The 288,358-nt window shown below is 36.8% G+C and overlaps 1 protein-coding gene across 5 annotated transcripts; it reads right to left on the bottom strand.

Moving 5' to 3' along the window:
- Nucleotides 1–5,674: 5,674 nt before the first annotated feature.
- Nucleotides 5,675–159,203, bottom strand: LOC131053445 (uncharacterized). 5 transcript variants are annotated; one of them, XM_057988073.2, is made up of 18 exons: nucleotides 157,999–159,202; nucleotides 129,332–129,910; nucleotides 129,155–129,250; nucleotides 126,780–129,056; nucleotides 126,565–126,681; nucleotides 106,962–107,144; nucleotides 106,769–106,831; nucleotides 79,527–79,598; nucleotides 79,116–79,400; nucleotides 38,646–38,765; nucleotides 14,942–15,001; nucleotides 13,359–13,399; nucleotides 13,181–13,258; nucleotides 12,853–12,949; nucleotides 12,367–12,537; nucleotides 7,412–7,688; nucleotides 7,167–7,223; nucleotides 5,675–7,039 (listed from the first exon to the last, which is right to left on the bottom strand). In XM_057988073.2, the coding sequence occupies exons 1-15, from the start codon at nucleotides 158,899–158,901 to the stop codon at nucleotides 12,397–12,399; spliced, it is 5,112 nt and encodes a 1,703-aa protein (XP_057844056.2). In that variant the 5' UTR covers nucleotides 158,902–159,202; the 3' UTR covers nucleotides 5,675–7,039; nucleotides 7,167–7,223; nucleotides 7,412–7,688; nucleotides 12,367–12,396. The 5 variants fall into 5 exon arrangements, with proteins under 5 accessions (XP_057844056.2, XP_057844039.2, XP_057844050.2 ...); XM_057988056.2 differs by having other exon boundaries at nucleotides 7,152–7,223; XM_057988067.2 differs by having other exon boundaries at nucleotides 7,167–7,324.
- Between the last annotated feature and the right edge of the window lie 129,155 nt (nucleotides 159,204–288,358).

Genomic DNA, 288,358 nt, shown 5'->3' on the forward strand with positions numbered 1-288,358 from the left:
TCCAATTTCCTTTATGGAGTTGCATTTTTGGATTATATCTCTTGCATTTGTTTCCATTTAAATCTTTCATCTTGTGTTAGAGAGCTCTCAAATCCTCACACTCTTTGTTGTGTTGGAATTGAGGTTTAGTTCTCTTTCTTAGCAAATGATTCTCCATTAGCTTTTGATCTTGTATCAAATCTCCTTGTGAGCATTTGTCATCAATCTTCTTTCACAATTTGATGTGGTAAACATGATACCCTGTTCCAACACTAAAATTAGCAAGCCAAAACAGGGGGGGGCATATAGCTACCCTCGAATTTTCATCACCTTCCTTAGTAAGCATTTAGGTGATTTTGTGATTTTATCTAACATTTGGTTTAGAAGGGTGCGGTTCCTAATTGTGTACTACAGATACTACTAGGGGCTTCGTCCGACAACTTGTAGATATATCATTTTTCATGAATGTTTACTCTTCTTTACTTTAGCTTGCATATGCACGTAGTGTCATATGACCGCTAAAGTGGGGGCTAAATGTAGCGTCGTAAATTGTACGCCCTTGCTAGGGTGGTACAATTTTGTGCTTAGTTAGCACCCGTCTTAGTGTGTTTGCATCTTTCATTGTAATTTCCCTTTAAGCATTTAATTAATTAATTTAATTAAATCTGAAGTCATATTTCATCACTCCCCACATCATAAAATTGGGCCCTTTACCCTAAGTGTGTGCCCCTTTTTATTTTAATCCTCCAATAAATCATTAAATCATAAACCCTAATTATGTCCTATTTCGATCTTTAAGACCGGATTTTGCATGTCAAAACATCTCGAAATCAGTTGTAACTTTGGAATTCAATCTAATATCATCATATCTAACGACCTTGATAATTTGGTGAAAAGTTGGTCAAACCATGTGCAAGTGCAACACGGTCCCCGACATTTTTCCCGAAATTTCGGGAGCATAATCCTATGATATTATAATGCTTAACCCTGAGAAATTGGAGGGAAAGTCAAGTCCTAGGTCGGCCTAAAGACGAAATTAAATTCTAGGCATTCATACATAAGAGCTCTCTTTCTTCATTTGAAGGGAGGGAATCTAATATAACTAAGCGCTAATTGAATCTACGAAAAGGAATTTTTGGAGAAGCGAGCACAAGGAGCCTTCTATGTAGTGAAAGAGAAGCCTATGTGGAGTCTTCAATAACATTCAACAACATTCATCAAGTATTTGTCAAGCATTCATCAAGTATTTGTCAAGCATTCATCATCAATTCAAAGCCTTGAAGACACTGAAGAATAATAGGAGATCACCGACTGACGATTGACTTGTACCCCTTCCTTAGGGATTGGGTATGATTTCATGTTGTTTTCATGTCTTTGCATGAGCTTTATTACATCAATTTGCATATTTACATTCATGTTTTAGATCGCTCTGCATCATTGATTTAGAGCATTTACTTTGTCAATTACAAGCATTTAGGGTTTACTCTTTAAGGTTGCTCTAGATTGTTTGCATTCATCCTAGGATCTTGCACACACACAAGATTCCTGCACACACTATTTTACTACACAAATCGGCTATTTGTGGAGGTGGAAATCACCAACACAGGGTTTTGACCAAAGCAAAGCCCTATAGCCACCCAAACCCCCTTCTTTTTCAATTGTAGGTGAAAAAACTGGTACTCGGAAGGCTTCCCGGATCAGCAAAAGGCACAAGGACAATCCCAAGGCCTCAGACTACCCCAAATCCATCAAGGATAGGGGCATGGCACCTTGGTCCCCCTCAATTTCAGCGAATTTTGACAAGGTGAAGGCTCGAGATCTCAGGTTTGCAACCTTTCAGTTGCAGCTCTTTGTCAAATCATCAGGGACAGGGGTGTGATGCCCTAGTCCTAGTCAGTTTGGCTCAGTTTTTAACACTAGGTACACATCCAGATTCCTCCCCCTTCTTTGCTTTCAGTATCTCAGTTTCAGACAATTTTAGTTCATATATGTTTCATTGTTTATCTCCTAGTCTAGTTGATCAATCTTTCATATCTTTCCTTCATTTACAACAAGAGGAATAGAAACCCTGAGAGATAATCTTGGGCTCTCTCTTTCTCACAAGAAGTAGCCAAAGTGAGCTATCTCCCTAAGCTCTTTCATATTACCAATGTGTTGGCAAAGGTGGGATTAGGTCCTAGTCACTCGGTCTCGCTTTTTAAACCTATTAATACTTGCATTGTCATGTCTAAATATTGTGATGATTTTATTGATTCTCCAAAGATTTGTTTATACAAAGAAAAATTTGTTTTAGCACCAACTACTCAAAATTATTTGACCAACCATAAAGAAAAGAAAAATATAAAATACTAGCAAAAACAACATGCAATACATAAATACTATCCCCCTAATTACATCACACCCTATCAAGGTAGGGTAACCAATAACTAGACTATGACTAACACAACAATTGAAACAACTACATGATTCACTTGGACACTCAATAATTCATTTAGTAGTTAACAGTTCATAGACTAGGATATACATTAGTCCATGACTTATCAATTAGTATTTATTTTTCCTAAAGTCTATAAATCTTTTGGTGAAACAAGCTCAAATTTCACAAGTGCTACACTTCACTTCTCTTCTCTTTTGAACCAAGACAATCACTATCCACAAGTACAATGCTCTAGTCTTGCATCAATCAAATGATGACAATGGTTTATGAAATTGAGTAATTGTAGTTCATCTCAATGTTTCTTTTGTTAACAATAAAAGTGGTCTTAAGCCAATATGAACCGCACTAAATAACAATTTTTCCTAAACAAGATGTGATACTAACCATTGATCCAATCTTTGAGCTGATAGACTTAACTTGTTTACCATTCCTCTATGGTCCTCTAGCTTCCTCTTAGATCTCCTATATTTTATCCATGAGACATAGCATCATTTTAAGTTCTATGATATAGCCTTAACACCACTCCCATCAATGACCCCTCCCCTCACCTGCCTTGCCCATGTGCACAATGATTCACAAGGATGTCTAGTTTAGCCAATAATGCACACAAAAAAACTTCACACTTCTAATTGACTCACCAAAATGGTAAAAAAAACTTATTTGACACTTCACATAAAACTTCATTCTTTTCTGAAGATTGTCTTCTTTCCGAGCCAAACAAAGATAATAAAAAAATTTACAAAAAACACTTCATAGTTCTATGAGAAAAAACATGCCAGATATCAATTGTGCAATGATTCCCATAGTTGATGATTGTGATGTCACTTATTATATATATTGTTTTCTAATTGAGAATAAATTGTTTAATAATGAAAATGGTAAACAATCTAAATGGAAGCACATACATAAAAATCAAAAAAAAAAATGTTGCATTTTAAGTTATCCAAGAAAATGCATACCCTATACTTCTAGAAACAAGAAAAGGAATCACTAACTACTAAGAATAAGAATGGAAACAATTACATTAGTTTCCATGAGCAACAAAAAGTAGATTACTGGGACTTGAGAATACCTTAGTTTACAATATAAAGTCCTAGTAAGAGAGCATCCTAGGGAGGCAAAATAAAGGAACCAAAGCACCCAAAATAGAACGAAACAATGCAATACCAACACAAGTGGTTATGAAAACAATGCCTACAAAGAGCAAGAGTTGATGACTACAAAGATAGTACTGAATTTCATCAAATATCTATGTTAAGGACTATAAAGGAGGAATCATCAATGTCATCGTCAAGCACTGCTACAGGAACGATACACAATTTGATAATGCTCATTAGGGAGTGTCAAGGACCAAGGGGACCAAGCATGATAGTGCAAGAAGTAGGCAAAGCACTCCCTCTAAAATTTCTCCTAGCATCCAAGGCTGATGTAACTACCATTTTAGTGAAGAAAATTGTAATGTGTATGTCCATATGCCCAAAGGAGCGATCACGGACATTGCAAGACTTTGCAACTATGTTCTTTTCATAACAAATATCTCCTCCAGCTTGAGCCCATGATCATTAACGTGTTGTATTTGATTCTCCACGTAATATTTTACTACCACATCCACCAACTTGTCAATGCATCCTTCACCATTGTCATCCATTGTAATATATGTAACGAATTAACTCACAACATTTTATAAGGACATTGTCTGGGCCGTCTATAACACATTATGTATGTCTTCTCATTCTTAAACAACCAGACATGACATCATAATGTTCATTATAGCAACGCATTTTAGGGACTTAATCTTTCTTTCCATCACCCAAACCTAGACATCCTCCACACTTTGATAGCTTTGTTCAGTCCATATGCTGCAGTTATTGTAGTGCTTCACCAAATGTCTATTTATACAACACAAACTCGTTGGTAATTCTACCAACTACTCAAAACGACTGAACTACCTACCCAATACAGGATCGTATAATATGAATTACCAACAAAATCATGATAATACTTCAATCCTAACACGCATGTCTATCGTGTTGGCCTATGGTAGTAATCAAATAATGCCTAGATAAATGCTCACTATATTTTAAAAAAATTAATCAATTATCACACCTTAGGCTTGATTCCACTGGATACTTCAGCATATATCTATTGAAAATGGAAAATTGAAAAGAAATGACGAAGGCAGCATAAATTCTTATATAGGAAGGTAATAAGGTAGGAAAAGATTCTTGATATTCAAACAAGAACAGCCATATACTTCACATCAGGATGTCCCGGGAAGGTTTCCCGCAATCCAGAAAAATTTGATGGCTGATCTGATTGCCCACTTAAAACTACTTCTAAAATCATTATAAAGTCGGGTTATTGTAAAGCACAACTGAATACAAACATTCTCTCACATTTATCTTCCACACTCGAAAAATTGCAATCTTCAATTCACCTTTAACAGGAAATCGCCACTGATGGCATACATTATAACATATACACGACTTCCTAAAACCCAGTGCTGTCTGCAACAATATACACTCGAATAAGTGATTGAATGTATCAAGTATGATTGAGGAGCATACCTAGAATTGGTGCACAAGTTGAGTTGTTTTTCTTCTGATTCACATGCAACTATTTAAACAATTTACTGACTGCTTTCTTTTTCAAACAAAAAGAAAATGCTGCAGTCTTTTTTGCATTATGTAGTATGCAGAGAGCCCGTTTCTGTGATCAAAAAAGGACTTCCGATAACAAAAGACACATTTTCATATTGCTTGCATAATATCCTTTCATTTTTGCCTAAATGTGGTACAAGCTTGACAACAAGCTGGCTGACTGGAATGGTTTATCATCATAACGGCTAGGGCTACACTACTTCCATTATTGATACATCAATTTAATTATAAAATAATCTGGGGTTCAATGACAACAGAAAACGAACTCTCATTGTGATATTAAGGAGTCAGAATCCTTGTGAAGGTATCCCCCAATCTGGGACAGTTTCTTGGAGGACGTGTTCACCCATCAAAAATCAATTTTAATATTCACGGCCTAAAAACATTATAAAGCCCGTTATCTTAAAGCACACTCAATACAAATACTGTCATTTACTCATATTTATCTTCTGCTGTCAAAAAGTTGCAATTTTCAATTTGAATAAATTCAATTTACCATAGAACTTGAAATCGCCACTGATGGTATACATTTATAGCTTATACATGACTTCCTAAAGCCCTGTGTTGTATTGGAAATCATAAACTTAACAGAGGAATCTCAATTAAATAACTGAATACATCGAACATTATTGAGAATACAAACTTAAAGTTGGTGCACAAGTTACAATTTTCTTTTGTAATTCACATGCAACTATTCAGATAACTCACTGCCTTTTGTGAAACAACAATAAAAATGTTACAGTTATTTTGCATTTACATACTGCCCAAACCCCAAGGCGAATAAGTGGTTCTCTTGGATGATCACTGCAAAGTCATATAATGTGTGGTCTGTGGAGTTAAAGAGTACATTTCTGTGAACAGAAAAGGACTTCTGAGAACTACAGACACATTTTTATATTGCTGCAAAAGTTCCTTTCAATTTTTGCGAGTGCTTAGTTGTACACAACAGAGCTAGCTTGGTGGAATGACTTCTCGTCATAATTTCTAGTGCTACACCAGTCCCATTCTTGATGCATCAATTTAATTATAGCATAATCTTGTGGGTCCATGGCAAAAGAAAATGAACTCTGATTGGGAAATTAACGAGTCAGTGTCCTTGGGAGCTCAACCTACTTCAATTCTGCCACCCTGGAAGATCAATAGAGCTGAGAAATATTTAGTCATTTAGTGCATATAGTTCTCCAAACTCAGCTCTCTGACTTCCAAGCATCATCAAAGGTTATTGTGTTCCAAATCACTCTATCCCATCACTTGACAAATAGTAAAAGGCTTAGAGCATATATTTCTCCAAACTCAGCTCTCTGACTTCCAAGCATCATCAAAGGTTATTGTGTGCCAAATCACTATATCCCATCACTTGCCAAATAGTAAAAGGCTAAAAGCAAGTAGAATCAATAGTTTCTCAATGCATCATTCAAAGAACTTATCCTTACATAGAGTGTACTTCTCAATATACGCCAACCTCAATAACCTTGAAGATTTATAATGCTTGCTTAGACTCCTTGCAATGTCTTAGCTGCAACACAAGGAACTATTCCCTAGAAATTTGAATTGGAATAATCATTATAACTTATGGTGAACAATCTTCAAAACATGAAAGAGACGTCAAAGTAGACTGAGCAACTTGCCTGTTTGTAATGTATTAGGCATTGAGCTGAAAGACTTATTGAGATGGTAAATATTTCTCATATAAACCAGATTCTTCTCTTTGTTACTATATTGTGTATAGCAATGTCATTTATTCTTTTGATTATTAACTGTACTGAATAGACCAGTGCTCCACCATTGCAATGTATCCGATGGCAATGCTAAGTAATCAGATTTTATCAAAATCAACATACATTTAGGGGCATAGAGCTTAAACTTAACTGCATTGAATTCATGAGTAAAAAGTGTTGAACTCATATATAAGGTTTTCCAGTCCAGCTTCTTGTTTCTAATCTCATTTTCATATTTCATTAACCTGCAGGGACAGATTATGTTAAACAAGGTTAATATTATTGTTTCTGACCTCAGTTTCAACAAGCAGAAAATAATATTAATACTAACTTGAATATACAAAAGTAAAAAACAACCTCACAAGTGTGAACCTTATTTATGCCCAATTTTATCAACGGCTGCACTATGAGCAACAGTTACCATCGATGCTGTCCACAAAGCCAGTGACATGCGAAAAGTTCAGCTTTACGAAATGAATGCAGCATAATGTAACACTTAGAAAATTATCAGGCATCATTAATAGTATATCCTGGAAAAGATATAAGAGTCAGAAAGAAATCATCAATAAAAGTGCAATGCTTCTATGCAACAAAGATTGGGTTAGAAAGCAACATACATCTGGACATTTGAGTCCCACTGAATAAGTGATGATGAAAGGATGAAAAATGTTGCAACCAGCTCTCATTCAACTGGAAGAATCCTGGCAGTTTGCTATATAGAACAGCAAACAAGTTCAAAATCCAACTGTTACACATTATGGACATCTGTATCATTTTTCTGTAGTTATAGCAGTGATTCTTTGTTGTTGTGGAATTGTTCACACTTGCTGCCATAACTTTCCAAGTTTATGAAAGTGCATGCAGGCATCTTGCTTAGCCGATGCTCCAATCTGTCTGCAAAAAATTAGATAGTTTTGGTGATATCAGAGTAGCAACTTAATCTGCAACTCATGGTAAATGCATTCTACAAACCCATAGTATGCAAGAAATCTGAATGAATTTCAAATATTTTCAGGTATCTTTTCTATAACAGCATGACATTGTATTGTTTGCCATAAATAAAAAATATATGAAATTTACTACAATTATACTATTAAATAGATCCATCATTAATATCACAGTACAAGTATTACATGGCAAGCCCCTGGCATTTTCTATTACAATTTACAATCTTACTGTGCGCAACAAATTTGTTGAAATACTCCGAGGTAAGTATGGTTAGGTAGTTAATGAAGGATGCAGCATATGACCAAACCAAGCAAGACTTGAGTAGAAACAAATGGCTAAATGAGTTATAGTTCTATTTTAAAAAACATAAAAATACATGTTTTAAATAACATCTAAAAGATTTTTAATTTAGTAATATATTCTTAAAATAAAAATTTAATGTTTTTATTTTGCATTTTATAGTTTAAAAAATAAATATTTTTTTTTTTTTTTTAAATTAAAAGTTCACTTTCTATTTTATGTTTTAAAAATGAAGTTAAGAAATTTTATGTTTCATTTTGTATTTTAAAGTAAAAATAGAGAATTAATATATTTCTATTTTATGTTGTTATTTGCATTTTAAAGTTAAAAATAAAAAATAATAATTATTAATTTTTTGTTTTTAACTTTAAAATGCAAAATAAAAAATACTAAATTTTATTTAAAAATATAAGTAAAATATTTTATTTTTTATTTTTTATTTTTTAATTTAAAAAAACAAAATTAAAAAAATACTTAGATTTTATTAAAAATATTTTTTTGTTTTCACTTCAAAAAAATAAAATAAGAAATACCAAATTGAAGTTTATTTTAAAAACATAATTAAATTATAAATACAAATTTTAAAACGTATTTTTAAATTTTTAAAGAATACAAAAACAAAATTAAAAAAACCCTAAAAATTGCCTATTTAATTTTTTATTGAATACAAAGAAAAACAAAAAAAAACCCTAAAGAAATGGTATCGCGGCCTACCTAGAGTGACACTGGAGTTGCAAGGCTGCATCGCTAATGAAAGTTGAAATGCAGAGCCACGTTGGTGAAAACAGAGATGCAGGGCATAAGTTCCTAGTAGACCTAATTAATCGTCGCCCTTTTGGCCCAGCCACTATACTCATTAAAACAACGGGCTTAGTGAGATTTATACTGAGTTTCGTTGCTTTAATTTACATATAAGACTATCGAAAACCCACAGAAAAAGTGCACAACAATAAGATATATCCATATAAAAATTAACACATTTTTTATTCAAATTTGTCTGCAAATTTTAATGATTTTTTTGCCACCATTAAGTATTCGTTGAATTTGGAACTTCAGGTTTGAAGTTCACCAAACACTGTGACTTAACTTACGACAAGGAAGGGGCAACGAAGCATTGTGATATGGCCCTGAGCGTACCAACTTGGACGCATCTATTGCAACAAGCTCACAAAAACCTGTGAGTACTCACAGGACACGCAAAACTCACATATTTATGCTGGCGGCAAGTTACTTGCAGCAAAACTCACTGCCAGTTTTTGCACAGACTCTCAGCCATTTTCCTACTAATACTCGCCAAAAATCACATGTTTTTATGCCAACAGGTGGGTCAAAGTTGTCTTTAGTTTAAAAAAAAAAACCCAAGTCGTGATCGATGAAGTTTTAAAGCCATTTTTTGCATTTTTCCATTGCAAATTTTAACACGACTAGGGTTCCACAAGCAGCTCCATGGCACACACGACAAGGCAACTATCAATAGCTTGGGCTCCCAACTTACTTGTGTTGAATCGTTAATAACATGGTTAATATCCTAGATTGGTTTTTAAATGCTCAATCAACTTCCCACAAGATAAATCTCTTTGCTCTGAAATGAATTTTCAGAACTCTTTTATCCAACTGAAAAAAAATGGCTTTGATTTAGTAGCACTCAGAACATGGATAGTCGATTTGTTTTTAGAGAAGTATAGAGAGAAAATAAATCTCCCATGATAGTCGCTTCTCTTCCCACACACGACATTTCTTCCTTGTTTGTATGGATCTTGAATGGAACAAATATTGATTTGATACGCTTACATAATGAATTCCCATGGGGCAAGAAAATATTACTTTGATTAAACTGATCTCTCTATTTTGCTTATTGTGATTTATCCTTTAGGAGGCATTTCTCTTCAATAGGCTGTCCCTTTCTCCATGCCACATCAGAATATATTGTTCTTCACAAAATATAATCATGTCTATTCTAATATCAAATGAAAGTAAATTATATTAAAATATTTTAATGGAGCAGAGAAAATGAAGAAGAAAATATCAAGATATGTGGCAAACTTTATATTTCTCAATATGCTAAATCATTGTATAAGAGTACATATAAATGGTTGTGTAAGCACCTACTAACTATTCAAATAACCACCTTCTAATTGTGTGTGGTTATATCTATGACAAACATTAGACATAAAATATAGAAGGAAATAATACATGAAGAAAAATTCAGTGTTTTAGAAGAATATTTTAATACATGAAGAAAAATTCAGTGTTTTAGAAGAATATTTTAAAAATTGTGTATTTTCAAATGTTTGATAAATTTGCCTAGTTTTTCCCTGAGTTTTGCCGAGTCCCAAGTTTTTCAAATTTTTGGACCTGCCTAGTTATTTCAGAGTCCAAATTTTTCAACTATGTATTGCAAAGCTTCATAGAGTCAATATAGATGATGATGAGACTCTCGCACATGATGTTAAACCAAACCCTTGATGAAAATTACAGACAATCATACCAAAATTTTATTGTATTTATTTCATATTTTGTAATTTTTCATTTGAATCATCCTAGGCATATATGATATATGACATAACATTTATTATGTACACACACACACATATATATACAGCTGTACCCAAATGTACTTTTAGCCCAAGAAAAAAAAGTTTGCTGTACCAGTATACCAAAACCCTACGCCCATACCCAATCCCATATCAGAACCAACAACTAAATAAAAATACTAGTAGATTGAAATAAACACCTATAATTCTCTTGTTTGGTAGTTATTCTTCTATTATTGTCCACAAACGGGGAAACAATCATATATGTTGGTTTGAATAAATGCTCCAGCTTGTTACGTATCACCTCTCCTTATCAACACATCTTTACCACCTCTCACTTACTTTCCTCTCATCATTCAGCCTAGAAGGGCCTCAGATGAACCATCCTTGTCTGTGGCACCTAAAATACAGAGCCTTTTTTATGTCCCTGCTGGTATCATACTTAGTGGTTGACAGTGTTGCAATGTTTTGTCCTAAGATAGCAGCAGTTAAAATAAATCTTTACCCTCAAATCAGAAACTTCTCCAGTGGTTCCAGCCAGTTCTGAAGGCTCATTTATGCCGGTGAACCTAACTCACTCTATGGGTCGGCCAATGAATTTTTTGTTTTCTTTGGTTGGTTTTGTTCCAAGTCACAACGTTCAAGTTCAAATTCGAATTCAGCAACCATAAAATTCAGATGAAGTTCGGCAAGGGTAAAAAATTTGGACTAAATTTGCCTTACAAAATTTTATTTATTTTTAAATATAATATGATTTAAGTTTACAATTTTTTAATCTAACAATATATATACCTCAGTAAATATAACATTTTAAATATTATATTATTACAAATTTAATATATCAGTACTTCAATATAATTTGATTCATTGTTCATAAATTTTATAAAAGATATCAATAAATATAAACTATAAAGTTATAAACTATATCAAAGTCCAAAATAAACAAAATACAGGGCGGTAGAAGATAAAATGCAGCCTATATCAAATGGTTTGGATTCTGGAAATTGCAGTTGCCTCTCAACAAATTCCCTCAGTCCGCCTCTGTCAATCCACCAGGCGCCAGCCACAGACCCCCCTCTCTAAGTCCGCCACTGTTCTCAGCACTCACTTCGACTTCCAAACCCAGTGTAGTTTTTCAACAGTCAAGCTGAGTTGTGCATTTAAAGGGGCCAAAGAGCCGCATTTTATAGAAAACAATTGGTTAAAAACCGTAAAAGGCAAAGCTGTTCAAAAAACCTAAAGAAACACTTTTAAAATTTTTAATTTAATGCAAAAAAATGGCACAGTTTACCGTACGAATGAAGGGTTGAACTTTGAAATTTAGCAAAATTCAAATTTCAACCATGAAATTCACCAAATACAGTGACTTAGGTTTTGTTTCATGTCTCTACTTAGAAGTGGAAGCTAGCTTCTGGGATTTTGAAAATGTAATCGTGTACTTCATGCATTTGCTCCATCTATTCTGAATTCAATTGATGAATTGGCATTCTATCTATTGTCATTCTCATGATCTTGAATCATCACTAATAAGATACAAAGGTTGTTGGGGAGAGTTGATTACGGTGATTTCAAGTTCATCCCTTCACTATCTCTTCATTCATCACAAACCACCAAAAGTTTAGCTTCTCTCATACAATCTAGAAAGGTCTTCTCGCATACAATCTAGAAGGGTCCTCATCAACTCACTCAATGTATTTGCTTATTTCTTTCTTGCAGTAGAATTATACTTCATATAGCAGTACTATTTAAGCAGTTATCACATTTCATGAATAGCAAATGTACTAGCATACCTTCTCAAGAAGATTGGCATATCTGAGAAATCAAATTTTTTCTTTATATATGCCAGCAATGCTTGGTATGATTTTTGGAAGAACTTTTCCACACGCCTCTTCATTTGAATCTGAAACATTGGCAAGATGGACAAGTTCCTTTTCCAGAACAGAATGCGCATCTGAAAATGCCTGCTAGGAAAAATGATATCACAACAAATGATTAGAGGCTGACAGATTACATTTCCTCTAGCATGATCTTTCTTTTACAAATTTTAATGAAAACCAAATAAGCCATTTTTAAATTTGATCATATTTGATACAGTTAAAAGCTACATCGATTAAACAGTAATAAAAGTACACAAGATCCAATAATATTAAGAATAAGATAAGAACTGAAAATGTAAAGTCTGATTCTAAATGTTGAAGGTTCTTTACTATACTCAGACTTCCAGGCTGATGGATTGAGGTTGTCAAAAAGCTCTATAAAAGCTATAGATTACAAACCTTAATGCACTGATGTATACGAAAACAGTTACGCCCAACATTGTTTGCTTGATGTAGAGGATCATGTATAGGATCATCAATATGCAGTGGATCGATACTGACATAAATTGACAAAAATATCAACAAGCATTAGAAAATCAAATACTTAATCAGTTACAACTTACACATTACATTGACAGATTTAGCAACCTATAATTATTGATCCAAATGCTGTCAGTGTCAACACGTGGACTGAATTGAAATTTTTCATGTAAAACAAAGAAACAAAGGACAACGTTTACTGATTTGACAAATAAATAAGTAAAACTTAACCTTAGCCTTTCTTTACCTCTGACCACGATCTCTATTCACGTACATGCCACTCCCATAAATTGAAACACGCATTTGGCGTGGGTCAAACACACATCTGAAAAGAAATGAAGATATTATTCCCTCCCATGTATAAAATGAAACCAAGCAGAGATGGTCTTTAACAGGAAATAAATTTCAACAAGATTAAAGCTTACCCAAAAAAGTATAGAAAATCCATAAAAAGGCTCCCAAGGTTCTGCATAACACAAAATAGACATATATCCTTTCAAACAATTTATGACACAATGGAGAGAAGTTTATGTGAATCAACCACATACAAAAAACATAAAAAATCTCTCCTAGATTAACCCATATACTGAATGTTAACAGCTACCCACTACAACTAAATCTTTTTTCTGAAATTCTTTAAAAATATGTGAAAACAAATTAAGCATGATATGCAACTGAAATTGTGAATCAATTCATAAATCAATCAATCAGGCAATGTGTAATTGTGTCAAATTAATCACATGGACATGCAATGTGAAAAGGCCTGTAGAGATAGATAACTGAGAAGAATAATCATTCTATACATGAAGAAAAAGAAGCCATATGCAATTCATACTGTAAGACAACATCTAAAATAATCATAAATAAGACAATAAATAGAGGATGTGAAAGTTTGGCATACAATGCTCTTAGTAGATGATTTGAAGTATAAATGGCCCCCTATGTAAAGTATTCAACGAGGACCTTTTGTTAGATATGTTGTATACTATGCATGTTTTACACCCCTTAAAGGTGGTTTTTACAGCCCATGGTTTTATGCCCATTATATTGTAATACTGCTTAACAACCTTCCATACTGATATGCCTTAAAAAATTGTGAATCAATTAGGATAAAGAAAATGTGAGAAATATCTCATTGAATTATGAATGTTTGAGCTAATATAATTAGTGTTGGTTTTCCTGAGCTTTTTCCTAAAAGACTTTCCTTGGGTGAAGTCTATTGTTATAGTGTATCTGTCATTATTTCTTTTTACTGTTTTTAAGATTCAGTTTTCATTGCTACTCATTGTATAGATTTATGAGTATTTTTTTTCTTCATGGTTAGAATTGTTCTTTTTTCAAGAATATGTAGAAAGAAATTAAAACTACCAATCTGCCTACAAGCACATATATCCATCTATAGATCTACAGGTCAGCCTAAGGGCATATTGAATGTTACATAGGCCTACTGCTCAGATCCACAGGTCGCCATAGATATTCTATCACAAAGTCAAAAGATGAGGATCAGGAAAATTGCATACCATAAGGTTAAAGTGAGAAGCCACCTCGTCCACAAGGTATATCTCACACAGACACACACCATGGATGGACAGATAGCTAGGCCCAGACATAAATAAAAATGCAATAATGTCAACGGTTAACCCTGAAGAATATGGTATTGATTCCTAGCTGATAATGACAGTATTGCAATACAAAATATCTTTTTATACATGGTATGGGAAAAAACTGAGTCAAACATGTTGATTTCTATAGCCCTACATATGCACATTTATCAAATTAGAATTTCAAGAAGATAGATGACAAATTAGCAAAATTTAAGGTGCACTTATTGAACCATTTACATGGTCGATTTGACAATGTCAGTAAAATCATCGAAAGTCTAATACAGAGAAGCTCATGTAGAAGAAAAAACATCAAATGTCAAATCTAGGCTATATTTGCTCTATAAATTTTTGACATGTAGAATTTTGGACTCAGTATTAGTTCCATATCCAATTCCTTTCCATACCTGATTTATTGCTCGACCAGCATGGTGTTCATGTTGAATAAACCTTGTGATCAACAAGACCTGAAAGCACAGAATGATAACCAACCACAATCAAATAATCTGTTTTAACACTGAAACTGAGAATCCTGAAAGCTCTTGAAAATATCTATATAAAAGAGAGTTCCAATACCAATCCAGACACTACATAACTTACAGATATGTTAAAAAGTTTAAAAGAATCTTTGTTACTCATATGAAATAAAGATTTACTTCTAATAGCCAAGCAAGGGCCAGGCATCAAAGATAAGCTCTTCTATGGAAGGCAGATCAGTTTTTACTAACTCTCAAGCCATGATGAAAAGTGTAAAACCCATTTAGAATGAACCTTTCAAGATGGCTTGTCAACTAAAGAAAGCTCAGCTCCTCAAGTGATATTTAAGCTTAAAGTATGATCATTTTATTAGTTCCAAAATCCTGAATAATGGGATCACTTGAATGGATAAGAGTGCCATGTCATAAAAGAAAAAGGTGAAGGTGAGAACAGTGACCTGCAATGAAGCCTCTAAGATGTCTGGGAAAACTCCAAAATAAAATGAAAATTCAAACTGACACCTCTATTTTCATGGTACTCTTGAATGTCAAGAAGACTTGAAGGCAATGCACAAATATAACTCCAATCCGGAACACTTCAATATTTAACACACCTACATTTCCTCTTGATTATCCTCTAGTGTATATAATAATATAATTATATTGCTTTTGTATGTAAATTAATAAATAATACAGCATCAACTAATCCAGAAAAATCTCCACAAAACACAAATATGATGTTACAATGCAGCTTAAGAGTAGCCAAATACATTGACTATCTTCACTGTTGCTAAGATAAAAACTTAAAAGCCACAAATAACTCATGGTTGATTCTAGAACCAATATGAACATCTTTGTTCAATGTAACCATAACACTAATATAACCCACTAATTCATAGAATGGAGATATATTAATCTAGTCTTGAGCTGAAAGCCCATGACTAGCAGAAACATAGAGAAAAAAACAATTCCATCCTTATCAACACAGCCACTGAGTAACCCTTCCAAACTAGCTGTTTTCAAGCTCCCCTGCAACAGGACAAATTCCTTGCATACCGATTCTGCTCCTCACAAGGCATATTCACCAAGGTCCAAGCACTGCATGCACATCAAAAGATGATTGCAGAACATGAGACCAGCTTTAGTTGAGGTATTTTGTCAAACGACATGTGACTTTTCTATCCATCTGTACTTTGCTTTCATGTAAATGAAGGCAGTCAAAATGGCAACAACAAATGCAAAGTCTGTTTTCATTCACTTTTATGGATCCCATAACCCTGTTGTAGAACTCCAGGTTTGGAAAACACTGGAAGGATGATAGAAAATTTTGCCCAATTCAGAATAACTGCTAAATGGATTATTCACTCACAAATGGAAAGAATTATGTAATCTCAGGAGTTTTTGGTTATTCTTATTATCTAAATGATAATACTAGAATCCTGTACTCAAATTTTGTGCAAAAAGGATATCCTGTCTGAATATAAAATAAATATATCATATATCCTTATATAGTTCCTCCTTTCACTTGCCTCCATCACAGAGTTATTATAGAAGTGTATGGAGATCAGTCACTGTTTGTGTGCATGTACTCCCTCTCTCCTATCTTAACCATCTAGGAATCAAATCCCAAATCAAAAGTCAGGAGGATGATTAAAAAAGGTTGCCAAGTTCCACTTTGCAAAAACAACTGCCAGATGCATTCACTTAAAAATTATCAATGATTTACTTCCTGCAATGAACTAACTTACCGAACTGTATGATCTCCAAGATCCTTTACAAAATGAGAAATAGTAATTCCAGTCAGTGTATTTGTAATGGTCATAAGCCAAATGATAATACTAGAATCATGTACCAGCATTCTGCACAAACGTGATATCCTGTCAGGACATTATATATCCTTGTACTGTTTCTCTTTTCTAGCTCTCTCCATCATACTGCTATCCAGGCTATTTGTTTGTAGATTTGTCATACTTGCATACATATACTTCTCATTCCCTCCCAGAAAAATGATCTTGGAGTCAAATCCGAAAACAAACATAGGGATGATGATAAGAAAGGTTGCTGAATTTGGGATAATACTTGCCAAATGCATTCACTTAAAAACCATCAAGGCTTCCCTTCACCAATGAAACAAATTTGAAAAAGCATATAAATTCCAAGATCCTTTCCTAGATGAGAAAATGTAATTTCAAAAGTGTTTGTAATTGTTAATTTGTTATCATCTAAAAGACAATACTAGAATTGTGGACTAACATTCTGTGCAAAATTGGTATCCTGTAAAGATATTATATATTGTTATTTATAATCCCTTTTACAAGATCAGCTAAGCCTAAGAATCAATTCTTCCTGCACAAACTTTAGCAGCCTCCACAAAAGAAAAATTCATTTTTATGCTAACACTATTATTGTTTTGTTCTTGCCCACAAATGTGGGAATTCAAATCTCCTTGTTGTGCCAAACATCAATAACCAAAGCTCCAAGAAACCTAATGCTTCAACTTCCAATCTGCAATTGTACATATTCCCTACTGTTCTTGTACGCCTCTATATACAACTTAAACCCTTCTGGCTAATCTACAGAGACTGGCATAACCGAAATAAATTAACCCTTTTACAATCTCTGCTAAGCCTATGAATCACTTTGGCCTTGTTCTCACCTTTGACTTTGGCTCTAACATCTGAAGTTCTTCAGCTCAACTTCTGCACAAACTTTAGTAGACTCTACAAAAGGAAATTTCCATTTTTATGCTAACATGATGATTGTTGACCTTCCCCACACAACTGGGAATTGAAAGGTACCTGTCGTGCCCAATGTCTATAACTGATTCCAATCAACAGTTCTATAGATTCCCTATTGTTCCTATATGCCTCTAAATACAACTTAAACCCTTCTAGCCAATCGGAGAGACAAACATAACCAAAAAAAGGGTGTTTGTTGTTCTCCACCTAGCAGCAAGAGAATGACTTGTTAACATATCGAGACTCCAAAGTGTGGGCTAGATCCTGCATGGCTTCCCCAAGCTTGTGCAATAACATGAAACACCTTGGTGACACTCTATACTTTGTTGTTTTGTGAGGGTTCACTTTGTCTTTGCAAAGGCAAGAGTCGCCTTTGGCCTATGTGCCCCATGTGACACCACCGTCACAAATAATGGCCCTTGCATGAATGTTGTAGATCACTCAACCTCTGAAATAGACAAAACTAAATCCACTCACAAAAAACACACAACATACACTTCAAACCAAAACATAACAAATTAAATTATTTTGGGTGATGCAAGATTGTCCAGCCCCTGAGATGCTCCTGCATTACTTTATTGACCTATCAACAAAAATGAAACTGTAATGATGTCCACATTGATTTCTTCCCGCTCCCTCCTTTGAAACAAATAGAAATAGTAATAAACCTAAATTAAGTGCATTCTCATCCTTATCTACTTGGAATAACTCACATTCATAGATAGATGAATATGCATCATTCTTCAATTCATGGCACAAGTAGTGCTGCTTTACGTTCTTGTACATCTTCAATAAACAGCCAGAATATTTGGATATATGCTAGTAGTAACTACTCAAAACTCCTTGCATTTTAGCCCATTTAGGTAACTTCAATATTTCACCAGCAACCTTGTTAATAATGCCCTAAAGAGATGAGGTATACGGCTGAAGCTTTCAAGACCCATCTTTGCTGATTGGATGTTAATCCTTCACGGGAACAAGTATTTGAAGCTTTCATAATAACTTAGTGCCAAGTAAGCACTGCCTAAATTTTTCCCATGCATGGATGTGCAATTGTCAATGTTTCCTAATCACATGTATCAGCACAATCTTTTCTTTATTTGTCATTTTCCCACTTCCATACCCTAATGGGGTTTCTTCTTTGAGGAAAGCTTTCAACCTAGCACCTGATGCATTGTAGTCGAGCATAAAGAGTTTAGAAAAAACAGAAAGAACTGAAACTCAGCAAGTGCTCAATATCCAAATAATCTTCTTTCGCTTCAACAAGGCAACTAACTGTACTGCAATATTAGAAAAACCCTTGGATGAGATGTCTTTTGGGGAGTTAAACAATCTAAAATTGAAATTATTTTACCATGCTCCACTTTGACTTCATTACTAGTAATACACCGCAAGTAGTCTACTTATGTACCACAAAAAAATTGGATAAATTAACATACAACTTATGAAACTTAAGCTGTTTTAAGGTTATCTCTAAGGGCCCTAAAGAAATATCCATATGTAAATTCTACATGAAAAATCATCAAAGAATACCAATATGAACTATCAAAAGATGGATTCAAAGGCTGTCATGTTCCTGCCATGAAACACTCTCACTCCCATAAGCAAGAAAGAAATAACATAATAAATGAATTCCGAAATATATATATATTATCACTCAGAAAATTGTCTTATTAATAAGACTTCCCAATTTTCTAATGTTTAAACCACATCCACACAAAGGAGTTAATAATATTCATCCCCTTGATCGCCAACCCTTTTATACTTAACAAATTGCTGGGCAAAGTAATTTCCAAGGGACACGATGGATGAAGGGGCATGAGATCAATTATGATGAGGCAGCGATTATTTAGAAAAGAGGTCTCTCTGTCCCCTGTGAGGACTACATAAGGAAAAACTCCAGTTGAGGACTGGAAAATGGGCAGCAATAATCTGAGTTTACCCAGCAGTAAGACATAGCCAAAGTATTTATAATTCTGAACTATTTGGTATGATATATATGGAATCCAGTATTGCTAGCCTGAGCTGTTAAGACAGATTATTTATTTTATGAATAATTATTTGTTAATTTAAGTAGAGTAAACTTATTAGAGGGTCAATGACAATCGATTCATCCTTCAGTCACTGATTTTGGGGGGCAAAGGAAGTCATCAAATGCTTAAGTCAAACTTTTAGCATGTCAAAGGAAATGATCAATTTTCCTTATGTCACACTTTCAAGGGATCAATGGTAATCGCTTTAGCCTTATGTCACACTTTTCACCTGGCAAAGGAAGTCATCAAAACCTTATGTCACACTTTCAAGGGGTCAATGGAAGTGATTAGAAATGTCCATTGGAAGCTTGGTTGGAAATAGAATCCCCTCAGCTCGCTGATCCAAATCATCAAAGGAAATGAGGCAATTAGGTCACTGCTTGGAGGAGGCAAAGGAAATCGCACAAAAACCTTAAGTCATTGATCTAGGCAATCAGAGGAAGTGATCAAAGGCTTCCTAGCAATGCACTTGTCCAAACAATGATCTCAATCAAAGCAATGCAACACAAGACCTTGGTTCGCTGATTCAAGAGGCAAAGGAATAGCTAAAATGCTTAAGTTGCACATTTGAGGGGTCAATGACAGTGGCCGAAACACTTAAGTCACACATTTGAGGGGTCAATGATAGTCCTCTAAAATGCAAACTTTCACTGTCTTGATCTGATTTGTTCCAAGCCTCTCATGATGATTTCAACTTCAGCTCCCTTCTTTGAATGTTTAACCTCTAAAATCACCTTGCCTTGGTCAAATTTGCACCTCATTTCCATCAAAGCCAGCGAAAGAAAAATGCAAATACTTGACCTTCAAAATGCTGGATGTGAGATCAACTCAAACTTGTTTACCCTAAAAGGATCACTCCTAGCAATCTGACCTAACAAACCCTAAAACTGAAAGCAAAAGAGGGGTCCCGATTTGTGATGGGGCGATGTGTGAAATGGTCACAATAGGAAGCACCATGGGAAATCATACAAGGCACCTTGAACCTCAAGCCCAGGAGCACAAAATGACACTCACCATTCAGCCTCCCAGCCCCTATTGGAGTTACTACCACTCGAATGGATTCTTATGCCGCTTGCACTCCTTGTATGTATTCTCCCCTCCACAATGGGGTGGCTAATTGGCTATAAGCTTTAAAGGAATCTTCATCAACATTAATACATACATTCCTACTTCATTATTAATTATGCATACATTACAAGCAACAGAATATCTGCCTACATTCCTACTTCCTATCAAATGGAGGACAAATATAAAATCAGCCAAACCATATTGCCATGCATTATACTTCATACCACAATAGTTGATAAGTATATAAAGTTAAACTGCTGTTTAATGTATTTATTCTGAGTCTGCAAACTCTAGTTTGATCGAATGCTTTTGATTCTCTATTCTTCAATGCCTCTCGCAATGACCAAAGTGCTGCATATATATCCCTTCAATATGAATGGGAGGTTGTCTCTCCCAGCGGTCACCATCCTTGCAAAGGTGGTGACTCTTCATAACTAATTAAGTTATTGTTGTTATCGCACCGGACCCCACATTAATAGCCCTTATTAATGCTCCATAAGGATTGCTGTCTATAATATTTAATTAATATTAAACTATCCTTTAAGTGAAGCGCTGCCCTTCACTTGATCTATTAAATAATGTAATGTTTTATAATGGTCATCTTAGTTAATTTAGAAAGTTTCCTTTTTTGTCTTCAATTCACGATTGTTTCATTTAGAAACATCGTCTTTGAAAATCTATTTAAGGAGACTTCGTCTCCATTGTTTGATACAACATCGATTTACCATAGCATGGTATCAAAGCGGGTCAATGGGATTTTTTAGGATTTGGCGAATTTTTTAATAAAATATTCGTAAGCCCTTCTACCTGGAAATAATTTCCAAAAACATTTGAAGTGTCTTTTTTGAAAAAAACTGATTTGCTGCTTTCAGTTTGTGGGCATTTGAAAAAAAATTCAAAGGCATAACAGTCTGTGCGATTTTTGTTTGTGGACGAAGAGCACATTTCTGAGGGTTTTTTTAACCCCTTTTTGTCTGCAAATCCTACCTGAGCTCATGTTTTATCGGTTTGTGCGTCTGTGTTTGAGTTCGCAGCCTGTGCATGACATACCCATGCGTCTCTGTTTTTGTGGTGGTTTTTTTCGCAGATTTTGTGGGCCATTTTCCGTCGGGATTTACTGAGGCACGTTTGTCACGGTTTTAACGGGCTTGTTTTCCTACAACCTGTGTCATTTTTCTGGCTCACGATTTCTAGGTTTTCTCTATGAAAATCGTAAATCTATGTGCTGCAACAGAAGTGTTATTGGGCATCTCTGCTACTCGCGATTTCAGAAAGATGTTTTTGGAGAGCCGTTTTTCTCAAGGGCCCGTGTTTTTCTTCCCTTGGCGTTTTTTTTTCACAACTTTCTTCTGATTTCCTGCAACGTCTGTTTTCTCCTACCTCCCGCGCGACTGGGCGATTTTTTTTTGGTCACATTTTCCAGCTTGCTTCATGCACGCAATGTTTTTCTATTCATGAAATCGCGTTTTTTTCTAAAACCTGCAATCAATAAGTTTTTTTGGCAGCGACCTCAGGTTTTACTTCTCGCGTGAAGTTTGTTTTGCACCCAAAGTTTTCAGATTCCAAGGCTTTCAGTAATTTTCCAAATGTCATGGGTTTTTTGTGACGGCTGTGACGAGTGTATTCCGTGCAATGTGTACTACACGATGAAAGTTTTTTTTACTGTGTTAACAGTTTGTTCTTTGCACGCGACTTGGCTATCTATTTATGCGTTTGCCTTGTGCGATGATTGGTTTTTCTAATTTTTTTCACCATAAAAATTACTGATGGGTTTTCTATAATTTTTTCAACTTCAAAAAAATTTGGGTGGGTTTATAATTTTGTCCCTTAAAAAATTATTCCTGGTTTTCTAATTTTTGTCCTTAAAAAATTAGTGGGCGGGTTGTAATAATTTTTCCCCTATAAAAAATTTTGTTGGGGTTTTTTAATTTTTGTCCCTTAAAAAATTTAATCGGTGGATTTAGATTTTTTATCCTCAAAAAATATCTATGGGTTTTATAATTTTTATCCTTTTTGATTTCTTGCCTCAAAAATCATGTTGGGTTTTGCCTGATTTTACCTCAAAAATCATGAGTGTTCCCGATTTAAGGTTTTTACCGTTTTTTTCCAAAAAAACGATGATTTGTAACTTTAGTTGTCAAGGTTTGACGGATTTTTCCCACAAAAATCGTGGTTACTTGCAGCTGTTCTGGAATGCACCTAGAGTTGCTAGGGCAATGGTCTGCACAAGGGTTTGTCGCTTTTTCCTCAAAATCAGGGTTTCAATTTGAGAAGTTGTTCTCGGTGTCTCTAGCTACAGGGAGGGACAATGTTTTGTTTTCCCAACATCAGGTTGGAAGGTTTCTGGTTATCTTGATCATTAAGATTCTGCAGGTCCAAGGAGGGTCTCAACAGCAATAGAGTGTTCTAAGAGAAGGAGCAGCCTTCTTTGCGTTTGTGATCAAAAGACCTGCAGATTGTCTTTTGTAGGGATGTTAGGATGATGACCATTAAGGGAGGGTATTAAATAATGTAGTGTTTCTTTAATGGTCATCTTAGTTAGTTTAGGAAGTTTCCTTTTCTGTCTTCAGTTCACGATTGTTTCATTTAAAAACATCATCTTTGTAAATCCATTTACGGAGACTTCGTCTCCATTGTTTAATACAACATCAATTTACCATAACATGATCGTTGTAGTTAAGCTATCACCATTATTTCCTTAATTAATTATCACAATCTTTTATTAAAGATAACTGCTTCATATGGATCGCTATCCATTTGGTGACCATTGGGTTTGAATGTTGACGATTGTTGGGCAGCTCTTTCTTTTATTCTTTCACCGATCGGGTCATGACACCAGTTGTCATGTGTAATTGGCCCCTAAAGAGTGTTTGAGCATTTTGGCTTATTTGTAATTTATCGCTCCATTTATTATATATTAATGATGTTTTACTATTTTGTGGCAATGTATTAATTAAATGTTTTAATATGCCTTATATGTATTTAAAATGAAGGCAATTGCCAAATTGGAGTATTTGGACTTTTTGGGGGATTTTAATGTTGGTTTGTAAGTGATGGTTTAATTTATTATTATTTTTATTTCTTTTCAAAAGTGGGCTTTTATAATATGAAATGGGAGCATTTTGACACTTATGTAGCATATATTTTGTCATTGATGTAAGCGTTCTTTTCAGTCAGCATTATCTAGTTGTCTGTGTTTTGATCTGAATTTCTTGTTCAGCAGCTTGTCTCATGAGTTTGTGTGACTACAAGTGGCATCCTTGTCACTGTAGCTGGGCGATATTCTTCTGAGCCTTTACAGAGACGTCAGGTGGTGCTGCAGTTGTAACTGTAGCTGGGCGATCATGTAGCCAGGTGATATTCTTCTGAGCCTTTACAGAGACGTCAGGAAGTGTAACTGAAACTGGGCGTTCTTTTCTTAGTTTTGAGCTGTTTTCTTGTGCTGGGCGATATTCGTCTGTCAGAATGTTTCTTTTAACTGAAGCATTTCTTTTGGTTTTTCAGTTGAAGCGCCAGGGTTGTCAGTTAATACAGAGTCGATGAAGTTCTCTGAAGACAAGGCGTTTTTGTCTGGCTTTGTTAAACTTCTTCTGTCATTTTGTCTTTCTGCTGATATTTGTTATCATCTGGCTATTGCAAAAAGGAAGTTGACTGTGTTTTAAAGATTTTTCAGAGCTATTTTGTAGAAGTGACTTCATTATAAGGGTTGTATGCCACGTTTTTCTAGTTGATGGTTTTGTCGACTTGTAAAAACATAACTTCATGTATTTTTGGGAAGCGAAGTGCTGCTCTGAGTTTTGTTCTTTTTAAATCGAGCTTCAATCTTTGAAATGCAGGGTTGTGAGGTGTAATGGAAGTTGAAAAATAAAAGTTCGACCTATCTTTATGTAGACAAAAAGGGGCGATGTATTTTGCAGTTAATGAATCATATTTTTGGCTGCCTGGAACGTTTTTGTACAGAAAAATCCAATCAGAAGTTGTCAGGCTTGAAGAATGATTTCAACTCAGAAATTTGTTTTGATATGAGTTGATATTTTTTGAGGTGCTGGGTAATGGGGTTTTTCTGTGTGAGAGAAGTTTTTTTTTTTTAATTATCAGATGTGTACAGGGAGGTATGCTGAGTATTGATAGTATATATAACTTTACTATTCTAATTTTAAGCGGTGGTGATTAATGCAAAGATATGATCTGGCGTACTTTGAAGTTGCAGCAAATTTCCCAGCAATATATCATCTATGATTTGTGTATACAGTGATTATTGATGTCTGTCTTATAGTGTGGTGTATTTATTTTCTGATGTTTTGACATAGAAGAGAGTTTCAAGAGTTTTACTCAATTCTGAGTTAAACATAGAGCCTTTAATTCTTTCTAAAGTTCTTCATCTTGAATACAGTTGGTTTTGAGTTGATGCTCAGTATTGTCTGTGACCTTGTAATGAGTTGGTGCTCATAAAGTGAGTTGGAGCTCACTTCTGTAATAGGGTTGGTGCCCATTTCTGATTATGAGAGTATTGTTATGAACCGTGGTTTTTTACCCACCTGGGTTTTCCACGTGATAAATCTCATGTCTGTGTCTTTGTGCTTTTACTTTCAGTTTAGAGCATTAGATGAAAAAATTATCTGAAAATACTGTTCACCCTCCATGTGATAAATCTCATGTCTGTGTCTTTGTGCTTTTACTTTCAGTTTAGAGCATTAGATGAAAAAATTATCTGAAAATACTGTTCACCCCCCGCCCCCCCCCTCAGTGTTTTCTGATTTCTTTACAACTTAGTCATTTTTTATTGCAATTTCCTCTACAAGCCACACTACACTTCGATTTGATTCACTTGTTGGGAGTGAATGGAATGGAAGAATTTTGAGGGTGTTGAACTGTTGGATTGCTCATGAGGAGACCTTCCTGCTATCCAAAAGATTCATTTAACCATTTTTTATGTCCATTCATCTTCAAATTTGAAAATTTGCTCAAGTTGATGTAGGGTTTTATTTATTTCTCCCAATTTACTCATCCCTTTTGGTTCTAGTCTGTTTCTTTGGTTTAGCAAAATAATTTAGAGCAATTTCATAGTTTGATTTGAATGGATTGATGCATTGAATGATTTATTTTGTTTGAAAACTCAAAATACTTGCCCTAGAATTGAGATTGGTTGCATGCATTGTGAATTTTATCATTGGAATGAGATGTTCATATTTGAACCAATGGGTATTGATTACATTTTGGATTTTCGAAGCTTTTGGAGGTCTTTAATGCCAATGGTGGCAAGGCCATGGGTCTGGTTTTAAGCCAAATTTGATATATGAACAAAAAGAGGAGTTTGATGGTTTTTACATGTTTATATAATGTGTAACAATGGTTTATACGTATGGAATTTCATCAAATCGATCCATCCTCGTGTGTTTATGGTTGTTGAGACATAGACCAGCTAGGACCCGTACCTAGGACCTTCCATACGCTGCTGGAGTGCTCTACCACTGAGTTACTGGCCCCTCTTGGACCAGTCCATCGTCGGTTCAGGTGTGGCTTATTTCCAACACCAACACCCCCCCTTAAGCCACACCTCTCATGTGCTTGGGGCTCCTAGCCTGGACCTGGCTCTGATACCATGTTGAGACATGGACCAGCTAGGACCCAAACCTAGGACCTTCCATACGCTGCTGGAGTGCTCTACCACTGAGCTACTGGCCCCTCTTGGACCAGTCCACCGTCGGTCCAGGTGTGGCTTATTTCCAACACCAACAATGGTAAATTAGGCAATTGTAAGTATATGTGAAAAATGTTGATTTATTGGGCAAATGTGCCTTGAGATTGCAAATGGAAATTGATATGATATTCATTGTGAATTGAATCTGATTTGTTTCCTCATTCGCTGTGAATGGGATTTGCCTTAGGACTAGGTGCTAGAGTGAGTTATGGGGGTGGCTCTTATTGAGGGTCGGGGCCCACAATGGCTGCTAGGATAACTCATTAGAAAGTGAGAGAAGACAATTGATAACTTAATTAAAACTTGGGATGGATTAAAACATTAAATAACATAATTGAATGTCCCTTGCATGACTTGACCACTAGTATGAGGCTAAGGATGTATTGGGAAAGCCCGGCTGTTCGTGAAGCGTAAATCTGGCATGACTGAGTCTCCTCGTCCACATGAGAGGACTACTTGGTTCTATGTGGTGCCATCCCTTCGAGCACACACGATGACACTCCCTACACTAGCACTCTCGTATTCAGCCCTAGTAGTCTAAGTAGCACCTAAGAGATTTATTGTTGTTGCTCATTTCAATTATTGTGTTGCACTATTGTGCCTTATGGCAAATTTGGTGTTGCTCATTGATAACGCCTACTTGTCTTTAGTGATGTTATTTGAGGATGCTTGCTCTTCCTTCTAATGTTGGCTTATTAGTGACTCGGCACCTTAATTATTTGATGTTGCTCTATGATGATGGTGACGTATTGTTGTTGGCATTTCTCCTTTGATATTGCATTATGATTCATGTTTGATATGTGTTGTTCATGTTGGGTGTTTACTCCATGTAGGCATACGTGTATACCTTATCCCATATGCCTTCTTGTTTGAATGTTTGGGTTGTGTGTCTTTCTCTGCGAACATAAGGGGTGGACCTAAGGGTTCCATATGGTTGGGTGGCAGTCCAAACCACTATTGTGGATCAGAGGACTTAGCTTGGAGGATCGGCAATGTAATTATGTGATTGTATATTGGACACTCCATTAGAAGTTTGATGTATATCATTTGATATTGGATATGGTTTGATTAGTTTATGTGTGTCGGTGTTGGTATTGGACACGTTTGATTATGCTATCATCTCCAAGCTCATTGTGTTAATCTTGAATTGGTTTGTAGGAACACTTTGTTTGGTGCTTAAATGAACCTAGTTGGTGTCATGTGGTGTCTTGAGTGTGTCTTAGTCCCCTCTCATTGTTGTCTTGCAAATTTGATTGAATTCGAGTGAATCCGAGTAGGATTCAAGTGTAACAATTATTCTAGGTCCGTTATGGACAATCAATATGGCCTTGCAAAGTGTCCCCACGTGGTTTTTAGGTAATTGGGCCTTGTCTGAGAACGTTGGAAGCAAATTTGGGAAGTTTAGGGTGGATTGGGGATGATTAGGGTCCACCTGATTTCCGCCTACACTTGTAGGTGTAACCTAGTGATCGGAAGTGTTGTTGACATACACCTTTTTGTCAAATTCTCTTGATTCAAGTGTTGTATAGGTATTTGGTCTTCACCAATGTCTTTGGGGCATCTAGGGGTCCATTCTATCCAACCAAGAAGCTTACTATTCAGGACAAATGCGTGTCTCAAAGGACAACGTGAGTCACCAATCTCGGAGCACGCCAACACAAAAAAAAGATAGATGCACTAATTTGGGACACTAGCATGAGTTTGGGACACTAGAACACCTCGCACATGTCCTCCTAGTGCATAGGTGTCCTTTCTAAATGCCTATGTCCAATTTCGGTGCCCTAGTCCTACAATTTAGTCCAATAGGGTTTCCAAGAGATTGAAGTGTCTGTTTGACTCTGTTTCAGTTGTGTTTCAAGGCTAGTAGTGTCTAGGAACCCTCAAAGGTATCTTGAGTTGTTTTAAGGTGAGTTGAGTGGTGTCGATGGTGTTTGGGTGCAAGTCGATGCCTGTTGGAACCCATTGGTGACACCTAGGACCTAGTAGAAGGTCTTGACTCTTGTTCCTCAAATCAAGCCTTCCAACTCTGGGAAGGGTCTTGTGTGACTCTAATCACCTTATTAACCTTGTCTTAGGTGTTTGGAGACCTTTCCCCATGTTTAGTTGATGTTTCTTGTGATAAGTTTTTTGCTCACGCAATGTCCTACACCGACACAATGTTGTGTTCTTGAGGATTGAGCTTTGGAACTTGTATATGATACATGTGTTACACTTAATCACTTCTAAAAATAATATTTCCATGCATTCTTTTGTGTATTTAACTCTTATCCTCGAGGGTTCCTTGGCATGGCATTACATAAGGTAAGCATTTTACCATATTCTCTAGTCTTTTAATAAATTTTTTAAAGTTTTTTATTAATTTTTTCAAAAAAAATTAAAAGTTTTTGGAAAAAAAAAGAAACATATTTTACTATTTGTTAAATGTTTTTTGCTCATTGTTTTGAAATTTCATTAGTTTGTATATATTGTAGGGTTGCATTTATTTATCTTTTTTTCTAATTTAAAACTGTATAATTTCTTATCATAGCAAAATCAGATTGCAAGAATGACCAGTAGTTCAAGTTCACTGAGTGTGGATGCAAACAAAAAATATAAAATGGATAAAGCATCTACTTTATGGAGACATACTACAATGCTTGAACTTCCAAGAGGTGGGGGATACCTTTGGAATTGTAATGTGTAAAACCTACTTTGAGATTTCACTTTTGTGGCATTGGTGGGAAAAAGGGATTAGAGTATGTGAATGGCCAAATAAGAAGGGGTTGTCAAAGGAAGAAATTGCATCATTCATAAGAGAACAAGAAGCTGATGCTATGGTTGAAAGAGAAAAACTAAGATTCCTCCTTCAATAAAGAAGAATTAAATAACTTTACCAACAAATTCTCAAACAGTAATGACCTCCCAACACCCTTTCTTAGAGATACCCTCTATCCAAGTAGAAGATCCCACTCCTTCCCACAAAAAAGGCCCATTGGACAAGGCATTTAAAAATAAAGCAAGAGACATTTCAGAGGAAAAAGTTGCAAGTTGCATTTATGCCAATGATCTTCCTTCCAACCTGTTGAAATCACCATATTTGCAAGAAATGGTGGCGGCAATCAACAATGCACACCTTCTGGTTCCACAAGTCCTGGATATGAAAAGTTGTGCACCACCTTGTTGGCAAGAGAAAAGAATTTAGTAGAGACACCACTCAAACCAATTAGGGATTCTTGGATTGAAACTAGAGTTTTTATTGTTTTGGATGGATGGAAAGATTGCAAAAATCGTCCTTTATGTATGAATGTATGTACATTATGTATGTATATGTATGTATATGTATGTATATATGTTTATATATATATATATATGTGTGTGTGTGTGTGTGTGTGTGTGTGTGTGTGTGTGTGTATATGCATGTGTATGTGTATGTATCTATATATGTAGTATGTACATATATATATATATATATATATACCCAAATGTACTATACCCAATGGAAAAAAAAATGCTATACTTGTGTACCCATATCCCATGCATGTACCGGCAACTTAGGGGAAATCATAATCATATTCCATTTTTTCATTATTTGCTCATCCTATTGTATGAATTGAAGAGCACAAGAATATACTGAGGTGAATCAGTATATTAACAAACTTTTACTTCTTGAACTTTTATCACAAGCATATAACTTATCTCATAAACATATTCATTGTGTATTATTATTCACATGAGATCTAACTACTATGAACACAAATAGAACACAAGATATATACGTGGAAACCCTTACAAGAGAAAACCATGGCAATAAATGCTTTTATAAATATCTTTTTTTACAATGTTTGTAGGCACCAACCTACTAGAGGCACCAACCCCTACGTTTGTGAGCACCAACCCACTGGAAGCACCAACTCCCAAATCTGAATTTGTGAGCACCAACCCACTGGAAGCACCAACTCCCAAATCTGAATTTTGTGAGCACCAACCCACTGGAATTTCTTTCAATAAATCTGATCACTACTTGACTCTAATCTGCAATCATTTCTTTCAACAAGTCTGATATATTATTGTCACTTACAACCTTCTTATAACTGGGTATATGTATGTATGATGTTTGTCTTCAAGGAGCATTTATATACAGCCACAAACACTTGCACATATCTTCTTCCAAACCTGATAAGATGTCTTCATTTACAGCCTTTCAACAGTCTAGTATAGTGATTAATTGTCTTCAAAGAACATATGCACAGTCATATATTATATATATATATATATATACTTCATTCTCCACACCTCACACTTCTTCATATTACTCTTGTTCTACTCAAACTATGTTCAATCTTTCCCTATATATATCCCTTTATATCAAAAGGTCATGCCCTTTGAATAGAAGAGACATAACTTCTTATTTTAATATTCATCTATTCCTTTTTTACAAAATTTCCTGCAGATTTCTGAGTTATATATTTTTGTATCACACACAACTACATCAACTTCTCATCAAATTAATTCATTTATGTATCTTCTTATTTCTAAGAGACGTAGCTTTTAGAATAGATATCTCTTTTAAAAGAGAGATGTCTTTTCAATCATTAAATGCATCATTTAAAAAGAGTATGTTAACTCTTCATAAATCTTAATTATTCCAATAAAAATGTCTTATTTAAAAACGCACCTTTTGAGAAAACCAGCTGCTGGAGATTAATAATTCTTCACTTCTTAATTGCCGACTTCACATACTAATTACTATCTTTCAAATGTGCATCAATCTTTTTACATGGGCGATTATATTCATATTCATCGCTGGGCTTTATCAAATGCTTTCACTCTTTTATTAAACTTATTTGATCGCTTATTCTGACAAATAAGCGGCAATCAAACTAATCGTACCATATTGTTTTCTTTGTTTATCATGAATTCTTAGAAATCGCTGTTATGAATTTTTGTAAACAAATAATGACTTAATAAAGTCGTTGTCTTTAAACATATGAGTTGTTGTTCTCCTTATTTACGTGTCAATGCTCAAAACAAGCCATTTATTGTTTATGAATTTGTTTCTATCATAACCGATGGTTGAAAGCTGAAACCAATCTTTGCATCCTTCACACTGCACCAAAATATCATCTGGATTATAAGGCATCTCATACTGCCACCTTTATATCAGTCCCTGCGAATAAACAAGCTTCCTTTGATCGATGTTCTTTCCAATAATCGCTGTCATTTATTACTTCTTATTTCTCACTTTATCTTCGTCATTTTACAACATACTCATTCTTGTGAATTTGCCACCTTTATATTCATTGAATCACTATTGCTGTGATAGTATACTCACTACAGTACATTTCCTGAAATCTTTCCTTCCTTTCAAATATTCCCAATCAGCTGTTGAACTGCTTCAAGGAATACACCAGTTGGATCCATCAAATCGCTGTCCATAATTTGAATAGCTGTATAGAAACTCCTTGCAATTGCTTTATCGCTGATCATTAGTCCATTGCTTTAATATCTCTTAGATGATTATAATTGTTTCTAATATAATCACAGCCACATAAACACAAATACAATCGTTGCTCTATTATATATAAATCTGACTTTTGTTCAGTATAATAATTGGATTTCTTGATGAGTCACCCAGCATCCTTAATGTTTTGCCAATCCTTCTTTATCACTGTTCTATAATGAGATTACTTTCATTCCCTAAGCAAGATTCGTTGCATGAACAGTTCATTGCTTTCATTAACATCTTTAACCCCTCAATGAAGTCGCTGCTTCAACAAATACAATCGCTGTCTTCCATGACCAAAAGTTTGCTGCCAATGATATAGGTCACTAATGTATTAGCTTAATGAATCATTGTTCCTCTCTTAATCTTTATCGGGCTTGTTCCTTACTGCATTAGTTAGTTAATGATATAAATTTCTTTATGTTCCTTGTTTATAATTAACATATACACCAGCTATTACCAGGGATTCTTTATGGAGTCTCAATGCTGCCTTGTTCTTTGTCTTTAGTGCTGCCTTTTAGACACTATACTCATCGCTGTAAATATACTTTCTCAGTCACTATTTTCATTAAGTTGCTGCTTTGTTGATCACTGATCATTTTATTATTCATGTCCTTGAGTCTCTCCACTTTAATTGTCGCTGTCTTTGTCTTGTTTTAATCTAGATTTTTTTTGTCTCTATTGTCTTTGATCACCGACTCATGTCAAATAACCTTTCAAAACTTTTGTTAAATGACATCAATTCCATTTGGCTTGTGTATTTTGTTCTTTGATATAAATCACGGCTATCCAATTCCTTAACAACTAATGATATTCTTACCTTTGACATCAATGGCAACATTCCAACAATCTCCACTGATTTCCTTTGACATCAATGACAATATTTCCAACATGAATGATAGAGATCTTGTATCAGCTTCTTTGAATATAGCCATAATTAATTCACTAATTACTAGCAATAAAAATTTGGTGATATCCTTGACCCATTATTTCCCATCAAAGATTATTTTGCTGCATTAATTCCAAATGTGCCATATTACCATGGACAGGCTAGCAGACAACAAACTAGCCCCAAAGGATTGTCACTTCATTCTTGGCTAGCACTTCAACAAGTTCACAAGATCATTGAGTAATGCACTATACCAACCAATTTGTTCATGAATACAGCACCAATAATCATTCCAAATTTGTAAGTCAATAACAGATGATCTATTCTTCCTAATTTTGACTACGTAAGATACACCATGAGGGGCCATTGACACAAATTGTCCACAAAAGTGACTTCAACAAAGGCCCGATGACCATTCTTTGTCACATTCTATCAAATTGAGCTAATAGCCTAGCTTCAACAAGTAAATACTCGATTCAGCACCTGCCCGCATTATCAGTAAATACTCGATTCAGCACCTGCCTGCATTATCCGATTTTCATTGTTGGTACACACACACACCATGTACATTTTCAATCAGGTCTAATCCTTTTCTTATTCTAACCAGACCTTAAGTCAAATTTTGTGAAAAAAATTGCTCCTTGTAGTCCGCCTATTAACTCCTATTTAAGGGTTTGGATATCTATTCTTTACTGTATGTTTGCTTAATTGTCTACCATAAATTAGGTACCTCATATTCTCACAAAAAAGTAGCAAAATCACTTTTATCTTGTTCCTTCACTTGAGTGAATCTAAAGATAGTTGATTTAAGTTATTACCCAAATAGCAGGTACTTCTGAATCTTCCCTACCTAAGAATTTAGGCACGCCCACTTGTAGCTGTTATGACCACTAAGGCAAATCTCTTCTAGTTTGTTTAAACATCCTACTCTTAGCCTGCTGAATCCTCCGATTTCTCTAAAGGCTCATATAATCTTTGTAATGATATATACCTCTTCAAAAGCTAAGAGCATGCATAAAATGCCCTCATCAACTCTTACATTGGGTAAGCTTTCTTGTCTTTTTTATTCCAGCCAACAATGTCATCTTTGAAACTATGTGCTTCTCTTCTTCTACGTCCTAGCCTTCTAGGTGATTCAAAATCCTCATCATTTTCCTTTAATAATTTAACATTTTTCTCTTTCACTACCTTTTTCAATTTTCTGATTCATTTATGAATAGCCTCTTCGTCATTGCAACAATTTGATTAACAAATTTTGACGAAGTGGAAGATAGATCTTGAAAAGAAGGAACTACTTCATCCATATTCTCCTTTTCCATCTTCATCTAATTTTCACACTCATAATAGCCAAATGAAAACAATGATACTAATTTAATGTTCCTGTTGCAAAAAGCAGTTCAAAAGCATATAAACAAAACAAACTCTATGCCTCAGCTATGAAATTCAGAGTTCTAATACCTGATATGTATTTAAAACTTCTACAAACTAAGTATAAAGTTCAAATAAATCAAACATAGGCAATGAATCTTGCTACAACGAAGAGAGCTACATTAAAAGGCTGTAGGTCTTGATTGTAGTTAGTAAAATAATTCTTTTATTTTTTGTTAGTCAACATAATTAGTTTCTAGGATGTAAGTGAGGGGAGTTGAGCTGGCCATTTCTCCCAAAAGATGCACCTATTCAGGAAAGCACTACCATCCCACTTAAGGATATTATAGGAGGTTGTTAACCATGTCATGAATCCCGAGGGAAGACGCTGGACACATTCCAACAATCTCTACCTCAGTGTTACCCAAGGGGATTCAAACTTGTGACCCCATTCTAATACCACTTGAAGGGAGTTGAGCTGGTTGTTTCTCCCAAAAGATGCACCTATTCAAGAAACCACTACCATACCAATTAAGGATCTCATACGAGGCTGTTAAAACATGTCACAAAGCCCAAGGGAAGACACTGGACGCATTCCAACAATAAGCAATCACTAGTTGCTAATAGTTGGTTGTTCTTAGAAACCGTTGGCCACTTTATATACTTCTAATGTAAACGAGAAAAGGGACCGCATGTATGGACATTCGCTAAATGAAATTAATATAAGGCCTATGAATAGATATATTGAAATTGCTTCTTGCGATTTATTGGTGTGACCCTTTAATAATTTATATTTCTGTTTTATTTGTTTTATTTACTCAGTTCCATTCAAGGCTCATTGAAAAAGTTAGTAAACATTTGGCACCACTGTCTACAAGAATCCTAGTAGAGTACAAAGTGAGATCATGAAAATTGCAATACAAATGGGCAGACAGTGGAAGAACCAATACAAACTAATAAAGAAAGAGAAGATAATGTCACACAAGATCTTCTAAAGCCTGTGGGACATATTCATCAAGGAGCACATTTGAAGTGAAGCCACCAAGAGACACCCACATGACCATCTCTTGAACCAGCTACAAAGACTCCTTGCACAATATTTTATACTTTTACAAGATCAAAAAAGAGCAACAACAAAGTTGTCAGCAAATACTACAATAATACAAGGAAAGAACAGACAGGAAGAACATGACACCTATCGACAACATACTTCTTGGAATTAATACCCTTATATCCAAATAAGGATGGGAAAAGATCACAAAATGGTCATCAACTACTGGAGAAAAAGGTTCTAAGGCCCCTAAGAATAAGGGAACAAAGGGAAAGAATAAAAAGACTAAAGGGAATAGTTGAAGAAACCGAAGGGTTTTTGACAAAAAGCCACGTCCATCCCAAGAATGGAGTAAAAGCCTGGGCAATAGTCAAATTCATAGTTGGGACGAGAAAAAGACTCCTCCGATAAAAGAATACACAAAGGTAGAGTGGGAAGGAATAGCGAGGCACTTACCACTCCCTAACAAAGCATATGTGGACCTTGGCAATCAAGTTGAGAAAGCATTTGTACAATTACCACCTGAGGAAGAAGAGTGGGAAGACAAGTCTGCAATCTCACTCTCTGAAATATACGACAACAATATTTGACACATTGAAGAACTATTAGTTACAAAAGAGTTGATAGTCAGAGGATCTGAGCCTCAAACTCTTGGACAAAGGGAGCACAGGAAGGATTCCAAGGGCAACCCAAGCATGCAAAACACTGAGGAAGGACAAGTAGAGGATTCTCACGTGGTTGAGAGTGCAAGAGAAGCACCAAAACATACGAATCAAAACTGCCCAACCAGGTTCCCATCACAAAGGTTGCATCAAGAATGAAAGATGGTGCCCCCCTCGACAAGTCTGAATGTGAGAGGCTGAAACTCCCAAAATTTACAAGTAGCTGATCAAAGGATATGTATGGCATTGCAAAATGTGCAAAACAATATGGATAACTAACCACCAAGACAATAGAACCTATTGGCTAAAAGCATTTCCAACAACCTGAGTGATACAGCAATAGACTGGTATATAGAGATTGATGCAACTTCTAAAGTTTCATGACACTTGCTAAAAAGAGCAATTGAAGAGTTAAAACTTAGTAACTTAATTTGATTGTAAATTATAATTATTCTTTAAAGTTTGTTTTTAATTTATTTTTCTGGAATAGGTTGCAAAGACCCATTTTGCCTTTTAACACAATATTCTTAAGATGATTTGTGAAGGTTCAATAGGAACTTTATAACATAGTTATTAGCCAAACTTGATCCATATAGAGGCAAAGCAACACTAGAAGAGCAACAAATATTAAGTGGATGATCTCAAATACCTCTTGGTAGGATCATGTGAAGTATCTCCTTTGTTTCACCAAGCGAATTTTGGGCATGATTCATTACATTATGGACAAGCCTTGCTTGAGAGAAATATTTGATGGCATCGACTCGATGGTTGAGAAGATGATAACCATCATAAACGGAAAAGAGCAATACCCAAAAAAAAACTATTTCCAAACAAGTGCATACGGTTATTGTAAAAGGACGGAAAATAATGACTGGCTCATTACATCTTCTTTCCTTTGCATTCAATCCAAAATATTGTAGTGTTGAGATTTTTTTCTATGCCAACAAGATTTGCCTCATATATAGATTATGATGATGTTGAAAGGTACAAGGAAGCATGTCATAGACTCCCATGCTCTTGATTTGTAAGATGTAGTCACGAGTGAGGTCAATGATTTTGTACACTCTAATGGTCAAAGTATTGAGGCTCTTCATGGTAAGTTCAACAAGGATGTTCATAGATGGTGAAACTTCTATGGCCAACAATTCCACCACCTACAACCCCTCACAAGCCAAATTTTATCACAAGTTTAATAATTAAAAAGATAATCTTTAAAGTTTTTTTGTTTTTTTTTTCAATTATTTTTATTGTGTATAATTCTATCTCTCTACTTTGTCTTCATATGCTGCAAGTTCATCTCCATCTAAAAGGAATTGGAGCACATATTCTTTCATCCACTCAATAAAGTGCAACAGACTGCACCCAAAAAGGGTAGAAAACTTAGTGTATGTGCATTCCATCTTGTGCCTCCGTCCACACAAACATGGTTACAAGAAAGGGAACACAAAATTGTGGAATATGGAGCTATTCAATAGTAATTTGGATACTTCCACTTCTTATGATGATGCACTTGAAGAGTCCTAAAGCGAGCACCCCTTTAGTGCGAGTGGCAGTGGCATTGTTTGTATTTCTTCAAATGTTGCTACATCATCTAATGTCAATGATGATAATGATACTAATGATTTAGAAAATCCATTTGATGCTGAAAACTAATTGTTTAGTTTAATATTAAAGTTGAAGTTTGAACAATGAATATCTCGCTTTGGATATGCATCACCTGTAACTCTTTAGTGCAAGTGGCAGTGGCATTGTTTGTATTTCTTCAAATGTTGCTACATCATCTAATGTCAATGATGATAATGATACTAATGATTTAGAAAATCCATTTGATGCTGAAAACTAATTGCTTAGTTTAATATTAAAGTTGAAGTTTGAACAATGAATATTTTATTATTTAAGCTTTAAATGAAATTAAGAGTTTATGGTAGTTTTATTGTCTATATGATGCAATGTGGTATTCCAAGCTTAATTGCTCCTTTTAAGCTGCATATATATAATGATACAAAAAATTTAGAAAATCCATTTGATGCTTTAGTTTAATACTAAAGTTGAAGTTTGAACAATGAATATTTTATCATTTAAGTTTTAAATGAAATTAAGAGTTTATGGTAGTTTTATTGTCTATATGACGCAATGTGGTATTCCAAGCTTAATTCCTCCTTTTAAGCTGCATATATATATATATATATATATATATATATATATATATCATGTAAGGGTGTTATGACAGCCCAACTCTCACTCACCTCATGTATGTATCACTCATACTGCAGTATCAGTGAGATTTATGTATTCTCTCAAATTTTTGGTGTCTGAGGTGTATGTTTCTTGTCATAGAAATTTTTTCTACACATAAGCCCATTGTTGTCATCAGCAGAAAATAAGAATCATTTTCAATTTTTAAGCACCTTGACAGAATATATGTGAATAATATGAAACAATCAAGAACCCTGAAAAGGATATTAGGGAGGCCTTGTAGATATTAATTATTAAGAAATGATTATGAAGTAACTCCATCAAAATGCCTCACCCAAAAAGGACAGAGACAAATATAAAGGAAGAATGCCAATCGATGTTGAAAGATAAAGGGATATGATTCAATTAGAAAAAATCGAAATACCATACTTGTGCAGCACAGCTTACCAGACAGTATGAGCTCAAACCACCAGAATACGAATGATCCAAACTTCTGTCCGTTAGGAATTGTTTCAATATTAAAGCCAGAGGTACAACTGCAGGAAACCGACCAACAAGCTCCCTAACCTGATTGCATCATACATATAAACAAATAAGGCATATGATGTACTCAAGTATACTGTTTTTGTATTATATTATCTCACACTTCATACCTACTCAAGTACAATCTTACAGAATGTAACCCAAGCTAACAACAAATTCAATGCTACAAGCCCTTAATCAGAAATAAATATTTTTAGTTTTCTTTTTCTTTGGATATTCCATTCAATAGTTATTTCATGCCAGTAAGCATAAAATACAACATGCACAATTTCAAAGGGAAAATATTAAGAATTCATTATGTAAAAGAATGCCAGTTCTATTTCCAAGGGGATTTCCAGTGATATATAGGAAAATTATGTCCAAGATAACTTACTTTTTCAAAATCGCACACAACCATGTCAAATACATTCTAAAAACTTTTATTAAACATGACAATGAACAGAGCATTAACAAGTCAGCATCTGCTACGATATAGCTTAATTGAAAGTACACCTGTAAACTTGCTTGGATCAGTTGTACCCATGCAAAAAAAAATCATGAGTCAAATGTCAAGCCAAAAAAATGTGTCTTCTTGTTTGTAAGCCATTCTTAAGTCCTCATCTCTAGTGGTTAACAAAATTGTCATTGTCATATTTAGCTAGCATCTTTGTAGGACAATTAAAGAAATTATTCGGTGCATCAGGCAAGGTGAACATGGAAACTTGGATGATGAAGGAACGGAAAAGTTATTCTAAGGTGAAGAAACAATCATCAAGGTTTCCGAGACACGACTTGACAAAGACAATATACTGTTCAGAGATTTCAAGTTGAGAAAGGTACACAAATGATCCAAAGCATGCAGAAAAGAAATAGTGTCATACTTGGAGATCAAAACACTTTAAAATGTTCCCTAGGTGCATAGGAATGCATTGATGAGGAGAAATGTCACTTTTAAGTGAAGTTCCAGTGGAATTAGGGCTTGATACATCAAAAGTGCTTTAAAGGGTGAAAAAGCTTGCAAGTCGAAAGACACTTTTGACGGTGAAAAACATCCTAGAAACTGAAAAGACACTTTTACTCACATTAGTTAAGAGTGAAAAAGCTATAGTAGGTCCACTTCAAACTACAACCTTATTCCACTTAATTGGCAAGATCCAACAACAAAATAGATCAAAAAGGGACAACTGGTCTTTTGGGCTCTCCTAGCCACTTGAATGTCAAAATGTTAAACTCAAATAGACCAAAAAGTGACACTTAACCCCTTGAGCATGCACCTAGCACCTTAAATGCCAAAATGTCACTTGCACAACATGAAAAAAGTGAAAACATGAAAAAGTGCTCCCAAGTATTCAAACATGTCCCAAGGAGTTTAAGTGTCAAATTGTCAATGTGAAATTAAAAGAAAAGGTCTAATGCAACACCTAGGTGCACCCCTAGACACTTTGATGTCAATTTGTTACTGGAAAAACACATGATTAAAGTGCCTCCAAGTCCCCATTGGTACCTAGTGTGACGTTTTCACACATCGCCCCATTGCAAATGGGGACCCCCACTTCTTTTTCGCTTTCTAGGTTAGCTATCTTAGGTTAAGTCGTTGGTAGTTGTAGATTAGCCTTGTGCTTGGAAGAGGTGTAGTATCTTAGGTGGTTAGGAGGTAATCAAGTTATGTCTCTCTCTTTAGGATGAAGTGAGGTCAATTAGAAATGAACGATCCATGATGATCACTCCATTTGATCATCATCTTTTACTTGTTGAGCCAGAAATGAAATGTTAAATTTGAAGGCTAACTTGTTTTATAGAGTCAAAATTTCAAGGAAGGATAGGCTAGAGTTCAAATTACCATCAAGAAGATCAGAACAAAGGGATCAAGGTAGGATGTTGCCATTTTGGGAAGACTTCCAATGAAGCCCCAAAAGCATGAACTAAGACTTCCGATGAAGATCCAAAAACACGAACTAAGACTTGACTCTTCCAATAAGGCTCTAAATCAACGAACTAAGCCTTGTCTATTTTATTGCTTGAAAGAAGATCATGATCTTGCCAAGTGTGTTGTTAAAGGGATGTTGCAAGCTTAATCAATAGCAAGCTTGGATAAGGATTGATCACTTCTAATGAAGGCTCAAAACCACGACCTAAGGATTGATCACTTCCAATGAAGGCCCAAAAGCACAACCTAAGCATTGAGGCTTCCTATGACCCCCAAATGTGCGAACTAAGGATAAGGAAATGCGATTTTACATTCAAGGCAAGGGTGAGGCATTTAAACATTTGCTAGAACACTTCCAAGAGGCTATCAAAGTCTGATCCATGACAAAAGAATGGAATAGCAAGTTAATCAACAAGTGATGAATGGCTGAAAATGCTCCTTCCACTTCCACTTCCTTTGCCACCTTGAAACCAATGCAGATCAGGTATGTCTCAGACCTGAAACCTATCAAATCAGGCATATAAAAGTGAGAAATCAGACATAAATCAAGCCTGAGAAACAAAATCAGACTCAAGATCAGATGTTTCCATGATCAGAAAATTCATTTCCAAATTTAACGAAGGTAGTGAAAAGCTTGATTAAGTACTTTTTACAATGTTTTGATTCAAGTTATGTTTGTTTCCAGGTTTGATGCAAGGGGGATGAACATGCAAAGGAATGTGATGAGAGTCAAGACTTCAAAGCGTGGAAGGAACATCACTCACGTGCAAGAGGGCGAATCGAAGCCCGAAGGATCAAACACAAAACTTTTAAGATGAGCTAGAGAAAGAGATTCAAGCTATGGGAGGATTTAGCAGCGAGTGCTAAGCATCAGCTCCAAGATGAAGGCTTATCAGCTCACATACAACATCAATATTCCACCACATAAGCAAAGACAAGGGCCCAAGGAAGACATTGCAACACTTCAAGTCTCTACAAGACAGTTGATGGGATCATCATCATAGACTATAAGGCAAGAGTGGGAATCATCTACATCAAGGGGAACACAAGAAGACTCCAAGCTTGGAATGAAAGATTTCCACTGCATGGAGAAGATAATATTATACAATGAAGATCAATATATTCAAGACAAGAAGGAAGGATCAAGCATAAGCATCACAAGGTCTACATCAAATGCAGCACTAAGGTGGAATTCCCAAACAAGACAATGAAAAGTGAGATGACCACGAGGAAGTGCAAGTGATGAGTTACAAAGATCAAGAAAGTTGAGGTGGCACCCATTCATCACTTATCCAATCATATCATTCTAAGATAAGGCATCCAAATTCAATGTACCTAACTTATCCAACAAAGAGATAACTACCATATGGGCACAAAGTTCAATACACCTACCATTGTCATCTTTTGGTCGAAAATTCAAGGAAGGATGTGTCCCATAAAATGTAATTTTATCATTGGTCAAGCATTAAATGCTTTGTAATGGGTGTAACAAACCCTAATTAGGGTTTCTATCCTTTGATCTTGGCCATTGATTGTGAATCAATCTGAGCCACTCAATTGTAATGAGAGCACTATACAAGGCTCCACTTCTTCATTTGTAAAGGTTAATAATGAATAGAAAATAGTTAAGAGTTTAGTAGCAGATTGTTAGCAATTAGAGTAGAGTAGAAAGAGAAGGCAAAGATTGTTGCCAAGACTTTGTTGTAAGAAGCATGTAAACTTCATTGAAGATATGATGAAATTCATATGTTGATTTGACAATTTGCATGGTCTCTACTTCTCATTTAATTTTCATGTTGTTTATATGAATGGAAGAACTTTTTGCATGATCAATGGTGAAATCCGTACATCCATACTACTTACACCTTGCTGATTGTAAAGTGCCTTGCGTAGTCAACTGGATCCATCCTAGCCAAGCTTAACTTCAATTATCACTCCTTCATTGACATGCATCGTCTTGATGGTATCTATGCTTGTAGTGGTGATTTGAAAATCATTAGGTATCCTTAGAAAATCGCACTAGCCTTGTGGAGATGTTCGTTGCATGTCAAAGCAAAGCTTAGTTGAGTTTCATCAAAGATTGTCCATCGCTCTTGCATTCCTAGGATTACATTAGCTTTCTCAACCCTTTATCCTTTTTCCTTTTTTTTTATTAAGTTAAGTGAAATTCCACATTCCAGCAGCATTTCAAGAATTTAAGATTCAACATAAGTCCACCTTTGAATTCCAGTAATATCACATCATAACACTGAGTCTGTCCAAGAGCACGTCAAGAACTGATATTCGGAACCTTGGAGTCGTCTTGGTTGTTCATATATTTAGCATCTGAGGTGATTTTGTTCAAGAGAGGGTAAAATACTTTGGTATTTTATTCTGTGTTAGAAGTGTCTAAAAAACACATAAACAGTACCCTTGACGGGTTGAGCATCAAAAGTGATCTTGTAATGTCCCTTCTAGGATTATTGGCTAGTAAGAGACAATTACTTAAAATCTTTAAACTTATTATAGACTATAATATCAGATTTAGATTATGAGTTATAAAATCAATAGTATGGACACAAATATATACAGATGCTGATTCTTTCAATGTCACTTGCTCATTCTAATCAATACAATATATGCATGCCAAGTGAATAATATGTTCTTAAACTTTCCCTTTTACCAATACTGATGAGGGATATCAATTGGATAGAAAGCTATCTCTGATCTGTCCTCTGAAGTATATGCTGTTTGTAACCTTCCAATCTGCAACTTGCTTCAATTGCTAAATATGATGATGATGAACTATGCAATGAACTTGTTGCTCCTGCTGCTGTGTCTGATATAGTCAATAATATCTGCAGGTCTGAAAGTGCTGCTTCTGATATAAGGATAATTGCTTGCACACGATGATGGACTGCTGTTCCAGATATGACAATAAATATATGCAAAGTCTGGTTGCCTTTCCTGATTTCTGCCTTTATCTTTTATGCAACTTCAGGGTGCCTTAATGGCAATCTGCTCCTTAGAGCAATCTGAACTGGATTATAAAGGAAGAAAATACAAATTCCACAATGCCTGAATTGAAGGATAGAACTGCCTTCTTATATCTTGTGCTTGGGATGAGGAGTCACGTGTAAAGGACATGACTCATGTCTCTTCTTAATCACATCATTCCATAATACTTCCAATCGCTGTATTAATCCATATCGTGTTAGTGTACAATAGTCAATACACCCATTCATAATTACTAATCGCTGATAAGGATATTAGTTTATGTTTAACATGTTGGCATTCTACACTCTTATGAGAATAGTTGATGTTGTCATTGATGGCAACCATCTGGCAACCAATTGGCATTCATCTGGTAAGCCACCGGCAGTTACCGGCACCGGCAATAGACTTCTACATACACCGGCAGGCACTTCACCGGCAATGGCAACAATGCACACTGGCACTCCAGCCGACATGGAATAAACCTTGTTTATTGTTTTATATTGTAATTATCTTTTGTAAAAGCCGACATGGCATATTGTAAAAGACTCATATATATGTATGAGATCTTATAGTTCATTTGTAGTATGAAGGTATGAGAGATAGAGGAGATGGTGAGAGGATAGATGATATTTTGATATAGTTGATAGCGAAGGTTTTGGTAATAGACTGAGCTTAAACCAGTACTAAACCTGGCATAGTTAATGCTGATTTGAAGCAGTACATTGTATTGGATTTCATAATCCACTTTTGTAGTCAGTGTGACTCTTATTGAGCAATGAGCTCTAGGCAGTTGGCCTTCCTACATGTGCAGGCCCCTCATTGTAAGTAATATTTATTCATTGGCCAGTGAGTGAATATTGTAGGTCACAAATCCCACTGAGGTTTTTCCCACACCGGGTTTCCTTGTTAAATATCTTGTGTTATGGTGTGTTTTCTATGTTGTCTCTATTATTCTTATTTGCTGCATTAATTCTTATTTACCGGTACACTGTTTTGGGATGCAAAATTCTTAATAAGTTTAAATATTCTGCTAACCGGTTAGACACTGATTCACCCCCCCCCCCTTTCAGTGTCTTTCGGGCTTTCATTAATCCTAACAATTGGTATCAGAGCCTGGTCCTCTATTTTCAAAAGCCTAACAGCTTGAGGAAGATTCTAACACCGGTACAGATGGAGAACTTAAGAAAACAATTGGAAGGAGCTCTTGTAGACTATGATGCAGAGAAATTGAAGAATATCAAACTTGAAGAAGAATGAAGAAGACTTGACTAGGAGACTCAATGATGCTGGAAATGAAAATCTAAGACTCAGTCATGAAAATGATATGTTGAAGACAAATCTAATTCACATGCAACATGATATAACTGAGCTTATGAGACAAAAGGGAATTTTGGAAAATGAGTTGGCTACTGCAAATCAACACAAAGAGAAATTCAAGAAAAGTCCAGAGGAACTTGATGATATGCTGAAAAATCAGAAACCTGATGGAGATACTAATGGACTTGGATTTGAAGTTGGAGAAAGTTCCGGTACTGCAAACAATCATGATCACAGTAAACCGGTAAGACAACCTAGTGCTTATAAATTTAATGGGAAATGTTTTAACTGTAACAAGTATGGTCATAGAGAAAATTAGTGTAGATTTAGAAACAATCAGAACATTAATGCACCCACCGGTCAATGTTCCAAATGCAACAAAGTTGATCATAATTCAGAAAACTGCAAAATGAATGTGAGATGCTATGTTTGTGGAAGATTTGGGCACTTATCTAATCAATGCAGAACACAAACCAGCATAGGATATGGAAAGGCTATTCAGAAAAATAATGTAACTTGTTATGCTTGTAACAAGATTGGACAGATTGCAAAATTTTGTAGAAGTAAGACTTCACCGGCAAACAATAAAGGATCCAGTTTGAAAGGCAAAGAAAAGGTAGATGAGGTAAAGCAAGAATTTTCAAAACAATGGATTAGAAAGAGAGATCTGAAAGTTGATGAAACTGTCTCTGCACCGGTAGAACAGAGTAATACTCCACCGGCATGAGATTCTTCATCCAACTGAGAAGTAACCCGTTTTGGGGGTATTGCAGAAAGTTGAAAATCATGCAGAGTACCCTCGGTTGATGGTGAGAAGATAGACTTCTTCCTTACCAGCAGATGTGTTAAGTTTTCACTTAACCGGTGAGCATTTAATGCGGTTGTTGAGAGAAATTTCATTATAAATCATCTGATTTCCCTCTTTTTCGACACACCGAACATTCGAATTAGCAGAGAGTGCGACAACTGAGTGAAGGCATTCAAGGCAAGGTGCGAAGCGATTTCTCCAAGCATTCAGAATATTTTCAGGCAGCTAAAGGTATTTTTCAATGGCTTCTTCTTCTGCTCCCAAATTTGTTCAGAACCCTACTATTGTGGAAAATGTGAAACGCCCTAGGCCCGTGTTTAAGATAATTCCCGAAATTGCGAAGCAAGATGACTCTATAGTGGCATTCTCTAAAATTCCTGAAGGTGTAGCATTTGCAGAAGACCCTAGGATTTATATACATTGCAACATTGAAGAATTAGGTTCTGAGGAATTGATGAAAATGTTTAAAACGGTAATTTGTGATGAAAATGGTGTTGTTAAACCTGAACACAAGATTGTAGAAACTCTAGGTTTTGTTGAGAAATTGAATATCCCTGAATTTCCGAAGGAAGTAGTCAGGATTGTTTTAAGTAGAGCACATGGAGAATTCTTATGGTTGGATTTTGTCTGCAAAATAACCGGACAAGCAATTAGGGCAGTAACTGGTTTACCCTCAACCAGCAAAAGACCTGATAAAACTAAGAAGATTCCCAACAACACAGTGATAAGCCTAACCGGAGCAACATCTGACAGTAGATCACTAAGAGTGAATGATATTAAGGACATCAATGTGAGATTTGTAAGTATGGTGCTAGGATACAAGACTACACATGCTAATAGGCTAAATTCAGTTTCTAGTCTCTGTATACACAGTGCTTATGAGATGGTTAACAACAATGCAATGAATGATGTATGTGAATGGGTGAAAGATGAACTTATTGACAACCTGAAAAAGATCAAAGGTGACAAGAAAGGCACATTCCGCTTTGGAAACCTTTTGGTATGTTTAATGTTGTATTTCACTAATGAGATTCCCGGTACAAGACCCAAAGACTTTGGTTATGATATACCGGTAGGAAAACAAATACAGGAAGCTTTTACCGGCATGGTAACTGCAAAGGACAACAACATAATTGAATATTTCAAAACTTTCCAAGCTAAGATGAGAGCTAAAGAAAGATTACCACAGAGTGTAGTAGACAAGTATGACAAAGAAATCTGTTTTGTTATCAAAAAAGATGAGACATGGATGGAAGTTGTACTCCCTCGGACTATCTGGGCGACTGAAATGGGATATGAGGTAGATATTAACATTCTGGAAACATATGCTAAAGCATTACTAGATGCACCGAGAGAACCATCAGAACAAGTTTTTGGCAGTGCAGAAACTATTGAAAGTGATGTAAAAACATTGAAGCAAAGGAAGAAAAGAGAAAAATATATGAGATGCTTCTAAGAAAGTTAAAGAAATCAAGGAAAATGTAATGAACATCAGTGGCATATCAGCTAGTGAGCTTGAAGGACTGCAATCGAAGGCACACATTTCACCGGTTGTGACAAGACAGCAGAGTTTAAAAGAGTAGAAAGGAGGAAGAGAAAACCTTCACCGGTACCCTCTCCTTCACCTAAGAGAACAAGGACCTTGAGGAAGAAACAACAAGAGGAAAGGAACCGACCAAAGAAGACATTCAAAGTATATCAGAAGGATAAGGACAAGGGCAAAGGAAAGATTGGTGGAATTCCAAACATCAAGATTACTGATAATATACCGCCACCACCTTTGGATACTGCACTGGTACACACAGATGATACACCGGTTATTGACACTGAAGGTATCACACATGATGATACAAATCCTGAATCTGAGATACTTTTTACCATGAACGTGGATACTCAGGAAGTGAATATTGTTGTGGATAAGGATAGTATAGAGGTTAAGAATGATAATGTTGACAATGGCAACATAGCTGAGAAACCAATAGAGACTGTTGAGGTTGAGATCCCAACCCAAACAAAGCAACCATCAGATACAGGAAAACCTACTGAAGAAAAAGATGCTGGCACAAGGCCACCAGAGACAGAGATACCGACAGTTGAACTTACTGAAAAACCTACAGAGGCAAAGGTACATACTGAGGCAGAGAAACCGGCAATCACTGAGACACCTAAACAATCAGACAAACCTTTACAGGTTGAAATGCAAACTCAAACTGATCCACCAGAGGTAAACACAAACAAAATGGTTACTAATGTTGGAAGCACAGAGGTAATAAAGGTAACTGGTCAGACATCCGACACTTCAACAAGTGAATTCAAACCTACAGATGTTACTGAAGTACTTTTTGATTCAATCAAGAAGATAACAGATTGCAATGCATTGGCCTACAAGGCAATTGATAACACTTTACCAGTTGAAGTTGATTGCACCAAATTGTAACACTGATCACATCAAGGATTCTATAGGAAAATTGGACACACTATCAAAATTTATTACTGATAATGTAATAACCATTGACAAGGTGAATGAGGACACCTTCGGGGAGAAAGTTGAAAAGGAGGACAAATTCTTTGAAGACACAATAAAGAAATACAGAACACATGAATACACTATTACCGGCACTAAACTCCACAATTTTGGAATACAAGGAGCTTTACAAGGAAACATGCAAACCCCATCTTTTGATAGAGGACTTAGAAAAGGAGATCAGCAGAGTACAGAAAGAAATAGATGACATAGCTGATAACATAATTGGTTCATCCGAACCTATATCAGTTATTGAGCAGGAAATAGCAGGTTTTGAGGAGAGATTGGATAAACTTGAGAAAGAGAAAGCAAGGATTAGGTCTAATGCCCAAGAACTTAAATACAAACTTGGTCCTAAGTTGGACAATCTTATCTCTCTGAGAAATGAAATATTTAAGGCATTACTTCAAGGAGAGCGATCACCGGAAGAACACATGCACTATCTCACCGACACGATCCAACAGAGGCAACCCTGACCAACAGCAAAAGATTCAAGCAGAGTCTAAATTTGATTTTGGCAAACATCTTTCAGATTGTAACCAACCGGTTACAAACTTTGAGGTGAAATTTTTGCACTCATTTGACTATTTTTGACAACCTTTGTCATTGATGCCAAAGGGGGAGTAGTGGAGAGAAAAATACTTATTCAAAGGAAATCATTTGCTCAGGGAGAGCACATTTTTTTGGAAACTTTTTGGACTTCAGTTTTTGGAACAGTTTTTGGATTTTTCTCATTAGTGTTGCCATCAATGCCAAAGGGGGAGATTGCTGACATTCTACACTCTTATGAGAATAGTTGATGTTGTCATTGATGGCAACTATCTGGCAACCAACTGGCATTCATCTGGTAAGCCACTAGCAGTTACCGACACCAGCAATAGACTTCTACATACACCGGCGGGCACTTCACCGGCAGCGGCAACAATGCATACAGGCACTCTAGCCGACATGGAATAAACCTTGTTTATTGTTTTATATTGTAATTATCTTTTGTAAAAGCCAACATGACATATTGTAAAAGACTCATATATATGTATGAGATCTTATAGGTCATTTGTAGTATGAAGGTATGAGAGATAGAGGAGATGATGAGAGGATAGATGGTATTTTGATATAGTTGATAGCGAAGGTTTTGGTAATAGACTGAGCTTAAACCGGTACTGAACCTGGCATACTTGATGCTGATTTGAAGCAGTACATTGTATTGGATTTCATAATCCACTTTTGTAGTCAGTGTGACTCTTATTGAGTAGTGAGCTCTAGGCAGTTGGCCTTCCTACATGTGCAGGCCCCTCATTGTAAGTAATATTTATCCATTGGCCAGTGAATGAATATTGTGGGTCACAAATCCCACCGAGGTTTTTCCCACACCGGGTTTCCTCGTTAAATATCTTGTGTTATGGTGTGTTCTCTATGTTGTCTCTGTTATTCTTATTTGCTGCATTAATTCTTATTTACCGGTACACTGTTTTGGGATGCAAAATTCTTAATAAGTTTAAATATTCTGCTAACCGGTTAGACACTGATTCACCCCCCCCTCTCAGTGTCTTTGGGACTGTCATTAATCCTAACATAACATAGGCTTGAATACAGACATTTTATATTGTAGAGGAAGATATAAACATCGCTGAATATTTCAACCCTTCACAAGGTGATTGTCATCATCCTTCATAGATTGTGTCTGTTTACTGAGGAGTTTTGATGTTGTTGTTCTATCATTCTTCTCAACTTTATTATGTTCTAATGTGGATAAGAAGACTAATAATGAGGAAACCGACTTATTCATAAGTCTTCACAGTTTCCAATCTTTATTTCTAACTATAACTACTTAGACATTCAAGACTGCCAACCTGGAACATAAACTTGGTAAAGGTTAGCTTAAAACTAAGATGGGGACATCACAAATCTTGAAAACATGTGCTAGATTGCTTGTGGAAGCGAAAATGCACTCTTCAAGAGAGAAATTCCCTTAAGTGACAAAGTTAGTGTCAAGTTATAACAAAAAGTGCATGACTCAATAGCATGCCACCTACATGGAGAAGGTCCAAGTTTCACCTTTCAAACACAACACGACATCACTAGAGCAAAATGCCTCACACCTTGTGGTTCATCAACACCAAACTCTTCAAGTTTCATCACAAACATCCACACTTGTATTAAAGTAATATTGTAATATTTAGTTTATAATGGTCAATTAAGTCCTCACAATAGAATTTAGGAATATTCTTTATTCTTTTATTTGTCAATCTTATCCTTTAAAGATAAAGCGTTTGTAACTCTTATTTAAGAAGTCCTTCGCTCCTTTGTTAAAAATGCATATCTTGATAATCATTCTTTTAGGTCACACCTTGAGATCGTTGAGCACATGAGATCTGTAGACTATTGCAATGATGACTCAAGCACATGACACAAAAGAATATGCCAAAGAAAGCTATATAGATTCATGGAAGGGTTTTTGGCATTTTTGTTAAACAGATTTGTGACTTTTTTATAAGCAGAAATTTGTGGGCCTATTATTCCAGAAATCACATGTTTAAGGCAAAAAATCAGACCGTTTCCATCTGCGGTTCATGAGCCCTATTGCTTTGTGAACATCATACCAACTATAAGAAAAGTTGCATAGGATTTTTGGAAAAAATCACATGCTACATTCTACTTAAAATCACATTATTTGTTATCTGTTTATTGCAAAAAATTTCTACAAAAGTTGATCACAAAACAAACCTCATGACGAATTTCTAACTCTACAAGAGTTTTTTGATAAATTTTTGAACAATTTCTCATCAAAGTTGTGGAATTTTTGCACATTTTGTAATGTCCCTTATTGCACCTATTCAATTTGAGGTTTCCATTAAGCCTATTTTTGACTTCCTGTAGGCTAAATGGATGTGGTTAGGGGACTGGGTGTCCTATGGAGAGCTCTAGCAGGTGTTTTCAGTGTTTTTCAGTGTTTTCAGTGTTCATAAAGTGGTCCCCCCTATTCCTATGCCTAGGGAATTGGGTCAATTTAAGATGTTTTAAAAAGCAAGTTGGACCTCATAAAGTGATGCCAAGGTAGGAGGGACTTTAGCAATTAAAAAGATTTATATTGTGCCCTCAAAAGGTGATGCCAAGACAAGGGAATGAATAAAGTGGTTTTACAAGATTATTTTATGAGCTCAAAAGGGGATGCCAAGGATGGAAATGAATTCAAATTTGAAATGAGTTGCCCTAATCTTTATAAATATGAGTTTGAGCTTGCATATACTAGACTTGACAACTTAAGGAGATGCTGAGCAATGAGCTCTGAGAGTTCTTATTTTGTTGTTTGAGGACGAAAACCCTCTTCTTGGTTGCTGGTTTCGTTGGTGAAACGTCCACCCTAGCTGGTTGATATGCTTAGCTTCAGTTTTACAGTGATTTTGGCTTGTTTTGGTGATATGAGTTTGAAGATGTTGAAAATTTATGAGGTTTTCTAATATGGGTGTTGAGTTTTTGATGTGGTGTGAGCTTTCTTAGAGTGTTGTTCAAGTTTTGTGGTGATTTGGTGCCTGCTCAGTGAGCTGATCTTCATTTTCAGAGGTTCTGGAAACCTTACTTCTAATCATATCTCAGTTGGAGCAATAGATATCTTTCTAGATATTGATTTATTATCTTCTGCATAGTTGGGCATCACATTTTGATATGCTATTTGCAGATTTTGATCAAGTTTTGAATTTTCTATGCAAATCACCCCTCTAGAGTGGGCGCTAGGCACTATTCCTCCTTTGGCATGTGGGTATTTGCTGGTCACTCCAATCTACACTTTTCGCGTGGATTTCTCTGGTTTTAAATCCGCTTTCGGTTGGTTGTTTGTTCTGAGTCACTTGGAGGAGTTTTGGAGAGTTTTCTATTCACTTGAAAGTCTGAAAATCTACTTCTTGGCTTTGTAATCAGGTCTGCAAATTAATTCTACAAGTCTGATTTCAGTTTAATACTTGATGTTTACTGATTTGGTTATGGTGATAAATATGGTTTAATCAAAGATGCAGGGAGACAGATCCATGACGGGGAGACGTCTTCGACACCAAAGACGTGGTTGGAGATGTCCCTACATGCAGGAGACGTGCTTTGAAGATTTGTGCCCTACAATAAATATTTACAAAAAACAAAAAACAAATTAAACTATTGAATTTATACCTCCAATACTATACACACCTACATGTTGATGTATTTTATGCACTATGCAACACAAAATAAAATACTTCGTATTCTATCCTCTCTTGAACAAAATCCTCCCAAGTGCTAAATTGCGTGATCAAATGGGAAGACTCCAAGGTTCCAAATGTCAGATCTTGACGTGCTCTTGGATAGACTCGGTGTGTAAGATGTGATTTTGCTGGAATCGCAAGGTGGACTTACATTGATACTTGAACGCTTGAATGCCGCTGGAACGTGGAATTTCACTTGACTTGAAAAAAGAGCAAAAGGATAAAGGGTTGAGAAAGTTAATCTAATTCTAAGAATGCAAGAGACTATGAATGACTTGGTGAGATCCAACCATGCATTGTTTCACCATGCAAGGAACAACTAGGCAAAGCAGGTTCGATCTTCTAAGTTGAGCGAAATGATATTCAAATCACTACCAAGGACATAGACACCATCAAGACGATGCATATCAATGAAGAAGTAGTAATTGAAGTTAGCTCGGCTAAAGGAGTTCAGTCAAATACGCAAGATCCTTCACAATCAATGAAATACTAGTAGTGTGAATATAAAAATTTCACCATTAATCATCCATAATCGCTTCCATCCATCTAATTACACCATCTAACATGAGGATATAACAAGAAACCATGCAATTATGTAGAAGAAACAGCACATTACACCATAAATTCAATGAAAAGGATGTTTATTTACAAGTTTGGCAACAAGTTCTGCCTTCTCCTCCTCTACTTCTAACTGTTGCTTGCTATCTGCTACTTTCTACTAACTATCCACTATTAACCTTTACAAATGAAGAAGTGGAGCCTTTTATAATGCTCTCATTACAATGAGTGGCTCAGATTGATTTGCAATCAATGGCCAAGATTTTAAGATGAAAACCCTAATTAGGGTTTGCTACACCCATTACATAGCATTTGATGTTTGAAGGTTAAATTTTGTGTTTCAAATCTTATACTTCACCCTCTAAGACCTGATTTTATAATGTTTTAAGGTCTGATACATGTCTGATTTGGTTGCTTATAGGTTTGACTTGATTCCTATCTAGATAGATGCATAGTCGAGCTTTTAGAGGTCACTGGAAGTGACTTAGAGAAGGTCGGAATTTTGACCTTGCACTAGAAGTTCATGGATTTGGGGTGGCACTGGAAGTGCTCATAAGTGATCGGACCTTTTGCCCTTCACTGGTAGTACATAGGGAGATTGGAGATTTAAACTCCCACGAGAAGTCTCCAATGAGGTTTGTGGCTTATACCTCCTACTGGAAATCACCATCAAGTTCACAAATTTCACGTCCAAGTGGAAGTGTTTATGGGCTGATCGAGTTTTCAAGACACCACTGGCAGCTGATGTGAAAGCAGGTCATGGATTTCAAGGGACACTAACTGTGCCCTCAAAAGTGTTGCGAATTTCAAGTAGCACTGGAAGTGAAGGCTTCCAGCCTTTGTCATGCACATCTCCTTCAACCATCATCGCCTCATTTGATCATTCCTTCTGTTTTGTATGACATACTGAATTTGCCCTTCACTCATCATCATAGACATTATTTCTTGCTGTCCTGATTGCTATCTCTTTCACATATTTGGTCATATACTTGCCTGATCCATGAAATCAGTTATCTTTGAACAGCATAAACACTATCTCCATGCTTGGGTGGGATTTTGAAAGTCAACTGGAAGCACCATTAGTAGGTCAGAGATTTCGGTAGTGTTGGTTCACGTTTTATCATTTACCAAACATTAGAATAAAATATCCAAGGATACTCTACCCTCTCTTGAACAAAATCACTACGTGTGCCAAGATTGCGAGAAAGACCACACGGCGACTCCATGGTTTATATGTGCGAACAGGCGACTTTGTGTTGGATAGTAGCTACCTTGGTTATGTATACTGAAATACAAGGGGGACTTACGCTTGGCTTGTTCAATTCACAATGAAGATCCATCATTTGGGTTTTGAATCATGGACTTTAAGAAAATTGAAAAGGAGATAAGGGTTAAGAGGTTCTAATCTATTCCTAAGAATTCAAGAGACGGTATTGACTAGGTGAACCCAATAACAACACTTTGCTTCGCCACGCTAGGACAACTACACAAAGTGGGTACAATCTTCAAGGGATGTGCTTATGATTTTCGTGTCATGAATAACTACCATCAAATTAAACAATATTCCAGACAGAAAGTTAAGCATCCACAAAGTCAGCTCAAACTAACTTTACACAATGAAAAAAAATAATTTGTTCATCAAAAGTATGAGCAGAAGATTCACCATAAATCAATACTTATCAGATCTTGCATTCGTCTAGCATACATGAAATAAAATCTAAACTATGATAAGGGATGAGAACAATGCAAAATCCAAAATAAAAGAAGTAATCACCATCAATTTGAACAATGCATTACTTATTACTTTGGCAGTCATAAACAACAATTTACTTATCTCAACATGTTTTGCAAAATGCTCCCATGATTTACAAATGAGGGGCGAGCTCAATTTATAGGCTCCCCAATTACAATTCAATGGCCAAGATTGATTTCAAATCAAGAACCAAGATTACAAAATAAAACCCTAATTAGGGTTTGCTACAACTAGCTACCCCTCGACCAATGAGAAAATTACATTCGAGGACACTTGTCCTTCTTGCTAAATATAAACCAATAATAAAATAGAAGGTGTTTAGTCCTTAAAGTGAGGTTGGTAAACTCACGGATAAAACAAGGACATCCCACACGTACCAACTATTCATGTAATAGAACATTCATATATCAAAGCATGAGTAACAATAACAAAACATCTATAACAGCAAAATGATATCTTTATTGAATTCTCAAGAATATGTCAATACAATACCATCCTTGCCGAGGTTCCATCCGAATCATATATAGACTCGACAGTTGGCCAAGTTGCCAACCATCACTAACTACCAACTACCCCACGAGAACCTCTCGACGATTCAAACATAACCAAACATAAACACCCAAACCAACTAAAAAACTAACATGCGTTATTGACCCCTAACATCAGCCCCCCCAAAAAGTAGTCGTCTTCCAGACGACTAAGACAACAAGAGCTGGAAAACAAAAAAAAAGACTAAGACTGAGAAGGGGGATTAGGCGTCCCTATGGTGGTCGAAGAAGAAGGTTGTTGGCCTGTGTGGAGTCTGAGGTTCTCTTCTGCCATCAGTTGTCGTTCCCGTGCCTTCTTCACCATGTGTGCGGCCTCCAACAGTTTTTTGTCCTTCTGTTCCATCTGTAGAGTAAGCTCAGCCACTTGTGCTGCCAGTACCTGTACCTCCTTCTGCATGCTACAACGGGCCTCATAAGTAATCACCTTCGTCTCTAGCTCAATCCTCAAGTTCTTCTCTACTGCGGTTAACTTCGCATGCTTCTACCCTTCCTTCTCCAGTTTTGTTGCATACAGTCGATGTGTCTGCTGCTCTATCTGACTCTATCGCATCTACAGATAGACATCCCGGAAAGATCCCTCCATACTGCACAAGGTGGCACCCAAGGTGCCCACTCCCTCCACTAGTTGCATGCGCATCCATTCCTGTACCATCTCTGGCGTACTACTATCTGGCCACCCCTGCTTCTCAAAGTGGCGTGCAAACTCGTTCGCACATCCGAAAGTCATGAAGTGGCGCAGCTTCTCGGTGTCGGCGGAGTTGCCGACATCCATCTGCCCAGTCAACTGTGCCATTCCCCGTGCTATATCTGAAATTCCCTGTAGCTCCCCAAGGAACCGCCGAAGGGAGCCTGCTGGATCGCTAGGGTCTGGTGGAGTGAGGTGAAGTCCTGCCAATAGTCCTTCGCACCCGCTTTCCCCAACATTGATGATCTTCGGGCTCTGCCCACCACTTCCTGTTGCTCTATTCTGCTCCTCAGCAGACATTCTCTCATCCTGCTCTGTGATAGGGGTGGTCATTAACTGTGTCTGGTTCGGTCCAATGGCCATGGCGTGTGGTGAAGGCGAGGGGGGAGGGTGAGGTGTGAGTGCAAACTGCCCCAGCCACCCATCCAACGATGCATCTATATCCTCATCTGTCAGTGTCTCTAATACTGCCAACTCCTCCAAACCATCTCTCGTCATCGGTACATCCCCCGACTCATCTCTCTCTATTGGTACCGTACTAGTACCTGTTGTGCTAGTACCCGAACCTGTCGTACCAGTACCGATTTCCTGTACAACTCCCTCTTCTTCCCCTGGTACGGTCGTCTCTTGAATCATTTTATTTGGACTATGTTGTACGGCCTCCTTTGCCACCATACGGTCTGCCATACTCCCACCACCTAGGTCACTAGCCATACGATCAGGCCTACTGGTACGTTCTGCAGCTGATGCAACTTGTGACTCGAGTACAGCTAGACTGATCTGCGGCAGTAACACCCATCGTTGTGCCGGTGGTTCTCCTTCATTAATTTTCCTGAACAGAACCCCGACTAGTCGTACATCCCCTACCGGACTGGCCACTATAAGTGCTTCCTGTGGTACCAAGTGTGCTAAAGAGAACAATTTTGGGGGTGTAAATTTCACCCGCGTGCTCTTCCACTGTGCTCGCAGCCCTCCATGCTGCTCTTCCTCTTCCTCCCGTTCCTGTTGCTGCAATTGTGCTTCCCCTTCATCCTCTCCTGTCGTGTGTGGTGACATACGAAACCCCTCATCTCCACTCTCCTGCTCCTCAGTTTCTTCGGCCTCCTCCTCGGAATCCTCGGTGTTGTTGTCATCTTCGACTTCAACGGACACGTCCAGCCTCCTCTTTGTCGGTTGCATGGTGTCACCAAGCATGTCCAAATGGGCATATTAGTACATGGACGGCTTATTAGATTCCACCCTTCTGCGCAGTTCGAAAGTCCCCCACATCTCTGGCGGCACTTGCAGGCGTACGACATTGAGGAAGAGGCTGATGGCGTGGTGGCACATGTAAAATGTCTTGTGTTCCATCTTGAGGAAATCATGAATCCTCTCCGCCAAAAGTTGCCCCCAGTTGTAAACTTAGCTGCACTTAATGCCATTCATTAACCCTATCATCCAGATGGCTATATCGGATGCACGGCTGGCCCCTGTGAGCCGACTTTTTACCAAGTCCATCAACATTCTCCATTCTCTCGGTGCGATAAAAGCACGCTTCAATCCCCTACTGTCAGACCAGGCGCTCTTCCATTGCTCTTCTGTGAGGTCATCTCTGCATACCAAGTCCAACAGCCACTTCTTTTTCTCCTTGGTGAGCTTCTTGGTCGGTTTCGCTGCAGATGCCCCCTTCTTGGGTATACCAAATACCCTCCTAAAATCTTCCGCCTTGAAGGAAACTCGTACCGTGCAACCCTGGAACTGAATGATGGAAGCCCTTTCCTAGCGGTTGTATCCAGATACCATCGTCCATAACACCGGCTCAAAATCCTTGATGTTGAATGTCGGCATCTAAATGGCATGGTCTACCTGTGCCTTCCTAAGGGAGTCCTTTATCACATGGTCAAGAGGGGTTTCCTCCCACAAAGTACGACATTCGCTGCCAATCCCGCTCTCAAAGGCTACCTTCTCGGCAGTGATACCCTCCGGATCCTTCTACACTTTGGGGTTCTTTATAATTTTTTGTCAAGGTTAGGGTTAGGCATAAGTATTTTATTAACTTTTTATAAAATAATTGCCTTTTTATCAATTGTATTTTTTCCTTACTTATTTCCCTTACTTTTGCCTTGCACTTTAATCTTTTAATACTCGCTAACCCTAGCCTTTTTATCTCCATATACTTTTCTTTTTCCACTTTTAATAATCCCTCTTATCAGCCATTTTAAACTTTTTACTTAACAACACTTTTTAAACGTAACTCTTCGTACCTTCAGTTTACTAAGGTATCCCGGGGTTAGGTTGCATCGTTCAGATGGCCTTTGTGATCCCCAAGGTAGCTTATTGCCTCTGCGAACGTTGTTGAATGATCTTTTCGCCCCCTTAGTTTCCTCGTTGTTCGGGTACTTGATTTCTTCCTTGCTCGTCCCTTGCCACTCGTCCCGACTTCCTTCCACCTTTTGTTTGATCCTTGGTTGGTGTCCTCGTCTTCTCTGTTCCTCTTCACTCCTGAGGGGTCATTCTGAGTCCTTAGCCTTATCTCTGAATTGTGCAACCACATACATACGTGCGGCATCCTTTTGTAGCATTCTTGTGCACAACACGTCCCCACATACTCCAGGTCCCATATCTTGTCAACTAACGTAGCGGATCCCACCCCCTTATACCGCCTGTCAATGTAGCGGCCTTTGTACTGTTGGTACCATTTTACTTTCTCTCAGTCAACCTCCAGCGGTCCTGCGGGGTTGGGGATCACCCGGTATAATGAATTTGGTCTGGCTTCCAATTCGCCTGGCTGGGAGGCAATGATGAATAAGTCTTCCGTTTTCAACACCATCTTTAAGCAAGACCTAGGGTTGCCACGTACTCCTCTAAGTCAAGTTCTTCCTCCGGATCTACAGGTTCCTCTTTATTTGTACTCTCAGCTTTCCTTCAGGCTTCAACCTCTTCATCGATATCGTATGCTACATAGCCTTCTCAAAAACCTTCATATGGGGCTCGCTTCTTCCAATGTCCTGAAACCCGTACCCATACAGCTGGATCCCCAAAATACGCGTTTGTGAGGTGCTTGTGGTTTCTGGGAACTGCAACACTTTCCACCTGCTTTGGCACAAGCCGTTCTTCCATGGTTGCAAAAGGCTTTGCCCATTCTTCATCTCTCCGGTAGGGCTCTGCTTTTACCACCAGGTCTTCGTTGACTTCCTTGCTCTGGCCAATGGTCCAGTTCCCTTTTGTAGAATATCCCAGCATGTTAATCACGATCACAGGTTTGTTTTGTTCTTTGTAGACTTTCAATTTTGAACCATTCACTGGGTTCCTAATTGGATTGTTATCCAGAGTGGATAGCTTCACCGCCCCATTCTTGCCGACCTCTCTGATCTTATAGGGTCTGAGCCAACGAACTTTAAACTTCCCCAGTCGGAGTTCGTTCTGGCCGTTATACTTCAAAACCAACTGCCCCGACCGAATGTTGACCCGTCGTAAGTGCTTGTCATGCCAACACTTCCGCTGTCGCTGCGCTACCTCCGTTGCCCATTGTGCCATTACCCTTCGTTCGTCCAGTTTCACTAGGCTATCAAGCCTTGCACTCAAGCTTTCATCATCACCGAGTCTATTATCCACTGCCACCTGGAGGCTAGGTACGGTGTACTTGGTCGGTACCATTGCCTCCTGCCCGTACATGAGCTGGAACGGGGTATGCCCTGTGGTGACCTTATAGGTTGTGCGGTAGGCCCACAGTACGGTTGGTAGCCTTTCCTCCCAATCTTCCTACTCCACCCCACACGACTTGTAAATTATTGACACCAACACCTTGTTGGTCGCTTCTGCCTGTCCGTTAGCTCGGGGGTAGTACAGACTAGAGAGATTGTGAAAGATTTTGAACTCTACGGTCATGGTATGGATTACTTGGTTGACAAAGTGCACTCCCCTGTCATTGGTGATTTGAAGGGGTATTCCATACCTCATGACGATCTGTTCATACAAGAACCGTGTCATACTCAGAGCCGTGTTATCTGGCAAGGCTCTCGCTTCTGCCCACTTGGTGAGGTATTCCGTAGCCACTACAATATATTTGCACCTGTGCATGCTACTCGGCTTCAAGGGTCCTACAAAGTCCAGACCCCACCATTCGAATAGCTCCTGTGGCCGCAAGGGAAAGAGGGGCATAAAGTCCCGCTTGAGTGGTTTTCTTCCACGTTGGCAAGTGTCACACCCGACCACCCACTCCTAGGCGTCAGTGTGTAGGGTTGGCCACCACAGACCGACTAGAAGTACTTTCCTGGCAGTTGCATTTGGTCCCATGTGTACACCTGCTAACCCGTCATGTGCTTCCTTCAAAACACTGGGGATTTCCTCCTCCATAACACATCTCCTCAAGATTTGGTCGGGGCCCATTTTATATAACAAGCCAGAGATCAGTTGGAAGTCTTACTCTTCAGTGCTTCGGAGGTGTCGCTGGCAGTGTGACTTGGTTGGGTTGGGCATAGAGCACTTGTGTGCTCCGTGCTTTAAAGTTGTACGAGCATTCCTTAATGGAATGTCCCATTACTTGGTAGATGTCACAAAAGGCTTTTTGAGGGCAACTCCCCTTAGTGTGCCCTTCTGTCTTACAATCAGTGCACCATAGTTCCTTTCCTTCCTTGCCACTTTCTTTGTCAGCCTTTAGTTCTTTCATCATCCTCATCATATCCCTTCGCAGTGCTTGCATGGTCTTGGACTCCCCATCGATGTCTTCATCCGTACTATCACCATCGCTCACACAGCGCTTCCCTCGAGATGTCTTATTTTCACTCTCAATATCCATCGCGCGGTTGTATGCCTCATCATACGAGGGTGGAGGGACCACCTTCATCTTCCGTCTGAGAGACGGTACCAGTCCTTCAACAAACCATCTCTTCTTCAAGCCATCAGCCGACTGGTTCTCCATTTTGTTGAGCAGTTTCCTCAGCCTTCTGTTATAGTCCCGCACACTTTCACTCTTTCCATGCTAGGTATTGTAAATCTCCGCCACGATTTCATTGTCATCCCGTAGGAGTTTGAACTCCTCTTGGAAATCCTTCTTCAGATTGTTCCATGACGTTTTATATTGGGCATCCAGGTCTGTATACCAATCAATTGCTATTCCTCGCAGAGTGGCTGGAAATGCTTTCAACCAGTAATCCTGGTCGTCTTGGCCATTTGCCTCCCAAATGGTCACGCATGTCTTACAATGTCATACGGGATCCTCCGACCCGTCGCCCATGAATTTTGGAAGCTTCTATTTCTCTGGGGTGTGTGCCATTGTTTTTGTCTGGAGGGTTTTATGTAGCACTTGGAAGTTACTATATGCCCCGAAGCTATTATGTGTCTGGAAGGTACCGTATGCTCTTGACCTAGTTGGACCCCTGTCCGCAGGGCTTTGGTCCCCCTTGCTCCTATAGTCCCTCCTTCCTGGGGTTTTTGGATCTGACCCTCCTATTTTAGTTCCCTCTAACAAGGACAAATTCCTAATGCCGGATAATGTTGCTTCAAAAATATTGGCAATCTCTTCGTGTAGGTCCCATACCGCCTCCTCTCCTTGTTCAGAATACTCTGACGAGTTGCTCTGCGACTCGGCTTCGAAGTCTTCTTCACTCGACGTCGAGTGTGGGGCCTGGTCGACGAGATCTTCCTCCGCTACATCTAGAAGTGGCGGGTTCCTGGCGACCGCCGCCAACTCCTTCCACGTACACAGCCTTTGTCTCTCCCGACTACGACTCCAACTCACACTTCAACTTCTGCTATGTTCCTCAGGGCTCTTTGAGTCAGCAACCTCCCTTAGCCATCGTCTCCGCTTGACCTGTTCTTTTATACGGAGAGATCTCCGTACAGTTCCCTCGTCTACTCCTTCAGTGGTAGTGGTACGTTTGTCTTTGTTTATCCGTAGGGGCATTAAGTGCCAGGGGTATGGCATCGGCTTGTCTCCCTTTCCTCTTCCTCCCTACAGTTTCGTTCTTCGTACCTTTGGAGTACGTGTTGCCAATGGAGTTCCCGTGCAGTTTCCTCCCTTCGGTCTTGGAGTGCAATCAGATTTCTGGCAAGTAACCCTGGAATACTTCCGAGCAGGTCAAAGACGGGAGTGCTGACGATGAGTTCACCACGTACTGTACCTTCAGAGACGGCTCTCTCCTCAACCTCCCTCTACACGTACTACGTGACCGACACGTCCCACAACTCTACCAAGTTTGTCGTCAATCAATCCTCTCGTCTCTCTTCCGCAGTACTTTCTTCGTGTGTGTCACTGTCTACGACAATTAATTGTTGGTTGAATGGCCGACCCATTAACTCCTTCCGCCTGTAGCCATAGTTATCTTCAGGTTCGTTCAAGCAACAAGGCCAAAATGTTTAGTCCTTAATGTGAGGTTGGTAAACTCACAAATAAAACAAGGACATCCCACACGTACCAACTATTCATGTAACAGAACATTCATGTATCAAAGCATGAGTAACAATAACAAAACAGCTATAACAGAAGAATGATATCTTTATTGAATTCTCAAGAATATGTCAATACAATACCATCCTTGTCAGGGTTCCACCGAATCGTATATAGACTCGACGGTTGGCCAAGTTGCCAACCGTCACTAACTACCAACTACCCCACGAGAACCTCTCAGTGACTCAAACATAACCAAACATAAACACCCAAACCAACTACAATAAGTCAGGTTCATTGAACCTGGACATGTTGACTTGGAACAATCTGATTGTTGAATGTACTCCGTGAATTCTCCAATTTGTGTCGAGAAATTGTCTAAGTATGGAAATTTGTTTGGAATACTCTTCTTGCCACCATCTGATTCTGATTGGGAGATTGTCTTTAATTCTTCAAGAGATGAAATCCTTCAAGAAGTTGCCCTGATTGCTTCAATAGGTCCAGGATTGTAAATGAAATCCTCCAAGAAGTCTGGGATTTCTTTCTATATTTTCGCCAAGTCTGAAGACTTTCCTTGCTTGATGTCTTGAAATTCTTTCATGTACCCTGAATTTGGAAAAGAACTCCCCTATGCCTACGCCACAATGGAGGAAATTGGAACTTTCTCTGTGAAGTATTACCCATACTTAACCAAATTTTGGCTATTCAATTTCATTTTGTGACACCTTCATGTGCACTTTCCAACACCTAACCGAGATTTTGGCCATCTCTATGCTTGAATGAACTTTGCCTGTGGATTTGCCCTCAATTCTAAATTTGGCTTGTGCTAAGTAGGACAAACTCCACCCTCAGACAAGGATTTCATTCATTTCCTCTTTACTTTTCCTCTTTATTCTTCTTCTTTCTTCCTGTTTCCCCTCCAGCACAGTCAAAATTTGATTCTTTTGTTGTGGAAAATTCCACACAGCCATTTTTTTATTTTATTTTCTCTTGGCAAATTCCAACACTTGGGTCGGACTTTGGAAATTCCTTTCCTTCCTTGGGTAGGTGAATGTGTTGGCAAAGAGCCTTTAGAAATTCATGTGTTCAAAAATTTTCAAGTGTTGATTTTTTTTAGGTGTCGAGCTTTGTTTTCCAACCCTTTCAATCTAAGTTGGAAAAAATATTTTAGGTGTCGAGCTTTGTTTTCCAACCCTTTCAATCTTGATTGATCTTTCAATGGTGGATCTCATGCTTCTTGTCCAATTTGTCTATTCCTCTAGCCATTTTCCTCTTTCATGGCGAACTTGGTCTCTTGCTAGGCCGAATTGGTCATCTTGTCATCATTCTCTAGTCATCGTGGACTTTGCACATGTTTGGACATACTAACATTGTGCCATTTTACCTTTCTACCTTCAACTTCCCCTAGGCAAACTTTGTGGATGTCTAGTCATGTGTAGGTTGATTGGCGGGCTTTAACCTCTTCAAGCCATCTTTTCCTTCTCTTTGGCGAACTTGATCATCTTTGTGTCTATGCCAAACTTCATAGTCTTCCAACCATAGGAGAACCTCATGAATATTTGGACACCTTCCTTAGCTAGGCGGACTTTAGGCTTGTCTTGCCATTTAACCTTACTCTCTCTCCTTGGGTGGGGCTGACAAATGTTTGGGCATTATTCTTGACTCTTTCCTTGGCTGACTTTATCATAGCTTTGCCAAGCTTGGGGTAGATTTTGCAGATGCCTTGCCACTTTCTTACATAGCTGGGCGGACTTTGGATTGGCCATTTCTTGAGCGAGATTCATCATAAATTGGACATTTCCAACTTTTCTTTCAATCCACCAACACTTTAGCCAAATTTTCCTTCATCTTCCTTGGGCGGATTTGCTTCTTGCTTAGGAAATTTCCTTGACACTTTAGCAAATTTTGAAATTTTTTTCTCCAAGGTATCAGCACAGCCAATTTTTTGAAAAATTTTTTAAGCGGACTTCAACTTGTGTCCGACATTGTGCAACTTGCCTGGGCAGACTTCAGAGCTGATTGGACATGTCCAAACCTTGGGCGAGAATTTTGGCAGGCTCTTTAAACAGTCCAAGGCGGACTTGGCACTTCATCAGACATCTCCCCTTAGGTGGACTTGGCAATTGATCGGACAGTCCAAGGCAGACTTGGCAGTTGATCGGACATCTCCCCTTGGGCGGACTTGGTAGTTGATCGGACAGTCCAAGACAGACTTGGCAATTGATCAGATAGTCCAAGGCGGACTTGGCAGTTGATCGGACATCTCCCCTTGGGCGGACTTGGCAGTTGATCGGACAGTCCAAGGCGGACTTGGCAGCTGATCGGACATCTCCCCTTGGGCGGACTTGGCAGTTGATCGGACATCTCCCCTTGGGCCGACTTGGCAGTTGATCGGACGGTCCAAGGCGGACTTGGCAGTTGATTTGCCATCCTCCAAACTTGCTCCCATCTCCATCTTAAAGTTTGATCTGCCATGTTGATGTTTGATCTGCCATGTTGCCTATCTGAAATATCTAGAACAAAACCCTAGCCTGAAGATTTTACCTTTCTTTTTTAGACTTGGAGATACAAATTTTTGTTTCTAAAGACATGAACGTTGTCCCCATGACCTGTGGGACCCAATCCTAGGTCTACTTTCAAAAAAACAAAAAAGCAAAAAGCAGGCCAAAAAAGCTGCTTCCCGGATTGGTCCCAAAGTGCCAAAAATCAAAAAAGCAAAAAAAAAACAAAAAAAAAAAATTCCTTAAAAATACGAAGGTGTCAGAATTGACCCTAAGCAATTGCGATCTTCGTCCTTCGGGCCTTCTGAGCACCTGGATGATCTCTAGACACAATTCTAAACATGATTCCTCCATTTGACTCAAGATGACTCTCAAAAACTCTAACTCCTCATTGCAAAAAGATTGGACTTAGCAGTTGTGACGCCAAGGCAAAACCCTAAAAAGCAAAAACAGGGGGTCCCCATTTGCAATGGGGCGATGTGTGAAAAGGTCACAATAGGTAGCAAGTGCAAGTACTCTTTAAGAAGTTCGGGTTTGCAAGGGGGCACTAACAATGCTTGGAGTAGATCAGGGTTTTAGGTGGTCGTTGGCAATGACTCAAGTTGATCATGGTTTGGAGGGGTCACTGATAGTGGCATCTCCCTATGAAATTATTCCAATCTTCAACAGTACAAACACATCTTAAAGTCTTTGGGCAGGGTTTTGAGCACCCACTAACAGTGGTCGGGGATTTCACCCCTCACTGACAGTGATCATGGATTTGACCTTCAAGTGGAAGTGAGCATGGTTTTGGAGGGTCATTGACACTAACATGTAGTAAGTTGGAACTTTGATATGTCATTGACAATGATGCCAAGCTGATTGGAGTTTTGAAGAGGCATTGGAAGGGCTATCAAGTAGGTTGGAGATTAAGGCATGAAGTGGAAGTGCCTTCCAACAAGTCGGACTTTTGACCACCAACTTTGTAGTGGTCAGGGATTTGACCCCTCACTAATAGTGACAGTAAGATGTCAACTTTACTTGCTCAATTAGCTTGTTCAGGATATTTCCATTTATTGCAAGAAGATTTCACCAACCTCAATCATCATGATCCCTTTCAATCAAGATGGGTCACAGGAAATGCTCTCTTAAGGTGGTCGAACTTTTGGGGGGTCACAAACAGCTGGTGATGACGCAAGGCAAGGATTCAAGGGGTCACTGACAGTGACCTCACTTGCTCAATTTTGTGGTTTGTGGCACTTACCTCACTCATTCAAAGGGTCTTTCAGCATCAACAAAGCCTCTTCATAGTTGCATATGCCTTCATCTTGATTGGCATTCATCAAACATTTCAATTCTTGTGATTGACCTCCACACTTGCACTCAACATTTCACCTCTGACCTTGAAGGCACATGGTGATGATCAAATGAAATAATCATCACAAATCGTTCATTTCCTAAGAACTTGAGACCTAAACTAACCTCATTCTAACTCATAGAGAGAGAGAGAGAGAGACATGACTTGATTACTTCCCGACTACCTAAAGCACTATATCTCCTGAAGCAAAAGGTTAATAGCTAAAGACACAACTAGACGAGTAACCAAGACAACTAACCTAGAAAGTGGAAAAAAAAGTGGGGGTCTCCATTTACAATGGGGTGATGTGTGAACACATCACAACACTACTCTATCTAAAACGAAAACCCTTAAAAATAAATTGTAAAAAATATGAAAAAATGAGGTCAGGGAAAGAGATGCGTTTGGAACCTACACATTTAACAAATGTTTGAGGTCGGTGAGAACTGAGAACATTGCAAAAAGGGTTTTCACGAGTGAAGAGTACACCAATGTGGCAAATGAGTGGCATTATGCCTAAAGGGTCCACAAAAGGCTGAGAAACAAGGGTTGGTTCTTCTACTAATTTGTGAAGCCAAATGCCATACAGCAAAGTGGCAATGAAAAACTACAAAAGGCTCTCCCTCAAGCACGACCCGAAAAGATTCACCCAATTTCTTGCAGATGTGAAAAGCGGAAAAAATAAATAAATCAATTATAATACTTACAAGAAAATAAATAATAATACTTAGTTTGGAGCTTTATGAATATTTAAAATAAATTACTAGCAGGAAATAAATATTAAGTATTATTATGTTTGTAATATTTTGTTTATATATATATATATATATATATATATATATATATATATATATATATATATATATATATATATATATATATATATATATATATATATTAAACATTCTTTTATATATTTTAGATATTACTTTTTCTTATGTTTTATATATTTTAAATATTTTTTATTATGGCGTCTCCAAGTACCCGTCTGCTATTTTTCACAAATAGATGTAACATCAATATTAGTCTTCAAGTACCCCCCTCTCTTGGTAACCTTAGGTTTAATGCAAATAGACTATATATTCTCTTTCAATGCAATGTATATTCACTTCATGCACCAAACATGGTAAATCAAAATTGAAACACAAAACATTTTCTGCCTACGTTACCCCAAGTTTCTGGGACGGGGGGACGGGGGGACGAGTTTCCGGGACGGCAAATTTTTTTACCAAATTTGGGGACGGGGGGGGACGGCAAAGGGGACGGCTACATAAAATATAGGGAAAATTTAAAATATATAGGAAAATTTAAATGTTCATATGAAAACATGGATAAAGCATGTGTATGATACTATGAAAACAGAAAATATGAAAACATGGATATAGCATGTGTATGATACTATGAAAACATTTTAGAATGCAAACATCGAACATATAGCATGTGTATGATACTATGAAAACATTTTAGAATGCAAACATCGAACATACAACATTATCAATAGACTCAATAGTCAATACTCAATATGCACTCATAATTCAGAATTTCAATTCATTCACATTGTCAATATGCATATCATAATAGATATTAAAGAAATAACATACAAAATGCCCAAAGGCTACACTGCTGCCATATTGTTTCATTGTCAATTGCGATATGGAAATCAAAATAGTACTAAGTAAATACTAAAAACTAAAAAGCAAAGTATAATGCTGCCCCTAATCTGCATCTCCTAACATTGCATCAAAATCAGAGTCCTCTGAGTCTATGCCACTGTCCTGGTCAACGTCCACCTCGTCCAATGGAATCCCAACCAATCCCTATGGTGTCTCCTCCTCATCAACCTGGGCCACATCTTCGGGATCAACATCCCATCGTAAAGCTGGAGTCTGTCGATACTCTGGAGTCTATCGATCCTGAAGTCGAAGAGCACTATGCACGGCCACTAGCTTCTCCGCTCGTCTAAAGGTAAGTCTATTCCTCTTGATAGAGTGGATAAAGCCATATGTGGACCAATTCCTCTCTGCAGCAGAGGAACTAGCAACCTGCAAAAGTAAGCGAGTGGCAAGCAATTTCAATTGTGGTGTATCCCTCCCATGCCATGTCCACCATCCAATAGGGTCTCTCTGGGCTAATATAGCTATGTCCAACCTCGCCTGTGGTTTACTCAATGTAGGACCACGAAGATTTGTGAAGTCAAGGAATTGTGCACGAAGTATGGAAGCCTGCTCCTCTATATATATCTTATCAATGGCTCGCGTGAACCCATCTAAAACCTCATCATCGTCACATGGAGGCAACCTTCCATCCTTTGGTGCATACCATTTGGGATTCAATGCATAGGCTGCCATATGAAGCGGGGTGTTCATTATGTTCCACCTCCGTGTCACAATGGGCCTAATATGTTGCTCATAGAACCCCAAAGTAGGATCCTTGGCCAAAATTGTTTGCTTAATCTTCCCAAGCATACTGTCAAATGTCTCATATATCTCTCCAAGACTAGGAGAGTCTGTATCAACATATCTAATGACATCTACAATAGGTGAGATGACAGAGCAAACATATCTGCAAGTGCAAAGTTCAAAATATTAAAATTAGAATATGAAAATCAGCAATCTAAAACAATCAACAATTTGATAATAAAATCTTTAAATCAGTGATGTCTTACCTCATAGTGGACCACCAATTGTCATCAAGAATCTTTTGTTTGACAGATTTTCCTCCAGTAGAGTTTGATTCCCGCCATCCACCCCACTCAGGATTCACCACCATCAGTTGTAGAGAATCATGCACCTCAAGCATCCTCTCCAACAAGATGAAGTAAGTGGCATACCTACATTCATTAAAATAATAAAAAAATTAAGTGGCATATCTATATTTTATTCAATGATAATTAAATTAAAAAGTTGGAAGTTTGATACAAAATTAAGTGGCATTAGCAATTTAGCATACCTTGTTTCAACGAGTTTAAGGAACTCTTTCTTTGAAAATGATCTAAAGAGAGCAAGTGAGGTGTGGTGGTTGCAAATAAACATTTGAATGTCTCTAGCTTCTGCCACCACTTGCTTCACCCAATCTATTTTCCCTATGTCTTTTAATGCATTGTTCAATGCATGAACACAACATGGGGTCCAAAAAATGTGTTTGTAAGCACCCTCCACCATCAAACCTGCTGATTTGCACACACGTGCTGAATCAGTGATCACCTGTACAATATTAGCAGCCCCAACCTCCTCTATAGCATCTCTCAAAATGCCAAACTGGAACTCTGCATCCTTACGCTTCCCTGAACAATCCACAGCTTTCAAAAAATAAGAACCAGCAAGGCATGTGACAATGACATTGATGAGTGGCCGATGTCTAACATCAGTCCACCCATCCATCACAATAGAGCAACCTGTCCTCATCCAAGTTCGTTTCATATCCTCCATTAACACATTAACCTTGGAATACTCTATGTCTAAGAGAGTAGTCCGTAGCTTATGATCTCCAAGGGGTGTGAATGTGGGACCGAAAGAGGCTATATCCATGACCGTTTGTTTGAAGTAAGAGGAACGTGCCACATGAAATGGGATGGCATTAGCATAAAAGAATCTACCAACTGATGACTTTGTAGCTTCACGTCCTTTTATATTAAACAAAGCTTCTACCGACCTTCCCTTATCACTAACCTTCCTCTTTCCTCTTGTCTCAAATTGACTACTGCCAATAGTGGATGTCATAGGCCCAGATGCTTGTGAAGATGAAAAAGAAGGTGTTAGGACTGCCCCACTTTGTTTCCCCATTTCAGTCTCCATATGCAATCTATGACACTCTATCCTCTCCTCATCTATTAACTTTGGACAAGCTATGACCCCATGACTTGAAAAACCCAAGAAGTGAGACTTTACCCTTGTGTAGCTGCCCCTAAATTCTTTCAAACAAACATGACAACCCCACACCCTACTCCCTCCAGATTTTTTTTTCCCTTCACCACTAGGCCTAGGTGTAGCAAATTGGAGAAGAGGTTTGTCTTTATTAAAAGGGCCCTTTGCATATGTGCTCATAATTATTGAAGGGCATTTAAATATGTTAGGTTGCTGCCCACTTCTCTCAGTCTCAGCACTTCCCCCTGTATTTCCACCAACCACTTCCACTTCATGGTCACTATTACTGTCAGTCCCACTGCTGCTCATTGTATTTTATTTTGATTCTTTGAATGAACTGATAAAAAAAAAAAAATCAAACATTTATCTCATAATGATAATATAAATATATCAGATGCTAAACGATTCTCAGAAATTTTTTAAGTTTACTGTTTTATTAAAAATTTAAAATAGATGATCATAAAACTTAAAAGTTAAAACTATAAATAAAAATAATAAATTTAAAATTTCAACTCTTAGTCTTTATCCACTGGGAATGACTGGTGAATAAACAGAAAACTTAAAAGTTAAAACTAAAAGCCTTAAAAAAAATTACATACCTTGCCAAACGTTGCCAATTTGCAGCAACCTGAAGACCAAAAAGAAAGTTGAAATCCAGAATCCTCCTTAACCCTAGGCGATGGTTATCTCAGACTTGCCTTCCAAACAGAAAATCGATCAACTACAATTTTTCAGTGCCCTGCACGCTGCAAATAACCTCCCTGCGTTTTCTTTTTTCCCTGCATTTTCTTTTTTTCCTGCGGAATCATGCCTGCCCCAAAGTCCGCAGCGATTAAACTTTTAAAGTAATACACGATATATCATATATGTTATATCGTATGATATAATCAAATACGATATATGATTTTATTGCATGTGATTATATCATACGATATAATCATATATCGTATGGTATAATCAGAGTAATAAGTCTTTTAAGACTTATGAATTAAATTTATAAATTTATTAAATTATGAATATTTTATTATTTTTATTTTCTATTTATAATTTTAAAATTTAAAATTTAAAATTTATTAATTTTAATTTTTTTAATGTTTGCTATGAATTATGAAACGATAAAACTGAAACATAGATATAAAAATTAAAAATTAAAAACCATTAACATTTAAGATTTTAACAATTAATTTAACAATTTATTATTTATTATTTTATTATTTTATTCAATTTTAATAATTTAATTTAATTTATTAATATTTTGATTATTTTAATATTTTAATTTTATTATTTTAATAATTTAGTTTTATTTTATTTAATATAGATAGTCGTATTTTGATTTTATAACTATTCAAATTTAATAATGAAAAAAAATTAAAATTAAAAATTATTAATTATTAGTCGTTTTTTTAATTTTTTAATTTTTCAATATAGAGGGTCAATGTTTGAAAAATATTAAAATAATAGTCATATTTTCAATAATTTATTAATTATGAATTTTTTATAACTATTTTGAAAAAATTGAATTGATAGAGGGGCATATTAGAAAAAAATTTAAAAATTAAAAAAAATTGAAAATAAATAATTTTCCCTAGCCCTAGATGTGGGGGACGTCTAGCCGTCCCCGGGACGGCTGGGACGTCCCCCAGCCGTCCCCAGCCGTCCCTGGGACGTACAGACATCCCCCATAGCTAGGGCAGCCGTCCCCCCGTTTCGGGGATGTCCCCTAAAAAATCTGGCAATTTGGGGACAGGGGGGGGACGTCCCCTAGCCGTCCCCAAGTCCCCGAAACGTCCCCAGGACTGGGACGGGGGTTTTCAGGTAGGGGACGCGTCCCCGGGTTTCCCAGCTTTCTACATCTTCACCTTATTCTCTCAAAACAAACACAAAAAAAAATCAGGGGTGAATATTTTGTTGGAAATGTTGTCACTAATGTCAAAGTCATGTCAAGAAGGGTTTTGTTGTCTTAGCACAGTATCATTGATGTATGGACGAAATTATTACTGAAGATTGTTAGAAATCTTATTAAGATTAGTTAACAAAGGATGTTTCCCTTGAAGATTCCTTTCTACATGAATGGGATGCCAATCTTTATAGACCATGCAATGGTACAAATAGAAGATGAATGGGAAATAAAATAAGTGTTTTTGCAATGAAGATTATTCAAATTTAAGAAGATATAAAATCAGATTGATTTGAAGATAAATGAAAACATTTAAAAGGCAATCAACATAAAGAATTGTTAACAAATGATAAAGTCTTTTCAAAAGGTCACCTTTATTCAAAGATATGTCTCTTTTCATGAATAAACATAAGGATATGTAGATATAAAAAAGTTATGGTGAAATATGGAGAAGAAGATGAGTGAGTAGCAAGGAAAAATATCATTCAGATTTGAAGAATAGACCCTTGAAGAGGAATAAGAGAAAAACTAATAAGGAAATATGTGGAATATTGCTGATGTCAATGAAAGAATATTGCAGATCTAGAAGAAAGACATGCAGATTTGTGAAACATTTATGGCAGATTTATAAAGAAGAGTTTTATGCAGATTTGTGAAGCATTTATGAAGAGGAGATAATGCAGATTTATGAAGCATTTATGAAGAAGAGATTAAGGAGAAGTCATGGCTATTCAGTTGGTCATCACCTTTAAGAAGGATCACATATCTTCATAGGAATATGAAGATATATATTGGCATAAGAAATATGTTAGTGTGTGTTGAAACTATATATATAAATATCACAATAAATATTTGAAGATAAATAAAATGTTCAAAGGCAGTGATTAGAATTTAGAAGTATGTTACCAAAGAACATGCCCATTCAAAGGGTTGTCTCTTTCCTAAGAGTTTCATCTTTTCATGAAGACATAGAGATATAAAATGTGGGCATGACTTGTGAAGATAAATTGATTTATTAAAATGTAATAAGAGATGTGAGTGGAGAATAAAGATATCTCATTCAAATATAATCAAATTTATTAATGAAGAAAAGCAAATAGCATGTGGAATGAAAAGTTATGTTTTAAAGGCTAAGTTGTCGGTACGGGTACGTGGGTACAATTCGCTGGTACGGCAATTTTTTGGGGGGCTTGGCTATGTTTGGGTACGTCCGTACAAAAACATGTAAAAATCATAAATATACACATATATGCAGCCTAAAAAGTTAAATGTTAAATATTTAAACTTAGTTTAAAGTGAAAGTGAAATTATTAATAATTATGTAAGTAAATATATTTACTTAATAATTATGAATAATTACATTTTCACTTTAAATTAAATTTAAATATTTAACATTTATTATTATACAAATATAAATCATTAAATAATAAAGAATACGATTATATTTCAAAAATTAAAATTAAATTCTAACTTCCAAAACAAACAAATAAACCTAAACCATAAATGATAAAAATCTAAACTTATTATTATATATAAAATAAAATGAACAAATAAAAAAATTAATATAAATCCTAAAACTATAGTTTGAAACAAAATTTGAAAACAAAACAAATTAATTTGAAACAGTAGGCTTGTCGTGATTCGTCGCTCTGCCCGCGTCGAGCTCTGCCTGCATCGAGCTTTGCTTGCTTCACACTCTACCTTCGTCGTGCTCTGCTTGCTTCGCACTCTACCTTCGTCGTGCTCTGCCTGCTTTGTGCTCCTCCTGCGTCGTGTTGGGTCGTGCTCTTCTTGTGTCCTGCGTCATGCTCTTCTGATTCTCCTGCGTGCTTCCTTCGTTCTTTTCCACCACACGATAAATTATTTTGCTTTTCGCCTAACGGTTTACACAGCGTATTAGACCCATTTTCAAACAAGAAGTGAAATAAAAACCTCAAAATCTGCGTTTGATGTTGAATCGTCAAAAAACATGACAAAATCGCCATGTCTTTCTAGATTCGTCAAGATTCTTGGTTGAAAATGTGGATGCATTTCAAGGGGTAAATGCAGGAACCCTGTCCGATTCCACAGGGATTCCAGCACAATTCAGATTCGGAAACGAATCGTACCTAGAATCGGCAAAGAAATTGGACGAATCGGTAACCTAGTTTAAAGGTGAAAGGAGATGTCTCTAAATGAAATTGCCTCTCTTGAGAAGATATAAAGAGAGCATCATGTGAGAGATAGAAAATGTGGATTGAACAAAGAGTGATATCATCGATGCACCAGCAGATACAAATATATGAAGAGCAGATTTTTAAGAAGTATATATGCAGAATTTATGAAAAATTTATGTGCAACATTATAGAAGATTTTATAAGCAGACTTATAAGAGTTTATAAGTACATTTGCTGAAGATTATATGACCAGATCGATGAGAGTATGTGAGCAGATTTATAGAGACTATTAAAGCATATTTAGAGGCAGAATTTGAGGATAGGCTACAGCAGATTTATGAGCAGCACATGAAGGATTACTTGTGTGCATGAAGGGCAGGATTAAGAAAACGTTGCAGCAGATATATATATCAAATAAATGAGCAGATTTATGAGATTCTTCTGATCTCATTTTCTGAAGACATTGGAATGAACTTATGCATGATTTGTGAGATAGTATTGTGACGACTTCAACAAGTATACGGGCAAATTCATGGAGAAATTTTGAAGTGGAAGTATGCATGCATCTATCATATAGTACTTTGAAGATTGGATCCTTCTATTCTAAGAGATTGGTATGTTGGTGCCTACAAATTCAAAAGTGGGAGTTGGTGCTTCCAGTGGGTTGGTGCTCACAAATTGAATAAGGGGTTGGTGCCTACAAAATTTGTAAAAGGAAGATTAATAAAAGCAACATTTTGTTGTAGTTTCATAAGGGTTTCCAGTGTGTTATTGTGTTCTTCTCATGTGCATGATTATTGATGTTGAGTTAATAATGTTACTGTGATTGATGAAGTTTTAAATTGGTAACAGTTGTATTATAATGATTCACGCAACCCCCCACTCTCAATATAATCATGTGCCCATCATATGTCACATTTTCAAAAGTTTTTGTGAACGGCTAGGATTTTACCCAAATTTTTGCAAATTTTTTTCAGTCAATTTTGGCAGATTTTTTTCAGATTTTTTTCAGATTTGATCGTCCTCAATTTTTTCATTTTTTTGCCAATTTTCTGACAAAAGCGGTGTTATCACTGTGCTTCTCAAGGTAGAACCATTTGATCCCCATCTTCTGCTGATCAACAACATACTTTCTCAGATAAATTTCCACCCATTTTTCACAATCTTGATCTGTCCATCTATTTGTGGGTGGTAGTTGGTGTTGGAAGTGAGTTCAGTTCTCACCAAAAGGAAGGGCTCTTGCCAAAACAAACTCATGAACCGACTATCACTGTCACTCACAATTCTCTTGGGTAGTCTATGAAGTTTCATCACTTTCATGAAGAATAGATCAGCCACTATTGGCATCTTAAAATCTGAAGAGATGGCAAATAAATGTGCATGCTCCATTCATCTGTAAGGGCTGCAAAAGACCTGCGAGGAATGTCTGTTTCATTTTATTTCTTTAGCAAATGATTTATTCTTTTATATGGCTAAGGATATCATCCTTGGGTCCCTTCCATGTAAATCTTTCCCTCATCTATTTGTAGGTCTTGAAATACCCAGGATGGTCTGCCAAGAGAGTATCATAAACTGCCCGCAAAATTTTTCCCTTCATTCTTGATTCCAACACCAAGTAGACTCTTCCCTTGTAGAGAATGAGTCCAATTGTAAATTATTTTCTTTCCCTCATCTATTTGTAGGTCTTGAACTACCTAGGATGGTCTGCCAAGAGAGCATGATGAACTGCCCACAAAATATTTCCTTTCATTATTTATTCCAACACCAAGTAGACACTTCCCTTGTAGAGGATGAGTCTAATCGTAAATTGTGTACCTATCATCCAACACATCAATAGCAAACATACTCATGGCATACTGTGCTATGATTGCATTCTTCCAATCTAAAGAGGTATGAACATGGAAATTTGTCTTTCTCAACAATGCATTAACAACATTGTTCTCTACTTCAACATAGTCAATGTCAAAGTCATAGACCTAGAGCTTACCCACCCACTTTTGTTTCCACTCATTTAGATCCTTTTGGTTGATCAAATATCTCAAGCTACTGTGATCAATTTTAACCACAAATTGGTCGTTCACAAAGTGCTATTTCAACTTGACCAGTCCATGCATGATGGCCAACATTTCCTTATCAATGGAGAACAATTTTTCCACCTCTATGAATTTCTGACTCTTGAAAGAAATCAGATGTTTGATCTACATGAGCAAGCCTCCAATTCCTTCTCCTAATGCATCCCATTCTAGTGTGAAAGGAAGGGTGAAATACAGAATCGCTAACACAAGATACAGACTCACTACCTCTTTTAACCTATCAAATATGTTTGTGCACACTCAATCCACGCAAACACTCCCTTCTTTGTTAGTTCAAGCTAGTTGGGAAAATCCCTAAACAATATGCCTATAGTAGATACAAAGACTGAAGACTTCTTACAATTGTGTCAAAGTCCTCTAGAAAGCCTGGTCCCAAATTGCTTTGATCTTCTTCTTGTCCACTTGTACTGCCTTTGCACTAATGATGTGACCTAGATATAAGATCTCTACCGTATCAATCTCACACTTTAACTCCTTGGAAAACAATGTCTACACTTGAAGGATTCCTAAAACTTTATCAATTTGTCATAGGTGTTCCTCACACATCTTACTTTAGATCAAAATGTAATCAAAAAAGACAAGGATGAAGTTTATAAGTTGCTTGTGAAAAAATTAATTTATGCAGGACTCAAAAGTTTGCTAAAGCATTTGTGAAACCAAACAACATGACTCAAAACTCATACTATTTGTAGTGACACTGGAATGTTGTCTTGCGAATATCCTCCTCTTCACAGACTACTTTGTGAAGTTAATCTATCAACTCATTGATCCTAGGAATGAGCTATTGATTCTTGATAGTTTTCTTGTTCAATGCCCTATAGTCAATGCGCATCCACATTGTGCCATCTTTCTTCATCACCAAAACTACAAAGGAAGCAAAAGGACTTGAGCTAGGTCTAATGTGCCCCATTTCAAAAAAATCCTCAATTGCCTTTTTGGTCACCTTCTTATGTCCCCTAGGGTGGTAGTAGGGAGTACTAATGATGGGCTTAGCACCCTACTCTAGCTCAATGACTTGCTCAAAGCCTTTGTCCAATGGTCTCCTTAGAGGAATGTTGCTAAAAAATTTATTGTGCTCGTTACAACAATGGTTGTATTACATTCAAAGGCTTCTACAATATCAATAATTACAACAGCAATTCATACCAACAACAATGCCAAATCATATCAATACAATACGGTTAGAATCGGCGTCCAGTGAAGCTCAAACACGAACTTTGGATGGGATTGCCCTCCAAAATCACTAGGGTTAGGTTTTCATCCTAGGTTTCCCGTACTCGAACAAAAGTGCTCAAAAATGATATTGAAATGAATTTCAATTAAGTTTAGAAAATTCTCCCAATTGAAGAGATTCAAACATTTATATCCTTCACAAACAAACAAAACAAGTTCACCAAGCACACCCGTGACTCCAAATCTGCAAAGTGATCAAAGACAAAAAGGATTCCATTTTGAAAGTTATGGTGCCAAAACAACTACTGGAAATATGACACATGCTACGAAGTTAGGGGGGAACAGGAGGACAAGTGGAAAATCAGGGTTCAAGGGTCAGCCATACCACTGAACACATACCACAAGCCATGGTGGGTGATAGATGGGAAGCATCACGAGATGTATAAATCTGAATCTCTAATAGGAAGAAGAGAAGAGTCAAATTGGAAGAAAAACATACTAAAGCAGGGAAAACATATGGCAAATAGAAGCAGGGAAGAATAAGTACAAACCTGTAACGTACAAACTTAGATCCACTAGCTCTTCATAACCAATTTCAACAATTTCCCCTAAACCTTTTCCTATCAAAACAGTCATCGACTTGATACTCCACTAACCATAATCATATCTACTAATTTTTGGAATGGGAAGAAAGAGAATTTGCCGTGACCGATTGTTAGAAAGATCTGAAACAAAAACCTACAACCTTGAAAATCCAGGATTGCAGACACTTTATCAAACGTTCTAATACCAAATGAAGTTTTTAAAACTCACATCTAATTGTTCAACCAAGATAATTGTTAGCAGTATAAATTATTCACAATAATAAAACAAACTTGCAGCAGAAAATAAATCATCACAGGAGCCCAAAGTTGGCCAATTAAAGTCTGTATGTTACTTGCTGGAAAATTACAACTTCACAGTACAAATCAACTCTGAATTACACTGCAAGTGCAAATAATAAGCATACTTGGGCAATTTTTATTGAGTTTGAAAGACGCAAAAAGAAAACTAATAAAAGCAAACTATATGAAATCACCTTCCACGTGTTATTCATTCAGTTGTTTAAACTGAGTGATAAACTAAAACAAGGCACAAAAATAAACTAGAAGTGACGTCCTAAACCAATAAATCAAGCTGTTTAAAAAGGCTTCTAAAACTACCAAAAATCATCTCCTAAAATTGGCAATATCTCCTACAAACAATGACTAAAAATAACTGAAAAAAACTATATTTATTTATCTAAAAATAGAGCCTTCAACTGCTGTAAATGATGCTCCAAATTTAGAATAATATTTCCATACAAAAGCTGCAACCAAGCTAAAGATTACGGCGACTATAGAAGCACAATCCAGCATCATGTATCCAACATGCATGAATCCTTCAAGCACTAATAGAATTAAGATTAGTCACATCAAACCATTTCAAATTATCATAAAATAGCATGGATGAGAAATCTGTGTTCTAAACACAAACCCATCCAAAATCAGTGATGTTTCCTAGAAAAGCACACTCACACTACACTTATATAAAGCAAATATCTCGATAAGATTCTCATACAAACTTCAATTACTTTGCTTGGCCATAAGCAGAGATCTATTTCAGTTTCCTACATGAAGGAGCAAAAGGAATAGATTATACTTACCAGATTAGCAGTTTTTAGTCCGGTGTGTGATGGTGATTCAAAGCTTATATCTAAGTGTACTGACTCACGATCATCTTTACTACACCACTGTGTTCTCTTGGTTTCACAAGCAGATCCATCAGATCTAACAGAATGCGTCAGATTTTTACATTCCAATGCATTAGGTATAGTTCCTTCCTCTTTCTCTTCCCCAGCTCTAGTTCTAATTGTGTGTGATTTAAGTTGATCTTCACTTCTGCTGCCAGTTTGGGAAAGACCTTTCACTACAAGCATTATAATTGGTATCTGCATCATGAATGGACAAATTAACGTTTAACTATCAATAGTAACTGGCTTCAAATAAAAAAAGGATAAAGTGATTCATGACAATCAGCTTAATGAAAACTCATGAAAAATAAAAATAGTCAATACCGCTGTGTTCTCTATGGTCTTAAGGGAATCACTCTTGACCCATTCCTGATCTGCAAGATACCTTGCAGCATGCTGCAAAACATTAACATGGTTTTTTATTAGGAAAATAGAAAATGACGGTACAGATTGATGTTGAAAGCTTTCCAGAAGTCTAAAGAGCGTAGAAGATTGGTTCACAGACTCATATGCAGCATACACCTTTCACTGCTCACCATACAAACAGTTAAATGTATATAAAATCCCCTGCCCTTGGAAAATTGTTGTTAATAATGCCATGAAACATAAATCTCTGCAAGGTTCCAACATCACATCAAACCGGAAAAGATATTCAAAATCTACATAAACAATCTATACAGATTCTGAAAATTATTTCTAGATGGGAAAGTTATGGCTTTGCAAAGAATCATCTCATCAGCACAAAATTTAATTCTTCAGGTTTAGAAGGTACTGAGCTTTTTAGAAGCCCTTCAACAGATCAATAAGCCACTTAAATGTTCTCATAAATAATCCCCACCTTATCAATATGCTTGATCTCAAACTGTGATTTCACCAGAGACTAGACAATGTTGTTTACTAGTTATATTTATTTCTACAAATAGGAAGGATTGGAAACTCAGAAATCCTAAGAAAAAAGTGGCTTTGAAAAGTCAGTCACTGAGGCTTTCCAAATAGAAGATACTTCTCAATGACATAATTGAGATACAGCTTCCAAGTTGGCAGCAATGATCAACAGACCAGCTTTCCTGATATTAAATTAAAACCCCTTGTCCAACCTTTGCCTTCCAGATTGAGGATAACATTCAAACATAGTATTTTCTCAGTTTAAGCACTTTGCCGTATATTCTGAATCTCTGGAGAAAAACAACAGCTAAGGGATTTTGAAATCTAGAGGAATCCTCTTCAATCACTCCAGGCAAGTTATCAAAAGACAATATTGAATATTCCAGAGTGAAATCTCCAAAAAAACATTTTTCTGTTTCTGGAATACCATAACTATTTTCATTAGGGTTTATGCTTTCCTTAGAGCTAAGGCTTTAAATTTCAGAAGAAGCAAACTTAACTGAAAATATAAATCCATACGTGCCATCTAGTAAAAACCCTAAACATTTAAACATTCTAAGTATTTATGTAGTAAATTTTTGTTTTGTAACTCTTTATAAATGTTTGTGTATGGACAAAAGCATTTTCACACAGGGATGGCTTTTGGCTTATTTCTTTAAGTTTAAAGCTTGAGTTCTCATGTTCTTGCACAACTATGTCATTTTATGGATTTGTTGTTTACCATTCCACACATGAAATGCTACTACTTTTGCCTTTAAAGCCTTTGAACATAATTCAAATGCAATTTTTGGGTGGCTCACAAGAATATTTTATGATGTCTTTTTATGGATTTGTTGTTTATCATCAATCATAAGAAATGCTAGTAGTTTTAACTTTTTCTTTTTACAAAGCCTTTAACATGATTCAATTATAGTTTTTTAAATTTTTTGTGTGCCTCCAAAGAATATTTTATCTAAGTGCCAGCTAATAATAGAATCCTCTTGAAGACAGTCACCTTGCCATTATGCAATGTCTTTCGTAGAGCTCTAATAACTGAACTATAATTCTGTCAGAAGACTTGTGATTTTTGCTCTCACAGAGGGAAATGAATTTCTCAAAAAATGCTCTGAAGCACCCTGATGAAGCAAAATACAAATAAAATTGTAAACCAAAATATTAGATTCTGATGATTTTGCTTCACAACAAATCCTCTTCACTTCTCTGAGGGGGTTCACTCATTACAAGGCTTTTCAGATTCTTCAGATGAATTACTTCATCTGCTCTTCTCCACTCACCTTTATATAGTGACACATAGCACAAAGAAAAGAAAGGCAGCTCCAAGACAGAGCTCCATTAATCACTCCTCTGCAGTAGAATCATAGAGACCAGAAATCAGAATGCAGAAGCTTTGCATCTCTACTCAGAGATTGCTAACTTCTTTGAATAATCTGACAGTAATAGGTAATACATTTCTCAAAGATGGATGTACACACCTCTCAAATCAATTAAGTAGCACTTCCTTTATTCAGATATTTTTCTTTTTGCATATATTTTTATCTCCATTCATTCAAACAAATTTTCTCTTTGCATATATTTTTATCTTCATTAATTCGAAGCATTTTTCTCTTTCATATATTTTTATCTTCATTAATTTAAAGCTTTTTTCTCTTTACATATATTTTTATTTCCATCCATTCAAAGCACTTTTCTCTTTGCATTTATGTTTATCTCCATTCATTCTAAGATCTATAGTTAGAATTCTATAATTATCTTTATACTCAAATTTCATAAACTTGTAACCAATTTTTCTGTCCATAACACATCTAAGTTCCAACAATTGTGTGTTTTCCACCAGATTTCAAATCAAAAACAAATTAATATAATTTTAACTTTTTTTTGCTTTTCATTCTCTTCTAGTGTGTTGACACTAAAAATGTTTGTATTAGTAGGAAATGGCTCATAACCAAAACAAAAAATTATTCAATCCTATATGTTATACATTTTTACAAAATTTGTTAGATGTTTCAAAAGATTTATCGAACCTTTAATGAGTTCTTTACATCAATGTGAATCACACTCTTTGGAATGTTAGTATATTTCTTAACATTTTTTATAAAGCACATTTTATAATTTGAAAGTCATTTATTTAAATATAAGAAGCTTCTACAACAACAACTGCAGAGCATGATTAGAAGTTGGCACTCTCCATTGAGCAAGAAAATCCACTAAAGAAGAGGGAGTGGACCACATCAAATTCCAGGTCTGAAGTAAGGATCCCCAAACCTCATAAGCATAAGCACAGTGCCGAAACAAATGAGAATTAGACCCAACCTCCATCATGCACAGAAAACATCTATTAGTTAAGCAGAAACCCCTTTTGCACAAGTTGTCAATGGTCAAAATTTTATTCTGCATCATGATCCAGAAAAATATATTGATCTTCGGAATGAGGTACTTGTGCCAAACACAAGCCCAAGGGGGAGGGGGTGAAGGGCCTCAAACCGGAGATCCAAGGCTGAAGCAACCGAGAACTCCCCTGAAGAAGAATATTTCCATACCAATTGATCCTCCTCGAACCAATTTGGCAGATACGAATTCAAAGAAATTTGAAGAGGCTGCAATTCAGAGATAATTTCTAACAGACTAACCCATTTGTCTTCAACAAAGTAGTCAACAACCCAAATTCCAAATCTAGCTTTGCAAGCCACCATATACTTACTGAATGTTGAATAATTGTAGAGCGGTTTGTGGCCAATCCAACTATCCTCCCAAAATTTAATTCCTATTCCAGATCCCAATTTCCATCCAACTCCAAAACCAACAATGTACTTAAGCTTGGATAGCATAATTTCATAGAGTTGATCCTGAAGGAATTTCATGAGATTGAAGTAATCTCTGCATTGAATCAATATGATGGAGATACTTGCTTTTCCAGATGGCATCCCATTCACCCTTTTTGTTGAAGATTCTCCATATCTGTTTTGCCAGGAGGGCATTATTGAAATCCATAATATTCCTCAGACCAAGACCAAGACCACCCCATTTTTTGGGTTTGTAAATTCTAGGCAACAAGAGGCAGACTCTTTTTTTCTTCCACTCCACACTAGAGAAACTTATTTTGGATTCTTTCAATGGCATTAGCAAATTTAGCCGGGATTTTGAACAGGCTTAGAGCATAAACCGGGAGATTTTGGAGGGTAGCCTTTAAAAGTTGAACTTTGCCAGCCTGACTCAACAGAGCCCCCTTCCATCCAGCCAATTTTTTATGAATATTATCAATCAAAGACATCCAAAGGGAATCAGGCACTTTGGAACAAAGTGGCAGACCCAAGTAAACAGCAAGTAACTTACCAATGGAACACCCCAGGATATTAGATATCTTATTTTGTCTTGATTAAGGGGTGTTAACAAAGTATAGAGAACTTTTAGAATAATTTATACATTGGCCAGAAGCACTTACATAGTCCACCAGAATTTTTTTAGAGACCGAGCTTCCCCAACTGAAGCATCCCCCATAATAATGGTATCATCCACGAATTGCTGATGAGAACAAATGAGCATTGGATCCCTGCCTTGTTAATGAACACCACTTTTGTTAATTACTTCTTTAAACAAATCGTTACCTTTATTGTTGTTTTAATATGCAAATCGCTGCTATTTATTAAGTGATCGCCGCACCTTTTTTGAATGAGACAAGGTGAATAAGATGAAACAGGAATAAGACAAGATTTGTCTTTTATGGCTTCAAATCTGAATAAGATAAAACAGGAATAAGACAAGATTTATTTAATAGAATGATTGCAGCTATTTAGTTTGCCTTTATTAAACTCACTTTGCATCATCTGAAAATGTCTCTATTAAATAAATCGCACCTTATGTGGATGTCTCTTTTCATTAAATAAAACAAATTGCACCTCTCTGTTATAATTGTTGTTTACTCATATTAGTTGTTGTTTTATGATAACTTCTATTTCTTCATACTAATCATTGTTTCTATTTGTAATCACTATCATTATAGAATGAACTGGCCTATGTTGACCACTCAAAATCACCAACAATTTGCTGTAGATTATATATATCAAATTGCTGCTTTATCCTTAAAGGCTGTGCTGTCTAGTATAATCAACAAATATTGTCTTGAATATGAATTGATGATTGTTATAACATATTAATTGCTGTATGTCTCTAATGCCTTAAGATCGCTGCTTACAGATCTTTCAATGCTGCTCTATAATTAATAATAATTGCTGCTGATCACTCCAAAGAAAACATGGAGTTGACCATATTGATCATGATGAAATCAGCATCTTTTATAAAAGAGAATTGAGCAGTCTAGTTTGCTTGCCATGCTATACCCCAGTCTAAGCAGTTCTCCATTCAATCTTCAATGATGATGTTAACTTTATTTCTGACTTATCCCAGTAGCCATTTGATCTTCCATTTCCACAATTATCCTTTAGTCTTGACCATTCGATCTTTGACATTAAATATAGCAATCTTCATTCATCTTCTCACTTTTGACAAAGATCAAATTTGTCATCAATGATAATGATGACAACCTCTTTAACAATCTTGCATATACAATCTCACCTTTGACATCACTGACGAAATCTAACAATCGCAACTAAGTGCCCTTAACATCAATGACAACATTTCCAACATAGGTTTCTCTTAACCATCTCAAGGTCTTTTAGGCGACCTTAGACCATCTTGGAGATGTAAAGGCATCACCACAAACTATGAACCAAAATGAATCCAAAAAAATTAGAAGAAACTAATAAAAAAAATAGAAAATTCCCTAGGATGTTAATTGTAACTCAATACGGCCCCTTTAACCCTACATATAAAACCTAAACCCTTCCTATTTTAAATTGCCATTCACACAAACAAAGAGGGACAATGCCAACATCAACTCCTTAAGGTATGCTCATTATTACCATTAATCATTTATCAGTCATCTTCCTATTTTCTACTCCAAATTTCATCCTTGTTTAAAGCTGTATTTCTTCTTTTTTAAGTTTGCGTGAGTATTAAATAATACTAAATTATAATATTTAAGCATAATTAGATGTGCTGACATTTTAAAACCCTTGATATATCTCAATTTCTAGTTTGCAATTGTATTGCAACTTTTGTGTATCCTCTGTTTCTGAACCTCATGCAATCTAAAGCAAGAAAAGTCTGAGGAGTATTCTTCTATTTGTAGCTGCTTTGAAAAATTTTACCCAAATGTGTACAAGGATTAATATTCTTTTGGTCTATGTAAATGTGGTAACATTTGTTAAATAAAACAATACTTGTGTAAATTATTAAACTATTAAGCGGTGTAATTAAGGATTTGAAAAGTTATGGTGATTGATCAGCTCCCTTGGAAAACTAATTATTTCTTTCAAACTTGGACATTTGGTAGGGTGGAATCACTTGGGTGATCATCAAGGTAGGAGGTGGACATGGGAGATGGTGCATATTGAGCAAGTCCAACCAAGGATACATAATATACCAGGGACAATGTGTATTTATGTGATATTACTCTTGACATGTGGCTATAGCTCAAGAACATCACATGATCAACAAGAAAAGAGACAAGACAATATCTAGGAAATCAACAAACATGTACTCAACCTTCCAAACAATTTAAATCATTTTCTAGAATCATGACTTCTATTGATTCATTGTCATTTTCCAACATTCTATACAACATTGTTTTAAATGTTAAATCCATGTTTGAAAATTTGAGATAACATTTTGGTGTCAGAATATATATCTTCTATCATTTGAGTTTGAGTGATGAGCATGTAGACCATATAGCTTCTAAAGTCAAATTGCATATGGTACTCATAACATGGATCGCTTATCCAACCACACAAGAGACACAATGTGCCCCATTTGTTTAAACACCTTTGCAAATTATTTTGAAGAGCACACAAATATACTGAGAGGGGGGGGGGGGGGGTGAATCAGTATATTAATGAATTTTTACTCCTTAAAACTTGATTGAATAGAATAGCAATACTCTACAAAGCTTATTCAACACATATGCAATATTCAACAAATAAGAACACCAAAAACACAAAGTTTACATGGAAACCCTAATGTGAAAAACCACGGCAACAAATGCTTATATATGTATATATTCTTTCGCAATGTTTGTAGGCACCAACCCCTAACTTAATTTGTGAGCACCAACCCACTGGAAGCACCAAGTCCCACTTCTGAATATAGGCACCAACTTCAAAAGGATGAAGCACCAACTTGTTGTGACCATTTCACACATCGCTCCATTAGGATGGGGAACCCCTCTTTTTTTGGGGGGGGGAGGGGGGGTTTTGCTTTCCCTTAGCTAGTTTTTTTTCTCTGCTTGCTAGGTGTTTTGAGTGAGTTAGTGGTCGCCTGGGCTGGGTAGATTAGGGTTTCTTTCAAAGAGATCATCCAGGGTTTCTTTCAGAGCTAAATTTAACCTGGGCTTGGGGAAGTCATATGTTGTCTGCCAGTGCCCTAGTGGTATCTTAGAAGGGTATTGCCTTTCTGGAGATTGAAAATGGATAAATGGTGCAAAAGGGATAAAAGTCGTAAGTCGAGATAGGTTAGGGTTGTTGGTTTTCAAGTCAAAGTCTTGTCTTCTGTCGAGTCAGAGTCGATTAAACAGAGCCAGTGGCAAAGTGAAGATTTGGGAGGCCATTTTAAGAATTGTTGAGCAAATTGGCCATAATTTTGAGCGAATTTTCCCTTTCAAGCCTTTCGAGGGTCAAGCGAATGTTGTCAGGTTGAGAGATGGATCCAAATGATGGAGTCAAGGGGAAACGAAGTGAGAAGAATGGAGCTAAGTAAGAGAAGACAAGCAAGGAATGAATTTCACTCCCGACCCTTCCAAAGGGTCCAGAACGAAATTCTTCAAATCAACTATTTTCTCCTTGAGTGAAGCCAAAGCTTTGATCCCTATGACATGATTAGACAAGGAGTGATGTATTTTCACCTTGCAAGATGAATTGAAGTGAGGGAGATGAAGAATCAAGTCTAAAACTTGAATTTCGCTCTTGACCCTTCCAAAGGGTCTAGAGCAAAATTCTCAAAAATCACCTAACAAACTCATGATGGATGATAAAAAATGAATCCCTAGGCTTTGGAAGAGCTAAGACTAGCATATGCTTACCTTGAAGAGCAATTCGGAGTGAAGGAGTGAGACAATTGAGACCTAATCATGGAAATCGCTCCTGACCCTTCCAAAGGATCCAGGGCGAAATCCTTAGAGATCCTCTTTTTTCACCATAATTAAAGGCAAAACTCATGATGGCAAAAACATTATAAGGAGGATCACGATGGTGGAATAATAATGAAAAATGGAGAAAATGGCAAACGTTAAAAAGCATCAATATCTCCTAGGCTTGCCTATACCCTCTCAAGAAATTCACAAGTAAAGCCACATTCTAGATACACTATTTATGAGTTGCTAATCAAGCATCATTTGGGTAAACAATGCAAATCCGCCTAAATTAGACACTTGTAAAATGTGTTAAAATTGATTTTTAAAGTCTTAAATTTAAAATTTCACCCTTGGCCGCCCAATTATTTTTTTTTAAACCTTATTTGCTAGGTCGGCCACCTCAAGGATGAGATTTTTTTGATTTTTTTTATAAACCAAGAGGTCGGCCTCTTGAGGAAATGGAGAAATCACCATATAAAGGGGAGGAGATTTGTGAAGTTTAAGCATTCATTCATTTGTGTCTTTCCTAAAGCGAATTTTAGGAGCAGAAATAGCAGAGCAGATTGCAAAAAGGAAGGCGAATTTCTGATCCATGAAGGCTGATTAAAGGCTAAATCATCAAGGGCGAACCTGAAGTGCAGATCAAAGACCTTTCACCCAGCAGAAATCTTCATTTTTTATCCATCTTTTCAAATTAATAAGTGGAAATCGAAGGTAAGGTGTTTAATCTGATTTTTTAGGCAAGGTATTGAAGATCTAATTCAAGTTTCTATTTTAAATTTTCTAAAGGCTAGGTCTTCTATATCTAGTTTAATTTCTAGGTGATGCCTAGTTTGAAAAATTACTTTTTTTTAAAGGTTTCATCTTTTAAGGAATCTCAAGTCACCTAGCTAAGATTCTACACTTAAACCTAACATAAGCCTTTCTTTGTAGGTAGCAAATGGCGACCCCCAAGGTGAGTGGATCCGCTACCCGGCAAGCTCTCATCAAAGAAGATCAAAAGAACGATGATTTGGAGACCAGGATCGTGTCCAAATGGAGCAATATCGGAGACACCAACTTAGGGAACTTCAATGTGAAGAAGTTTCGAGAAGCCCCCTACATCGGCAAGCCATCACCCATAGCCAAGAAGATAATTGAGAGTGGCATAATCAAGGCCGCAGGCTTCCCTCCCGTAGTCAAATGTCACGAGCTGATGATTGAATGTGCCCGACACTATGATTTACATTCAAGGACAATCATAGCCGAGGATGGAACTGTCTTAGCCTATCTTTCAGAAGAAGCTATAAGTGAAGCCTTTCATCTCCCGGAGCCGAGAGATATGATCTATAAGAGCTTGGAAGGAGCTAGGTCTATCTACAAAGATGATCTTGATACCTGTCTGAACTTCATCAATAAGAATTGGTTACTCAAGAGTAGGCCTCGCTTGAACAAGATACCTAATACGCCACATAGAATTGATTTCCAAGAGGAATTCAAGGACTTGATAACCATGCTCAATCGGGTTATCAGTGGCTCTTAGGCCTTCTTCTTCGACAAGTGGATGTTCTTCTTTATTCAAGTGATCATCCAAGGAAAAGGAATGCTCAATTGGGCTAGAATCATTAGCAACAACCTAGACGTGCAGTTGAGGAGGCTAGTCCATGCTAAGTCATTCCACATGAGTTCATATGTTATATATTCTTTAGTCATAAATTTTGAGTATGCAGGGCTACCACATAGAGGAGGAGTTGTGAGAGGGACAGGAGAGATCTGAGCATGTGATTCTTATGTTCAACTGCATCATCCGCCTAGTAATGACTACAAGCTAGTCAATGACACCTTCACAATGTATATCACTAGGACATTGCAAGGAGGGATTCACCATCGACTGTCTACTGAAGCACAAGAGCTCGTGAAGAAACATGGTGCATGGTTCATTCAATTTCCAAAATTCACCTACATCAGGGTCCATGGATGTCCTTCACCTCCCTATATGTTGCCAAGGTATCCTACAAATAATATAATACTACTTGAAGTGACTAAGCAGTTGGCAAATTATGCTAAAGCATCAAGACATAAGCATGGAAATGGTATCCCCGTACCTATTTTACTGGGGAATTCAATTGAAGTGTGTCCTAATTCTCAAGCCACCGAAGATGCAGAAAAGGAATTATCTATGTATTCATTCACATCCTTTTCCTCAAGAGAGAATTTTGATCCTCATGGTCATATGGAAGACACAGTTGGGAGGAAGTACAGACATGAGTTTCAAGTAGAGGACTTCTGGATGAATGTTCAAGATGATGTGGAGGTGAAAAGAAAGATGCATTCTAGATTACCCTTGGATCTTATCAAGAAATGTAAAATTTATAGAGTAGCCGATCAAGCCCAGGACAATGGTAGATATCTCCAATCATCCTATGAGAAGGAAGATAAAGAAGTGAAGATAGATTGGAATGAGCAAGAAGTTGTAGACCTGAAAGCATTGATGGACCCTATTTTAAATTGCACTCACAGATGGGTGGACGTACAGCATCAAAAATTGAAGGAGCAGAATATAGCCATGACATTCACCCTAGAAACAAGAATAGAAGAAGGAGAAGTAAATGTGAGTGAGAATACCTCTCATTCCAAAGGGTCGAAGAGAAAAGAAGGACCTGAGAAGAGAGAACCCTCCAAAAAGAAACAAAAGGTGAATCCTGATCGTCCACCGAGTACTTCTTCTAGACATGAAAAGGAGATAAGTCAAGGAGAGGATCAAAGAGAAAGTGTATGAAGTTGATGAGTCTATGGAATCCATGGTGCAGAATGATAAACAAAGCAAAGGACGAACACCTCAGCACTCATCAAGTCAATCTCTTCCTCTCCAGGTTGGTGCTAATGAACAGCAAGAAGAAAAGAATGATGATGAAGCAACATCTCCTTTCAGAGACGAAAGACCTTTGCTTGAGGAAATACAAGTAAAAGAAAGAAAGTCTTCCATTCCAAATTGGCTAAAAGAAAGACTGACGAGGGTAGTTGTAGTTGAAGAGGAAGAACAAGTATTTGATTTAAAAAATCTCATAGGAAACTCCCAAGAAGAAATCGAAAAGAAGAAGGCTACAAGATGTCAAAGGTAATTAGAGATGATGCAGGATCCAGGAAGATACAGGTAGCCACACCAGTAGTGGACAAGTATGAAGATGAGATTATGGCAGAGGAATACGATTTAGAGACATTTGATCTTGGTCCACTTACCTCCGAGCAGGCCATGGAAGAAGCGACTAATTCAGTGAGAGCACTAATGATAAACTCAAGGAAGAAATGGAAAAGAACAAGAGGCTAGAAAGGGAGGTTAGTGCTTGGAGGAATTATTTTAGCCACCTTAATCAACCATTAAGGCGACAGGATCCAGCAATATCACCTTTGCATGCACTTCCTCCTGAATCAATAAATGAGGCAGAAAAGATGAAGAACTTAGCCCAACTCATGAGTTCATGGATTGATGAATCTTACAAGGTAGCCATTGAATTTGTAACAAGAATGATGAAGACAGTCCACAGGGCTATCCAAGTCCTTGAGATCATTCATAATCTATTGATAACTGTGGATGCATTTACTCACACTAGAGACATTGTCATCCCGATCTTACAAGTGATAAGAAGGACGCCAAGGCAGGTTTTAGCACAAGAAAAGATAATAAATGGAGGAACCCATAATCTTCTGCTATGGTCAACTTTACTCCAAATGAAGGAAGTTCTATTCGAAGACATCAATAGTAGATGCAGTTGAGTTGAGGGCACCATCCATCCTATTCAGGATAAGGTGTTTGAAGTATTATGTACAATCCTTGACAGAAGGATAGAGATCGAAACAGATGTGGATGTCCAAGAATTGGAAGACAGGATCAAGATTATATTTTGCAAAGAAGAGAACATGGTCACAGAAAAGCAGCGAGATCAGATGTATGCTACTATGTTCCTGATTGAGAAAACAAAAGAGCTAGAGCCTGAATGGGAGATGACCCTTCTCGCAGCTTTTGATCAAGTCCTTCACTTGGAAGAACGAATGAAAAACCTACATGAGATTCCCATTGCTGAGATTGAGGGGATTACGTCTAGATGCATTGAATATGCCAGAAAAGAACATAGAAAAGGGAACAAAATTCTAGATGAGAAGTTGTTGTAAGATGATGTGGCAACTCTATTCCCATTGGGCTATGTTTCCTCGTTATTTGTGCCAATTTCTATTGGCTATGGATTGATAATGTTTATCTAAATGGGGTCTTTTTTGTAACAAACCCTAATTAGGGTTTAGGTGTCAAAATCTCAGCCTTTAATCTTCTTTAGATCCAGGGCGTTCATTGTATTTGAGAGTGCTATATAAGCCCTCACTCAATTCATTTTAGAAGGTTAGAGTTAGAGAAAAAGAGAAAAAGACTAAGATTGTTAGCAACAGAGAAAGAAGTAGTGAAGAAAGAAAGTTGAGCAATTGTTGTTTTATTTTGCTATGAGATCAATGAAATATTGAAGTTATGGTGTTTTATTGCAATCCTTGTGGCTATTTTCATGGTTGTTTATCTTCTTGAATCACTCTTAGTAGAGAGAGTACTTAAGTTTTAGAATTAGATTGAAGGACGAATGTTGTGTTTGATCTTTGGTAAAACTCGTAGTCCAAACCACTAGCTCCTTACTGATTGTAAGCACGCCTTGTGTGGTCAACTGGAGATATTAAGATTGTTTAAGAGTTCAATCATTATTGGAGATATTGATATGTATCTTAGTGATAGTATCTATCCCATTGATGATTCGAAAATCATTGAATCCCTTTAGAAGATCGCACCAATTCCAGTAGAGTTGTAATCTTTTGGCAACACTAAAATTGGTAGAGTTTTATCAAGACCAGTCCTCATTTAGTCATTCCTAGGATTAGTTTAGTATCGCCTCCTTAAACCCCTTATCTTTTGCCTTTTTTGAAACATCAAGTAAAGTTAGGAGAATTCACTTTCCTCATTGAAAAGTAGTTGCAAGAACAAGCTTTCTTAGAAAGTACGTAAGGCCCCTTGTAAAACAGCAAACACAACGACCACTGGTGCTTATCCACAAGTAGAGAACCTACATAATAGAACCTTGGAGTTTCTTCGATTGATCCTTCTGCGAAATCTCCAGCATTCGGGGAGCTTTATTCAAGAGAGGATAAGATACCTCTGGTTATTTTATTCTGTGTTTGATCGTGTACAAAAGTCACATCAACACAACTCCACCCAAAATAAGGCACCAACCTCCTAAATATGAAGCACCAACTTCACCCATACATTCTGCTAAAATGATGATCATAAAGCTGCCACAAACTGATCTCTTTATACTCTTAAAATCTGCTACAAGCTCCTTATAATCTTTCCCTCAATTCTGAGATAATTTCCTCATGTATAGACCTCTTTAAATATGGTGTGTATATCTATTTCATTGACATCATATACCATACAACTAAGTCACCACGTTTGAATTCGGGGTCCATGAAATTTGGCAAGGGTAAAAATGCAAAAAAAAAAAATCGACATTAAATTTGTCTTATATACAAATAAAAATAAATGTAGATAGTATATTAAATAAATTTAATAAACAAATAATATTAAAATTTTAAAGTAAATCGTATAAATTTATAAATCTATAACCATTTCTAAATTATACTATGAAAACATTATATCATATATAAATAAACATTTAACAATTCAACAAAATAAATTAAATTTATAGACTTATATTTATGAATATTTATATGTTTTGGATTAATAATATAAATTTTTAAATTGTTATATATTTAAATGAAACTGAACTTTTTCATTCAATTATATAATCGTTTAGAACTATATATTATTAAATATTAATATTAAACATTTCAAAACCATTTTGCAAAACTAAACTAAAAAGAAAAAAATATCGGCAAATTAAACTAAAAAGAAAAAAATCCAACGCAAGGAAAAAATAGCGGTAGACAACATCATGACAACATGAAATGGAGTCGCACAGAAGAAGTCGTGCAGAGGCATCGCACTGAACTGTTGCAGTCAGCCCCCAGGACTGGAGGCGTCATGCGGCATGCTTTTCCAAAAAAATAAATCATTACAGATTGCAACTGCTGTGTGTGGTGTTTAATGGATGGCGCCATGTTTTTCTAAAGAAAATATGTGAAAAATCCCGTAAAATTACTGCTGGAAACTCTAAAAAGCATTTTAGAAAAATATTTTTTAAATGAAAAAAGGGAGCATTTTTCTGTACGAACTTATAGTCGAATTTCAACGAATTTGATAGAAAAGATTAAAATTCGCTCCACACACACACACTCCAAAAATGATTTGGATCTGCCTTATATATCTTCCATATACATTCAAAGGACATACCTTTTCAACTTAGACATCTCTCAAGAGACATCACCATTGTTAATAGTCACCACCTTACAAGAAAATCACATCTCTTCATAATATATTACTTATCTCCTCTTTAATCGTATCTCTACATTTTACTTGCTTTTCTATTGTTTAGTAAACAATAATCTTTATAACATAAGCACTGCATGTTATCTTTTCCCCTTTGTGAATAGCTGCACCTTTATAGACTTTTTAATGCCTTTTATTAACAATCGTACCTTTTACTAATCCTGTTGATTAGTTAGTTTATGATTGGTTCTTTATAGTCAATTCTCCTTAATATCACACAATACATCATGGATTGCATCGTGTATTGATTAGTTGCTGTAATCAGATCCTTTGACTACTGCATATTAATATCATTAATCACACTTTTTATGTATTAATTACTGTTTGATTAATCGCCCAGCCACATTGTATGAAGTTGTTGTTTTTATTAAGTTCCCTGGCATATGAATTGACCGCTGTCCTCGGCTTGCTGCTGTTATTAAGTTACTTAGCATATGAAATGGTCACTGTCCTTTGTTTTATGCTATCATTGCTGAACATCTGCAAAATCGCTGCATATCCTTCAAATATATATCTTTGCCTTAAGAATATGAGTTGCCCAAAATATGAGCAATGAGTCGACCATCATAAATATGAGTAATTATATTCTTCAGCAAATAAGTCAGCCACAAATATATAACGTATGTAGCAATCAATCCTACAAATATATATGAGTATCAATCCCAATAAATATATATGTAGCAAATGTTTGTCTTTCTCCTTAATCACTGATCTGATTACCTTATGGCGACATCAATGACAACTTTCTAACATATTTTTTATTTCTTCAAAAAAATCCTAAAGTCAGTCATACTTGTTACATCAAGTCCTTTTAAACTTCTTCAAAGACATTACTATTTTGCATTACATATTCGTTCAAAAGATTGGTATTCTTTGACTTAGTAAACTTATCATTGAGAGTCTAAGACTAATGTCCATTAAGCCGAGCTCACCTGCTTAGATCCCCATACCCTACCCAAGCAAGACCGAGTTCCAATCAAGGGACATGTACACCTAGAATTTGTACCCAAGCATACCAACAAGTTGAACCTAGGTGTACCCACAAACCAAATGGCCTTTAAATTTTCAAATGATTTTTTACACATTTTTATTAAAAAAAAAACATTAAGATATATGTGTAAAGCGGAAAAATCGAACCCTAGTCGTTCTCCCCTCCCCAACTCCAAGGAGAGAGAAGGGAGAGTCACTAGGGTTGATGGTTTTCACTTAGGAGAGACTTTACATTCAAAAGAGGGGTTGAAACCCACAAGATCCAATCCCATGCAATGCAAGATTGGATTCTATATGAATTTCAAGGCTTAAGACATCAAGGATACCCTCTTTTGTAAAGAATGTAGATAGAAAGATTGAACTAGGAATGCATGTAAAGTAGGAAAGATTCACTTATAAACAGAGATAGGGATATGGGATGAAGCTGCAGATCTGGAATTAGCAGTAAAATGTCGAGACGGTGCTGTCCTGCAAATTTGAGCGAAAGTTGACGGGACGATGGCGCCCGGCGTGCACACTGTCCTTCGAAAAATCCGCGAAACGAAGGGGGATCTGTTCGTCTCTGCACAAGGATTCCAGATCTTCAATTACAGCCGCGTACCTGCAACCTACACACAGAAAAGAGAGGACGATTGGGGGGTTAGGGATGAGGGGTTTGCCTTTAGGTCAAACCCCGGTTTTGGAATTAACCAAGAAATGAGAATGCTGTAAATGTAAATGTTTGTAATGTAAACAAGTACTGATACCTTGTTGTAAGAATGTTTGTATTCTTACATGCGAAGGTGTAAATGTTGTTGTATGTTGTATGTTGTATGTTGTATGTGATCTCCTTTTCAATGGTTGAATCCTTGTCTTGAATGCAACACCTAGCCTTGAATGGAGACTTAGAATGCTCAATTGCTTGAAGGAATGCTTGAATGCTTGAATATCGTTTCCGCCCTTTTTCCATCTACCAGAATGGGAGAGGAAATGTAGTTTATATACTTGTCAATTAGGACTGATAGACTGATTTTCCCGACCTTAGGCCGACCTAGGAAGATTATTTTCCAATTTGCAAACTTAAAGACCCGAAGCCCCATAAGAGACCGAGCCCAAAATAGGGCCAGGGACCAAGGCGCTGGGCGCCATGGTCCCACCTCCAGGGACAGCGGGGTGCAAGGAGGATCAGGCCAGGGTGCTGAAAAATGCAGTTTTTGATGTCATGAACAAGTTTCGGGGTCTCCATTCAGGTTCCGTGTTGCATCGCCATCGTGAAGACCCAAATGCAGTCAAAATTGCAAGTGTCGCAATTTTAGGACGCTACATTTAGCCCCCACTTTAGCGGGAGTATAAGCATACGCCAATACTTCCTGTAAAGTACAAGGAAACAACATTGAAAAACTTTCACCACGTCAAGGAGGCAAGATACACCAAGCCCCCAGTGGACTAAGGATCTTACGACTTCGATTGAGAAAGTAAAAGGGAAGATCACGAGGGAGAACCATGACTGTCAGTAGTAAGGTTCCCTCACTATGAGTCATGCAAGAAAGATATCAAAAATTTTCAAGGCAAAGCTAAATTTGTCAAGAAATTTTCAAGTATCTTGAAAAGATATGAACGGGATGTATGCCCCCCTACGTTAAAGCGATCGCACACGCCTCACCGGGGGTGATTGCTTTAAGGTAGTGATACATATAAGAAATGAGAAGGGAAAGGAGCACGTTATCACAAGGATTTAGCCCCCAAGTGTGAGATAAGCCCAAGGATAATAGACACAAAACACAAAGCACAAGGTGACTTCGCTTTCCTCGGGGTCAGTATGCTGTATGATAATTCATGTATATCATATGTATGTATGCATAATTGTTCTTCATTCCCCAATCAAGGAAGGTCACCTAGAAGAAGGGAACACATGTGTCTTTTGAGTCAACATGAGAGAGACCAAAAGAGATCTCAATGTTTTGCATTGTCCTCAAGTAGACAACACTAAGGACAACAAATAGAAGAATGAGAATAACACATAGAAGAAGTAACAAAAGAGAGGAGGGGAGAATCTGCTATGCTAATGAAACTAGTCTAGCACGTCATCTACCCCCCGATCTTGCTGATCAATATTTCGGGAAGGTAGGAAACACGCTAGAGGAGGAACATCCAACACAGCAGATGGAGCTATCACAAGATCCAAACAAGGGCTATGTTCATATCCCAAGCCGCGATGTTCTTGTCTAGGAGCTAGGATAAGTGCTTTAGAAAATTCGTTAGATAAATGGTTATCAACATCAACATATTCATATTCACTATCAGAATGAACAGGAGTAACATTTTCATCATGAATAACATTTTCATCTATATCATCATCAAGATTTATAAAAATAGGATCTTTAACTCGCACAGGATCAAGACCATCATGCATCTTATGTTTAGGAGATTTCGGCTCAATTTTCGGCTGAGGAGAAAATGGAATAATATTGGTTGAAGGTGTTTTTGGGGATTGCAAAGTTTGAGAAGCAACTGCCTGAGCTCTAAGACGACGCTTTCGTCGGCGTTCACGTGCAGAACGATTTCGTCTGGTCTTAGTAGGAAGCTGAGGAGATTGAGGAGGAGGAATGTTCTCATCCTTATCACTTGGGTGTTTAGGTTGTGGTCTCTTAGGTTGATTAATAGGAGAAGAGGAAGGTCTCTTCTCTCCATAAGAGGAAGGAGGAGGAACTGCTCCATATAAAGGAGGAAAATTTGGTTTAGGAAGGAGACCAAGCCCATCATGACGAGGAGGAATAGGTCTACCTTTAGAAAGTTTATTAGATATAGGCATAGTCACATTCATAGGGATGGGTTGGGAATCTTCTTGAGGAAAGACATTAGTTTTATCTTTCAAAGGAAGAACTTCCTTCTCAAGAACGATAGGAATGTCAAGTTTGGGTGTTCTAGGTTCACTTAGAGATAGGATCATATCTTTTTTCCACTTTTGATAAGATTTGAAAAGATGATCACTTCGCGGTGGAAGAGATTGGAATTGTTTAGGCCAAAAGTAATCAAAAGGAACGCTAGGAGTTCTTTCAGCTGGTTTAAAGAGACTATGATTGATAGTAACAACTTCACCATTATGGGGAAATTTCAAACACTTGTGAATAGGAGAAGCAATAGCTTTCATGGAAGATAGCCAAGGATAGCCTAGCTTCACACGAAATTGTTCAGATGATGGAATAATAGCAAAGTCCACATCAAGGGGTTTGTTATGGACCTCAATAGGTAATGTAATAGAACCAATTGCAGGAGAAGAAAATGCATCAAATAATTTCACAACCACATTTGTTTCATCATATATTACTTGATTCAATTGCAAAGTAAAACGAAATTCTTCAGTAATAATATTAACCATACAAGAAGGATCAATAAGCACTCCACGGCAAGATGTATTCTTGACTTTTGCAACTATATATAAAGCACCATCAGGTGCCCTGATAGTTTCACTGGAATCAAAGGTGATGGAAGGTTCTTTAGGGATTTTCTGCTGCTCCACAAAGTTAATCACATTCGGAGTCATAGACACAAGATCATCGGGTGAGACAAAGGAATCAGTAGTATCAATCGCATTAGAGGTATGAGAAGGCAATGGATCAATGAAAATCTTAAGATTTTGGTTAGGAGGAGCTACAGATATGTTGCCTTTATCATTCACACCAGAAACAAAGATAGTATTATTATCAATCAAATCTTGAATTTTACCCTTTAAAGCAAAACATTTTTCAGTATCATGCCCAGGATGACGATGAAATTGACAAAAAGATTTGTTATCAAAATAGGGTGAATTAATCTTTGCAGGATCTATTTGCCTTATAGGAGGGAGAGTAAGCACATTTTGTTCCAATAACATATTCATAATACTATGCAATGATTCATTCAAAGGAGTGAACTTTCTTTCTTTCTTGAAAAACTTAGAAATAGGAGGCACACCTGATGCCGCATTCACATTGTTGTTGATGATGTTTTCATTGAATTTAATGGACTCTCTATTCGGTTTAAACTTCCCAAATGGTTGTTGACTACTATCACCCTTATCACTCGGAGCCATAGGATTTGCTTGTTCCATTTGACTCACAGTCAGTTGATAATTGTGAAGAGTTGCGCACAACTGTTGGAAAGAAGTAAACTCAAAAAACAGGAGTTTTTCTCTAATATCTTTTTGTAAATTAGAAATAAAGATTCTTTGAATATCATTGTCAGGCACTGGAAAAGAAATTTGAGCATACAAATGCTTATATCTACCAATGAAATCAGTCACTTTTTCTTTAACACCTTGTTTACAATGCATTAAATCAATCAAAGTAACTTTAGGACTTATATTGTTTTGAAATTGTTGAATGAAAGCATTTGCAAGTTGTTCGAAAGAAGTAATAGAATAGGAAGGCAACGAGCAATACCATTGTAGGGCTTTATCTCTTAATGTTCTAGTAAACAGTTTTGCAAGCAACCTTTGGTCATAAGCAAAATCAGTAAATATTGTTTGAAAAGTCTTAACATGTGTTAGAGGATCACCCTTACCATTATAAAGTTCCAAATGCGGAATTTCAACATGTTTAGGGGGGATAGCTCGAACAATGTCAAGAGAAAGTGGGCTCGCGACATCAAATGTGGGCACACTAAACTTAGATTGATTCATAGAGGCAATTTGTTGCTGTAAAGAAGAAACAGTTTGTGCAAGATTGTTAATGGTCGCTTCAGTCGAAGAGTTCATATTAGACGTGTTAGATTGTGATGGAGGTGTTATGTTATTGAAAGAAGGTAGAGAGTAAGGTGGTGGGACACTATGAGAGTTAGTCATAGGAGATGATTGGAGAGGAGGAACACTACAAGGAGGAATGGAATGATTAAACGAATTGCCCCCTTGCGTCATGTTCATTTGTGGTGATATAATAGGAACACTTATTGAAGGAATGAATGAAGAAGTTGGATTGAATGAAGGAAGAGGGTTGATTGAAGAAGAGGGATTGCCCCCATGACTGGTGATCATAGGAGGAATGTCTTGTGTTGAAGTAGTCATTATGTTCGATGTAAAAGTAGGTATACTAGCAATAGAAGTCGTCAAAGGAATAGAATGATTAACTTGAGTAGGAGGTTGTGTATAACCTAAGGTTTCGGCACAACTTTTCATAGGCATCACATTCGAATCCACAATGTGTGCAATACCACGCAAAATATCAATTCCATTCTTATCACTTTGAACCATACGTTTTAGACCCTCAATTAATGAAAGAGCTTCACTATCAGGGTATTCTTGAGACATCCATTGTCGAAAATCATCAAATTGGTTATCCAATTTTGAAAGTTGTTCTACAGAAACCTCATGGAGAGCTTCTTCATCATTAAAAGGATTAGAGGAATTACCCATGTCTTCGTTAAAAAGGCCATTCAAATTAGGTTCCATCTCCTCAGTAATTACACCTTGGAAGGACTTAATTCTAAGGCTTCGTCTAACGGGAATAGTGTAAGTAGGGCTTATTGTTGTAAAACTCATGCACTAAAGAAAGAGAGAAGATTTTGAATTTTAGAGGTAGCAAATTTCAATAAAACCAGCCAATCTCCTAGATTTAAGCTGTTAAATGCAATCAGGACAATCTCCCGAAATTTCGGAAAAAATGTTCGGGACCGTGGCGAACGGAGTGCACACGGTCCTCGCAACTTTTTTCGAAATTTTCAGGAATGAAAGTTATGATGATTTTAAAGCTAATCTGAAAAAATTGAGTGATTTTACGTCTGTAGATAGGCCAAATTAAAGTTGCAATCTCAAAATTGAACCCTACCAAGATTGTTGAAAAATGTAAAATTTGAATTTTGAAAAAAAGAGAGGGAAACTGAAATTTTGAATTTTATGATTTTAGAGGGAATACTGAAAGCAATGCAGGCTTTGAAATTTAAAAGTTGACTCGATTTCATGCAAAATTCGAATTTGGAAAGTGGAAATCAAGGTTGTTGCAATTAAACATTTAATTTCAAAAATCACAAACTGCAAAAATTTGAATAAAGCACTGAAATTTCGAATGAATGCCAACACACTTTTCAGATTTAGGACAGTAAGGAACACAATTTTGATAGGAATTTTAATTTCAACAATTTTTGAATGATTAGAAGCCTTTATCCAAGCAATCACTAGACCAACTTTGACTTTAATTTTGAAAGTGTTAAATTTGATAAAATCAGCCAAAATTCTGGATTTTAGCAGAAAAATACAGTAAGATCTAGCTCCTGAAATTTCGGAAAAAATGTCGGGGACGATGGCGCTCGGGGTGCACACGGTCCTCGAAACTTTTTTCCAAATTTTCAAGGATGAAAGATATTGTGATTTTATTGCGGAATCCAAAATTACAGCCGATTTGGAGGTGTTTTGATCAGTGAAATTATCAGTCAAAGGTTGAATCAAGAAGGTTTAAAAAATTAGGGTTTTGACATTTAACCACTTAATTTTCAGAATTAAAGCACAAATATGAATTGACAATTTGCAATAGAAGGGTAGATCTGAAACAAGCATTAACAATTAAACATTTCACAAGTTTAATTACTTAAAAAGAAAATTTTAGGGTTTTTATGCAATCAACCTCTAAAATTTGCAAAAGATCAAACATGGAAATGTAATTAAGGAAGCAAATTTTTCAGATCTAACCATGAATAATCAGAATGAGGATGTTCACGTCGGGTTCACCAAAATGTAAAGCGGAAAAATCGAACCCTAGTCGTTCTCCCCTCCCCAACTCCAAGGAGAGAGAAGGGAGAGTCACTAGGGTTGATGGTTTTCACTTAGGGGAGACTTTACATTCAAAAGAGGGGTTGAAACCCACAAGATCCAATCCCATGCAATGCAAGATTGGATTTTATATGAGTTTCAAGGGTTAAGACATCAAGGATACCCTCTTTTGTAAAGAATGTAGATAGAAAGATTGAACTAGGAATGCATGTAAAGTAGGAAAGATTCACTTATAAACAGAGATAGGGATATAGGATGAAGCTGCGGACCTGGAATTAGCAGTAAAATGTCAAGACAGTGCTGTCCTGCAAATTTGAGCGAAAGTTGACGGGACGATGGCACTCAGCGTGCACACGGTCCTCCGAAAAATCCGCGAAACGAAGGGGGATCTGTTCGTCTCTGCACAAGGATTCCAGATCTTCAATTACAGCCGCGTACCTGCAACCTACACACAGAAAAGAGAGGACGATTGGGGGGTTAGGGATGAGGGGTTTACCTTTAGGTCAAACCTCGGTTTTGGAATTAACCAAGAAATGAGAATGTTGTAAATGTAAATGTTTGTAATGTAAACAAGTACTGATGCCTTGTTGTAAGAATGTTTGTATTCTTACATGCGAAGGTGTAAATGTTGTTGTATGTTGTATGTTGTATGTTGTATGTGATCTCCTCTTCAATGGTTGAATCCTTGTCTTGAATGCAACACCTAGCCTTGAATGGAGACTTAGAATGCTCAATTGCTTGAAGGAATGTTTGAATGCTTGAATGCTTGAATGCTTGAATATCGTTTCCGCCCTTTTTCCATCTACCAGAATGGGAGAGGAAATGTAGTTTATATACTTGTCAATTAGGGCTAATAGACTGATTTTCCCGACCTTAGGCCGACCTAGAAAGATTATTTTCCAATTTGCAAACTTAAAGACCCGAAGCCCCATAAGAGACCGGGCCCAAAATAGGGCCAGGGACCAGGGCGCTGGGCGCCATGGTCCCACCTCCAGGGACAGCGGGGTGCAAGGAGGATCAGGCCAGGGTGCTGAAAAATGCAGTTTTTGATGTCATGAACAAGTTTCGGGGTCTCCATTCAGGTTCCGTGTTGCATCGCCATCGTGAAGACCCAAATACAGTCAAAATTGCAAGTGTCGCAATTTTAGGACGCTACAATATGTAACCTCAAAACATAAAGACAACATAAAAATTACACCAATATTCCAACTTTCCACAACATTATTATTTTTCATTGCTCAAACTAGCTGAATTTTTCAATGGTGAAGGAATGCCAAAGCATGAAAGTGTGTTTCTTAAATGCTAAGGGCAACAAATAGTTTGCACCAAGGAGCTTAATCATTCAAAGGTATGTTTATTTTGAGTTTTTTGATTTTTTTAACTTTTTTCCAAAAGAAATATACAAGCTTCATATTTTTTTAACATCTTATATGATTTGTGTTTATGTTATTCATCTTTGGACATATTGTAGAGTTGTATTGTTGTATTTTTCATCATTTTGTTTTAGTTTTCTAAGTTGGCATAGCCTAAGGTCACATTTTCGATCCTTTATTTTGTTTTTGTCCTATACTTGTTTATTTTATACCATGCAGGTACAAGAATGCCATAGTTCATAATGGCAGTAGCTAATTCTAGTTCAATGGGCCCAAAGATAGGAAGGTCTTTCATATTTGACCAAGCATCACCTCCTTGCCGGTGTGTCACAATGATTCAGCAGCTTATGGGTTAGTACTAAAGCTTGTAAAGTCAAATGAAAGATGACTTGTTTGTGATGGAAAGCCATGGAATTAGAACGCCACTATGGCCAAACAAAAAGGATATGCCAAAAGAGCAAATTCTCACATATGCCAAAGAATTAGAAGGTGGTAGAATCAGAAACCCATTCTTTATCCAAGGATAACACAAACCACCTACAAGGTTTTCTCACCTATCCAATAATTGGCTGCAAAATATTGTTTTATTGCAACACCATCTTCTCAAAAAGACGATGCCCCCTTTGTTTCTCATGAAAGAAGCACATTGCATGTTGCATTTACATCAATAGGCTTTCTTTCAGCCTCATGAGATCACTATATTGGCAAGAAATGGTGATGCCATGAGCATGCCAATAGTTCCACTTTGAGCATGAGGGAATCAATGTTTTCACTCCTGCCCTCTACCCTTCGTCTGGTACAAAGAAATCTCTGTCATGTCTAGCTTTGATAACAAGCTAATAAACCATCAATTATCATGCAACAATCCCTCTCAAAAATCCCTTTTGAATTTAAAAATAGCATTAAGGTATCAATTCCTTCTACAAAATTATCCCCCTGTTAATTTGTTAGACTAGACATTGGCATTGGTTGACTATGGCATTGTCTAAAACTTTTGGCAACTCTAGACATCCATAATTGCGTAATGTCATAGATAATTCCTAGCCCATATATAAGTTTGCAGCATTTGCAAGATGTGATGACAGCCTTTATAGTAGTCAACCTTAGGCAATAAAAACAAATAGGGGCCGACTTAGTTCCAAGACTATTACCTTATATTAAGTCCGACCCAGGTGCATAAGATTAAAATAATTTAAATTCAAATATTATGGCTGACCATATCATGAATAGTAAAATATAGTTATATATGATAAATGGCGGACTCACTTATAAGTTCATATGGCCAACCCCTCATTATTACAAATAGAAAGCAGCCATTATAATTACAAGAGATAAACTCAGACAATTGCAATTACACAAGGGCCAACTTTGAGGTAATTAAATTGAACAAAGTGTGGGCCGACCATTCCTTGAGCAGTGCCTCTTTTGAGAGGGTTAAAGAATAAATTAATTATGTTTTAATTTAGGCCAACACTTCTTGAAGTGTCACCTCTTTTGAGAAGAGGCATACTGAGTAATATAAAAGGATGATGCAAGAAGAATAAAGAAAGGGGAGGAAAATGGAATATCCTTGGAGAATAAAAGCAGATGTAAGGAAGTTCTGCAAGCAGATCAATACTAACTTATAATCAGACTTAAGGCATAACCATGAATAAGGAGTAGGACAGAAGATCAAAGGAGATCAGCAGAATCCACAATAGCAATCAGATCGGATCTAATCAACTAGCAGTGATACTCTAATTCATTGTGGTATGATAAATATATATGTTCAATATGCATGCAGCCTATTGGTATGAAATAAAATACTCTTCACATAGTAATAAACCAATAATAGATACATAATAACATATGTAATATGTAATTATCCTTCTAGGGAGGTATGCTTAAAGATCATGATTATGCCTAGTGTAGGATATTATGCAATCTGGGTGACATAGCTAGGCATCCCTTGTATCTAGTGTATATATGTGATATGGGAAAATTAGTAGACATAAGTCCTCACATATTGGATATAGGCAATAGTAAAGAATATCTAACTTGCTGCAACCAATCATCAGAAGGTTAGTAAGGGAATACAAGGAGGAGAAACAGTTATGAGGTCCTCTTCTAGGCACACCACCTCATGGTGGGTGACCGATGGTCCCATGAGGCCAAGGGGGTGCAAGGAGTGCCCCGCCCTTGGGCTTAGAAGGGAAGGATGTTCGGGACACCCTATTGTAGTTTTGCCTCAAAACCTCTACCATGGTTGACAATTGGATTAAGGAGCCCAATCATAGGGAGGAGAATATGGCATGATGAAGGGGAACAATTATAGGATTCCTCACTAGGTACACCACCTCATTTGAGATGGCGGAAGGCCACGAGGCCAAGAGGGATGGTATATCCGCTCTTGGGCCTAGGGTAGATGATCTCTTGGGCACCCTATCACGTCTCCTTATGTCAGCTCCATTATGATTGAACGATCTATGCTTCTGATTTAAAATAATGTGTCTAGTAGGCAAGAACTATTTTATGGATTATGTTTCAATGATTACACAACATGTTTGTAGGGTCTTAACCGGGTAAATGATATCACTAACTCTATTCCATTTCTTGTATCACTTAGAATTGTGATTTAGGGCAAAAACTAGGGCAGTTAAAAAAGGGGACATTACAACATAACAACAACATATGAGTCTTTGACTACACAACTCAACAAAGTAATAGCATAGCAGTATTTCTCTTTCACTTCATGCCTTTGTGCAAATTCAAGCTTCTAAACATACTTTCTAGTTTTAAGTGCCAACTATTTTATATGATTCTTGCACTCATAGGAATAGTTGATTAAACCTCTTAACATTTCAGCAGTATCAAAGAATTCGAGGTTGGGGTGCACTAGAAGTCTAGTAGTCATAATTATACTAGGAAATGCTACCCAATTTTCCATGTTAGAATCCTTCATGTCTATATACCTCGTGTTTGTTTTTAAAATTTTGGGGCACTTCTAGCACAAAGTATGGGGATATTGCCTTTTGTTTGTCAAGTAGAAGGAGGTACAACTAATGTAACAAACAATTGCCATGATTGGTGCAAAGAATAGGATCATATTTGTAGTTGACTACTTAGGGTTTATAAAGCATGACTACAAGGTCAGTGCGATTTTGAGGGAAATGGTGGTAGCTAAGATTTACCAATTTTCTTGCTAGATGTGTCATACACATATTAAAAGTATCCCCTTTCTTTATTGATTTAAAGCTACATTGAAGCATACAAGCTTGAGGCAGGATTTCAATTTTCAGTTTGGGAAGGAAAAGGTTAAAACCATTAAACAAGGTTCAATCCTTCATATGGGTTTACTCATACTGGATCCATATTGGCTTCAAATCTTATTATGGTGGGCATCCAAGTCCACCAAATATTCATATTTCCGTCAAGGTCTTGATTGTGTGTTGGCGTGTTTGAGGAACCTTGGTCGTACCAAATCAAGACCTATTGCACCTAGGGTTTATTCAACACACAGACAAAAATAAAAAATGTTTTTGAGCAAAAAAAACAAAAGCTAAAACCTAATGTAGTTGTTAACATAGATCATCATAGAGTTTGAATTTGGCAAAAATGGGGGAGGCAACATAATGATTCAATTCTCCTCCCTCATAGCAATCAAATACAGCAATCAATGTCGAGAAGTTATGTTTAAGAAAACTTCTTAAAATGAAATATCTATGCATGCATCCAAAAGATTTCAAATAGTAGAAAACTAGATGTCACTATTGGCAGCAATAATGGTGACCTGCCAAATATATGAGCAAATATTGGTATTCCACCCGAGGATTCACTTGGTAAACCAATGGCAGCAAATTCATTCATTGGGTGACAAATAACACCCCTGTTTACATTGCTACCTCTAACTATTATGTTTTTTATACCCCTTCTACATGCACTATTCCAACATGCATTTCTGAAAGGTGTAATTGATCACATTACCTGCAGGCATGTTTCTTTAATGCCATTACGACCCTCTAAAATCCCTGCTTCTTTGATAGGCTCCTGCAAAAAACGAATAAGTATTTGAATTTATTGTAAGTTTTGATCCATGCTGGGACACAAAAGACACACATAAATACCTTTGAGTTTGTAATCTAAACACAAAAGTGATTCTCAAGTATGTTCAACTTACCAAATTCCGAACAGGTGGAAGACAAACAACAAGGTCAACATCACTTGTAGGAAGGGCCAATCCCGTTGCAATGGAACCAAAAATCTTTGTCCTGGATCTTGGCCAAAGGACCTGAAGTGCTCGAGAAACCCTCTCTAAAGCAGCATTAATGAATGGTTTCCTCATAGAATTTTCATAAGCAACCTGAAAAGATGAATATAGCAATCACTAAAACTTGCAATACTCTATGCTGGAAGATAATGAAAATAAATAGGCCACTAAAGGAGATTAGACTAACGACCTTATAATTATTTACATCTAAAAGCTACAATTATTATCTTTCCCATATTCAGAATTCAATAAAAGTGACCAATCTATAGAACAAACAAAACTGGTTGTACAAACCTTCAACTTCTTTTTTTATAAGTTTCGATCACACTATCCAACCACATTCAATGATTGCAGAGCCTGTTGGACCATGTTCTATTCATTTGCAGTCACAATCAATACCCAATTTTCTATCAAATCCTGTTAACCAAGTTCTTCTTGTTGTTACATGAACAGTCCAGATGTTTTGCAAGCCATTGCAAAAATTGAGACATTTGATAACCAAACAATATTGGATTTCAATAGAGATAGGCGTTGGCAGCAATTAGAAATTTGATAAACAAGCAATATTGAATTTCAATACAGATAGGCATTGGCAGCAATTAGAAACAGTTTAGAATTTACTTTTTAATGTGCATAATTATATGCTTTGAGTTTTATGATTTATCTGGTTCATACAATTTCTAAAGAGTGACAATTTATAGATGGCTACAAGGTGTATATCATATCTCATAATATCTTCGAGACTGTGTTTTATTGATTTGCAGTTACAATGCATACTCAATCATCTATCAAATCCTGTTGACCATGTTCTCATTGTCACATCAAAAGTCCAGATATTTTGTGAGGCTAACCATAGGAAAACTCCAGGCATTCGATGACCAAGCAATATTTAGATACTAATATAGATGGGCATCTACTGAGATTAATGACAAGTTTAAGATCTACATTTTAATATGCATAATTCCTATCTTGTGACTAAGGCTTATGGCAAGCTTTTGTGGCATAATGTCATCTAAGGGTTCATTAGTATATTCAAAGCAATACATCCATTGGTCATCCCTATGGCAAAGCAATATATCCATTAGACTAAATCTTAAGGCAAGACAAGGATGCTATGATTAGGTACCTTATAAAACATACATGGTAGGGGAACCCTCACAAGTCACGAAACATACATGGCTAATGCCCATCCATCGAATCCATTAGACCCTCCACCTGTCTCTACCAATCCCAATCCCAATCCTAATCCCAATCCCAAACTATTCCCTATTAATCCTAATCTTAATCTATTCATCCCTGCGAATCTTATTCCATCTAAACCTACAATCCCTCACCCAATGTGCACAACATCTATCCACATAAATCCAACATTTGATTATCTCTCCATCCCTATTAATCCTTATCCATCAACCCCTACAAATCCTAAATCATCCAATCTGCAGCACATCCACATTAGTCCTAATCCTAATCCACTTACCCATAATAACCCTAGTCCATCAACTCATCAATTGATTCCTATAAACCCCACAACATTAAATCCTACACCCATCCACATCAATCCTGATTTTAACCCATCCATCTCCATATGTCCTAATCCCTTTGACAAATGAACCCACTAATCCAATGACCTAGCATTCACAACCATGAAGAGGAAGTCATTCTAGCACAAGAGGAGCTTTCAAGCTCAAACCAAGGCCAAAACTAACATGTGCTGGATCAACTCCATGGTCAAAAAAACAAACGGTAACCCTATCTCCTTGCACAAATCCTCCATTAAACAAACCTTCAAAGCAAGAGGAGCTTTCATGCTTAAACCAGGGCCAAGACTAACATGTGCTTGACCAACTCCATGTCTCAAACAAACAATCAATAACCCTATCTCCTTGCACAAATCCTCCATTAAACAAACCTTCAAAGCTAAAATCCTATCAAATCAACCAATCCAATCAAACAAATTAATCCAATAAACCAAATATAGCTATGAAGGATGTTATCCAAGAGTTACTAGCAAGGAATCAAAAATATGAATTTAAGGAGTTGTGCCACACCCCTCACAAAAATCAACATGTCAATCATCCAAACTCCTAGTATGGCAACTCCTACAAATAAACCCACACAAAAGGCTAGACAGAATCCACCCATGCCTTTCAAACTATCCATAAAATCCAAGACCCATAAAACTAATAAAACCCAAAAAACATCCCGATTATTAATGCTTGAAGTTGAACTGCTACATGCAAGAGCTCATTGACCAAGGCCATATCAAGCTTAAAGGAAATGCACCCATATCACAAAACGATCATCAAGAACCCTATCCAATGGATGATGAAAATTGTCCAAGACCAACTCAAGGTCAAAATGCTCACATTGATCCTATTAATTTGATCCAAGAACATAAACCCTCTCAATCCCCCATTGACCCCGTCCAAGAGCCAAACTTTCACCTCTTTTACCCAATGACCTTTGTTTGATTCGATTTCCTAGAAAATGAACAATTCAAAATTCATAATATTTGACGTCTCGTTTCCAATCAATCAAAGTTTGTACTTATTAGGTTTGTACTTGTGTTGTCCTTGTTTCCATCTATTGTGTGCTTTCACTTCTTGAGCATGCTTTTTCTTCCAACTCCGCTCTTCCCTTTTCCTATCAAACTTTTGGACTTTCCCTTACCAGCATGCCCATTACTCAAACCTTGGTGTCTTGTCCTATAGTTTGAGTCTTACCCAATGCCAACCTACAATTCCCAATATTTCTTCCTATGTTTTCATTCCCCTACTAACTTCTTCACACATGTTGTATTGTTTCAAGTAGTCTATTTTGGTGCCATCACTTTCAAAATTGAATCTTTTCCCCATTATCATTGTTCAAATTTGAAGTTGTGAGTATACATGGTGGCTAACCTATTCTATTTGTGGGGTGCATAAAAGACCTAATGTTTTCATCTAAGCTCATCGTCTACACTTAATTAGAATCCTTTCACAATACGCTTTGTAGAATTAGGTTTGAGCAAATGAATCCTAAGATGAAAACCCTATTGATTTTGAAGGAAAATCTCATATAGAATTCATATTTGAGCTTCATTTGACAGGGACTTTGGCCACATTGTAGTGATTGAATTTTCCAATTAATATTGGTATAATTTTTTTTTTGTAGTACTAATATTGCAAAATTGTTTAAATATAATATAATTGTTATTGTGATCAAAAAGAGATCGAGATTTATACCTGTTATTTGTTGTTCATAATAATAAGACAATTGGAAATTATATTGCCACTTGTTGTTTGAAATGTAATGATATTGTTGATGCATAAACAATCATTTTAGCCTAAGTTGTCTAAGATCTAAGTGAATGATAGGGCCAATGGTGTTGCTATTCAAATAGTACGTATTTGTGGAAGGTTAACAATCATATTTGCATTATTGTTTTGACCCAAGACATGATAGAACAACCAATTATCACTTGAGGGAGATCAAAAAGCAAGCCCAATCTACAAGAGTGCAAAGACTCAATTGTCTCCTATGAAATTCATTGCACAACATAATATTATTGTAGAAAGAGAGAACAAATGCAAACGACAACTTCGAGCATCAAACCAAAGAAAGTTTAATTTGAAGATTGATATGATGCCCAACACGGACAATAATATGAATACCCCTAGACAGCGAATAGGTAAGGAAGCACTTTTGAGGGTAACAATTTGGATGCCTCTCAAAACCACTCATAAAGGAATGTTCTTGTTTCAAATGTGTTGTCCTCATTTTTGTTTTCAAAAATATGGACTATTACATAGAAATTTTTGTCAAAAAAATGAAAATTTTACTCTATTGCACGCTTCCCGAGGTAGAAGTTTGCCCTACCCCTGGACTGGACTAATCCCCAGTCCATCCTCAAACCGCATTTCAAATTTCATCGCGTTTCAAGTTCGTTTGCTTTGTTTTTCCTTCAATTTCAGGTTTTTTCTCCCTGACTGCAGGTGGGAAATTTTCCTTAAGTTGCAAGTTTTAATTTCCCCCTTGTTCCTTTTTATCTTTTAAGTCATTGTAGGAACTTTTTGAACATATTACAAGTGAACTTTAAATTATAAAGTTAAAATAAAACTTGTAATTTATTTAAAAAGTTTCACTTAAGTGATTTTAAGTTACGGTAGGGGTTTTTCTCCTTCATTAACAAGTTTTATAAAGTCACTTCAAGTTGTAACAAGGATTTTATTTCCCTATTACAAGTTTTATTTTTAAGTTAAGTTATTTTGTGACTTGTTAAAGGAATTTTATTTTCCCTTTACTAATCTTTTGTTGAGTTGTTTAAAACTTGTAAAGAAAGTTTTATTTCCCTATTACATGTATTTTAAACTTGTAGTTTTCTTTCACAAACCCGATTTTGCCTTAATGCATGAAAAGTGAACATATTAGAACTTGCAAATGGGTTATAGAAACCCTATTTCATATGTTCTTTGCAAATTTTAAACTCGTTGCCCTTTTTCAAGAACCCGACCAGCTATTGAAGTCGAATTTGTTGAAGGATTTAATCGATTTTTGTGGAGAGATTTTAGGAGGAAGGCGTTTTGAATCCTAAGCTATTTTCATGCATTTTGAAACTCTTTTTGTGCCATATGGTAGTCGGTTTTGCTGGTTCAAAGGCATTAAAATAGCAAACACGTGTTCTTCAAATGCCACAATTTACCTCTTGGAAGTGCCACGAATCCTCCTCCTCCTAAGTCATTTTGGTTTCTCTTACCTAGGCATGGGGATTGGAAGCTTCATTTGACCGATTCTTCATGCATTTGTTAGGCGTTTTTGCTGCATATGGCATTTTTGAAAAGTTTGAATTGTCTTCTTTTTTCTATTTAAGAGATTCATTCTCTTCTTTCAAAGATAGGTTCTTGTTCTTAAGAGGTCGTTTTTGTTAATCAAGGTATGTTTTCTTCTCTTGTTCTTACTTTCATCTCTTGTTTTAGTTTGTTTTAGTTTCCTTGATCAAGTTGTATATATGTTAGTTTTGTTTTGCTCTTGCCTAAAATCGGTTTTGTGAGAGATTTTCCCCTTTGTTCCAAGTTTGCTAAGCAATTTGCTAATTGCACTGTCTTTCCCCATTTTCCCTCTTTGCTTACATTCTGGATTTAAAAACCCGATTGCAAAAAATCTTAACCATCTTTTGTTGAAATTCCAAATTTCAAAGTTCGAAAAATGCTCATCCTTTCAAAATCGGGTTTTTAAAACTTGATTACAAGTTGAATGTTCTTCCCATTTTCACAAAGATGATCTTCCCAAAATCTTTTCATTTTCACTCATATTCATTGCCATCATCCGTACATACCATTCCCACCATTTCTTACATGTCAAAATCTCATTTTTCACTCACTATTTCATTTTCCTTTTTATAAGTATACTTGCATTCGGGTTTCTAAAGCCCAATTGCACATTTGTTCTTCCCCACTTGTATACTTGTAAAACGTTCCCCAAGATCCGAAATGGGTCAAAAGCTAAGTTCCAAGCATCCCTATTTATATCTTCCTCTCACAAAGTTGTGAAGTGCAAGAGTTAGAATTTTTCCCATTTGAAGAGGAAAGATGATAGTTGCAGCTGATCTTGATGTTGCTTTGACACTTTTAAGTCTTCATCGCAACATACCAAGTTGTTCTTCAATGTCAGATTTACCATCATCTTCCGCTCCAAAGAAAATGAAAGACAAATTTGATAAGTACCAGAATGAGGTTTGCCCTTCACAAGTTTCCTCTCCTATGGATCATATCAAGGATACGTGTTGATGTGTTTTTAATGCACATGCGAACACAGAATAAAATACCAAGGTATCTTATCCTCTCTTGAACAAAATTCCTCGAATGCTGAAGATTTCGCCTAAGGATCATTCGAGAAGACTCCAAGGTTCTTATATGTAGGATCTCTACGTGTGGATAAGCTCAATTTGGTCTGATGTGATTATGCTAGAATCACAAGGGGACTTACGTTTGACTATCTGAGAGTTTAATCTGCTGGAACTTGAATCCTATCTACTGGCTGGAAGATAAAGAAATATCAAAAGATACAGGGTTTGGAGAATCTAATCTAAGACCTAGAATGCAAGAAAATGGATGAACAACTAGGTGGAGTCCTACTAGGCTAGGTCTCACCATCAGATTGAACAATCTGACACCAACGCAGTGCGATCTTCTAAGGGATGCTTCGAATATATTCAAATTGTACACCATCAGACACTGATCACCATTCAAGTTAATGCGTGAACAATAGACGCGTAATGACTTGATATTAAGCTCATTCTATGCAAGTTGACCACGCAGGGCGCACTTACAGTCGGCATGAAGCTAGTGGTTTGGACTGGGCAGATTCCACGTGAGTGCATTCAATAACTTCCTCCATTCAATCTAATTAACCATCATCTAAAATGAAGATTCAACAAGAGACCATGCATATTGCAAAGAAACGACACATGTCCTCCTATTCTTTTCTAATTGCTACTATATTTTACTGACTATTCACTATTGACTAATTTCTAACTATTCACTATTCTCTATTAGCTAACTATAACCTTTACAAATGAAGAGTCGGAGCTTTATATAGAGAGCTCTTTACATTTCAATGGCTCTGATTGATTTACAATCAACGGCCAGAATTACAAGATGAAAACCCTAATTAGGGTTTGTTACAACAAACTCTTCTAGCCAATGAAATAATTACATTCAATATTTGTGAGCCAATAGGAAATCGGGGTAGGTGCCTCGAAGTTTGTGCCATCACTGGTAAGTCAGGTACATTGAATCTGGACACGCTGAGCTGGAGTTGTCTGACTGGAGGAATAATGACTGGGATGCCACCTTGTCTGGTACTTGCTCTGTGATGACCTTGGTCGATCCTCCTTTATCTTTGATGCACTTGATGAGTGGCGCACCTTTCCTTGGCTCTCCTGTGTTTGATGAAGCCTCCTTCCTGGTCAAGTCACTCCTCCTCTGGTAGCTCATATCGCCTTGAAATGTTTATAAGATCTTTCTACTTGACATCTTGTGATTTCTCCATGTAGTAGAATGAGGTCTTTGAGGATGGTTAGCTTTACTGTTTGAACACTTGAAGTCTTCCAACACTTTAGAAGCACCTTGAGTCCTCCTCCATGCTTTTGAGGTGTCCTTAATGATGATGGAACTTGAATAGGTCGTCGTTGTCTATTCTTCCTTCTAGCTCGGTCTTGTCGATCTGCAAAACAAACAAAAGATGATTAAGAATACATGACATATTCACTCTAACATAGCATTTCTTACCTTAAATCATCAACAAGAAAGCATTAAGATCAACTTGCTTTGGACCCTCTCCAAGGACAAGACCTATAAGAAAATGCGCTCTGGATCCTCTCCAGGGACAGGACCTATAATGAGATTCGCTCTGGACCCTCTGGAAGGACAAGCGAAAATTGACAAAGTTGCTCAATTAGACCTCATTTTCAACATTACCTTACCAAGATCAAGTCACTTGCCTTCAAAATTGCTTAGGAATAGGTTTTACTCAAGGACCTAGGCAAAACTTTAGACGTCCTAGGAATTTCGCTTTGGACCCTCTGGAAGGGTCAGGAGCGAAATTTGCATTTTAGCCCAAATTTCATTATCTCTTTGCCTCAAATCTCTTCTCAAGGCAAGAATACATTAATCTTCCCTCAACTACGCCATAGGAACAAAAACCTTGGTTTCAAACATGGAGCAAAATAGAGGTTTTAGGAATTTCGCTCTAGACCCTTTGGAAGGGTCAGGAGCGAAATTTGTATTTGCACTCAACCTTTCATCATTTCTTTGAACTTTCATCCTAGGCTAGGCCTTTGGGTCCTCCCCCCATACTATCAAGCCCATCTACCCTCAAAGTGATGTCCATTTCAACATTTTTGGCAAGAAAATTAGGCTATCCTAAGGATTTCACTCTGGACCCTTTGGAAGGGTCAGGAGCAAAATTTGCATTTTAGGCCCAAATCCTCCATTTTTTCACCCCTCAATTGCTTCCAAGGTATGATGACATCCAAGCTAAGGCTCCAAGGCACAAAATTAGTCTAAATTTGAAGCAAAAGGGAGGATTCTATGAAATTTCGCTCTGGACCCTTTGGAAGGGTTAGGAGCGAATTTTGTCTTTTGACCTCAAATCCATCATTGCCTTCACTTCCATTCAGTTCTTAAGGCAAGTATATATCCATCCTCCCTCAACCATGTCCTAGGAACAAAGATCTTGGTTTGAACAAGGAGGAAAATAGTGTTTTTAGGAGAATTCACTCTGGACCCTTTGGAAGGGTCAGGAGCGAAATTCTTCCTAGGCCCAATTTCTTCATCCATTCATCCTTTCTTTGTCTTGAATCTAACTTACTATGCCTCCTCCCATCACCATCAAGTCAATTTGCTATCAAAACAAGGCTCATTCAGTGCACTAGGTGAAATTGAGAGACTTCCTAAGGATTTCGCTCTGGACCCTTTGGAAGGGTCGGGAGCTTAGAAAAATTTCGCTCTGGACCCTTTGGAAGGGTCAGGAGCGAAATTGATGGTTTAGGCTCAATTCTCATCCTTTTTCACTTAGCTTGCTTTAGACTTGTCCTTTTTGAATCCCTTCCTTGCCATGTATGTCCACCATCTGATGTCCCTAGTGAAGAAATAAGTCATTTGGAGGATTTCGCTCTGGACCCTTTGGAAGGGTCAATAGCTTAGAAAAATTTCGCTCTAGACCCTTTGGAAGGGTCAGGAGCGAAATTTGCAATTATGCTCAAATCCTTCACTTTTTATCACTTCACTTTGTTTCACACATCAATACTCTCTCAACCACGCCATAGGGATAAGGTTTATGAGGCAAATTAGGACCAAGAAGGGAGATATAAGGAAATTCGCTCTGGACCGTTTGGAAGGGTCAGGAGCGAAATTTGACATGTTAGTCTCTCCGTCAGGATTCATATATGGAACATAACATTTAAGTATTTATACTTCAAGTTATATTCCATATATATTTTCAGGATGTTTAAGAGTGGTTTCAGACCTCTAGGAGTTATAATGCAAAATCTAGTTTTTGGAGGATTCTTCAATTTTCCAGACAGTCAAATTTCAGAATCAGGAGGACATTCCAGACCCCTTAAGGCAAATTCACTTTGTCCTTGATGTAAGGGATGGGACCTAGGAGGACATTATGCATTCAACCAAGGTTTGATTTAGCACACGTTGTATGATGTTTTCATTAGCCTATATTTCCATGGTCCAATAGGCTAACCACAACATTTAAAGGGACTTAGAGGCCGTTTGGCCTAAGCAATTTCAGTTGCAGGCCATTCTGAGGGGTTTTGAGGTACTTTTGGGCATACTTACTATTTATAGTAAGTTTTTTTGGACATTATTGGGCATCCAGCAGCAGTGACATGTCGATGGTAATTGCTTAAAATCGACAATAAGATTTATTTATAATTGATATGAATTATTGTGCATTAATAAAATTATTTTATAATATTAAATTTAAATATTTAACTTTATTAATGCATAGTCAATAGTTTGTGGGAAATATTTAAATAAAAGAGTCCCCTTTATTTTATAATACGTTGGAGACATAAGTTACATAAAGGGAGTTATGTTTTATCCCACATTGACAAAAGGAAGGAATGGGCTCTTGTGAGAACATTATAAAAGATATGGAAGCGCTTCCATTTAGTATGCTTGGTGAATTGATGAAATTGTGAATTTGTTTGGACTTTTGAGAATTCTTCTCTAGGGCTTGGAGGATGAAATCCCTCTTTGCTAGCAATCTCTACACTATTGGAAGACACAATCTAAAGATTTGTTGGACGTAATAAGGTAAAAATCAAAAGTTTGCATTGTAGTTATTCCTTCTTTCATTGTGGCCTTGCCTGGAGAGTTCAATTAGTGGTGTGCCTTGTTTTCCTTCAAATCGTATTGCTGTTGTAGACTCTGTATGATCAGACCGTACCAAATAAAGATTGCTACAGTGCCATGAACAGTTCCGTGAGCAGTAACGTGAACAGTGCTTCTACACTGCATGAACAGCGTTTGCAGCAGAATTTCAGACTTGTGGGGGCTTGATTTGAGTTTTTTTCATCATCATATGGTCTTCTAAATTGCTCATCTCATTGCCCTTGGAGTCATGCATCATCCGGGTATGTTGTAATTGTTGAACATTCCAATACTTGCGGTTTGTATTTGCTGTTACAGTCTGATAAAAACCATATCAGACATGATTTATTTGTAATCATACCTTATATTTCACCAATAAAGGGTTCCTTTGGTATTGTTAGTAGTTTGTTATGTTCTTTCTTATACGGTGCTTGTAAATGCAATTCAATTGATCCAAAATTCAAACAACAAAACTCAAAAATCCATATCAAACCCAAAGAAAATCAGAACTCAGAGGTTTGCATGCCTAGTGTTTGATAAAATACCAAACCATCAAAACTGAAAATTGGAATGAAACAGGGGTGGTTATTACACTTTCGGTGTAAAAACTTTATATGCAAACAAGCGGTTTATGATTCCGTCACATTAACCAACAAATATAGAATAGAATGAAGCTTATTCCTCTGGTAAGCAAAACTCAGTCTCGTAGTACACAAACAACTTTTCCAATATATGCAACACACAGGCAAAAACTATGACACTACCAAAAAAAATATCTTGGAATTCCATCTACTAAAAATGAGCACAGGTAGAAAAGGGCCCGAAAATATGGCTACGATAAAGTGTGTCAATCACATTGTTTCATTCAGAAGTAGCATGCGGCCCTCCTTAGTGCATAGTTTTAATCTGTCACTTTTATCGACAATATATAACATAATTTTAAACAGAAAAAAACAGGGCAACATGTAATGTCCCCTTTTTAGCAGTTATCTGGCGATTTGCCGTTAGCCCTTTTGTCATGGTCCTGAGGACTAACCAGGACTTTGCAGGGATCTATAAAGGATTTGGCCCAGGCAAATTCAGTTTCGGGCCAAACGGAGTTCACTTGTCAGAGTTTCTAGGCACTTACTATTTATAGTAAGTCACTTCGGGTTCAGTGTTGGGAAACATTTGGTGCAATTTTGGTCAACATTATTTTGGTGCATTTATTCTCTCGCCCGGATTGCTTTTTTCATAAAGGAATTAAATATTCAAGCAAAAATCAAAAGTTTCTAAAAGTTAAATTTAATTATTTAATTGAAGGGGTTATTTAATGCTGAAGCTAATGTTTTAAATGAAACATTAAAAGTACCCCTTCTTTGTGGAGACATAAGGGGATAATATTATTTTATTCTATTCATCATTTATCCCACATTGGTAGTGCTTGGGGATGCGTGCCAAAAAGAAGTGTTAAATAGGAGCACTTAATGCTGCAAAAATCAACTTGGGAAATTGTGCCTTCTTGGTAACTTGGTTTTCTAGATTCAGTTCTGAAAGACTTTTTAGGCAGTTGAGGACAAGAACCCTCAGGTGTGACACTTTCTATGCTTGTGAAAGACCAGGTTTGGAGAGTTTTTTCTAAAACTAAATGATATTGGAGTGTCAATGAAGATGATTTTGGGGCCTGAAAACAACTGTGAAGATAATGCAGATTCCAGGTATTTCTTCTAGCTAAAAATTTCTGAGTTTCTTGAAGCAGCTCAGACAGTGCTTATAGAGGATTCGTTTCTGAGTTAGCTGGGCGTAACAAAGGGAATTTTAATTATGGTCGTATCTGTGAGAACTACATTCTGGTCGCAGAAAATACAGTGGCAGGAGTAAACTTGAAATATATGTTTTTACAGCTCAAAACCATGATCGCCAGTCAAGGGTTTAACTCTACTATGGCATTACATTATTTTCAACTGGGGCATTTGTACTACCATTGCCATGTTTCAAGACCATTGGCTGGACGTAACCCCTCTACCTTGGATGTACGAAGTAGACAAGTCTTACTGGAGTCGTGGATTTTCCAATACTGGCTGGGCATAAGAGTCATATTATCAGTGGCGTAATGTATATTGGTTGGGCAATTGTTGCTGAAGAATGAACTTCAAATATAATCTATAACCTCTGCCAAGCAAACACATATTCAGATTTTTTGGCAACTGTTTGAATACAGATTCGAATTGCAGTCAAATTGTGAACCTCCCTGGGACGGGACCATTGAAATGCTGACGGGATGAAAAGAAGTTTGTGACTGAAGCTGTTGGGCTGTGACTCCTAATCGTAATATTCTGAGCTCAGCTGGGCGTGAAAAGAGCTGTTGGGGGTGAATAACAGAGTCTGGGACATCAGCATAGCTAGCTGGAAACTCACGTAACTGAACAATACCAGGTTCTTTATGACTGGTCCTGAATACGATGCTTGCTGTCCTCATTCTAATTACGATTACTTTGTAATTTTTGAAGCATTGTATATTAGAAAATATCAATGTCAATGTTCAATTGTTTGTTTGCTGGAAACGTTTATGTATGAAATCTGTCTACACCCAAAAACGCACCAGGTTCAACTTAACCACAGAAAACATAAGAAGGGCGGGGAAAAATACTCATATTTACCAGCAAAATTTTGGCCACACCCAACGGTCAATCTGTTAAGGGAAACATCAGAGAAGGCAGCCAATTACAGTGGTATGAGAGCTTTAAGTCCTGCAAAACTGTGAGGGTTAATGAGTGAAAGAGAAAAGAGATATTATCAGCGAGAACTGAGAAATGAGTGGCAACAACCATTAGTTCCTGAAGGACAAACAACATCAGGTATTTTGGGTATTAATCGAGGGTCCTCTTCACAACAAGGGAATCCTATACCTATAATCACTTACCCGAACGAACTTCCTCTTTTTGAAGAAGTGATTCATTCTCAACTGAAAATATGGGTGAAAGAAGAGATCCAGGAGAAGAAAGGTTTATCCAGTTATTAGACACGCCGGTACAAGGGCAGCAGTTAGCAGAACAAAGGGCACGACAGCAGAATCAACAGTTGGATTTATTGACACAGATGATAGCTAGACAAATGGACATAAATGTGAACAACCTTGGCGGTGGTAATGCTGGAAAATCAGCAAGGTGGAGTCAATAATCAGCAAGGTGGAATTCATAATCAGAAAGGAGGGAATAATGGACAAAATGGTGGGAACAACGGAAATGGGGGAGGACAGATGGCAGATAATTTTGGTCACGTAGCACAGGCCACTAGGACAGCAAGTTCTAGACCTCTCATATCCACCTTTACTCCTAGAGTTTCAGTTCAGCAAGTTGTTGAACTACAGATTGTAGACTTACAGTTTCGAAGAGATTGGGAGGGTGGTGGATAGGACTTTCAGGCAGCTATAACCCTTCGGGACTATATTGATGTGAGGATGAGACACATGCCTTGTGCAGGTGACAGGAATCAAAATTATGAGCTAAGGAAGAAAGTGGGTAAGTTGTCTTTACCCTATTTTGATGCTTCTGGTAAGACTACAAACACTTACCTTCAAATGAAGAGGAAGCTATTATGTATGCTGCTATACACCTTGATGGAATTGCTCGAGTGGTGGCACCACGGTATGGTTACTATGGGTCATGGGCAGATTACTTCTTATGTTGAGTTCACAGAGTGGTTGATTGAGAGGTTTGACACCAAGGACCCTGAGTTGCATTTCAAAGAATTAGCAAAGCTTAGACAATGGGGATCAGTAGATGTTTATATTTTAGAATTTCAACGGCTAGCAGTGCTAGTGACAAACATTTCAAAGAGGAGACTTGTTGTTTTATTTATGGATGGACTTTCACATCCTTTACGGAGTTGGGTCAAGGGTCATAATCCTTTGACATTACAAGGAGCCATCAAAAAGGCTAAAGATTTAGCACCTTCATCTTACAAGAGCAACTTTAAATCTAAGGACTCTCACTACAATAAGGACAAAGATAAGAAAACTTTTCATAAGGATTCACATCAACCACATGAAGGTAACAAGAAACTTGATAATGACCAATTGAATTGACTCAGAAGGAAGAAATTATGTTTCCATTGTAGGGAGCCTTGGATCCTTCTCACAAATATCCCCTTAAGGCTAAGGCTAAGCAGATTGAGTACTTTTCAGCTGAGGAGACAGCCTCTAAGAGTTCAAATAGTTCATCATCTACAAGGGACAGCGATAGTAAATCAGCTACCGGTGGGAATAGCAATGATGACAAAGTGATTGCACGCTTGTCTGGAAATCAAAAATCAATTACCTTTAAGGTGCGTGGTGTGATTCAGGGACAGCGAGTGATATCATTGATCAACACAGGTGCTACTCATAATTTTATTGATGCTTAGGTTGTGGAGAAATGGGGATTACAGACAAAGGAGCATGATGGATTCAGAGTTGTAGTGGCTAGTGGGCATAAGATCCTATGTACGCAGAAAATTTCTAATTTGCACATGAGGATTGGTGATTATGAATTGGTTGATGATTTCTATGTTGTAGACATGGGAGACTATGATGTCATACTAGGCATGACTTGGATGACTTCTCTGGTTGAGTTTACATTTAATCTGAAGAGAGTTGAAATGAGATTTGAGCATCAGGGCCGGAAAGTGGTACTTTGTGGGTTGTCAGATGGTGGTCTTAGAACAATATCACTTAGACAAATGGAGAGGCTGATTCGTCATGACCAGGTGCAGTGGGGAGCTGAGATTTTAGTGATGCCAAAGGGAACGGGACAGCATAAGCAAGATTATACTCCACAAGTTCGGTCATTGTTGACCAAATATTCCAAAGTGTTTGGTGATATACCTCCAGGTAGACCTCCTAACAAGGGCATTGAGAATATTATAGAGTTAGAGGAGGGTGCCAAACCTATTATCACTACACCCTACAGGCATCCAAAAAGGTATAAGGATGAGATCAAGAAGGCTATCAAAAAGCTTCTCGAGATGGGGCACATCAGACCTAGTAAGAGTTCGTTTGCTTCTTCAATGGTGTTGGTTAAAAAGGACGGTACTTTCAGGATGTGCATTGATTACAGGGAATTAAACAACAAAACAATTAAAAACAGAACTCATAGATGAGTTTTATGGTGCCTGTTACTTCTCCAAAATAGATTTGAGATCTGGTTATCATCGGATTCGGGCCAGGGAGGATGAAGTGGAGAAGACAGCTTCCAGGTGTCACTATGGACACTTTGAGTTCTTGGTCATGCCCTTTGGCCTGACTAATGCGCCAGCTACCTTCCAGTCTTGTATGAACAGGACATTCAGAGATCAGTTGAGGAGATTCGTGTTGATATTCTTTGATGACATACTGCTTTACAGTAAGACTTGGGAGGAGCATTTGAAACACATAGATATTGTGTTGAGTATCCTTGAGCGTGAATCCCTGTATGCGAAGATGTCTAAATGTGCTTTTGGAATGACAGAGTTGTACTTGGGGCACATCATCGATGCTAAGAGTGTTTGTATGGATCCAAATAAAATCAGGGCTATTATGGATTGGCCGCCACCGAAGAATGTTTCTCAGTTGAAGGGATTCCTTGGGTTGTGTGTATTTTACCGCCGCTTTGTGAGGGGTTTTTCTCAAACTGCTACACCCCTTACAGATTTGACTAGGAAAGATGGATTTGAGTGGACAAACAGCACTCAGTAGTGTTTTGATAGATTTAAGGAATTGATGAGCACTTGTCCAGTGTTGGCCATTCCAAATTTCAGTAGGCCTTTTGAGTTGCATTGTGATGCCTTGGGTGAAGGCCTTGGTGCGGTATCGATGCAAGATGGACACCCCATCGCTTTTGAGAGCAGGAAATTGAGGGGGCTTGAGAAGAGTTACAACATTTATGACAAGGAAATGTTAGCGATTATGCACGCCTTGCCGAAATTCAAATAGTATCCGGTGGGTAGTAAGTTTACCATCAAGACAGATCATAACAGTTTGAGGCATTTCCTTGGGCAAAAGGATCTGAATGACAGGCAGTAGAAATGGGTCAGCAAACTGCAGGCTTATGAATTTGATATAGTTTTCGTCAAAGGTAAAAAAAACATAGTTGTCGATGCCTTATCCAGGAGACCACATTTGTGTGCTTTGGGAGTGTCAGAGGATGACTGGAGAAAATCGATTTCAGCAAAGTACGCGAAAGACAGGTGGGCTACTGGTATCATTGATGGCACTATCCAGGATGAGAGGTATACAGTGGAAAATGATTTGATCATTTACAAGGAGAGAATTTATTTAGTGTCGGGATCTGCTATGAAGCAGAAGATTTTGAGAGCTTTCCATGACTCACCATTAGCAGGACACCCAGGGTATTTCAAAACCTATAGGTAGGTGAGAGAGCGCTTTACTTGGAAAGGGCTCAAGTCAGAAGTATTACAATATGAGAGGGAGTGCCCAGTGTATCAGCAGAATAAGCATGAGCACTCTTTCCCTGGTGGTTTATTGCAGCCCCTACCCATTCCTAAGAGGAAGTGGGATAGTGCGTCGATGGATTTCATTACGGGCCTACCCAAGGTCCAAGGCAGGGATTGCATATATGTGGTGGTGGATCGGTTGACGAAGTTTGCTCATTTTTTTGCTATTTCATCCACCTATACAGCAATGAAGACAGCGGATTTGTTTTTCAAAGAGGTATTCAGGTTGCACCAATTGCCACGAAGTATTGTGTGTGACCGGAACAGCAGGTTTATGAGTAATTTTTGGCAGGAGCTCTTCAGGTTATGTGGGACAGAGCTTACTCCGAGCACCAGCTATCACCCGCAAACAAATGGTCAGTTAGAGATTGTGAATAAGTGGGTGGAAGGATACCTCCGCAATTATATCGCAGGGCAGCAAAAGGCATGTATAAAGTGGTTGCATCTAGGAGAGTATTGTTATAACACCACTTACCATATGTCCATTCAGATGTCACCTTTTATGGCCCTATATGGTTATGAGGCTCCAAGATTCTTGGATTTGCTTTTTAGGGACAGTCGAGTACCTAACGCTAAGGATCTCTTACAAAAGAGTCAGGGTAATAAGATCACTGAAGGAAAACATACAGAAGGCTCAATATCAGCAAAAACAATATGCAAATCAGCATAGAGTAGAGAGATCTTTTGAGGTGGGTGAAATGGTTCATCTCATGCTGCAGCCCTACCAACAGTCCACTCTCTAAAGGAGTGATGCAGAAAAGTTGAAGCCACGATATTACAACCCATTCAGAATTATCAGGAGGGTTGGAGAGGTGGCCTATGAGCTTGAGCTGTCGGCGGGTAGTAAGGTAAACAATGGTTTTCATGTGTCACGCCTCAAAAAGGCATTGGTTCATAATGTAGTACCTTCAACAGAGTTACCTCCTCTTGATGATGAGGGGAAATTTATTTTGGTTCCTAAGGCCATCTTGGAGACTAGGGAGCGCATCTTACAGAGACGGATCATCAGGGATTATTTGGTGAAGTGGAGGATTTTGCCGGTAGAGGATGCTACTTGGGAGAGTGAGCAGATCTTACAGCATCCAGAGCTGAGATTGCTTGAGGACAAGCAATTTCAAGGGGGGCGGACTGTAATGTCCCCTTTTTAGCAGTTATCTGGCAATTTATTGTTAGCCCTCTTGTCATGGTCACGAGGGCTAACCTGGACTTTGCAGGGATCTGTAAAGGATTTAGCCTAGGCAAATTCAGTTTCGGGCCAAACGCAGTTGATTTGTCACAGTTTCCAAGCACTTACTATTTATAGTAAGTCAATTCGAGTTCAGTGTTGGGAAAATTTTGGTGCAATTTTGGTCAACATTATTTTGGTGCATTTATTCTCTCACCCGGATTACTTTTTTCATAAAGGAATAAATTATTTAGGCAAAAATCAAAAGTTTCTAAAGTTAAATTTGATTATTTAATTTAAGGGGTTATTTAATGCTGAAGCTAATGTTTTAAATGAAATATTAAAAGTACCCCTTCTTTGTGGAGACATAACAGGATAATGTTATTTTATTCTATTCTTCATTTATCCTACATTGGTAGTGCTTGGGGATGTGTGCCAAAAAGAAGTGTTAAATAGGAGCATTTAATGCTGGAAAAATCATCTTGGGAAATTGTGCCTTCTTGGTAACTTGGTTTTCTAGATTCAGTTCTAGAAGATTTTTTAGGCATTTGAGGACAAGAACCCTCAGGTGTGACACTTTCTATGCTTGTGAAAGACCAGGTTTGGAGAGTTTTTTCTAAAACTAAATGATATTGGAGTGTCAATGAAGATGGTTTTGGGGCCTGAAAACAACTGTGAAGATAATGCAGATTCCAGGTATTTCTTCTAGCTAAAAATTTCTGAGTTTCTTGAAGCAGCTCAAACAGTGCTTATAGAGGATTCGTTTCTGAGTTAGCTGGGCATAACAAAGGGAATTTTAATTATGGTCGTATCTGTGAGAACTACATTCTGGTTGCAGAAAATACAGTGGCAGGAGTAAGCTCGAAATATATGTTTTTTAAGGCTCAAAAGCATGATCGCCGGTCAAGGGTTTAACTCTACTATGGCGTAACATTATTTTCGACTGGGGCATTTGTACTACCATTGCCATGTTTCAAGACCAGTGGCTGGACGTAACCCCTCTACCTTGCATGTGCGAAGTAGACAAGTCTGACTGGAGTTGTGGGTTTTCCAATACTGGCTGGGCGTAAGAGTCATATTATCAGTGGCGTAATGTATTATTGGTTGGGCGATTGTTGCTGAAGCATGAACTTCAAATATGATCTATAACCTCTGCCAAGCAAACACAGTCAGATTTTTTTGGCAACTGTTTGAATACAGATTCGAATTGCAGTCAAATTGTGAACCTCCCTGGACGGAACCACTGAAATGCTGACAGGATGAGAAGAAGTTTGTGACTGAAGCTGCTGGGCTGTGACTCCTAATCCTAATATTCTGAGCTGAGCTGGGCGTGAAAAGAGCTGCTGGGGGCGAATAACAGAGTCTGGGACATCAGCATAGCTAGCTAGAAACTCACGTAACTGAACAATACCAGGTTCTTCATGACTGGTCCTGAATACGATGCTTGCTTTCCTCATTCTAATTACAATAACTTTATAATGTTTGAAGCATTGAATATTAGAAAATGTCAATTTTTGGGAAGGAAAGATTAGTAATCTTGTCATTGTAAAATTTCAGTTTGGTACTTAGTTGAGGAAATCTGAAAGTGTACTTGAATGTCAATGTTCAATTGTTTGTTTGCTGGAATCGTTTAAGTATGAAATCTGTCTACACCCAAAAACGCACCAGGTTCAACTTAACCACAGAAAACATAAGAAGGGCAGGGAAAAATACTCATATCTACCAGCAAACTTTTGGCCACACCCAACAGTCAATCTGTTAAGGGAAACATCAGAGAAGGCAGCCTATTACACAACAATAGAGAAGCATTTTTCAAGAAACTCTGACTACATACAATATAAAGCTTTGACTTCAATTTAAAAATAATTTTCCTATGACAGCTTCAAAAAGATTTCGTCAACTTATGTAATGAAGCACCACATTAAACAGAAATTTAGTATAACCATCCAGGACTATATGCAAAAGCCTGAAGATAACAAAAACTCAGAATGTCTGCAAAGTAACTGTAGTTATCCAAGACAGCATATATTACCTGCTTGCAGAAAGATTCAATCTCATCATGAAGCAGATTGTGCAACTTAGAAACCGATGCCTGAAGAGCAGGGTTGTTCTGTATTGCTGCTGACTGCAGTGGAAGTGCAAGGTCTGGCTGCAAAAAATATATATATATATATTCTTATTGAAAATACCAAACATAATAAAACCAATCCATTTAAAATGTTTAGGGGACTTAACATTGAGAATTACATGTTCTTGCTCCAATGCCAATTGAGGAATGGCAACCAAGCAATCACGCAGCAAAGCACCAGGAAGAGAGTGCATTGGTGGTGTGGCTGGAATGCATTTCCTTCTCCATGCAAAATTTACCACTTCTTGGTTGCCTGCAGATAAACAAAATTCATCAGGATTCATTTCTGCCTCATTTGACCACCCACTTATTCCCCAATTCCGTGGACTGGAGCTTCCTGATCTGACAGTTGGGAACCGCCTCTGTTTTCTGAGTCCCCCAACAGAAGAAGGTGGAGGTCGTGATGGAGCTGGTGGAACACAAAGCACCATCGGTGATGGAGGACGTTTCAATCTAGGCAGCTCCCTTCGGTTGCAAGGTACACATGGACTTCTGGATTGTCGGACGTGTAAATCATTCCTTGCTCTTTGATTAGACATGTTTGGGATAACAATTGGCCGAAGAATCGGGTGAGGAAGTACTTCCCCTTTTATTCCATCCATCACACCAACAGTACGCTTGCTTGCTGACCTATTATCTTGTTCTTCTGATGTGGTAATTGATCCTGAAGGAGGAGCAGAAGCAGCTGAGACTGTTGACATCCCAGAACATAATGGATCAAAAGAAGAGTGAAATGTTGTTGGTGGTGAAGCTACCCCACCATTATACCCTGGCAATGAAGTAATATCCTCTATAACCAATTTTAATTCATCTTCGTGTCGGGCCCACGAGCTATCTTCAGAACTCAGAGAAGGAGGCCCGGAGTAACCAGTACCAGCATAATCAGCAGTGTTCCAATACATTACTCCACCCCCAAAGACATGGTTGTAATCAGAACTGTTGCATGCAATATCCGGAGGAAGTTTTTCAGCTTCATCTTCAGATATGAAATATCCATCAAAGTCATCAGTGTCTCCAGATAAATATCTTAAATCGTCACAAGTGGAGTCATCTGTCCCTTCATTCCTAGAACCCTCCCTTACTGCCATGCTTCCATTCAATTCAATATTAGAGGGTACACGTCTTGCCTGCAAGGATGACTGAAAAAATGGTGTGAAACCTGGTTCAAGGGAATAACCTATCGAAGGAGTCAAATTACAGCCAGTCTGAACCACTGGTGATGAATCTGAGCCTTTTCTAGCAGCTTGAGGTTTTGTGTTCCTTTTTGGGTAGCCTACCTGCACTGGTGAGTTTCTCACTGTTGGCCGTCTCAATGTTACATACGATGGTTGAGAATGATGTCGCCAATTCCAGTCTACATCTAAGTGCAACCTATCTGTAGTAGCTGGAAGATGACGAGCAGTAGAGGGATAACAAATATGTAGTGACCCAGGCCACTCATATGATGTAGGCGGTATAATATTAGTTGTCTGTTGGATGGAGTAATCTGGCTTTCTTGACCTTTGCTGCTTCCATGGCTCGTCTCCAGGTGTAGCTTGTGCACCAACCAGGTCCATAGAATCTTGATTGCAGATTTGGGAACAAGTTGTGCTTGGCTTGACAGAACATTGTGAATCTTCATGATCCAGTTCTTTGCTTTGTTTCCCATGATGCACATGATAATTGAGGTCAGTAGCAGAAATAAGCATTCTTTCACAATGACTGGTATTTTTCAATGGTTCAACAAAACCAGATGAGCTTTTACAGTCTCTCGAAAGAAAAATCGCATCCTCCTTGCCCCTCTGACAAATAATAGACTTTGGAGAACAACCCATTTGTTTCCCATCTTCCTCAATGCCTGATGAATCAGATTTGCACAATGCATGACTATTATGCAACGAGATCAAACATTCTGTTTCATAAGATGAACCACAGTTTGAATCATGATTGACCCGGAAATCAACATTTGATAAAGTTACATCAGCACTTATCTTATCACAACATATAATTGATTGTTCAGCTGAACAAGATCTCTTATTATCAACTGAGCACAAATTTGTGCTACTGACAAGAGAGCTTGCAATATTTATGTTTCGGGAACATAAATCCTCACCCGAACTATCAATAAGTTCACCACATTCAGCATTCTGCAAGGAGCTCTGTTGAATCTTGACAATTTGCTGTTGTGGCTGATCAAAACAATCTGCGAGTGTTCTCTCTTTGTCATCTGATAAAAGCACAGTATCCAAGTTTGCATTGCCCTTCTTCTTTAGCTTAGATCTGCCCCTACCCTGTTTGGTGCTTTTTATTTGACTCTCACCCATTCCTGATACTGAGCACTCTGATTTCGATTTATTTTGCAGCCTACATGGACTCATTTTGTTCTCTCCTTGACATGCCAAGTTATACAAATTTTCCTGAGAAGAAAACTCACATAAAAGACATGCTTACAACAATAAATCATTGACAAATGCACATAAAAACATTATGCAGTCAGAGAAAATGATAAGTATACCTTCTTTAGCTTGTTTTTTGCCATTCCTAGATCTTTCAGTGAACTGATATTGCCCTTTCTGCTATCTTCTTCAGTATTCATCATTTTTACTTGTTCCTGAAGGATTGAATACTTGTCTTATTAGCATACAGATTTGAAAAACAAATATTAAGTAAAATTAATGGACAAGAAGAATACCTCAAATGGCATTTGCTTTACAGAGGCATCCTCTGGAAGCTGCTTTGGAGGAACATTTGAATTTTGTTTAGACATGGGGAATTTTTTCTTCTTAGTGCGCCCTTTTCTCCTTTTTTCTCTTTTTTGTACTTCAGCATCCTTTGCCTTCTGTTGATTCAGATGATTCCTTGTGTTCTCTTCACCAAGTAGATCAAGTTCTACAGAATCTTTTGAGACCTTAACAAATACTTGTCTAACTCTCCTCAAGACATTATCTAACACTGTATGAGCAGAACTCAATGATGTAAAGAACAGCTTGTCATCTTCAGGAACTCCTGATGTACATGTTTTTGCCAATGATGAAACTTCTTGAAGAATATATAAACCACTCGAAAAGTTGCAGCCGCAAGAATGTTTCTTGCATATATTACTACAGAAAGTGTGACTCTCAAAGTGACTTTCAGGAGCAGGAACATTTGGATTACTGCTTACTTTACACAGAATATTATGCCCATCAGCAAATATGCCTTTATTGCCAACAAAGTTACCCTGCCTTTTTGTCTGCAAAAGATCCTTTGAATTTCGAACAAGTTGATTTGCCTGAAAAATCAAACCATCTCATTCAAAAAAAAGAAGCCACTCGTCTCGGATTTTATTTAAAATACAAAGCCACTTCTTTCACTTTTTACTAGTGTTGTATTAGTCTGTTATCATGTCTTTGTGGAATCTAAGTCTGAATCCTCTTCAGGTTAGGATAATCAGTGTTAAAAGTTGTAGATTCTAGCTTGCACTCCCAAATCTAAATCAAGCTTTTCCAAGAACCCATGGCTGCCTATCTAAATCCAAAGAAAGGACCTTACACCTTTTGTGTTTTTGAGACATGTTCTAAAAGGAAAGGTAGAAGAGTGATGTAGATTCTAATTTTAATATTTCTAGCAAAAGGAAAGGTAAAGGAGTGATGTAGATTCTAATTTTGATATCAACTCTTAAGAGCATTCATCCTAGATGTGCGCCCTTAAGGTAGCAATTTGAAGTTTTTTTGTAGTGGTGACGAGTAGCAATATTTGTTTTCACTACCGGTACCAAGTTTCAACTAGTTGCCTAATCCAATCCTCAAATAAATATTTGTGGTGTTTCATGCCATGATCCACAGAGATCATTGTCTGTGGAATTTGGACTATATATGTGGACTGGATGTATATTTATCAAACAGATTATGATTAAGCTATTTACTGATTAGATTAAGATAAAGAAAGGCTACTTAATGTCTGTAAAATTAATAATTTATCAAATAAATTAGCTCCAATTCTTTGGAATTTTTCAGTACTTAAGAATTGACATATTTAAGGTTATGCATTCAATGAAATCTTGTCAATTTACAGTTTAATTTAAAGCATATGTACATGTATTTAATCTCTAAGAACTTCCAATCCTTTTGAATTAAAAAAATCCCCAATATGTTTTCAAAAATTGAAATGTTTATGGACATTTCGTCTTGCCAAGTCTTAAAATTGAGTCTTACCAAGTTGGTAGTCTTAGGGTTGAGTCTTGTACAGTTGGCAATCATGGGGTGATTCTTGCCAAGCACAGGTTATTTAATAATGGTTTCTTCTAGGCTAACTTCATGCTAAGAAATATTTAAGTCTTACGATTTGTCTGTCTTTCCATGTTAACCTATATTGGCAACCATGAACAATTGACTGCATGTTCTTGTTGATCTAAAACAGTTTATGACTTTCTGAGAAAGATATATTAATGCAGCATTGTTAGATAAGTTCCAGAGATAATATATGCCATGCATTATTTTGTTTGTTTTCCCACATTTATCATAGACAAGAAATTTAATGAACATTGGTAAATAACATCAATGAATCTGGTCAAAAGCAATCCACAAACTTAACTGTAAATTCCACTTCATGAGTGACCTTAATTATTTAATGCCCCAGCCTTTGGGGAAATCAAGTTTAAGGTCATAAAAAATTTGACAGAAATGCATCGGACACATTGTTCTTTTTCAGTGCGTAGGAATTTATATACTTGATGATTGTTAAGTTTCTGCATTAATTTTGAGTATTTGTCGAAAATTTGTCATCTTACAACTCAATTTAAAGTGTATGTAAATGTGTTTTGTCTCTATGAACTTACTATCTTTTTGAACTTACTAGCATTAACTTACTATCTTTTTGAAATAAATTAATCCAAAGATGGTTTCAAACCATTTAAAATTTTATGTACTTTTATCTTTTCTAAGACTTAATATCAAGTCTTACCAAGCTAGCAGTCTTGGGATTGAATCTTCCAGAGTTTGCAATCATGGTTTGATTCTTGCCAAGTACAAGTCATTAGTTACAGTTTTTCTGTGCACCCCGGGAATGTGTCTGTCCCCTATGTTTTTGGGCTAGTTTCCTATAGGGAGCATTTTGGTTCATAGATGCACTAATCGCCGAAAACTCGGCGAGTTGCAAAAAACTCGCGAGTTTTTCTGGCTGGCAAGTTTTTACGCCATTGAATCGCCGAGTTTTTGGCAAAAACTCACCGATTCCGTGTTAAAAACTCGGCCACCCAGGGACATAAAAAGAAAACGTAAAAAAAAAGCCCATTTCATCATTTTGTGTTTTCTATTTTGCTGGTAAGGGGAAAAACGCCCTCCCAAACATTTGCAAACTGATTTCCATCGATTCTTGCCAATTCTAAGTGGATTTGAAGCAGATTTGAAGCAAATTTTGAAGCAAAATCAGATTCTCAAGTAGGTTTTCTGATTTTTTTCCTATGTTTTTTTAAACATTTTATTTACTTTTTGTTGTAGCTAGATGAATAGAAAATCATTCCTAAGTAGTCAAAAATGATTTAGAGTCATTGGAACAAGATTTAACACTATTTTTGACAGTTTTTATTGACTTTTTCACTATTCTTTGATGAATCTCTAGTTTTTCAAAAAAATTCAAACCCTAATAGTTTTTTTTATTTTTTTAACTTTCAATGATGTCGAAAATTATTTAAACTAATTTAGATAGTTTGCTAAATTTTTTAACTAAAATGTTAACTTTGTCTTTTCACTTTGTATGTGTAGGTTAACAATTAACCATTAATTTATAATGGCAAATACACGTGATTCAGCTTCAGCTTCAACTTCAAGGTCTAACTGGCCACTAGAACCATGCCCATCTGGATATGTAGGCACCCATCCTAAAGGTGCTAGGGATAGGGCTTGGAGGTATGCCTATGAAGGACTGGAGCCTAGGTCGGTGATATACATTATATGTGAAAAAATATTGCATGGAGGCATAAACCACCTCAAATACCAGATTGCAAGCATCGAGAAGTATGATGCTAGGGAATGTCCTAGGGCCACAAAAGAAATAAAAAGAGACACTAATGCCATACTTGCAACTCGGGAAGAGAAAAAGTTGCAAAGGGAGAGGGCAAAACTAGCCATGAGAGCAGCCATAGCTGAATCTCAAGATGCTTCAATAGACCTTGAAGAAGAAGAAGCACTTTGGGGCATAGTGGGCTCTTGTCGTGGCCCACATATCTGCAAACCCAGAACACCTCAACCACCACTTCTAAGACCTGGCTCAGCTTCATTCAAAGTTCGTAGCACTCCTGAGCAGATTGGAGATAGTGGAAGGATTGTGGGAAGATGTGCACGTATACCAAGACTTAACCATTCCGCGGCTCAGGACTCTGACAACGATTCCAAGGCAAATTCTAATTGATGGGAAAGTAATTCAGGAGAACAAGGCTTATGACTTTCCCCGGTGGTTTTGCGTCGTTTGCTCAGGAAAGAACTCCTTCGATAAATTCAGCGTGGAGTCCTTAACTTTGAAGGACTCGATCAGAGGGGTGCAGGAGGAAATCATCAATGCAATTGAGGCACTGTTCGCAAGGAAACTCAATGATAGTGGAATAACAGTGAACTCCCTAAAATCTCAATTGCACGAGTTCTTCTTTGTAGGTTCATTCCCTAAGGAACATTTTGCAAATGTTTCTTCATTTTCCAGTATAATGAAGAAGACACAGGAAATCATGATGGAATGGGAAAGCTTCTTTTCCAAGAGCGAGGAAGAAATTGCCTTGATGGAATTCGATATCAAAAATGTGCCAAGTGTCTCCATTGGAGAGCTGGAAGTCGTCGTCAGCAAATTCGTTGCATATGCCATAAATGAACGTGATAATGTTCGTCCATTCTTGGACTAGAATCTTTTGGCTGAATAGTGGCGGCATATTCACTGCTGGAATATTTTTGACTTTGTGGCGGTCCGATCAATGCATGTTAAATGCATGAGGAATCTTCTTGCATGCAGCCGCCTTATTAATGATTCTATGACGGATTCTCTGCGCATATCGTCGTCGCATGGGGAATGATGGGCATTTATTTCTTGCATGGGAATGTTTATTGTATTTTGCGCATGTTTGATGTGATGGGGTGCATTTAATGCACCAATGGGCGCCATTTTTGGGCTTTTAAAGTAATTGTATATGGGCTTTGTGGGGTATTTATTGCTGATTCCCACCTTGTTGCACCTTGAGTGGGGAATCTTCTAGGGTGAAACCCTAATTAGGGTTTTGCATGTGGTAAATGCCAGGAGCCTATATAAAGGGGTGACCCCCCTCATTCAAAAACAAGGAGAGATTATTGTCTGAGATTGTTGCTAAGGATTGTTGAAGTAGCCAACTTAATACATTGCTCGACTTTGATGGTGTATTCTTGTTCTATTTTAGCGATCTGCATGGTCTTGCTCTCTTCATGGATTAGATTTGCTTTCATGTTGTTAGAAGAACTAGATTTGATAGGATTACTTGTTGCAAAGTCCGAGCTCATACTTTTGGTGTGCAGCTGATTGTTGCATACCGTGCAAAGTTAGCCTGAGCCCCCGGTTTTGTGTGTATGCTTAACTTCAATTATCAGTGAAGATTGTTCGATTCGATGGTCCACATTGGTGATTTGAAAAACCTCTATACACCCTTTGAAGATTGCACCGCCTTCGCGTAGTTGTGCTCCGTTGGCCAAGCGAAGCATGGTTTGATTTCGCATGAGTGATCCCGTCTCTTGTTCTTAGCATTAGATTAGACTCAGCATAGTTCTCTCTACCCTATTCTCATTTACTTTCAGCATATTTCAAAAATCCAAAAATAGGGCTTTCGTTGCAAATCATTCACATAGAAATCCTTGAACTTGCATAAGTTTGTTATCCATTTCAAATGAATACGTAAGGCCCCTTAGGTTAACAGCGAACGCATCAATCAATTGAGTCACGTCCACGCATTGAAGGAACATTGGAGTTAGCCGTTTGAACTTTTTGTGCAATCTTAGCATATGGACTAATTTTGATCAAGAGAGAGTAAGGTGATCGTTGCTAACTTTATTTTGTGTTCGATGTAGTCATAAAAAACACATCAACAGGGTCCTAATTCGAGGGGCAAATTTTATGTTGCTTTAGCTTATTTGGAATTGGACAGACATTGTATGGTAAGGTTGGTGTTCCTTGGTGGAAGCAAGTGTAAGGTAAGGCCAAGAGCCTAGGTGTAATTTCTTTCATGGCTGGTGGCTTAAAATAGATGTCTTTCCTCGAAGAATTTAAGGAAGAGGGGCTTCCAAGACCCTTCTATCTATGTCCTCTATAATAATAGTGAGGAATGCACTTCACATCTCTTCTTTCAATGTCCCTAATCTAGGGAGATTTGCACTTGTGGTGGGGGATGTGGAACCATGCTTGTGTCCACGCCACATCTTTTGTTGAGTCCTAGGAAAGTTTGGGTAGACCTCCACCTAAGACCTTCTTCAAGTAGCTTGGATAATTGGCCCTCCTTTCATTATCTAGAATCTTTCGTTTAAAAGGAACCGTAGGATCTTTCACGACTTGAAAATGGTGGGGGCTCATCTGTGGCGAAAGATTGTCAACAAGCTCCAGGAGACTATCTTAGCAAAATGTGACCTATTGGATATAGTGGATCCTAATGATTTGGCTATTATTGGGAATTTGAATTTAGTTAGCAATGGTTTGGGCTTGTATATAGGTTAAAGACCTCGACGGGCTAGGAAGAAGATTCATTGAGAGGGTCAGTAGCTCCCTCCTCTTGAGAGGGTTTTGAAGGTTAATGCTAATGGTTCTTACAGGAAGAATCCTGGATATGCAAGAATTGGTGGTATTGCTAGGGGTAGTGATGGAGGTTTTGTATATTTTTTCTCTGTATATATAAAGGGCAGCATTCTAATAATTTTATGGAAGCCCTTGCTATTCTTTATGCAGCTGAAAGGAGTTGCTCCCTTGGTTGGAAGAAGATTATTTGTGAATTTGATTCACAAATTGTGGTGAATATGCTAAATAAACAAAGGTTGGATGACACTAATTGGCAGCCTCAGTTAAGCAAATTTTGAATCTATGCTGGTCTTTCAAATATATTTCTTTCTGTCATATTCCTAGGGAGTGGAACAAAGTAGTAGATTGCCTAGCTAAATGGGCTTCTGAGAATTTAGAGAGGTGAGATGTGACTTACTGGCCAGGGATTCTTATTTCCAAATTATTCTAAGACTTTGAACAAGTTAATCACAGAGGATAGGAATATGTAGTTGTCTTTCTTGGGCCATGGGGCTTTTGCTTTGTATTTCTTGCTTTGTTGAATAAAGAAAACAATATTAATGAAATAAAATAATTCTTAAATAGTTGTAAAGTAAAATAAAATAGGTAATATAAATAAATAAAATAATCCTTAAATAGTTCTAAAGTAAAATAAAAAGAATGAAAGTTGGTCATACCTATTTACGACAACATAATTAAATAATACTACAATGCAATGAAAGATGTCGCCAAGGAGAAGAGCAAAGTGAAGACCAACATCATACCCCATAAAAATAATGCCATCAGCCCAAATAAAGATATGCGAAAACCACAACGTGGTCAAGGGTCGAACAAGGAAACCAATCAATTTCTTTGATTGGGGAAAAGTAAGAACGAAGTAGATTGCAACAGGTGGCCGAGGAAAATCAACTCATACATTTATTAATCCAGAGTGAAAGCTGGAACCAAAGAAGCATTAGTTAGAAATGCACATGAATGAAGAAATCTAAACATCCAACCAACTAAAAAGAATACCCCACAACTAACAAATTAAGAGTGGTTAGATGTTTTTAGGCAACTTTTTCTTCTTGAAAAAGGAAGTGCTGATGTTCTAACCAAGTTAGTTCAATGGTTCAAGTAGATGTGTCATCAAAGCCAATGGTGCACTCTTCAAATGAGGACAAATTCATTTTGAGATAGAGTCAAAGGTGTTCTTTGTAGACGAAGAAAGAGAGGTGTACGACATCAATTCTTGAGGTATTGCATATGGATTATTGATGTTTCACGAAGATTGAGGATTCAAGCATGTACAATGGTACTAAGAGAGCGAAGGAAAATTTGGATCAATACATTTTGAGAACCTTCCAAACACTACAATTGCATCAAGAACAACCAACAATGGTGACCGCACCAAACTTAGAAAGGTAAAAATTGTTTAAATTCACTAGCCATGAACCCAATGATCCAATATGACATTGTTGAACATGTGAAAGCATGTGGATTGTTAATTAGCAAACTAACCAAGCTTATTGGTTGTGTTCATTTCCAACCACCCTTAGGGGAAGGGCAATTTATTGATATAGATAGGTCCTGCCAAATAATAGAAATATGGGACAAACTACAAAAAGTATTTGAAAAAGAACTCAAACTTTTTCATGACAACAATAAAATCATCACTAAGATACATAACATAGACAAGGAAAGCATGACAATGTGTAGATTAAAATCATAGACTCAAAGAATGACTAGGGAAACTAGAGAATGAACCAACAAATGGCATTGGTTCATCGAAGTTTTGATCCCTTAACTGCAAAGAAAAATGAAGGTTGTGGCACCTTCATCATTGAAGAGGCATATAATAGGGTGATAGATAATTAAAGCAAAAAATATGATGTACTCACACTCTAGATGAGAAAGTGAAGAAGATATTTTAGATGCAAGTAAGAAATATGCTTAGAATGATGGATGATCTTAATGGAGATAAAGGACACTTTAGCAGAGAGGTTAGGGATATAAGGCATGCAAGTTGGCATGCAAGTTGTAAGGTTGAGGGCCACACTAAACTAACTGCCCTAAAAGGATGTTTTGCAAATCTATCAAATGATGTATCATTCAACCAAGGATTGTTCGTCCAACTTCAAAAATTGAAGTACACAACTACTTTTTACTTAAAGAGAGCAGTGTTGGTGTGCGTTTTATCATTCACCGAACACTTAGAATAAAATGTCAAGGACACTCTACCCTCTCTTGAACAAAATCACTATGTGTGCCAAGATTGCAAAGAAAGCCCACATGGCAACTCCAAGGTTTATATGTGCGAACGAGCGACTTTATGTTGGATAGCTTCCTTGGTATGTATGCTGAAATACAAGGGGGACTTACGCTCAACTAATAGTGATCACAAGTTAGGACTTAGACAAATATAACAATGAATGCTCTCTCTTTTTTTTGGATTTTCAGTTTTGAACTTCAAAAAAAGGATAAAAGGATGAGAATTAGAAGTTCTATGCTACTCCTAAGAACTCGAGACAGTAAAGATTAGGTGAAACCAATCAACAATACTTTGTTTCGCCACACTATGGACAACTAGGCAAAGTAGGTGCAATCTTCTAAGGTTGTGCTTGAAATTTTCAAACTACGAATGATACCATCCAATATTCATCCAAAGTAGAAGTTAAGCATCCACAATATAAGCTCAAGCTAACTTTACACATTGAATAAAAATCATCTATTCAAAGAAAGTATGAGCAATAGTTTCACCAACCTATACTATCAAATCCTTCATTCATTTAACAACTTTGAAAGAAAATTTACTTTAAACAAAACTATTCTATGTTGAAGAAAGATATGCAACCATGCAACCACGTGATAATAATAAGGCTTCAAAGCAAACTGCAAATGAACTTATATTATCAAGATAGCTCTAAGAAACAATTTCATAAATCTCTCCACAACAAAAATGAAATGAGAGAATGAGAGTTTATATAGAGTTTGAAGAAACTAATGAAAGGCCAAGATCAATCCAAGATCAACGGCTAAGATTAAGACAACACAACCCTAGATAGAGTTTCCCAAAATAAAACCAAAGACAAATACATGCTAGACAAGTGGCATGAAGAGCTATCTCCTAGGAAGGCACATCCTTATCCTCGCGAGCAACAATGTGTTCAATGAACCTAGACACAATCAGGTCAGCCTCTTCCATGGTGACATGTGGCAGCATATTGATCTTGTATTCCCATCTGTCCAAGTCGTCTGCACAAGCGGCAAATGCAATTTCCCATTCCAACTCTTGTTTTTGGAAGGCAACCCGGATGGACAAGAAATTTGATGCCTTAGTCAACTTCTGCTTCAAGACTAGTCCAGTGATGGCAAAGAAAATCTCTAGAGTTTTGAGCTTTAGACTTTCCAGCCACATATCATTTTCTTAGATGGCCTCCTTTTCAAGCAAATCAGCAGTTACAAGGAAAATTTTGCTTTGTATTTCTTTAATCTGCTCTTCGATCTTTATACTATCAGCCTTTACTCTCTCCAGGACTTCGCTCCTTGCAACCAATGCCCAATGCCATGCGTTGAAATCATATGCAGCTCCTGTTGCAATTATCTTTCCATCAATCAATTCCTATTTAGGAATCCCTTTCAACACTCAAGGCATGGGATAATTTTGTCTTGAACATCCTAAAGGTCAGCCCATACTTCTGCCATGCTCGCAATTCTGGAGAGCAAAGAGGAAGTATGTCCATATGTCAGCATCAATCTGTCCATGAATGTGGTTGCTTCTTCTCTTTTGCTTGCCATCCATCCTTCAGTCTGTCTTGCCGTCACCTTTTCTTCTTCAAAATATTCAATTGCTTCCTGCGAGGAATTCAAAAGTGGAGGAGTTGTTGCATCACCTTGGTTAAGTGGCTTGGTCAAGTGTTGAATGTATTCCTTCAGGCGTTCAATTTCCTTCTTGTATTCTCTCTTCTTTCCTACCTCTTTGTCCAGTCTTACCTTCATGGAAACGACTGAATTGTCTAAGTCTTCCACCTCTTGACCCTTTGTAGTTGGTCTCTAGTCGAAAGTGGTAATTTCATACTCTTGATGAGTAATATCTTCTTTTGACTTGTCCACTTTTGGTACAGCAATTTGAACTATATGGTAGCCTGTCTCATCTCTCTGGATTGTGGAAAACTTCCTGTCACTTCTTCGCAGCAACCTTCGCCAATTTGGCCAAGAAATCAGTTGTGTCATCTTCTTCCTGGACTACTTCCATAGGTACTTTTATCTTCAATCTTTCCTTCAACCAATCAAGAATCATAGGCTTCCAATGCCTTCCTCTTCCTGATTACTCTCTTCACATGGAATATCTAGACCTCCTTGAAGGGCGGAAATCATTCCCTCCTGAAATTCATCACCCAGAATATCCATTTCATTATCTGATTCCAATATTTTTGTATCTATAGGAGATGGTAGTTCTTCTTCCTCCTGTTGGATTGACATTACATTTCCCTCATGGATTGGAGAAGGAATCTTCAGTTCTACTAATGACTCATCCTCAATAGTCAATACATCGTTCACATTCCTGGATGCTGCAGAATGGGATGACTTTGATCTTTGCTTCTTTTGAACAAGTTGCTCATTAACAACCTTCTTTCCTTTTGTCGTTGAAGAGACCTCAACTACTTCCTTCCTTTTCCGAGAGTTGATACTTTCAATAGGCTCGACATTTTGGGATGCTTCCGCATTCCAAGAATATGACATGCTGATCAAATTTGGTATGCTTCTGCCCTTCAAGTTATGTGAGGATCAAATTTCTTCACTTTAGCACTTGGACATGCTCATCAACCCACCACTGTGAATACTTAAAAATTGGCCGCATCAAGATGGTTAGATCTATGAGCTCTGGTTCTGACCATTGTATAGGAGGAAGAGGTCAATTCTCATCAAAGCTTAGCTGAACATATTCTCCATCATCCTCTAACTAATCAAACACACAGAAAGGTCGATTGTTCCGATCAAGCTTACTGGCAATCTAGACCATAGTCTTTTCCTGATGTCATACTCGTCTGCAGCATTCACCCAAAAATCTTCCAAACCAACCCTATGTCTGTATTTTTCTCCATTTACTGATCCAATATGATTATGAGGATCGAAATCAGCCCTGGATCGGTAAAGTGTGAATGGATACCACTGCATCTCTAATCTGGTGCTCTCAGTTGCCTGTGCTATTGGACAAGACTCCAACATAATTCCGATAAAAAATGGAAAGGAAATGGTTGTTTTCTACTTGGTTCTTTGGATGCCTTGATATGTTTCCAATTGCCTCAGAACTTCTAGTAAAATCATTCTATTAGTGGGGAAGATTGGAAGTCAATAAGGACATCCGGTAAATCCCTGGACTCTTATGTATGTGAATCTTGGAAACTAGATAAACCAGGATCCATACTTGCTTCTCAAACTTTTGGCTTCCTGAGTGAGCCTCTGATGGGTTCCTCCTTGCAATAATCTGGTGATATACATCAAGAATGCATCAATTACCCGCTTGAAGTGGGCCTTCTCAATAAGCTACAGTTGCAGATAGCAGTCATAGGACTTAAATTCATTTTCACCATTGACTACTGAAAAATAATTGAATGAATGATTCAATAATCAGATAATTACATTAAACAATATACACGTATATATAGAGGTTACAAGACGATGTTCTATAAATAGAACTAGTCGTTAAAGTGAAATCAAATAAGCTAAAAAGCTTAAAAAGCTAAATATAGCTTAAAAGGCTAAATAAGTCGACTAAAAAGCTAAATAGCTAAATAAGTCGACAACTAAGATGACTGCTAAAATAGAAGATGACCATTATAGAAGATATTAATATTATTTTAACACCCTCCCTAATGGTCATCGTACTTAATACCCTACAGAAGACATTGCAGGTGTTTTGATCACAAATGCAAAGAACACTCTGCTGCTACAGAGACCCTCCCAGGATCTGCAAAATGTAAATGACCAAGAGTACCAAAAGCCATCCAATCTAATGTAGCCTTCACACGCGAATTAGAGATCTGGCACACACGAATTACTAAAGCCTGAAACCATGATTTTGAGGAAAAAATCAGCAAACCCTTTTGCAAAGGAGTACCAACTCCAAAACTGACTGCAAGATACCACGGTTGCAGATGTTCACCCTGGCAGGTGCGACCCAAATTGACTGCAACAAAACTCAATTTTTTAGGAGAAAAATCGATCAAAACCAGAGAACTTTGCAAATCACAGATCCCACGCAAACTTCGCGTATTACAGATGATTTTTGACAAAAAAATCGTAAAAACCAGCAAACAATTTTTGAAGAAAAAATTATGAAAACCTAGAAATCCCACGCAAGCTTTGCGGATGACAAATAACAATTTTTAAGAAAAAAATTTGAAAGCCTGCAAACAATTTTTGAGGATAAAAAATGTGAAAACCAACCAAACAAGAAATTTGCTTATCACAAAGCATAGAAGGCTGACTCTTCTCTAGAATGCTCTGCAACATGAGCCTACTCCTGTTCCTGAGACCCTCCCAGCCTAGATTGCACAGATGCCAACAATTTCCTACAATCTTTCTTCATATGGCCAAACTGGTGACAATAATTACACTGTACACTTTTCTTCTTTGAATACTGTGTATATTGACCTTGCCCCTTCTACTAGAAGGACTGACCTTTACCCTTGTTCTTATCCAAAACTGTAGTTGTGAAGGCCTGTTCAGTGGACGAACTAGCATTGCTTCCAAACTGCTGCTTCCAACGATCTTGTTGTAGAAGCTTGTTGCAGAGATCGGGAAACTTCAAATCAACACAAGTAGATGAGATATTGAGAGTATCAATGAAATGCGCGTACGATCTGGGAAGGCTTTTCAACGTGATCACTACCATATCCTCTTCCACCATGGTTCGGCCTATAGCTTCCAACTGGTCACGGATCTCCTTGATCTTCGTGAGATGTGCTTGGATAGAAGACTTCTCATCCATCATGATAGAAAACAGCATATTCTTCATAAAGAAAGCTCGGCTCTTGTCAGACGTTTCATGAAGATCCTCCAAAAGATCCCAGATCTCTTTTACTGTTTTACCTTAAGGCACCTGAGGGAGCTGATCATCTGTGACTGAGAGTTTGATAAGCATGACAACCTCTCGATTCTTCACATCATGTTTGTCTTGATCATCACATGTTGTTGTAGGACGAGATTCCTTGCCCAAAACAATCTGATCAAGGTAACGGTACTCAAAAATGGTCAATGTGCGCTGTTTCCAGGTGTTGTAGTTGCGGTCATTGAATTTCTGATTGTGTTCCAACATGATGTTGGGTAGTGATGCCATCACAGAAATCGAGGTTGATCGAGGTCAACTGAGTGAAAGCAAAGAGATTGAAGAATCTGATTGTTCAAATAAATCAAAATAGAAGCATCTGCTGAAAAAACTAAAACCCTAGAGGAGAATTCTGGCACGAATTCCAAGGCGCGAATTTTGAGGTTTGGAAGATACTCATAAATTAAAATTTTTCTGCAAACTTGAAACCTGAATTTTTTCTTGAAAATAATCAGAAAAAATAATAATTTGCAGAAAAAGTTACCTCTGATTTTTTTTTGTAAAAAAACAGAAAAATATAGACGATTTTTTTTTCAAAACAAAAGCAAAAAAAATAGGGGCAGAAACCCTAGGTCGTATGTACAGCATAAACAGAGCTCAGAAGACACCAAAATTCCCGACGTCCACAGAATTAGCAAAAATAGTAGACTGTTTTTAAATTCCAAGGGAAATTCGCTGGCACAAAATTCGAGGCATGGAAAACGAAGCACCCAGAAAAATCAGACACCAACCCAAGAAAGCTCTCGAAAAACCCACCAAGAATCTGAAATCAGAATGCAAATCCGACGGCTCAAAAATTGAGGCACGGAAATCAATGCACACAAAAAAATCTGACGGCGAATAGTTGAGGTCTCAAAAAACCCACCAAGAATCTACAACCAGAATAAAATTTCGACTTGAACTGAAGGGTCAAAACCCTAGTCGAAAATTGCAGAAACCCTAGGTGCCCATGAATGGACTAGATCAAGCAAAAACACGTGATGCGATTTGCAGCAAAAAATACATGAACTAGAAGCAAACCACTTCAAAAAAAATTTGAAATTTTTTCTAAAAAATTCCTTTCGAAAATTTTTAGAATAACAAAGAAATTTCAAAAAAATTTATTTCTCTACTCTAATACCATGAAAAATAATTGAATGAATGATTCAATAATCGGATAATTACATTGAACGATATACACACGTATATATAGAGGTTACAAGACGATGTTCTATAAATAGAACTAGTCTTTAAAGTGAAATCAAATACGCTAAAAAGCTTAAAAAGCTAAATATAGCTTAAAAGGCTAAATAATAAAAAGCTAACTTAACAAGCTAAATAAGTCAACTAAAAAGCTAAATAGCTAAATAAGTCGACAACTAAGATGATTGCTAAAAATAGAAGATGATCATTATAAAAGATATTAATATTATTTTAACACCTACTATGCCTTTACAAATCAATCTGGTGTATCTGTAGTTTCTTGCCAGTAGATAAACAATGTAGGAGTTCATATAAAAGGAATTCGTCCTTTCCAAATTCTTCAGTTGCTAATTCAGGTTGTCGTTGATTATCTTGGACCAATTGAACATTTTGACTCTAGAGGTGATCTCGTCGATAAAATAATAAATCCATGTTTCAAATGGCGCACCCTGAGGGCTGCCCAATACTCTATTCAGCAATAAAATGATATCACCATATTCCTCCTTGAAATCCGTGCAAAGCAATTTCTTTAGCACTTTCTTGAGGTTGGCCCTTGGCTTCTCTAGCCACGACTTATTGACATTTGTCGTGTAGAGCTCAAGCTGGTCTTCATAGAGTCTCCTGATTTCTTCTTTAGTTTTATAGGAAGTTCGGTTGTAATTTGGTATCCCAAATGCTTCCTAGATGGCTAACTCTCCAAGATGAGCCAAAACTCTTCCATCTGGTGCAACGATTTCTCTCTTGGGCATTGTAGTGTATGGCACATTCAACCATAAGCTAAGCACATTCCATAGCTGGTGGAAATCCAGCTACTTGGACAATGCCATTTCTCATCATCTAGCGAGCGTTAGGTGTTGGCAAAAATCCATCTTGCCCATACATTCTTCTCTTGAAACCTTTGAAGTCCACGTGCCCGAGGTTGGTGTCTATGACATTTTTCCACTTGGAATTAATCTTTGGCTCCAGCTGCAACTCTTTATTAGTGAACCTCATTTGAGCCTTTCTTGAAGGTCCTCCTCTAGTGGTCATCACCCTGCAATACACATGAAAATTTAGCATTATTTTCGGGAAAATTGAAGATTCTAACTCTGATTTTTGGACCCTTTTGCTCAAAATTTTCACTCAGTCTGTCAAAAAGCTAAATTTCTGTAAAAAAACAGACTGAAAAAGGAAGAATTTGGCTAAGTACTTAGTAAATTTCACGAGAATAAGTGAATAAGACAGAAGAAGAATGAAAGAAATCAGTCAAGATCAGATTTTGAACCTTCGAAACTATATTTTTGACTGAAAATCTGCCTTTAATTCTGTAAATTTTGTATTTAACTCAGAAAAAGCACTTTATTCCCTTGGAAATTATGTCCTTCAACTCAGAAATTTCACTTTATCTTCAAAAATTCACCTCGAAAATTCACTTTATCTTCAAAATCCTCCTTCAAAAATCTATCTTTCAAAACCTCGAGAGAGAAAAACCTTCAAACTTCAATCATCAACTTGAGAATGAATTGAAAAGGGCAAGTCGAATTGATATAGAGTTGGAGGAGTTCGATTTTTAGAAACTTCATGTTTTTTGTTTTTTTGTTTTCTGTTTTTCCTTAGGTTCATCGAACTTGGACTTGTTTTATTTCTTCCAAAATGGAAACTTAATCTTCCCTTTGAGCGAGTTGGTGTAGAACCTTCTAGATTCTGAAGTGATGGATTTTCGAAAATTGTTCGAAGTGTTGGACATTTTTGAAATTTTCTTGTAGGTGTTGGTAAAATACAAATTCTAAGTGTTGAGTTTTATTTTTCCAACTTCAAACTTGATTAAACCTTCGTCCATGGTGGATTTCATGTGCTTCATCCCATGTTTGTATGTTTTCCTTAGCCATTTCTTCTTTCTTCTCGGCAAACTTGATCATCTTCATGCCAATTTGATCTAGGTGAACCTCATAATTTCCAAGCCATTTGTCATTTGTTCAACTTCTTGCCAAGGGCGGAGTTTACCTTTCTCAAGCCATGGCGGACTTTAGGCTCAATAAGCCATGGCGGACTTTAGCATGGTCTTGCCACAAGGTGGGCGGACTTGACATATAGTTAGCCATTCAAAACATGGTGGACTTCAGCATTTGCTTAAACATCTTCATGGTGGACTTTACCTTCTCCATGTCATGGGTGGACTTGGAATGTTCTTTGCCATCTTTCCTCTAGTCATGGCGGACTTGGCTTCATGTTGGACATTGTTTTTCATGTCTAGGCGGACTTCCTAGGCCTTTGGACAATTTGAATTTAGCCCCTCTAACCTTGAGCATTGTCAGGCCATAGTGCATGGCAGACTTGATAGCTTGTTTGCATATGCTAGAGCGGACTTGGCTCATGTCTTGCCATTCATATGGGTGGACTTCATACATCCTTTTCACTTACCTTGGCAGACTTTGAGGTTCTTGTGCCATGCCAAATTCATCAAGTGTTGGGGCAGACTTTTTCATTGCCAAGCCATGCTTGAGGGCGGACTTTACCTTTGTTTGGACATTGTCTTATGTCTAGCTGGGTGGACTTTGCTTCTGTTTGGACATTGTCTTTGTGCTAGGGCGGACTTCAAGACATTCATGCCATCCATTCCATATGCTAGGGCGGACTTGATGATTTGCTTGCCACTTAACCTTGGCGGACCTTGCACATGATCTGCCATCTTTACCTTTGGCATGGCGGACTTTAAGGTTTTCATGCCATGTTCTAAGTGTCCAAGGCGGACCTTGGCCCTAGCTAGTCATGCTGTCATCAAAGTGTTGGGCGGACTTCATGATCTTTGCGCCATTTTTGAATTTCTTCCATCGCCACTTGACCTTGAACTTGTCCTTGGCAAAAACACTTAATGGATTTTCTTGCCTGGAGATTTCACCCTACTTTTTACACTTGGAGAAACTAATTTTTTATTCTAAAGACATGAACGTTGTTGCCATGACCTGAGGGACCCAATCCTAGGTCAACTTTCTAAAAAGCTAGAAAAGACAAAAAGCAAGCCAAAAAAGTTGCTTCCCGGATTGGCCCCATAGTGCCAAAAATCAAAAAAGCAAAAAAGCAAAAAAGCAAAATCCCACAAAAATAGAAGGTGTCAGAATTGACCCTAAGCAATTGTGATCTTCATCCTTCGGGTCTTCTAAGCACTTTGATGTCCAAACATTGATCTGAGCATGAATTCCCTATTTGGCTTGGATGATTCTTGAAAAACTCTAACTCTAAACTCTCGAAAAAAATAAGGGCTTATGAAATTGCAGCACTAAGAAAAAACCCTAAAAAGAAAACAACTGGGGGTCCCCATTTGCAATCGGGCGATGTGTGAAATAGGTCACAACAAGCAATCAACTCCACCTCTAAAACTACAACTAAACAGAAAAGTGCATCTTCAGGTTGCTATCATAACCAAAAAAATGATAATAACAATAACAATGAGGGAGATCTCAAATATGGTATGACTCCAAAGATTGTCCTATCATAAAATGTTAACAGTGCAATATGTGGGCCATTTTGCAAGGGATTGCTCCAAAAGTAAAGGCAGTATGGTATCACTTTGTAGACGGTGGGGACCTAGAGATCATGATGTTATTGGGTGTCAAAAACAGGAATATAGCATGAAAATCAACATAATTGATAGAACTCACGATGAAGAAGCATTAGCTATTACACTTGCTCGAGCAAAGAAGGGCTTCCATCCAGACCAACATACAGAAAGAGCGATAATTTTCAAAGCAAGAGAAAAAGTGGAGCATCCCTTGACAACTAAACAATTCCACTCCAATGAACAAGCAAGTATGATAGCAAACCAATTGGAGTGGGACAAAACTATTTGAAGACATTTACTACAAGCAATTGTACTGATCAAAGTGGCAGAATTTATTGCAAAGTATTTCAGAATTTAGAAATTTTATAGCCAATACAAAAATTGGCATGGTCAAATGGAGCATGCTACAGCCCACTTAACATTTGGGAGCAATAAAAGGAAGGGTCCAATTATTGAACCTCCATTGTCTAGAGATCAAGTGAGTGTGCCAATCTAGTTGTGCTACTTACAATGAATTTGTCATGGAGACCAGCCATCATGCATATGGCAATTCTCAGGAAGAAGCTTGAAATATCCATGGCTTATTTTTAACAGAATTTCTATTTCCTTCCCAGATTAACATACATTCAAACTTCATACAATGGAAAAACAATTAAATTATTTTGGAATCTGCCATGTAAAAAGTGAATTTTTTACCCTAAAAGTGACTTCTAAAACATAATCTTGACTCATTTCTCCTCATTTGTGTTGCAAACAAAAGTTTTTTGACAGCAGGTTAAAGAAAGGGTGAACAAAGTTTGGCTTCCAAGATAAAATAGGAGGAATTGAAGACTGATTTTTGAAGCTTCAACAAGTGTTGCAGCATAATTTCCATACATTTGCAAGCTCCCATTGGTTACAAGAGGTAGGTTTTTTAACATTTTTTTCCAACTATTTTTGTTTCCCAAATTGTCAAACATGAAACATTAATTGTTTTTCATTATTTTGTTTTTGTTTTTGAATATGTTTATGTTATTTCTTGCCATAGGAACTAGAATGGCATCTACCTCTTCCTCCATTGGCAATGAACAAACAATTACAAAACAAAGAAATGATCCAAATTCTCCCTTATAGAAGTATGTTGACATTTTAAAACCACTTCCAGGAGGTGGGGGATTCCGTTGGAGATGCCAAGGATGTGGTATTGAACGTAATAGTTCATATTATCGGGTGGTAGGCCATTTGTGTGGAATAAAAGGAAGAGGGATCAAAAAATGCCCTGGAAAAGATGGTAAACCTATACCAGATGAGGCAGTGATGAAATATATTAGGGAGCATGAGGAGGCAGAAAAGAGAGAAGCTCGTAGATTGAATCAAACCGCACCAAAGAAAACAAGGGGTAATCCTGATGTTGTAGTAGAAGACCACCCCTTCTTTTCCACAAATGAACCTGAAAGTGAACCACCCTTGACACGCAAAAGAACAAAGGGGCTTTTAGAAACCTCATTTCAAAATGAGAGTAGAGACATTGCTAACCAAGATGTAAAAAGGTGCATTTGTGCAAATGGGTTGGCTTTCAATGTTGTTCGCTCCCCATATTGGAAGCAAATAATAAAAAGTGTTAATGAAGCTCCAAGAGGGTATAAGGGCCCATGTTATGAGAAGGTACATAGAACATTATTGGACAAAGAGGTGAAGAAGGTTGACGATGCATTGAAACCCATTGGGGATTCATGGGCTGAGACAGGTGTAACAATTGTTTCAGATGGGTGGAAAGATGCTAAAAATCGTCCCTTGATCAATGTCATAGCAGTGTCCCCTAAAGGGGCAATGTTTTTGAAAGCTGTGGATTGTGAGGGCCAAGTAAAAGATGGCCAATTTATTGCAAAAATTCTTATCTCCACCATTGAGTCAGTGGGACCCCGCAATGTTGTCCAAGTCACAACGGACAATGCAAGAAATTGTAGAGCTATTGGTTTGTTGGTTGAGGAACGCTAAAATCACATCTTTTGGACACCTTGTGCAGTCCATTCACTCAATCTTATGCTACAAAGGATTGGGACTAAAATAAAATGGATCACAGATGTGTATGTAGAGGCTGAGGACATCCAAATGTTCATCACAAACCACCACATGTCTCAAGGGATTTTTAGATCCTTTTCGAATTTGGAGCTATTGAAGGTAAGTGAAATAGTAATTTAATTTTACATTTTCTGATTTTTTTAATTTCAATGTTCATAATATCATTGTGTAAGCTATATTGTGTATCCTTCTTTAAAGTTTGGCTTTATTTTTTAATCATTTTGGCATTAATTTGTGTTATAGGTTGATGAGACCCGTTTTGCATCAAACACAATCGTCTTAAGACAACTTGTGAAAGTTAGAGTGGCACTATGCAATATGGTGACCAGCAACAATTGGACTGTATAGAAGCAGAGTAGTAGTGAGAGCAGAAAAAATTAGGGAGAGAATATTGAATGAGAAATGGTGGGCTCTTGTTACATATCTCCTAAGTATCACTGAGCCCATTATGAGCATGATTCACTATACCAACATGGATAGGCCTTGCATTGGTGAGATTTATGATGGCACTGATTGAATGCTTGAAAAAATAAAGTTCACTATAAATGCAAAAGAGAATGACCCTGAGGAGAAATTCTTCAAAGAAGTGAAAGCAATTATTGTAGAAAAGTGGAATAAGATGACCACTCCTTTGCATCTTCTTGCCTATGCCTTGACACCAAAGTACTATGGCAATCAGTTTCTTGATAAACCAGGAAGGATTCCACCATGGAGAGATCTAGAAGTATCTGATGGGTACAAGGGAGCATTTCTTAGACTATATCCTGATGATGATTTGCGAGTTATTGTTACAAATGAGTTCATAGAATTCGTAAATGGGAATGGTCTAAGTGTTGATGCACTTCGTCATAGATCCAAGAAGGATGCTCATAGCTAGTGGTACTTCCATGGTGCATGCTTCCAACACCTACAACCCCTCGCTATAAAAGTTTTATCACAAGTTTAATTAATTAAAATTTATCACAAGTTTATTTATAGTTTACTTTGTCTTCATAGGTTGCTAGTAATTTTTAATTTTATTTTTATTAATGTATAACTATAATTGTTTACTTTGTCTTCATAGGTTGCTAGTTCATCTACTTCAGAAAGAAATTGGAGCACATACTCTTTCATCCACTCAATAAAGCGTAATAGGTTGCTATCAAAAAGAGCGGAGAATTTAGTATATGTGCTCCCGCTTCTCAGCTTCTTGCATTGACACTTGATGACTCTGAGAGAGAGCAAACTTATAGTGCAAGTGCAAGTGGCATTGGCTCATCTAATGTCAATGTCAATGATGGGGAGGATGAGGAGGAGGATGTTAGCTGATCCATTTGATGATTAAACTTTATATTGTTGAAAGTTGAAACAATGATACTTGAATATTTTGTCATTTTGATATTAAACTTGATTTATATGATGCTATTATGGTATGATCATGATGCTATGATTACAAGTTTATGTTTGTTTTGTTGTTTATATGATGCTATGTGACATGTTAATCTTAATTCATGCTTATAGGCTGCACAAATATTAAAATATATATATATATATATATATATATATATATATATATATATATATATATATATATATATATATATATATATATATATATATATATATATATATATATATATATATATATATATATATATATATATAATTTACATGTTTTTGTACTAATGAACCCAAACCCCTTTTCAAAATTTTGCCATACCGGTGGACCGGTTCTTCAAACCCGAACCGGCAAGCTAGCATTTTATCCTCAGCGTGACTTATATCATATCTTTTTTATGAATAACCAATCAGTAATTATTATTATTTTTAGAATAAATAATTAATCAATTACCATATCAAATATATAAACTCCATCGATGATTGCTGAAGGCTGATCCAATTGGAAATAAATATCTTCACAACCTATCGGTTGTGACCATTGAAGGATAGAGGCATGTCTATTGCTTCAATAATCGCATTCCTTGGTAATGGTTGTTACCATTAACTGATTCTTTAATTATCTTGATCGGATTAATATTGCATGGTTAATAAAGCTTTGTGGTAGCAATCTTATCATTGAATTTCCTTTGAATAATCTCTCATCGAGTAGTCTTAATCAGATCGCATAATTTGCCTCTTTTATGGATCGATAATGCTTAAGTGTTCATCGGGTTTATTGAACATTATTATAATATTAATGTTTACAATATAATATTAATTTATTTTTATTTGATTATTTCAAGAATATTATTAATAATGAATATTAATAAATATTAGTTAAATAATAATATTTATTAAGAGATTTCAAATAGCCATTATATTAAATAATAATTGTTTCATTTAAGATGTAAATAACGATCAAGGGGGGGACATGACAAAAGTCGCCTTTCACAATCTCCATTGCTCGATACCTTTGTATGAGGCATCAAGGGGAATTACGAACTCCAGAAATATGTGCCACTCCAATCGCATGCCAAGGTTAATGGAGTTGGGCCCAAAAGAAGAAGACAAATTCCCCCAATAAATCTTCAAATAATCATTGAAGCTCCCATCAAATGAATATTTATCCGCAGCTTATATTATTTCTCTCACACCAAGTGAAGTTTTATTCGCCAAAAGTTATAGAAGTTCCGATACTCACAAACCTTCAAATTACAATTGTGGAGGTTTAACAATTATGTGTGGCTCCCTCTCCAACAAGATAGCGCTTAGGCACCTCCTGCACTGCCTCAACAATATCATGATTTCAATTAAATCAAGCAGGCAGACAACCAACTCACAAATAAAAAAAAGTCCTTCAATTTAGATTAAATTTGACTTCGGCTCTAGCAATAGAGAATATGAAAGTAATCCACCTTGAAATAATATTGAACCTTAATATCTAGAAAAGCCCTTATTACTACAAATTTGTCTCCAAAGGAGACTTCACAAATTTGGCTCAAATGTAGACTCCGTCACGAATCCGCTCTTTAGGAAGAACTAGGTTTTCATCCAGCCCTTCTATCAAGCTCTTGAAGGTTTTCGTCTCTAGAAATCATGTCGTTTATCAAATCCCAGCATGCCCAATGCATCATCAAGTACCCCCTTATAAAGACCTCCAAGAAGAATCTAGAAGATAGGCCGACTTGCAAGAGAAATATATTCAATAAAGAGATATAATAATAAAATTTATTATTTAATTAAATTAATTAATATTAAGTCATCATTTGAATATCTTATTTATTTTGTTGACAACTTAATAAAAATCAATTTAATTATCACTTAAAAATTGGGGACATTACAAAGCTAACAAGTACAATTATGGATGGCAAGTCTAAAATGTATGTAATTCCAAAACACATTGGCAAATCTTGGGCAGCACACCATCTAGCCTCCAGCTTTTCAACAAGTTGAACAAAGAATAAAACCACTTGGAGTTCTAATAGCATAAAAGGTAATAATTGGAACTCAATCATTTTTATTGAACTTTGTAGTCGTCTCACTGCATATAAAAGGATAAGATGCATTATTGGATCAGAAATGGTTGATTATAGCCAACGCCAACCATAACTGTAAAAAACAAATATAATCTCAATTGAAAATAAGGGCAGGAAATAAATGTCTGACCTAAGGAATCAGGCAATAAGAAAGGAAGCAGCTTCTTTAGATTAATTAGATTCAAAATTGGGATAAGGATGGATATAGAAAAGCGAGGAAGACTCCATGGATTCAATTACCAAAGATGAAACAAATTAACCTTATGATATGTTCCATTGGTAAATGGAAGACCATGAAGTATATCAGACTACATGCAATTTTATTGAACTATTGGATATTAATGAAGAAGAGCAAGTAGAAGGAAATGAAGAAAAAAAGTGCAAGATTTTATCATCACAGATTAAAAAAATATGATCAACTATGGTGCCCTTTAAGTTCCAAGCGAAGAATGTAAAACTAAACCAGCTGAAGGACAAGAAATAGAGAGAGGTATAATTAAATTTGATAAAGTGGAAAAACATTATTTTAAATTTGATACAAATTTGTGCCCTAAGGAATGTTACATAAGTGGAAAAACATTATTTCATGGTTGAAGCTCAGCAAATACTACAGTGCACAAATGGATGAAGTTTGGCGAATAACCATTCATAATTTAAACAAGGACGGTGCAAATAATCTAAAAATTCAAATGTGAAATTTCTTTCCCACCATACATTGCAGTCCAACCTGCAATACTACTGCTTATTATACAGCCTTCAGTGCAACCATCTGCAACACAGCACCCATTAGTCTACTTTAATCAATTGCAGAACAGGCAGCACCCAGCAGTCTACTCAATCAATTGCAAAAATCATACGGCTTGTGACAGCAATATTTGACACTCTTTGTAGTTGTACAGTCGACAGAGCTGCAAACAATCCTACAGCACAAATTTCAATAGTTGACCTACAACAGTGCATCAAACTATAGCAACTGTACAGTTCTTCCAATTGGTGACAAATTACTCCACCATAGGCTTTGGGAAGCATGCAGAACAGTGAGAACTATTTTGGGCAGTCAGTTGATTTTATCGTATACTTAGATAGCTTATATACTGAAAGTCAAATCAATTGTTTCAATTGTTTCATTAAGTTGTACAGCCACTAGTGCCTACATACACCATACTATGCACAAACTCCTCAGTGAAACAAAGATTGTTTAACCAGTTAGTTTTATTTTCTATATCTAGCTGAATGTTGCACAGGCAAATCAGCTAATGAGGCTTGCAGTAAGTTCTTCGTTGTGGAACATTAAAGTTTTTCTGTCACTAGTATGGCTGCAAAATGTGCAACTCCACAAGTTGCAAAGAGATCCTCTTCAACAAGAAGCCCAAAAATATGGATAACCAATTTGGATAAAGCAAGTTGATATGTCTAATTTGTTATATGTTTGTCAGCTAGTTATCCAACTTTTCATTTTAAGAGGAATAATGCCATTAGCACAATTAGAATTTGTTATGTTTTGTTAGTCCTGATGCAACCATCAGGTAGTTGTTCATAAATAGTTGTCAATGATTAACAATGGTCATAATCTAACCAACAACCATTGAGCCCTTTAAATATAATTGGCATAGTCAGGAAAAGTATTTGATTTGTGAATGATGACCATTGACCTACTTTCATTGTAATCAAGAACTATCGTTGATAAAGCATTCATAGTGCTATCCTCTACAATCAATCAGGTACATACTGTTCTTTATTTTTATATTATTGCAATTGGTAGTGTAACTAGATAGTGGTAAACATACCTTTGGCATTCCAAGTCAATCTTCTGTTCTAGGATAATCATCCCTTGAATCCTTCCTTGTTGCATATGATCGGTATCTATTTTCATCTCTATAATCTGAAAAGAGATGCTGGATTTTGTGTGATCAGCTCTTCTACTTGAGCAAATCAACTGGGAGAGATGAAAGAGGTCAATAATTGTAGTCTATGGGTGTATTGTTCCCATTTTTTCAACTGCTTTAGCTGTTTCCTCAGCTTGTAAGTTGAATTATGATTGGGGCATCAAAGTTGTAATGTTCCCTTTTTAGCCAGTCATGTGGTGATCTGTCATTAGCCCATCTTGCCATGGACCCGAGGGCTAACCAGGACTTTTCAAGGATCAGTGTGAGATTTGGCCTAGGCAATTCCAATTTCAGGCCAATCAGAGGTATTTTGACAAGGTTTCCAGATACTTACTACTTATAGTAAGTCAGTTGTGGCTCAGTGACTAGAAATATTTGAAGCATTTTGGATGTCAGTATTTTGGTGCATTTAATTCTTCATCAGGTTTGACAATTTAATGAGCCATTAATTAATTGGGCAATTAAATTAAAAGTCCCTAAGGTTAAATTTAGATATTTAACTTTAATGATTAATAAATGCTGGGACTAATGTTTAAAGGGAAAATTAAAAGTTCCCATTCAATGAGAAGACATAAGGGGATATTATTATTTTATTATAACATTCTATTATCCCACAGTTATGGTGTATTGGGAAATGTGCCCAAATGGAGTTATAAATAGAAGCTTGAAGTGCTGATTGAGACATCTTGAAAATTGGTATTCTTGGAATTGTGTGTTTTCTGATTCAATTCTGGAAATCTTTGGCTTTTGAGGACGAAATCCCTCAATAGCGACATTTCCTACCCCTGTGCAATATCAGGCCTGGGAAATCTTCGAACAAATTGCAGAGATTGAGTATCATGGCATTGAATTTATTCTTCACAGGTTGAAGCTCAGCCAAGGGAAGTCGCAGGGTTTATTGACTGGTAAGAGTATATTTTGTTGAATGGAAGTATAATACAGCAGAGATTTTATAGTTGGCTGAGTTGAATAGCAGGGGAAATCGTAGGCATCAATTATTGGAAGCCAAGTTTAATGGCATTGGGAAACAATGTGCTAGTAATGGCCAAAGGCGTGGAGATTACACATTGCCGCAGTTAGCATCAGAAAACCTCTCAACACTCATTGGTAGTTGCAGCATATGGTTGGCTTGGTAAATATTAAATTCTCAGCTCTGTTAAATTGTTAAATTAGTAAATACTGGTACAAGAACCGCAGCTCATTATCCCCAGCAAATACAGTAGAAGTTGTGGGATTGAGCCAGGAGCTAGCCGCAGGTTCAGTGGTCGGGTTGTAAGCAGAATATCACAGCAGGTCTTAGCCGCAAAGGAGTCTGGAATTTGGGTCGTGGAATCCAATATTAGCCGTGCCAAGTCTAATCATCGTGTTAGAGTTCAGTTGCTAGTCAAGTTTGGAGAGGTTGCGACTGTATGATAGTCGCACAGCAGTATTTTTGTAAAGGGGCTGACAATACTTGGGTTGTGAGTCTAGGATGAAGGTGGCGGTTGTTTGTGACTGACACTCAGCAAAGGAACCCTGGTCCAGCAGGATGTGGCTCCTGTGAGCTGCTGTCTCAGGTTAGGGAGTGAAGTTGCAGTAGTTCCAAGCACATTGCCAAGGGGTACAATACCATAGAATAGTTTCTTACACCTTCATTAGTAATTTGTAATGATCCTGCACTGTGTTGAATAGTGTAATTTTTCCTGAGAATCAAGAACAATATCACTGTCATATTTGAGAGGTGAATGGTTGTTATCTATGAATTTATTAAACAGCAGTAGTAAAGGTTAATGTTAAATTATTGTTGAATTGCTTTCTCTTGCCATTGAATGTTTGCCTATGAAAAACAAACCATAAACTGTGCACACCAACTGTTTGACATAATTCCAAAGTCGAAATTGAGAAAGAATTGGTAGCAATAGGGGCAACCTATTACAAAAGTTCTGAAAAGAGTAGGTTTGACAAAGCTTGAGAAAAGACGGATTTGGGATGTGGTTTTCAAGTATTTGATCGCATTCTAAATCTTAGATCATTGTGTTTGTATATGCATTCAGCCTAAATACTTAAGGTTGAAAACTCTTCCCCTGTTTTTTCTGGACACAAGTTGATCAAAGTACAATATCTTGGATCATTGTGATATATGGGCTTTAAGCTTGAATGTTGAAATTCCTCCACTTGCTTTTTGAGGCCCCTACTTGATCAAGGTGTAATATTATTATCTCAAATCATTGTGTTTTAGGCTTTAAGCCTGAACATTGTAAGGCTGAAAATACTTCACTTGGTTTTTAAGGCCGCAACTTGATCAGAAGTATAAAATCTCAGATCATTGTATTGTATATGCCTTACGATTGAATACTGAAAGTTGAATATCCTTCCATTGTTTTTGAGGCCACAGCTTGATCAAAGTAAAACATTAATCAGGCCTGACATTCAATTTTCTTTTTTGCAGGTCTGAAGACGCTAACTCTATTCATCTTTCACCAAATACGTTTAGAGAAAAAATAATTTACAAGACCTTGGGATATCAAGCTTGATCTCATTAAAATTTGGAAAAGAAATGATGAGAAAAGTCAAAGTTGAAATTCAATAGTATTAAGTTTTTTTTATAAAACACTTCTAAACAGTAACCTTTGCAACATCAAAAATAATCTTACTAAATTTTTGAAAGCATTATAACATTCGCCACGGTCAAAATCAAACTCGATAATTTTGAAGAAAATGTCACAAAATGGCAACCTTTGCACCACCAAGATTCAATTTCATATAAATTTTGTAGTCTTTGCGGCAAACAAGCCTATATTGAATAATTTGGAAAGGCACATCTCAAAATAGAAACATTGTAGTATCAAGTTCTAACTCCACAAAATCGGAAGAGTGGCGATAAGATTTGCAGCCTTTGCAAGAACCAGATTTTGAAGAAAACAAGAAAAAATTGTGCAGTTTGAAGGCAATGCTTAAACTTACTGAAAAATGGAGAGAAATGTGTCCTACTTTGCAGACTCTGCAACAATCGAGTCAGAGTTCAACAGTTTCTAAGAAATTCGGAGCAGGCTTTTTTATTGGTATAAAACGTCCAAATTTCCATCCCTTTCCACCATAATGCTTGAAGAGTCAATCTTATAATTAATGAAGGACATGCGCATAGATGCCTGGTACATTGGTATTTTTATTGGCTTTTGGCGATATGTGCCAAGATTGAGTCCCTTAGAAACATTGCGTTGCTGAAGTATATGTGTTAAAAAGTTCAGCGGGGATCGTATTGCTTAAAAGAATTGTGTTTAAAAGTATGAGTATGAGGTCCCCCCGTTTGTGGCATCATCAGTGAGGCCGGTTAATCCACAGACATATCAATCAAAAGAATAATTAAGGAAATGCGTTAAATATTGCATAACCAGGCTTGAGGTCAAGAACACACACCTCAAATTTAGCAGCTTTTGCAACCGCGAGTTTAAAGGCTGTGGCTTTGGTATCGCTGTCCACTTTACTCCACCAACGGACACACCCTTTCTTCCTCCAGAACACATTGGCAGCTGTTTCATTGCCCGCAGAATTATTAACATTACTATTGTTGATCCGTTTCTTGGCGCGAGAAGCGAGCCAAGACAACCTGAGCGAGAGCTCCAGCTTATTGACAACGAAAGCCGCGAGGCTGTAATAACCCTTGTCCTTGAGCCACGGCAGCTCCTCCCACTGCCATTTCGAAGCAGAAGAAGGACCCGAGCTTCTCAAAAACTCGCCATTGGAAATGGCGTCCATGACTGAAACAAATCGCTCCATGTCCTTCACGAGATCCTCGGTGACCACCAGGGAATCGAACTTGGGGAATTCGGCTCCCGGAATTTGACCCTCCGCCGAGCTAAAAAGCCTCACGCTTTCCGTCAAAACTTGCTCGGCCTGATTGCCGGAGTAAGCCCTAGCCAAGAGGCCCCTGGCTTTTCTGTAGCACAGGCTCGGCAACGCATTGAAATCGTGTTTGCTGCTCTTGATAGGCACGTCCGGTAGAAGGATAAAAAAGCCCTGACCATCATTCTGAATGCGCGCCTGCATTTGCAGAATAATAGCAACCCATGATTCATCCACTGTTGTGAGGGCAGCCTGTCTTTGTTCTGTGCTCAAGGTCGACATCCATGTCACAATGTTATTCCGCAATGGGGATTTTGAAGGCGATGGTGATGGCACAGAGTGGTACAGAGCCAGATGGTCTACCAGCGAATCCATTAGCTGCTTCGAATCCATCGATGCTTTCACTCTTCCGCTTACCTCCCCGCTTATACTTTTCTGTGACAAATTGGAAACACACTTCCGATTTCCTATTGACATCTTCTACTTATGTCACATATATTTCTCTGTTACGTTGACAGTGCTGAATTCAGTTCCTGTACGCGTACGGTACCAGGGGAACCAAACACTTTTTACAATTATGCTGGACGGATTTACTTTCAGGTATTTCCATGGAAAACTAGGAAAGGTAGCTATGAATTTCGATTAAATTTGCTCCCTGCAATCTGTGTAGGTATCTTGTCGGCAATATGAATTTGGCATCTGCATGCACATTGCCATTTGCCCGTCAATGTATTTTTTTAATTTGTGAGGGGACAGAGAGGATCGCGTAAGGAATAACTAAATTGCAAATCTAGCTGCCTTCGTTTTATACTTACTGGACCCAGTAGTCATTATAGCAAATTTTGACCTCCTTATTATATCTAATTTAAGAGCTTAAAGATAATATTTTAGTTTGATAGTTAGGAAGAATGTTGGATGAGTGGCTATGTAGTGTCATTCAATAATCATACATTACAACCATTTCAAACATTTGCACAATTAATTCAACACATACTTATTTTTCTATACTTATTTTTCTATGAATCAATACATTTTTCTCTAATAGCTATTTTACCAATACTTATGTCTTAATAATCGTGTTATGGGTACCAATAAAGCTACACAACTCCTTTAATTAAATATTTAAACATTACAACCATTTCAATCAATAATCATACATTACAACCATTTCAAACATTTGCACAACTAATTCAACACATACTTATTTTTCTATACTTATTTTTCTATGAATCAATACATTTTTCTCTAATAGCTATTTTTACCAATACTTATGTCTTAATAATCGTGTTATGGGTACCAATAAAGCTACACAACTCCTTTAATTAAATATTTAAATTTTAATTATGGGAGAACAAGTGGGGGGTATTGGTACATGTGAAATATTTTAATGTTGTTTTAATTATCATTTTTTTGGTTTCTTTAAAGTTAGTAATTGGGAAGTTGGGTGAGCAACGAGTGAGATTATTATGGGTCATAACTAGGCCTCTTCCTCCTAACATGCCTATTTTGAAACTATTTTCTTTATAAAAAATATTTTATTTTAAATTTATATTTTCTCAATGCATATTTTCTAATTTTAAAACAAAATTCTATCAATATTTGTCCTCATCTCAACAAGGTCAAGTATACCATTTCCATGTCACGACCTGACTCAGACCACATAGTTAGAGATTATTTTGAGATGCCAGATACTTACTGTTGACATTTTATGCTAATAAATGCATGTGATGATCTTGATTCGATTATTAATGATGTTAGATGATATTATGTTGTTTAATGATATTAATGATGATTAGATATTTTTATGATGATATTCAATGCTATTTATGATGCTTACTGCCGTTTTAAGTATTTAATGATGATGTTAAATGTTATTATTAGATTTTAATATGATGATAAATATAATGTATTTTCATTATTGAGATCTGACGACTTTTTGTCGAGCATGAGGTGGTTGCAGGTTAATCGTCGAAGGCGGACATATGACCGAGGAGGATTTTTTCTAGCTTGTCAGCAATGACCTAAGGACTGGAACCCTGTGCAAAAACACCAAATTACACAATAATCAGTAAATTAAATTTGGGAATTTAAAAATAAATTTATTGAAGAATTTAATAATTAAATTATAAAATATATAGATCAAGGCTAGAAATTATTTTCTATTAAATATAAAGGAGTCAAAAGGATATAGTATCACAAACTTAAGCACATGGAGGACATGCAAGTCTGATATCAGTTGTGTATGCTAGTTATAGCCCAATACAAAAAACAACACTAAGAAATAGAGTTTTATATGATTTACATCAACACCAACCAAAAAAGGACAGCAAAATACATCCCAAGAAGTAGCCCATCCACAAACTAACCAAAGTCAATATCACCCTCTAAATGATTGATCTTCCCTAGTGGGGATCCAAGTTGTCCAGCCACGGTCGCCTTCCTTCCAAACCTCAAGCAACCCATGCATGATCTGCTCTTTGTGTGGGTCAACTACCCATCTCTGGATCTGCTCCTCCTCTTTGTGAATCAAATCTAATCTGACTTGCCTTTCCTCCAGCTGATTCACAAAATACATAAGAGCCTGCTCAAATGGTGTCTTATTATGGTCACCACGATCCCATGTGAAGCCATGGGAGATCTCCTTGATGAAGACAACAGTAGAGCCATCTTCCAAACACTGATTAAACTTATCCTCATCCAGCTTGATAACCATTGTAACCTACATAGAAATAAGATGCAAGATAAGTCTCCTTGGAGACTCAATAACATTCCTACTCCTACCATTAAAAACCTCATCATTTTGAAACTTCCATATCAACCATAATATTTCTAAAGAAAGACGAGACCAAAATGAGTTAGCTATTTTCTTGTAGTCCTTAATGAAACCAAGGATAACATCAATACAAGCAATATCCATTTCCTCAAATTTGAAACCAAACATTTTCCAAATTTCTTTGGCAAAAAGACAGTCAAAGAAGACATGTTGAACAGTTTCAGGGAGGCAGCAAGATTTACAAAGAAAATGATTTCCAGCAACATCTTTCAAAGGAAGTTTGTGCAACATAAGTCTCCAAACAAATAATTTATTCTTAGGCTCGACAGAACCAACCCACCTTCTATTAAGGGATTTGACCCACTGTTCCCTATTCCAATCCAAACTCCACATAGAATTAAAATGGTCAATCACAAGGGAAGCGTCTCTCGGAGTGTCATAGATCATTTTAGCTTTGAGGCAGGGAAGGGGGTGTTAATAACCCAACAGAAGGAGGAGGGGCAGGACGAGCAGAGGGTGACAGGGCACTGTGAGATGAAGGGGAGAGAGCATCTTTTAGAACAGCATAGGTCCTAAACTGAGAAGGGGTCACCATAAATATGTGAGACAATTCTTCCCAAGAGATCAGCAAACCATTATGGAAAATATCCTCAAAAGTTCTTATGCCACTGTTGTACCACTTTAAAGTCGAACAACCCTATAAAATAGCAAGAGGCTTATCCTTATGAAACACATTCCACCAGATGGACCTATTAGCAAAGAAGCAATTACTATCCTTTAGACACTCATTGTTTCTAATGAAGTGATTAACAAGCTTCTACACTTTCCATAGAGACTTAAAGAGCTCAGAACCAAAAGGAGAAACCTCAAATCTGCTTGCAATTAAATCATAAAATGGAAGGCCCTTCCATTTTTTAGCCTTCTTAGGGACAAACATCAAAATGTCTTGCCTAATCAAAACTTCCCAAGGTTCATCTCCACTAATTTCCCTAAAGATCCATTTTGAGGCCAAGGCAATCCCCTGAGTCTGAAGATCTTTAAGCCCTATACCTCCAATATCCCTCTTCAATACACACTAGTCTAATTTGACCGCATGATGTTTCTTGTTGCCTTTTCCATCATACCACAAAAATTCCCTATTTTGCTTCTATATGTGGTTAAATTGGTAGTTACTAAATAGCCAAGCAGAGGAGAAGTATATATTGTACGAAGAGAGCACCTTCTGACAGACCTGATTCCTTCCGACCAATGAAAGAAAATTCTTGTTCCATTTAGATAGCTTCTTGTCAACCTTGTTCCTAATCCACTCCCACATCTCCTTCAAATTAGGGGAGACCGAGAAGGAGATGCCCAAATACCTAACAATTTGGTTAGGACCTCCCCACTTCATTGAGAATCTGCAGAACCATGTTGGGGGGGTATGTTCCCAATCAAGAAGACAAGATTTATGGAAAGAAACTTTACTACCAGATGCCTTGCAAAAGATATCAATATTATCTAGCAAGGCAACCATATTGTTTTCTTCTAGAGCCATCACGATTGCAGTATCATCAACAAATTGAACATTAACCACTTCTTCCTTATTAGGTAGGCAGATCCCTCTAACCCTGGGAGTAAGCTCATTGTTCTTGACAAGATAGTAGAGAGCATCAATAGCAATAACAAACAAAGTTGGGGCCAAAGGGCAACCTTGCCTGATGGACCTAGAGAGAGGAAAGATTTCCAACCTCAAGTCATTCACCTCAACCATAGCATTAGCATCACATAGTAAGGTCCACATCAGCCTACAAAATGAACCCGAGAACCCCAAACTATTAAGCATCTGAAGAATAAAACCCCATTCAATCCCGTCATATGCCTTCTCAAAGTCAATCAACAACATAGCTCCATTCTGTCCTGTATTCCTTGCCTAATTCAACGACTCCTGACAAGTGATAAGATTCTCTAATATGTAACTTCCCTTCAAAAATCTAGTTTGGGTGGGACTAATGATTTTAGGGAGGATCTTCTCCACCCTAGAATAGCAGCCACCTTGGCCAAAATATTGTATGAAATGTTAATTAAGGTAATTGGTCTCCAATTTCTAATAAGTGTTTTGTCTCCCTCTTTTGGGATCAGCCTGATAAGACCTTGATTGATATCCTTACCTAGAGTTCCCCTGTCAATTGCTTCTTCATATAGTTCAAGCAGGTCCTTAGAGACCTAGTTAATATTTGCCTTGTAGAACTCCATTGGGAATCCATCCGGCCTTGGGGATTTGTCATGGTTCAGAGATGAAATAGCATGTTCTATTTCTTAGAAATATGTTTTCCAATATGAGAACAGTCTTCCTCATCCAACATCTTCGGCACTGACCTTTTTATTAGGTCCCTAGCCCTACCTTGCTCATCCCCCATGTTTTTAGTCATAAAGATAGATCTATAGAACTGAGAAAAATGGTCTAGAATATCCTTAGGGTCTGTGATACTCCTATTGTCCTCCCAGATGTTGTAAATCCTATATTTGGCCTCTTTCATCTTTAGCATTTGAAAGAAAAATTTAGAACCTCTATCCCCTGACTCAAGCCACTTGACTTTGGCCCTTGTCTTCCATCCCATAACTTTAATATTTTGAACTTTTCTCAGGATAGCCTTGGTGCCAATGAGATTATGTGTAAGTTGTTCATCCTCCGGATTGGCCTAAATCTCAAACTTTGCCTTGCACACTTGCCAATGAAGTTTCAACCTCCTATTATCCTTGGCCTTCTTCTTGCCTACTTCTTGGCCTTCTTCTTGCCACTATCTACAACCCACAAGTTTCTTCTTTCTGCATGTAGGGCAATCTGCACAATCAAACTTGATTTTGCTTTGTCATTTTCTTTCTCAACCCAAACCGGTTGAGTTTCCTTCTTCTTGTCAACTACAATTCTATGCTTCGGTTTGGCTACCAGTTCCTGATCAGGATTTGTCCTCTTCTGCTTGATTTTCCTATTCTTACAATGCTTTGCAATATGTCCAAACTCATGAAAATTATAACACTTCTCATTCATATTAAATGATAAGTTTGAAAAATTATTGTAGGAAATTGGTTGACTTCTCCTATGACCCAATCCATTACATTGATAGCAGATGACATGCATCTCCCGGAGTGCAGAAAAAGAGTTTCTACTTTCATAACTCATAGTGGGCTTATTCTTCAATATATAGTTAGCTATTCTATGTCCAAATTTGTTACACCAGTAACAATGGCCATGAAATTTTCATAAATACCAGTTTGGTTGCTTTTATCCTGCAAACATTTGTCTCATCGGGGGTCTTCCTTTCAAGTTGTTGACTCTAGTGAATCCTTCATGATCAACCATTATTTTGTTCCTAGGATCTGTATCCAGGTACACTAAATGTGGTCTTTGGTACATTGATCGAGCATACCGGTTTGCAAGGCGGTTTCTTGGAGCTTCTAGATAAGTCTTCTTACCGATATCCTTGCCTACTATGAATATTTTCTTCTCCTCACCTTCACTTGAAGAAGTGAATTTTATCTCCTTACCGGATGTGTCTTTTCTATTTGAAATTTGTCCTTCTTCAAATCCTAAGCCATCGGTATATTTAGATTGCTTCTATTTGCTCAACATCTTGTCCAAGACTTTTGTGCTACCCTCATACTTGCTTCTCATTTTCAGTTCATCCTTACTCTCTTCAAGCTCCTTTCTGAGCTTCACAATTTCTTCTTCCAGGTTTTGATGCACCTTCTCCTTCTTCATCGAATCAGAGGATGTAACTTCACATATCCTCTTGGCTTTTTCGAACTGGAGTTTCAAGTCGGAAATAACTTGATTGGACTCATCCATGGATTGCTTCAAGAGATCTTGTTCTTCTACTACAGCAAGCTTGACCTTCTTGAGTTATCTTCTTGTTTTACTTAACTCCTCAAGAGCACTTATGAGATCACCTTCTAGATTCACTTCAGATTCAATGTCTTCTTCTTCCTCATCTTCACCAACCAATTCATCTAGTGCCATAAAGAGATTAAATTTTCTTTCATCCTCATGGCAACCATCTTCTGATGCACTTTCTGCATCTGTAGCATCATCCTCAATAGTATATAGGTTGTCTTGCTTCCAATAGCTTCTTCTTCCTTGCCAATAGACTTTCTTCTCTTTGTCTTTACCGAAAGATCTGCCAAAACTACTTTTCTCATCTCTATCGGTTTCATTATAGGGACATTTTGTAGCAATGTCCAATTTTAGCACAGTTGAAGCATTTGAGTGGTAACTTTCCTTTATACTCATTGGATCTTCTCTTGAGCTTTTTGACAAATTTTATTGCCTCTGCATTCGAGTCTTCATTGGATCCTTTATCAACAACCTCTTCCTTGCCCTTTTTGATGGAGTTGAAAGTTGCCTCTTTCCTTAAAGATGCCTCACCGATTGTCCCATTTCATAGGCAGTTAAGGATCCAAATAACTCATCCATTGTGAAGGTTTTCAGATCCTTGGCTTCCTCTATAGCAGACACCTTAGTATCATACTTAGATGTGAGTGATCTAAGTACCTTTTTGACAAAAAAATCATCAACAATTTCCTCTCCAAGTCCTCTGATGGTGTTCACAATTTCATCTACTCTGTGAAGGTAGTCTACAATCTTTTCTTCATCTTTCATCTTCAAGCCTTCAAGCTGACCTCTTGGAGATTGTAGCTTGGCCTCTTTGACTTTGGCATCTCCTTCAAATAATCTATGTAATTTATTCCAAGTCTCCTTGGTGGATGAGCAGTGCATGACCTTTACAAACTCGTTATCTAACAACCCACTTAGAATAGCATGTTTAGCCTTTCCATTGTTCTCATACTCCTTCTTAGCATCCAGATCTGTGGGAGGAACACTAGGGATAGTATACCTATTTTTAACAGACATCCACACATCAAAAACAAGAGAGGAAAGATAGGTCTCCACTCTTCTACTCCAGAAGGCATAGTTAGTTCCATAAAACATGGGAGCTTTCGAGGAGGCAGACTCATTTCTTTCCATTATGTTCTTTGACGAGAATCTACCCAAGCTAGAGAAAGATTTGATCAACCGGAAACCTAATGCTCTGATACCAATTGTTGAATACAATGTGCCACTAAGAGGGGGGTGAATCAGTGGTTCCTAAAAATCTTTACCTTTTAAACTAGGTTTTGAGTACCGGTTAACAACCTAACCACTAAGAAATCAAACCAGTAAGAAATGAGAGGATATAAAAAAGGCAAACACACAAATGCACAACTCACAACACCAGATATACGAGAAAAACCCAGTATGGGAAAAAACTCAATGAGAAATGTTGTTGGAGCCTACTGCTCCAATCCAACCTCACAATGAAACAATAGGTTACAATGATTTAGGGCACCAACCCAAGGAGCACCAACCCCTATTGATTTAGGGCACCAACCAAAGGAGCACCAACCCTTGCACCAAGCACCAACTCAATGTAATACAATGAAATACAACTTAATGCAATGATAGAACCTTGTTGCAAATGAGTTTAGCAACACCTGATAAACCGATCTTTGTTGGTTACCAACCTCCTCTGTTTCACCAGTTCTTCGACTATCGATTATCAAATTGCTCTCTCTGATCACTTATCGGTTACTCTCTGCCTTTCTTCTCTTTCTCTGAATCTCACCCTGCACAGTACCACACTTGGATGCCTTCCTAACCTTTCAATCCCTACCGGTACACTTGACTGTTAAGACTATAACAGTTCACTGGTTACTCTATCTCTGTCAGTTAGAAACTCTCACCGGTTCAGCCTGCTAACACTCAGACACTCTGATTTTCCGCGAGATGATTCTCAAACTGACTTCTCTTTGTGTGCTCAGACACACACTTCTCGCCATTGGCATTCAACATCAATCGCTTCAATCTTCAGTTCACATAGTTATATCTAAATGTTCCTGCCAAAAGAAACATTCAAATGGTGGCGTGCTAGGGTTTTCCACCATGCACTGAATCTGCATCAAATTCGATCGGATCTCATCTCCTCGAACGAATATCTGCATCACATCAATCAGCACCGCCATCTCCTCCCCTTCTAATGTGCATTTTCTATTTTTAGATGTCTGCAACATGCTTTTTGGTGTTGCTCTATCAAACACCACTAATGGCTCAGTTGTTTCCTTCAGCCAATGAGCACAAGGATCAAATTGTCCTGCAAGATCAGTTCAATCACCTTGCCAACACCACCGATCCCTACCAACACCACCAATCCCGACAGGACCCGGATCACCCCTAAAGGATCCATAGGTGTTAATCTTAATGGAATCATCCTGCAGGGGCAACCATCTTCCCACCCTATGAATCTTCTTCATAGCACGTCTACCTCTCTTGACACAAGCTGAGACAAGCGACATCTCCTACAAACCCAACTTACTCACTATATCAGTCTCTCCTCTGTCCAGAGGAAAATTCACCTCACATTTAGCTTCCACCGTCTCTTGGATCATTCCCATGATTTTATTCCACACTTGTTGAACTAGCAGTCTGACCTCCCTAAAGATCCTCATATTCCTCTCTAGCCAGATCTACCAAAGTATGAAAATGGGCCCAATGTGCCAAACAGTATGGAGAAAAGAGGACGAAATAGGAGGCCTACCCAAACTACTCCAAAACTCCACCAAAGAATCCGCGTGAACACAAGGGTGCTTCCACACCCCCCACCAGTAATGCCAAATCAACAACGAGAAAGGGCATCTGAAGAACAAGTGTGAAGAATCCTCTTCCCCATTACCACACAAAACACAAATGGAAGGCCCGTGGAACCCACACTTATGAATATTATCCCATGCTAGCCATCTATTCAAAGCCAAAGTCCAAGCAAAACAGTTACACTTCGGCCAAGAGAAATTGTTCCAAACATATTTCCACCAGTGCACCTCCCTTCCCTCCAATCTATGGGACAACAACTGTCGGTACCCACTAGCAACAATAAAAAACCCCTTAGGATTCTGGGACCAAGCAAGTCTATCCCTATCCTTGAGGGAGCTACAATGTCTGCTAGCCAAAATTCCATGAAGCTTTGCGCAGTCTTCCTCCATACCAATAACTAGCCATTCATTAGGAACCTTCCACTGCACCATCTCCAATTGCCCACACCTATAAACAAACTTAAAGTCGTTCATTCTAGACCACCCTACCTCCAGGAACCTCTGGCAAAGATTCACTAAATTAGGAAACTGATCAATAATGGGGAGATAGCCATCCCAAGAATCAAACCAAAAAAGAACCTCTTCCCCCCTCTTACAGATCCAAAAAAGTCATTATTTTATCAGTGCAGCCCCTTGAGAGTACTCCAAATCATAGAGCCTTTTCCCGCAAGAGGATATCTTGGGATTTCCTCCTTTGGGATCCTCTGCATATACTTGTAGGATAAAATCCTAGCCCAACCTCGATCCTGTTCAACACACCACCTCCAGTACAATTTTACCGCCAAAGCCTCCCCAAATAAGGAAGATTGCCTTAAACCAATCCCACCCAACTGCTTCTGGCTGCACACTAAGTCCCAATTGACAAGATTCCACTTATAGGAGGACAAGTTGCCTCCCCATAATAATTGCCTTTCCAAAGAATCCAATTCCTTCACAAACCACTTTGGGGCCACTTGAAGCATACACCTATAAATCGAAAGAGCACGAACCACCGACTAGATCAGTTGAACCCACCCAACAAAGGATTACCATATGTGTGTCCAATGTTCAACCTTCATGCGAAATTTGTCCAGAATACCTTGCCAAGATTCCCTGGGAGGATTACTAGCAGAGATAGGAATACCCAGGTAGGTCAAGGGAAGAGAACCGACTTGGAATCTCAAGATATGAGCAATCCTCATCTGAATAGTTCCAGGTGTGTTGTAGAAGAGAATGAAAGATTTATCCTCATTGATCAACTAGCTAGAAGTAGCAAGATAGACATCCAAGACTTTACGCAGATTTATAGCTTCTCTGATCCTAGAAAGACCCATCAAGTTCGTATCATCCACAAACTGCAAATGGGATTGAGGGGGTATGTCATTACCCAAACTCCAACCATGAATAATACCCAATCCCACATTATACTTAATCAATCTCCCCAGACCCTCAGCCAAAAGAATGAATAAGTATGGGGAAAGAGGGTCGCCCCGGTGAAGACCCCTGGACGCACCAAACAACTCAATATGATCTCCATTAATTAGCACAGAGAATGAGGTAGATGAAACATAACTCATTACCCATTGGATCCATTCATCAGCAAAACCAAAATCCCTAAGAATCTTCTAGAGAAAGGACCAACGGACTCTATCATAAGCCTTTGCCATGTCCAGCTTGATAAACATATCCTTTTCCTTGGAATCTGCCATAGAATGAATGGTCTCAGTAGCAATGACCACTCCATCCAAGATTTGACAAACCTTCACAAACCCACTCTTCTCCTTAGAGATGATACCCTGAAGCCAATTCTTTAACCTTTCCGCTATCAGCTTGGAAATAATCTTATAAATAACATTACAAAGAGAAATAGGGAGAAACTGGCCTAACCGGTAAGCCCCATCACACTTGGGGATGAGCGCATTGAAAGTTGCATTCAAAGCCCGCATCATCTGCTTATTTCTCTGGGACTCTTCGACCAATTCCAATAAGTCCAACTTGATAGTATCCTCGAATTCTTGGTAGAACTCAATCAAAAACCCATCCGGTCCAGGAGCTTTCACCCTCTTCAAGTGGAAAACAATCTTCTTCAGTTCTTCCAACAAAATAGGACCCATAAGCTGCTCATTCATCTCCCTAGTAACTAGAGAAGGAATACAAGCAAGAACTTGATTCTCCTCTTCTGATTCCCCTTGAGAATCCTCACTAAAAAGGGATGGAAATCTAGAGTCTTAACTGACCCTGACTCAACCAAATTCTCCCCCATCAATTTGATCTTATCCAAGTCCTTCCTGCCAAGCTTCAAAATATTCTCCGTTGCACCTTTTTTAATGTCTTGCTGAAGAAGACCCAGATGTAAAGAGATCTTATTACTTTTAACCCCAGTAGAGTCCAATTTCTGAGCTGCAGGAGAAACATCCCCACCAGCCATCTTCACTTCAACACTAGAGATGGGTCCCATCTGAGCCACTACCTGTTGATCCATCTCCATCTGATGACTCACACACGCTTGTAGACCCTAGGTAGTAACCAAGTTCACACTATTAGGAATCAACCCTGTTGCACTATGATCCAAAGGAATCATCCCCGGATTCATTTCCTACTAGCTAAGATCATCCAAGGCTTCAAATCTGTTAAAGGTATTCTCCTTCTGACTCTCTTGCAAAGACCTCTTTTGACCCTGGTTCCTATTCTTTGTCTTAACCTGGACAAAACCATCAACACCCACAGCCCCACCACACATGGAAGCTTTTCCTTTATCGGCCCCATCTAGGTTACGGGACAGCTGTTGAGGTTGAAGTTCAGATGATTTAGACCTTGGGCACTTACGCTGCAAATTACCATACTCATGACATAGATGGCACCGGAAAGGTAAAGTCTCATAATCAAGCTGTTGGACCCAAGAGTAAGATCCCGCACACATATCTATAACATCTTGAAAAGGCTTACTAAAATCAATTTCAACACAAATACGAGAAAAAATCATTACCTTTCTCCCCAAGGTTTGCGTTGAAGATCCAACATGATTCCCAAGCAATGAAGCTAGCATTCTCAACACATCCTTCTGACAACATTCCACCGGAAAAAAGAGGTAATCGAACCCACACTGGGATCCGATTCGGGAGCTCCTCCGAAGGGTTAAATCCTGCATGCCAAGGTTTGATGAACAATCCCACCTGGTTATAAAATATGGACCTCCCTCAAAGATCCTATTGCGATCATCCATGCAATTAAAAGTGACCATGAAGTAATTGTTTTCCAACAACATAACATCCATTTCCCCTTCTGGTGCCCAACTCCTTTGAGCCCAATTCTCCAAAAATTGTAGAGAAACCCTCATCACCAAAAATTTACAGTTTAATGAGTGCTTTGAGAAATTTTCAACATCTTTGGCAATTATCTCAGGTGGGATTACCAATTTTGGCCTCTCTTTGCATCTCTCAAGACAACCATTAATCTTCGAAATCCGAGAGCCATTAGACAAACCTGCCCTAGTAAACCCTGAATCTGGAACAAAAAGATCATTAGTGAAGGTCTTGATACCTTGGGGTGGGGATTTCGCGCCCAACGCACCACAGAAATTCATATCAAGAGAGTCCCCCGAGGCTTCTCCCCCGCAGCCGACATCACAAAGGAGAAGGGTCTGACACAAAGAAGACCCACACCCCAAAACCCTACCCACTGAACCCTCCACCCAAGATGCACACTCCTCCCAAACTCTGTAATGAGGAGAAAAAGGCCACCGCCCTCCATACCGCTCGAGCTCCTCCCACCGCTACCGCTAAACACCAGCCGCCCTACACACCCCACACCCGCACTCAAAATAAGCTCCTCATGACAATCCTCCTCGCCACCAACCATCGAACTCCACAACAAAATTGCCACACCCCTAGATACACATAACAGCTCCTCCCTCGACGCAAGCCAAACACGGACCCTCCACGGGATAGGGCTCGAATGCCCTTAGAATAGACCACCAAATCTCACGCACGCTCTATCACTTTGTCTATTAAATTGTAATTTATTTAGAACTCATTACTAAAATTATTTCTAATTCATGCGTTAATTTAAACTTAGCCTAGTTATCTATAAATATAAGGAAACCATTCTAAATTTCATCATCAAGCTGGTTGAAAAAATTGAATTCTTTTTCTCTGCGAATTCTGGTGAAGTCATCGAGTGACAAAGGTCGAATCCCAGTTATCTACTCTTGTCCAGGTTTCATTTATTTGATATGTTCTTTTATAGTTTTCAATTAATTTCTTACTATCTATGTTTGTTGGTTTCCTGAATCTATTTATTGGCATTAGATCTGATTATAAGAAGTACAGGACAACTAATTTTTCTTCTCATCTCCTCTATCTCTATTCCTAGCATTATTTCTCCTCTTCTTCTTCTTGTTTTTACGCCTTACCCAACTTTCCACGCCTCTGTTTTGTTTTTCCCCTCTTTATCTCTATGCAGAAATAATCTTTGGCATAAAGCAATTAGAAATTGTGTAAGGCACGACTCTTCCTTCACCGAATTCCTCCTTCATCCCTTCATGCCTCCTCTTCTCCCAACACTTCTCACCATTTGCCAGCAGAGAGAATATGGGATGTCAGTAGGGGAATCGATTTGCAGTAAGGAGGCCACCCCTTACCTCCAACTTTTTTTTTCTCTCCATGCCTTCTACCGATCATCCTTACCCCTCCTCCTCTTTTCATTTTGAATTCTGCAGGTTTTATAGTGATTAGGGAGAGGAAAGGACACTGACTCTACTCTCAAACCTTCTTCTTTTTTTCCAGCCTCTCCCTTCCACCATGTCATATAGGTTTTTGCAGCCAATGAGGAGTAATAGGGGGAAAAAGCGTAGTGTTTGGGACTGGGAGAGAGGTACTTCTCATGCCTATCTCTCCACCCCATCCCACACCTTTTCCATGTCGGTGTCTCCCAGCCATACATCATTCTTCAACGCACAACCAAACGTTTATTTTATATATATATATATATATATATATATATATATATATATACATACTTCCCCCTCTAATTTTCATAATTTTGTCGTAGATTAATAGGGGAAGGCCATTTTATTTTATCAATTTATGAATAGGTTTAATTACTGAGAAATTTTAGCAGTACGGTTTATTAACTTTCCTCCAATATGATTTTGAAATTTGACAAAAGTGTAGTGGTAAGAGTATATTTTGGAATTCGTTAAGTTGGAAGTTCAAATCCCACTATGTGTGCAAATCTAATTTGACCAATTGACTTTGCTTGGGAGTGAAGGGTTAAAGAATATTCTTTTTAAAATTAGAATTAAAGAGTTTTATTTATTTATTTATGAATATTTACAAAATAGAATAATGAATTGGTAAAATTTAATAACAAGCAAATAAAAATTATTTATTAGGAATTTTTAATATTAGTAAATTTCTAAATTGAAGATTGACTTGAGAAGTTGAATTTTATATGAAAAAGAAATTGAAATAATTAAGAAATATATATATATATATATATATATATATATATATATATATATATATATATATATATATATATATATATATATATATATATATATATATATATATATATATATATATATATATATATATATATAATTCTGATATTAATGCGGGGAGGGTTAATTTTGTTTGTCTAAGAGGGATGCTTCATGGAATAGGGTGCTTGTTATGGGCTAACCAGGGAAGGGTGATTTTCTTCACCTCTCCAATAGGGTTAAAACTCGACCAAGTACTTTATTTTTCTCCCTGCCATAACACATGTAGTTAGTTCAACCAGGATGGGTATTTATTTCTACATGAATGCATATGGTTCTATTCTTGCAAGTTGGTACCGACTTGATAGGGAACTTTGTCATGAGGGATGAGAGCTTATGGGCATCCGGGAAGCGTAAGCTTCATTTGGTTGGGTGGATAAAATGCCTGGGTCATATGTCTGTCATCCGGTTTGCGAGAGGAGGTTTTCCAGGACAAATGGAGACAACACATCTGGAGACAGAGAAGTAGAGATTTCAGATAAATTTTTATGTAATTATTATATATTGTATATTTTATCTCATTGTAAAAGACCATAATGGTCACATGTAAAATTTATGTAAAAGACCTATAAGGCTCATGATGTAATGTGATAGGAATTCGCCATGCAATGTAACTAACAAAAGAAAGAAGAGAAAAGCTACTAACGCACTAACCCAATAACATGCATGATTTACTTTCTGTAGATTACTTTACCTTTCCGCATGCATGCATGGTCGTATTTAATTTCCAGTTAGTTGATTTAATTATGCATTTTGCATGTTAATCTAATTCATAATAGCTCATGCACATGATTTATTTATATGCATGCGCACACTTAACTCGATATCATAATTAATTATGGTTTATGCATGTTGTAGTCACATAAATCTATCCATTTTAATTAAATAAATATTTCGTATTTATTTGATTAAAAATCCACTAAGCCATCAGTTAATTAAATTAATATTTAATTAATTCATCTTAAAACATTCGTCTATTAATTAAATAAATTATTCAATTTATTTTAATTCATTCATTAAACCAAATTCACAATCAATTAAATGAATAAATCATATTTATTTCATTTAATCCCCTTTTCCTCTTTTAAATAAATTAAATAAAACATTTATTTAAAATCATTTATCCCCCCCACTTGCATTTTCCTTACAAATTCAACTTGCACACATTTATTGAAATAAATTAATTTATTTTTAATAAAAATCCTATTTTCTTCCACCCACCAAATCCACTTGCATTCCTAAACCCCCTTCTAGATTCTTCTAACCCCTTCCCAATTAACCTAATCCATCTCCTAATTATTGTCACATTCCTAAGCAACTTGGAGTCACTTCTCAAAGACTTCAAAGTCTTTGAAAAGCATTTAATGCTTTGTGTGTTCAACAATTTAGCCTCTAAAGTCTTCCAAAACCACTAATGGCTCTTACATGACCATTAATAGCTCTTACATAACCATTTATGGTTAATTCAACTTGCACTCATGTGTCTCCTCAAGCATTTATTTATTTGACCATGGTTATCCCTTTTGCCTTTGCACAAGAGTTTATCCATTGGATAAAAGCTTTATTCTTTGAATAAATAATTTATTCATTTAACCCAACCTTGACCTTAACTCCCAAGTTAACTCTCGGGTCATGTCAAACATTTAATGCTTATTCCCTCTCCTCTCAACCTATCTCACATTGACACTTGTCATCCTGGGATTGGGTTGAAAGCCATCACATGGATTGAATATCATTCAATCCTGACCCTTGTTGAGATTGCTCAATCTCAACCATCCATTGCTCCATTTTTCCTATAAATAGAGCCCATTTCTTCATAATCCAGATCCTGAAAACTAGTATGCATCTAAGTTATAGATAATTTTAGAGAGCATTTAGCATAAATCACTAAAATCTTGTCATTTTGGTTTAAAATAAATCATTTTAGCATCATAGCATCTAGCATTAGTTTTTTATTCACATTTAGAGTAAATACTTCAATCTCAAACCTCCATAAGCATCCATAGTGCAAAAAGCTATTGAGAGCTACACTAATTTGGAACTTGGAGAGGAGAGGAACAAAGGAGAAGGAGCTAAGAGCATGTTAGGAGGCATTTGGAGATGTCTCATTATATTTACTTTCCTAGTTAAATATTCTCTCATGTTTTTGGTATCTCTTTTGATATGCCTGTTTAGACTAGTCTTTGATTGAGTAACACTAACGATTTCTTGTGTTTTTGTGTGTTATACGATCATAGGCTTTAGTCTAACCTTGTCCTTTTTGCAAAGCATCACATGTTAAATCTTCATGCACACTTTACTTTGTTAATTTTCTGCATGTATATTTAGTTTTCGAATGTTGGACATAAGATGCAAGGATGTTCAGTTCACTTATCTATCATTTGTATGTCAGTTATCATAAACTTTGCATGTGTATTAATGGTTAATTTAATTTTAATTGTAACTATGAGTTAAAAGATGGTTAAAATAGGGTTAGGACAAGCGGGTCCTTGCATTCCACATCAAGATATACCCAAAATTATACTATGATCTTGGTCCAATTATTACCTACCTATTCTTCATTAGAAATTCTCTTCTCTACAGTTTATCGATCAACTAAGCAACAAGGACATCCATCATTACATGTAACTAGCCCCTAGGCCCACATGCTCTTGGCAGAATCTGTCTAGTGGCCTAGACCAATGTGACGCATCTCTTACATGCATGCAACTGGTAGTAACCATCAGCTAACTAGGTGGTATAACTAACATTCTACCCACATTTATACTCCTTAACTATAGTCAATCTCGAGTGAATAAGCTTATCTTAAGTGGGTCATAGTATTTATCCTTTAATGATCACCTCAAATAGAGAGGAATAATCTATGTGTTAGAGGAATACAATCCTCTACCTATGTCCTCGTAGGGTTTGAACTCCATTCGTTGTCATAAAAGTCGGTGCCTATATTTGGCTTAACATTATAACTAGAAGAGAGGTTCCTAATTCAGAATAAGTAGATCACAATTGATGGATCTAATAGTATATGCACAAAGTCGTAAAGGTTTGGGATTAATTTTCACAAGTGCATAAGATTACTTGGATCCAACATAAGAAGGCCTCTATTCAATAGATAAACAAACTGACTATAAGGTAGTCAACCCCTTCACTTCATTCAACTTGCTATTTGTTCGTTAACATATTTGTCTTCCTTGAAATCTCTATTCGCTACTTAACCTCTGTTACCCTTTAAAGACAAATTTGCAACCACACAGTTGGATAAACGAAAATAATTTGTTCTCCTCTAAATTAAGGTACAACTCCCTTCAAAGATCTTTAATGAATTAACTTAATCTAATGAGTTCATGTACACTTTTAACCAAAAAGCATTAAAGGCATTCACCTCCACACATCAATATGTTATGAAGATGCAAAATACTCATATATCGATCAAAGAAAATAGCCCAATGACTATCTTAACTGGTCCAACTTAATGCACAGAAATGAAAGAAGATTTTTCAACTCTTAACTTTGTAAATATTTTCAAATGAGGAATGAGATCAATTTGGAAAAGAATTCATTCACAAATAAATAAATTCCCTAGATTTAAACACACAGATTCAAACTTTCAAAATCGATTTCATATATTCAACCATAGATGAATAACTTTCCTCATATCTTAAAACCAGATAAAGTATTCTAGGGCTTACTTCAGCACACAAACAAAATTTCTCGGACCTTTGCAAAGTCTTTTCACCATAAATATATAGTCAAATCTTCCTACCTCAACCACCTAGTAACCATAGAGTTACACCGCTCTGCCCGAGGGTGAGTAAATAGTTTTAAGAACTGATTTATAAAACAATTTCTTAACTAAACATAGCGAAGAACAAATTAAACATGGAAACAGTGTAAAAATAACTTTCAGTTTCATGACAGCGGATGACCAACATGATCTTTCTTCCACTCTGTGAATGCTTCCGTGAATTGCTGGATGATAGGTACATTCGTAATGCCTACGTGTAGAATTTGTTGTTGTCAAACCTACTTATCACGACGCACCTGTATTACTTTATTTGCATGATTGTTCAATCGGTCGATGCATAAGAACATCAAGGATTCAATTTTGGCAATGGTAGAGAAATCATTCTTGGTGATCACCATTGCACTCTTAAACATATCAATTTGTGTTCCAAAGGATTTGCTTATGGCGTTAGCAGTGTCAATAGTTTGTCCATCCTCCTTCATGTATTTCACCCCTATGCATTTCAGGTCATTAAGCATGCTTTGCATTAGTTCAAACAATTCTCGACTAAGCTTTACAAACTCCTCATACCCCTGTTTTATCACCAAATTTATCCATTCAATGTTCTTTCTGCAAATGTACAGAACATTGTCATCAAATCCTTGTAAAGGCTTCTCTGCAAGGAACTTCCTTATACCATGCTCTTGAATTTCCTCCATTTGGGCTACAGTTCAAGCCCATTTGGCTTCTTTATTTTTCTAGGTTGTGATCTCTTTTTCCAATTCTCGGATGACTCTAGCAACATCATCATATACCTTGCTCAGATTCCAAATGTATTCTATCCCTTCTTTCATGATCGTGTCCAACCACTCAAGGAACACCCCATGCACCATTTTATTCCTCTGCACTTTTGCAAGCAACTTCTGATTACCAGGGAATTTGGGGTTGAAGAGTGTTGGTTGTTCAGACACTGGTTGGGGATCCGGTCCATGGATTACATCAATGTATTCTGCCATTTGTTTTAAAGCTTCTTTTAGTTCCCCTTTGTCTTTTTCATCTTTCCAAGTCTTGGTTATGATCTTTTTTGTTGAAGCTTCAAGATGAAAAATATTTGTGGCTCGAGAAGTAGTTCCAATATTCACTTTTTAATGGTACAATCTTGGGCTGTAGGATTATCTGATTTCTCATTCGTCAATGGGCATGCTATCTCCGCAGTCCAACTCCCACTATTAGCATCAAAATAAATTTTGGAAATAGTTTTTAGCTTCTTCGCCTTGGGAGTTTTTCTCAGGCACTTTCTCACCATGTCTTCCAGCGGATCAAGACAAGAACTAAATTCCTTTTCTTGCTGCTCAGAGTATTTAATAACCACAAGGGGCCAGTGCACGTAGGGGTTTTGTCAGAGCCAGATTCTGCTTCCTTTTCCTTCCTTACCACTAATGTGGTAACAACATTTATTGTATCATCCACCTATTGATTACCACTTGCATTATCAATATCTTGTACTTCTAAATCTGAATGAGTCAAAGTGTTATCCATCTCAGGCGAGACGTCTAAATCCACCACCTCTGTATCCATAGGAGATCTTAATTTTGCTTCTGGTTCTAGCCCTGGTGGTCCTAGTAGAAGCTGGTTCCTTTTTTATTTTCACTGGCCTAGCAATCTGATTGAATTTAGCCTGTGTTCTGGACGATCCTACAACACAAGGTGTAACATGAGAGTTAGCCAATGAGACTTCAGTGGATGAAATTGAACTTTTTCTGCAACTCTTTCTTTACCCTCTTAACCATCTCTTTGTTCTTCTGTTGACCGAGAATGTTCTGACTTGAATCTGATCTTCTTCATCTTTATCCTAGTCTATTTATGGAATCACGCCCTCTTGTCTATTGTCCACAAACTGAGGATCAATCAATTCACCATCCTCCTCCTCAACATTGGAGAGATTCATCTTCAAATCATAAGTTTTGATTTTCTGTATAGTGTGTTGACAATTGACACTGTATTGGTTGGTTTCACTATATTGTCATTGATGGCAACGTGATTTTGGGTTTCGGCTTCATATGGTGTACCGACAGGAACTTCACAGATTCTACACCGACACCATCACCGACTGGTCAGAAAGATTTCTTTGGTCATCGACAATGCAGGTTGACATGGTATAACAAAGGTTATCGGTATTGGAGGTTGACTTATCTTGGATCCAGCATCGACAACTTTTTATAATGTTTATTCATTTATGCTATATGGCCGACATGTAAACAGATATTGTGTATATCTTTGTAAGCCGACATAAGGCGTAAATTTGTATAGATTATATAGGGAAGATTGATTAGATCATTTTGAGTAAGAAGATAGGAATATGGTGATGGATATGCAAATGGAATTATTCAGAGAGATAATGTATGTGAGGAATTTATTGTAAGGGTTATTCCGGTAAAGGGGTTTAGGGTTTCAATCGGAACAGACAGAGCTTAAACCGAAACTGTATTCTGGCATAGAAGATGTTATCTTCCTAGTTCATACTTCTCTGGATTGTTGTCTGGAATTTTATGTAGTCAATGAGGCTCCTATTGTGATTGAGCAGTGTGCTCTAGGCTGTAAGCCTTCCTGCAAGTGCATGCCCATCATATATTGTAATATCTCTTCATATGGCCAGTGGATTGATATTGTGGGTCACAAATACCACCATGGTTTTTCATCATTGAGGTTTTCCACGTATAAATATGTGTGTTATGGTTCTCATTTATGTGTTTGGCTTATTGGTTTCTTTACTTCTTTCAATTTTGTTTATACCCGTATACCGTTTAGTGAATGAATGTTTTGTTAAGGCTAAAATCTACTATTTCGGTATAACACTGATTCACCCCCCCTCTCATTGTTATTGGTTTCCAACGATTGGTATCAGAGCCTTGTGCCTCAGAGGAAGTTTAACAGCTTGAGGAAGATCCTAAAACCAGAATCATTGAAAATGGCTTTGGAGAAGCATCTTGAGATGGCACTTGAAGATTATGATGCTGAAATATTGAAGAACTTAAAGCTACAAGATGAGTTGAATTCATTCTTGTCCTACAAGAGAGGCTATCATCTGTTCAAGCTAGGAGGAAGGAACTTCTGCAAAATCAAGATTATGAAGAGAAAAATGCACTTAAGGAACAATGTCAAAAATTGAGTCAGGAGAATATGGTTATGAAGAATGAAATGCAAGCTATAACTATGAGGATGTCTAAGGAGATTGAGGACAAAAAGAAAAAGGAAGAAAATCTTGTTGTATCTCTAAAGAACAAGTTTGAAGAATGTGGTAGGTTGGTTCATGAAAATGATATGTTAAGAACTGATTTGGTACAATCCCAGAGCAATGAGCAAGACCTTGAGAGACAAATGACAATACTAAGAGATGATTTAATTGTTGCAAGTGAGTACAAAGAAAAATTCAAGATCAACTCAACACAACTTGATGAGTTATTGAAGAGACAGAGGCAGATTGGAGATTTGAGTGGACTTGGATTTGAGTAAGGATAGAGTTCCGGTACTGCTAATGAAGATCAAAACCATAAGGTTGTTAGGACCCGGGAAGGACAACTGAGAGGGAGGGGGGTGAATCAGTTGTCAACCAGTTGTATATAAATTCCAATCCAAATGCAAATTATTCTAACTTAAACTTAATGTCGGTAAACCAAACTTAAGAGCTGGTAAAACAAATTAACAGATATAGCAGTACCGGTTTAACTTAATGCATAAAACAGAAAGAGAAACAACATCCACAACACATAACACATATATTTTGACGTGGAAACCTGGTAAGGGAAAAACCACAGTGGGAGACCTTACCCACAATCAGATGATACTATTGTAGATAGTATGTGTATACAAATGGGGTCTGCACATGCAGAAAGGCCAACTGCCTAGAGCTCACTGCTCAATCACACAATAGGAGTCACACTGACTACACAATTGGATGGTTAAATCCAATGATAATGTATTGCTCACAATAGTGTCTCCAATGTTGGATTCAGTACTGGTTAAGCTCTGAACATGAGTGTCAACACACCTTCATAACCTTCCTTCAACCTTCAAATAATGTCTGCGTGGTTCACACAAGGATTTGTTTATTTTCACTCTTCAATATTCGAACACACTCATACCATAACCATATCCCGATCTTCAATAAGATCTTACAATCATTTATACAAAACCTAAGACCAAATGTATAGGTCGGCTCACTAAAGATATTAGAATTAAATCAATTACAAATAAGTCTTTATGCGATACAACATGTCGACTCAATACATTTACCAAGTTATCCAATCAATAAACAATCTCCATAACGTGTTGTGCTGATTTGGAGTACAGGTCCATAACCTAGACCTATCTGTCGGTAAAGGTAAATCTGTCAACCCGATTAGACCAATAAGCAAAACACCAAATCCATGTCTTCGACGTAACCAAATGATCTCTAGATGATAACAAGTCATCATCGATGCCAGTGAACAATATAACCTGCTGGTGAACACATACCGGTGACTGTGTATAAGCCACTAACCATACCAGTGAACATAATGTAAACCTCTTAGAAGATAAGTGTTGACATCAATGGCAAAACCAATGCAGCACATGACGAAGTCATCCATAATACCAACAAAGGCACCGATAATACAATTCAATGCTTATAATTTCAATGGTAGATGTTTTGTTTGCAATAAATTTGGTCACATGGCTAGGCAATGTAAAAACATAGCAAATCAGAACCCTGATTCTGCTCCCATTAAATGTTCTAAATGCAATAAAATTGGTCACAAAACAGAAGATTGCAGAATGAATGTAAAATGCTATGCTTGTGGAAAATTTGGACATATGGCTAATCAATGCAGGTCAAGCAATTTCACCAGTTTTTGCAAAGCAATTTAGAAGAACAATGTTACATGTTATGCATGCAATGAAATTGGACATATTGCTAAGTTTCGTAGAAGCAGAAATCCATCGGTTAGTAATGGAGGATCAAATGAAAAAGGGAAAGAGAAGGTTAGTGAAATCCGGCAAGATCATACTCAGAGATGGGTTAGGAAGACTGAAGAGCAATCATCAGATGGTGTTAGAGTAATCTTTTATTAGCTAATAATTATTTAATTAATTATTAGTCTATTATACTCTATACTTAAGCTAAACTTAAGAATCTTATAATTCTTTAGGGTTTTCTCCTTTATGGTTTCAAGTATCCTCTTATAAGGATTTTCTCTTTGTATTTTCATAACAATCGTAATTATTGAATTGCATTCTTGTTGCACAATCAATATGACTCTTCTTTTCTGGATCTCCGAATTCTAGCCTCCATAGCTTTTTTGCTTCTCTCCTTTTGTGACAGGTTTGCATGCAGGTGATCTTTGGGAGTTGTAGAGTTGATTTTTCTTCAACTCTAATATGGTATCAGAGCTCCAGATTTGCATGCCCTTGTTCTCTTCATGAGATTTTTTGGGCCTTGTTCTTTTGATCTGAGTATTTGGGGGTTTGTGTAGTAGTTTTTTTCCATTTCTGGGGGTAGTTTATTTTTTGGTGCATTTTGGTGCCAAAAGGACCTCATGATTGGATTTAGGAGGCCGATTCCACAAATTTTGATATATAATTTGACCTATTCCGGTGATAAGGGCATCTAGGTCATGATTTTTTCATTAGCATGCTTTACAAGGCACAAAAATCCGTATGGTTGTACCTGCAAATGCGTCAGTAAAATTTTTGTCAAAAAATAAAAAAATAAAAAAAATATTTTTTTAACCCTCTTTATGCCCTAAAAGAGAGGTTTTTCTTTCTTTTGGCCGTAACTTGGTCATACAGAGGCATTTTTCGACAAACCTTATATCGTCGGAAAGCTCTTTCTAAGCTCTATCCAGATCTGGAGCACTTTGGTGAATATATTGGATGTTTCAGATCCTAGTATCTCTTTATTTGAGTAGGATGTCTCATCCTTGGCTATTCTTTTTGTTTCCAGTCTTCTATCTCTTCTAATCATTGTAGCATTTTATTTATGCAAACACACTGAGATAAAGTGCCACTATGCATTGTATACTTGGGATCTTGCACATCTTGTGCCTTATTGTACATGCACTACTTATAAAGTGTCATGGGGGGGTTGATTTTTGTCTTTGTTTTCCATCTACCTTTTTCATGTGAGTGTTCCTTCCATGACATTAGCCTCATGGTGTGTGTTAAGTGAGTGTTCCTTCCACGACACTATGCACTTTCTCTGCACCTTTGATGTTCTTGGTTCTTCGTCATGCAGTTCTTGTTGTCCATTCTTTTCATTGTACCTATCCCTCTCCCTTTTCAACATTATGGGGAGGTTTGTCCTATTGTTCTAATGCTTCCTTGGTTCAATTGATCAACTCTTCAGGCTTTGGTGTTTCATGCCATCTGTATCTTCAAGTTCAATTGCTTGCCTTTGTTTTCCATCTGATTCGAGTAGTGTCATTTGAGGGCACTCATGCAGATTACAATCTTCTCTACCTGGTCATGTTCTATTTTAGTGGAAGTTCTTTAGAACAGCAGTTACTCTTCGACAGTGTTTGCAGCTATTTCATGCTTCAGTGGTGTTCTCCATTCCCTTTTTTTTCCCTATCTTCTGGAATACTCTTGTTTGGAGGCTTCTTAGTCCTTCACTTGAGCTTTCATTTCTTCTTGGAGAGGAGTTTTGTTCCCACAAGATTTTCCCCTTTTTCTCCACTTTACAGAGATTTTATTGTACTTGGGTACCTCATCAGGCCTAGTTGTCGGGACTCATTGTTGCTTTCATGCATTTTTTACATGCTTTTTTAGTCCTTAGTTATTTTTTAGCTACTCCCTAAGTTCATCTTAAGGGGGGGTGTTAGAGTAATCTTTTATTAGCTAATAATTATTTATTTAATTATTAGTCTATTATACTCTATACTTAAGCTAAACTTAGGAATGTTATGATTCTTTAGGGTTTTCTCCTTTAGGGTTTCGAGTATCCTCTTATAAGGATTCTCTCTTGTATTTTTCATAACAACTATAATTATTGAATTGCATTCTTGTTGCACAATCAATATGACTACTCTTTTCTGGATCTCTAAATTCTGGCCTCCATAGCTTTTTTGCTTCTCTCCTTTTGTGACAGGTTTGCATGCAGGCGATCTTTGGGAGTTGTACAATTGATTTTTCCTCAACTCCAATAGATGGGAATGTCCCGGATACTTATCCGGCAGAAGAGGCTGCTCCTATACCGACAGTGAGTTCATCCGGTAACTAAGGCAGATGCCTTAGGGGTAGGCAAAATTCATGAAGATGATGCATATGCCCCGGGAAGAGGTTTTGGAAGATGTTCAAGATATTGGAGAATATTATCCGACATGGATATATTCTAAGCAAGATCTAGTATCTTTCACCGACAATCATTTATATCAATGGAAGATTAGGGTTTTTGTCGAAGGATAAAAGGTCGAATACACTTCATTGTTAATCACCCTGCATTCAGAGTGACTTCAGAGTGACTTTTGAGCGATTCAGAGTGACTAATTGCGATCAGAGGCTATTTAGAGGCAATCAGATTTCTTCTTGAGCGATCACATCAACATCTAGTAGGATTTGTTGAAGGTTTTCACCAAGAGCGAACAAAAGGTATTTCTCTTGAAACATGGAAGCGAGATCATCTTTTGATCCTATTTTTGTTGCAAATCCAACTGTAGTGGAGGTTAAGGACCACCCCAGGTCAATTTTCAAGCGGTATCCACATGTGGCTACCAAGGAAGATTTGGTTGGAGTATTTTCTCGCGTTTCAGAGGGAGTGGTGTATGTAGAAGATGTTAGGGCATACATTCACTGTCATATAGAGGACTTAGGAAATTCAGAGATCAAGGGAATGCATATGAATGAACTAATGAGAGAATCTAGAAAGATCAAACCGACATATCAACACATTGAAGATCTAGGGTTTACAGATATTCTGGATATTCCAGAGTTTGAGGATGAAATAATTAGATATGTACTGAGTAGAGTACATGGGGAATTCATATGGCTGGACAGACCTTATAATATCACTAAGGAAGCCATCTAGACAATTACAGGTTTGTCATCAGTAGGGCAACATTAGGATAAGAAAATGTCAAACGACTTCGTGAGGCAGATCACTGACACCACATCTGACAAGAGATCGATGAAAGTGAGCACTATCACTGACACCAACATCGAGTTTGGAAGCATGGTCATAGGATACAAGGTAACTCCGTCAAACCGACTGAATCCTATTTCCAGTTCATGTATTTTGGCTGCATATAAGATGATGAGAGAAAATGTAAAGTTACATCTTTGCGGTTGGATGCTTGAAGAGTTATTGATCAACTTAGGGAAGATTAAAGGTGAGAAGAAGGGCACCTTTCGGTATGGAAATTTGTTAGTTTGCTTGATGTTATACTTTCTGAATGATACATCCGGTTCTGGTAGGAAGCAATGGGCTTTTGACATTTTGGTAGGAAGACAATTAAAACAATCAATTGCTGCATTAGGAAGTCAAAGAGATGATAAAATATGGGGTTATTTCAAGGATTTTCAAAAATCTATGAGGTCTAGGATAAGAATACCTGAGCATATAGTAAAGAAATACTCTACTGACATATGTTTTATGGTTAAGAATCATGTGACTCTCATGAAGGCAGTCAAGCCCCAAAAGATTTGGATAGAGGAAATGGGATATGAGGTAGATGGACAAATTCTTGATGCCTATGCAAAAATGCTAATTGATGCAGAAATAGATGAGGCAGAGAAACCCTGTGGAACTGCACAACATAAGACTCTAGAGGTTGAAACAGAGTTCAACTGGAAGAGAAGGGAAAAACAAGAAGGAAAAGCAAGCAAATTTGTACAGGAGGTCTCAAAGGACATAAAGGCACTTATTGATGTTGTCCCAGAGAAAGGGAGAAAGAGGAAGGATCCAGTAGTTCACATTGAACCTATTACTGCATATTCTGAATCAGAGGATAACACACCTTTAGCCTTCAAGAGGGTTGTTAGGAAGAAACTGGAAGAACCTAAGGTAGAAGCAAAGAAGTGACTGGTTAGAAAGGTCACAATCAAGTTACCGGCTCAGAGGTAAGCACCTAAGGCTACACCTACAGCTGCATCTGGTACTGTCAGGAGGAAGAAGAAGGATGACACTGATTCTGGTAAGGTTACACCTAAAACTTGTGCATAGATTGTTGATGAAATAACTAAAGATGGCATGTTAGAGAATGTTAAGTTTTATTATGACAAATTAGAGGTTGATGAGCAGAGAGAGGTAGAGGAAGCAGTCCTGTTATACTTAGATATTTATAAGAAAGCCTTAATAGAGATAGAAAATCAAATACCGCCTGAGTTATATAATATTTTAGATGCTAGAAGGTTATCTGCTATGCAAGAGGATAAGCACATTAAAATGCAAGAACTTTTAGCTATATGTGTTAGCATAATTCCAGATGAAATGGATAAGACAATTGAGGCTGCAGATAGAAAGGTATTCAATAGCAAACACGGGATAACTAGCCTGATGCTAGGGAGAATGAATTAAGTAATAAAGGAAACTCAGAAAGCTTGGATTAATTTTTTGGGAGAACACAAAGGATTCTTTACTTCACTAGAGACAAAGACAAATACTGTAGATACACCGGTTGAAGGGAAAGGAAAAGGGATCATGGGTACTCCACCCTCAGTTTTGAAGAATATCAAGATAGTGAAAATTGAGCCACCGGTAAACACAAATGTACAGATAAATACTGAAACACCAGTTAATACTGAGAACATTGTACATGATACTAACATTAAGGACAATTATCCTCCGGATACTAATGTACAGGTTGAGGATACCGTTCCTAGAGAGGAACCGATAGTTGCATAGACTGCACCAATTGGCAAAGCCACCAGTGCAAGTAAGGAGGTAATAAAGGATAAATCATCAGGGAAAACAGGGGAATCCGATAGGGAACCAGTTGCTGGCACATCATTATTGACAATTGACACTTCTCTAGTGGAAAATAAAACCATCACAGAGATGAGTCCCACAAAACTGATGAAGGAGGGAACCACAAACAAGGGGATTATAGATCAATACATCATTGTGTTGCACAGATTGGTCCCCGAGTGTAAGATTGAAAATGAAGCGAGGCCTTCCAACAATCTTAAGGTAACAACTGAGCACATATCAAAACACTTTCAATCCTTACAGTAGATCTCTAACCGACAAGCACTTGAAAGATTCACTCAAGCTAAAAGAGCCGCTTTTGATCAGATCATTGAGAGAGAGAAGAAAAAGACTGAGGAGAAGCTAATTTTGATAGAAAATTCTTTGAAACAATGTACAAACATATACAGGGTATGTTGCAATACTGAGATACTTACAACAAATGTAGATAAAAAGATAAAAGAGATACATGAGAAAATTGCTAGTATTGCTAACTCTTTTGATGGACTAATTTCATTGACAACATCAATTGATGGACGGATTTTGACTTTGGAGAACCAAATTTATTCTCTTGAAAAGGAAAGAGATAAAATCATTTAGAGAGCCAGAAGTCTGAGAGGTTTGGTAAATCCAAGATTGGATTCAATCCGTGCACATAAGAAGGAATGCATGGATATGCTGGGAAAGCCCACACCGACAGAGGTCAATGATAAAGAATATTTTGCATATCTATTGAGTGAACTTGTATCTATCTCCAACACATTCAAAATTGGTTAGGATACTTATGTGGAATTATTGGAGAAATCTTATCCAGAAATATTGAAACTGGTCAAGCTCCGGTAAGACATTTTTGGAGGTATTCAATGTACAGTACTTATTCTTTGACATTGTTTTTTGGGGCATTGATGTCAAAGGGGGGGTAGTATAGATGTGAAAAAGGACAAAGAGTTACATAAATTAGGGGGAGTTACAGAGGTTTTGGAGATATGGAGTATTTTGCATATTCAACTCAGCGGGAGCAGGGCAGGATGAAACCGACAGATGAAGCCTTGACCACTTTTTCACATGAGTGTTGCCATCAATTCCAAAGGGGGAGATTGTTGGCAATTGACACTCTATTGGTTGGTTTCACTATATTTTCATTGATGACAACATGATTTTGGGTTTTGACTTCATATGGTGTACTGGCGGGCACTTCACATATTCTACACCGACACTGACACCGGAAGGTCAGAAAGATTTCTTTGGTCACTGACAATGCAGGCCAACATGGTATAGCAAAGGTTATCGGTATTGGAGGCCGACTTATCTTGGATCCAGCATTGACAACTTGTTTTAATGTTTATTCATTTATGTTATATGGTCGACATGTAAACTAATATTGTGTATATCTTTGTAAGCCGACATAAGGCATAAATTTGTATGGGGTATATAGGGCAGATTGATTAGATCATTTTGAATAAGAAGATATGAATATGGTGATGGATATGTGAATGGAATTATTCAGAGAGATTATGTATGTGAGGAATTTATTGTAAGGGTTATTCCAGTAAAGGGGTTTAGGGTTTTAACCAGAATAAAAAGAGCTTAAACCAGAACTGTGTTCTGGCATAGAAGATGCTATCTTAGTAGTTCACACTTCTCCGGATTGTTGTCTGGAATTTTATGTAGTCAGTGAGGCTTCTATTGTGATTGAGTAGTGTGCTCTAGGCTGTAAGCCTTCCTGCAAGTGCAGGCCCATCATATATTGTAATATCTCTTCATATGGCCAGTGGATTGATATTGTGGGTCACAAATCCCACCGTGGTTTTTCCTCATTGAGGTTTTCCATGTATAAATCTTTGTGTTATGGTTCTCATTTATGTGTTTGGCTTATTGGTTGCTTTACTTCTTTCAGTTATGTTTATACTAGTATACCGGTTGGTGAATGAATGTTTTGTTAAGGCTAAAATCTACTATTTTGGTATAACACTGATTCACTCCCCCCCTCTCAGTGTTATTGGTTTCCAACATAGTGAACCTTAGATATGCTCTTTTCCTAACTTCAAATTCATCACAACAATCAGCCCAAAAGTCTTCAATATTTGGCACATGTGTGAAATCCTTTCTCAATGTTAAATGAGCAGCAACAAAACCTTTGGCATCAAAATTTGCTCGAGGTACATACAATTGAAAATTCATTTTTTTAAATTCCAACTACAAATTCATGGCATCAGAGACAATACTATAAATGAAATGCGTCAATTCAATGGGAAACGAGACACCTGAGTGTTGTTTAGCTCTGTATTTCTTGTCAATGCAGGCGAGCTATCTACATATCTCCATCAAAATCTTCCAATCAAATGCATACCTTGGAAACTTATAAGGCTCTCCTTCAAAACCTCCTTCCCTTAGATAGGTAAACCTTGGGAATTGTATGAAAAAACTACCATATGTAGGTACTTATCAGTTGCATGGCTTCATCAGATAACATTTTATGAATATTTCCCCTCAGCTTGTATACCAATCTGCCTAAAAACACATCATGCAACTTGTGATAATTTTCACATGACCTTTGTTGCTATAAATGTGGGTAATATTCATATATCTTCATACCATCTACCCATGCTTCATGATACAAACCAGCCCATAGCCCGACACATACCAAACAATATAAAATATATGAGGACATATAATTTTTTTTATTACCGAAGTAACTCAAACCCCCATGTAATTTGTCTGCTATCAGCTCAGCCCAATCAATATATATGTTATCAACAAGAACGACTTGAATGAAAAAGTACATCCAATCCTCCCAATAAAAGGCGACTTGATTTCACCTTATTCTATGTAACATGATGACTATATCCCTCACTTCTCTGATTAGATGTTCTCGTGTTAATGGCCTTGGCAGCCGAGAACCTCCCCTTTGAAACTTCAGCAACCAGTTTCTAGAAATGATACTTATGTGGGTGGATTTCTTCTCAGAGAAGAGCTCTTGAGACTTACCCACTGTCCAATCTTCATACAACTCTTTCTTGAGAATCTTCATTATCGCAACAATAGTTTCCCGGTTAATCTTGAGAAAAACTTCACCATTTGCACCTTTATACGCCTTTGGGCATGGTCGTATCTATTCATGCACTCCCAAACCAACTCAGGGCATAACACAATTGGAGGAAAAATCACCGCTTCTACTAACCCACTATCTAAATTCTTTTGCATTAAGGGAGAATTGGTGGGGTTCTGTGCCCTTGCATAAAATTCTCCTAAATCTACTAAAGGCAAAAAGGTATCCCCTAGCTTAGGCAGAGAATAAACTAACCCAGAACTTTGGTCTATCTTGGGCAATGTGGGTCTCATTTTGAATTTCACAAACAGGAGGCAGAGCAAGAAAGATTAGAACAAGTCAAACTACAAATTAAAGCTTTCTATTCACAAAATCATAGAAGTGATAGAGAATTTTGACTCACCTTTCATGCAGAGCTTTGGATTTAAAGGACTGAGAACATAAAATATCTCCTGCACAAATTGGCTACTTACCAAATTCGGCAAGTGAATTAGGCAAAATAGCTATTTTAAAAATCTAGAGAGTTTGCCTTAAAATCGGTCACAAGATTTGCTATGATTTGCAATCGCAAGTGTATTCGTGCCAACTTACTTCGAATAGAGTGAATTGTGACAACTCATTAATTTAAAATCTTTGCCCTTCATATCTTTCTTTTAAATGATTTCCTCTCCAAGTACGGTCTTACATCACGTTCCCTTTCTTCAAGGTTCACCTTTTAAATTGGGAATATTCCCTATATAATTGTTGCTGATGCTTCGACACTTTTATCTCCAAAGCTTTTGATCATTGAAATTTGAACCCTCCGAGAAGTGGCTCAATGGTTCAAGTTCAAAAGGACAACAAGAATAAACCAAGACAAAGACACCGGAATACTGCGGCTTATTCGCTACAAGAACTGGACTTAAAACATACAGGATCTCATATTATGATACTTTGAACCTTGAACTTTGAATTATGAAAAGGTTCAAAAGTTCAAGTTCAATGACAAAATTTACAAAGACCTTAAACTCATAAAACTAAAGCCTCGATACAACCCGCTCCGATTGAACTCGAACTTTGAACTTTGCAGAGGTTCAACTAACAGGTTCAACAAACGGGAAAAATTTAATAAGGCCAAAACCGAGAGTTATACAAGGTAAGAATAAATAAACACTCCTTATTTGAGGACGCGGGAGACATAATGGAAGTGAAAATATGGAGGGTAACACTATTCAAAACACATTATATATTAAATACCAGTGATCAGGTTTTTGTGTCCCTTTCATAACCATACAATACCCACTTTGGCCTCATTTGAAGCCTAGTGAAGAGAGAAGGTCAAACCAATTAAGAACAATCTCATGACTTGGGAGATATCCCCGTAGACCCTCCTCCCTATGGAATCGAGGTCATGGGGACATCCTTCACCCAAGGACTGCCTATGGTACCACTTCTAAACTAGTCAAATTCACATGTAGTTCTCACCAGGTCTCTCAAAGGACCTAGACATAACTTCTCAATTTAATAACCCTGTACCACATCACTTCTATTCATTTATGTCGAGATCTCCAATTAGACCTCGCCATTATTATTCAACAAGAATATTCTAAAACCTCTTATATATTACCTCCTTGACACACAAGTTTGGTTAATCTCCTAGTTCTCTTTGTTCACACAAACTACAGTTATCAATGGACCAAGACATCATTCCATAATAAGGACATAGATGATAAATTACATTATTGTAAATCATAATTATCACATACAAGAATTTATTTTTTAATGCGACCCATGTAAGGTTTAATTGACTAGCACGAAATAATGAACAACACCCATTAGGCACATCATTGTAGATTTGGAATCCCTTAATGCTCTAATTAAGCATGATTGGTGTCCAAGTCATACTCAAGACATATGACAACACTATATACTTTATATCATTGTATAAAGATGTACATTCAATACCACGTTAATAAGATTCTGAACTCTCAAACCTCTTTTATCCTATGGTGTGATCCAATATTCTAATGCTATTCCAAATCATTGTATATATAATATTCACACTCACCTTTTATAACTAATTATGATCTTAATAGTCATCAATAGTGTAGTAGGAGATGTCATACGAAATGTTTATAGATGGTTCTTAACTCCATCTCATTGAATTAAATGGTACTTTCCTTTTATACAATCATGCAATAATTTGATACAACTATAATACCTCCCCTTAGTTTGCATGATAGTTCAAATATGCACATCATTATATTTAAGAGGTCTATAATCATTATGTAGCTATATAAAGCCTATACTCCCAAACCAAGAGTTAATTACCCAAAAGTGACAACTTAAATACAAGGTTAAAATATGAACATAATATAGTTTTAGTTCCAATAATGAAGTCTTTATCACCTATATTACTATGAGATTGTATGCTAAAGTTCATATCACGTAACTATGAAACAATTAAGGTAATGTTGAGAAGACATCAAAGAACCTAGCATTCTAGGAAGCCTATATAGAAAATCTCAATAGATGTAATAGTATGGTTTCTCAACAATTCTGCTAATCAAGGGAACTCTTCCTATGTTCCACGAAGAAAAACAACATCAAAGTAATTTATGTTTCATTTAAATTTTTCATGTTCCTCATATGAATAAAATGTACATTGTTTAGTCTCCCTAGGGTATTCTTGATAACCTTATAATAGTTTTGGTAAAGAAGCTTGAATGTATTCCAATTCTATGCTATTTGCATTCATTTGACTTTGCTATTTTGTTAAAAGTAAATTCATCATGTTATTCCTAGTATATAATTTTATCTAGATCTCGAGCAATGTTGTGCTTGCTAATGAATGTCAAGGCCTAAGGCCACTTAGTATCTCAATATCATTAGTGATAAAACAAAGTTCCATAAAGATGAGATTAGATAGATTTTGACTTCAAGAATTTGAAAACTTGTATATCATGAATCATAACTTTTGATTGAGGTTCAACTTCCATTTTCGCCCTATTACACACCATTTGTTACTAATATTAATAAAATCAATTTACACATGGGAATTCGGCTTCAAACAAATTCAATACAAAGTAAGTTTAGTCACGCTAAAACATGGTGCCACAAGAAATAATAAACTATCACCCAAATGAAAATATTCATAACCTACTCCACACAAACTACATTTACTCATAACAAAGCATAGGGTAGCAAGGAATCAGTTATGCTAAATCCCTATTGACAACATGCATTATCATTTTATAAATAGTGTATTTGATTCTAAAATAAGTTTCCACTTCTTCATTTATTTTCTTATCAAATTATAACAGAGATATTGTAAAGAAGAATTAAAAGTCAATTGATCGAAGGTCTAGATAGAGAAGAGCACAAGCGAGAAGTAATTAACCCAATGCCAATATTTTCAAAGGATTCAAACTACTTATAACATGTACAACAAAAGAGATTCAAATTACCTATAACATGTATAACAAAAGAAGCTAGATGATATAGTGTCACACTCCTTGAAAATTATACCTACAGCCTTATCATTAGCCTAAATCCACCTCGATTAATTATACTAAGCTTTTTAGGGATGAACTTGAACACAGTTTGAAGTAGGCATTGAAATCTATCATGGGGTTCATCATGTCCTGAAAAAGGCCATCTCCTCTCAATGACTCCTCGATCTCCTTATTCATTGATAGGTGACATGCTAATCTCCTATGCTTGAAATTTCCTCGAGACTTTTCAATGAAGTCAATCATGCATATCCCTGCAACCCTTATAATGCACGAAACCATGGTTTTCTTTTTTTTTCTTTTTTCTTTTAAGGCATTTCACCCAACCTAGGTCTGCCTTCCCCAAACCTCTACATATTTGGCATGCTATGTCGCCTCCTTTCCCATCATTTTAGTTTTATTAGTTTGTAATAATCAATGCCAAAATCATACCAAATTTCACCAATTCTCCACTCTTCCCTTCAAGTGCATTTTGTCATATAGTTATCATACTATTGTGTGAATCGAATGTTTGTGTTGTTCTTTAATGTTTTCAGATCTGAATATGTTTGAATATACTGATGCTTTGTGCTTCTAATGTAATGCATAAAACCATAACATGTTGAAATGAAACTATGGGTTTGGAATGAACTTTCTAATAATATTCAGATTAATTGAAGTCACCATTCTGAATGCTATATAATCACAAAAATTATGAAATGAAGTGTTAATAGCAGGAAATGATAGAATTACAATAGTTTGCAGTCTTCAATCTGGGCAGAGTTTGATAGAGCTTTTATTGATTATGTGTGATGGAAAACTTCACACTAGAACCTGATTTCTATTTCTAGATAGCTATGCTAAGTTTGTTCATTCAAACACACCTTTACCGCTCTCAATCAACCCGTAAATGGAGATTTTTTATTCAAATGCCTGTTGATCATGCTTGTTCCTTTGCACATTCAAACACCACCATATTTTCCAATTGCCTTACAGAATGCTTCAAACCCAGTAGCAAAGAGGATTCTTGTGTGAATGGTTATGCCAAAGGATAAAAAATATTCACGCCAATGAGAGTATTATGATCAACAACAAGTTAAGAATAATAATAGCCTAAAGTATGTAGTCAGCTTGCAATATTGCTCACGTCTCCAAGAGAATCCATAACTGCCTAAATGAATTAACTCATAAGAATCAGGTATAGAAAAATTCCCTGTCTTCCAAACTAGATTTCTCACGTTAATCCTCTCACCTTACCCATTCGCTACATTTCTTCTCTCACATGTCCTCCCTCTCTGTACCTTCTAAACCCACTCCAATAAAAAGAATGCAATTTAGGGGGTCGTGAGGGAGATTTTATGCCTATATTGTGCACCAAATTCACCTTCAAGTTGTTGTATTGAATTACCAAAATGCAAGTATGCCATTCCCTGCCAACTACGTGACCATTCCTACCATACCTGAACCATTCTTACTAATTTTTGGTTGTCTCCCTTTTAAATTATATAATCATATAAGGAGATCCATACTTCCTAGCAGCTCATCCTTGTTTTATTGAATGCCCTTTTTGTTATTTAATTATTTCTTTTCTTTCATGTTCATCCACAATAGAAGTAGTGGGCGTGGGATGTGACAAGAGAGAGTGAGAATATCGAGAAAAAGATAGAAAGAGGGATATATATATATATATATATATATATATATATATATATATATATATATATATGCATGTGTGCGCCAACAATACAAGGATAATCCTGTTGGAAGTGAACTTACTCTGAGAGGGGGGGTGAATCAGAGTAATGACAAATTTATGTTTTTACAACGATCTTTTGACAATGCATCATTTTTAAAACCGATCAAACAAATTGACAAGCATCAACCTTTTAAAGCATGTTTTTCATGTTCATATGAAATTGATTGAACAATGCTTTTATTGCTTTGTATTTAACATAATTTCAAGACTAATGTAGTTGTTCAAACATAATATAACAACATATTAACACAATGATTATGACCAATGAATGTATTAGATCACGACACTTAATGAATATGAAAGCATGAACACAAATCACACAGACAATAACAGATATTCACATGAGTGACCACATAACACATAAATTTTCTTGAGTGGAAAAACCCTCATGGGGCATAAAAAACCACTTGAAACCTGTCTCTTTATTCTATCAAAAAAACCAACTCTTTACAACGGTGGAGTATCAACTCAACACCTTTTCTGAAATGCCAACTTCATGGGAGCACCAACTCCTCAAATTACAAAGTCACTATCTATGGTTGTAGTCAATAATGATCCTACAACTACATCAAATTTGCAGTCCTAACACCATCATTGAATACAACAAAATGTATGATTTTCAAGTCAATTACAATGTGTACTGTCTGTATAGTACCACAAAATTTCTCTCAAATTGAATAAACTTCTCTGTTGTGAAAACTAGAGACAACAAAACCCTCTTTCAATCTTTTCAAATTTTCAAATGTAACTCAATAAAATTTTTAATAATGCTTTGTTTCCTCTTGTCAATCATCGAACTAAGCAATGGCTTGAAGCCATGAATATATAGAATAAAAAAAATGAAACCCTTATAACAAATTGTAGACTCGAGTCAAGAACAAACCCTCGAGTTAGGGTTTCAAATTGAAACTGAAAATACAGTTGTAAAGGAATCATTTTCTTTTCTTTTTCGAATTAAATAACTGTAATTTCTATCTTTTTCAAATTTACAAAAAAACAGAAAATAGTTTCTTCATTTTTACTGCTCAACAGAGGATATTTCCTTCATTTTACAGTCAAAAGAACCAAAACAAATCTCTGCAAAAATAACTTACTGAAAGAACAATTTTTTTTTTGCTTTCCTCTTTCACCTTTGATTTTCACTTCAAAGAAAATACGAATGTTAAGATATTACGTTCATGGTGGTTTGAAACCAAAAAACAAAATCCCATGAAATCCTCCATTTTATCTCCGCTTCTAGCTCAAGTGAAGTCCACCAACCAATTCTCCATAATTCACGGTCCATCATACCTCACGTTCGAGTCAAGATTCTCAACCAAGCTCCTCAAACCTGTAACTGTCTTTTTTTCATGGCGGCTTGGGTTCAAGTTTGTAATGAAAGGTGAGGAATACAACAAAAGTTTACCCTATTTTTCTTTACCACTGAGCCCTCAATGAAAATTTATAAATATTTCAATTTTGTGAACAAAACCATAATGATATTGAAACCCAAAACCATAGACATCATAATACTTTACTCAAGTGTCAAATCACTGCCCACGTGTATTGTCAAAGTTGTCATCATTCTATCATTTGACTATTCAAGTCACCAAGTTCACAATGTCGTTACCAATGTATAATATCATTGTCATTGTCAATGTATATGTAACACATGTAAAGTCAAAATAAACTAATAACAATGCCATCTCATCCGACCAAGTCACCAATGTGAATATAGCATATCACTATCGCTATCTAAACCAAAGTGTAATATAAGCATTGTGAAATAATAATGTATATGTCGACAGTCAAATGCAAGGTGACCGACTATCTAAGTCGACGCCAACTAAATAAACCAAGCCTTATGCAACAAACATATGACAACTTGTGAAGAAATAAGAGTGAAGCCCAACAACACATACCATAGCAAGCTTAAGTGCAATATTGAATGCACTTTCACAATATAATATTGCCAAGTCATAACAATCTACCCAATAACACTTATGATAAATGGACAATATGCCAAGTGTTAACTTTGTCAAGGAAGCTCAAGCATAATATATAAAAGGCATGCAAGTGAAGCTCGAGTACACGATAATGTGTGCTAAGAGAATAATAACCTTCACCAAGTAATGTGAACAAGATATATTGAAATAAGATATGAGTACCAACTGCAAATCAATATAGTACCCAAACATAGAAATAGTATCACCTGTGAAGATCAACACAATTACTCTGTAAGTAGGATAGCTTTTTGTCTGCACATGGAGCCAACATGATCAGTACTTACAACAATATAGATCTGAAAGGAAACCGATATCATAATGATGTTTATTATCATGATATTGAAGGCCAAAACCAAGTATGTCAAAATTCAATGTGAACAAGAGTGCCAATGTATGCCAAATCTCAATATGAACAAGAGTGCCAAAGTCATGTGTCAATCACCAAGATGCCAAGTGCCAAAGTCATGTGCCAATCACCAAGATGCCAAGGCAAAACCAAACCGACAGTTTTGACATCAAGGACAAATAGCAAAAGAGAAGTCAACAAACACATGTCCTTAGGGATTTATGCTTAGAGTAGCATGAAATTTGATCAAGGATATGATAATTAATCTTTAAGACCTCTTTAGTGTACCCAATGCACATTTAAGAAGGAAAAAAGATATAGAGGAAGAGATAAAAGAGAGAGGAAGAGAGAAAGGAGAGGGAGATAAAGATACATTATAAAGAGGCAAAGGGAGAGAACAAAGTAAAAGGGGGATAAATGAGAAAAAGGAAGAGAAAGGGAGGTACAAACACACAGTATTGTCACTGATTTCAAATTATGGTATGATCATTATTTTCATTGATTTAAAAGGATAGGATATTAGCCATCCAAGAGTATTATCATTAATAGAGAATGTATTAAAGATGTTAGTATGAAAAGGAGGAGTTTAAATATGAGGAGGAAGTTAAGATGTTGAGTTTGATTATGTGCAACAAGAGACATAAGTGTAAGTCATGGAGATACAAAATTATATTACATCCTTTGGTGAGTCATGGCAGATCTCTCTTTGCTAATTGACACATATGCAAGTCTTTATCTATTGTTGGTTGACTTTGCAAATGAAATTAGTGTATTAACCAAGCTTAACTGACTACACTCTTAATTGTACAAGCTAAATGCATATAAATACATATATATGTATATATATAATCCTTATAGTTGTAGGTATTTCATACATAGTTGACACACAGACACATGTATGTATGTATATGTGTGTGTGTGTGTGCCTATATATACATATGTATATAGATATATATGTTAGGATTCCCAAAGATACTGAGAGGGGGGGGGGGTGTGAATCAATATCTAACTGGTTATAAGATTTTCTTAACTTAAAACATGTAAAGCATATCAATACTGTATACCGCTAAACAAGAAATAATGCAATAAACAGAGATAACAACAACCACATGAAAAACACACCATAACACAATAGTTTAACGAGGAAACCCAGTGTGGGAAAAACCTTGATGGGATTTGTAACCCACAATATTCACTTACTGGCCAATAAGAGAATATTACTACTACAAGAGGGACCTGCACATGCAGGAAGGCCAAGTGCCTAGAGCTCACTACTCAATTACAAAATGGGAAGTCTCACTGATTTACAAAATGGATTATATAAATCCAATGTCTTGTACTGCTTCAAAATAGCATCTACTATGCCAGATCCAGTACCGGTTTATAGCTCTACTTCATACATAAACCCTTAACCTATAATTCGCATAATAGGTCTGCCTTATTTCGTCTATTAACTTCCTTTCTTCCATCCATAAAATGTTCTACAATGATCTCTTATATATATGAGTCATTTTACAATTTTCCAAGTTGTCTTACAATGATTTTACAATAATTTACAAAATATATTATAATCAAAATTCATGTCGGCTTTTGTGCCGGTATGCCTCCTTTCACTGCCGGTGGTCTGTGTGCCGGTGTAGAGTCTAACCTTGTTGGTGCCGATAAATTGTCTTGCCGGTGTCATAAGATTGTAAGGTTGCCATCAATGACAAAACCTTCAATCACCTACAATATCTCATTGGAGTGTGCATTTGCCAACAATCTCCCCCTTTGGCATTGATGGCAACACTCATGAGAAAAATCCAAAAATTGTTATCCAAAAAGAATCTGCCAGAATTGTCTTGCCAAAAATTGTGTACCAAAAGAATATGTGCTCCCCCTGAGTTGATGAGTCATTTGCTGGTTATTTTTCTCATTCCACTACTCCCCCTTTGGCATCAATGACAAAGGTTGTCAAAGTGTCAATTGAGTGTGGTTTCCTGTTTCATCCTTGTAACCGGTTGGTTACAATCTGAAAAAGATCTGCCAGTACCAGATTCAGGCTCTTAATGAACCGTTTTCTATCTTTTAATGCGGCCTCTATCCTCTGAATTGTACCGGTGAGGTGTTGCATTTGCTCTGCCGGTGTTTTCTGTCCTTGAATTAAAGCACCATCTATTTATTTTCTTACGGAGGCGAGGTAGTCCAATTTTGGACTAAGTCTCCATTTTAGATCTTTAGCCTTTCCTTTTATTCTCTCCTTTTCTCTTTCCAACTTTAGAAGTTCCTCCTTGAAACCTGTTGTTTTCTGCTAAAAAACTGATAATGGTTCAGATGAATTAATGAAATTATCAGCTAGTTGATTTATTTCTTCCTATATCTTGCTGATCTTCCGGTCTATATCTACTATCAAAAAGTTAGTTTTACATGTATCTTTGTACACGGTTTTAAATTCCTTCAATGTACTACATAGTTCCAGTAAAAGAGTGTCAAATTGTCTTGTACACTTATTTATTTCTTCTTCAAAGAATTTTTGTTTTTCCTTCTCTAGTCTCTCCTTGAATGCTTCCTCTTTTATTTGTTCAAATGTCACAGTGTTGTTAGTAATATACTTAGACAATGTGTCAAGTTGATTCAAAGAATCTTTATTATCTACATTGCACTTAGGTGCTATCATTTACAAAATTGGAATTGTGTCATCAATTGCTTTGTATGCTTGTGAACTACATTCTGTTATCTTCTTGATAGAATCCAAAAGAACTTCTGTCACATTTGTCAGTTTGAATTCTGCATTTGAAGAGTCAACAATCTGTATTCCACCGATGGGAGCAATTTCTTTGCTTGTGGTGACCTCTGGTAGGTCAGTTTGTGTTTGCATCTCTTTAAACAAAGGTTTGGATTGCTTAGCTGTTGCTGGTGGCACTGTCTCTACATGAACCTGTTGCTATGAGGGAGCCTGCTGCTCTGCCTGTTTCTCAGTGTTGTCATTTGCCGGTTTACTTTCTGTGCTATCTGTTGCCGGTGGCTCATTTGCCATATTTTTTTTCCCTGTGACAATTGGACTCTGGTCTTCATCTGGGCCTTCAATGTCTGAAAATACTCATCTATGTTCTTTTCTCTGTTCTCTCCAATGTTGTTTAGTAAATCTGACAACTGTTTGCCTACCGGTGTGTCAAAACCAAGGTTTCTGTTACCGATACCGGGTACTTGTTTGGTTATGTGTAGCATTAGACAGACAAGTAGGTTTCCAAATCTGAATGTCCCCTTTTTGTCTTTCTTAATCTTTCCCAAATTGTCAATTAGCTCATCTTTGAGCCATTCACACACATCTATTTTTGCATTATCATTAATCATGTCATAGGCACTCTTTATGCATAGGCTAGAGACTGAGTTTAACCTATTTGCATGTGTGGTTTTATAGCCTAAGATGATACTGATGAATCTGACATTGATATTTGTTACATCATTTACCCTTAAGGATCTTTTATCAGATGTTGCGCTAGTTAGGTTAATCACTAGGTCATTTGAGACCTTCTTTGTTTTATCAGGTCAGTTACCGGTGGAGGGTAACCCTGTCACAACTTTTACTGCTTCTTTAGTGATTTTGTGAAGTGAGTCCAACCAGAAGAATGCACCATGTACCCTTCTTAATACTATCCTTATAACATCCTTAGGAAAATCTAGAATACTGAGAATTTCAGTGAAACCTAGGGTTTGTACTATCTTGTGTTCAGGTTTAACATTACCGAATTTGTCACATATTACAGACATACATATTCTTGATTTCCTCATCACCTAATTCCTTTATGTGACAATGAATGTACATTCTAGGGTCTTCAGCAAAAACTACTCCTTTAGGGATTTTAGAAAAAGCACTAACATTATCATCTTTCTTGGCAATTTCGGGAACTAACTAAAATACAGGTCTAGGGCGTTTAATCACTTCGACTACAGTAGGGTTTGCAATGAATTCAAGAACGGATGAAGAAGCCATGATTATAAATACCTTTATCTTCCTTAGGAATGATTTCTTGATGAGTTGCTTCACTTCTTTGCTCAGAATGGCTTTGTTTTGGAATTTTCGCGCTCCCGAAGGTTTGAATGCTCGGTGAAATGAAAATGGAGCCAAAACACTATTTTATAATGTTATTTTTGCCAACCACCACATTTAATGCTTGCCGGTTAAGTAATGACTTAACTTATCTGCCAATATAGAAGTAATTTCAACTTCTCACCATCAACCGAGGGAATAATAATATGTTTCACATTTGATTGCCAAACCCTCAAAGGAATTTTCTTCAGTTGGATGAAGAGTCGCCTACCGGTGGAGTGTTACTCTGTCCTGCCGGTGGAGGAGTATTCCTATCACCATTTAGTTCTAATTTCCTGATCTATTGTTTTGAGAATTCCTACTTTACCTCTTCAACTTTTTCTTTACCTTTCAAACTAGGACCTTTGTTATTTATCGGTGAGGACTCGCTTCTACAAAATTTAGCAATATGTCCAATCTTGTTACATGCATAACAAGTCACATTATTTTTCTGAATAACTTTTCCATATCCTATGCCGGTTTGTGTTCTGCATTGATTAGATAAGTGTCCAAATCTTCCACAAACATAACATCTTACATTCATTCTGCAATTTTCTGAATTGTGACCAACTTTGTTGCATTTTGAACATTTACCGATGGGTGTATTGGTATTCTGATAATTTCTAGATCTACACTGATTTTCTCTATGACCATACTTGTTACAATTAAAGCATTTGCCATAAAATTTATAAGTAGTAGGTTGTCTTACCGGTTTACCTTGATCCTGTGTGTTTGCAGTACCAGAGCTTTCACCAGCTTCAAAGCCAAGGCCATTAGTGTCACCATTAGGTTTCTGATTTTTCAACAAGTCACCAAGTTCTTCTGAGCTTTTCTTGAATTTTTCTTTGTGCTGATTTGCAGTATCTAGTTCTCTTTCCAAGATACCTTTCTGTTTCATGAGTTCATTTGAGTTATTTTGTGCATGCATCAGATCTGTCTTCAACATATCATTTTCATAACTAAGTCTTGTGTTTTCTTTTGCAGCATCATTCAGTCTTCCAGTCAAGTCTTCTTCATTCTTCTTTCTATCTTCAATTTCTTTACAAAATCTCATAGTCATATCTTGCATCTCATTCTTTGTTGTCATGTTTTCTTGTTTCAACTTATTCATCAGATCACTAAGAGTTTCCTTTTCATCATTCTCATTTTGCATCTTTTCACAAAGTTCTCTTCTCTTGTTCCTTGCAATGATAATATTTTCTTGAAGTTCTTGAATAATATCCTGTGCAGCCTTTAGATCATCTTCAAGTTTGATATTTTTTAACTTTTCTGCATCATAGTCTGAGAGAGCTGCTTCTAATTGCTTCATCAAGTTTTCCATCTCTACAGGTGGCAAGATCTTCCTCAAGCCGTTAGGCTTTTGAAAATAGAGGACCAAGCTCTGATACCAATTGTTAGGATTCCCAAAGATACTGAGAGGGGGGGGGGGGGGGGGTGAATCAGTATCTAACCAGTTGTAAGATTTTCTTAACTTAAAACATGTAAAGCATATCAATACTATATATCGGTAAACAAGAAATAATGCAATAAACAGAGATAACAACAACCACATGAAAAACACACCATAACACAGCAGTTTAATGAGGAAACCTGGTGTGGGAAAAACCTCGGTGGTATTTGTGACCCACAATATTCACTTACTGGCCAATAAGAGAATATTACTGCTACAAGAGGGGTCTACACATGCAAGAAGGCCAAGTGCCTAGAGCTCACTGCTGAATTACAAAATGGGAAGTCTCACTGATTTACAAAATGGATTATATAAATCCAATGTCTTGTACTGCTTCAAAATAGCATCTACTATGCTAGATCCAGTACCGGTTTATAGCTCTACTTCATACATAAACCTTTAACCTATAATTCGCATAATAGGTCTGCCTTATTTCGCATATTAACTTCCTTTCTTCCATCCATAAAATGTTCTACAATGATCTCTTATATATATGAGTCATTTTACAATTTGCCAGGTCGGTTTACAATGATTTTACAATAATTTACAAAATATATTATAAACAAAATTCCTGTCGGCTTCTGTGCTGGTATACTTCATTTCACTATTGGTGGTTTGTGTGCCAGTGTAGACTCTGACCTTGCTGGTGCCGGTAAATTGTCTTGCCGGTGTCATAGGATTGTAAGGTTGCCATCAATGACAAAACCTTCAATCACCTACAATATCTCATTCGAGTGTGCATTTGCCAACAATATATATATATATATATATATATATATATATATATATATATATATATATATATATATATATATATATATATATATATATATATATATATATATCTATATGTATGTATATATTTATCTATGTATATGTATATCTATGTGTGTGTATATATATATATATATATATATATACATATACATATACATATACATGTGTATATGTATATGTGTATGTGTATGTGTATGTGTATGTGTACATGTATATATACATACATATACATGTATACATATATATACATGTATGTATACATGTACACATACACATACACATACACATACACATGCACATGCACATATACATATGTATATGTATATGTATATTTATATATGTATATGTATATGTATGTGTATATGTATATATATATATATGTATATATGTATATACATACATACATATATATATATATATATATATATATATATATATATATACATAGATATGCATATATATACATATATATACATAGATATGTGTGTGTGTGTGTGTATGTGTGTGTGTGTGTGTGTATGTATATGTGTATTTATTTGTGTGTATGTGTGTGTATGTGTGTATGTATGCGTAGGTATGTATATGTATATGCATATGCATATGTATACATATACATATACATATATACACACATGTATGTATACATGTATGTATGTATGTACATTTATGTATGTATGTATGAATGCATATATACATACATGCATGCATATATGTATACATATAAATATGTATGTATGAATGTATGTATGTATATGTGTGTGTGTATACATACATACATGCATACATACATGTGTGTGTATATACATACATACATACATGTGTGTATGTATGTATGTATGATATGTACACACACACACACACACACACACACACACACACACACACACACACACACACATACATACATATATGTATGTGTTATCCTCAATTTTAGTGTTGTGAAAAATTGAGGTAACCCCACAAATTTTTGTCCATTTGTGGTTTTGAAGCTCTATGCACTCTTTACGAGACAACATTGTCATCATCAGCGCGTTTTCTCTTTGGTCTTTTCCCATTTCTCACTAAGTGTGAGTTTTAGGTGTTAACTGGTTTCACTAACCCGATTTACACAAAGTGTGCTTCCAAGGTACAAATTAGGTTTATAAACCCGGAATGCACCTTGGCAAGTGCAAGTTGAGTTTATAAACCCGATTTGCACCTATTTATGATACTTTGAGTTATTTGTTGTCCTTTGCACAAATTGTTTAGGAGTATTATTCTTGGCTTTAAATCTATTTTTTCCAGCATTTTGGGTTTTTCCTTTTTCATTTCTACTTGCCTGAGGTCGTGGGAGGAGGATTTTTGCTCTAATTTGATTCAATATCTTTCCATCTTTTTTGAGTATGTTCTTCCTTTTTCTCTTGTTCTTCATTTTAGTTTTGTGCTTAGGGTTTCAAAACCCCCTTTTATTTTTCCAAAAGAAATGTTTTGAATGCATTGTTATTCTCTTTCAATTTGCCATGTCTTTCCCCTTTCATGGTGTCATTCAGGTTCATTGGTCCAAACAACACCAAATTTGTGGTGTTGCTCGGGTCAATGCACCCGAATGATACTCTCTATTATCAAGTCTTTGCTTTTGCATTGTTTCTACCTATCCCAAGTGTTTGTGTAGGGAAGGTCCTTGAACTCGACCTCCACCAAACTTTGGTGGAGGTCGAGTTCAATGGCCTGCGCTCCACCTTTTTTTACCATGTTTTACCCTCACTATCGTCATGGTGTAAGGCAGGGTTGTAGGCCCGTCACACACCATATGTTGCAGTGGTGTATAGTGGGTCTGCGACCTCGCCTTACACCGCATTATCATTGCACTCTTTGCACTACCAAACGTAGGTATAGTGCAGGTTCACCAACCCGCACTTCACCATTCCTTCACACTATTACCTATGCCAAAAGTGTTGTTTGGCAAGACCGTAGGCCTGCCATGCACTAAAGCTTGGTGCATGGTGGTTCCATGACCCCGCTAAGCACCAAAGTTTCATTTGCCATCCAAGGTGTATGGTGGGTTTACAAACCTTCCCTAGACTGAGTTTGTTAAGTTGCTTTTCCCAAGTGTATGGCGGGTTTATAAACCTACCTTACACCTTATGTTGATATCTTTGTTTCTCTTGTGTATAGTGGGGTTATAAACCCGCCTTACACTTTATTCTTCCTGTTTAGGTGTAAATCAGACTTATAAGTTTGAATTACACCTATTTTTTTTTATTTTTGCCCAATAAGTGTAATTCGGACTTATAAGCCCGAATTACACTCAAGACCCTGAGTTCATCATGGTAGTTGCGAGTCACTTTTATCTAGCTAGCAAAAGTATAAAATATGAAATTGGTAAGAAGTTGATCAGGATAGATGAGGATTTCTTTGATACTATCTTTAAGTGTCTCAGCATTGAAAAATATTCAAACATCGCAATACAATAAATTCGGGCCTTCTATAATAGAAATTCTGACAAATGTAGGAAGAATATGAATGATAACTGGTTGAAGACCCCAAGGCCTATAATTGCTAGATGGTCAGAGACTCTCCCTAGAAGTGATTGCATTGAAGAGGTAAATGATTTGATAACTCTCCTGAGTAGGGTGAAAGGTCTTCCCACTTCTAACAACTACTATAAATGGATGTATCAATATATCCATGCTATCAAACGGAATAAGGAAAATATATTCTAGGGAAAACAAATCAGTGATGCAATTTGTGAGAAGCTTACCAAGGTGCCTACAACTCTTAAGTTCTACACGACCCCCTACTTGGTGTATGCAACAACTTCAATGAGACATTTTCCAAGACTGTCCACAACAGGTGACATAAGGCAAGTTGTTGTGCATGGGTACTACTCATAGTTGATACTGAAGAATAGTCTCAATCATTCTTGGAGAGTGGATGATGCTTTCTTTGGATACCATATGTGTATGTTGAATAATAATTTGTACAATAAAAGAGTATCAGATCATGCTTGGGAGGTGGTAAATGAATATGGGTGTATGTTCCTTCAATTCCCAAATTTTACATATCTTAGAGTTGGATGTTTTAATGGTGACCATTTATGCTCTCGAGGTACCTATCAAACAAAATTGTTTTGATGGAGTTGGCTCATCAGATGGTGGCAGTCTATGAAGCCCAATCAGGTTCTCACAAAATAGGTTTGAAGTTTACTTTGACCATTGGTAGATATTCTATCAACTCAATCTTCAAAGCCATAACAATGGAGGAAGAGATGAGAAGAGTAACTATGAGGTTCTTCAAGGCAGGGAAAGACTTCGACTACATGGAAATGAGAAATAAGTTGAAAAAAGATTATATTCATGTTCACCGTATTGAAGATGTTTGGGATGATTTCAGGACCGAACATGACATCAGAAAGCTAGATTATTGCCAGTTGACAGTTGATCAAATATGGGAATTCAACCTTGTTGACATCCCAGATGATCTAGAAGAGGATGTTAATGTCTTGGACCTTACCTATGCTAAAAAGAAGGTCTCCCCTACTCCTTTGCCTTTGATTCAATGGTCACAAAAAGAATCAACTTCAATAAGAGATAGGTTTCAAAGTATTCTCGCGAATATAAACATGTGGCTTTCAAGCAAGGGTATTCTATTGAAACCCTTCTCCTCTGGCTCTGATGATGACACCACTAATCCAATTGGAAAGAGGTCAGAAATTAGATCCAAGAACAAACAAGATCCTTCCACTCTTGCAAAGGCTCTCAAATTGAACTTCACATTTGGAACCAAGAAAGTAAAAGTCCAAGGAGAGCCATCGACCTTTAATGTTCATGAGACACAAGAGTCTGAAGCACCAAATGAACAATTGGAAGGTGAGCACCCTAATGAGGAACCTATTGATGTTGACCAACTGGGAGATGGTTAGGAAGGTGATCAAGAACAAGAAGAATATGATGAAGAAGGACTACCACAAGAAGATAAGTCCAATTTACCCCCGATATCCCTTTCTTCATCCATGATGCAAGTCCCTGTTTCTACTACTGAGTTAGAGCCCCCGTGGTCACTTGTATTTCTCCTAGCAATGTTGTTCATGTCTCTCTGCTAGTGCTAGTGAGTTTTCCTTGGATGCCTCCAATGATAACATTGAGAATATTTTCTCTGATTTTCCCAATTTATCCGAGGTATCCACCTATATGTTAGACAACTTTGTTAAGTTTATGACAAAGAGTGCTCCTAAGTCAAATGATTCATCCCTTGAAAATCCTACCAATGTTGTTACTATGACACCACCTATTGTAACTACCACTGTTCAAGAGTTAATCAATCCCTCTCAAGATGTGGTGACAAGTGAGGATGATGATTCAACTTTGCCACCTTGGTTATTTTCAAATGCTCCTAAAAGAAAGAAGCAAGCGATGTCTCTTGATGACTTTGATTTCAGTCAACTTGTTCTCGTCAAACCCAAGACCACCAAGAAAGATAAAACCTTATCAAGGGTAAAGGTGGATAAAGAAAGGAACAAGTATGTCGAGGTTACAATTCCTCCTCCAAATAGAAATATTGATAAAACCCAGGATTCACACTATGCCATCAATAGGATCGAGTTAAAAAAGAAAACTCATGATTCTGCTACACAACATGCTCAGTCAACTCTAGAGGCTCTTGTATTCAAGTATGATGAGGATAAGTATAAAAATTATCAACTCAAGGCACAATTTGAATAACTCACCTCAATACTCATCAAAGTAACCAATTCCTCAGAGGCCATTGAACCAGTGACTTCATCACTGGATGAACAAGTTGTGACAAGAGTCGAGCAAGCAGCGTCACAGAGTAGAGCTGTGGGAGAATGGATGGATAGGATGTTGATTCAAGGTACATGGCTCCTAAGTTCAACTTTCACCATTGTCAATAACCTTGATGTGGTAAGGATAGAAGTTGACAACACTATAAAAACTTTTTCCCAAGAAATTGAATCACAAGTGAAAGACTTTGAAATGTGGCTGAAACTTGAAGATGTTGATCTAAATGATCTTATATAAAATGGTGTTATTCCTTCACAACATATGTATGTTGAGCAACGAGAGGCGTTGGAAAATCAAATGAACATTCTAGAGCATCTAATTAAGGACATGAGGAAAGCCCAAAAAGAATGTGCAGACAAGAAGGAGATTGTTGATAAGATCTTTGAAATTCCATGTGCTTTCCTTGATGAAAATGAAAAAGTGCTTGATGTTTAAGAGGTCATTAAAGAGTTTAGCCTACTTGTGACTGCTGAAATTGTTAGAGAGGATTTCTCTTTATCCTCAATTGATAGATTGGTTGATCTTCAGTTCATCTTAGATTTTCTGGATTCTTTTAAAAAAATATAGGAAGTGTTGCACTGACTTGGAGGATTTCATCACGCGGGTTAAGATTATCACCAGCCATACCCAGGGGCTCGGTGGAGTTCAGATGAAAAATATCGTACAAAAATTTGAAGATTTCCAAAAATGCGATTCAACATGAAGAAGATGACACTTAGTCATTTTTGTGTTTTTCCTAGTGGCATTTTGTTATGTCAATTGACACCTCAGGTGTCATTTTGTATATGCTCATGTGCATATGTTGGGTGCACAAGTCCTAAGTAAAATTGAACTCTTATTTTGGCTTAGTCTTAGAATTAGTTGTAGTTTCCTATTTTCATGTTGCACCTCTCTTCTATATGTATGAGGTTTATTTTTGTAATAAGTATCTTTTTTTCCATCATTATTTATGCAACAAAACTCTGCCAAAGTGAAGAACAAATTGAGACTTGGTTTTCATTTTGTAAATTTGCAATTTAATCAAAGAGAAGACAAGTTTGGCTTTCAAACTGTGTGTTGAGATCAATCTTTTGTATGGTATAAATGTTCTTATGTCTTTTATGTCATATTTTCTTGAAAGATTAAAGTTGAGTATAGTTGTTGATGCAAAATATTGAAAAGTAGTTTGAGTTTTTACAAGTAATCTTTGTTTTACTTATAAAATTCACAGATTGGAAATAGGTTGAGAAGGTTGTTTAAAGTCTTTGAGATTTTACAAGTTATCTCCAAAGTTTATGTTGAGAGGGTATGAAGTAGAGTCTTTGTGTTGTGCTAATTATCTTGTTAGAGTAGAAAATCTTGCAATATACCCATAAGCCTTTGAGATAGAATTATATTTGTTTTTGGGTTAAAGTGGTTGATAGGACATAGGTATTCAAAAGAATCTTTGAGTTCTTGGTGTACACAAGGCCTGTCCCCAAGTCATTTTCAGAAAAGGGAAGTAACATAAGACTTTGTTCTTTCACGAATACTTTACTTCCTAGTTAGCTTAGTTTTAATATTATTGCAAAATTAGAATTGTTTTACTTAAAGGAATATGTTCTGAAAAGAGAATTCGATATAACTGGTTCTAAAAAAAGAGGACTAAGTTGTTCCATCTTGGAATAGTATAAAGTTAGCAAGTAGATAGAATAGAAAGTAATTGAAGTAGAAAGGGGAGGCTTCCCTTACAATTTTTTGTGTGTGTGTGTGCGCGCACGCTAAGTATGTATCCAAAATAGCTACAACTATGAGGAGTAATTAAAGTTAAGGAATATCAACGATCATGTTTCTTTGACCAACAATCAATGAAAACACGACAATGATGAGAGTAAAAAGAATAGGCAACGATTGAAAAATAATAATGGCATTGATTAGTAAAGTGACTAACGGCAGTGATAAAGACAAAGAGCATGGTAGTGATAAAGACTAAGAAAAGGAAGATTAAAGAGGTTATTAACAATAGTAATTATGTGGAGTAATTCGAGTTTGTAAAATAAAAATTAAGATCATTAAAAAGGCATTGATAATATGTTTTAATAATCAATTATTAGAGGTCTAGAAAAGGATAGCAATGTTTTATTAGATAGCATCAATCAATATATGAAAAGGTGGCAAAAATTATAATTAGTAAAGACATAGATCAAGGGATAAAAAAAGTCATGTCTATTTGGAAGGACATCATCCTTCAAAAGCGATGCATCTCTCCACTCAAAAAATAAAATGGAATAACAATTGTGTGGAGAGTTGAGTAGGGTATAGAAGTGAAATATGTGAAGAATTAACATTTAGTATTTGAAGTGATATCTTTCTCTACATGAGCATAATTAAAGGAGTTAAAATTCAGAGTTTATGAGAAAATTTATGAAGCAAATGTGAGCAAATTGATGAAGCATATATGCACATATTTATAAAGCCATTTGAGTTAAATTTATAACAAATTTTGAAAGTGATTGAAGGAATATGTGTGGAGGTTTTATAACAGATTTTGAAAAAGATTGAAGGCAGATTTTGTGGAGGAATTATAGCATATCTAAGAGGAGAATTATATCAAATTTGAGTGGATTTTTTAAGGGAATTTTGTTGTAGACTTAAGGAAAACCTTAAGGAGGTTTATTCTTCAATAAGTTTAAGATTTTGGTTGTTAAAAAGGTTGGTGCCTCTCCATAGAAGAGATTGGTGTCTCTTGCTGAGTTAATGCTTAGTTGTGGGGATTTGTTTCTCCAGTGGTTCGATGTCTACAAAGTTTGTAAAAACAAAGTTTTGGTAGAAAGCAATATTTTGTCACGGTTTTCTCCCACAAGAGTTTCCACATAAATCTTGTGCTATTCTTGTGTTACATAATTGTTAAACATCTTGTGTGATTGATATTGTTATGCTTGTTAATTTTTGAAAAAGTAAAAGATATGATATGTACATTTCTCTCTCTCTCTCTCTATTTTTCATTTTACAATTCCACCTTTGGACTAACCAATTTCCACATTTTATTTACAATTTCTTCCAATACCTTATTATTGTCATTTATAGGTAATTTATTAAAATATTTTTAAAATATATAAAGTATTTATGAATGTAAATATAAACAAATTTTAAAAATTTACATATCAACACTCATACATACCTATTTATTTATAATAAACTATAGAATTTTAATGTATCTAATTAAAAAACCCTATATTAAATTGAATAATATTATATTTAAAAATGAAATATAATTAACAAAAATTAGAAATATTTTATATATTGTAATTAAGAAACATATAATTATGATTAAATAATTAAAATATTTATCTAAATATTAAAAACAATGATCAACATATAAATTATTATTTCTTGCCATGCATGGAACTCTTACAGAGGCTTAAAGCTTAAACCATGATTAATCTTGCTATTTTTGACAAATCAAAGTGCAAGGAATTGTCACATAAATTTTTATTAGATTATGTACTATGAGAAAGCTGCTAGTTCTTTAATTGATATTTGATTGCGAGGTGTTCTAGCCACCTATCATTGGGCGTGTTGGAGGCTTGCAGAAAGAATGACAAAATCAAGACATTAGAATGCACTACTCCCAAACAAGAGAAGGTGTTAATTTTCAGAGTTTTTATTTACAATTATTAGGAAGAAAATGCGAGTTACGAGTTTTAATAAGGTTAAATCGTATGATGTGTAGCCAACAAATCTTCAAAATAGAAAATGTAACTAGCATGTCATTAGGATGCATGTTGGAATGTGTTGTGTTGCAAGGAGCCAAGATGAAAACCAGGTGTCATGTAACCACCAATGATTTTGGACTTGGTTTTGTATTTTTTGAGGGCTTTTCAAATACTCATGCCATTCATTTGCCCTATATTGGTACAAACTTTGTAATTTATTAAGAGTTTTGAAAGTAGGTGTTGGATATTGTTGCTGCTAGGATATGTTGTTGTCATTGATGTCAACATATTCTTGTGTTCTGGTGTTGTAGAGTGTTGTTTGGTGTTTCAATGATTGCATTGAGTTGATATAATTGATTTATCTATTTGAGATGCTATAATTATTTATTCCTTATTAGTTTCAGTGATCTAGAAGTGTACTTGATCATATTATTTGATCCAATTTGTAGTCCAGTCTTTTTGTGCAGAGGTTGGCAAAGTTTGGTATTTGATTTGATGAACTTTGGTATGATCATATCCTTGGTTTTGGATTTGGGAGAATGTTTTGGATGTTCATGTGTATCTTCAATTCATATGATTCATGATTTGGTGCTCCACAAGCTATCTTTCTAGTTTGAATTGTTGCTTTTGAGTGTTCCTATGAGTTAGCATGTTGATCGATGAAGAATTGAATAATTGGTGTAGGTGTAGCTATTGCAGATGGTTCTAACATTCTTGTTGGTGTTTCTTGATCATGTCCTAATTTTTTTGGTGGTCTGCATTGATTATTGTTTGAGCTCTTGGTGATTTTATGAGTTCGGTGATATTCTTCGTGTTATGCGGTATTCTTGGTGGTGTAGCATGTTGCGGTTGATCTTGGCGAGATTTCCGACAGTGATGTGTGTTTGGAGATTTGGTTTAGGTCCATGCTATGGCATGTATATCATTGTATTGGTCCAGTGGCTGATTTATGTATCATGTGATGCAATTTTGTAATTGAGAGTTGAGGGTTTGGCCGACCTTGTAGTCAAGGTTGATGAATTGTATAAATAGGTGGTATAGTCATGTAATTTGGGTGTCGATGTTGTGTTTGCATTATCAGAGGGTGGTGTATGTGTGCATAAGTGAATTTATCCTTCGGTGTGGTATATTGAGCATAGATTGTTGCAAGACTGACAAATGTGCTTAACCGGAACTGTCATCAAGCATAAGGAGATGCTAATTTTGCAGTTCATGTAATCTAGATTGTAGTCTGAATCTTATTGTAAGGTAGTGAGACTTCCCTGAGGGTTGGAGCCTTCTGGGTTATCCTATTTTGAGTAGTTAGCTCTAGGTAGTGTACCTGAATGCATGTGCATTCCCTATTATAATATTTACACATACTATTGCAGAGTATCATCTTATTGTGGGTATCTTCCCATCATGGTTTTTCCCTTAATTGGGTTTTCCACATCAAAATCTTGGTGTTGTGTATGTTGGTGCCATTGTGTCTATCTTTATTCTTGATGTAGTTGTTTAGATCTGAGATTGTGCTTAAATTGTTTAATCTGGTCAAAACCGATTCACCCCCCCCTCTTAGTTTTCCTTCTTGGTTGTTGCTAACAATTGGTATCAAAGTTAGATCCTCCAGAAGAAGATTGACCACTTGAGGAGATTCAGAATGTAAACTTATGTGTTCAAGAAGGAAAGTCCTAGATTTGATGGAAGAAATTATATTGTTTGGAAGGACTGGATGGAAGTTCAACTGAAATGCCTTGGAGATGAGTATTGGAAGATTACAAAGAATATTTACGATGTTCCTCAGAATGGACTGGTTACTATTGCTGGGATCAAGGATGCTGAACATAACATAAGAGCTAAGGAAGTATTGCCGAGTGCCTTGACTGATTCGAACATGACTAATGTAATGGGTTTGCAGAGTACACATGAGATATGGAAGAAGCTATAGACCTTATATGAAGGTGATGCACAAGTTAAAGTTGGTAAGTTGTAGAGTTTGAAAGGGAAGTATGAAGCATTGAAGATGGGAGAAGATGAAAATATATCAACCTTTATGGCTACGGTGAGTGATCTTGTCATGAATATCAGATGTGGTGGTGGAACCCTTGAAGAAGATCAAATTTTTGCTAAGGTGTTGAGATCATTGCCTCCTTATTAAAAACATAAGGTAGTTGTTATTGATGAGATCTGGAGTCTGACTATAGTGACTACATAAATGTTGGTTGGAAAACTTATTGCATTTGAGTTGAGCGAATTTGGAGAATCACATGGGAAATCTGAGACTGCATTCAGAGCCTCTGTATCTAGGAAGCAAAATTATGATCTGAGAGAAAGTTCATGCTGGGTATCCAGATTTGAAAGAGAGAAGAGAGAGATGGAAGAACAAGAAAGAGAATTGGATGAGCTTGAAGCCCTTATTGTTTAGAGAATGCCTAAAGGAGCCAGTAAGTATGATGGAAAGTTACCCTTGAAATATTTCTCTTGTAATAAGATAGGACATTTTGCTTCTAGGTGCCCTGAGAGAATGTCAAGAAATGATAAGCATGAAAGGAATGATATATTTGACAAGTATGATAGATACGAGAAGCATGACAAGAATGATAAGCCCTATAAGTCCTACCAGAAGTACACAAATAAGAAGAGATGCTATTATGCTACTGATAAAGGTGTGACAAATGAAGAATCAGAGAATGGGAATTCAGAAGACGAATTTATATTTATTGCTATCAAGGAACACAATCTAGTATCAGTGAATCCTACAAGATGCATTGTTGAAGAGAAAGCTTTAGCTACTGAGATTGAAGAGAAAGATGAATAGGTGATTGATAACGGTTGTTCACATCACATGACAGGTGATAAGAGAAAATTTATGAGTATGGAAAGGTATGATGGTGGGACAGTGAGATTTGGGGATGGCAAAGCTTGTGTGATTCATGGTAGAGGTTCTATATCTTTCAATGGTAAGCATAATACTGATGATATCTTGTATGTTGAAGGATTGAAGCATAAAATTTTGAGTGTTGGATAAATTGTTAACAAGGGATATGATTTGCAATTCAAGAATGGTAAATGTAAGATCATAAATATCTCTAGTATAGAGATTTCATTAGGTACTAAGACTAAAGGTAATATATTTCACTTGAATGCTGGTGAGAAAAGTTGTTTGATTGCTCAGATTGATGAAATTTGGCTATGGCATAGGAGAATGTGTCATCTTAATTTTGATTGCAGGGTAAGGATAAGTTCTACTCAAGTTGTTAGAGATTTGCCTAAGATTGTGAGGCCTGCTAATCTAGTAAGGAATGTCAAATGGGAAAGAAAACAAGAACTACATTTAAAAGTAAGTTGTATTCATCTAAAGGATTTCTAGATCTTGTTCATACTAACTTATGTGGTCCTACTAGAGTAAGAAGTATGCAGGGAGACACATATTTCATGTTATTGATTGATGATTATTCACGGATGATGTGGGTTACCTTCTTAAGAGAGAAATCAGAAGCGTTGGAGAAATTCAAGATATTCAAAGCTACAGTGGAGACTGAGACTGGATTGAAGCTGAAGTGCTTGAGATCAGACAGAGAAGGAGAATTTACATCAGGTGAGTTTGATATTTTCTGTGGGAGGAATAAAATTAGAAGATAGTTATATGCTCCTAGAACCCCTCAACAGAATGAAGTTGTTGAAAGGAAGAACAAAACTATCTTAGATGTTGCGAGGACTATGCCGATTGAAGGAAATGTTGCACAAACCTTTTGGAGAGAAGTTGTTAGCACTGTTGTTTACACATTCAACCAGGTGCATGTTAAAGGTGATTTTGGTAAGACTCCTTATAAGCTATGGTTTGGTCATGTTCCTAAAGTTAGATATTTCAGAGTTTTTGGAAGTAAATTTTATATCAAGAGAGATGAGGATATATGAAATTTTGATGCAAGATGTGATGAAGGAATCTTCTTCGGATATTCTACTAAGAGCAAGGCCTACCACTTCTGTAATAAGAGACTGAAGAAGATAGTTAAGAGTGAAAATATGAATGTAGATGAATGTCTTGGAGAACAGATCAGAGAATGCAGATATGAATTTGATGATGAAGATATTCATACGCCTGTGCAGACTAAGATCTTGAAGCAGAATGATCCGATGGAGGCAATTAATTTGGATATTGTTGTTGTTGGTGAAGAAGTGCAAGAGCCTGAAAATCAGAACAATCAGAAGACTCCGAGGTATGTAAATTTGAATCATTCAAAAAATCAGATTATTGGCAACAATAATAAAGGTGTGATGTTGAAGAGATAAGTTTGATTTCAAAGATTGAACCCAACAATGTAGCAAAAGAATGTAAGGATGGAAATAGGATAAAGGCCATGGAAGAAGAATTGAATCAGATTAAAAAGAATAACACTTGGGAGCTTGTTCTGAGACCCAAAGATAAGAATGTGATTGGTGCTAAATGGGTGTTCAGAATAAACTGAATGAAGCTGGTGAAGTGGTCAGAAACAAAGCAAGTTTGGTATGTAAAGGGTGTTCTTAGATGAAAGATGAAGGAGATATGGCATACAAATTGAAGAAAGATTCGTATGGACTAAAGCAAGCCCCTAGATCTTGGTATGCTAGATTGGATAAGTATTTGTTGAAGTTGGGATTCTATAAAGGTACCGTTGATAGTAATTTATATTCCAGAGTCGAGAAAGATAACATTTTGATTGTTGAAGTCTTTGTTGATGATATCATTTTTGGTGGTGATGTGATTTGAGTATGAAGTTTGTTGATGATATGCAAAAGGAATTTGATATGTCTATGATAGGTGAGATGAAATTCTTCTTAGGATTGAAGATTACACAGACCGATAAAGGTATTTTCATTTCTCAATCTAAGTATGTGAAGGAATTGCTAAATTTTTTTAGATTAGCTGATTCTAAGCCTGTTGGAACTCCTATGGTGATTGAATGCAAGTTGTCTAAGAATGATGAATCTCATTAAGTTAATTAGACCTTGTATAGATCTATGGTTGGTGGATTGTTGTACTTAACTCAGACTAGATCGGATATTATGCATGTTGTATGTCTTTGTGTCATATTTCAAGAAATTTTTAAAGAGACTCATGTTGGCAATTGACACTCAATTGGTTGGTTTCATTATGTTGTCATTGATGGCAACATGGTATATTGTTCCGGCTTCATGTTTTGGTTCAGTTATGTACTGATGGGCACTTAACAGGCACTACACCGACACCAACAGGATAGAAGGATTTCTTTGGTTACCGACAATGCAGGCCGACATGGTTTAGAATAAGGTTATCGGTATTGGAGGCCGACATCTCTTGGATCCGGCATCGGCAATTATTTTTGATATTCATGTATTTATGTTATCTAGCCAATATGTATATTGATATTGTAATTATCTTTGTAAGCCGACATAAGGCATGATAACTTGTATAGGGTATATAGGTCAGTTGGATTACATTATTTTGATAAGGATATTGTGATGGAATATGTGGATGTGATATGATGCAAAATATATCAGAAAGATTATGTATGTGAGGAGATTTATGTAAGGGTTATTCTGGTAAAGGGTTTAGAGTTTCATACCAGAACAGATAGAGTGTAACCAAAACTATATTCAGGCATAGGAGATGCTATCCTTTGCAGTTCAACACTTCTCCGGATTGTAGTCTGGATTTATATGTAGTCAGCGAGGCTCCTTTTGTGATTGAGCAATGTGCTCTAGGCTGTAAGCCTTTTTGCAAGTGCAGGCCCCTATATTTTATAATATCTCTTCATATGGTTAGTGAATTGATATTGTGGGTCACAAATCCCATCGTAGTTTTTCCTTTTTGAGGTTTTCCACATATAATTATGTGTGTTATGGCATTCATTTATGTGATTGGCTTATTGGTTGCTTTACTTATTTCAATTCTATATGTATTGGTATATCGGTTGGTGTATGCATGTTTTAATAAGGCTAAAATTGATCTTTCTGGTATAACACCGATTCACCCCCCCCTCTCAATGTTATTGGATTCCAAAAACTCATGTTACTGTTGTGAAGAGGATTTTCAGATATTTAAAGGGAACTGTTGATTATGACTTATGGTATCCGAAGAATGATGATTTCCTGCTATGTGCCTATATTGATGTTGATTGGGCTGGTGATGTTGATGAATAGAAAAGCACTACTGGTGGAGAATTCTTTTTGGGAAAGAATTTAATTTCATGGTCCAGTAAGAAACAAGATGTTGTATCTCTTTCTACTGCTAAAGTTGAATATATTGTTGTTGCTAGTAACTGTACTTAGGTAGTTTGGGTGAAGCAGATGTTGAAGGATATTAGAGTTATCTATGATGAGTCCATTGTTAAATATTGTGACTGTAGTCACATAAATCTATCCACTTAATTAAATGAATACTTAGTATTTATTTGATTATTTAACCATCAATTAATAATTAATTAAATTAATATTTAATTAATTCATCTTAACCCTCTTCTCCTATTAATTAAATAAATTATTCAATTTATTTGATTTAATTCACTTAACCAAATTCAGACCATTAATTAAATAAATAAATCATATTTATTTAATTAAATCTTCTCTCACATTTAAATAAATTAATATTTATTTAAATTCCCCCAAAATCCCACCTCTCACATTTAAATAAATTAACATTTATTTAAATCACCTTTATCCTCCACCCACTTGTATTTTCCTACAAATGCAAGTTGCACAACTATTTTAAATAAATTATTTATTTAAATCACCTTTATCCTCCACCCACTTGTATTTTCCTACAAAAGCAAGTTGCACAACTATTTTAAATAAATTATTTATTTAAAATCCTATTTATCCTCACCCACTTGAAACCTTTAATGGTTTCCCTTAAAGTCTTCAAACTTGATGGCTTTAAAGTCTTCTTAAGACTTTAATGGTTTTCCTTAAAGTCTTCAAGCCTTTAATGGTTTCCCTCAAAGTCTTCAAGCATTTTAATGCTTTATCTTCCTTTTTCTCATTTAAATAAATTAATATTTATTTGAATATTTATCCAAATGCAAATTACACCATTTAATTGAAATAAATGATTTTATTTTAATTGAAAATACCAAAATTCCTCCCACTTGCATTTTCCTACAAAATCCACTTGCATGCCTAAACCCCTTCTAGATTCTTCTAAACCTTTCCTAATTAACCTAATCCATCCCCTAAATATTGTCACATTCCTAAGCAAATTGGAGTCACTTCTCAAAGACTCCAAAGTCTTTGAAAATCAATTAATGCTTTGTGTGTTCAACAAATTAACCTCTAAAGTCTTCCAAACCACTTATGGCTCTTACATGACCATTAATGGTTAATTCCACTTGCACCCATGGTTAAGGACTTTGACCCCTAACTTAACCCTCATGTAACCCATGTGTCCCTTCAAAGCATTTATTTCTTTGACTAGGGTAACCATCATGTCCCCTCAAGCATTTAATGCTCCTTATCACTCCTCTCAAACCTCCTCATGGTGACACTTGTCAACATGGAATTGGGTTGAAAGTCTCACATGGATTGAATATCTTTCAATCCTAACCCTTGTTAAGATTACTCAATCTTAACCCTTCATTTCCCCATTTCTTCTATAACTAGAACCCTTCTCCTCAAGCAAAAGGAAGCATTAGAGTATTGTTGTTATACTGGCATTAGCATAGAGCTTTCTCATAGCATCACTATCTACACTTGCATAGCATTTGCTTATCATATTCAACTATCTTGAATCTCCATATTGCATCCATGGCTAGTGCTAAAAGCTGAGAGCTACACTCATTTGGGACTTGGAGAGGAGAGGAACAAGGGAGGAGCAACTATGAGCATCTTGATTAGCTATTTTATTCTATGTTTATATGCTTTCTATTTCATGCTTAATATCTCTCTTGATATGCCTGTTTAGGATAATCTTTTGTTGCTAACACTAATGTTTGTTTTTTGTGCTCTTGTGTGTATTGCCATCAAACAGATTTTCTAATCCTTTTTGCAGAGCATCAGTGACAGTTCAAGTGCTATCAATATTTCAAAGAATCTGGTGTTGCATTCTAAAACCAAGCATGTGTCTATAAAGTATCATTTCTTGAGGGAGAAAGTCAGTGATGAGGAAGTCAAATAGGAATATGTATCTACAAAGGATTGAATTGCAGATATTTTTACTAAGCCTTTGCCTACAGATACATTTACTTATTCGAGAGACAAGTTAGGGGTCTCTTCCCCTCCTATTGGTAACTAGATGCATGGAGTTGCATCAATCTGATGGATTTCAAAGCCTTATCTTTTTGTCCAGGTTGATGAGTTGGTGCTACTACTCAGTCAGAGTAGTCGGTGTTTCAGTTGATTAATGGATTGATTTTATCCTTTTAGTGTCATAAAATTGCAACCCTAGCAATTTTAACCATATTTGAACTCCTCACCTTGGCGACGACACCCTCCTTTCTGACCAAGACCCCTTTCTGCACTTTTACCCTTGGGTTCTTCCTTGCTCAAGACTCTTTTCTGCCTTTAGATCCTGTCCGAGCCCCAAAATAGGGTAGGATAGAGGCATGGCGCCCCTATCCCCATCTCTTAGGGTGGTCCTATGTTGGGTCTGCCCAGTTTACTATGCACAATCCGACTATGGGGTTTGCAATTCTTCTTTGTCGGCCTTCGGTGATTGAAAATTAATCCTTGAGACATGTATAAAAGGATATTCAATTCCCTCATTTGAAAGGGGAATGCTAGGGGATAATATACGTGAATTCAAGTAGAAGATATTCATTATCATCATCAAGCATTCAAGTCTTCAAGAATTCATCAAGTCTTCTTTCTTCATGTGTCTTCTTCATTCATCCATTGGAGCAATATTACAACATTCATTTGCAAGCATGTGTGTGTGTTAGGGTTTTGTCATGTTACATGCTATTTCATGCAACACGTGTGATTACATTCAAGAAGCAAAACAATCATCATCGATAGATTGCATATCTATAAGGTATACAATTCCATTATTTACATTTCAGCATTTGCAATTACTTTCTTTCAAGGTTGATTCCTCAACTGAGGTTTGACTAAGGCAAACCCCTTTCCACAATCCTTTTCCCCCTCTTATCTATGTGTAGGTTGCAGGTGCACAGCTGTAATTGCAAGTTTGGGCTTCATTTGCAAAGACAAAAGAACCCTTTTCATTTCAACCATGTACACTTTCACCATGGTCCCGATGACTTTTATCCAAATTTGTCGAGAAGATTCTTATCAATCTAATTATCTCAGATCTGAAATTACAACGCGATCCCAAGCTGGTAGCTCCTCATTTCACTCATTTTCTCTCTTTGTTCCACATAGTCAACAAGTCAACTTTCCAATTTACAAAAAGGCAAATCACACTTCAACCCTTGCAATCCACTTAGAATTCATATCCTTGTCTCTTTTGGATTTGGATCTAGTAGATTCAAGCCCCTCTTTTGAATGTAAAATTCTCCCAAGTGAAAAATCATCCTAGTGACTTCCTTTCTCTCTCCTAGGTGGGGAGTCACTAGGGTTCAATTTTCTACTTTACAATCATAAGGGGGAGAGATTGTCCTTCTTAGAGGACATGTTTTGGGGGAGAGAGTGCATATTTTGTGTTATATCTTTGGCATTGTTGTCAAAGGGGGAGAGAGTCATGTAAAAAAATGCTTTATCTTTGGAAGCTTTATGTGCATGATCTTAGGGGGAGTTTGTTGTTTCCTTTGCATTGATTTTTTTTCACATTCACATGTTTCCATCAATGCCAAAGGGGGAGATTGTTGGATATTGTTGCTGCTAGGATATGTTGTTGTCATTGATTTCAATATATTCTTGTGTTCTAGCGTTGCAAAGTGTTGTTTGGTGTTCCGATGATTGCATTGAGTTGATATTGTTGATTTATTTATTTGACATGCTATAATACTTTATTCCTTATTGGTTTCAGCAATCTGGAAGTGTACTTGATCATATTATTTGATCTGGTTTGTAGTTCAGTCCTTCTGTGTAGAGGTTGGCAGTGTTTGGTATTTGACCCAGTGAGCTCTGGTATGATCATATCCTTGGTTGTGGATTTGGGAGAATGTTTTGGATGTTCATCTGTATCTTCAATTCAGATGGTTTGTGATTTGGTACTCCGCAAGCTATCTTTCTAGTCCGAATCGGTGCTTTTGAGTGTTCCTGTGAGTTAGGGTGTTGATCGATGAAAGTTTGAATAAGTGGTGTTGGTGCAACTATTGCGGATGGTTCTATCGTGCTTGTTGGTGTTTCCTGATTGTGTCCTATTGAGTAGAGATTGTTGTAGGGTTGACAAATGTGCTTAACCAAATCTGTCATCATGCATAAGGAGATGCTAATTTTACAGTTCATGTAATCAGAATTGTAGTCTGAATCTTATTGTAAGGTAGTGAGCTTTCCCTGAGGGTTGGAGCCTTCTGGGTTATCCTATTTTGAGAAATGAGCTCTAGGTAGTATGCCTGAATGCATGTGCATTCCCCATTGTAATATTTACACATACTACTGCAGAGTATCATCTTATTGCGGGTAGGTTCCTACCGTGGTTTTTCCCTTAACCGAGTTTTCCACATCAAAATCTTGGTGTTGTGTATGTTGGTGCCATTATGTCTATCTTTATTCTTGCTATAGTTGTTAAGATATGAGATTGTGCTTAAATTGTTTAATCTGGTGAAAAATGATTCACCCCCCCTCTCAGTTTTCCTTCTCGATTGTTGCTAAAAGTGGGTGTTTCATTAGGGTTGTGTGTATTTTATCAAGATCATAGCTGAATTTGATTTTTGACTTTCTTTATTTCTTAGCAAAGATTCATCAGAATAGGTGATGTTGATGGGAACCAGGCATTGAAGCTTGGAGAAGGTCATTACACTTATGTTGATGATGCAAGCTCGTCCAAGCAGACCAAGTGCATAAGATCGGGCTCTCTAGGTAGCCTTATCCTATGTGTCAAGTAGATGATTTCCTCAGTGATCTCACTATTGCTAAGGACTACCGTAGGTGCCACAAAGTCTACGAGGCCCATTCTAGGCATCAAAAGCCCTCGTTTGTAATCTTATAGAAAGATTTTTCCAATAGTGCATTAGGTTGGAAGAGTTTTGTATATTATTCTATTTCATATGTTTCCAAAAAAATTAGTTAATCTTTTTAATTTTCATTATGAGAAACCACATATAATTTTCTCAAAATATAATAGATTCATACATAGCATGGATCGGATTTAAATTGTCAGTATTAAGAATCATTTGTGGTTTTTATAATATTTATGTGTAATTCTTTTATTATTTGTATCATGGGTATCCAAATTCTTTTTAGATTGGAATATCATGTGTTCTACAGGTTTTAGAAGTTTTTCAATAATTTGGCATGATTATTTGTTTCGCTAGATTTGAAAATTTATTTCTTTATTTGATTCACTTCAGTTTATAGGGTGTGATTTTATAAAAGTCCTTTAGCTTATAAATGTCTGCATAGTTCAAATTTCATCCGCTTCCTGAAATTGAAGAGGGTAAAAGAAGCCTATAGATGAAGACTTGCAGGGCATAATAGGTGAAGGCAAAAGACAAAGCCTAATGATATTCAATTGTTGTTGTATGCGGGAAAAGTGGGCTGATAAAACTCAATATGTGAAAATATTGTTAAATATTAGTCCACACACACACACAGGACTTCTTGATGCAAGCTATGGAGTAATAACGTATTACTCAGCTTCCCAAGGTGGGTCCCATGGTTCTCTATCTCACAATGTCCCTCAAACCAATGTTTTTGCTCTCAGATCACTGAGCAAAATGATTTAGGGATGGCAAATGCAAGAACGAGGGATGCTTTGATAGTTTTTAGAATGAAAGGTATGCTAAGCTATGTATGATCTTAGAAATGCAATAAACTAAATGATAAGATGACAAGATTAGTATAAATACTATCCTAACATGATATATTAGTCTATGATTGAGCTAAATGATAAAGAAATTATTCTAAGCATGCATATTTAGACTAATTCCTGATTTCAAAGAAGCTAAAATGATGAGCATAAAATGAGATATGAAAGCTTGAATGTATTTGAGCATAAGTGTGATGCTACAAATTTGGATGATCTAAAATGGAGGAATGAGAGCTCTATTTATAGCAAAAACAGAGCAATGGATGGCCAGGATTGAAAGATTCAATCAAGGGTTGAGTTTGAAAGTTGGGGATCCATGTGCATAATTTGCACCAATGAAATGGTGACAAATGTCAACATAGGGTTGGGCTGAGAGAAGGGGTTGGAGGCATTAAAGGTCTGAGAAGACCTCATGGTTATCTAGAGGGTAAGGGTCAAGTCTAAGTTAGGCTTACCCATTAGATTAAGAGTTAATCCAAGGATAAATCCTTGTGCAAATGATTAAGAGATAATCATGGTCAAAGCATTAAAGTCCTGATGAGACCTTTGGGTTGGGTGAAGGTTAAGTTAAAACAAATGTTTTAACCATGTAAGAGGGTTTGAGTTAACCATTAATGGTTATTGAAGACTTTGGGGGATTTAGTGGTTGAAGGTTGGAAGCCTTTAATGGCTATCAAAGACTTTGAGGATTTAAGTGGTTGAAGGTTGAAAACCTTTAATGGTTATCAAAGACTTTGAGGTTTGAGAAGTGACTTCCCTTTGCTTAGGGATGTGACAAAGTTTAGGATGATGGGTTAGGCTAATTAGAAGTGATTAGAAGAGTCTAGAAGGGATTAGAAATAGGTTTAGGATTTTGCAAGTGGATGGAGGGATAATAGGATTTAATTGAAATAAAGTAATTTAATTCAATTTGGTTGCAATTAAATAAATTAGATTTATTCAATTTAGGATAACTATTTAATTAAATTTGAATTTAATTAAAAGTGAATAGGGGGAATTTAATGGAATAAAATGTTTTATTCATTGAATGGGTATAGTGAATTTAATTGAAATAAATTGAGTAATTTATTTAATAAAATAGAAGAATGTGGATAATTTAATTAAATTGGATTTAATCAAATAGAAAAATGAACATAAAATATTCATTTAGGAATATGGTCATTTTTATACGTCTACATTTTGCCCCTCTTTGAAGTGATGTGTGTGCACATGTTATTTCAAAGAAAATGATGCTTTATCATGATTTATGATCGAATGCAATTTTTGTGTCGCTCGTATGATTTGCCAGTCGTGCCCTAGATTTGATTTGATGTGTGATGCCCCCCTCGGGAGATGAATCAAAATTTTTTTTTTTTGAAAATTTTTGATTTAATTTGATGAGTTGCGTATGATGTGTATGATTTCGTGCATGTGAAATGTGTGCAAATTGATTCATCTCCTGATAAGTTACAAATGTTATGGTATAGGGGAGACCGCGACCAAAATACAAGTCCATTTGGCTAACCCTAATTTCATTTTCCTCCTATAAAAGGGGAAAAGGGCTTAATTTAGATTCATTTGTGCTTTGTTGACTTTGGAGAAAGAGAATTTGGTCTGCAGAGAAAATGCCGATTCCTTATCACAGACACCATTTCGAGCGCGTTCGGAGGTACCGGAGACCTATAGCGCATGGACCACCAGTAAGTCAACATTTTTGACCCTTTTTTGACTTTTTATTTTGTTGTTTTTAGTTGTTTTTTGATTTTCAAAGTTTGGGTTTAACGATTTAGCGCATCTAGGGCCTAGATTAGCGCATACGAAGTTTAGAGTAGCGCATCAAGTTTAATATTAGGGGTCGCGTCCGAAATGGATAGGATAGCGCATAAAACAAATAGGTTAGCGCATATAGGGAGAATAGTGCATGAGAGCAGTTGGGTAGCGCATCAGGTGAACAGGTTAGCGCGTAGGGTAGACCTAGTGCATAGGGGTCGTAGGGGTTCGCATAGGTAAGAGGGTTTAGCGCGTAGGGCTAACCTAGCGCATAGGGTCAAACTGGTAGCACCTAGGAGGTGTAGATTAGCGCGTAGAGTCAGTCTAGCGCATAGGGTAGGTTAGGTGGTGCATTGGGGGAAAGAGTTAGTGCGTAGAGTTAGTCTAGTGCATAGGGTAGATAGATTAGCACGTAGGAATGACAGCCTAGCGCATGGGGGTTTTTAGCGCATTGGGTATCTGTTTTAGCGCATTTGAAAAATTTTTGCGAGATGAGCCGATTTGTAAATGTGTTTGCTTTGACTGTCATGATTTTATGGATTTGTCCAATATGAGCGTTGGTATAACTTGTTTTGATGTGTGATTTTTTCAAGTTATGTATAGATATCAATGTGATGTTTTGATCAAAATATGAGTTGTTTGCGTGTTCTGTTTCAAGTTCAATATTTGAAGCCTGATTTGTGTTACAAGCTGATATGGGTTGGAAACTTGAGTTGTGTTACACGCTGATATGGGTGGGAAACTTGAGTTGTTTTACAAGTTTATGTGATTTGTGGAGACTTGAGTTGTGTTACAAGTTTTGATATGGTTTTTGAGAACTTGAGTTGTTTTACAAGTTGATATGAAATGATAGGATTTTGAACTTTGAGATAGATGAGCAAATTGTTTCATGTTTGTTGATGTAAGTTTGATTTTGATATCTTTGATTTGATGTGGAAACTGATATTGGATTTGTTTTGCTTGTTGATAGGAGCGATTGGGCGTGGTTCAGTCGTGGGAGAGATTTCCCAGACCGTGGACATTGATACCGCGGTTGTCGCAGGCTGATCTCGATAATATCGAGAGATGTGGGTTGACGTCTCTCTTGGATATGCCTCGGTTCACTGTGAACCGGGGGCTATTGACAGCACTTGCGGAGAGGTGGCACAGTGACACGAACACCTTCCATTTTGCCACTGGAGAGATGACAGTAACACCTGAGGACTGTTACAGGATCCTACGCATTCCTGTAGTAGGTGCACTACTACCTTACGAGCAGTCAGAGGAGGGTGGCACAGAGGCACTACACCGTATTTTTCAGGATGATACCGTTTGCAGCTATGAGATCCCATGGCAGGAGTTTTTGGACCTAGATTATGCACCGCTGCCATCCGTACTAGCAGGGTTCATTGGTGGATTCCTTTGTCCTGATCGCAGGTCAAAGGGATTCTCGGTGGGATGGGGGCTGGTTTTGGAGGAGATGGTCACTCAGGGCCAGAGGTTTGCATGGGGGTCAGGTATGGTAGCCCATTTATACAGGAGTCTGCATGAGGTAGTATACCTTGGTTACGACAGTTTGTCAGCTGGCGTGACATTATTATAGGTATGGTGCTGGGAGCACATTCCAGCAGCGAGGCCACTAGCAGACAGGGACAGGCCCGTAGGTGCAGCATATGCCTACGAATACAAGGGTCTAGTTGTCTAGCGTAAGCTGGGCAAACTAGAGCATTGGAGGAGGGTATTTGATGATATAGATACAGTCACATGGCAACCGTATATAGGATGTGAGGTGTGGGCTGAGGATGGGTTGGAGATGCCCTTTGTTTTCATGACCAAGTACTTGATCGGGAGGACCCCGTTCGTGATTGAGAGATTTGTGGTGACCCGAGTTTTGAGGCAGTTCGGGCACCAACAGGGTATTCCGCAGGGAGCTTGCCTTTATGCATGGCGGCAACAGGATGTGGCTGATTGGGGGCCGACCATTGATAGTGCCGTGGCAGTGGAGGAGTTTGTGGGGTTGGCCGGGCAGATATGGGACTATGCCCCAGAGATTCAGGATGCGGGCATGATGGATGAGTTTTCCCGATTGTTTGCTGCATGGGCGGTGGCCAGGATATCTGATCCTGAGGAGATGAGGCCAGCCTTTGATTCAGATGAGGAGGAGGGAGACGGGGGAGGTGACGGAGATGATGGGGAGGATGGAGGACGAGGGAGAGGAGCCAGAGGGAGGCAGGGAGATAAAGGGAGTAGAGGGGATAGGGGTGTGGAGAGAGAAGTACGACAGGGGAGGATAGATAGAGGGAGAGGTGGATTGGCTATTGGAGCCAGTGGAGAGGGGAGAGTCAGGGAGGTGCTAGCTGCGGTGGGGGGTGATGATGAGCCTAGTCGACCAGCACAGAGGAGGAGGACGGATGTACTCTCACCTCCCACACCGAGGACAAGCTGAGTGGGAGGGGTTCCTCTAGCACAGGTACCACTACGAGTTCGGATCCCTGGTCATATGGAGGATGCACAGATCTAGACTCTACAGGTGACCGTTCAGCAGCTGCAGGCCCAGATTTTGACTTATCAGCGGCAGATTTCTCAGTTGACCACTGAGCAAGATACCGAGATAGAGCAGCAGGGACGAGCAGAGGAGGTGGTGTTCAGTATGCAGAGAGTAGCGGTGGGTGGTCCGATGAGAGACACCCTGAGAGAGCTGGCGCTGAGAGCTCAGGAGGCAGAGTATTACAGGCGGCACTATGAGGCTGCAGTACCCAGGGACCGGCGAGTACAGAGTTTTGCACAGTCGAGATCCAACCGATCTCGAGCTACTGGGTCACGATCTGAGAGCCGAGGTGTTACGAGGCCACCAAGACAAGACCCTCCTGGAGATCCAGGAGCGGGTGCATCTGGAGCGAGACCATCTCCGTCAGGGGATAGTCATACTTGAGAGACATGGTCTCTGTTGTATTTTTGAGCATTGTATTCTTTGTGCTCGACACAGTGTTGTGACACATTTTGTACATTTTGATCATTTTTGAGATATATATATATATATATATATATATATGGCACCATTTTTGATCATGTGAGGTGTTTATATGGATGCATTTATTTGGGCTATTTCGTTTCTTTATGATGATGCAATGTTTAAATGTATAATGTATGATGCAGGATGTATGTTTTTATATGCTGTGAGATGTATCTTGAAAATGAGATGTATGTTTTAAAATGCAACTAAATGTATCTTGATATGTAAATGATGTTAAAATGATATGCAATGACGTTAAATGATATGCAACTAATTGTAAAATGATATGCAACTAATTGTTTTTGGAGCATTCCTCATTCTGTATTTGTCATCCGATACAACCATATGTTATTTGCTTTCTTTGTAGGTTTCATCATTGAGAATTGATTTGTTTAGGATATGTTGAAAATTTATACAAGCATAATGGTATAATTGAACCATAATGACCTGAGAAAAATTTACATGATTTTTTATTTTGCAAGATAGCACAAGCATCAAGGTATAATTGAACCAGGACGACCTGAGTGCGTATTGCGTAACAGACAAGATTAGATCATTTGTATGCATGAAGTGGAATCATGCCTTTAGTGATATTCGATGTATCATGTCTCAAGGCAAGTATTCACACAGTACAAGTGATCGCCTCCCAGACAGAAGACTAAGAAAATATTGGAAGTTCCCCTTGAACTCTAGCTGTGAAGTATTTTAGTGAGACAAGGAAGAGAATCCAATAATTCAAAAAGTTCAAAATGCAAAACTAGTCAAGATTTTATGCTATAGTGCAACATTCAGTACTTCAGAAAATCATCCATCCTTGGTATTTTTGTGATTTGTTTTGTTTTGTTTGGCGATGAAGCGTAGTTTTTGTTGTTGGATGTCAAGCTGTTGAGTTTTGCAAAATAGCCCTAATGTCTTGAGTGTTTGCAATATTGAGATGATTTAAATGCCCCTAGCTGAGTGTGCCTCATGATGTGAATATGTTCAGTGATTTCCAAGCCATGGTGGATCCGTGATAAGAGGATATATATAGACAAATCAGGATAGTGACTATGCTAAGTATGTCTTGAATGGATATTTGCTAAGTGTCGGGCGATGGCCGATAGTGTTTGTATGGATAAAATGGTATGGATATAGATGGAGGAGCCATTCTTTCACAAGAGCACCCGTTTACCAGGTTTTCACCCTTTGTTTTTATTGTACTTTGTTTTTGCTTTTTCTGGATTTTTTTTTTTGATTTTTTTGTTTATTTTGGCTTTTTCCATGCACTAGGCCACTTAAGTATAGTATTTCTTCAGATGGATGCTGTTAGTTGGTTCGTCTAGCATATCACCTTCTGAATTTGTTAGCTGATAGGCACCTGATCCATAAACTGATATGATGACATAGGGACCCAACCAGTTAGGTTCAAATTTCCCTTTCTTTTCTCGATCTTGCTGATTTCTTGGATTTTCTTTGAGGACTAGGTCACCAACTTTGAAATTGCAGGGAATGACCTTGTGATTGTAGCTCCTGCACATGCATTGTTGATATGCTTTGAGATGAGTATAAGCATGTTGATGTCTTTCATCTAATAGTTCAAGTTCTTGCAGTCAGTTAACTCGATACTCTTCGTCTGGGATTAAACCTTTCAAAGAGACTCTGAGAGATGGGATTTCTACCTCCAGAGGTAAAATGGCTTTTGATCCATACGCCAATGAGTATGGTGTTGCTCCTATAGGTGTGCGGATGCTGGTTTTGTATGCCCAAAGTGCTGGATTGAGTTGTACATGCCAATCTTTGCCTGCATCATTTACTGTTTTCTTGAGGATTTTCAAGATTGTCTTCTTAGATGCTTCTGCTTGACCATTGCCTTGTGGGTAGTATGGTGTAGAAAACCGATGTTGGATTTTGAATTTTTCACATAGTTCTTGAACATCTTGGTTTTTGAAAGGTCATCCATTATCTGTGATGATTGAACTTGGAATACCATATCTGCAGATCAGATAATTGAGGATAAAAGAGGCAATTTGTTTCCCAGTCACTATGGTAATGGGAACTGCTTCGATCCATTTGGTAAAGTACTTTGTTGTAGTTATAATGAACTTATGTCCATTTGAAGATGAAGGATGAATTTTGCCTATTAAGTCCAGTCCCCACTGACAAAAGGGCTAGGAAGTTGTAAATGGCTGCAATTCCTGTGCTGGTGCATGTATCAGATTACCATGGATCTGGCATTTAGGACATTTCTTAGCGAAGTGATAGGAGTCTTTTTCCATTGTAGACCAGTAGTATCCCATCCTTAGAAGCTTTTTAGCAAGAGTAGTACCACTTGAATGTGTGCCACAAATACGTTCGTGAAGCTCATGTAAAGCAGAATCAGAATCATTACGATCAAGGCAACGAAGAAGAGTACCATCTAGACCTCGACGATACAAAGTATCAGCGGTAAGGGTTTAACGGGCAGCTTGTCGGATAAAGTTACGTTTTTGGTTACGGGATTGGTCAATTGGTAAGATATTATGCTTGAGGTAGTCGTATATTGGTCCATATAATGGAGAATCTAAACCAGTCAAGGCATAGATAACCTGGGATTTAGAGTGATCATAGGCGGGGGAGAACAGTTGCTCTACCAGGAACTCGTAACGACTCTGTTGCTCTGGAATTTGTAGTAGTGAAGCGATAGTAGCCATTGCATCGGTTGCTTTGTTGTTTAATCTTGGTATTTGTTCGAAGGTGATGTGCACAAAATACTGTTTGAAATCATCCACCATTCGCTTGTAGGGTAGTAGCTTGTCATCCTTTGTCTGATAGTCATTGTTGATTTGATGGATGACTAGTTGCGAGTCCCTTTTAACTCTATGATTTTCCATTCTACGACCATTTTGATGCCTATGACCAGTGCCTCATATTCAGCCACATTATTGGTGCAGGGAAACATAAGCCGGTATGATCTTGGTATAGTGTGTCCTTCAGGAGTGATGAACAGAATGCCAGCACCAGAACCATGTTGTGTATATGATCCATCAAAGTATAGGGTCCATTGTTTAGTAGAAAGAGCAAGAACGTCCCTGTCCGGAAATTCAATCTCCATGGTATGTTTTCTTGGTAGCGGTGCTTCAGCCAACTGATCTGCAATTGCTTGTCCTTTGATGGCTCATCTTTCTGTGTATGAATGTCAAATTCACTGAGAATCAGGACCCATTTAGCCAATCGGCCTGTAAGAGCTGCCTTGCTGAGTAGATATTTGAGAGGATCAATTTTTGCAACCAACTTGATGGTGTGTGCTAGCATATAATGTCGGAACTTCTGAGATGCAAAGACCACTGTTAGGCAAACCTTCTCAATGAATGTATAGTTGAGTTCATAGCCATTCAATGTTCTATTGATGTAATATATGGCTCGTTCCTTTCCTTGTTAAGCTTCTTGTGCCAATAGTGCCCCCAGCGATATATCTGTTGTTGAGATATATAAAATAAGAGGCTTTCCTGTGATTGGTGGTACCAAAACTGGTGGATTCATCAGGTACTATTTGATTTGGTAAAAAGATTCTGCACACTTGGCCTCCCATTTGAATGGTACATTTTTGTGTAGTAAATGGTTAAATGGTAGACTTTTATCTGCTAGCTGAGCGATGAGTCGCCTGATTGATTGAAGTTGTCCTTGTAGAGATCTGAGTTGGCTGATATTCTTTGGTGGTGGCATGTCCATAATGGCTTGTACCTTTGCGGGATCTACTTCAATACCTTTAGCGGAGACAATGTAGCCTAGTAACTTGCCTGATGTAACCCCGAAGACACATTTCTTAGGGTTGAGCCTGACTTGGAATTTCTCCAATAGATCAAAGATCTTTGTGAGGATGTTGAGATGTTCGACTCTGGTGAAGGATTTAGCTAGTAAATCATCCACATAGTCTTCCATAAATGTGTGCATCATGTCATGGAATATTGTGGTCATTGCTCTTTGATAAGTGGCCCCTGCATTCTTTAAGCCAAAAGGCATAACATTCCAATAGTACGTTCCCCAAGGACAGGTAAACATTGTTTTATCTTGATCTTCAAGAGCTATTTTGATTTGATTATAGCCTGAGAAACCATCCATTAGTGAGAGCATTGCATGGCCTGCTGTGAGATCTACAATTATGTCGATACTGGGCAGAGGAAAGTCATCCTTTGGACAAGCTTTGTTGACATCTCTGAAGTCAGTGCAGATTCTGATACTACCATCTGGTTTTGATACTGGAACAATGTTGGAAATCCATTCTGCATAGTCAATGGGTCGGATGAATCCGACATCTAATAGTTTCTTTAGTTCAGTTTTGACCATGAGTGCCACCTGTGGATTCATTTTTCGTAGCTTTTGCTTTACTGGTTTAACTCCTGAAGAGATGGACAAGTGATGCATGATTAAGTGTGGATCCACCCCAGGCATATCAGCATATGACCAAGCAAAGTTAATTTGTTGTTCTTTGAAGAAGATGATAAATGCCGATCTTTCTTCTTCTGTTAGAGATTCTGCAAGGTGTATGTTTCTGGCTGCTTCCGTGGTACCAATGTTGATTGATTGAGTGGGCTCAATCAATATGGGTGATTGCTCATGAAAGTGCTCAGGAAGAGTGTCAAGTCTCCCATCGTTAGGTGCCTTAAAAAGGTTTTCACCCTCAGATGCGTCCTTTATTTTTACTTTTTTGTGATCTAGAACTGCCATTGACTGGTTTTCAGTATTAGATCCTTTATTTGGTTCATTTTTGCGACTGAGAGACTTGGCACTCCCTGGTTTGTAGACATCGTTATTTCGTTCACTAGTAGAGCCTATTTCCGGACTTACGATACATAGGTAATGGATAATAGATTCATCATTTGGGAAAATTGGTATATCATGGATCTCAGGTTCATCCCAGTAGATGAGGTCAAGAAAGACAAGTGGTAAGGAATCATTGGGTGGATCAAGTTCGGCTACGGTGAGTGTTAGGACAGAGTTTTCATCGTGATTGTTCTTGGATTTAAAGAAGTCCAGGATTTTGTCGAGGTCTTCGATGGTATTATCCTCTACATATACTTGCTCATAATGTTCTTGTTCGCTTTCCTCGGCGTCATAGATATTCTGTGGTCCAAATTCAAGAGGTCTATCTTCTGCGTTATGTTCTTCTTGGGAGATAGATATAGAATCAGTATCACTAGGGGTATCTGTAGTAGTATTGGAGCAGGTACCCCATTCATATTCATTGGAATCCATCTCATAGGCATCATCCCAGATTCTATCTGTGCTGTAAACTGGTATGTTGTATGGTGAAAACAAATTTTTGACGATAGATACCATTTTGATAGTTTTTGTTGATTCTGTGTCAGCTCCGTCTTCTACTTTCTGGATTTGTTCATAGACTGTGCTTCCTCGGGGAGGAACAAAGGTATCAGGAGATGATTTTATTTGTTCTTGAGATATTGGTGTCTGAATATGAGCTACTGCTGCAGATATGGCCTTCTTATGACTTAGAAGCTTTCCTTGATGCAACTTCTGATCTTGACGTTTCCGTGCCTTGCGGATTGTTTCTACGGATTCAAAGAGTGCTTCCTGCCAGGATTCTTCTTTGTACTTCATTTTTACTTTCCATTGAGGTTTGGTAGTTAGGTGTTGCAGCCGTTTCAATAGGAACGTGAGTTTAGAACCCAATCCTGCTTTGTTTCTACTAGGTTGTCAAGGAAGATCTATAGGTTTAGTGACTCCTTCTTTGCGTTTCCCAATAGGTCCTTTACCGCCATATCCCATTTGCTTCATATTAACCTTTTCCATACAGGTGTGTTGGTAGAATAGTGTCCAGAGTGGCTGCTCTATGATCTTCTTCCTCATCTTTGTATAACCAGCTAAGAATGTCCTTTTCTTCTGATTCATGTGCGAGAGTACCCAATTGGATGAAGGTACCATCAAATTTGGTGATGGGCTGAGTAACCAGATGTGTTGATGTAGTAGGCAATCCATGGGATCTAGGTGATGTTGGCAATTTAGCCAAACATAAAGGCTCCAAAGAGTATTCTCCCATACCTTGGTCTTTGATTTGCATTTTCTGTTTGAAGTCTCCCCATAAGGAGTTAGATTGTACTGTTTGTTGATCTGATGTTGAAGATCGCTGCTTTTCTCTATTATGAGGAACCAAACTATCTTGGGCTGCCCCCATTGCGTTGTAATGTTGAAATGGATTGTGATCAACAGATATGGATATTTCTTGTCCATCATAAGGGAACTTGACACACTAGTGATATGTAGAAGGTACTGCTTGCATTTCATGTATCCAGGGTCGTCCTAACAAGATATTGTAGGTTAGATCTATGTCTAAGACTTGACATATAGTATCCTTTTGTACTGGTCCTACTTGAATAGGTAGTATCACAGTTCCCTTAGAGGACCTTTCCTCATCATCATATGCTTTTATGGTGATCTTCTTGCAGGGATCAATAGATTCTTCTGAGAAACCTAATGCATGGATAAGCTTTAAAGTACATATATTAAGGCCGACTCCTCCATCTATTAGGACTCTTTTTACTCGGTGTTTGCAAACAATGACTTCGATATGGAGAGGAGTATTGTGCAGATGGATTAAGGAAGCATCGTCATATTCTGAAAAGGTAAGGTTGTGCGGTCCAGTCATATGGGCGACCATGGCTTGAAATCTGTTCGTATCCAAATTTTGAGGTACATTGGTTTCCGATAGCGCTTGTCCTAATATGTCCTTGTGCCGTGGTGATAGTTTCAGTAATTCTAGTATAGATATCTAAGCAGGAGTCTTGCGTAGTTGGTTGACCAAGTCATATTGGATTTTTGGTGTGGTAGTTGTAGGTGTAGTATGTCCTTTCAAGACATATTTCTGGGTTTGGGTTGTTACATTGACTGATTCATGATCATGCCGATCTTGAATGGTGATGACATTTACTTGATGATCTTTAGCTGATATGTGGTTGATAGTGTTGTTGTAGATGTGATTAATACGAGCTCCGCGTGTATCATCTGAAGTTGATGCTCCATCTTTGTTGTAATTAGGGAGAGGATTTTTAAAGGCTCCGTGATCACCATTTGTTTTGAGACCATCAATCGTTAAGTCACCTCGATCAATCATGTCCTGTACTATGTGTTTCAATCTCATGCACTCGTTTGTTCTATGACCCTTATTGCGATGGAAATCACAATAGTGTGAATCATTCCACCAAGGCGGTTTGATTGGGGGCTCATAGTTGCTGATTGGAGGCAGAGAAAGAATCTTGTTTGCCAAAAGTTCTCTGAAGGCGGATTCTAATGATTGTCCCAGTGGCGTGAAGATACGCTTTTGGAAATTGTTCGTGTTACGTGAATTGTTGTTAGGTCCTGGATTCATGTTTTTGCTTTGAGTATCATTGGTGTTGTTTGTGTTGAGTTGTCCTTGATCAGTGTTTTGTGCATATGTGTTAGCACTGGGAGTAGCATTTTTAGGATTTTTCGTATTTTGAGGATTTCCAGATAATGCAAGTACTGGTTGTTTAGATTTTGGATCATGTGTTTCATTGTTGCCTTCATTTTTGTTTCGAGTCCAAAATCGAGATTTGTCAAGGTTGGTGTTGTTCTGGTTATTGTAGTTTGATGAGTTTGTTCCTTGTAAAATTTGAGTGTTCCCTTTTTGACACAAGCTTCTTCCACTTGAATGCCATTTTCAATCAATTTAGCGAAAGATGGTATGCATTGAAGTTTTAGTCTGTAACTCATTTCACTATTTAAGTTATCGATGAAGATTTCCATTTTCTCATTTTCGGGAATATCTCGAGGATATCGGGAGACCATGCGTCGCCAGCGTTGAAGGAATACCATGAATGTTTCGTTGTTCTTTTGTTTGGTATTGCAAACATCGCATGGTTATGGCATGTTGGATGTTATAGGAATAGTGGGTTATGAATTTGTTAACCAACTCATCAAATGATCTCACGGGTGGTGTAATTTTGGATAACCATTCCATGGTTTGCCCTCCCAAGCTTCTGGGGAATAACCTCATCAAATAGGTGTCATCATGAGCAATTTCAAGGCTTAGTGTGCAAAATTCTCGAACATGATCTTGGGGATCACTTTTCCCATCATATTTATCAAATTTGGGAACGTCTGAGTTTGGTGGAAAAGGCACCATGTTCAATCCTCTATCAAATGGATAAGGACAAATTTCGTTTAAAGAGTACCGTACTGTTGTCCCTTGTTGTATATCCTGTATTTGCCTTTGCAACATTTGCATTTGTTGAGTAAGGGCAGCTAAAGGTATACTTTCTTGGCGAGGGAAAAGTTCTTCCCTTGTATTTGTTCTCAGCTGAAAAGGTGTGGTAAATGGTATATGTTGTTCTGGTGTTTCTAGTTCGGGTATACGCATTTCTGGTATGCGTTGTTCTGGAATGCGTTGTTCTGGAATGCGTTGCTCAGGTATGTGTTGTTCAAAGTTATGGGTTTCTTCTTCTCTTTGTTGTTTTTGATATGCATATTGTCGAGATCCCATTTTAAAGATGTTTGAGTCTAAATCTTTGGGAAGTTTAACACCTTTACTTGTAAGCATGAGCAGATATTTTTCCTTGTCATTTTCCATGAGTCTTTCTACAAGCTTTTGGAATGAAGGGTTTTCCTGACATTCCTGGAGAAGTGCTTCAGTAATTTCAGGCTCTTCCGATTGTGGAACTTCAAAAGGATTTGACAATCTGTGATTCATACTTGATTCTGCATGTGTCTCGCTTTGTTTGTTGCTTTGAGAGCGAGTAACAGGCATTTTAGTAGAAACTTTCGGTGACAAAGGGGACAAAATCCTCTTCGATGCATTGCTCGGGGGTGGGTGGTTCTGGTCGAGATGTGTTATACGTGATGCACTCATCGGGCAAGAATGCTAGATTGATCTTTCCGCTGCGGTTTATGGTTTGATTAAAAGCAGACTTTTGACAGTATGCTTTTGTTTTCAAGGGTTCCTTATCAAATTCGCTAGATTTGTTTTGAATATAACGTTTGACGTGATGAAGGAATACCCGATGAGATTTGAATAGTTGATGATTGATGTATAAGAACTTGTTTCTCTTGATGAATTTGGCAAAACTAGGTTGTTTCTTCAACGTGATGTTGCGATAAAGGTTCTTTCTTCTCAGAATATGAGGATTAGTCATGCATGAGTAATCAAACAATTTCCTTTGATTGGTTTTGGATTCAGTGCATTCTTGTTTTTGAAAATTTCAAATCTTGCTCTATCAAAGTGAAGGTTTAGATGCTCCTTCACGACAAAGCGTGTCAAATGATATGGATTAAAAGCCTCCCGATCTGGAAACTTGATTTGACAATTTGAGATTTTTAAACAAGTGTTCTGAGATAAAAATCCGTAAGATGGTAAAGGATTCTGTTGATACTGATGATGAAATTTTCAGATTTATGATAGGAGAGACATCCTTTATGGCTCAATTCATTTTGGATTCTGACAACGTTTGTTTTGACACAAATTTAGCTTGAGAAATAGTTTTAATGATTTGTTTGTCACTCTATTTTGGTGAAAGATGATGTGGATGGAAAAAGGCTTTAAAAAAAACGTTTTTGAAAATTTTAAAATTTTTTCCAGTTTTTTTTTTTCTCTGTTTTTTTGTGTTGGATCACGTGCTAGAATAGAGTCTATATGCGCTACTGAAATTCTTCAATGCGCTAAAATAATCCCCACACGCGCTAGGCTGCCCCGAGACACACGCTAAAGTTTTTGGACTGTTAAAATTGTTTTTCTAGCTGTTGAAAAAGCTATGCGCTATTCTGGGTCTGTGACACGCTAACTGTTGGACTTTATGCGCTAATGTTTGGTCTTTAAGCGCTAAGCTGTTGCTTCCACGCACTGGACTGTTTTTCTGAAGCGCTGAAGGATTTTACACTATTTTGTCATGAGATGAAACGCTATTGTTTTGAACCAACGCGCTAACTAGTGGTTTGGATGTACTAATATAAGTATTCCACGCGCTAAGAAGTTGCTCTTATGCGCTAAACTGCCTTGATTTTTCTTTGGTTTGGTTTTTGTGAATTTTTGGATTTTTGTTGCAAATTGTTCAAGTTTAATGGATGATTTTCTGAAGTAATAAATGTAAGCATGGCACAAAAAGTACAACCATTTTGCCTAATCTAACAAAAAGTGTATGTTCTGCGAGGATGTGTTCAAATCCCTAATGTTTTAACAGGTTTGATACAAATAATACACTTTAGATAGACTCTTTAGTCAAGGGTCATAAATAACATCATAGCCCACTAGTCTCGATACTCCGTCAACTCAAACAGCCGTGTCACCCCCTAGAGGGCGCCCATTTTTTTGCCTTTTGCCAGAAAGTAACCCAAAGTGAATCGCTTCACAGTTGGGTAGTTATCTTGGGAGATATATGGTGCATAATCTTGGGGGCGGATTCTTCCCCACCCTTACACTATGATGTTATAAATGTCTGGTTACTGACTCGGTTCAAAGTTTCTATTTCTATGGTTCGTAATCAGGCTTCCTGTTCGGCCGTCAGTGATAAACTCCCTCAGAAGGCTTCCCAACCTTTAGAACAAAGGCTTTACGTATCTCAAGGATACTGGGGGAAGGCTAATCACTGCGCGCAATTGTTGAAAAGGACTTTCGTCACTTTCCACATTTGATTATAGTGGGTTGGAATTCTTGGCGTCAAAGTCGTTCCCCACTTAGGTCGTTCCCTTCACACTGGCCATAAACGACTTTAAGAGTTGATTGCAACTCCTCGGGAAGGCATGCCTGCTGAAGGTTTTATTGCTTGACGTAAAGAAAGCTGTAAGAGTGGTCTGGATTTTTGATCACCCAGTTAAGGGGAGAGCATATTCTTTCCAATTTCGAGACAAAGCAATCAAGTCGGTTTATTTTATCCTTTCAACTTAGTGATTTGCTAAAATCTATGTGGAGATGTTGCTCCATGAAAACATGGTGTTTATTTTATCCTTTCAAAGCAATGATTTTCTGATCTATGAAAAGGAATTTTGGTCAACAAAGTAAATTCAATGTTTTGGTGGTCAACAAAAGAAATCGTTTAAAGAAAATTTCCTGCTCCACCTGTAAGAAACCGTCAGAATCCTACAAAATTGCAATCCACGAGTTTAGGAAATCTGGATTTCCATGGACTTCTACAAGTCTAAATTCTATTGCTGTTACAATTTTAAATTTTTTTTTTTGTGATGTGCTACAGAACAAACTGTACGCGCTCCAATATATTTTTGATGTGCTAAAATGAAGTATCAACGTGCTACACTGTTTGCTGGATGCACTAAACAATGAACTGAATGTGTTGCTCGGGTTTTCTTTTGCATTGAGACCCACAGGAAAGCTGGTGATTTGATGCGCTAATGCATAGACCTTACGCGCTGGATTATGGACGGAAAGCGCTAACTAGTAAACTCGATGCGCTAGCTGACAGTCCCGAAGCGCCAATATATTTTGCTGATGCGCTACGCTATTTTTCAGCCGCGCCGAGACCTACAGGAAAAGTTTAGTGAGGTTATGCGCTAAAGAAAAGTCTTCACGCGCTAGAGTATGGACCCCATGCGCTAAACAGTGAGCAGGATGCGCTAGACTGTTAGCCCGATGCGCTAGGGAATGTTTCCCACGCGCTGATTCCTGTTTCCCGCGGACCTGCAAAAGTGATTAGTTTTAAAAATCGATTTGATATTTGGGGTCAGGCCCCACGGTGGGCGCCAGAAATGTATGCAGGAAAAGTGGGCTGATAAAACTCAATATGTGAAAATATTGTTAAATATTAATCCACACACACAGGACTTCTTGATGCAAGCTATGGAGTAATAACGTATTACTCAGCTTCCCAAGGTGGGTCCCATGGTTCTCTATCTCACAATGTCCCTCAAACCAATGTTTTTGCTCTTAGATCACTGAGCAAAATGATTTAGGGATGGCAAATGCAAGAACGAGGGATGCTTTGATAGTTTTTAAAATGAAAGGTATGCTAAGCTATGTATGATCTTAGAAATGCAATAAACTAAATGATAAGATGACAAGATTAGTATAAATACTATCCTAACATGATATATTAGTCTATGATTGAGCTGAATGATAAAGAAATTATTCTAAGCATGCATATTTAGACTAATTCCTGATTTCAAAGAAGCTAAAATGATGAGCATAAAATGAGATATGAAAGCTTGAATGTATTTGAGCATAAGTGTGATGCTACAAATTTGGATGATCTAAAATGGAGGAATGAGAGCTCTATTTATAGCAAAAACAGAGCAATGGATGGCCAGGATTGAAAGATTCAATCAAGGGTTGAGTTTGAAAGTTGGGGATCCATGTGCACAATTTGCACCAATGAAATGGTGACAAATGTCAACATAGGGTTGGGCTGAGAGAAGGGGTTGGAGGCATTAAAGGTCTGAAAAGACCTCACGGTTATCTAGAGGGTAAGGGTCAAGTCTAAGTTAGGCTTACCCATTAGATTAAGAGTTAATCCAAGGATAAATCTTTGTGCAAATGATTAAGAGATAATCATGGTCAAAGCATTAAAGTCCTGATGAGACCTTTGGGTTGGGTGAAGGTTGAGTTAAAACAAATGTTTTAACCATGTAAGAGGGTTTGAGTTAACCATTAATGGTTATTGAAGACTTTGGGGGATTTAGTGGTTGAAGGTTGGAAGCCTTTAATGGCTATCAAAGACTTTGAGGATTTAAGTGGTTGAAGGTTGAAAACCTTTAATGGTTATCAAAGACTTTGAGGTTTGAGAAGTGACTTCCCTTTGCTTAGGGATGTGACAAAGTTTAGGATGATGGGTTAGGCTAATTAGAAGTGATTAGAAGAGTCTAGAAGGGATTAGAAATAGGTTTAGGATTTTGCAAGTGGATGGAGGGATAATAGGATTTAATTGAAATAAAGTAATTTAATTCAATTTGGTTGCAATTAAATAAATTAGATTTATTCAATTTAGGATAACTATTTAATTAAATTTGAATTTAATTAAAAGTGAATAGGGGGAATTTAATGGAATAAAATGTTTTATTCATTAAATGGGTATAGTGAATTTAATTTAAATAAATTGAGTAATTTATTTAATAAAATAGAAGAATGTGGATAATTTAATTAAATTGGATTTAATCAAATAGAGAAATGAACATAAAATATTCATTTAGGAATATGGTCATTTTTATACGTCTACAATTGTTTCTTATTTTTTGTCTGGGAAGATGGTAAAGATTACTATAGGAGTTCTATTAGAGAATGAGCTCTTAGAGGGTATAGAAAGAAGAGGGATTTTTAAAAAAGGTATAGATGTAGAAACATACCTTCTAGTAACAAGACAATCACTTCTTGGGCCATTCAAATTTTGAAAATAGTTTGTAGTTTCGAGTCTTTTCTAGTCTTCAATTTTCATATATTTCACTAGTTTCAAAATTTCCAGCAACTCTAGAGTCTTAATTCTTAACAGATTGAGAGTCTTGGTGAGTTTTGTTTTGCAATTTATTTTTTATACTATTGTATTAAATGTTCATACAATTACCATTAATTATTATGGTAGTTGGAGTGGATTTTCTAAGTTGAGATACTTTGTCTCTATTGTTTACTGATTCACCTATCTATGAGAAAGTATATATTTATTGAGCATTAATTATTTATTACCAAAATATTTTTTTTTGTTTATGATCTTATATGTTGATTGCAAGTGTTTTGTGAGAATGAATTTATCACTCGAAAAATGAAAGTCATGGTCATAAATAGATCAAGGTGTGGAAGCAATTGCCTCAATGCTGCCATCCAATAAATTTATGTTCTTTTGTTCCAATCTAAACATAGCATTTGTATTTTTTTGATAAAAATTGTTAGATGATAAACAATTATCTTACAAAATATTTGTGTTTACATCCAACTTTCTCCATATGTACATAATCAAATAATGTAGCACTTTTATATTATAATTAATTTAGGAAATAGGTCAAAAGTAGGGATTTCCAAGTTGGAAATGATTCTCTTTTTATCAATAAACCACTATGCAGAGAAATTCTATTCATTGATACCAAAAAAATGCAGAGAGTCAAAACTGCCCTACATAGAGCATAACAATCATGACAGAGACTTCTACCAAAATAAAACTAGTAACAGTACCCCACATTGCAATCCCAACCAACAAAAAAACTCTGTTGCCAGACTACAAAACCAATGTTCATACATTAACAAAATTGACCGTGTCATTACAGAGAGAGACCCCCAAAATTCCTAACCATATATTAAAAGCCACACATATAGTAATATCAATGACTATAATCCTACATCAAAGCCCAACTAGAGAAGTAGAGGGAGAATTCATGCACCAAACCATAAAACCCCATCCCGCACAAGCTCTGAGAAACAAAACAACCAATTGAAGTTGTCCACCACCTCCAGTGCTTTAATCTTTTGTAAGAGGTCATGTCCCACCATGGCCCAATGTATATGGTGATAAATCGCATTGTTACTCTTGCCTAAGACAAACAGTTGAAGGACGGCTGACTCAAACCCCTCGTACAACTTGTGAATGTCGATTGCCCAAGAAGAGATGATACCGATTTTTGCCCACACCACAACATCCAAGTCATCTACCAGGTAATGCTCATTAAACACCTTCCGTAGAAGAAGGAGGATATCAACCTTTCTTCCCCTCAAATCCAGAAGCAAAGCCAAAAACCTAGAAGAAATGTCCATGTTGACACGGTAATGGTTCTCATTCACCACAAAATCCTACCCAAGCACCATCTTAATGGCTTCAAATACCAATTATTGAATAAAGGGATATTGATGGCCCTTAGTGATGCACTTCAAATTAAGGTATGAAATTGTGATAAGAAGGCCATTTGCAACCTTTTGGTCCTCAACCTGATAGGGTTATCCATGCCAAGCAACCACCAACTTCCCACCGAGGTAGAAAACTTCATTGGTAAGAATGAAAGAGAGCATAACACACCATAGAATTTAATAAAGCTCCACATGAGTGGAAAACTCCCCTTCTGAATGACATATTATCTCAACCTCCTTCAACTATGACCTAATAAAGCCATGCCATCCTCACCGTATCCCGAATGATTCATATCTTGGCCAACTAGCCATATGAAACATGAAAGACAACACTTGAGTAATTAATCTAGGCCTACGAAACACATTATACAAAATTAATGCTCGACCTATAAGTGGTACTAGCATAACCATCTGCTGCCAAATTGGCCAATTTATCTGCTTCTCCATTCCCTTCTCAAAAAATAGGATTAGTTGTATATAATTCTATGAGGAAAAGTGCTTTATGTAATAAAGCTTTTAATTTCCAATTAGGGGTGTTCCCATTTCTAATAGAATTGATTGTAAGAGTTGAATCCCCTTTGATTTATACTTTTTAAAACTTAAATTCAATACATTTTCTCAAACCATAGATTAAAGAAGCAAATTTTGCTTCATTATTACTGCCTACGGAGAGAGGAATTGACATTGAGATCACGATTTTACCCTGTTAATCACGAATAATAGAACCAACACCAAAGACCCTTGGATTGCCTCTAGAGGCACCATCGAAATTCAATTTCATCCAACCTGGTTAGGGAAGCTTCCAAACTACCTTTTTTCTCTGATTTTCACATGAGTGAATATTCAAACCAATCCAAGGAGGAACTCTCAATCCATTCAAAATCAGTCTCAACTTGGCATCCCAATTGGTGAACTCTACAACTTTGGGCCTATATTGGCCAAGTTTTGAATTAATGATCTCAACTATGGTGGCTTCTACCTTTTTTTGAAAAGATAAGAGGGACATTTCATTGTCCTGGAAGAACCTTTGGTTCCTTTCCTTCCATAATTCCCAGATAAGAGTAGTTGGGCCAATAAACCAGATACATTTCAATGTTTCTTTATGCTTGATATTTGGATAATACTTAAAAAGATTCATTATATCATTGGATAGAGCACTAAGCCAACCTAGCTTAGTACACAACCATACCCAACACTTTTGTGCGAAGGGACATCGTAAAAGAAGACGATCCACATTCTCCTCATTGTTCTTACACCAAATGTACCTAGATGGACTTGAGAAACCCATTTTAATGAACCTGTCTTCCATCAAGATATTTTTTTGGAGGGCCAACCAAGAAAACATGCCTTCTTTAGGCATACAAAATCTATTCTAAAAGTTATGGATGCACAAATTTGTTTTATGTTCTACCCCCTCACTAAGCTTCAGGTAGTCATCCTTCATTGAATAATTTCCATCATTGGCATCATTCCAAATGAGAACATCCTCCCCTTATCTAAAAACTAAGATCATGTCTTTCAAAATCTAAGAAAGCCTCCTCACATCCTGATCCTCTAGGTCAAGTCCTTGGAAATTTTTCCAATATCATCCTTGAATATTAGCTAAGTTATCCATAACCACATAGTCACAAATTCATGACCCCAAAGTTGTTTCAAAATTAATTTTAGATTGGGATTAAGGCCCATGTTGTCCAAACATGGATAACCACCCCATGAGTCTTCCCAAAAGTGAGCCTTCTCTCCATTATGAACATCCTAGGATAGAAAATCAACAATGACATTCTTATATTTTGCATAAAATTCCATATCCTCGAGCCCTTCGGTGGATCCAAGGTATTTAGTATTCCTTCAGGGTTATCATTATCAAGGTATTTTCTTTTCAATATCTAGGTCCATTTTCTATGGGGTTCTTGATACATTCTCCATACCAATTTGGCACCCAACACCTTGTTTTGAATGGCCCAACTCCTGAGAACAACAACACCCTCATCCCTTGAATTACACACCTTGTCCCAAGCCACAAGTGGAATCTTATCCTTCTCTTCATCCCATTGCCAAAAAATCTCCTCATCATTTGATTCAATTAAGCAGTGACACCGGAGAGCAGAGCCATACATGATAGCAAATAAATAGGCATTGCTAAGATGACATTTTTAACCATAGATCTCCCAACCCATGATAGCCATTTCCCCTTCCAAGAGGTCATGCTCTCCCCCATCCTCTATTTAAGATCCTCCCAAAGATTCCTGGTTCTTAGACCTTAGCTAGGGGAATGCCTATATAGGTACAAGGCAATTGTCCCACTCTAAAATCTAAAATCTACGAGATTTCCCTTTCCAAAGAAGCTGGAGTTCTAAAACAAAATATTTGAGATTTGTGTATGCTTACCTCTTGACCTGCCCCACTAGCATACATTTTTTAGAATCTATTTAAACTGGAAAGCTTCCTTGCATTTGGAAGCCCCAAATAATAGTGTATCAGACCTCGATTGTAAATGTTAGTGATGGCACTTCCAAGAGCTTCCAATATTATGATAAAAAGAAAGGGGGACATTAGGTCCCCTTGCCTAATTCCCCCTAGAAGATTCAAAAAAACCTTCAAGCAACCCATTCACAAACACTATGAACCTAGGTGATGAGATACAAGAGTATGTCCAATTGATCCATCTTTTGTTAAAGCCAAAAGGCTTTGATGATTTTGACGAAAAATCTCCAATTCACTTTGTCATATGCCTTTTTAATGTCAAGTTTAATCAACATGCTAGGTTTTTTCATGGTTTGGATGGAATGAATGGCCTCCTGAGCTATGATTAGCCCATATAAAATAGATCTCCCAAAGACAAAACTTGTTTTCTCTTCTGAGATAATGTCCTCAATAATGAGTTTCATTCTATTGGCCATGGCTTTAGTAGTTGTCTTATAAATTGTATTGCATAGGGAGATGGGTCGATAATCATCAAGAGGCACTACCTTAGCTTTCTTTGATATCAATGCAATAAAAGTATTATTTACTTCATGTAGGAGGTGACCAGAATGCCAAGATGCATTAATTACATCTACCATGTCCTTGTCAACAATCTCCCAACATTTCTGAAAGAAGCTTGCAAGTCATCCATCCGAACTTGGAGCCTTATCTGAATGTAATTAGAAGAGGGCATTTTATATTTTTGTCAAAGAGAACTCCTTATTAAGCATTATGTTCTGCTCATTAGTCACAAGCCTTGGGATATACTGCAACATCTCTCTTTGGGCCTAAAGATCTAAACCCTCATAATTTGATAGCAAATTACTGAAATAAGCAATTGTCATCCTTCTAATTTCATCCTACTCTTCTATAATAGTCTCGTTGCTTTCTTTGAGGGTATGACTATGGTTCACTCCTCTTCTTTGTTTTTTTCTATTATGAAAGAAATTTGTATTGTTATACCATTCCCCGATCCATGTCTCACAAGACTTTTGTCTCCAAAATATTTCTTCCTTGGCCAAATTTCTTCATAAGTTTGCATCAGTTGTTTCTCTTTCATGAATGACTCATCATCCATGCAATCTTTTATGACTTTCTCCCAAACACTCTATAATTCCCCTTCAATTTCCATCTTCACTTCAAAAATATCTTTAACCTGAGATTTGTTCCACTCCCTAAGATTATGTTTAATGCTCTCTAGCTTTGAGATGAAAATTAACATCTTAGATCCCCTTAAGCTAGAATTTGACCACCATTCCTTGATGAGATAGAAAAGATTTGCATCTCTCAAACACATGTTCTCAAAATGTCGATTTCCACCATTACTACCACTATGGCGATTTGGCTCTTACTCTAAAAGTTGAGATACATTGAAATCATGAGGTAACTTGACACCATCTTTAATTAGCATATAGAAATATCGTAGGGGGTCTTTTTGCAAAACTGTGTAAACACTTTATTGAATCTAGCATTGAACATATGATCTTAAAATTATAAGGACTCATTGTTTGAATCTTGCATATTACTATGGTTTTCAAAATTTTCAGTGTTATAATATTCTTCCTCTTCATAAGCATAATTATCCATGTCTTGATATCTTGATGCTTCTTTGGCTTGTCTTCTAAATCTTTGGGATTAGTTTTCAACCATGAAAATTAAAGGACTTGACTTAGGTGAAATAAAAAGGAATGAAAAGGTTGATTATGGAAGCTAATATAATTACAATGATGGGCAAAAGTCTATAATTATCTTGCAAGGTCCTAAGATGAGGTTCCAAATGATAAAATTAGGAACTATGATAGATAGCCACAAATTGATAGTTTAAGAAAGGTGTTGCTTCCTAGGAGATTACAAATTCTAATAGGTCATTTGACCCAATTCAAGAGTCTAAGATGGCACCCTAAATGATAAATATAATGTGTGAATTGTTGGTTGAAAATTTGCAAACTAGATAAGTTTACAAAATTGTGGTTTCAGCCACAGTGTGTGAGATTGAATCTCTCCTAATTTCTAAGGGAAGTCTCCCTTTTTAACTTACTACTATACATTTCTAGAACAAGATAAAACTTTCAATTTCTAATCTAAACTTGGGTGGTGCATCATCCTATCCTCTTTTTCAGAATAGATGTTATTCTCTCCTCTTTCTTCTGGAAAGAATTTACAATATAGAGGAGCAATAATTCTTACAATTTCAATTTTACAAATTAACTTAAAATGTATGAATGATCAAAATACAAACAAGTAAAGAATAAAAGTTTCTATAAAGGCCCAAAGTCCTTCATTGCTTCTTTGGGATGGGAAAGAGTGTCTAAGCTCAAAGTCTTCAAATGACTGTCATCCTATCAACCTTTCTTCAAATAAATTATGTAACCCAAAGTGTTAACTAAGGAAATCAAAGTAAAGCACAAAGTCTTTATCTTGATTCCTTATTAAAACTTTTGATAATATTTTTCCAAAAATAATGAAAAGGAGGTCAAAGTATTCAAATCACAATCTTCTTACAAAGATGACAAAACAGAGCAAAAAGTCTTTGAAATGCTATCTTATTATATTTTAGCTAACTTTTATCTTGAAAATACCAATATGAAGCTCAAAATCTTCAAAATGATATCACATTCACCAATTCCTAATTCTATTAAGAAGAGCTGAAATATGCCACAAAGTTCACAAACCAACAATTGTTTCTACTCTTTACAAATATTTTCTCAACAACACTTTTACTTGAGAAAAATAAGAATTTACAACATGAATGACATAACAACACTCTCACCATAAATCACAATGAATCAAACACAAAGTCTGAATGCCAAAACTTTCTTCTTATTTGATCAAGTTTGCATAATAACAATAGGGACACAAAGTTTCACTTTTTCTCTTCACTTTGGCAAAGTTTTGTTGCATATAGATTAAAGATAACATCATTGCAATAATCAATTGTTGGTTTGTGAAATTTATGTCACATTTGAGCTTCATATTAGTATTTTCAAGATAAAAGTTAGCTGAAATATAATAATATAGCATTTCAAATACTTTGTGCTTTGTTTTGTCAACTTTGTAAGAAGATTATGATTTGAAGACTTTGAGATCCTTTTCATTATTTTCGGAAAAATATTATCAAAAGTTTTAATAAGGAATCAAGCTAAAGTCTTTATGCTTTACTTTGATTTTCACAGTTAACACTTTGGGTTACATAAGGTACTTAAAGAAAGGTTGATAGGACAACAATGATTTAAAGTCTTTGAGCATAGACACTCTTTCCCATCCCAGAGAAGCAATGGAGGACTTTGGGCCTTTATAGAAACTTTGCTTCTTTACTTGTTTGTATTTTGATCATTCATACATTTTGAGTTAATTTGTAACATTGAAATTGTAAGAATTATTGCTGCTCTATATTGTAAATTGTTTCCTAAAGAAAGAGGAGATAATATCATCTATTTTGAAAAAGAGGATAGGATGATGCATCACCCAAGTTTAGATTAGAAATCAAAAGTTGTATCTTATTCTAGAAAGGTATAGTATTAGCTAAAGGGGGAGCCTTCCCTTAGAAATAGGAGAGATTCAATCTCACACACTTTGGCTGAAATCATAATTTTGTAAACTTATCTAGTTTGCAAAATTTTCAACCAACAGTTTTTGATGACTCTGTTGGGGAGCACACACAATCAAGTACTTTCATTTTGATTGCAACAGTCTAGTGCTCTTTTTTTTGGTATCTATCTATTTTAGCATATCTTCTTGTGTTAAGTTTCCAAGGTTGCTAATCTGATTGGTCCAAGCTACACTAGTGGAAGATGAAATCAAGGTATTGTTGATCATGTTTTTGAATTATTGCAAAAGAAAAACTTTGATTATTTTCCTTCTATATCGGTATCTCCTTTGCAGTGTACAAGAATTTATCCTCCTACAAGTGAAAGATCACCCATTCCTAGTGAAGTGTCTAGTGCTTTGATATCTTTGGTAATTCCACAAGTATAAAGGTTTGTGATACCTCTGTATCAACCTTTACAATCAGTAAAAATGGTGGTTCAAGGACCATGGGGGTAAAATTTTGGCCCTCTTAATTTGAATCCACCTCTTCACCCTCTTCCTCAAGGTTCATGGAAGAATGTTCCCAAGTTCTTCGGAGATGGTAAACAACACCCAGGTGAATATATTGTTTCATTTCACATTCCATGTGGAATTATTGGTGTCGAGTTTGAAGATGTAGCATTTTTTCTCTTTGTGGAGACATTGCAAGGTGCGGCATTTGATTTGTTCTACCATTTGGCACCTCAAACTATCACTACGTGAAATGTTCTTAAAGCTCAGTTTGAGGCACAGTTTAAGTTGGCAAAAGATGCACATGCTCTCTTGGCTTAGTTAACTTCTATGAAGAAGGAACCTTATGAACCTATGTGATATTTTGTAGCGAAGTTCAACAACTTGAAACATAGAATTCCTACTACATCTCAACTAACTCCAGAAAATCTCAAATGTTTCTTTGTGAATGCTTAGCTACCGGAGGTTAGCTTCTTGTTAAGAAGAACACCGCCTACTGATTTGATAGTGGCACAAACTCAAGCAATAGAAATTGAGGATCATTTGATTCTTGCCGGTAAAATAAAGGAGGATCCCAACAAGGCTAAAGTAAGTTTCTCTGTTCTAGAAACTTCTAGGTCTCCTTCTTCAAATACAATTGATGATATGTTGCAAAGGCTAGTAAATGAAGTGCTTGCCTTGAAGAAACAAATTTCACAAACATCCTACCCTACTCCGTACAAAGATGTTCCACGAAGAACATACCCCCAAAATGCCAGTGATTATGCTGCAAAGAATCAAGCTAGATTGCCTCCTCCTCTTGAGAGGTTGGCCCTTGAAGTTCCACCTTCTAATTCAATGGTGTGATATTTTGAAGCAGAACAAGGTGATTTTGTATCTTCTTAGGAAGATGTTGAAGCTCTTTTTCAAGAGAACAAAGAAGAAGTTGTTGGAGACTCTACAATTGGTTATGTGCATTTCAAAGAATCTCCTAAGGTGCTTGATTCTAGTATAAATGTAGTTCTCACTCGTTCTCATATTCAGCCTGATCATCCCAAAAATGATGAGGCAAAGAAGAAGGATACTCCTTAGTTGTCTATTACAATTTCAAAGAGGGGAACTCCTCTTCTCACATTGCCTAAAAGTCAATGAGTGATAACCAAGTACTCCTACCCAAACTCCCATTATTTCAAATGTATTAAAGATTAGTGTCAATAATCCCAAATCTCAAGATGCTCCTTTACCTACTTTGTCAAGTGTGTATCAGTCTTTTGATACAATTTCTCATGCAAAGAAGACCAAGATCCAAATGTCTGAGGTTGAATATCTACAATCTAATCCTGAACAATTCGACAGATTGGTCAAATTTGTAAAGATAAAGATTTGCAACCAACTATATGCTCTTACCAAAATAATCTTATGTTATCTAAACCTAGGAACCTTCCCAGTAACCTTGTCAGCATTCCTTCATCTATTCCAGTGGATATAGATCTTTTCGATATTTACTTGTTAATAAATGGCTCCAAGTTGAGTACTTGTGTTATTGATTTTGGAGCCTCAAATAATGTCATGTCTCTCAAATTATCTAATGCTCTTGGTTTAACCTTAACCAAGACTTTCAGTTATTGTTATTCTATGGAGAATAAGCAAGTGCCTCTTGTGGGGCAAATCAAGGATACACAATTTGCATTCACTTTCTTCCCTAAAAATAAAATCAAAATGACCGTTCTTGTTGTTGATGTTCCTGCTTCATATGGTATGTTGCTAGGATGCAAATTTTGTAAAGATGTATGTGGTGAGCTACATATGGACATGACTCAAGCTAAAATTATAGTTAAGGGATTCATGTAGAAGCTCCTTCCTGAAAGAGAAAACAAATATATTATGGTGAAATTAGATGATCCCCATGCACAAATTATGTTTGAATCAATAATTATGGGAAACTATTATCTACATATTGATGAAGTTTCTGAGTTTGTCAAAGATTGGGTATAAGTCTCAAAATTCGAGGCATCTGAATCTTCCAGTAATGATGACAGTGAAGAGTCAAGTTCTTTAGACATATCAGATTCATATAGGTTTGTTGATGCATGTGAAGATCAAGAATCAGTTGCAGGTTCTTCCAAGTACTTTGTCATGATTTATAAGGATAAAAGTTCTTCCAGTCAAGAAATTCCTTTCCCTTGTGATGAAGATGTATCCATGAGTCCTATTGATGATACTTCTAATGATATCTAGGCTTTGGAGTTTGATGGCAGTTGTGCCTCAGTTGGTTCTAGTACAGGTGTAGTTCTCATTTCTCCTCAAAGAGAGGTTTTACCTTATTCCTTCAAGTTACAATTTGCCATACCATTAACATGGCTGAATATGAGTCATTGCTATTGGGTATTGAATTTGCACACAAGAGGGGAATAAAAAATCTTTATGCACAACGTGATGGTGAGCTAGTGGTGTGCCAAGTGAGAAATCTATATCAAACAAGAAATGATAGGCCTAAGCATTATCGTAATCTTGTTTGGGATAACATTGAAGGATTTGATGCTTTCAATATTTTTGTGGTTCCAAGAGATTTCAATGACAAGACAAATTCCCTTGCCGCCTCTGCCACTCTTTTGATTCCACATAAAGATTTCAGCCAAGAAAGGTATGCTATTGAATTAGTTTCATTGAGGTTAAAGATTATTTCAACAATGTTTACTTTGAGGGGACTAACTGTTCTTCTTCAGATTCATTTTTTGATAAGGAATCCGAGCACGATGAAGAAATCTTAGAGTTAATTTTTTTTTTAAATTCCCAAAGGAATTGTTTCACTTGAAAAGTTGTTTGATAAACATGACCGTTACATGAAAAGACAATAGGTGAGCCCAAATTTAGCTATCGGATATGAGAAATATAACATTGGATCAGATGATGATCCAAAATTTATTAATATTAGCAATAGTTGTAATTCACAAGAGAGGGATCTGTTCATCTAGTTGTTGCACCAATACATTGATGTGCTGGCCTATTCATATGACGAATTTAAATCTTTCCAACCAAAGGAGTTGCAACATGGTATCCCACTCATAGCCAGTGCGGCTCCTTTTAGGAAAAAGTAGCGACAATATAACCCAAATATTTTAGGTACCATTCTTTCTGAGATATAGAAGATGTTGAATGCTTGACTTATTTTCCCCATTCATCATTCAACATGGATTGCTAATATAGTTCACGTACATAAGAAGATTTTAGTGAACATATTTTTGCCCTTCTTATAATTGAATTGATTCGAAACTCTGTTACCCTCTTTGAAAGACAAAAGTTCAACTAAATAGTTGGGTAAGTGTGGCATACATCACTTCCCTCTGAATTTTTGATAGGTACAACTCCCTCCATTAGTTGTTCAGGGAATAATCTAACTAAATAAAACTGGTATGCTTTTAACTTGAAAGCACATAAGGCTGCCTACTTCATTCTTAGATGAGAGGCTAATAGTTTACAAATATTTCAGAAAAACTGTTCTTCAAGACGCTTCACCATGAAAATCAGAGGTAATCGAAACAAAGTTCAAAAACATCGATTCAGCACTTCATAAAAATAAGCAAGAGAAATAAAGTCTCCTTTCAAACACATATCCTTTTAAAACCACAATAAAAGGAGCCCCAGATTAATGACAACATCTACCATCAGAAAGGTAATCACAGTCATTTTAATTAGATTAATATTTGCAAAGAAATACCACTCCACAGATTCAAAACTCAAATATTTTTCCTCTCAAAATGCATATGATCTTTATATATATGTATTTCATGCAACAAAGACACAACAATACACGTATAAGTTCTTTCCAATTTCAGATTTTGAAAAATTGATCACTTCCTTTCAACCAAAAACAAAACTTCAAAAACAAAATCTAAGTATCTTATTCCAACCCTTTCTCTATCTATCTTAATCTAATTTATAGTAGTCCTTAAAGAACAAGGGAGGTCTCCCTCAAAACCCGACCTCCTCCGAAATAGTTATAAAAAACCAACAAAGTATTTAAGGGATAGATGTCCCAAAGTCATTTGCCAGATTATGAAAAGCATATAAAATAAAATAAAAACATTATCATCATGTTATGCTTCTTCTCCATCGTCATCTTCTCCTCCACTTTTTTGGGCATCGTGGGCGGTTGCAAGCTCTTGAATTATAGACTGACTCAAATTTTTCATGGCATTGATCTTTGCTTTTGCGGCTTCCTTGTCCCACCGATGTTTCACCATTTTCTCGGCATGCTTAAGTAATTGATCATTGTCGATAAATGTTATGGATTCAATTCGGGAAACTTGTGTTATATCTTTGTGAGTAAAATTGCCTTTGGCCTTAACTTTCTCCATGTGCAGCTTAAATGCCTTTATTGCGTTCTATGTGTTCAGCCCACAAAGTCCCAGTTGCCAATCATGGTTTGGGTTAACCACTTTATTGTCATTGACCCAGCTACACTGAAGTTCCTAAAGCTTGTAAATAGATGCCCTGGCATCAGAAATCATAGACTTGAATGTGATTACCCGCCATGTTATAGTCTTCTTCAATACGAAGAGTTGGCACTTATCAGTTACCAACTTAATTGAATTTTCTGCTAAAAACTTTGTGGCTTTGTACTCTTCTATCTTGGTAAGCATGGCTAATACATTTTCCCATTTATGCTCTTCCTTTTCCCATGGCACAATCTGATTTTGAATCTCCACAGTGAGGCTTTGCATTTCATCATACAACTTCCTGGAGTTTGTAATATATTTCTCGCCGTCTCTAATCACTCCTTCAATCCATTTCTCTATGGCCCCTGCGATGCTCTTGGCTCGCTAAACTTGATTCATCAGTTTCTTGTTCTTTGGTGAAGTAGGGTCAAAACTTTCTGAAGCATGTGATATGGGAAATGCTCCAAAATAGCCTATGTTATCAATGAATTGAGCAAGAATCTTGATATGCCATTTCAATTCTCTTTTCTCCTGTCCATCTTTTTCTAATCCGGTGAGCATTTTCTTAGCTGACACTTGGAAGAGGTGATTATCAGAGTCCCTGCTCATGTTCCCAAGATCCACTTTGGTGACCTCAAAATCCTGTGCATTTACTTCCTTATTTCCATCTTTGGGCTTATAAGAGGCAATTTCAGCAACCCACCTCCCAGTCTTTTCATCAACATCCAATCTAGTAGTTGTTTTGAACTTCTTCTGTTTGGGACCCTTCTCCATGTATTTGACCACCATGTCTTGAATTGGGATGGATACTGGGACGGAGCTCCATTTCTTGCTTACTAATATAGTTAACCATTTGGGAGTCGTACTTGAACTAGCTATTCCTCTGGTTACTTTAGGTGGGGGTGTCATGGCTACAGTGATTGCATGAGAATCCATGGTGTTGACAATGTCACTATCAAGGTCCTCGACCTCAAAAATCTGAGTATCGAGGATCTTGTCTTTAACCTTCATGTCTTTGACCTGGTCCATTTTCCTCTGTGCAACACTCTGTGACCTTGTATTTCGAGGGGCATGAAAGTTCAAAGCAGGATTAGGCTCGTGCTTGGTGTGAGATGAATTCTTATTTTTACCTGCATGAACAGGCATAGAAGTGGGGTTAGAAAAAACGTTTTGGGGAACATAGAGAAACCACATTATCTCTTGCAGGATCAATCTTGATGCCTAATTTCATTGCTCTTTTCTTATTAACCCAGTCTACGGTTCTTTCGAAGACTCTCTTTGTTCGAAGTTTTATATCATCCTCTTCCTCCATATCCTAATTAATCCAGGACGTTTTAGGTTCATCTTGGTCTAGATATCCAAGTTCAAAAAGCTCTAGATAATCCTCTTCAAGCCCACTTATATCAAGTTTCACCTGCAGTGAAACTACATGTTCCAGAACCATCCTCATATTTGCTCTTTTGAACACTTCAAGTTCATCACCACAATCTTCTCGAAAGTCCTCCAAATGTGGGATTGGAAGGTGCGACATCAAACCAAGACTCCATGAGAAACCTTTATTATCAAAACCCTTCCTTTCCTGATACATTGAAAAATTGAAATTCTTCAAGTCAGCTCCTATGCTCAATGCATTTGATATTGAACTGCAAGATAAAATGCCCAACTGAATAGGAAAATGATCCTCCCATTTATCTTTGGGTTGAGATTTCTTAATTACGGTAGCCAACTGCCTACAGATCTCAACAAGAACAAAACAATCTAAACAAAAATGAGGAAGTCTGAAAGGTTCTTCCTCAAAACCACCTACCCTTATGTAACAGAAATGAGGAAACTGAACAAAGAAACTACCATATCTTTTCACTAATGCCTGGGCATCTTCAAATATCCTTTTAGATTTCATGTTCCTTAACTCATAACACAAGTCTCCTAGGAAAGCATTATGTACTCTCCTAAAATCCTGCAATGCATTATCTTTTTGCAACATGGGGTAAAAGTCATATACAGAAACATCCCCTTCAGCAAGTTGCCTAGGTATTCCAATTATTTCTTTGACACATGCCAGGCAATAAATCAAATATGAGGACATAAAGAAATTTTGCTTGAACTTCTTCACCATGCTCAGCTGTTCCCTCATAGAATCAACAATAAGCTCTGCCCAGTCAAGATACTGCTTTCCCTTCAACACCAGTTGCACATAACAGTAAATCCAGTCATCAAAGCTGTAGGCCTCAGCTGAACCTCTAACTCAGTGCAACAAAAACATAACATCATGGATGTGGGGAAGCATGTGATTTTTGTTGGGATATTTAGGTAACCTGGAGCCACCCCTATGAGGAACCTTCAACCAATGCTTCGCTATATTGTTTCGGTGTCCAGTTTTATCTGCGTTGAACTTAGTGACTAATTGGGCGGGAGAAAAATTTGAGAACTTATAGTCAGGAAATTTGAAAATAGAAGAAATAACTTCCCTGTTAATCATGAGGAGGGTTTCACCATTATCTCTCTTGATAGTTTCAAAAATAGGATCATAGCTCGCGATGCACTCCCTAACTAATTCTAGGCAAGGAATAGCAGGAGGAAAATTTGCCGCCTCTATGAGGCCACTACTTAGAATTTCTAAACCAAAAGAACCGTCAATTCCTTTAAACACCCTTTCCTTCAAAGCCTTCTCCCTTTAGGTCTGTATCACTGACAATGGCTTCTGTGCAAGCAAGATTGTGTAATGCCCCGCCAGGAAACCCCTAAGGGTTTAAATTAAAAACACTCAAATAGAGTGTAAATTTTTTTTTTTTAATAATTAAGAGTGTTAATGAAAAGGTTACAATATTAAGATAAATTTAAGTTAACTCAATTCATTATTAGACACGACATTAAAATACAATGGAGATTATCTGTCAACTTAGATATCACAGTGGAAGGCTCAGCCAATCCTAAGGAGTTTCCTAACGCGATTACACAACCTTACACCTAACTCAACTTGCGTCATTAGATCCATTAAACTGGATAACTTAATTACGAGGTAATGCATAGTCCTTGATTAAATATGTGTTCAATGGTTTTACACCTTATATCTTTAGGAAGCGTTCAATTACTTCGATGGTTAGGAGGCCATTGAGGAGATTATTTATTCATTGCACTCTAATTCATAATTTCATTAGGAGGTCTCCAAATGGGTTCAAGCGTCTTAAATATAACAAAGTTCCTTCATTAGAGTTTTAAAATAACCATCCACAATTGACATCATCCTTTAATGCTATAAATGTGCTTAATGAGATTCATTCGTTAGGGTTAAACTATGAGTAATAAACGAGGGTTCCTTCTTTAGTCTTTAAATATTCGCCCACATTTGATTTCTTTCATAAATGTTAAATAGGCATAGTTGATAGGAAGAATTTCGTTCCTAAAAGATTAAACTTCAGTTAATAGAGTGAGGCCCCCTTTTATTTGACTTCATGCGTGGTCAACTAATGAATTGATGTTCTTTTGTGAAAAGTAAAATATGAGTAGCCGTGGAAATTTATTTGAAGTTTTAATAATGCAAAGAGGTGGACTAACTTCATTAAGATGGATGTACATTAGGACATACGGAAACATCTTTTAAATTAAAGTATCGTTAGCTAGATGACATTCATCATTTCAAGATTAGAATAATTAAAAATCGCGGTGACATTCTCTATTAGGATTAAAATACAATTTCCTGATTTCATATCACTCCTTTTTTTTCCTTTTTGTTAAGTGAACTTAAAAGGAGAGAGATAGTTTTACTAAGTTTTAATGTATAAACAGCAAGTCAATTACTCTCTCATTTTAGGTTAATTTTAGCAATCACGAGGGATTCCTTTTATAAGGATTAAATTATGGATATCTATTTGAGTTAACACAATTATAAAGTTAATTTAGTGAGGATTATTGATTTTAATTACAACATGAATTACTAGGTATATTCATCCATTATACAACATGGATACCTAATTAAGTCCACACGGTTATCAATTAATCTGATGAGTATTTTTGTTAAGATTAAAATGTGACATAACTTAACAAATTCGTCCAATGCAATGAAACATAATTGACATGGCGTGATTCATTTTCTAAGGTAAAAAGATAGATATTTATATGATGTTCATTCTTTGGTTTTCAATCTAAGAATTGTGACATAAATTTTAACTTCATCTCCTTTTTACATCCATTCCATTTACATACTTAATAACAAGTTAATCCAATAAAGTATTCTAACAAGATTCTTTCCACTATTACAACTTAAATTAACATTATCAATTTACTCTTTCCACAACTTTAATCTCAATATTTCAATACCTTGCCATATCCATAATTCACCACGTTTTACGAATTTAAATGACTATATTTATCCATTTGAATAATGTTATGCACTTAAATTTGATTTCATTAAATTTCCACCATTCACTTAAACAAGAGTATAACCATTCACGATAACTTAAAACATAAAACAAGTACGCTAAAAACATCGCATAACACAGGTATGATCTCGGAGTTCACCCCGGATGGGCTACATCTCCGGGTCTGCTCAACTGCAAGACCCCTTTGGTATTATATAGTTAAAGTTACAAAATTTATAAGTCTTCGCATCTTGCCACTTAGGCGAATACATTCATTATACAACAGACACATCGGACATTGATTTACGTAACGGTCCCTTTTAGAAGCGGGTCAAATTGAACCATAACAAATAAAAAGAAATAAACATCAATCCTAGATACTCTTGTTTGATGGTCTCCTAATTAGGGGCTTGAGCAACTTGCAACCAACACTACCATGCCAAGTCTTACCATTACATAACCAAATTCAATAATAGAAGTTTAATTCAGCATAGGCATTATCCGGTAGGGGTCTTCTTCTTTTTTTTATTTCATTACTATCCATTGGTGTCGATTCAAGTTTATGGTTTCGTTAGGCTAACTCTTATTTAAAACTTCTCATTAATCCATCCTTAATAATTAACCCAGGTTAATAATGTGCAAAACCCGAGCATGTCTAAATCAAGATAAATCAACAACTGTAACAAAATATAATTCTATCAAGAGACGGTTATCTAAATCCAAATATTACTTGCTATCCTGGAATTAAATGATATAATAGAAAGTTGAATTTAAAATTGGATGACATAAAAAAAAAGAATTAATCCTAAAGACTTCTTAACAATATTTACCCCCTTTCATTAATTTCTCTACACTTATTAATTCTTACATCGTAATAGAAAAAAGTAAATTAATATATATTAAACAATAAACTGAAATAAATTAAAATAACTTAAAACCCCTTTTTCTTTTATTCTAAATACTAAAACCAATTTTTGAAACTAAAATAAAATTTACACAAAAACGAAACCCAAACAACAACAAAAATAAAGAGGGCGTTGCCCTTTGGCTCGCGCAGGTGTTTGTCCCTGTGGCGGCGCCACTGCGGTGCCCACAGGCTCGCGGCGCCCTGCGGCCACCGCAGTGCCGCGGCCACCGGTGCCGTTGCCTGCAAGCGGGAGGGTCCTCGGGGAGGCGTGCGGGGATGGGCGTGGGTGAAGCGAGCGGGGGAGGGGGTTTTAAGGAGTGGTGTCCGAAGAGTTTTAAAGGGAGAGGCGAGCGGGGAGGGGTGGAGGAGCGGGTGGAGCTCCGCTCCCCGCCCTCCAACCCCAACCGAGGGTTTCTCTTTTTTTTTTAAAATAAAACGCACAGTCTTAGCACCAAAACAACACGCCCCGCTCAAAATAAAATAAGTTTTCATTTTACACAGTTCAAAAAAAACAACAAAAAAAAAAACGCAATGCCCGCCTCCATATAATGATAAAAAGAATTAAAACGCACTGGCACAGAATCATAAGTTCGTTTTAAACGAACTGTGCTTGGGGGTTCCATGATTTTTGATGATAATATTTTTTTTTAAAACACAAACAGGTTTAAAACACACAGAGATATGGGGAAATTACAACACCCCAAAAAAAAACATTTCCAGATTATACCAAAATCTCTTTTATGGGAAGAATATTTCCTATCCAGTTTTAAAATCACAGCAACCATTAAGAGCAAGGATTTGATCCAAGAGCAACTAAGTAAGGAAGGAGACTGAAAACTAAACTTCAAACATTCATGAGTAAAACTGTCTTTTCGTTCAACAAATAAATAAGGAGAAGATTCGATTCTTACCTCACAATGCAAATTCCAGGCATGAATCTTGAATGAAAAGCTTCCCAATCTGCTGCCCCATTGCAAATCCCCCATTTTCCTTCAAAAAAAACTCCCAAGCCCAGAACCCCCAAAATGTCTCCAAAACTAGGTTAAAAAGAAAAAGCCCTAATTTTGCCCTAATTTTTAATTTCGAAATTAGGCAGTTGTTTTTAAAATAAAAATGAATGGAAATCCCAAATGGAAGTCATTCATTACCATCATTTATTTATCTTATATGTTTTCCCTTGTTAAAATTAAAATGCTTCTTTTCTTATTGAGTTTTAAAATTTTTAATTCCTCAGTATTAATTTTAGAGCTACTTTTATATTTCGGAACTATTGACTCGGGGTAAGGCATTTTAATTAAATTTTAATTTTCTAAGAATCAATCTTTTTATACTATGTCAACTATACAAGTAAAAAGGAAATAATTTTCGTTTAAATAGTAATAATTTATCCCTTTTCTTCAAAATGCGAAAATGAGTAATTTATTACCATCTCCCAAACGACTTTAAAAATTTTCCTTTCTAAAATGCATAATTTATTAAAATCGTAGTTATTAAAATTAACTATTAAATTAACTCGCTATAACTTAATAAAGCGACATTTTTAAATAAATGACTAATCTAATGCAAGAGTCTTGTTTATTCAAATTTCTCAACTACAAATGCATAAAAGTTACAAATGCGTAAATGAACACACTAACCCCAGTTAAATACCTTAAGCTAGCTACATTAATAATTTAAAACAAATCTCTTAATTACTGATTAATCGTATAAAAGAAACTACCTATTTAAATTTCTATATCTCTAATGTGTACGTTTAATCATAATTTTAAATTTAATACTTAGGATAACATACCTCACTTACCTCGCGTAGGGCACGCAAATCGAGGAAGTCCTCCAAATCTCTCGACACGCATCCCAATGAAAGCAAGCTCCACGAATCCACGCACGATGCTCACCTAACCATGGCTAAGGCAAGACGAGAGTTATATGACCACTAAATCCGAATTCAAAAGATGAAGGAGCATACTCAACCTTGCAAATTCCCAAGGAGATGAACCTTGCCCTAAGTGATGTTGTACCTGCAAATCTCCTGCACCCATGAATACATACAAGCATGCATATACAAATACCTATTCAATGAAGATGTTAGCCCAAGATTTATCACAAGGGTTAGGGACAATTACATTTACACAAGAATCGATGCAAAAGTACAATAATAAGTATGCTCAGTTTATTTATTTTATCTAAACTACACATTGCATATCGGTTAATCTACCATTCAAGAATGTCACATAGGAAGTCAATCAAGGTTAAACGGGTTTTAAAGGTCCGACTAGGGTATGGGCATTACAAATTGAAAATATTTCCAAAAAGGTGCAAAGTGAAATTCATAATTCATAAATAACAACCCTTATTTCTCCCAGTAAATTTTATTATGAGAGAGAAAAACAGCTAAAATTCACTGGAGAGGATAGGAATCAAAACTTACCTTCATAGTTGAAACCAATCGAACGATTACCAGTAGACAAACCTTCTATCAAACACTCCGCAGCAAAGAAGAACAAGTTTCAGAAATTAATCACTTCATACCTTATAACAAGCAAAGTGATAAAAACTCATTTAGTGCATTAATTTCAGCTATCAAATCAAATGTGCCGAGCATTGGGATTTGACATCACACATGTGTATTGAATGCATGGCAGCATTTTTCGAGTAACCGCCAATTCCCAAAAATGATTACTTGCCTTCAAAAAATGACCAGTTGACGTCACTCGAGATATGGTTCAATCTTTATCATACTTAGCAATAAATGTGCCATCATGTCATTTAGTCCATGGGACCCACTTGATTTAAACATGCACGAACAATTTGAACTGACTTCATGAGGATTCAAATAGTTCAAAACGTACGCCATGCCAAGGAAATTTTACTTTGAAAAGATCAACTTTTGTTAATTGTTGCTGGCCTTCGAACTTTATCGAACATGTTAAACATCACTGAGCTATTTGAACTAAGTTCAAACGGTTCACGGTCTGGGGAAAGAGGATATGAAACATCATCCGTGACCGTAAAATAGAACTGCTGCAAAACACTTGAGTGAACGTTATCCTGAAACATTCTAGACACAACTTAGAACCTGTGGTACCTAAATGAACATTATGAACTCCCTTCAAAATGGTTCAATGAGTTCATGGGTTTCAAACAGACCATTAAAACTTGGCATTACGGATTAAGAGATGATTTACAAGCAGATTAAGGATTGAACCAAGGAATTTTCAACAAGATAAAGACTCAAACAAAATTTTGTAGGGTGACTAACTATTGTTATGAAGGACGAATGACAAGATAACAGAAGAATGGAGAGATTCACATTTGCATGAATTTTACAAACCTGAATCAATTATCTTTGAAAGATAATTATCCTCTAACCAGTTATGGATCAAGTTTTACAGACAGTCACTAGTTCTTAGATGTCTATGCTTGATGGTTTTCCTGGTTACAAATAAATTGAAGTAAGTGAAATTGACCAACACAAGGCTGCCTTTACTACTCCATGGGGCACTTTTGCATATCACAGAATGTCTTTTGGGTTGATAAACGTTGGTGCCACTTTTCAAAGAGCCATGGATTTGTCTTTATGTGGCATTATTGATAGGTTTATTGTTGTTTATCTTGATGATCTCAGAATCTTTTCTAAGGATTGTGAAAATCACCTTTATCATCTTCAAGAAGTGCTCGAGAGATTCTGTAAGCATGGCATTTATCTTAATCCCAAAAATTCAATTTTTGGGGTGACAAAAGGGAAGCTCTTGGGTCATATTGCATCCAAAGAAGGGATTAAGATTGATCCTGGAAGGGTTAGGTCTATCCAGAGTTTGGCCTTACCGACTAGTAAAACAGTTGTTCACACTTTCTTCAGGAAGGTAAATTTTCTTTGAAGGTTTATTCCAAATTTTACTGAAAAGACTCATCATATCGTTGATATGATGAAAGGCAAAGCTATTTTCTGATGGAATGCTGAAGGGAAAGTTGCTTTCAATGACATTAAGGAAGCTATTACTCATGCTCTAATTTTGGTTTGTCCAAATTATACTAAAGATTTTATTATGTACAATTTTGCTTTAGAGCATACTCATGTGCTATCTTAATGCAAAAGAATTATGAGGGGATTGAATCTCCTATAGCTTTCATGAGTTTTACCTTGAAATATAATGAGTTGAAATATCCTAGATGGAAAAGCATGCTTATGTTATGGTCAAAGCAGTTAAGTATTTCAAGTTCTACATTCTAAATTCTCATACGCATGTTTTGGTTCTTGATACAACAATTAAATCAATTCTTACTCAGCAAGAATTTGTTACCAAGAGAGGCAATTGGATTTTCAAAATTCAAGAGTATGATCTTGAGATCAAACCTACGAAGCTTGTTTGCGGAAAAGGTTTGTGTCAACTAATGGCTGAAAATGATTCATCTCATACAGGTAAGGAATCTGATGAAATTCCAGAAAGTTTGCCTACTATGTTATTTGTCAATACTACATAGGAGTGGTATTCTAATATCGCTCACTTTCTCACATATGGAGAATTTCCTTCCTATCTGTGTTACAAAGAAAAGAGAAATGTCAAGATCAAAGCTGCAAACTTTGTCATTTGGGACAACTGTTTGTATAAGAATAATATTGATGGGATCTTCTTGAGGTGTGTTGATAAATCACAACAACTGAAGTTGTTGGAATCTTTCCATAACTTGGCTTGTGGTAGACACTTCTCTGCACCCGTGACAACTCATTAAATTTTAAGGGCTAGATACTATCGGCCTACACTTTTCAAGGATGCATGAAAATAGGTACACAAATATGATGTTTGCCAACAATTTGTTGGGAAACAAAAGATAGCAGCTCTTCCAGATCTCAAGCTAGTTGTAATCGATGAACCTTTCAAGCAATGGGGCATTGATTTCATTGGAATTATTAACCCATCTTCTAGTTTGGGAAATACTTATGTTCTCATAGCTACAGATTACTTCACTAAGTGGGTTGAAGCTATTCTAGTGAGGCATGCTACTTTAGAAGTACTATGTCAGTTCTTGAAAGAAAACATAATCTGTAGATTTGGTGTTCCTAATAAGATTGAATGCAGTTGCATTTTCCTCATATTAAGTAGCTCAATTTTTCTTTGAGTATGGAATCACTCTTTCACACTGCTCTGATTATTATCCTCAAGGTAATGGTCAGGCATAATCTAGTAACAAGAACTTGGTGAATATCATCAGGAAGCTTGTTGATGATAATCAACGATTGTGGCACAAGGCTTTTTTTGATGCTTTGTGGGCCGATCGTATTAATTCAAAGAGAGTTATTGCTATGTCTCCTTTTCAGTTACTATATGGTCTCAATGCTGAAATTCCTATTACTTTAGAGTTGCTTGCTTTGAAGTTGGCAAGAGTTGTTGAAGATGAGACTTATCCTAATGCTTTGGATAAAAGAATCATGTCCCTTACTCAGTTGGAGGAGCAACGAGTACAGGTTGTTGATCGTCTTACAGAACATCAAAAGTGAGTTAAAATTCTCTTTGATAAGAAAACTAGGCAAAGAGATTACAAAGTTGGTGATCTCGTACTTCTCTAGGATAAGAGACGTGAGCCCAAAGGAATGCATGGAAACTTTGATTCCTTATGGACTAGTCCTTTCACAATCTATCAAGTGTGTGAAGAATCTAGTTATCTTTTGGCATATCAAGATGGTAATCCATTTGCATTACCTCATAGTGGACAACATCTCAAATTATTCACTCAATGAAATTTCGGAGCTTTTGTAAATCTTTGTACAGTGGTCTTTTATTTTCCTTTTCTTTTCTTTTCTTTGTTTTGCATTTTAGTCGCTTGACTTTGTGGCCCAATGGATCAGAGGAAGGCACTTAGAGATTTGAGGTTCTACACCTTCCAATTATTCTTCTGAATGATGAGAAGATGTTCCCCAGTCTAAGCCAATTGTTATCCTTTAATTCATTTTAAAGTGAAAACAAGATAACCCCCTACGATTGTTTTCTCAAATTTGCCCTCTTCTCTCTAATTTTTAGTTTTTGGGGCATTTTCGTTGCCTCACTCATCTTTGAATACTTAGTATTCAATCTTGAAAATCTCGTCTTTTTAGTTAAAATTCAAATTTTAACTTAAAGTAATGATTCTCCCATTTTGGTGTGAAATCGGGTTTAAAATCCGACTTTACACCACTTTAAGTCCTTAGGTGCAAAATCAAATTCTAAACCTGAAATTGCACTTGGTAGTCCTTTTTAGATTTAATTCGGACTTCTAAGTCTGATTTACACCTCTTAGGGCATGTTGGTGCAAATCAGACTTGCAAGTCCGAATTACACCATTATGAATAACGTATTTGCAATTAATGTTTTAAGAGTCTAATTATTTTTAGGTTTATTTCTTCCCTTTATTATCGATTCGAGTCTTTCTTTCTTTTCATTTTTATGTGGTGGTTCATAAGGCGTCGAAGCTCTTTTTGCTTGAGATCAGATTCATCTTTCTTGTGTTATGTATTTTTGGCCTTACCCTCGTGATTTTCATTTAGTAAATCTTTGATTTGTCACTGTCAGATTTGAACATGAATAATATACATCAAAGTTTTTACTTTGATGCATATTGTTAATGTTCAAACCTGTACTATCATTTTTAATCAATTTAGTTTTATAAACCCTATCATTTGATGTGTATTGGGCTCTCACCCGACCCACACCATTGTTTCATCTTATAAGTTTTTTATGCCTTCCAAAATGATGTATGACGGGGTCGTGACCATGCCATGCACCGGAGTTTGTTCTCTGCAATGTGCATGTCAGGGCCACGACCTCATCATACAAATTGTACTTGTTTCCCTAAGTGCAAGGAGGGATGGTGACCCTACCATGCACCAGATCATTGCTCCTTGGTGCACGTTGGGGCCACCATCCCGACTTACACTTCACACTATTTTTTTTAAGTGTTGCCCCAAGTGCTAGTCGAAGTTGTATCTTCGACTCGCACCAAAACAATATTTCCAAGTGCAAGTCGGGGATACAACCCCGACTAGCACATTGTGCAATTTTGTTCAGTACATGGTGTAAATCGAGTTTATATCTCCGATATGCACCTCTTTGTTTTGTGGATTTTCCTAACTGTATATCGAAGTTAGAAGTCTGACATGCACCTCCTTTATGATTTTTGAATTTCCTCAAGTACAAATAAGTTTGATAAGCATTGTTTATGTTTTTCACTAATATTAAGTGTTAATTAGAATTATAAGTCTGATTTGCACTTGATACACACACTTACTAATTGGGGATTCTTAACCAATTTGTGATCGATTGGAGGTTTTTGTTCTACCAAAATGGGATTCTTATATCCATGTAAGGAGGCTAATTGACTAAAATATGGTGATGAAAATTTTCAATATTGCAGTGCAATTATTTTCAAATGACGAAGTTGTCGCCAAGCAAAATAATAATGAAGTTCAAAAAGCAAGAGCTTCATCCGGTTTTTCTTCCCTCTTCTGTATCCTCTAATATTGACAATATTAGAGATATAGAAATAGGGCATGTAGATCTTGAGGAATTTTTAAAAAGAGTCAGAGAGCCGCTAGAGTCCTACAAAATGGAGCCCACCATTAACAGTGGAATTCATCTTGTTGTGGGCTTTCCCATGTCAACACAAAACCCAAAGTTTGTGTTAGCCCTAGCTAATAGATATGATCCTACAACTAGATCAGTGAAAGATGCAGAGGGGAAAAAGACTCTCATCAAGCTTGATGATGATTTCTTTGATACCATTTTCAAGTGCCCACACATAGATCAATATGCTAACATTGATATGTAGTCAATAATGACCTACTATGATAATAATTCAAACAAGTACATGAGAAACATCAATGAGAATTGGTTGAGGACTCTTAGGCCTACAATTGCAAGGTGGCCTAAAACTCTTCCCCAAAGTGATCTCATCGAGGAAGTAAATGATTTGATTATCCACTTGCAACCCAACCTAATGTCAACATGCAGTTCAAAAATCCCCAAATTCTAATTTTATCTAATTTCAATAAATGTGAATTTCATTTCATGTTTTTGAAAATCAAAATTCAAATAAAATTGAATTTCAAATCAATTTCCTACAACACATGTTGAAATCCTAACTGACATTGACTTTCAGTTTGACTAAGCAATCAATTCAGTCAACTTCCCAATCAATTCAGTCATCACTCTTCTTAGTAGGGTAAAAGGGATCCCAACTTCCAATACATATCACAAGTAGATGTATCCGTACATTCACATCATTAGGAAAAACAAGAAGAAAATCTACTGGGGCAGATTATTGATGCATTGTGTGAATAGTTGACCAAAGTGCCTACCACCTTGAAGTTCTACATGACTTCATATATTGTCTATGCAACCACCTCAATGAGGCATTTTCAAGGTTGATCTACCATAGGAGATAGTAGTCAGATTCTTGTTTATTAGTACTTCACAAAGTTGACTCTCAAGGGGAGTTTACATCATTTCAACAGAGTCAATGATGCTTTCTTCGCCCATTACATGTGTATGTTTCATAAGGATCTTCAAAGGAAGAGAGTGTCAAATGAGGTCTGGAATATGGTAAATCAATATGGTTGTATCTTTTTCATTTCCCTACATTTACATATCTTAGGATCAGATGCTTTGATGGAGAACCTTTCATGCTTCCAAGGTATCCATCAGAAAAAATCAGTCTCATGTAAATGGCTCATCAAATGATATCAATACATGAGCATCAATCTGGAGCTCATAAGACGGGTCTCAAGTTCTCCTTTACCATTGGGAGATATTTTATCAATTCTATCTACAAGGCTCGAACCATGGAGGAGGAAATGAGGAGAGTGACAATAAAATTCTTCAAGGCCAGAAAGCATTTTGACTACAGGGGCATGAAGAATAAAATCAAGAAAAATTACACTAATGTCCACTGGATTGAAGATGTTTGGATTGATTGCCAAACTAAAGAAGACACCAAGAGATTTGATTCTTGTCGTCTGACAGTAGATCAAACAGAATTTTTTTGTCTTCTTGATAATCCTAAGGACTTTGAGGATGATGGAGATATCTTGGATCCTATGTATGAAAAGAACAAAGTTATTGGATCACCTTTGCCTTTTATCCAATGGTCCCAAAAGGACAACACTTCTATAAGGGCCAGGTTCCAAAACATCCTTGCTAATACCAATGTTTGGTTAACTCAACAAGGTATTCAATTGAAGCCTTTCCAGACTAGATCTAAAGATGATACTGCAGGGCCCGTGGGAAAGACTTCTGAGATGAGGACAAAGAATAGACATGACTCAACAGTTCCAAAGGGTCCAAAGTTCTAAATTCATAGTTGGGAAGAGAAAGAGTCAAGGTGAGTCTTCTACTCAAGAGACTCAAGCTCATGATGGGGATGATGAAGAATTGCTTGAAGAAGATAATGAGGGAGAACAAGAAGAAGAAGATGAGCCTGAAAAGGAACATGAACAAGAAGAAGGAGAATTTTATGAGGAGGGATTACCTGATCCCAAGTACTTCCCAGTCTCAAGAGAGACAAGAAAGTATTCATCCTACATCATGTGATGCTACAAGTACTACTTCAATTTCAGTTTCAGACATTATTCCTTTGGATTCCACAATCTCATTTTCATCTCAAGCTCTTGAAATCCATGTAATTCCTTCCACAACCACTAGTGAGTCTTCCCTTGACACACCTCATGACAACCTTGATATTGTTTTTTTCACTAACCTGTCTCAGGTTACTTCTTCCATGTTGGAAGATTTTGATAAGTTTATGTCAGAAACTTAAGTTCTCCCTAGGGTTTCTATTGCTCAAAATCCACCCATTATTGTTACCTCCACTTCATCCATTGTTACTACAAGTATTTAGTCTCAAGAATTGGCAGATCACAAGTGTTGATTGTTGGAGTGGATGATGATACACCTTTGCCACCTTGGCTAGTATCTAATGCTCCTAAGAGAAAGAAGCAAGCCATCTCTCCAGATGACTTCGATTTTAGTCAGTTGATTCCTACTAATCCCAAAGGTACAAAGAAGGCCAAAACTTTATCTAGGGTGAAGGTGGATAAATCAAAGAATAAATATGTGGCAATGGTAATTCTTCCTCTAGACACGGATTTGGATAAAGTGCAGCCTAGAGATTATGTCATGAATAGAATTAACCTAGGGAAACAAACACATGAAGGAGCAGTGGAAGATGCCCAAACATCTTTTTCATACCTTGTGGCAATGTACAATGAAGAAAAGGTCAAGAAATATAGATTGAAGAAACAAGTAGATCAACTCACTAAGGTTTTAATCAAGATAACCAAATCATCAGAGGTAGTTGAGCTTGCCACTTCTTTAGTGGATGAGAAAATCATTAAACAAGATGAACATGTCAATTCTTATGGGAGAAAAGTTCATGAATGGATGGATAGGTTGTTGAGCCAAGGAACTCATTTCTTATGTTCAGTTGTCACTCTAATGAATAATCTTGAGGAGGTAAAGAATGTGATTGATAAATCTTTGAATTTATTTTCAAATGAATTTGAGGCATATGAGAAGGGAATTTGACTCTTGGTTCAAGTTAGAAGATTTCCAATTGGATTTCTAGTTGAAAATGAAGTACTTCCTTCAATAAATATGTATATTGAACAGAGGGAGTTACTAGAGCATCAAATGAATGTTCTGGAGGTACTTCTCAAAGATATGAGAAAATCTTAGAAGGAGTGCAATGATAAGGGAAAAGACATCGTTGAGAAGATATCAACACTTCCTTACACCTTCCTAAATGAGAATTAGAAACCTCTTTACGAAGATGTCATCATCAAATAATTTAGTCTACTTGTTAGTGAATAAGTTGACAAATAGGAGTTCTCATTATCTTCAATTTATAAGCTAATAGATATCTAAGCTAATCTAGATGATATAGCCTCTCATTTGAAAAAGCACATGATACGTTTCATAAGCCTCAGAGAATCTATTACCTGGGTCAAGGTTATCACAAGTCACACCAAAGGACCCGATAAAGAACAAATTAAAGCAGTTATGCAAAAGTTAGAGGACTTCATGAAACAGGATCAAAATGGAGTATCTAGTGACACTTAGCATTTTTTATATTTTTAAAAGTTGTAGATGCATTTTTGTAATAAGACTTTGACACCTTAAGTGTCATTTTGTATTTAAGTTTTTGCACCTAGAGTGTGCACGGGTTCTAAGTCAAACAAAACTCTTCTTTTATTTAGTCATAGTTTTTCCTAGATTTTATCGATGCACCTCACTTATATATATTGAGGTTGATTATTGTAATTATCTTATCTTCAATCTATATGCAACACAACTTTGCCTAAGTGAAGAGCAAAAGTGAAACTTTGTGTTCCTATTGTTATTTTGAAAACTTGATCAAATAAGAAGAAAGCTTTGGCATTCAGACTTTGTGTTGGATTCATTGTGATTTATGGTCAGAGTGTTCTTACGTCATTCTTTTTATAAATTCTTATTTTTCTCAAGTAAAGGTGTTGTTGAGAAAATATTATTAAAGAGTAGAAATAATTGTTGGTTTGTGAACTTTGTGTCATATTTCAACTCTTGTTAATTAGAATTAGAAATTGGTGAATGTGATATTTATTGTCTTTAAAATTGAAGACTTTGAGCTTCATATTGGCATTTTCAAGATATAATTTAGTTGAAATATAGCAAGATAGCATTTCAAAGACTTTGTGATTTGTTTTTTCATCTTCGTAAGAAGATTATGATTTGAAGACTTTGGTCTCCTTTTCATTATTTTCGAAAAAATATTATCAAAATTCTTAATAAGGAATCAAGATAAAGACTTTGTGCTTTACTTTGATTTTCTTAGTTAACACTTTGGGTTACATAAGTTATTTGAAGAAATGTTGATAAGACAACAATGATTTGAAGACTTTGATCTTAGACACTCTTTCCCATCCCATAGAAACAATGGAGGACTTTGGGCCTTTATAGAAAATTTGCTTCTTTACTTGTTTGTATTTTGATCATTCATACATTTTGAGTTAATTTGTAACATTAAAATTGTAAGAATTATTGCCGCTCTATATTGTAAATTCTTTCCTGAAGAAAGCAGAGAGAATAAAATCTATTCTAAAAAAGAGGATAGAATGATGCACTGATGCAGGAGCATCCCCGGTTCATAGCAATCTTGCATCAACCAATAACATTTTCTTTCTATTTTGCTTTCTATTTGTAGCTTCAACTTTTCTTTCTGTGTGTCTCGATTTTGGCTCACCAGATCATGTGGAGTTGGATTCTACTTGAAGACTTGATCATCTTTCTTGTTTCCAGACCGCATCCCATTTGGATCATTTTCTGACAAGATATCGCTATTGGTTTCCTTGACAATTTCCTATTATCAGTTGATAGTTCTTGTTACCGGTTGCCTGGACCTATTTTGGTGATCTACTGGAACCCCTTCCAAAGCTTGCAGAGCCTTGGGCATTGATTCTGATGTTCCTTGGTGTGTGGCCAACCTTTTCCTGCGATCTACGTTTCATCCTTTGGATTTTCTGGAGGAATCTCTTGGTAGAGGTCGACCTTGTTAATTTTACACATTAGGTCTTGTTCTTCGGGTTTTGATCCCTTTTTGGGCCGACTGGATCCTTTGGATTGAATATATAATTGGAATTGTACATTAGAATATAATCAATCAAAGAATCAAGTAGCGAGACTATGCATAGAAGATAGATCTTAAAATTCAAGGTCTCAGTTGTGACCTATTTTGTATGTTCTACCAGGCCTATGAGCCAGTTATGTTGTAACCCAATTGGTTGTAATCAATTTTCATGAAATAAAATTATTTGTTCTACATTGTCTCATCATATCTTTGTGTTTTCATTGTGTTACTCTTGCCGACAGGTCTGGATTGATCTCTTTGAGGTCCCTCCTCACCAGTGACTTCTTCAAGTGGTATCAGAGTGAAGTTTTGTTTCGGAGGTTGCGTGTCCTAAATTTTTTTTTTATAGTGGTGAATTGCAGATCCAACCTACAATTGTAGAGGACCGACATGAACGATGGCACAAAGAGGAGCTAGGAATGGTGGATCTTGTGGGAATGCAAACCCTGTTGTGATGGATATGTTACATGGTATAGAAGATTGGTTGGAAGCTGTGGAGATAGCCCAGAGAAGAGGCTGACATATCAAAGATGTAAGTGAAGATGAAGGAGAAGAAGCCTTGGCAGAACAAGTAAACCCATCAAACATTGATCCAGATGAGGAAAGGTTTTTGAGGGTTTTGAGTAGGGCGAATACTAAACCTCATTTTACCCCACCGGAATATGATGGGAAGTTAGATACGGACGAATTGATGGATTGGATCATGGAGATGCAAAATTATTTTGATTTTGAAAACACTGTAGAAGAGAGGAAGGTGAAATATGCCTATACCCGGTTGAAAGGTCATGCATCTCTTTGGTAGGAGCATTTTCAAGTTGATAGACAAAGAAGGGGTAAAGAGAAGATTAAGACATGCGATTGGATGATTGCTAAGTTGAAGTCAAAGTTTATGTCAGCTGATTATCAAGTGAATCTATTTCATAAGTTGCAAAATTTGAGACATAAGGAATCTAGTGTGAAGGAATACACCGAAGCATTTTGCAAGTTGAACATCAGATCCAAATATTTTAATGATGAAGTTGAACAAGTTACAAGATATTTGAATGGATTGCAGATGTCTATACAAGATGAACTTAGATTGATCAAATTCGAGAGTGTTGAAGAGGCTTACCAGTATGCCCTAAAGGAAGAAGAAAAGTTAAACAAAAGACATGAGCACAGGTAGAGAGGAAGAGGTGGAAGGTTTTTGGAGGAATATTTCAAGGAGGAAGAGGATATATTGAAGGTAGAGGAACTTGTATAAATCATATCGAAAGGATGATAGAAATTTCTATCGAAGGAGAGAACCAGATGGTTACCAGAGTGAGAATTTTGGGAGACAAGACAAGAGAACATTTAGAGGAACTTGCTATAAGTATGGAGGAGAAGGACATCGTTCTTTCGAGTGTAGGAAGACAGAGAATACTAGAAGAGTAGTAGTGGTGGAAGAAAACCCCACCAGATCAGACAATAAACCAGAAGATGGAGAACTGTTGGTGATGAGGAGAGCTTTGTGTCATACCAGAGGAGATGAGGAGCCCTTGTAGAGGAAGAGTTTGTTCAAGACCAGATGTAAGGTATCTAGTAAGTGTTGTAAAGTTGTTATTGATAGTGGTAGTTCAAATAATCTTTTTTCAGAAGAGATGGTGAATAAGTTGAATTTGGAGAGATTGAAACACCCTAAGCCTTGTCAGATAGCATGGATTTAGGATGGACATAAGTTGTTAGTAAGTGAGAAATGTTTGGTGAAATTGAAAATTGGGAATTATCATGATGAAGTCTTGTGTGATATTATTCCTATGGATATTTGTGATCTTTTGTTGGGTAGACCTTGGCAGTTTGATAGACAGACAATGCATGATGGGAGGAAGAATACATACACTATTGTGGCTAATGGGATGAAGCAAACCTTGTTGTCTTTGGAGGAACCTTTGAAGAATGAATTTTGTACAAATGCCAAAATATATTTGGTAGATGGAAGGAAATTCCTGGATGGATTGGGATATGAGATTGTGTGGTTTTCCTTAATTCCTAAGAAGACTAAGAAATCAGAACTGGAAGGAGAACAACCGGAAGAGAAAAGATTTGCTAACAGAATATGAAGACATCATTTCAAATAATGTACCTGATGGATTGCCACCTATGAGAAGTATTAGTAATTGCATGGACTTGGTTCCCAGAGCTAGTTAGCCTAACAAAGCTACACACCGGTTGACACTGACAGAGAATGAAGAGCTAAATAGAAAAGTGCATGAGTTGTTGAAGAAAGGTTTGATCGGGGAGATTCTGAGCCCTTGTGCAGTACCAGCAGTATTAACACCTAAGAAGAATATAGAGTGGAGAATGTGTATTGATTCCAGAGCAATAAACAAGATCACAGTGAAATACTGGTTTCCTTTGCCTAGGATGGATGACATAATGGACTATTTGAGTGGAGCAAAATACTTTACAAAGATAGATTTGAAGAGTGGATATTATCAGATCAGAGAAGGATATGAGTGGAAGACAACATTTAAGAAAAATGAAGGACTGTATGAATGGTTGGTGATGCATTTTGGGTTGACTAATGCACCAAGTACTTTCATGAGGCTGATGGATTAGGCATTAAAGAAATTCTTGGATAAGCTTGTTATTGTGTATTTGTTGTAGTTGAATCAAGTTTTGCAGAGTTTGAGGGAAGAAAAGTTGCTGATAAATATCAAGAAGTGTACTTTAATGAAAGATGAGTTAGTCTATTTGGGATTTGTGATATCTGAGGATGGTTTGAAGATGGACCCTGAGAAAGTGAAAGCAATTATTGAGTGGCCTACATTGGAAAGCATTGGAGAGGTAAGATCATTTCATGGATTGGCTAGTTTTTATGGAAAGTTTATCAGGAATTTCAGTTTAGTTTGTAACCCTATGACTGAGATCATGTGGGGAGATCGGAAGGAATTCAAGTGGACCACTAGAGAAAACAAAAGTTTTGAACTGTTGAATCAGAAAGTGACTGAGCAGCCTGTGTTGGCTTTACCAGATTTTAATAAAGTATTTCAAGTGGATTGTGATGCAAGTGGAACAATAATAGGAGCAGTCTTAAGTCAAGAAGGGAGAGAAGTAGCTTATTTTAGTGAGAAATTGAATGATGCCCAGAGGATATATTCAGTGTATGATCAGAAGTTTTATGCCATTGTTTAAGCTTTGAAGAAGTGGAGACATTACTTGTTGCCTAAGGAATTTGTGTTGTATACAGATCATCAAGCTTTACAATATTTGAACACTCATAGTAAGTTAAATTAGAGACATATGAGATGGGTAGAATTTATTGAAGAGTTACACCTTTGTGTTGAAGCATAGAAGTGGGAAATCTAACAAAGTTTTTGATGCATTGAGTAGGAGAAGGAATTTGCTGACAAATATGAGAGTGACAGTACTAGGATTTGAAGATTTGAAGACCTTGTATGATGATGACCCAGATTTTCCAGAACCTTGGAAAGCATGTAGAGAACTGATAATGGTAGATAGAAGAAAGTGGTTGGATTACTTCATATAGGATGGAATGTTATTCAAGGGAGTTCAGTTGTGCATACCTAAGAGTTCTATGAGGGAGAATCTGATAAAGGAGAAACACATTAGAGGTTTAGTGGGACATTTTGGTATTGACAAAACATTAGCATTGGTGAGTGAGCAGTACTTTTGGCCCCAGATTCATAAGGATGTTAAGAGATATGTGTAGAGTTGTAGAGTTTGTCAAGTTGCAAAGGGTAGTAGTCAGAATGTGGGATTGTATAAACCTTTGACAGTACCAGTAAGACCTTGGGAGGATATAAGCATGGATTGTGTACTTGGATTGCCTAAAACACAAAGAGGGAATGGTTCTATATTTGTGGTAGTGGATAGATTATCGAAGATGGCTCATTTCATACCTTGTAAGAAGACATCAAATGAATTGCATGTAACAGACCTATTTTTCAAGGAAGTGGTGAGATTGCATGGATTACCTAAGAGCATAATTTCAGACAGAGACACTAAGTTTGTTGGCTATTTTTGGAGAGCACTTTGGAAGAAGATGAAGACAGATTTGAAATTTAGTTCTACTTTTCATCTACAGACTGATAGACAGACATAAGTAGTTAACTAGAGTTTGGGAAACTTGCTAAGATGTTTAGTGCGAGATAAAACGGGGAGTTGGGATTTGATCCTTTCGCAAGCAGAGTTTGCCTATAACAACTCGGTGAACAAGAATACTAAAAGAACACCTTTTGAGATTGTTACTGAAGTGCATCCTAGAGGTATATAAGAATTGAGGGATATCAACAGTGAAGACCGAAGAAGTTCAAAAGCAAAAGATTTTGCAAACCACATGGCAGCCTTGCATATTCAGGTTAAGCAACATTTGGAAGACTTGAACAACAAGTATAAGGAGAAGGCAGATGAAAAGAGGAGACATAAGGAATTTGAATTTGGTGATGAAGTGATGGTATATCTAAGAAAAGAGAGATTCTCAGTTGGAACTTATAACAAATTACCGATGAAAAAGTTTGGACCTTGCGGGATTTTGAGGAAGTTCAATTCTAGAAATACATATGAAGTGGAGTTACTAGATAGTCTGAGTATTTAACCTTTGTTTAACATTGCAGATCTTCATGAGTATCATGAACTAGAATTTAGTGAGGACAGTACTACAAACTTGGAGAAACAGTTGCCCCAGAAGGAACTGTATCAGATTGAAGAAATTTTGAATAGTAAAATTGGGCGTAGGACCCGAAGAAGTTAGTATAAGGAGTATCTTGTGAAGTGGAAGGATAGACCGGTTGAAGATTCATCTTGGATTTCTTAGGTAGAGGTAGACTGCCTTGGTTTTCCTATGACCTCAACAAAGTGAGAGACTCACTTTTTTAATAACCCTGGATGTCTGATGCAGGAGCATCCCCGGTTCATAGCAATCTTGCATCAACCAAAAACATTTTCTTTCTGTTTTGCTTTCTGTTTGTAGTTTCAACTTTTCTTTCTGTGTGTCATTATTTTGGCTCACCGGATCTTGTGGAGTTGGATTCTACTTGAAGACTTAATCATATTTCTTGTTTCCAAACCGCATCGCATTTGGATCATTTTACGGCAAGATATCGCTATCGGTTTCCTTGCCAGTTTCCTGTTACTGGTTGACAGTTCTTATTACCGGTTGCCTAGACCTATTTTGGTGATCTACCAGAACCCCTTCTGAATCTTGTGGAGCCTTGGGCGTTGATTCCAATGTTCATTGGTGTGTGGCCAAACTTTCTCGTGATCTATGTTTCATCCTTTAGATTTTTTGGAGGAATCTCTAGGTGGAGGCCGACCTTGTTAATTTTACACGTTAGGTCTTGTTCTTCGGGTTTTGATCCCTTTTTGGGTTGACTAGATCCTTTGGATCATATATAAAATTATAATTGCACATGAGAATGTAATCAATTGAAGAATCAAGTAGTGAGATTGTGCATAGAAGATAGATCTTAAGATTCAAGGTCTCGGTTTTGACCTATTATGTATGTTCTACTAGGCCTGTGAGCTAGTTATGTTGTAACCCGGTTGTTACAGGTTGGTTCTATTCAATTTTCATGAAATAAAATAATATGTTCTGCATTGCCTCCATCATATCTTTGTGTTTTTGTTGTGTTACTCTTGTTGACCAGTCCGGATTGATCTCTTTGAGGTCCCTCCTCACTGGTGACTACTTCATGTACCACCCAAGTTTAGATTAGAAATCGAAAGTTGTATCTTGTTCTAGAAAGGTAGAGTAGTAAGTTAAAGGAGGAGCCTTCCCTTACAAATTATGAGAGATTCAATATCATGCACTGTGACTGAAACCACAATTTTGTAAACATATAGTTTGCAAAAATTTCAACCAACAGGAACCACCTAGTAATATAAAGGTATAATGCAAGACAGATGAGGACAAAAAAATAACTTTTTGACTTTTCGAGGGAGAAAAGCAATGGCAAACTAATGGTTGATTGATTGGGAATACTAAGCAATCAACTTATAATCTCTTTCAATCTCTATAACCATACATGTAGTAAGAAACCACAAACACGTTGAAAAGTGTCACAAATAGGTTAATAAAGTCCAGATACATGTTTTCCAATTTTTGAATGTTCAACTAAATTTGTCCAAATACATTTAACAAAGTCGAAATATAAGTCAAGATGATGCAAATATATGACATAATGTATCAGATATGTGGCAAAACTATTCAAATACACAACCAAATTAACCAGATATGTGAGGAGATTAGCCAAAAACAAGACAAAAAGTGTCAAAAATGTGTTTCTGGTAAAACTGTATGTCTAAGTTTGATTTGATTTTTAAAGTGTCAAGTGTGACTAGATCTAATTGTTTAATGATTGATGTTGCAAAACACTACAAACAAGAAGACATAATGGGTGTTATGTGATTTTCCAAAATTTTGAGCATATAGTGTTTGTTCGTAGGCCAAATTCAGCCCAATTTCCACAGGTCTTATCACTATCAAAAACACTTCAAACACTTGCTATGCCTAAGGTCAAAGCTTCACTGTAATAACATCAACCCATATTTTGGAATCTCCATCGACACAAATATAGGGACACCTAAAATGGGTGTGTACACTCTTGTCTTTGCAAGAGAGGATAGGTAGGGGCCTTCACAAGAAAATCTTAGAAATAAGGGACAAGAGTTCCATCGGGTATGCCAAAATGTATATGTTGAATTTCAACCACTCAATATTGCAAATTCTAATAATATTCAACCACAAAAACCCTAGATGTACAATGAAATCCAACACAACATCAATGAACAACCATAAGATATGCAAAATTATGAAATAAATTCAGTGATACCATTCACACATTCAATGGGTTTTATCTTCGTTGTTCTCCTATCTCCATTGTTCTTTATTTTGATATGTTGCTCTTATATTTTGTGCTTGCTCAAGAGCTCAAATGAAGAATAGATAGTGGTTGTGATGATGTATCTTGATTGCAAAGATGTAGGCTATGATTGCGATAGAACATAAGTATGCTTGAACACTGGATCCAAAAATGAGGAGAGGAAGCCTCTTATATAAAGAGCATGTTAAAAATGAAGGGATAGGATTAAGAGGTGGGAAGATAAACGGTCAACCAGGATTGAAGGATAGGTAAAAGAAATAATAAAATAAAGGGAGTGGTTAAGATAAATTAGGGGAAAAAGCTAAATGAATTAATTAAATAAATTAAGGAACTTATTTAATTAATAGAGGGATGGCCACATAAATTAAATAAATAAAATATTTATTTATTTTTTAAAAAAGGAAATTTAAATAAATAAAAATATTTATTTAAATTAGAATAGAAAAAGGGCTTAGAAAAGGATAAGTGGATTAATTAAATAAATAAATAAATTATTTAATTAATAGAAGAAAGGGATTATTAAATAAAGAAAAACATTTATTTAATTAGGCTAGGACAATTTTAGGTGTCTACAATAAGTGTCAACAAGCTTTTCAGATGCTTAAAGACTATCTCATGAATCCTCTTGTTCTTATGCCACCAATCAAAAGAAACCCCCTAATTCTTTACTCATCAGCAAAAATAATAGCACTGGGGTCACTTCTAGCACAACAAGACCATGAAGGAAAATAATGATCCATCTATTACATCAGTCACACATTAGTGAGGTATGAGCTAAATTAAACTCCTATTGAGAATCCATATCTTGCCATAGTTTTTTCCTCGCAGAAATTGCAACACTACATGCTCTCTAACAAAACAAAGCTCATAGAAAAGATTGATCCCCTAAAGTACTTGTTCAACAAACCAACTCTCATAGGTCAACTAGTTAAATGGGTAATGATCCTCAACAAATTTGATATTGAATATGTTAAAAGAAAAGACATCAAAGGACAAGTCATGATGGATCAATTGGCAAATGCACCTATGATGATCACCCATTGATTTCATAATTTCTAGATGAATCCATCTAGCAACAACACCTTCAAGAGTATGGCAGCTCTACTTTGATGGATCATTCACACAACATGGTGCAGGTCCAAGAATCCTCTTTGTCACAACATAGGGAGATTGAATTCTGAAATCATATAGACTATCATTCTCTTGTACAAACAACATAGTAGAATATGAGGCACTCACTATAGGTCTACGAATTGCAGTTCAATGGAGGATCTAGGAAATTTTTGTTTTTGATAATTTCGAGTTAGTTATCAAGCAAACAAATAATGACTATCACACAAAGGATGAAATTTTGATGCCTTATAAGAATATGGTTGATTCTTAGTGACAATAACAAATTTGTTGATAAGATGGATACTATTGCTTCTTTGATTGATATGTTGCAAAATACAACCTGTTGTGAGTTCTTGGTGGATAATCTCTTGGTCCTTGCATACGAGATACCTTTGTTTGAGCATTTATGTTTCATTAGTCTCGACTCCCCTTGGTACAGTTAAATTTTTAGTCACATCTGCAACAACCTCCTTCAACCTAAACAAACCAATAATCAATATCATACCTTTATCCACTAAACCTCATGTTGCGTAATTATTGCCAACACCCTCTATCGCAGAGGTCTTGATGGTACTCTCCTTACATGTTTAGAGCGTGAGTAATTTTAAATCATGTCACATGAGGTACACAAAGGCATATGTGGGGCTCACTCTAGTGGTCCAACTTTAACTAAGAAACTGATGAGGACTATTACTACTGGCCTACTATGGAGAAAGAAGCCTATTAGTTTGTTAGGAAATGCAAGCAGTGTCATATTCATGGAGACCTGATATATGCCCCAACATAAGAAGTACAACCGATCACAATGTCTTTGCCCTTTTTTTAATGAGGACTCGATCTTGTGGGTAAGATTCACCCTCAATCCTCCAATGGCTATAAGTTCATAATAATCACCAATGCGTACTTCACAAAGTATATTGAATTTGTTCCCCTCACATAACAAATAGATCACCATATTTATCCTCAAGTATATTATATGTCGATACAGTGTTTGCCTTTCCATCGTCACGGATAATAGGCATCTCCTAAAAAATCAAGATATTTGTGAACTCCATGAGAAATTCTATATCCACCACCATTTTTCCACCCCACACTATCCCCAAGAAAATGGTCAAGCCAAAGCATCTAGGAAAACTATCCTAAAAATATTCAAGAAGATAATCAATGGCGTTGGCTATGATTGGCATATCCAACTTAATCTTTCTTTGTGGGTATATCATACAAGTGTCTGCACTCACATTGGTGCCACACCATACTCACTTTTTCTATGGCACTAAATCTATCTTACCCATCAAGGTTGAGTTACCATCCCTATGGGTCGCCTTGTGTGATCTTATCTGTGATGAGGATTACAGAGTCCCCTGACTTCAAGATCTTGAACTATTGGATGAGCATAGACATAATGATTTCAATAATCTCAAAGTATACCAACAGTGCATGAGTCGCAGCTATAATCGTAAGGTTATTTCTCACACATTTGAGGTAATTCTCAAAGAAAGTCCTAAAAATAAAAAAGATCGACCAAAATGGGGCAAATTTGAACCTAACTGGCTTGGCCCCTTATTGTCACAATAGTATATGGCTCTAGATCATATCAACTATCTACTCTCAAAGGGGAATTGCTTGAAGATCCTCTCAATAATATGCACCTTTGCAAATTCTACACTAACTCCTTTAGAAATTCCCTTAAAAATACAAAAAAAAACAAACTAAAAAATACAAAAAAATCACCACCTTGATGAAAACCTAGCAAACATGCATCTTGTGTGACACAAAAAATGAAAAAAATAGAAAAAGGTAAAGATAAATATTCTCATCCAATGGTAAAAACCACTTTGGTGGCACCTTGGGCACATACTAGGGTGAAAAATAATCAACCAATGCCATGTGTAGGGACTTTGCTCGTCTCATCATATCATTTCATAATAAACTTTCCATCCCCATCATGGCTTGTTATTGTTCTACTATGGTCATCGCCTTCCACAATAAACCTTTTTGTCACCCTTACTTCATCCATAATAATCAGGTCCTATCTATAACTAGGAGCATATCGTTGACCTAGTGATGGAAGTGGATCTTTAGCATTGCATGTTATGATAAATGTCACTTTTATACCTTCCTTCTTCCACTCACAATTTACAATAAAGTTTCATGTGCATTGCCAATCCACAATAAAGTTTTTGTTTTTCTTCACAATAAGCATATGTTTCATGGAGTGATATAGTTTTAGATGAGACATGAGAAACATTTGTGCTTCAACCAAATCAATATTTTGAGTCGACCAACATCTTACCATGACTGATGATCCTATTTTCCTTAGCATTATCTATCCTTTATCAAGATACTATCAACATTGTGATCAGATCAAAACATTAAACATATGTGGCAAGAAACATTTGTGGCATGAGGATTTCATTAACTATTGCATTTAGGTCTTTTGTTTTTCTTTGATTTCATCTTTTGGTGGCATGCTTACTATTCCTTTCAAGGGTGTCTATGTACTAGACTGGTTGGGATGGGGCATGATCAGTTTATTGTCGCTTATGGATTGTGCTTTAGTAGCACTATGGATTGTCCAAGGATATGGTGGCCTATTTAACCATCGAGGACATAATGAGTCTCGTGTGAACAAGGGCATTCCTTTTTTGCAAGTGTCTTATCTTCATGAAAATGGTATGCTAACTATCTAGGTCAAACCCATATATGGGTGATCATCATCATTTGCTATAATAAGCTCAATGATGATAAATGCACAAGATCTCATCACCCTCATATTTTCTTTATTTCACCATTCCTTCTATCGCCTCCCCTTTAGCCTTCATCTCATGTAGTCCTAAATCACTCGATTGAGTATAATGACACACCAAAAATAGTAGGGGCACACATTTCATTAGCATTCATATTACATCAGCACATGATACTCATGCATTGTGTTGGCATCCATCTTGCATCACCACATGTTAGTCATACACATATAAGCATATCATATAAAATAAATCTTGCATCCACATAGGTTAGCACATAATCATCATAATGCATCATAATTCATGCATATTACACATAGAAGAATCACAGGTCAGTACACATATCCACATAGGGTTGTTATGTATCATCAGTTCATCTTATATATTCATATACAATCATCATGTAAGATCATATCATTAACACATCTCATCATAAGAATCATAAAACATTAATCATAACTAAATCACATAGTACATCATACATAATCCATCATATAAGTACATAAGCATCATAAGAATAATATAAAATCATCAATCCATCATATAGAATAACATTTAGAAAATCACATAGAATACATGCATATAGTCACTGCCAAGAATGGATCTCATCTCATATATAATCAAAAAATAATTTCAAAATCATAATGGCTACTTGGAGTCCCAAAGTCACCCTATGTGTATACATATCATTGTACAAAATTGATACAAAATCTAGATTGAATAGGGCTATGATGAGCTGCCACCCTCAGAATCAGTCAGTCTCGAAGGTCTCTAAGCCCCGAAAGGTCCTATGCCTCCTGTTCCTAAGGGTGGTGGTCCCCCTCCTGCTCCTCCTGATGGTGCCCTAGGTGATCCGTTGTCTCTATGAACTACTTTGTGAGCTCATCATGAAGATCCATACCCTTTGTCTTGTTGATACTATAGCCTCATATAATTGCCACTAGTATGCTATCTCTTGAGCTACCTTGAACACAAAATCTATCCCTAAGTTGAAATCACCTTGTTGTGTGGCTCTCACTTTCTCGATGGCCTCCTTTGTTCTAGTGTACCACTAGATGGTGATATCTCTCTCCTCAAATAGTGTCTCTACTTGTTGTCTCAATGATGCTACCTGAGAGGCATGTGCCTGTATCCATGCATCTCTAATTTATATCGACAATTGTAGTGTTGACACATCCTAACCCTATGGTCCCTGAGATTGTGGCTCTTGAACCTTTGGTCTTTGTCCTTTCCCATCTCCTCCTTCCTAAGGAACCTCTACCTCTATACCTAAGCACCCTATGCTCCTCTATATATCCTTGTCTACCCTTGGGTGGCTTAAGTGGTTGTCCTCCCCTCCCCCCATCTCCCTCATCATCCCCCTCTCCTCCATCCCCTTGGCCTCATCCTCCTCATCCTCTCCTCTTCCTGTGTGGAGCCTATCCATCTATGTCTTCATCTAACCATTGGTGTAGCTCACCAAGACCTGTCAACCATGGGAAGGGGTGTACTCAAAAGTAAGACTCAAACCTTGGAGTCATCCTCATTTTTGCCACATCCCTCTGTAGGTTCCACTGTACTAGGACTAGAGCCTTGAACTCCACTACCACCACCTCATAGGATAGTGTCAAACCCCACAATGGTACCTCTTGTCATAACATCATGAATTTGAAGAATCCCACTGGTTGCCCCTGGATGCATCCAAACTGCATTAATACCCTTTCTGGTAGATGTCTCTAAATAATGTATGGTGTCCTCCCAATTAGGCATCGAGTCTGATAACAATAGGGTAATACTTGAGCATCTTCCTTCCACTCCTTGTAGTCAAGGTATGGTCTCCCTATAACAATGTTGATATCATCTATCACTTGTCTCCAATACTTCATCTTCCCTAGTCATGACTGGGAGATGATCATGTTGTACATGTGAACATACAATTGTACTACACTATGAAACATGTAACACACTAACCTAATCATTGTAATATGGTCATACACTTGCACATGCAGTAGTGGTACCCCTATAAATAATCCACGTCCTCCTAGGTACATGAACTAATGGAGATGATGATATAGGTGAGCCATTAGGCATGTCCCCCATGCGAACTGTGTCCCCTCGGCCAACATCATCTCCATAACCCATCCCCATCCAACTAACAACCCATGTGTCATTTTGTCTGGGCAGACGTATCCATTGATAACTCCTCCCACAACTATTGGTAGCACTACTCCCGAGTTAGTCATCTCTTCCCAACTGACATGCCCTCCTTGGATCTCCAAATCATCATCATCAAATACTCAACGCATAACATCTGCATCCTTGTCCCTATCATACACAACAAGCTCTCCATAGATCAGCCGATGCAAAATTTAGTAGATATCCTCAAGTGTCACTGACATTTGTCTTGTAGGTAGGTGGAAGGAGCTTGTCTCACTATATCACCACTTGGTCAACACATAAAGTAATCCTACATTTTCCCTAATCTTGGGCATGAATATTGCATACCATAGTGCAAGTGACCCTAGTATACTATGATCATCATCAGTCGATTGTGGCCACAATCTTTGTGTGCATGGGAATCTCTCACATGAATCTAAAGGTGCCAATTTAGTTTGCAATCATAAACACAATCGCATCGGCATCAACTTTATTAGCTTCCTTAAGTCTTATCAATCTTATCAACTTTATCCTATCTAAAAGCTCGATCAACTTTATCAACTTCATTAGCTGGTACTTAGCTTATTTTGTTTGGGCAACAATTGAATTCTATCAATTAGACTAGTCATCCTATTTGCCACAATTGTTTATCACATCGACAATATTCCTAGCCACTAGACTACACTTCAACCATATACATGTTGATATTTATCATACATGCGTTAGGAATCCATATATGTAGTTTTGAACTGCACATACCTTACATTATCCCTATACATGTTAACATTGGTCAAAACTATGTCATTAAACCATAAATGCAATTTTGCATGCCATATAAACAATAAAGACCACATATACGCTAATACCTACCATATACATGCTATCCCGCCATATACACAACTTTACCTACCCTATACACAGTTTTAGCAAAATCCTATCTTGCCGCATTTTTGGGTACCTAATTAAAGGTGTACTTACTGGCTTTCCATACTCCTTTGGCCGCTCATGCCTTTGTACCTGCTCGAACCTATGAAATCTTTTTCCATCTAGCTATATGCTTCATGCTCCTTCTTTTCTCTACTATGTGCCTTGATATCCAATTGTGATAGATGCAAATAAGGAGATCTTTCCCCCAAGCTCCTATTTATAGGCATTGTAACTCTAATTGCCTGCGTTATCCCTTTGTGGTCCTTGTGATCTCTCGTGACCTTTTCTTGGGTTGTTTTAGCCAAACTAACCTCATCTTTGCCTTTTCTTGCTAGCTTATCCTCTCTCTTGTCGAGAAATTATTTGACCTCGACTTTCATTTTTTAACCCAATCTCTTGATGGGGCATACCACCTTTGTACCAAGGCAAATCTGCATATCAATCAATCTATCTATCTTCTTTGAAACAACACAATAAACTGCATTGTCAAAAAGAGGGGCAAAATCCAGACACCTAAAATTTTCCTAGCCTAATTAAATAAATATATTTTTTAATTTAATTATTCTCTTTTTATACTAATTAAATGAATATTTATTTGTTTAATTAATTCACTAAATATTTTCTAAACCTTTTTCTATCCTAATTTAATTTAAATTCCCTTTTTCCCATATTAAATAAATATTTAATTTATTTAATTTATGTGACCCTTCTTCTAAATTAATTAAATAAATTCTTTAATTTATCTAATTAATTCATTTACCTTTTCCCCCTTCCATTTATCTAAATGACAAGTGGCCCCTTTTCCATCTTAACCACTTCTTTTATTTTATTTTTTCCTCTACCTACCCTTCAATCTTAGCTGACCATCTCTTGTCTCACCTCCTGATCTTATCCCTTCATTTTTAGGTTGCTCTCTATAAAAGAGGCTTCCTCCTCTCATCTTTCATCAATCAAATCTTGGAGCATACTTACATTCTGTCGAATTCACTTTAGCCTACATCATCACGATCAAGTCTACATCATCACAACTACATCCGTTCTTCATTGAGCTCTTGTGCAAGCATAAAAATTTAAGATCAACATAGCAAATAAGATCAATCAAGATAGGAGAATAATGAAGATCAAACCCATTTGAAAGTGTGAAGGTATATCATTTGGTTCATTTTATGATTTTTCATATTTGATGGTTCTTCATTGATGCGTTGTTGAATTTTATTGTAGATCTAGGGTTTTGTGGTTTGAACTAGGGTTTGCAATATTAGGGTTCAAATTCGATATATATAGAAAGAAATGAAAAAATAAAACAATTATAAAACAAAGAAAACCCATGTTGATGCTTAAGCACTTGGCCTCCATTGTCTTTCTTCTCCTTGTGTTGTATGATGGCTATTAGAATCGTACTCATGAAAATCTGATATATTGATGTATAGTTGTGATGATTGAGAATTTATGTTAATATTATAGATTTTATGAATTTGATTCGACGGTTAGGATTGAAAGTTCAACATAAAGATCAACAACTAAAACTGATTGAGACAAGTTGGCTAGAGATAATTACAATGTGGAATGATTGCATGATTCAGTTAGATTGAACTGATTAAGAGTTAAAAGAATTGATTGAATTGTTAACTGATTTGATACATTCAAAGATTGAATTGATTGATTAGTTAGAAAAAGGTGATTGATCACTCACTAGTGGGATCTACGAGTCACTGGTAGATACTCATTTTCAACATTTGATGTAGGAAATTGAAGTGAAATTGTATTTGGAGAATATTTAGGTTTTAAAAAATATACAATTGAGATTGGGGTGAGGAAAATTAAGTTAATTTGAATTTGGATGAATGAAATTAAATAAATTTAAAAATTATTTTAATTGAGATGACATCATTAGCTAATTAAATAATTTAAAATAATTATTTAATCACGGGAAGATAGAAATTGAATTTAATTAAATAATGAAGATTATTTAATTAAAGGGATGTGGTGAAGTAATTAATTAA

The sequence above is a fragment of the Cryptomeria japonica genome, chromosome 7, assembly GCF_030272615.1.
Source record: "Cryptomeria japonica chromosome 7, Sugi_1.0, whole genome shotgun sequence".
NCBI lineage: Eukaryota > Viridiplantae > Streptophyta > Pinopsida > Cupressales > Cupressaceae > Cryptomeria > Cryptomeria japonica.

What these genes read in the sequence shown, in the direction of transcription:
- LOC131053445 (XM_057988073.2), bottom strand. Translation starts at nt 158,901, where the DNA reads ATGTCAATAGGAAATCGGAAGTGTGTTTCCAATTTGTCACAGAAAAGT. An exon ending in CAAAAGCTGCTAAATTTGAG is followed by an intron (nt 129,911 to 157,998) that starts GTGTGTGTTCTT and finishes TTGATTTTTCAG; the next exon opens with GCAAATCAACTTGTTCGAAA. An exon ending in GACTAAAAACTGCTAATCTG is followed by an intron (nt 38,766 to 79,115) that starts GTAAGTATAATC and finishes TGATGCAATCAG; the next exon opens with GTTAGGGAGCTTGTTGGTCG.